General features: G+C 40.7%; 2 protein-coding genes across 2 annotated transcripts; one reads left to right on the top strand and one right to left on the bottom strand.

Annotated features, from left to right (window-relative positions):
- The first annotated feature begins 79,054 nt into the window (after nucleotides 1–79,054).
- On the top strand, nucleotides 79,055–116,165 carry Phyhipl (phytanoyl-CoA 2-hydroxylase interacting protein like). The gene is made up of 5 exons (XM_051186882.1): nucleotides 79,055–79,271; nucleotides 103,649–103,845; nucleotides 105,498–105,672; nucleotides 108,666–108,783; nucleotides 114,924–116,165. Exons 1-5 carry the CDS (start codon nucleotides 79,169–79,171, stop codon nucleotides 115,456–115,458), a joined length of 1,128 nt encoding a protein of 375 aa, XP_051042839.1. The 5' UTR covers nucleotides 79,055–79,168; the 3' UTR covers nucleotides 115,459–116,165.
- On the bottom strand, nucleotides 115,965–214,299 carry Fam13c (family with sequence similarity 13 member C). The gene is made up of 14 exons (XM_051186883.1): nucleotides 214,075–214,299; nucleotides 206,224–206,280; nucleotides 203,712–203,913; nucleotides 177,960–178,075; nucleotides 161,174–161,237; nucleotides 148,618–148,774; nucleotides 135,673–135,883; nucleotides 134,265–134,403; nucleotides 131,023–131,104; nucleotides 129,203–129,405; nucleotides 122,656–122,751; nucleotides 121,299–121,492; nucleotides 119,915–120,016; nucleotides 115,965–117,438 (listed from the first exon to the last, which is right to left on the bottom strand). The coding sequence occupies exons 1-14, from the start codon at nucleotides 214,134–214,136 to the stop codon at nucleotides 117,315–117,317; spliced, it is 1,809 nt and encodes a 602-aa protein (XP_051042840.1). The 5' UTR covers nucleotides 214,137–214,299; the 3' UTR covers nucleotides 115,965–117,314.
- Nucleotides 214,300–288,358: the final 74,059 nt, after the last annotated feature.

Here is a 288,358-nt window from a genome sequence, read left to right as displayed (position 1 = left end):
TGTTGGGCAAAGAATTGCCCCCACCTTGACCACTGATTTGGACATGCAGTCCTATATGCTTGCAGGAGACAAATATAAAAGACTGCTTGACCTTGCCAAGTCAGGGTAAGACAGCCATCCTACCTCCCTGCTGTTGTTGTGGTCTGTCAAGTTGTCTTGGCCTTAGCCAAATCTGGGTGTACCAACGTGGCTGTGAGACCTAGGGTGACTGTTCAGGTGGCTTGCTGTTTCTGTCCTTGCTGCACCTTTTGGAAGTTGTCCATCCACATTTCCTGTCTACTCTAGTATTGTTAATTTCCTTCTCAGGTCTGGATGAGGTTGAAGATTAAACTATCACAACTATTATTCTCTCTTCCTAGTTAGATATATTAGGTGCTAGACTTACGTTTTCCAGCTTAGGACAACTCTATTGTAATCTCCATATTGCCCTCACCCTAGGACTAGATATGTAGGTCATTTTGTTCTCGATTTTCCTTTTCTTAGAGCACACTTGTTATTCACTGTTTTGTATATAGTTTTGTATTAAGCCTAAAACTTTTCTTTAGACTAAAAGGGGAATTGTAGTGAGATAGTTCTGTGGCACTCACCACGCCCATTGGGGGGGTGGAGCCATGGGCGGAGTGACCTGTGGAAGGAGGTCGGAGGGGGCCAGGAAAGGCGCTCTCTTTCTTGGCGTGACTCGGACAGGAGAGGATCGGGTTGAATTTCCTGGTGTTCATCTGTCTAGGTTGTAAGTTATTTCTCCCTGAATAAACATCTATTCGGCCTATTTGTTTATCCTGATCCTTATTTACCACGATACAAACACTTTAAAATTCAGTCTTTAAAAATCCAAAATATCTTTTAAAACCTAAAATCTCTTTAAAAATTCAGTCTCTTCATAGAGCAAAGAATAACCAGCCTATAATCCACAACCCCGGAGAAGCTAGATTACAAGGAGGACCCTGGAGATGGAGAAAGGGACAAGATCTTCTGAGTGAATTGAGAGCATAGGAGGGTATGGAGGAGGTAGATAGACATGAGAGATCGGGAATGTCGAGTTGGGGGAAGAACAGAGAAAAGCAAGGAAAGAGATACCTTGATAGAGGGAGACTTTATGGGGTTTATAAGAAATATAGCACTAGGGAAATATTCAGGGATCCACAAAAATGACCCCAACTAAGAATCTCAGCAATAGTAGAGAGGCTACCTTAAATGCCCTTCCCTGATAATGGGATTGATGACTACCTTAATTGCTAACATAAAGCCTTTATCCACTAGCTGATGGAAGCAGAAGCAGAGGTTCACAGCTAAGCACTGGGCTGAATTCCTGGAATCCACTTGTAGAGAGGGAGGAGTGATGAGCAAATGGGTCAAGACCATGCTGGGGAAACCCACAGAAACAGCTGACATGAACAAGGGGGAGCTCATGGATCCCAGTCTTACAGCTGGGCAACCAGCGTAAGACTGAACCAGGCACCCTGAACATGGGTGTGAGTTGGGGGGCTTGGGCAATCTATGGGGTCACTGGAGTGGAACCAGTATTTATCCCTAGTGCATGAATGGGCTTTTTGGAGTCCATTCCCTATGGAAGGATACTCCTCTCTCAGCCTAGATACACAGGGAAGGACTTCAGTCCTACTCCAAATGATGTGACAAACTTTGATGATTCTCCATGGGAAGCCTCACCCTCTCTGAGGAGTGGATGGGGAGTGTGAAGGGTAGACTGTGGGGGTAACTGAAAGGACAGGAGGGAGAGGTTACTGTGATTGGTATGTAACAACACACACACATACACACACAATTTAGTCTCTTAACTGTGGGCGCCTATAAATCAAAACATAAGTTAAATACTTTCTTATTTCAAAAGAGAACCGGGGCACAATAACAATCTGAACAAAGCAAAACCAAACTCCAAAATGTAAATAACTCAAGGGGATTCACTCAGGGTCTTTTGGGCTCCTCCAAAGGTCTTGGATGGAGTCTTTGGCTCTGCCCACACACAGATTGTCTCAGGCTGGCTCCACTCCACCACAGTTTTTCTTAGTGGTCATCTTCTGGTACCAGCATCTCTAAAACACTGTGGCCTCATGCTGCAACTGGGCCGTACTTTCACCAAGAGCCTCTCCTGGGCTCTCTTCAGGGACCCCAGTCCTGACACACAGTGTCAAGTGTCAGCTGCTCTTTATGACCCCTTCACACCTTCAAAACCAGCACTACCTGGATGATACTTACACTACCAAGTTTGGCTGCCAGCACAAGGTACAACCTTGGCCAACTTTGGGACACAGCTTGAATGTGCTGACTCAAAGAAAACACTTCCCAGAAGGTTTTGCCTCAATAACACTGGTCTCTTCTTTGTCTTTAATTAAAAAATTATTTTTCATTTTACTTACCAACCTCCCTCCCCTTATCTCAGTCCTACCACCCTTCCCACACCCCCCCCCATCTGTCTCTTTTTAATCACAGCTGATACTTCAGCACCAGCTGACCAGCATCCATTATCCAATCAAACAAAGGTTTTACTTTAGTGGTTCTGGTCTCTTGTTAATCACAGCTGATTCTTCAGCCCAGGCTAACCAGACACCACAGATTCTTCACACAAAAGGCCCAGTAGAGTCTTTACTTCCCTCTGAAACTTCACAAGCCAGGCTTCCATCATCTGCACTGCTCTTAACATTCTTATTTCTCAACATTCTTATTTCCCAAGCTCCTATACAACATCCCACTGAGTTCTCAACACTCAATGACATTCTAGCCCAAAGTTCCAAAGTCCTTTCACAGCCCTCCTCACACTCCCAAACATGGTCAGGTCTGTCCCAGCAGTTCCCCACTACCCTTTTAGCAACTGCTGTCCTCCGTAAGGTTACTGGATTTTGAAAATGTTATGCTGTGGGAATCAGCTCTCAAAATTGCAAAGAAATTCTACAAAATGCCATCTCCCAGCTTCAGAATAAGAAAAGCTGATCGTACAATGGGGTCCAGCTCTGGGGCCTGAGAACCACAGAAGTCAAGAATTCAGTAGACTATTAAAGGCCTGAGAACTGGTAGGAGTTGAGGATGTCAGCTGAGCTGTGTTAAGACCTAGAAGCCAACAGCTAGGAGCTCCAGGGTCTGAATTTAGGAACAGATGGAAGTTTCAGGCAGAGGACAGACAAAAACTATTGTATTTGGAATTACACAGGATTAGACAGCGCCTCCCCCACATTCATGCTCAGGACAGGTCTTCTCTGCACACTATTACAATCTAGTCCCTTCTGAGATCATCCTCATAGACATACTCAAAAATGTTTGGCCTGCTGACACATGGTCTAGCAGTTACACGCTACTTAGAATGTCATCAGTCATGTTGAACCATGATCATGCACACTGGACACTTGCTTGCTGGTAACTGTCTAGAATGCCTATTTCTGAGTTTTTCCTTCACTTGTTCACTGCTGGTGTAGGAAGACTTAGCTAAGACACTATCTCCCTAGATTTATCTAGACTGAATATTGTCCCTGTGAATTTTCCTAACATCCTGAAATCATTTCTTTTATGGGTGCATTTATACTCTGCTAACAGATTTTGACATCGGAATCCATGATACCAGCCAGTGTGACCTTCTTTGGAAAGAAGTTCTCTGTATATATAATCAGGCTAGGATGATATCACAATAGTAGGCCTCAATCCAGTAAGACTTATAAGAGAAGATGCCACATGAGACACAGGGTTGATGATAAGGAGGTGTGGGAGTTGATATCCTCCAGCCCAGGGTTGATGGCTACACTAGAATGGAGGACTAGGCAAGGAAAGAGTCTTCCCAGAGGGAATATGATCTTGCCAACAATGTCTTCAGACTTCCAGCCTCCAGAACTACGATGGAATAGCTTTGATGATTGAAGCCACACAGGCTAGGGAACTTTGTCATAGCAAATCTAGGAAGCTAATATTTCTATTGTCCTCTTCACTGTGTCCAAGTGGCTATGCACCTCTGCTTGTCTTTGCTCTTTCTTGAAAAGTGCTTTTGAGAATTATATGAGCTCGACACACAATGCATGGGTCAGACCTCAAGAAACAGTGGCTGTTCAGTAATTGCTGGGTGAATCACAAAATCTCCCCTTATAAAAATGAATTGGAGAGGTATTTGCTGATTGCCAGTTGTCTTCCTTTCTACTAGTCTACTAGGTTCAAATCTACACAAGGCCAAGAGTTACTCTCAATCTTTGTGTCCCTTCTCATTGGTAGACAGTGTTTAGAGGGATATGGCTCTGTAACCACATCCTCCTGCTTCCTAAACATTCAGGCATGAAAGTTTTGTACTGCATTCTGGCTGGCAAGCTATGGGTAAAAGTAGTATTAGCTAAATATATCCTTGGAATTCCTCTTGAGAACTCTTTCCATATGGGGCAATCATAGAGACCGCAAAATGGACTGGATGGTGTAAACTCTGTATAGGCAGGAAACAATAGGTTGCTATATTAATGCTGTTTTAGGGGGTAGGATAATTTATGACCAAGGAAGAACCTGGCCTATGTTGACCAACATATAGAGCAATGAAGACATGCAGGAGGTGCTGAGAAGCAACTGTTGGCCAACGAATAAAATCATCACAATGATTATAGATATCAGAGTCTCCTGGCTAGATAAAGGCTATTTGAGAAATACAGACATCCTTGTGTGTCTTCTTGGCAGTTTTAAAATGTGTCTAGGGCCTGAATGTTTTGATTGAGAAGAAGCTGCCTGGCCAAGACAGCTGCCTTGATAAGGTTGTCTCACCATGGCATGGAGCACTGGTTCATGTGCCTGGACTTTAGAAGGAGTTAGTTCTGTGCGATCAAGCCTAGCTCAGTGAACTTACCATACTGTTCTCTCCCATCTGCAGGTGAAAGGGGCATAATATTTCTATTGTCATGCATGTTATTATAACAAGTATTTGTTATTTTGCAGCTTTCACCAGAAAGTTAACAATGATAGCAATTATCTGGAAGAAAATGACTGGCAAGCTAAAAAATCAGAGTGTCATCAATGAAAGCAAAACACTGAACAGCCATCATCTAGTAATATGGTGGAAAATTCACCATGCAAACAGAAGAGATAGTTTTTACTAAAATGTGAATTTAAGGCCTTCCCCCACTCTCCCCCCCCCAAAGATTAGCCTCTACAAAATCTAAGAAAAGGTGCCAGAGCCTAACAATCGAATTGAAGCCACCTGCTTTGCTTGGGTAGCAGTTATCCCAGGATGATCATGGGGAATTGCTGACCCCAGAGAGGTCATCAGCATTCACTTCTGAGGAACTAGGAAGGGGTAAGTGTGAGTACAACACACTGTGTGCTACACAGTGCACTCTAGTGAGAGTACATCCAAGCAACCCTTGTCTCCAGGTCATTTTCTCTCTCATGTGTATCCTTGCATTCTCTACTTTTCCTGTCTTTCACACCTATAACACCTCCTCACCAAATGTGCATCCATCAATAAAAAGCATGTCTTTTAGAACTATGTGTGAAGTCTGTGAATGTTTCAGATGCCAGGAAAGGGAACCGCTCACAAAAGCTGAGTAGTCTCTTCCCTTGGGCACTCACATCCCATTCTGTTGCTGAGTTGGGAAACCTCTATTTTCCTCCAACTCTTGACCTCCTTCCCTACACTGTAAGACTTGGCTGTGGTCTATTTTCTTCTTCTCCACCTTTGGTCATTCGCCACCTCAGTATACCTCAGTCCTCTTGTATGCACCCAGATCAATCCAACTGTCTGCCTTATGGTCAACTTCCTAGCTACAGAACTCAGATATTTAATAATGTAGCCAAAGAGGTGGTTCAATGATAGAACATGTATTGTCCAGCAGAAATAAAATGATGTAACTATGGATTGTAATGATTATATAGACTCCAGCCTCAGTGCTGCTAGATGAGTTCTTAGAATCATTTTGTGGATTCATAGTCTCTCCAGATCAGGTTTGAATATGGTCATAGAAGTAGGCACATTGTCCACCTTTGTGGTTGGTTTCTCATTTGTCTAAATATGAGTTTTAAAAAGTCACTGTGCAAGGAAACCCCTTGGGCACTGTGCTAGAAGAAGCTGAGATACTGAGGTCTTGGATATCAGAGGTAGTAAGTCTAAGCCTATGGTCCAGGAATTGGGTTTGTAAACAAACTTCACAGGAGACCAGGATACAGATGGTCCCCAGAACATATTTCAGAATTTTTAAGTTGTGAAGACATAAGTCCTCCCATTTTTCAGTCAGCTGGGACCATTTCATTGTTTGAGGTTGTAATCCCAAACCTGTCCTAGCAAAATTTTCACTCCTGATCTAGGTGTTAGTAACACTAGGCTACTAGTAACACTAGGATCAGTGCTCCCAGCCACACCCTAGATGCCCACTGATCAAGGATGTAGTAAGTAGCTGAGATCTAGACTTTTCCACACAGTTTCATTTAGAATCGTGGTCATGGAGGCCAACACCCAAAGAAGCCATGCTTATTTAATGCCACAGACTGGGATAAATTCCCTCATGGACCTGGCACCAGAAGTAAATTAGAAGTTACATATTACAACGAAAGCATTTGGCAGAAAAATTCTCCCATCTTATTAACTTTTGACTCACATTGAAAGAAGTAAGCAAGTAACAATTTAACCTGTTTAATTTAACAATAAAGCCTGTTAATGTTTTCCCTCCAGTAGCCAGGAAGAAAACAAACCAGGGACTGTGTTTTAGAAAGGAGAACAGCTATGTACAAGCCAAAGTGAGAGGGCCCGTTGTGTGCTAGCATAGCTTTAAGCCATGACTTGATTAAAATGAGAATGACTCAGTTAAAGAGCTGAGCAAAATACTGAGAAGGAACCATGGAGCCAGGAACACCAATAGTTTCAGAACAGTTGTTCTCTAAACAACAAATAGGATCACTTCAAATTCATCCTTAATGCTTAAAATCACCTCCAGCCATGGACACAAGTCTTCCGTAAGCTGAACCTCATATTCCCCAAACTACAAAGAGAAGCACTAGTCAACATTCAATAATAACAAATATAGCCATGATGTACACTTATATAAAGGTCTGGCTAGAACTCTTGGAATCCAGTTGTAGACAGGGAGGAGTGATGATCAGGCTGGAGAAACCCACAGAGTCAGCTGACCTGAACAAGGGAGAGCTCATGCACCCCAGTCTGATAGATAGGAAATCAGCATAGAACTGACCCTTACCCTCTGAATATGGCTGTTAGTTAGAAGGACTGGGCAGTCTATGGGGCCTCTGGTAATGGACCAGTATTTATTCCTAGTATATGAATGGACTTTTGGAGCCCTTTCCACATAGATGGATACTCCCTCAGCCTAGATACATGGGGGAGGGCCTGGGCCCTGCTCCAAATGATATGACAGAGTTTGAAGACTCCCCATGGAAGGCCTCACCCTCCCTGGGGAGCAGTAAGGGGATGGGATGGGGGTTGGTGGGGAAAACAGGGGAGGATGGGAGGGTGAAAAAACTAAGATTGATATGTAAAACAAGCTTGTTTCAAATTTAAATTTAAAAAATTATATAAAATTTAAAAAGCAAATCCCAACTTGTCAGTAAATATATGTATATGTTCAAAAAATTGTCTGGCTATAACTAATGACATGAGGAAGATTTTAGTATTATGTCATATCATATCAGTTCAACTGAGCAGGCTCAGTGCTTTTGATCTGAGGCACTATGACTCATAGAATAACACTGTGAGTAGGAACCTGATCACCTACTCACAGTGTTACCTTCAGTAAGCCATCTTCAGAATGCATTAGGATTCTGGAATTTTACACTAATTTTACACATGCCAAATTTGTACTGAACTTTTTAACTCATGCCTGGGCCTTTACTTACTACCACTATAATTTCAATACAGAAATGAAGACTTTCTTTCAATAAAGTGTGGGAAAGTCAAAGCAGAGAGTGCCCCTTTCAGAGCACAATCCAGTACTGTGGAAAACATAGTTAGACTCTTAGTTCCTGGAACCCAGGATGCTTGGTGTGAAAAACAGCTGGGCAGATGAAGAATGGAAATCATAAGAATAAGTAAAACACTCCAGTGCCCTGGATTTGTCTGAGTGTTGCTCTTGAACAGAAACTGCTATGGAGATCTCTCTATGGTTACAGGTCACATGCTCTGTTTCCCACTGAAGCCCATCACTGACTTTTTCTACCCCTAGGGTTTAATGCTTTAGTGTTTCCTACTTCCTCATCGCTGGAAATCTTGCCATGACCTTGTTCTGGACAACTGAGTAAGAACCATATTTTACCAAGGGTGCCAGGTCATCCGTGTGTGTATTAAACTTTAAAAAGCACTGTTTCAAACCCAAATTTAGTTCTTCACTTCATTGTGCCCGCAGGGAGCCTTACATAGCACAGTAAGTGGGATGTTATTAATTCGGCAAACAATTGGTCACTATGGAAGTCTTTAGGCAGAAAAATGGAATGCACATACTTAAAATTTGTACATTTTGATAACCAATGATATCATCAAAGTAAAAAAAATCCACATTACTTTGGCTTATCAGAAATTTGAGTAAAAACTGATATTAGATAGTGACATTTGAAGGACAGGCATGGTGGTTTATACCTGTAATTTCAGCACTCAGGGGTATTATAACAAGTTTTAGGTAGCCTAGGTTATAAAATAAGACCTTGTCTCAAAACAAAACAAAACAAAAACTAGAAAAGGAGCTGTTGCTATTTGAGTAGAAGATATTAGGTACTGATATTATGTGATGCTTCATATTTTAAATAAATTTTGTAAGAAATATTTACTTTCTATGTATGTGTGTGCCTAAGTGTATGCACTGTGTGTGTGTGTGTGTGTGTGTGTGTGTGTGTGTGTGTGTGTGTGTGCAAGATCCTCCAAATATCAGAAGAGGGCATGGGATCCCCTGGAACTGGAATTACAGATGGTTATAAGTCTCCACGTGAGTACTGGGAATTGAACTGGGGTCCTTTACAAGAGCATCAAGTGTTCTTAACTGCTGTGCCACCTCTCCATCCTTGGCTTAGATTCTTATAACCAAGAACAGAATCCACCTACACCAAGTGTTGTGTTTCAGTTAGGCTGACACAGACATCTACCTTCTTGCCAAAAAGGACACATGCTGATAGTGTGTTAATCATGTTTAACTGTAGCCTGAAGATGTCACAACAGTTGCCTTTTTCTGAGAGTCTTTTGATTTAGCCTTATGTGTTACCCTGTTGAGCAAAACAGAAACTTCATCTGGAGCCATAGCATTGAACAAAAAAGCTTGTGGCTCAGACCCCCAGGTTCTAGGTATGGTTTGAGCTTCTGTGAAAGCAAGCTCTCTAACTGCAATTACACCTGACTCTGGAAACCAATAGGTCTAGACCCACAACACAGACCATTTGGCCTTCTTCCAGCAAGCAGGCTATTGTGTAGAGAAAGTCAAAGGCAGAGCCAAGTGTCAGAACAGGGAGGCAACACTGATGTATGTAAAAACATGGAGCTTCCCAGTGATAAAGTAATCCCTGACACACAAACACAATACCCCTTCCCGTGATTCCTTTACACGTCTTTCAAGTAAGCATCATTGTCTGGAATTCACAGATGAACACACTAAACCCAGTGCTGACCTATTTTCCACAAATCATGGGCAGGTTTAAGAAACTCATGACTGTCCACTCTTCCAGGTAAGAAAAAGGCTTCCTTACTTTTTCATATCATGCTGTTAACCTACTATCAAAGAGGATGCCCCTAAATTAGCATTTCCAGGGTGTGCTCAATGGAACACAAATTCTAAGACTGTAAAAAAGTGATTCCATAGCTAGGAAGCTGGGAGGCAGGAAAGGCTTAGAGGGCCACAGTGCATATTTAGAAGAACCTACAAATTTCTGTGAACTTGAGACATTTGTTATTCTGTCTATACCATTATGAAGAACACTAGGAAGAGCCTCACCTTAGACTCCCTGAGGTGTCAATATGTAGAATGATGCTAAACAAAAAGACAAGCAAACTTTAAGCATTATGGGAAGACCAGAGAGCATTACCCTGACAGCCAGACAAGGGACTTCCACGTTCAAGAGAAGGACTCTCAGGTAAATTAACTCCTCTGTCCCATGTACTGTATCTATATTCACTTGGAATGCTGGTTTCTGATTTGGGTTTTTTTCTCAGTATTTAACATAGGGCCTTCTGTTAGACAAATGCTTCACCACTAAGCTACAGTCTCAGCCCTTTATTTTAGTTCTGAGACCAAGTTGCACAGGTTATCCTCGAACTTGCAGCTCTCCAGCTTTCAGCATATAGACTATCTGGCATCACTGCCGTTCCCGGCTCTGTTCCAATTTTTGAGGCTTAGACTGCCCTAGTCAGCAGGAAGAGTCTCCTGGTTTTGTTTTTGTTCTCTTCCCAAACCCTTAATGCTTTATTTCCTCAAAACTAAGTTTTACTAGACCTCAAATCTTCAAAAATAAATCCACTTGTGCCAATGTTTGTTCTAACTCTCCCCATCTCTCTGTTGTTTACAGGACAAAGGTCAACCCTTCATCTGACACAAGAAAACCTTACACACTACTTCAGTCTATGCCTAGAGCAAGTGAATGGGTGGTCCCTTCCAAGGAGATGCAATGCCCTCCAAATTTTCCAGTCCCTTTGTGATTTCTTACATGGAGCTCCCTCTGCCTAGAATGTTCCTTCTCTTCTTTGCTTGGCAGACCCCTCTATCCTTCCTGTCTGTTTAATTACACCTCTTTATGGAATCTTCATCAGTTTTCTAAGGGAAAGCTTTGCTTCCTTTCCTACATTATTAGTTTTCTCTAAAAGTTTACCAGATGGTTTCACATTTAATTGGTTTCTTCTTTCTCATCCTCATTACACTGTAATCTCTCTGGAAGCAGGACAGTACTTTTTTTTTTTATCTCGTCTTTATCAAGTATTCATCAAACATAGGAAAAACCCAACAAGCAAAAACAAAATAAAACAAAAAACAAACAAAACAATGAGAGCTCATCCAGGGCACTCTTGACACAAAGATTTAGCTGTAGCAGTTCTTGTGACTTCACCCTCATGCTGTCTTTCTCTGAAGTTAAGATTCATCATGCTCCAAATCTCTCAGATTTTTTTCGAATCTTCCAGTTTCACAACTGTGTGCAGAGAAGCATGACTGCCCATCACATTTTTTCCCCATGCAGAGCCTCTTAAACCAGGCTCATTGTCTCTTACACAGTTGTTTCATAGTGATGACTCTTTCCTTTGTGAATTGAAATCCTTGGCAGGGGAAACAGTCCTCAAGAAGTCCCTGGCCAGCATTGTCATCACCACTTAGAGAGGCTGGGAGAGCTGCTCTGACAGGCCTCCTTGGGGCCACAAGACTGGGTGGGCTGCTCCCACAGTCCTCTCTGGGGCAAGCAGACTGTCTGACCTTTCCCAACAGCCCTCTCTGGAACAGTCAGACCACTCAGTTCAACCCTATGCCTGCAGCTGCTGCTGGTACCACCTTGTGCACTTTGCGTCATCTCAAGCTTGTGTTCTCCCTCCAGCCATGAGTGTGGTAACTCTCCTGACCTTTTCCCTCACTGCATGTGTGTCTTGTATTTTGTCATTATTGCCACACGAAATACATAGGAATCTGTTTGACGTGTAAAACTGCAGCTGAAGAGTTAGCCAGGTGTCAGAAACCTTTGACACCTGGGGACCACGGCCACTTATTAAACAGAACTGTACTCTGTCCTTTTCCTCCTCAGAGGCCTGGGAGGACTGTAGGCCTTTGTCCACTCAGTGATCAGGTCATTTACACAGTTTGTACTGGCTTTCTCTGCCTCTCTCTCCCTGACCTTTCCTAGCTCCCAATCACTGTTCCCTGGAATCACTTCTTGACCTTATCCTTGATAATGGGGATACAGGGGAAAGGTGGGAGTAGGATTGGGATGGGGTTACAAGTGGGTGGTTTGACAGAAGGACTGTGTGAGCATCTGGATTCGCCATGTTGATGCCTCACTGTGTGCATAGCCCTCCTGCCACAGTGCAGTGTGCACAGTCTCCCACTAAGGGCCTAGTTCAGGGAGTGTCTATTTTCCCAATAAGCCTCTGCTGAAAAAGGATGGCAGTCAATCACATTTACCAGATAAGATGCTCAAAGCGATAATGAAAGCCAAGTGCTTATAAAAAGCTTCTAGGGAAAGAAAGGTCTCAACATAAGTTAAGTTTTCAGTATTTCCTTCCACAAAATTTTCATGTCTCTTTTTTTTTTTTTTTTTTTATCTTCATCTGATATCATCTCAGTTCTTAAGTTGAGAGTAAAAAGCCTAAAGTCTCCAGGAGTTGTCTTTTCCTTTGTAAAACGGCATCAGCTTGAAAAACAACACCCATTTTCCCTCACTTGATCTTCAGAAGAGCTAAGTTCAGATGGAAAGATCATGGTTAGGAGCTGGAAGGTGCTGAATTAAGATCCTGGTTGGCTGTCATAGCTGGCGCCATTTTTTAAAGTAACATCTCTCCATGTATCTATGAACCTGTAATAACCCTGCCTAATTTCAGGCTGGTCATGACCGGTAAACAGGTAAAGGTCGAGTACAAAGTAGGTGTTAATAAATCCCAGTCCTTTCTTCCATTCGAACTTGAGCCACCATCATGACCCTAGTGACTTTACACTTTACCTTGTCTCTTGCTTGACCTTTTAAACAGCTTCTTGGCTTTATGATTTCATATCACTTTTCCAGACTTTAATTCACACTAGATAGTCCCAAATACCTTTCCAAAAACAATGCTGAACTTCTGACCTGTGGTAATTCTTCCCAGCCTACACATGCACAGTTTTTTTTTTTTTTTTTTTTTTTTTTTTGTGTGTGTGTGTGTGTGTGTGTGTGTGTGTGTTTTTTAAAGTGGCCCAAGCTTCTGTTTCCTATGATTCTCCACTTAGGCTAACATGAAACACAGGCCCTCTGTGCTTCTCTCAGATACTATTCAGTGAGAACTCTTTTCTTTCCTGGCTCCTCCTCTGCAGTGCCTGTCTCTCCCTCTCAAGCAGCAGCTTTCTCATCTCTGTGCTGCTATAGTCTCGAACTACTCTGGCTCAGCATCAAAGAATTCGAGATCAACCAGAGAAAGACATTGTCTAAATGTGGGGGAATGCTGGAACCATTCTGTCCAGGAGGTGACATAGTGCTAGAAGTATCCAGCACTGCCTGGGCTGAGGTGCAATTCAGAAGAACTTGGACCCCACATTCTTCTTCTATGTGCCTCTGAAGATGTCTGTATTTGCTCAATTTGAAGAAAACTAAACCCAGTTTCTGCTTCCTTTACAGAGGAGAAAGTAAAAGTAATTATAATGTCTTTGCTCTCTCTCTGTGCTTGTTCAGGTCACTGAATCTAATGCCATCCATCTGAAGTACAAATGATTTGTCTATGATGTTGACAGTATGTCACCACAGGCTGGAACTCCTCCATAGCCACTTCAGCTTGGTAATGGCGCTAATGTATGTCCTAGGGAGATAACATGGTTGCTAAAATCTTGAGGCCAAATATTTATAATTCATGACCATTTATAATTTATATTTTTTCTTCTTCCAAAGAAAATTTTAGTATGTTGGAATAAAAATTAATTTATTCCTATATGGAGATTAAAATCATGAGGAAAAATACTTCAAACATCACATAGAGAAAAGAGACAGGCCTCAGGTATCCAAGGACTTCACTGAGAGGATCATGCTTCTCCCCTTGGGTTCAGATGACCTTCTGAAACACAACTACCACCTCGGAGACCTTGATTGTCCCCCCCAGGATCAATGAGGCAAACCTCACCACTGAGGAGCTCTTCTTTGTTTGGGATGTTAGTAGAAACAAGATAAAGAAGTATGGAGATAAAGCAAGGTGAGTCAGTGACAGTGATTAAGTGTGCAGTTAAACCCAAGTCCCTGATAGCAACCCAAAGAAAGGAGAAGGAAATAAATAAAATTAGATAGAACTCTTATCCCAATAATAGGGAAACCCTCATCATTCAAAAAGATTAAGTTTCCTCCTGGGGTTTATGTTAATCATAAATCTGAAACAAACAAACAAAAAAAAAATGGCCACATCTTCAATAACAGTCTGCAAAGAGTGCTTTTCTATGGACATTTATCAAATAGACAATTAAAATAAAGGATTAAGTTGTGGTTTAATGCAGACATTTAGTAGGGGAAGCTACCACTTGCAGGTACATTTTTGTGGTACAGTAACAGTTATGAGGGAGTCAGAATGGGTGAACAAACTGATAAAACTCAAGGGCTGTCCTTATTCAAACTGTGAATGGGGCATAATAAAGCATTGGTGTGCCCACTCCCCAATTTGCCCATCCTCTATTTGCTACACTATTCCTGGTATGCAGATGCTTGTCATGTTTTGCCATTCAGCATCTGGACCTTATTCAACTGTTAGCAGAAAGTAGACCCTGTCTCTCATTAAGAAAGCATTTTCCTGGGGCTGTTTATTAACTGCCACTGTAGATAAGATGTGGAGCTGCTCCCCAGTCTTCTGTTTCTGAATAGTGAAAACTAAACAGTATCACACCCCCTGACCTTGAATTTACTTCAGAGGCACTCACACCTCCAAGCCTCCTACAAACTCCAGATTGCCTTTCTCTGTGTCCCCAGTGGAGAGCATCATATGGGAACTTGGAAATCAGCTTACCCTTTCTCCTGTGTTCTCAGGCACATGTCACTCTTCACAGAACATCCATACATAGCAAGATGGCACCTTGTCTCCTAGCTGCTTGGACACCCATCATTTCTCACATACATCAGTGTGGACTGAGGGCAGGATATAGTGGGTTACTCCATAAAGGAGCCAAATAACATGCCCAGGCTTTTCTCTGTAGAGCAGTAGTTCTCAATCTGTGGGATCATATATCAGATATTTACATTACAATTCCTAACAGTGGCAAAATTATTGTTAAGAAGCAATCTCCCCTCTCTAAGTACTCTGCAAATGCTGGGGACAAAGACAGCAATGGGCCTGGGAATAGGCCTGTTAAACAGAGACGGGGGAATTACTAGTACAGGAAAACATACCTATGGATTGTGTTGCCTACGGTTTGGTAAAGGGGCCATTTCTTGAAGTTGATTTAATAAAACAATGTTGGGCTCTCACACACTTACTGAGGAATGGGCTTCTTTTGAGTGTGGTTTCTGTGTCTTACAGCTGTGTACTCAGCATGGCCTGAATGCTACAGGCCACTGACAAGTTTCTGTCCAAAATGGGAGCATGTATGGAAATAAAAAGGGGGGGGGAAGGTTTCTCTAAAACACAACTTAGGGCTGAGCTCTTGATTGTCAGTGGCTGAGACAACCACATGCATCACTGTCTGTTTCCTCTGTGGGTGGGTGTGGCCACAGAACTGAGTTCAGATGAAAGTAATATGAGAGGTTGGAGAGGAGTGTTAGCATGGCTCAAACATTGACCTAGTCTTGGCTTATGAAGACACATGCAGATCTAATACTCTCTGCCCCCACTTATCTAAGTGAAACAGATTCCAGGGACCCATAGGAAAGAGCACCATTGAGACTTTTGAGCCTTTGGTCTCTGAATGACTAAATGGGGAGAAAAGACCTGCTGGCTTTCACAGGACTAAGATTAGGGCAAAAATATGTTTCTGTTGTTTCTGGGCATGCACAAATTTTCATTATTCAGGGCAGAATCGGACATCCAACTCCCCATGTTATGAAATAGTACTGATTATTCTCAGTTTTGCCAGTTGCTGTCATGCTCTATTAGCTAGAAACCACTTGAAGTGTGTGTGTGTGTGTGTGTGTGTGTGTGTGTGTGTGTGTGTAATCTGAAGTTTCTTCATTCTAGGAAATTTGTGCTTACAGGATCTATATTCATCAGCACACAACATCTTCATGCTTGCTGTGTCCTCTTATGAGTGAATAACACGAGAAATGGCCTGGAGCACACAGAAGGTGAATGTTAGTGCTGATTTTGCCATTACCCACCGCTAGGCTGATGTTGTTATGTCCTACTGCAGCCAGGAGTTATAGACTTGCTGAATACTTGCTAAACAAGAGGTCTGCTATGTTTTGACCATCCCTTTCAAAGCCTATATTGAAATTTTATTTCCCTGTCGTGTTATTGGAAGGTGTGATTTTAGAGGTAATGAGGTCACAGGGACTCACTGTGGGAATGAATGGCTTTGTCATAAAAACTCTCTGTGTGTCTGCCTTAGCCTTGACATTGCACACGTATGACCCAGCATATTGTACAGGTATGACCTACCAAACTGGGCAGTTGTAACCCAGAACACTACACAGGTAGGAGAGGGCACACTGTGCAGGTATGACTCAGCACATTGCACAAGTATAATCCAGCATGCTGCATAGATATTACCCAGCATATGTGAAAGTATAACCCAGAACACTGCAAAGGTATGACTCAGCACACTGCACAAGTATGACCTTGCATATTGCACAGATATGATTCAGCATACTGTGCAGGTATGACCTAGTATGCTGTACAAGTATAATAACCAATCATGCTACACAGGCATGACTCAGCACATTGAACAGATATGACCCAACATGAAGACCCTGACCCAGTGCTGGTAATACCCCAGGGCCTCAATACCTCTAGAACTGAGAGCAGAATAGCCTCCTATTGCTTGTGATTTTGTTGGTTTTGTTTCTGTATCTCTTTATCACTCCATCTCTGTGTTCCTCTCTTGCTCTTATTTCTGTCTCTGTCACCCCTCTATCTCTACCTCTGTCTGTCGGTCTGTCTCTCTTGCAGCTGTCATGAATTCAGGAGCTATGCTCTATTATGTGTCATGTGTTCTCTGCCATGACATAGGTCCAAACGCAATGGAGTGAGCCAATCATAGACTGAAACTGCTTAAGCCACAAGCCTCCCCTCAAATATTTCCTCCTTTTCAAGTTGTTTCCCTTGCGTGTTTTAGCACAGCAATATGAAGCTGACTAACACAGAGAACTGTACCAAGAAGCCAGTAGTGGAGTCACTACTTTTGCTCTACTGTGCCCGATAGTGAGGCTTAGAGGACACCGGAATTCCTCTTCAGGAAGAATCTTTAAAAATCTGGAAATGAGGAGAAGACTAGACTGCCATATGCAGAGCTAAGTTAGTAGGTATTTTGTCATAACATCAGAAAGCTGACTGGCACAGGGTGGCTAGAGAAGGGTTCTGATCTAGTTCTGTGTGGATCTGAAGGCTGAGCTCTTTCCAGCTGGCCATGTGTCATTACTGTTAAGACTCCAATAATCCAGTAGATGTATCTACCCGAGTGTGTTCCAGCCATCTTTCCATCACCAGTGTCTTACAAATGGCTTGGTCATAGGTGAAAGAGATACGAAATATTTGTGGAATTATTATAATTAGTTAAATGATTTGGGATCTTGATCTGTTGAGTGAGGACTGGGTCATGGGAGCAGAGCAGGGGATGTGAGTAGATCACATCTGACACCAAGCAACCTCTTTCAAATGGTCCTGTTTGGCATCAAAGGGGGAAGTGAGGTTTGTCTGTCTCTGCTATAATATAGGCAACCTGACAAGTGGGTTCTCAGTATCTGTGTCTCCCCCTCCATTGACTATGAGCTAAGGGGAACAAACACAGGTGCTCATTCTCCCCAATCCTTCTGTGACTTTGCTTCAGAGTTGCCCTACCTCCTCCTAATGGTTCATTTCTCTTTTATTTTCACTTAACTTGGCTTTTATGTACCTGCCCATCAGTGCCTCCTTTAACTACCAGCTAAGATGGCCTGGCTCTTTTTTAGCTTTCAAAGGATGCTGCCTGCCCTGAATGTGTGGTGCTTGAGAGTGGGTTTTTGGTAAGTCTTTAAGAACAGTTGTTTATATTCTTTCAGAGGTTGCCAGGCAATAAATGGTGATTTGAAAGTGAAGGGTAAAGTGGAATTTCATCACCTAGCTCTCTGCTATTCCTGTGATGGCTTAAATCATAAAACATTGTGTTCTAACCTTCAGAGGGGGATCACACTAGCTTGGGGTCACTGAGTGGGTAGAGACACTGTTTTTCCTACTCAGTACCCTGGGCACTGCTCCATCCTAGCCTGCTTGGAAATTCACTGTTTGAACCTTTGAAACTCTGAAGCCCATTGAAGTCTCTGAGCCAACAAAAGAGGCAAAGGCCTTTGTGCTTCAGCAAGGGGCTGTCCCAGTTCTTTTCACTTTCCTAATGAGGGCCAGCCTGGGAGTCCTGGTGTCTCTGCTACACAGAGGGGGATCTAGGGAATAAAAGCATCCTGCTTGTCTAGGTCACTTCCCTCTTCCCAGGGACTTTTAGGGATGGTATTCTAGCCCTTGGGAGTTTTGATACTGCTTCATGCTCTGCAGTTTTGTGCCAGCTTGTGTGTGTGTGAATCAGTTGGTCTAGTATGGACTTTCTGGCATGCTTGTCTCATTTACCAAGATCCCATCCAACTTGTTTGCTTAATTGACCTACTAGGAATTACAGTATGTCATCCTGATTTCAATTTGTGAGTTACATCAAGTTATAGTGTTTCATAGTGTAAGTTCTTATACCAATTTTAGCAACAAATAACACTGTTGTTTGCTGAAGGAAAAGAATTGTCTCTCTTGACTCACTATTAGAAAATGTGAGATTTTTAAAACATATTTAAGAAAGGTTACTATTTATTAGTTTGTTTATCACAGCAAAAATGAAGAGTACTCCATTGGCTGTCAGCATTTGTAATAGCATGTACATAACCTGTGCAAGCCCAAGCCAGACAAAAATCCAGAATGAAGACAGAAGTTGAGCACATGGTCTCACCCCCTAGCTATAAAGCTATTGGCAATTGTTAAATGCTAGGAGAGGGACAGACAATTTCCTCTAAGAGTACAGCCCCTGGAAAGAAATGGCCACTCTCCAGTGGAATACCACACATCCAAGAATGTTTGGACAGCACAATTTTATCTTAAATGATTTCTTTTTTAAAGAACACAAAGGTGCATAGGTATAGAAGAGGGTTGAATTTGGGAAGAGTTGGGGGAGGGGAGATAAATATTATCAAACTATATTCTATAAAACACTCAAATAATTAATAAAGAAAATGAGACTTTCAAAAGCAATGGACTCAAACTCCAAGGTCCACTGTCACTAGACCACTGTAAATGTGAATATGATGAGTAAGGTACAAGAACCGCAGGCCTGAGGAAAGCTTGCAGATTTGATTCCCATCCCCTGTTCTGTAAACAAGCCATTTGAGGTCCAGGGTGACTGCTGGACATGAGTTAGTGTGTAAGAAGGTTTGTGTCTCACTGGTCATCAGCTAAAATTCCTCAAACTTGCAGAACCAGTGGCCCACTGTCCACAGTGGTAGAATGATGCAGAAGATGGCTCTTGCATCCCTTAGAAGCAACTGGCTCAAGCCAGACTCTGCTTTTAGACCTAATCCTACCTCAACTTTTCTATAATTTATTACATCAGAAAGCTCAAAGAGTTATTTTTATGCCAAGAAAATTGGACTCAAGTAGAAGTTATTTTCATCACTTCGTCTAATTACAAAGCTGGGCACAGAACTATGACTATTCAAGCAGACTTCCAGATATAATAGAGAACGAACAGCAAGGATGGATGGGCTTGACTAGCTGCCAGCAGCTGCAGATAGGGGAATGAGTCTCGTGACTAGAGAGGAAAGTACAAAAGCAATACTTTCTCTCTGTGTGTCTCTGTTTGCTCCCTCCCTCCCTCCCTCCCTCTGCTAGGGACTGAACCCAGGCAATTTCTTTGTGAAATGTTGATACACTTAGCTTAGTTTAATGCTGTACTCTGTGTAACTATGGCACTGCATGTTCTTTAGCAACCATGCAGTTTACTGTATATTCCAGTTGTTTATTCCAGTAGTTGTATTGTTGTCACAGCTCACTTCAAAAGCTATGGTCTTCTGGTAAAGAAAAACTAAAGCCAGAGAGAGGTAGGGATACAAACACACACACACACACACACACACACACACACACCAGACTCCATGATATTTAAATAAACATCCATAGAGTTTATAATTAAGCTATAGTCTGTATCTTTTGAATGATTCTCATCTTTCTTTGGATTAAGGCAAAATTACATTAGCATTAGGAAGGAATCACAAGCAGTGGGGAGATAAAATTTAGGCAAAACTCAATACTCCAAGTTTAAAAGTGATGCAAATGAAATTCTGTCATAATTAAAGAGGGTTCATTAAATCCTCCAATCTTTTTGAATTCTTAAGGAAAACCAAGACTTCTTTGGTCCCAGTTGAAAAGACACAAACAAACACCACTTGGCTACTCATGGGGAAAGCTTGAGTAGATAAACCATTAGACAGAGCTACTTTCCATGCACATTGTTGCTAAGAAGCAGTTTGCCCACAAGTCAGAGAAACCTGGGAATGAATCCATGTCACATAATGACAGATGTGTGACCAGAACAAACCACAGTTTCTCTAAATTCTCCTCATCTGTAACCAGGGTCAAATGAAGGTTGTTTTTAGAGTTGGAGAAAGATCAAAACAATAAACCCAACAGATAACAGGATGTTATAGCAAGTTATTGTCTCAGATAATACTGCCATACTTTCATTGTTTCTGGAAGTGATTGCAAAGGAATTGTTTTTAAATGAAAGGTTTATTTATCATCGGTACATTTTTACTTATAGAACTATTTCATATACTAATCTACTTGGGTCATGCAAAAGTTTTTCACAGGAAAAGAAGTTGAAAGTGGAAAATGTCTTAGAAACTCTGAGCTTTGGAGCAAACTAAAATCTTCTGGACTTAATAGCAACACTACACAAGGATGTAGGTAGCTGTGCCTACAAGGTCAAGGCAGCCAGCATTCTAGCATAGACTTCATGGAGTAGCATAGTTTATGAGTTTTCACTAGTAACTGAGGAGCCATGGATAGCTGATGGTTTCAGGGGGAGAAAGAGTGAGTTTTCTCTAAGAGTGTGGCTTCTGATAGGGTGGCCCTACTCCAGTAAATGATCCCACATCTTGGATTATATGGGCAGCACAAAACATGGTGGTGATTACCAAAAAAATAAAAGATGGCATGTAGTTGAAGGGAGTAGAGAGAGTGGGTTTGGGAGGAGTTGGGGAAGGAGTGGGGAGTGAATATGATAAAAACATATCATATTATATTTTCAAGTGGTAAATAAAATTATTTTTTGAAATAATAAAAATAATTGATCCAAAAGAAGAAGCCCTGAATTTGAACTTTGATTCTAGGGTTTCAGCTAAGATAAATAAGTACTGTGCAAGCTTAAACTTTTGAGTGTGTATATGTGATTGCGAAAAGCATCCCTCTATAAGCATGAGCATTTGCTGTTTAATTTTTTTAACATCTATGTATTTAATGCTGCCAATGCTTTATAGATGCCACTTCACTTTACTCTATGACCCTCAGTTGACGGAGCTGATACTGGGAGATTAGTTTGGGTTCATGGGCAACGTTTTCATTACAAAGTAGAGACAGACAGGACAGTCAGGCTACTTTTGTTGAAGACTATAAGGGGTGGTGGGAAGAGAATGTGAATCTCTAGGAAACATTTTATAACCTTGTTGCTACTCAAAATGGCATATTTACAAAATCAGGTCTATTCAGTTAAACAATGATATATGTAAACATGTTTTTGCCCCCTTAGTAATGATTTCTCAATAAATTAATAAAGATAAGGCCTGAACTCTACCTAGATTTTTAGTCAGGCAGATTGAGAAATAGCCCGTATGAAATGTGGAGTAACCCTGATTATCTTATCTGTCTTGGAACACGGAGCTTTGGTTGATGATCACCAAGTAGGCTCTGGTGGGGTCACACCCATCTCAATGGTTTACTTGCATCTAGATCATCTCATGGAAGTAGCCAATCTTATATTGTTCTTATCTAGCTGTTTCTTTTATTAAATCTCCTTTCTCTGTGATCAGCATACACACACTTCCCTACATTTTTAACACAAAGGGGTATGTTCAAGGTATGGTTAACTGTCGATTTTTGTTTGTTTGAGGAAGGTCTTTATACTATGGTCCAGAATGGTCTAGGCACTCACTAGGTATATCAGGCTGATCTCAGAATCAAAGCAACCTCCTGTCTTAGCCTCCTGTGTACTGGGATTAAAGGGTAGACCACCCTAACTAGTTTCCACGACTTGTCTGTAACCAGAGTGAATAATGACATGCTTACTTACTAAAGACATTGCCTTCACTATCCTGAACCTGAAATCCTACATCTCCCCATCCAGGAGTCTTCCACTCCGTGTTTCTCAGCTTCAGTACTAACAGTGAACTAACTTTGTTGTTGGGGATTTTCACTGTGCAGTATAGCACATTTCTCAGTGTTACTGGCCTTTACCAAAAACATGTCTGTGGTAACTTCCCCAACCCAAGTTACAGCAAACTAAACAGTCACCAGATATTACCAAGTGTTCCCTAAAATAAAAAACTGCCTGCCAAAAGAACCACAGCTCCAGAGGTAAGGGTTATGTGCTCCCTTTTTAGTGACAGACAGGGACTTTGACTTACTGAAAGAGTGAGGATTAAATTTATAATCATCATTGTTACTAAAATTAACTTCTCACTGTAAAAGCCATTTGTGGCCTTTGCAGAGAAATATCAGAACATATAAATACAACTGCTAGAAAAGAATACTCAGTCACATTCATTCCATGTTCTTTGTATAGCCAGAATTATTTATACACTATTTTTTGTTTGTTTTTGGGTTTTTTTTTTTTTTTGAGACTAATCTTGATCAGACTTTTCAAAATATATCACAAATACTGCTTAGTGAACTGATTATGTTTAAGTTAACAAGAAAAGTCAACTGTCAGCGGGGTGATGGTGACACATGCCTTTAATCCTAGCACTCAGGAGGCAGAGGCAGTTGGATCTCTGTGAGTTCGAGGCCAGCTAGTTCCAGGCCACGCTCCAAAGTTACACAGAGAAATCCGGTTTCAAAAAACAAAAACAAAAAAACCAAAAACCAAAAAACAAAAACAAACAAACAAAAAGAAAACAAAAAAAAATAAATAAAAAAGAAAGAAAGAAAAGTCAACTGTCTACAGTATAGTACAATATAGTTAGCCTCTATATGCCAAGCACTGTGCTAGGAATTAAACAGTGAAAACAGAATATCCATCTTCATGATGTTGGAGACATACCATATAAACAAATAAACAAAATAAAAACAGGAGAAAGCTTAATACTTCTTAGGAAGAGAGTTCTTAAAGGCTAAGAATGGAGGGGGTTCAAAGCAGAGGATGGTCTTATTCATGCATGGATTTGATCAAGACACATTCGATGAAATTCTCAATTAAAGAAACAGAAAAGGACAAAAGGTAAAGTAGCAATCCAATCAATAAATGGATGACCTGGAGCTAGAGAGATGGCTCAGCAGTTAGGAGTGCTTGCTGTTCTTTCAGAAGACCTGAGTTCAGTTCTCAGAGCACACAGGGTAGATCACAACTGCTTATTACTTCAGTTCTAGGGGGATCTAATATGTCTAGTTTCCACCAGGCTATATACTTATGTACCCACACCCACATGTAGGCAGACACATACATACATACAACTTAACAATATTTTTTAAATGGTCTAACAGTTATAAAAAATGAAGTACAAATGGCAAAGCAATAAATGAAAAGAAAATGACGATCTCTAGTCATTAGAGAAATGAAAATTAAAACTACATTATGATTCCTTATTACCAGAGTCAAAATGGCAGTCCTGGAGAAAACAAGTACCTACAAGTACTAAAGAGGATGTGGACAGAAAGGAAATCTTATACACTGTGGATAGAATGTAAAATAGTCCATCCATTATGGAAATCAATTGGGCAGTTCTTCTCAAAACTAAAACTCGACTTACTATATAATACAGCTATTTCTCTCCTGAGTATTTACCAAAGGACTCTAAATCAACAATCTCAGAAACACTTGTATACTCATGCTTGTTGGAACAATTTTTACAGTAGCTAAGGCATAAACAAACTAGGCATCTGCCAAAATAGCAATGGATAAACAGGATGTGGTATATACACAATGGAATTCTCAGTAGCAGAGAAAGAAGTTATGATGTTTACCCAAAGATGGGTGCTACTGAAGAGAATCATATGAAGTGATTTAGTCAGTCTCAAAAAGACAAACATGATGTTTCCTCTCATTTGTGGCTCCTGGGTTATATATAGATATCTAAAACCATGTCTAACTATATGACATGAAGAGTTTAGGGGACTATGGGAAAGGCCAGGGGTGAGGATGGGGAGATGTGAGAGGAATGTATTCAAAGTATGTAATGTAATTGTATGAAAACATTATTATAAACTGCAGTACCACATTCAATAAATGCATGCCAATTAAAGTATTATTATAAATAAAGGTGTGCAGGTATATTTTTAAAAACTAAAAAGATAGTTTGCATAAGTGACCCAAAAACTCTACCAGGGAACTCCTACAGCTGACAAACACCTTCAGCAAAGTGGGAGGACACAAGATTAACTTAAAAAAATCAGTAGCCTAATATATACAGATGATAAAGGGGGCTAAGAAAGAAATCAGAGAAATATTACCCTTTACAATAGCCACAAACAAATATAATATCTTGGGGTGGTGCTTACCAAACAAGTAAAAGACCTATATAATAAGGACTTGGAGTCTTTAAAGAAAGAAATTAAAGAAGATTCCAGAAAATGGAAAGATCTCCCATGCTCTTGGATAGGTAGGATCAACATAGTAAAAATGGCAATCTTACCAAAAGCAGTCTACAGATTCAGTACAATCCCCATCAAAATCCTGGCACAATTGTTCACAGATCTTGAAAGAACAGTCCTCAACTTTATAGGGAAAAACAAAAAACCCAGGATAGCCAAACAACCCTGTAAAATAAAGGAACTTCTGGGGGCATCACCATCCCTGACTTCAAACTATATTATAGAGATATAGTCCTGAAAACAGCTTGGTATTGGCACAAAAACAGACAGGTAGACCAATGGAATTTAATTGAATACACTGATATTAACTCACACACCTACAAACACCTGATTTTTTAACAAAGCTAAATTTATACAATGGAAAAAAGAAAGCACCTTCAACAAATGGTACTGGCATAACTGGATCCTGGTATGTAGAAGACCACAGATAGATCAATATCTATCATCATGCACAAAACTTAAGTCCAAACGGACTTACCCCAGCCATACTGAGCATCTTAGAAGAGAAACTGGGAGGAACCCTTGAAGGAATTGGTACAGTATCACAGATACTGAGATCAACAATTAATAAATGGGACCCCCCTAAAACTGAGAAGCTTCTGTAAGGCAAAGGACACAGTCAACAAGACAAAACATCAGTCCTCAGAATGGGAAAAGATCTTCACCAACCCCACATCTGACAGAGGGCTCATCTCAAAAATATATATAAAAAAAACTCAAGAAGCTAGTTACCAAAACACCAAATAATTCAATTAAAAAGTGGGGTACAGAACTGAATAGAGAATTCTCAGCAGAGGAATCTAAAATGGCTGAAAGTCACTTAAGAAAATGCTCAACATCCTTAGCTATCAGGGAAATGCAAATCAAAACAACTCTGAGATACCATCTTATTCCTGACAGAATGGCTAAAATCCAAAACACCAAAAGAAAGCTTATGCTGGAGAGGATGTGGGGAAAGGGGCACACTCCTCCACTGCTGGTAGGAGTGAAAACTGGTACAGCCATTTTGGAGATCAGTATGGCAGTTCCTCAGGAAAATGGGAAACAGTCTAGCACAGGACTGGGCAATCTCACTCCTAGGCATATACCCAAATGATCCACATCCATGCAACAAAGACATGTATTTAACTATGTTTGTAGCAGCATTATTTGTAATAGCAAGAACCTGGAAGCAACCTAGATGCCCCTCAACTGAAAAATGGATGGAGAAAATGTGGTACATTTACATAATGGAGTACTACTCATAGGGGAAAAAAAAAAAAACAATTCATAGGGAAATGGATGGAACTAGAAGAAACCATCCTGAGTGAGGTAACCCAGTCACAAAAATACAAACATGGTATGTACTCACTCATATAATGATTTTAGACATAGAGCAAAGGAGTACCAGCCTACAATTCACACCTCCAGAAAAGCTAGGAAACAAGGAAGACCCTAAGAGAGACATACATGGTCGCCTGGGGAAGGGGAAAGGGACAAGATCTCCTGAGCAAATAGCATGGAGGGAGGAGAGAGGGAGTTAGGAGAAAAAGAGGGGAAAAGTAGGAGGGGAGAGGTGGGCATGAAAGAACAGGAAGATTGAGACATGGAAAGAATAGAGGAGAACAAGAAAAGAGATACCACAATAGAGGGAGCAATTATAGATTTGACACTAGGGAAATGCCTACAGATCTATAAGGATGAACCCAGCTAACAATCTAAGCAATAGTGGAAGGGCTACCTTTAATGCCCTTCCACAATAATGAGATGGGTGACCACCATATATGCCATCCTAGAGCCTTCATCTAGTAGCTGATGGAAGCAGAAGCAGGCACCACAGCTAAACACTAGGCAAACTCCTGGAATCCAGTTGCAGACAGGGAGGAGTGATGAGCAAAGGTGTCAAGACCAGGTTGGAGAAACCCACAGAATCGGCTGACCTGAACAAGGGGGAGCTCATGCACCCCTGTCTGATAGCTGGGAAACCAGCATAGGACTGGACTGACCCAGATCCCATGAATGTGGTGTTAGTTAGGAGGCCTGAACAATTTATGGGGCCTCTAGTAATGGATCGGTATTTATCCCTAGTATACTTACAAATGGACTTTGAAGCCTATCCCACATGGAGGGATACTTTCTCAGCCTAGACACATGGGGGAGGGCCAAGGCTTTGCCCCAAATGATATGGCAAACTTTGAAGACTCCCCATGAAAGGCCTCACCCTCCTTGGGGAATAGAAAGGGGATGGGTTGGGGTTTTGTGGGAGTGATAAGGGAGGATGGGAAGGTGAGCGAACTAGGATTGACATGTAAAGCAACCTTGTTTCAAATTTACATTAAAAAAGGAAAAACAAACAAAAAAAGAGTAGCTAGAATTCAAGACAAATTACCCTATTGACTTCTGCTGCCCCCATATATTTTGTCACTCTTTCTTTTGATAAATTACTGAAGAATTTAACTTTTTTTTTTTTTAATGAGCTTAGTACTTCAGATCATCCCTGGTACAGTCAGATAACCTTTGTGCTATTCTTCCTTCCTTCCTTCTACAATACATGTAGATAAACATTCCATGTCTCCTAGAACCATTCACCCTGCTCAGAGCATCCTGTAATGAAAACTGTGACTTACTGTAGTATTTTATCGTATTAGGAGCTGGAGGATTACTCGGCAATTAAGAGCACTTGCTACTCTTGCAAAGGACTTGTGTTCAGTTCCTAGAGCCAATATGGAGGCTCACAACCACCTGTTAATCCAGGTCCAGGGGATCTTATGCCCTCTTCTGGCATCTGTGGGCACCGGGGCAAACCCATGTGGTGGTATACACACATAAATGCAGACAAAACAGCCAAACACATAAAAATAAAAATATTTTCCAAGTATCAATACCCCAAATTGAGAGGCAATATTCCAGAAAATCCTTTTATAGTGCTTCTCCTCATTGTAGTAATAGCGAAATTTCCATAATAGATTTCCTCTCTGGCTAGCTGGACCATTCACAAAATTAGCTTTGGAAGAAGGAGATCAATGGGACTCTTGCCATTCCACTCACAGAATCCAGAATTGTGGGGACAGCAAGCAAAACTTCTCAGAGAGGATCAATAAGGGCAATGTCAATCTGATAAACAAGGTCACTCCTATTTGTAGTCCTTGAATCTTGGGCCCATGTTTTTACATAGTTTGGACACAGCATTACACAGTAGTGCTTAATAGTCATTAAGTTTGTACACTAGATTCTCAGAGATGGTATAGCATCTTTATTGAGTATCATTTCTAAGGGAGCACCTTATTAGGTTCTTCTATTTCTCCTTCAGGCCTGCAACACTTTCCTGGACGGTGCACTGTAAGAGAAGTAAGTAGACCCCATTGTCACATGTTCATTGCTGTATCCTTTTTTTTTTTTTTTAAATAAGGTCTATTGACCTGGACAATATTATATGATCAAAGGATTGAATGCTTTGTGATCTGGATGACTTAAGGCATCCAAGAAAGGAAAGTCACACTTAAAGAGTTATGTCTCCTCAAAATGAAGTATACCACTCTCATTCAACATTGTATTGTATGTCCTGGCTAATGCAATATGGTAAGAAAAAGTAATAAAGGCATTTAGAATAGAATGGAAAAATAAAACTATTTTCAGGAGTCATTTATCTAAGCAGAAAGTCATAAAGATTTTTAATCACTATGATATTCAAGGGTTTAAGTTTACAAAAGCCATGAAATGTGTATCTAAACTTTTAGCTTATATATAGTGTATATATATATATATATATATATATATATATATATATATATGAGACCAAACTACATTTGCAAATTGAATACAAATATAAATTCCAAAATTAACAGAAAAAAATTCCATCTTTTTTCCTTTAATATGACTGTGAGATCCATTATGACAGTTCTGAGGTGAGCATAACAACTATTATTCTTCTCTACATGAGAAGGATAGACAGTGAGAAAACTCACTTTTTCCTCTTTTTTTTTTTTCCATTTCAACTTATAGACAGTCTTCTGGCTTCAGTTTGCATAGGCTAATTCACAGCAGCACAATCAGACCTCCAAATGTAAAATTTGGCAATGAAATACTATAGTAGTACTCAGATTTATATCACTGCCCAAATAATCTAGCAGATGTTTCTATCAAATTAATGTATTTAGTCATTTCCATGTCACAGAATAATGATGGACAATTTAGTAGAGGAAACGCATATCCTAGATCATGGTTCCTATGGCTTTAGTTTGTCATTCTAGAGGAAACACAGCAGCTCAGAGACTGGTACTAAGGGCCAGTACAGTGGGTGTTCACACAGTGACAGGCCAGGAAGCAGAGAAAGCAGCCCACACCCAGCAGCAGCCTAATCTGGAAAGTCCCACACCAGTAACCTCCCTGCAATCAGAGATTGACAAACTGTCTGGATTTGCTGGTGGCATCAACTACTCTGAGGGAATCAGATTTTACGGAAAGAACCTGAGATTTGGTGCCAGGGTTTCTAGTTTCTTTCTTGCCTCTATCACTGTGCTCTACATCAAGGGAAAAGAGCTCAGTCTTGGCTAACTCTTTGGCCTCTCCTTCAGGGATCACATAGGAAATAGTCTGAAAGATGTCAAAAGTACAGGCCATGGCAGAGCAGATGTTGTCTCATAAATGACAGTAATGCTTGGTACCATAGAATTTAAACCATCATATGTTTTCTCAGTGGCATTTTTCAACTCTATAATAATTATCCTTATTGCTCATTTGTGAGGACTTGATAGGACCAAAGATGAAGAGCAAGATATTGGAAGCCTCTCTCTCTCTCTCTCTCTCTCTCTCTCTCTCTCTCTCTCTGTGTGTGTGTGTGTGTGTGTGTGTGTGTATGAGAGAGAGAGAGAAAGAGAGAGACTTTGCTCAGCCTATGTCATGAAGCTTGTGTTTGCCTTTATTTCCAAACCTCTACCCTCCTCTTGTTTTCTCAAGTTTAAAAGTTCAAATGTTTAGGCATGATTCTTTAGTGTTTTCAAGAAGACAAATACCTATTGATTTCATTCAGGACTGGGAATTCTATAAAAGTTCAAACAAGAGGAAGGTGATGTACAGAGAGTATATAATTAGTTAAGTGTCTGTGGGGAGAATCGGCTTCAGGAAAGGACACTTGAGAGAGTTAAGTAGCAGTATGTGGTCCCTATTTTGGAAGTATAGTGACTGCAGAAGTTCATACTTTTAAATATATCTGGGACCCACTGTAATGATTAGTTTTTGTTTTTGTTTTGTTTTTTGTTTTTTGTCAACGTGACACAACTCAGATATGTGTGGGATGAGAGAATCTCAGTTTAAAAAAAAAAAGCCACCATCAGACCAGCCTGTGGGGTGCCTTCTTAATTGCTGATTGATATGAGAGGGTCCAGCCCACTGTAGATAATACGTCTGGGCGGGCGGGTGGTTGTGGGAAATCAGCTAAGCGTGTAAGTCCACCAGCAAGTCAGTAAACACCATTCCACTGTGGACTTTGCTTCACTTCCTGCCTCCAGTTTCTGCTTTGGCTTCCCTCAGTGATGCACCTTGATGCAGAAGTGCAAGATGGTAGTGTTTTATCACAGTAGCAAAGAAAGTTCCCTCCCTCCCTCCCTCCTACCCTCCTTCACTCCACCTTTCCCTCCCTCCCTCTCTCTCTCTTCTCCTGCTATGTAGCTCAAACTAGTCTGAAGCTCACAGTTCTTCTGGCTCAGCCTTCTGCATACTGAGATTAAAGGCATACTTCGCACTGCCTATCTGGTCATTCATGTCTCATAGCAAATGTTTGGAAAAGCTGAGGCAAGTTATTTCTTTTTGAAATTTAGAACTCAGTAAGGTCTTTATGTTTATTGTTTGTGTGGTTGGATTAAAAAAAATCAATAAAGCCAATGCATGGTGAGGGAGAGTAGAACCATTCAGGAATGGCCCAGGACTTCTATATGTATAGCTAAAATTTTTGTCTTTAATGCATCTCCCTAAATAGGTCAAAGATGTTTTCCAAAGCTATATAACTAAAATAGACTCATGACTTTCAAATTCCAGTTAGGCATACTTAATATGCAAAGGTTAATCAGTGAATAATCTTTGCAATCATGTTTGTTCAGAAAATACCCATAATAGTCAATTTCAGTTATTTCCCACAAAAACCAGGTCTTATGAAGTTCTCCCAGATGTAACTCTCATTTAGGGGACATGGTCAGTCCTTCTGCAGCAGATTAAGAACACAGGCTGTCTCGGAAGATTAGTAATTCTAAGCCTTAATTCTAGCTGAACTCACAAATATAATTAATACCTTTAGCATTTATACTTTCCCCATTTTGTGGGAAATAGAATAAATAAATGCTTTTCAAAAAGTAAGAGTCAATTGGCAAAATTGAACAAATTTGTGTATGGTATTTCATACTATTTTATAAACAGCCATTTATTCAACTTTAAATTCCTTTTAATATCCTTCAAGATTAAGAAGATTTCTTTGGGGAGATTTATTATCAGTCTTCTTAAGTTCTGGAACCAAATTATCCCACCTGCCCCTTCTCTGTATTCCCCTCCCATTCTGTGCTTAAATGTGTGTGAGCAGGGTGTCCTTAAACAAGATACTAGAGTCTCCAAATGCTCCCTGTGCTGTAACTGTGGGCTAGTATATAAAGTTGTTCTCAGAGAGTCATTAGATCACTGAAGATAATGAAAAATATTTGCAGCAAAGAAACATATTTACTTCTTAAGTCCAGTGTTTACCCAATCCCAGGACTCCTCTCCAATGATGCTTTCTTTCACAGCCCTTCTTCTAACTTTGTCTTCCTGAATTTGCTTGTGTCTGCTACCACAGAGCTTAGGTAAATGCTATTTTCCTAGCAAACCCATAGTTGATGTCAATTTTGTCTATTAGACTCCCTTTCCCCAGTCCTAAATGCATCTGAATATTGACATATTTAGTTAAAGGGCATTAGGTGATTCACGTTCCACGGTTGTGCTGGGCAAGGGCTGGTTTTGCTCCTCATTACTACGTATGACAAAAACTCTCAACAACAACAACAACAAAATATGCTGGCAAATAAAGGGAAGAATGAGTGAGTACATAGCCAATAGCATTTCATGGACACTGTCTTAGGAACACACTCCCAAGGAATCATTTCCATGATGAACTTAATTCCTCAGTGCTTCCTGATACATTCATTCTGAATTATACTACTCAGATGTTAGCACAAAGCCTAAGGCAAAAAATATGGTCCTTGCATACTCTGGGACTGCAGGTTGCTGTCAGAGCTGACCTTGGGTATTTTTTTGTAGCCATCTTTGATTGAATCTATTCAAGGCCTTCTGAAGTGTTGAGATTCATGTGGTGAACATCCCAAATTCATCTGCCCAGGACCCATGGAAACCACACCATCTATCTGAATGCATTCCATGTTCATTTCTCTCACACTGGTAACAAGCTCTGCAGAGCCGCCACTACCACTGGATATTCATCAGTACAAAAATGAAACCTGTTGCGTGGCATTGGTGGTGCATGCTCTTAAGCCCAGAACTCGGGAGGCAGTGGTAGGCAGATCTCTGTGAGTTCAAAGCCAGCCTGGTCTACAGAGCTAGCTCCAGGACAGGCTCCAAAACAATACAGAGAAACCCTGTCTTGAAACCCCCCCCAAAGGAACTTTTTCATATCTTGTTTTCCTAATCCAATGCCCTGTCTTATGCTAAATAATTGAAGTAAAGCATGTTGCACCATGCTTAGCATATAGCAAAACTACCATAGTAGTAACCATTAGTATTTATGTCTTTGATATTTGCAATATTTTTATCTTCTTTGCTAAGTTTTGTACCTTAATTCTTAAAGTATAAAATCACTGACAGCAGAGTATTGATGTACGGTACATCATTTACCATACATGAAATATTGCACATATTTGCTTTTAAAACCCAGTCTATTTTTACTAATGGCTCCTGAGCACAGAACACATTTAGTCTAGGACTGCCTTCTAACTCTATATGCCTCAATGGCTAGAACTGGCATGTGTAGAGTTACCAGTTTTTAAAACTGGTCTGGACTCAAGATAGAGATTCTTTGCTAGTGTCTGAATCCCCATGCCAAGAAAAATGTGCCCACCAAAGAGAACTGAACTATCTCAGTCAACTCAAGATGTTTGCCAAATCCTTAGCATCTGACAAGAGACTATTCAGCATCTGCATATCCCAGTTTCCCCTCACACCTGCCATGTTTCTCTCTTTACCCAGTTTTATAAAAGTGCCCATCTTAAAGAAGAGCAAGGGACAATGGTAAGTTACAGGGATGTTCAGACTCCAGAGATCCCATATTTTATTCAAGACCAACTTAGAGTCTCTGGACATGGAGTAAGGCATCTGTATATTAAGCCCTGTCCTCTCAGATTGAATGTAATTTTCAGGTAGTTTCTCTCTCTCTCTCTCTCTCTCTCTCTCTCTCTCTCTCTCTCTCTCTCTCTCTTTCTCTCTCTATCTCTCTCTCCTTCTGTGTGTGTGTGTGTGTGTGTGTGTGTGTGTGTGTGTGTATGTGTGTGCATTTGAGTATCCATAGATCCTAGAAGTGTGCATCAGATCCCTTGGGATAGTTATAGGTAAGATTATAGGTACCTACGTGGGTAAAGGGAACCAAACTCCAGTCTTCTGCAAGAGCTGAGGGCTCCTTTAACTGCTGAATAATGTCTCTAGTCTGTTACTTAAGTCAGCTGATTGTTAGAGAAGATTTCCACTCAGAAAATAAGTAGCTGAATGGCTCAGAGGTGTGGTTGTCTGAATGGATCAGAACCCAGGAGCTGCTGACATTTGGAAAAGAGAAGTCACTGCTGGCTAAAACACCCAGGAGTTGCCTGTCAGAATAAGATCTGTAGATGGCAAGATAAGAAATCTTGTCCTGGATTTCCCACATTGATTTGGGGACTTTTCAGGAAGGTAAGTGGCTTCTGAGATGCTCAAATGCTTGCAGCCTGAATTTTCCAGGCCCCACAGAAGCTCTGTGAATACAATTTGCTTCTGTGGAGTTTCCATTCTCAGAACAGCTCTTGAAGGTAATACTATTATTTGTAGTTAAAGACACATACTCAGGATGCCCAAGTGGCAGCTTGAAAGACATTTCTGCAGGTACACACTGGACTCAGGGGCACACACAGGCGACCTCTGAGGACTGACATTCAGGACACTTGTCACTATCTCTCAGAAAAGTTAGCATTCCCTTCTGTCTCCTCCCAGGTCACACAAGTACAAGTTCCTCCATAGCAAGCTGGGTACAACTCCAGAAGCCTCAGTCTCCTGTGAGTGTGACATTGAATTTTGTCCCTGATTATTTATGTATCTCCCTGTGTAAGAATCTAGAACTTAATCTCTTGGGTATTTATGGCAAACTTTTACTTTTTTAAAAAAAAAGACATTGGAACTAACATATACTTTGTCCCCTTCTAAGAGTATCATTTTTAGACACAGAATTTGAGATATCTAGACTTTCATTTCTGAGACTCACATCTTTATAGCACATCTGTAAAAACAAACTCATTAACTTTACTTAATGGGAGAGTCACATGCTTGTTGAAGCTAAAGTTTTATTTTAACAGGAGAATTCTGCCCAGCATATGCTGGTTGGCTTGAGATCATTGTAGGGGGTTGGGTATCTGACTGAACACTGACCCCAATTACAGGCATTTAAAAATGTTTCAGTGCTGCTGATGTGGACAGAAAGCAGTAACTCAACCCAGCAGAGAAGGCTTTATGAATGCTCCCCATGAGTGTATAGCTCATTTCTGTTTTTCATGGTCACTGAATTGATCTTCCTTGCTAATTACACATAGTATTCAATTATAGTGAATTTCCAGAATCAGATGATTCTGGAATCAGAATCAGAGAAACTATGGAGCTCAAGGGAGAAGTTGAAAGTTTTAAGTATCTCTCTGCCTCTTGGTTTCTCATCTAGAAAGTATGCCACTTTTTTTAGATTGCTTTATCAGGCTGTTTATATTTTGCCATTTGTGAGAATGGATCAGGTACTATGTCACCATTAATGTCAAAATTGTGCATTTCCCACTTTGGATGTTTCTAAATCATAAATGGAATAATTGGTTTCCTCCTCCCCCAGTGCCCTTTGTAATTAATCTTATTCTGCCATTAAAAATGAGCTAGCCATGGGCAGTGCTGATACACACCTTAATCCTGACACTCAGGAAGCAGAGGCAGGAGCATCTCTCTGATTTCAAGTCTTGTCTACAGAGTGAATTCCAGGAGAGATAGGACCATACAGTGAAGCCCTGTCTCAAAATAGATAAATAACAGATTAAAATGAGCTATCCATCACTCAAATAATGATACAAGATTCAAATTACTCCATTTGGGTCAGATCCAAATTAGTAATATATTCAACTTAAACTGGTTCAAGTTGAAGGTCCAAAAAGTACCTAAGAGAAGGTCTCCAGGGACAAGACAAAGTGCAAAGTCATATGATAGGTACTGGGTGGAGGTGACTATGGACATGTTGGTTGTTAGAGCTGTTAGGGGATATATTCCAAGCTTAGGGGTAAATGTAGAATATAACTAAAGTGCATTCTTCAAAAAGATATAATTTAGGAGCAACAAAGGTATGTTCAGAAAAGGAAATAAAATTATAAGTGATTTATATCATTAATGACTCATATTTACACAGGTAAAATTAAGCCTAACATTCTTCAGAAGAATGACAATAGAAACAGTAGAAGCAGATGAGAAGATATCTGAGAGAGGGGGTCTTTGATGAAAGAGGCTATTGTCTCTGGGAATGAGTGTAAGTGCCTTAGTCTTAATATAAAGTAGAAATACACACACACACACACACACACACACACACACACACACACACACACACGCACAGATATGGTTTACCTAAACACTTGTCTAGAAATAGAGATGGTCTGTGTCTTCTAGTTCATGTTTAAAGAGATATTTCTTACATCATCAAATAGTGTTTGAGGTTTGTGGTCTTTAGGTTTCAAATTCTTCCATGTGCAAGTCTTGTGTCATGACTAACTGTGCATCAGTGCTCACCCATGCCTCAGCTATCAGATGGCAGGCAAAAGTGCTTCTGTGACTGGCAGCTGGTTCCAAGGTTGAGGTATGTGCCTTATTTGTTTACGGTCTTAAATATGTGGAATTGTTGATATTCAGGTTAGGAATCAAGGGAGCAACACATTCCAGTTCAGGCTCAGATTAAGAAAAAAATGTGTGTTTTGAAAAGTAAACTAGTGTTGGTTTAGCATCTACTCTGCACCTAGCACTTTAGATATGTTATTTCATTAGTTCATATTAATCCCTGCATTGCTATTCTTACTTTAGGTATGAGATCTAGGAGACCATTCAGCTGTACCCAGGACTCTTGACTAATAAACAGAAGAACTAGGATTTAGGGATTTGGTTAGTAACAAGAGAAGCATTTATTCTTCCAAATTTTACCAACAAAATCCATAGATGGGAATATTACTCCTGGAACAAAAATCTACAGATGGGATCATCACCCATGGAATTTGAGGAAAATGGAAACGGTGGGTCTCACTCTGTTCCAACAAGACCTGGAGTTCTCATGACTTGAAGTAGAGACCCACTGCTAAAGTGTAACTCTGACTCTGCCCCAGGTACTTCACAGATTCTGGGATGTCTCACCTGACTGATCTTGGCCTCCAGTACTATTACAGATTCATGAAAAATTTTTGAAAATCCTACATTAAGAGTATGTAAGACCTGTGTGTAGTGGCATACACCTATAATGTTAGCCATTGGGAAGCTGGGGCAGGAGGATTTCCTTGAGTTGAAGCTAACCTGAGCTACAGAATGAGACCCTTTTTAAAAGAGTACATCAGGCGATTACATTTTAGACATGAATTGAAAGAATGGTGGAGTTGGAAGTGTTGAGAAATACCCAGTTACTCCACGTGTGCAATCATTTATTTACTGTGGGGTTTTAATAACTAGTTAGCACATATGATTTTCCCACCCATTCTGACAATCTGTTATGTGTTCTTCCCCACTTCCCTCACACACACACTCTTTTTTTCTTTTTAGCCTTTATGCATAATTTATGCTTTGAATCTCTTTGAGAAGACTACATGAATGTTCTAAGAAACCCTAAAAAGGCTGTTGCCATTTATGTAATGAAGAGACAAATAGTAACAGATAAGGATCCAGTGAAATACAAAATCAAGAAAAGAGGGAGAACAGGTAAGAACCGCAGAGTTTGTCCTGGCTCATTTTTTTCAATCAATGTAAATGGGCCATGCCCTAACTATAAGAGCATAAATTACAGAGCTAAAGGAGACAGGGGCAGTTTATGTTCTTCCTACAATGACCCTTTCCTAAAACAAGCTTGTTAATATAGGAAAGGGGAGGTAATCAGGTGCTACCAGAGTGATTGTTTCTGTGATCATAAGTCAATGGATACTAAAATAAAGTACCATGTCAGGTATCAATCTGCACCATCAGTCTGAACTTAACAAATCACACATTAAAGCCCCATAGACTTTGAAATGCTGAACTATTTACTCATGGTGTCATCAGACATGAGTTAGGGTCCCACTTTGTTGCACCACCTCAAACAGGTCACTCATGTCCACTAACCTTGTATCTCCATAAAAGAGATCAGCAAGCCAGATAACATCTGAGGTTCTTACAAACTATGAATATTTGCAAACATGTCATTAAAAAGACTGATTTTGGGAGTACGTGGTTTAGGAGATTTGAGTGAGACTGTAAATCTGAATTTTATAAAGACTAAAACTGTATAGACAGATACTTACAGCTAACACAACATTTTGGGCTAGTATAGCCAGTTAATAGAGCCTCAGTTAGCAACTGATTTATGTCTGAGACAGTTATCAAGTTTGCTGTTCTGCTGATAAAATGAAGGGTTGACACTCAGGTGCAACACAGAGGAGAGAAACTGCCTTATCTGCATCCTAATTACCTGAGGAAATGCCTTATCTGCACACTATTGTATTTCATGTATTGACAGTTTTACTGAGTTTTAATTGATGGACAATGAACTTCATGCTTTGAAATAATTTTATGTCCTGACATATGACATGTGTGCATATGTTCTAAATGACCGTGAATCTATTACACAGTTAAGATAATGAACCTGCACAGCACTCCCCTAATTTAAACAGTGTTTCTCGGTCACCACTTCCTCCCCACCTTCCCTCTTGTTTCTGGTTACCAGGCAACCACTGATTTGCTTTTTGTCACTATTCATTCATTTACATTTCCTAGACTTTTACTCAAATAGGCTTATAAGAATGTATCTCTTTTTTCATTTGTTTAAACTGATCAAGTATTTGCAGATTCATTCATGGAATTGCATGCACCACATTTATTTATTTCTAACTAATATTTCTATTGCATGGATCTGGCAGAATTTGGCTATTTACTTATTCATGAACATGAGGGTTGATTCTGGCTTGAGGGTGTTTCAGATTCACCTTTCATGAAACTTTGTGTGTAAGCCTTTCTATGGATATGCGAATGCATTTCTTATGAGTAAATGTCAAGAAGTGTAATAACCGGATCACATGACAAATATGTTAAGGACTTCCAAACTGCTTTCCATATAGGCTGCCCCTTCTGGAAAATACCAGCAATAAGTTTTCTCTTTGTTATCATAACTTATTTGTCTTTGAATAAGATCATTAACTCTGAAATCTACTTAGTGTGATTGTAACAAACAATCCAGCTATCTATAATTTCACTGTCTGATTTATTTGTAACTTGAAATTTAATAGGTCTCTTATGCATTTCTTTTCGTTCAAAACACTACCCCGACTTTAAAGGGATTGTTCAGATCATTTGTACATCATGTGATTATTATTATAGCCAATTTTAATTTCATTGGTTTTTCCTTTATTCTGTATCCTTTTTCTGTTTCTGAATTTTGGATTAACTTTTTCTCTTATTTAGTGAATTTTTTAGGGTTTATAATGTACATCCTTAATTCAGAAGAAATTAAGCAGTGTTTTACCAATTCTCATGTAGCATAAAAACCTCATAGTCCTTGATTTCCATCTCTCCTCTCTTAGTTTTTGTATTTTGCTTGCACATTTTGCTTCCACACATCTTACAACTCTGCACCCTTCTACTGTGTTTGTTTATATAGTAAGATTTCTTTTAAAGATGTCTGAATTTAAGAGCAGAACTTTATTGCCCTTATGTATAAGCAGATTTCCAGGTGGTGGCATTTTTGTTTGTCTGAAGGATTTCTGAAACTTCTGTAGTGCAGGAAGACCTGTACTGAATTCTTCCCACCTGTCAATGTAGGAAAGGGGCTTCATGGTACAATTTTTTGAAAGATGCTTTTACTGAGTACAGAATTGTAGGTAGGTGAGGTTTGCTCCCAGTCAGTCCTTTAAAAGACTGCTCTGCTTTCTTTCCACTGGTATTGTTTTTAACAAGAGATCTGATATTGTCTTCATCTCTGCATATATATTCTATAAGCACATTCCTCTGTTTATAGATAATTGTTCTCATTATCACTGAAGTTTCATTGTTTCTGTAATGAGATGGTGTGGTATTCTGCACATTTTTTTAAACTTTAGTCTGTTTATTTTAATTTCATTTTACATTCCAACCATAGTTCTCCCTCCTACTCCCCCTTGCCCCCACCCACATCCACTCCTCCCAAAAGGTAAGGGCATCCATGGAGAGTCAACAAAATCTGGCACATTAAGTTGGGGCAGGACCAAGCTCTTCTTGCTTGCATTAAGGCTGAGCATGGCATCCCCTGGTGAGGAATGGATTCCAGCAAGCTAGCTCTGTACCGGATTAGATCCTGGTCCTACTGCCAGGGGCCCTTCATATAGGCCAAGCTTCACAACTGTCTCCCACATACTGAGGGCCTACTTCGGTCCCATGGAGGTTCCATAGCTGTCAGTCTAGAGTTAATGAGTTTCCATGAGCTTGGTTCAACTTTCTCTGCAGATTTCTCCATCATGATCTTGACCTGCCTTGTTCATAAGTCCCTTCTCCCTCTCTTCAACTGAATTCCTGGAGCTCGGCCTGGTGCTTGGTTGTGGGTCTCTGCCTCTGGTTCAGGCTTTCTCTAGCTGTTGTTTGTTCTTTTTGCAGAGAGTGTCTTGTTATGAATGAAGCCCAGGTTAGTCCTACAATCACGTTCCTCCATATCAATGGGTTACAGTCTTTGACCCAGTCCCATATCCCTGACTTTTTTTTGATGATTTAAAGTTTTCAGGAATTAGAAAGCCTTGTCTATTATTTCCCCAACTACTTTTTTTTTTTTTTGTCCCCCATTTTCCTTCATGAACTCTAACACAGACTTGGTCATTTCAAGTTACTATCCTGGTTGCCTGAATGAGTTTGCCTTCTCACCCCTTGTCTCACTTTAGACACCTGTTGTTATGCCTCCAAGTTCATTGAACTTCTCAAACGCTTAATGCGCCATTAACTCCACTAGTGCCCTTTTTATATCTAGGTTTTATCTCTACAATCACTCTTCTCATTTTTGCTAGCTATTGGCTATTCTGCATCTCAGCTCTGAGACACAGTTAAGTGATTTGGTATCAGTTTTATGCTATTTACTGTTGTTTTTAGGACTTATTAGGGAAAGAGTTTTTTTCTAGGCCTCCCTTTTCTCCACTGCTGAGGCAAGCCTCTCCTGTGTGCTTTAAGGTTTCATAAAAATTTTCTTCTCTGATAGAAAACTAAGCCTTACCACCTGTGGGATCTGAGTCTTCCTGCTTCTGATTTTGGAGATTTCTTCCCAGTCCAAGATAGTTTCTTTCTGCCTGCACATTTCCATGAGCACTGCTCTCTCAAGAAGAAGGCTCCCTGCTGATCTCCAAGCCACCCTTTGAACCTCTCCTTTCTAATACTCTCCCAGCTCCACAACTGAAGGATTAAGCAGGCCCTGCTCTTAAGGTTTCCCTTTGCTGCAGACTGGCCTGGAAACTGTCTTGAGGCAATCACAGAGCTCAATAATTTGTTTACTGTCTTGGAGCTCATTGTTTCCATATCTAATATGAAAAGGTGTCTTTACTTTGATAGTTTAGCTATTCAGGCAAGAGCATAAATTCAATTCCTGTTCATTTATCTTTGTTGAGACTTTAAGTCTCCAAACATGTTAAGGAATAATCTAATTAAGAAAAGAGTCCAGGAAAACAGAAGTCACTGGTGTGAAGGCTTGAAAGCATTTGGAGGGTGAGGATAGCTCTAATGAGTTTGAATGAATGAATGATTGAATATACAAATGAAGAATGTTATTACAGTCATATCTTTAAATCCATTTCGCAGAAAAAGCTCAAAAACAGCTTCAAGAAATATATTATTTATAAGCATGCCTTACAAATTTCCACACAGTGTCATTACTTTAGCATATTCTCAATGTAAAATATAAAACCACAGATATCATTCCAGTCCTGAAACTCTGCTTAGTTTTAGAACATGTGACCATTCCCCTTGCCCTAATTTGGCTGTGTTGATCTGTTTACCAGGCTTCCAGTAACTTGCATCTGAGAAGACTGTGGGTGGCAGCTAGACTCTGAATGCCTTTCTGTGAGAGAGTCATGTCTTTTGTGGCTCATTCAAGTGATCGTTTCTGCTGTGAATTTTAAATAGAACAATCATTTTGATTGCTCTGCTAAAGTCTGACTCAGTGAGCCTGCAAAAGCATTTCTCTCATCATAGAATCCTAAACAAATCTCAGGATTCTACCAGATGTTTCCAGAAGAAATTTTTAAAGTGCTCAGGTTTCACATAGTGTTCCCAGGTCACTGTGACTCTTTTACCTTTTGCTATGACCTATGGACATTAAATGGAATGTTACAATGCACTGCTACATTAAAATCAAATCTTGAGTTTTTAGTTTGATTTCATTTCAAATTATTTTCCCTTCCCCTTTGTGAAATGCCTTTTTTTTTTTTTAATGGTCATTTGCTACATGTAAACACAATCTTTTTGTTTGTTTTTTGATTTTTATTGTAGATGGCTGACCTACTTTGAAGGCAGATATGTCACAATTTTACAGCAAGAGGAAAGTAGATCACTGTCTGGTGGGTTGCTACAACTACAGGACCCTAGAGACTGCCTAGTCCAGAGGGGACACGCATCAGGCATGAGGGACCTTGTTCTTGTATTTTGTGCTTATGGGTAATTTATCAGAAAACATTTTTCTAACACAAAAAGATTAATTTGGGCTGTCAATGATCGTCACTCAAAGCAGGACCATAAAATTCTAGCAGGCCTCAGTCCTAAACAGGACATTTTCCTCAAGCTCCACCCCTCTAGGCTCATGAATGTATGTGGACCAGGAGGCAGAAAGATTGTAAGAGTCAGGTCAGAGGTGATGCATGAGTCCGAGGGAACAGTGCTCTCCTAGTATGACAGGGCTGATGCATGCATGCACTCTCAGAGACTGTAGTGGCCAGCCTGCGTAGGTTCAAGTTAGACAGGGTCCCAACATTGGGAAGCGGAAGTGGACGCGCGGTCGTACCCCTAATCAGGAAGCTATCTGCAAATTGGTACCCTCTTGTAAAAGGAAAAAAAATCCGTTTATCCAACGGAGTCTCACTAGGTATATCAACCATACTCCAGGGCAGGCCCCATACCCAGGAAAAGTTGGCTAACACCGAACAAACTCAATGGTATTTCTATGGAGTTCCTGTTTTGTTTTGCCATTTTTTTTTGGGGGGGGGGTGTCTCATTTGTCCTTATTTGATTGTTTAATTTTCACTTTTGTGAGGTTGTGTGTCGGTAGGGGGGATGGGAGTGTATGTGTGTGTGGGGGGGGGGTAGAGGTGGGTGTTCCTGGAGAGAGAACTTAAAAGTGGGTAAGGAGGCAGTTGGAAGGAATTTTCACTCAACATATATTATATGAAAAAAAAAGTAACTAAATAAAAAATATCCCAGTATAGCATGGTAACACATACCTATAATCTCATATATTCAGGAGACTATTCAGGAGATGGAGCCAAGAGGATTTTGACTTTGAGAACTGCCTGGGCAATTTAGAAAGCTCTCTTCTTTTTTAAAAAAGTAAATTTGGGAAATGTTGGTCAGACTGCTTGGTGGTACAGTGCTTGTCTAACATGCACTCGGCCTGGGTTTGTCCCCAGTCCTAAGTTAGAAAATCATATTTGCCACTAAAATCATAGACACTCTTAATTTTGTAGATGTGGGGCCTGAGGGTTCCAGCCAGCCACAGCAGTAGGAATGGGACCAGGTCCCTAACTGTGAGCACAGTCATTCCAAAATATTGCCACAGACCTTAGGGCAAACATACTTGTGTGAGATAGGATAATAGAGCTGGTAGAAAAAGAAAGCAAGTGTCTTTTAAACACTTTCTCTTTCCTCTAAATTGTTTTGCATGCAAGTTCACAGTATGCATTGAGCCTTGTCTTCCCATTTGAGCCCTATAGTTCCCTTTCTTCCCTCAATATTTCCTTTATTTCATGCCTTATGCACACAGATGATCTACATATAATCCAGGATCCCGAGATGAGAGGGAACTTGAGCTTAGTTTACTCCTTAGGGTTATTAATACTATTCACAAGAACGATTCCAAACTGGTTCCTGGATAAAGCAACCCAGTGGGGGTACAGTGACTTTCTTTTGCTATTTTCTGATTTTTGCTTACCCAGTTTTATACAGGACCAGAGAGGATGGTATCTATTTCAGAATCATCATAAGTTTCCAACATGTGAGACCTTCCTATTCCAGCTCCTGACACCTGCAGTTGCTTCACCATACATAGCCTGTCATTACTTATGGAATATATGGCAAAACAAATCCCTGTGGGGGTGGGGAGGAGGTAACACTGCCAAGAGTGTGTGCAAGGCTCGACAGATTGCTCTCTAGAAAAGTCTGTGATGAAGGAAATTCAAAAGCAAGTGCATAGAAGAAAGAGGACATTAAAGATGAGGCCAGGACGGCACATTTAAGATACAACACTAAAAGTGAGAATTCAGTGAGCTGTACCAGGTCGTTCAGGTGAAATGGAACTTTAAAACCCAAATAATCCCTTGACTAGGTTCAAGCTTCATTCTATTTTTTCCCCCCAGCTCAATCCATTTCTTGGAAACCCTCTCCATTACCCAAAATGACTGACCAACAATGACAATAGAAATCTATGTGGTGAACACTAGTCATGTATGGGACTATCAGCCAGTGTGCACACAGAATTCAGTGTGTACTCTCACACTATCTTTGCTTTATAAGTAATGAGTATATTAGGTATTCCTTTGTGCTTTTGTCATCATATCCTTGCCTTGGCTATGACCTCTATATATTCATTCCCAAAATCACTGACTTGATCTTTGTCAGTACAGTTCTTTCTTTTAAAAACTGTCATGTAAATTATGATGCCATGGTGACATTTTTAGACTGGCTTATTTTACTTACCAAAATAAATTGGGAATTCCTCCTTGGTTTTTTTTGTTTGTTTTCATATATCAAGAGTCTATCCCTGTTTACTGCTGAGTAATGTTCTATCATTTGAATTTATGATAGTTTGCTTAACCATTCATCTGTTAAAGAAAATTTAACTGAGTTGCCTTCAGTTTTAGGCAATTGTTAATATGTTCCCTAAATATTTCATAGTTTTAAAATGTAAACACAGGTTTTCCTTGTCTCTTAGGAAGTAATGTTGGGTTATGTACTCTATACAAATATACCATCCTAAGGAACTGTCAAACCCTGTCTTGCCTGGGCATGACATTAAGCATCTCAACAAGTAATGTATGAGAACCCCAGGGCTTCTACACTGTAAAAACGTGATGTTACTACTTTGTGGGTGAAGTACTATTTTTAAAATTATTCATTCTGTATTTGATGTATAGTAGTATGAACAGCATATAAACATGCAAAAACACAGTCATTTGGAAAACACAAACCTCTTTTTTGAAATTTAGGAAAGTGGTCCTTCTGTTGTTTAAATTAAATAAAATTACATCATTCTTACTCTTCATTTTCCTCTCTCCAAGCCTTCCAGTGTCCTCTCCTTTCTGCTCTTCCCATGCCCCCCTTTATGCCCTCTCAAATTCATGGCCTCTTTTTCTTTGATAATTATTGTTTATATATATCTCATATAATATATAAATACAACCATTAGGCTCCATTTAGTGTTGCTTATATATTCATGATTTCATTGCTGATCACTTAGTATTGGATAACAAAAGGGCCATTTTTTATGCTAAAGAGAGAAGAAGGATTTCTTTCTTTTTTTCTGGGAAGAGAAGAATGTGGTGATGTGATATGTGTGTGGTGAAGACAAGAGGAAATACAATAAATATCCTGGAAGAAGACTCAGCTTAAAAATAAGAAAATACTTTCCACTGCCCTCGCCCCCAAGCTATTTGCTGAGTCTACCTAATCTGTTGCAAAAAGTCAGGTGTAGAATTGATTTCCCAATAACAGATTTTTGACAGTTGGTTTAAAATATATATTTTCAGTTTAAAGTGTAATTTTTTTTCTGTGCTATTTGGAAATTCAGTGGTTCCTTCTCTACAGAAAACAATGTGTTAGGAGCAGATAACTGGAGGGAAGGTGATTTACGGGGCATCAGTCTCACAATAGGTTTCCATAAAATTAAGACAGACACTTCAGTGGTTTGTATAGATGCCAGGAATGTGAGGTGTAATTATGTCCACAGGACAATTACCCTGCCAAATGCAAGTACCCCCAACAAGTTATTCTTCCAGCGAGTTTGTGAAGTCTCTGCTCCCTTCCCTGGTTCCCCTCAGCTGTTGGGAACTGTGGGCTTCTCCCTCCCCTTTATTTCAGAAGGACTTAAAAATACCAGGCTATGTCTCTGATGTTTATGGCTCATGGAACCTCCAACCTTCCACAGACCTTTGGCTTCCTGCATCAGCTTGAGAACAAGGTTTTCTGCTTTAAGGTTGGGAAGCACTGTTGGCTGAACTCTGTAGCGCACATCTGAGTTTTGTTTGAGTTACTTTCCCCACACAACTGTAATAAGTTTCCATTATTTCTTCCTGTTACTGCATCCCTTCCCAGCTTACACCAACCAACTCTGCACTGATACTCATGGTGGATTATTTATATGAAGCCAAGTGTCCCACTGTTCAATGAATGATTAGCACCTAAAAATGGACACCTCTAATCCCAGCACTTGGGAGGTAGAGGCAGGTGGATCTGTGTGAGTTCGAGGCCAGCCTGGTCTACAAGAGCTAGTTCCAGGACAGCTTCCAAAGCCACAGAAAAACCCTGCTTCCAAAACCAAAACCAAAGCAAAATAAAACAAATGCTGTTTTCCACAGACTTCACTACAGGGTTGTTCTATGGTACATTACATCAGAGATGTACTTTTGAGTCAGTTATTTTAATCTAGTCATTCTGGAAATAGGAGATAACATTCTGTGAGAGTAAAAATGACCTGAGAGAAGGTATGACAAAAGCTGTGTGTGTAGCACATGGGGATTTTGAGTTCCTATTCTGTTGTTAACCCATGGCAGGACCTCAGAAAAGCCATTCCCAAGAGTGCTTCTTGGCTAAGTGAAGACTGTAATCTTCCCTCACACCTGAGCTATATAACTCTCCCACTGTGCAAAACTTTAGCAGAGATGTAGGGAAATGGCTGCCTGGGTGTCATTATTCAGCCTTCATAGTTAATTTTTTGTAAGCAATAAAACTTGCAGACAGAAATGGAGAAAAAAATACTGACTAGGTGACAGAATTTTTTTTCCCTTTTTAAATTTGAAACTAAATTGTTTTGCATGTCAATCCCAGTTCTCTCACCCTCCCATCCTCCCCTGTTTCCCCCACCAAACCCCAGCCCATCCCCTTTCTGCTCCCCAGGGAGGGTGAGGCCTTCCATGGGGAGTCTTCAAAGTCTGTCAGCATTTGGGACAGGACCCAGGCACTCCCACATGTGTCTAGGCAGAGAGAGTATCCCTGAATGTGGGATGGGCTCCTAATGTCTATTCGTATACTAGGAATAAATACTGATCCATTACTAGAGGCCCCATAGACTGCCCACGCCTCCTAACTAACACCACATTCATAGGATCTGGGTCAGTCCTATGCTGGTTTCCAGGCTGTCAGACTGGGGTGTATGAGCTCCCCCTTGTTCAGGTCAGCTGTTTCTGTGGGTTTTTCCAGCCTGGTCTTGACACCTTTGCTCATTACCTCTCCCTGTCTGCAACTGGATTCCAGGAGTTCGGCTAGTGTTTAGCTGTGGGTGTCTGCTTCTGCTTCCATCAGCTTCTAGATCAAGACTCTAGGATGGCATTATATAAGGTAGTCGTCAATCTCATTATTGTGGAAGGGCATTAAAGGTAGCCTCTCCAGTATTGCTTAGATTGTTAGTTGGGTTCATCCTTGCAGATCTCTGAGCATTTCCCTAGTGCCAGATTTCTTCTTAAATCTATAATGGCTCCCTCTATTATGGTCTCTCTCTCTCTCTCTCTCTCTCTCTCTCTCTCTCTCTCTCTCTCTCTTTTTCTCCTCTATTCTTTCCCAGAATTTTTTTAAAGTGGTAGGACTATACATGAAAATGTTTCATAGAAGGAAGAAGCTTTAACCTCTTTAACAATTCTGTCACGTTGCAAGCTTAGGCTAATCTAGCCCGGAGCCCACGGAGTCACAAGAACTAAAAGATCTTTCTCCTCAGACTACTCTGTGGCAGTGTGATTAATGAACCAATGATGTAACACCTGCCTTGCTTAGAGCTACGCCCCATCAGAGCTGATGTGGTGGCATCCTGTGCTTATTGCACTGTTAAGAGAATAGGAGATTAAGTGACTTCTAAACAAATATGCAAAATATGATTTGAGAATGAAACTAATGTCAAAATCCATTTCTGCTGGTATACCAATTACTCTTTGGTGTGTGCAAGCAACTACAGCTCTTCTCCGTGTTTGCGTCTGTGTGCTAGTGGCTGTGTCTGTTTGTCTAAGAGCTTGTAGAGGCCAGAGGTCAACATCAGGCTGTACACCACGTTCATCTTTTCAATCACTCTCAACATTATTTTTAGAGTCATCATCTCTCACTGGACCTAGAACTCACCAATTCAGCTGGACTGGTCAGTAGTTTAGGAATCTGCTTGTCTCTGCCTCCCCACTACTTGGATTGCAGGAGCATACTATTGCATCTGGCCTGTGCATGGCTGTTGGAGTCCTTGTGTTTGTGTGGCACTTTACCAAATAAGCCATCTTCTCTGGCCCTGATTATAGATCTTTAAAGAAGGTTTATTTTTCTCATTGTTAATGATACTGAAAATTTAGATTTTTTTTTTTTATTTTGGCTGGCAGATGCTCCTGAAGCATAGCAGCATAAAAGATTTTATTTACACAGGCAAACTTAGCTAGTAAATTGGGATAAACTCACTGAATTTAATCAATAAAACCAGCCAATTCTCATTTAGTTGGTCTCTACTAAATATTAAGCCAATCCCCACCAACTTTATCAATACTAAATATTGGTCCTCTAATCTTTCCTCTTGGTAGAAAGATCCAGTTTTCTCTTAGAGAATTTTTAACATTTAATTAATTAGTGTGTGCATGTGTGTAATGGGGGCATACAAATGTCACGGTGTGCATGTGTGGATTAGAAGGCAACTACCATGACTCGGTTCTCTGCCCACCATGTGTTCTCTGAGACTGAACTCATGCCATCAGGTTTGGCAACACAAGATTTTATCTTCGGATCCACTTTGCTAGCCTCCTTTTCTATTTATTTATTTATTTATTTATTTATTTTTACATTTCTTTGGAATCCTAATGTGTACTTCAGAGCACACCACAGCAATGCTCTTCAAACCTCCAAAACTGCATTTCCTGTCACTGAACTACACAGCTGTTTGAGGTGGAACATGAGGCCCATGGATCAGTTATCTACATGGCAGTTTAGGGAATGACTCCTTCCATGGAAATCTGTAATGTAAATCCCTCACTTCCTCAGCTTGTTCAGACACCTTTAGCAGATACCTGTCCCCCTCTACAGTGACAATCCCTTTCTTCTATGGAAGTTTAACAACTCTAGTCTGAATCTTCTAAATCATAACCCTACAAGTAAGAAATCAATAGTATTTAAAATGGCTTCAGATCCTGAACCCCAACTGCTAGTGCATGAAGAAGTGTATGCCTGTTAAAATTGAAAGAATGAAAAAATTTTTAAGGCAAAATGGGAACTCCCCCAGAAAATAATCATTTTGATCAATGAGAGGAACCAGCACATGTAAGGACCAGTGATATCCAGAAGACCAGAAGACACTCAACATGGTGGAGTGAAAGGCGGATGGAAGTATTAAGATTCAAGAGGGTAGGCAGTGCAGGTCACTCAGAATCTTCAAAGGTATACTAAGGAGTTCTGACTTTTATCTTACAATTATTGAAGGATTTATGGCAGAGTTTTAACATTGCCCAACTCTGTGCTAACCAGCAAGGAAACATTTTGCCCGAAAAGGAATGGGTGAGGGATAATTTTCTTTCTTATCCTCCTGGCCTCTGCCCTTCTCTCAGTGACATTGTGTAGTGTGCCTTCACAAATGAAAAAGAAGAGTGTTTTCTTTATGTTCCAGCTAAGCTCCATGCACCAATTGCTAACTCCATCCAGGGACACAGACTGCTTTCTTTAAGAAAAGCTACAAAAGGATCCGGCTAATGTGTTTTCCAGACTCATGGTTTTCGTATGCAGGTGGCATTGGTGGTCCCTATGGTTACGCCCTCTGTTAACAAGAACACTTCCTTCAAACAAGTAGAGGTACTGGAAACCGAATAGATGGGGCAGCAGGAAAATGCCTAGCAAGCAGTTTCCTTGGGAAAAGTCATAGTGTTCAGAATGATGGGTCAAAGAATGGCTTGAGAAGCAGAGGCAAAAGCAGAATACTGAGGGTAAATGGAGGAAAAGAAGGTTTTATCCAAAAAAAAAAAAAAAAAAAAAAAAAGAACAGAGAGGTAGAAACAAAACAATTCATACACAAACAGATCCCAATGAGCTTTTTGTGTATAAGGCATTTGAGGCTTATTTTAATGCTCTAGATATTTTTCAGCTACAATCTGGATGTTAAATCTTTTTGATAACATAGACTTCCTCACATTTCTAGCTCTAGGATCATGGCTTTTCAGCTTTTAATATTGTGTTATTTCTTATATCTTAAACTACCACGTAAAGAGTTATGGAGACCAACTTTTGTGGAGTATTTTATGCATTTTAGCCCTTATTTGTGGATTCCAATATTCTCACATAAGAAGACTGAAATAACATTTAAACGATGAATCAGCTACAAACCATCATTTTTCAGAATGATACCTCTGGTCAGTGGATTGTAATGACCTCAGGAAGTAAGCATTTGAAAGAAACAGGAATTTTCTTCTTAAGCCCAAATGCTGATAAATTATTAACATTTCCACTCTGTGTTCTAATACAAATTAAACACAATATTAACAGGGCTGTCAGGCTGGCTTGACAACCTCTGCTTATGTTTTCTCCAAGGGCCTGGACTGTGTGAAGGAAAGTAAAAAAGTGCACATTTCCATTGATTGTGTTCATATAAATTGTTCATTTGGTCACAGGCAAGGTGTCTTCAGAGAACATGGCACAGGGGACAGAACCAGGGAGAAACAGAGCCCAGAGGGAAGCTGTCAGAGACACAGCTGCCAACTGGAGACTTAAACCTTGAAAATTTAAACTGGCTCCATGCACGGGGATAATGACTCTGTAGTACAGACAGGTCAGATCAGGAAACAGACAGACACACCCTGGTTTGCAGTAAGGACTCTGCATAGCACTATTCTTAAGTCTAGACCAAAAGTGAAATGTAAAGATCTACACATTACTAGACTAGATTTTTGAATAAAAACCATTTTATTGGGGAAAAAACTAGAGAAGTTTGAAATAATTCTGTGGCTCAAATAATGGATCAGCATGAGTTTCTATTTTCACACATGTACCATAGTTGTATAAGATGTTGTTGGGGACTGTTTGGGGAAGAAAGTACAGGAAATTTTATATTAGATTGGTATCACTTCTACAAATATAAAGTTATTTAAAAATAGAAGATTATGTTTTAAAAAGAATCATGGACAGAGGTACTAAAATAGAGCTTGAAAAAACAAAAACAAAACAACCAAGTAATTAAGTATGATCTCAGAATGCTAAGTGCTCCTTCCCATCCTACTTGGGAAGATTCCCCTGGGCCCCTGCTACCTGGCTACTTGTGATCCATGATCACAAGTTGTCTTCCATCTAACGCAATTCCTTTTTCCTAGGCCTTGATTCACTCACCAAGAAAGGTAAACACCTGCTTGCACATGCTTTGGTCTTTTCTGGCCTTGACTTAGCACTTCTGTTTCCTGAAGTGAAAAGATGTGTCTTTAATCTTTTCATCAATGAAATCAATCCAGAAATCAGTCTTTTCTTTTCTTAGCAGCCTTGTTTCTAGTGTGTCAATTCCTCAAAAACATCTTTCCTTTGCACATCCAGCTTAACTGAAAGGAACATATACAACGAGTATTATTAAGTGGAACATCTTTGTATGTAAGCAGTGTGGGGGGTGATAAAAATACTGCTGCTTTTTCCCCAATGTTTTGGGAAATATATTTGCTATATTAATAAAAATTGTTTAATAAAAGATTCAATAACTTTTTTATGTAATTGGCTACAGCAAGTGTGCATTGAAAGTTATGAACTGCTGGGTGGTGGTGGCAAATCCCTTTCATTTGGGAGACAGAGGCAGGTGCATCTATGTGAGTTTGAGGCCAGCCTGGTCTACATAGCAGTGCCAGGACAGGCTCCAAAAACTAAACAAAGAAACCCTGTCTTGAACCTCCCCTACCTCAATAAATAAATAAATAAATAAATAAATAAATAAATAAATGAAGTTATGAATCAATCACGTGATGGGTGAACAAAGCTAAAAGCAGTCCCTAACTTCAAAGAGGATGCCCCAGGCAAAGGGAAGCTTTCAGCGTACCCAGTGCCATCTGGGAAGTACATACAAGGCATTATAGGATTGTGTAAGAAGAGTACAGGGCTCTGGCCAAGTGTACATTGAATCTTTTTTTTCCCCTCCTCACTGTTAACATTTCTAAATCAGGCAGAAACGGTGCTTTCCCATGGCTCTCTCCTGCAAACAGATGCTTTTTCCACAGCACAAAGGATCCTTAAATTGTTCTCCTCTAAACACAATGGCTTCATGACATCCATTTCTGTGAACACATTGTTGCACTTTTTTCTAACATGTTATTTTCCCAGTGGCTATTTATCATCTGCTCTGTGTTTGCCTAATGAACTAAAAGTGCAAGGCGAGGGAATAAACCTGAGCAAAACAGCAGAGAGGCAACCGTGAACCATTGATTTAGTGGGAGAGAAGAGGCAGAGATTGAAAGACTGGAGTCAGTTACCTCAGAAGAGCAGGGACTTGTGTTTCCCAACAAGTTCAGAGCACCAACTGTGCCAAGTAGAGGGCACTGAAAGGGGGATGGGCCATCCACATTTTAATAGAAAGAAAAGAAGGAAAGAGGGGGGCTATTCATATTCCATGTGACTACACACTGTAGCTTCTCTTATTGAGACCATGAAATAATCAGAATACTCCAATGCCAAGAACTACTTGTGTTAATCTACTCAGACTTCCATAACAAATGCCACAGAGTGGGAGCTTTTACAACAAGAATGTATCTGTCACAGTCTGGTGGTGATGCAAAACATCGTGTAGAAAACAATATAAAACCCAGGACTAAAAAGTTAATTCCTGGGAATGCATCTTGTAGAACCAGAGTAACTACAGCAGTGTCTAGAGCTGTGATTGCCTTAGACACACCTTTATGGCTGTTAGAATAAATAGAATATCCTAGGAAAGCATCACATGGCACACAAAAGGGAGCAATGTGGTGGATGGGAGGGGCTAGGAAGTAAGTGGATGCAGAGGTGATGGTGTGTGTGTGTGTGTGTGTGTGTGTGTGTGTGTGTGTGTGAGAGAGAGAGAGAGAGAGAGAGAGAGAGAGAGAGAGAGAGAGAAACTATCCAAGACAGGTGTTAGCACTTGGAGACAGAGTAACTTTCTGTACTCATTAAATTATAACACACTGATGACTTTCTGAATGATGCTTCATAGTTTCACAATCTGTGGGTGGTGACCCCTTTGAGGAGGGGTCAAATGGCCCTTTCACAGGGGTCACACATTGCAGATACTTACATTATGATTCATAATAGTAGCATCATTTGTTATGAAGTAGAATGAAAACAGCTTTATGGTTGGGGGGGGTCACCACAACATGAGGGACTGTATTAAAGTGTCTCTGTTAGGAAGACTGAGAACCACTGCTCTACAGGAATTTTAAATCTTATTAAGAAGAAATATGAGAATGTGGGTGTATGTGTGTTTCCTTGTCTCAGTTTGAATGTGTGGAATGATTTAATGTAGAATATTTTGCCCTCTTATGCCTCCATGTTCTATATGTAGAATGTTAATGACAAGTTATTGTACTTTAGTATACTTACCAAAATACAATACCTCAGTACAAATTTTTTATTTGGAAAGCCACTGTAGCATAAACACATACACAGCTCATATATGTAGACAGTTGAGCTACTCTCATTGGCCATCAGATTCCTTGGCTGTAAAATGAATATGTTGATGTGAACTCTGATCTCTAAGGTGTCTTTATGTGTTAAGAGTCCACAAATGTTAAGTGATTGGACTTCTATGTCAAAAATGCAGATATGTTAATCTTAGATACAACTTTAAACATTGTTTTCTTACTCTAATTTGACTGTTTTACTTTTGTGTATATTTTAGATTTTATAAAATAATCTCTTCTCTACTTTGAAGCATTTTTTTCTTATCATACCTTCCATAACTAATTTCAGTACCCATACTTCAAAAAGAAAACTAAAGAGAGGTCAGAGTGATTAACTTCAAGTTATTCCACTGGTAGTGGCAGAGACTCACACCATGTCTAGTATTGCTCTATACTCCCTATCTGATGGTATATTTTACTCACCTGTGGAGACCATTTTCAATGGAAAATGAGAAGCTGTTTCTCAGACAATCATTTCCATTCATAGTCATCTACTGAATACCTGTCATATAACCATGTTAAACTTTGGGATGATGTAACCAAGGCAGAGGTCCTGCAGGATCCCTTCTTACAAAGGAAATATGAACGGGAGTTTTTCTATTTACTCATTTACTCTTTCTATTATCTACTGCTCTCATGTACTGTGAAACAAATGATATTTTTTTTGACATCACTTAGATTTTACCTCCAAAATCCACTTCAACTTGAAGATGTACTAAGAGGTAAAAATAAAGAAGGAAGGAGAATATGAAATATTTTATTTCCTCTGTGTGGTTTGGTGGTCCTAATATATGGGAAATGGCTACTTTACACAGCCAGTTATGGGATAATATGGTTGATTTAAGGATAATTTTTTATTTCATTTAAGTCAATGGAGCATCAAGTCTTGCTGGTATTTGCAGTTATCCAAATAGAAGCTCTAGTGATGGCAGACATAATAGAAGTTCTGATGAAGCAAAGCAATTTCACAAACCAGAATAAATACCATTACTAAAATTAATATCTGATAGTCAACTTAGAGAAAGAAAAGGCAACTCTGGTTCAGGGTTATCGAGGTGTCAGGGCATTATTGATTGCCTAAAAGGAAATTGGTAATGATCTGAAACCTCCATAACCCTTAACCAGAATAAACCTGGTTATCTCTATAGTCTTCCCAATGTAAGTTACTTCCTGAGGATTTATTGTAATGATGGGAGGGGATAAGAACAAGGGAAAACCACAAGTTGAGTTAGTGTCTTCAATGAGTCCATACTTTCTCATTAACCATTTGTGAAATGTATTGAGAACAGGCACATTCTGTTCAGTATCCCTACATACCAGACTTCCAAATTGCCTTTATTTCCAAACCCTTCAGGGAAGACAATTACATTCCTGCTTATATCAATTTGGCAGCCGAAGGCAGAGAAGTAGCTCCTTTAGAGTCTTAGGGTCAGATAATATGCTAAATTCGACCTCTTTTTTTTTTTTTTTTTTTACCCAAGGGATTCCTTGTATGAAAATAAATTACTTGTAGAAAATGAATTATTTGTATAAAAAGAAACTACATGTGTTTTCATTGCAAAAACAAAGCCAAGAGACATTTGTGTTAAATTCTTAGACATGAGAGAAAACTGCATGAAAGTGATTTGATTAAGAGGTAAGGGTTATTCTATTATTATTAATCCCTGTGATCTCTAGCTCATGGAAATGATGAGAACAAAAGTGAGTGGAGAATAAAGAAAATTCCAGTGACTGTTTTGCTTGTTTGGTGTTTTGGCAACACTATGCAATGCTATACAGCCTTAGTTGTCCTTATGTAATATCAGATTTCAGAAGACAGATCTTACATGGTTATTGTCCAGATCATTATATAGCCCTGTGCTTCCCTTGGACAGAGCTGTGTGCTGCTCCTATGAGTATGAAATACTACTCTACAGCTTGAAAGATAAACTTAATGAGCAGGCTAGACTGAAAGTTCAGTATTTTTATTCCATAACTGATACTGACAATTGGTTATGTGTCCACAATTCCTTTGAGAACAAAAACAATCTGTACACGAGATGTATGTTTACTCTCAATAGCATAAACATCTAAACCTTATTCTAATGATTGAAATACAGATATGACTATGTATTACTTTCAGTGAATCTATGTTTTAAATTATTACTCTGTTTACAGTAACTATCAGAACACTGACTTTTTGTATAATTGTAACATTTACATTGCACTTTAGTATATTAAATCAATATACATTCTGATTTTTGCCTTTGATTTGTATATTTTATTTCATAATATAAATATTGTTTCATAATATAAATACTCAGAAAGCTTTATAAGAGTGATAACTGTGTTTAAATAAGCTATTCACTGAATTCTGGAATAGCATCCTCTGGAGATAATGAACTAGACTACTGATGTCAAAACCTAAAAAGTCTAGCCATACCTAATAATCCTAAATTAGGTATGAGCTGAGATTATAGTTTGCTCAGACTCCATGTCTTTAGAGAGATGAATAGGGTGATTTTCATTTTAGAATACTATAGATTATGAATCAAACATGAAGAACAATCCAGGGGTGAAAGCTGAAAACCCTGCCCACCTCTTCCACTGTTTTTCTTCAGCTACTGTAATGTAGGACTCTCAGGGTTAAAAATGACCAATTCTTTGGCAAACTAGGATGCATTAGTCATTCTCCAAATTGCCATTGTTTCTTCTCCCTACCAGGAGAATAAAGGAAATATACCAAGATACAGGAACCACCCAGAGACACAAGAATAAATTCTTCATGGTTTGACTAAAACTTGAAGAGAAAATTCATGGTTTCTCACATGAAAAAAATTGGTGGTCAAAATACAAGGGAAACTTAGCAATTTGTGTGAGGGGTAGAGTATTATTTCAGAAAGGAGGAACCTAGAAAATATTTGCAGTAGTCAGAGGAAATGGACCTAGAAGCACAGAAAACCAAGATTCAAATGATAGCTCTTCAGAAACAGCAAGAAATACCAAAGGGAAGCCGTGAGCTTGAAGATGAAGAGACCCTAGTCAAAATCAGTACAGATATATGGAAGTAAACTACACCCCTAACTAAAAATGTACATTATTTTCAAGTGCACGTGGTAAAGTCACCAAAATCCTGCAAAGTATATTTTCTAGCCATAATGAAATTAAACAAGAAATCAATAACAGTAATACATCTCACAGTTTATTGGATATCAGAACATACAGATAATCTTACGGAAGGATGAATTAAAAAAACTGCTACAAATTATCTCTAAATATTATTGTACAGAAAATATCCATTAAATAATATAAAACAAAAGAATTATTATGAAATGTCTGAACACCAAGTTCTAAATAACAATAAAAGCTCACAAAGGAAAACCTAAGCGAGGACTTTCAAATAAAAAAGAGAAGGTGGAGAAAGAAACTATTAAATAAGTTAATTAACACCTACAGTGAAAATGGCCCACACTTCTAAGGAAGGTAAACAATTCTCATTTCACTCACAAGCTTGTCTTCACAGCTCTTTCCTGTTCTTCCAGCAAACCCAAAACATGCCAATTCAATTCTTTGTATCTTAACCTTGGAGGTTGGCTCTTGGAATCATTCATGAGTTAGCTGCTATCTGAAGCTGTTTGTAACTTGAGAAGATGATTGTTTAGGTTTTATGTCCCAGGATAAGACCACTGCTAGATGGTTAGTGTGTGTGTGTGTGTGTGTGTGTGTGTGTGTGTGTGTGTGTGTGTGTGCGCGCGCGCGCGTGCGTGCGTGCGCATGTGTGGTGTGTACAGGAGACCCTTGTATGATCAGGGTCTCTTTTATGTGCTGTGCATAAAGCTACCGTTTACTCTAAGAAGTTTTGGGGAAGTGAGACCTGGAGACCAGAAGCATAGACTTTAATCATTGATGACTGACAGGCTAAGCAACACTTTCCAAGATGGTGGAGAGTCTTGTGGAACTCATTAAAATTGTGTAGAACATTCCTCCCTGCTCCCAACCCAAGAGACCTTGTTAGCCAGTTCTCCACGAAAAGCTACAGACAGAACATTTGTCAAGTGTCTGTTATAATAATGGGAGAACTGATGAGAAAGGCACTTATGCCTTATTTTTACCTTGGAAAACTTATTGTATTAAAGCTGCAAAACTGGCTTAAAATGCTTCTTAATTTCTTAATGTAAAACCATGTTTGGATAAAACCTGTTCATAAAACAGATTCAAGCAAAGTAACTTACCAATGTGTTTGCCAAATGGCCCATGGATTGAATAATCTGACATTGTCTGTTTTTATTGTACATATTAAATTTGAATTTTTGTGTTTTGGAATAACTAATGGTCCTACTGGACTCCTACTACAGTCTAGTAAGAGATGCAGTGTTTGCTTTGTGACAGTATTTTCAGCTCTGAGATGTGCAGAACAGTGCCTACACAGTGAGCCTTCAGGAAATAATAGAAAAACAAATTAATGATCAAGTTGTATTCTTTCAGCCCCATCCAAATGCTGTAAAGACTAGAATACATAATACAAATAATGTTCTTTGTGAAAATTGTTTTCCAAATCACATACCATTATATTTTTGTTCTGATCCTTATTCTCCCTTACCTCTCATGGTTTTTACCAGCAGCTCATATCCATCCCTTTCTCCCCTTCCTTATATCTTCCTTTACTGTTTTCCCCTTCAGATCATCACTTCCCACTTAGCCCTTCCTCCTGAAAGGGTGGTGGAGGTACTGATAGTGTTGTGTTTTACACATTTATGCCTTAGTCTTACTCAGTCAAAGCCAACCCTAAGCCCTTGTAGACTGACTCTGACAAGGGTTTATTATTTTTTTCTTCAATTTGAACATACTATATGTGTCAGTATTCAGGTATCTGTACTGGCCTGTCCTTGGGGTTCTGACGTTTCTTTACAACTGAGTAAAACTCCATTTTGTATATGTATCATATTATCACCATCCAGCCATCAGTTCTAGATGTTGTGAATGGAATGGCTTGTCAATGAACATGGATGAGTGATGGGAGATGTCATTCTGTAAATATGTTTCTCTTATTGGTTAATGAATAAAGCCCTGTTGGCCAATAGGAAAGCAAGATAAGTAGGACTAAGAGACAAGGGGAATTCTGGGAGATGTAGTGAGGAGGAGTCAAAATATAGGACGTGAGAGAAGTAAGGTGTCTGGACCCTTTCTCCAGTAAGATAATACCACGTGGAAACACTTAGATTGATAGAAATGGGTTAATATTTAAGACAGAGCTATCCAATAATAAGCTCTAGCCATTGGCCAACAGCTATATAACTAACTAATAGAATCTCTGTATGTCATTTTGGGACTGACCTGGCTCTGGGACCCAGATAGCGGGAAAGTGCTTGTAACAGATGAGCAAATATCTATAGTGAGATATGGAATCTTTAAGGAATATGTTCCATCTGGTAGTTCTATTTCTAGCTTCTGGAAAAATGTTCACACTGATATTCATAGTTGCTTCATCAGTCTACACTCCCAAAAATAGTGAAAAGGGTTTCCCTTTCCCCATTCTTAACAGCATTTGTTATTTGATTATTACATGATAGCTATACTGATGGACCGTCAGTAATTTGAATCTCCTTAGAAACTAAAGATGTTGAAGATTTGTAAGTGGTTAACTAGCCATTTGCATCTTATTTTGAGAATTCTCTGTTCATATCTACAGCCCAGTTTTACGGGGTTGTTTGTTTTGCTTTTTGCAACCTTAATGTATGCTAGCCACTAATCTTTGTCAGCTGTACAGATAGCAAAGGTTTTCTCTCATTTCCTAGCCTTTCTCTCATACCCTACCCTGCCTCTTTAGTGGGCTGTTTTCTCTGTTCTGTGGAAGCTTTTTGGTTCCATGAAGTCCCATTTATTTACTGTTGACCTTCTGTCCAGTGACCAGAGTCCTATTAGGAAATCATTACCTATACTTTACGCTGTAACAACTTTCTACCTTCTCTTCTAGAAGTTTCATGTTTTTGTTGAGGTTTTGATACATTTGTAGTTATTTGTTGTTGTTGTTTTGCAGAGTAACTTTGAATGCTTAAAATATATTCCCAACTAGGTGTCAGTCCATGGCTATCTCTGATTGTCAAAGTTGTTTATCAGCTCAAGACAAACAGGATTCTCAGTTGAGGAAATGCTTCTGTAAGGCTGGCCTTATAGGTAAGTCTGAAGGGTATTTTATTGGTTAATAATTGGTGTGGAAAGGCCCAGGTTACTGTATGTAGTATGTCAACCTTGTGCAGGTGAGCTTGAGTTGAATAAGAAAGCAGGCTGAGCAAACCATGAGCAACAACCCAGTAAGAAGTATTTCCCCAGGACTTTGTTCCTGCCTCCATGTTCCTGCCTCAAGTTCCTATCCTGACTTTCCTCAATGATGCAACATGACATGAGAGTGATAGGAATAAATAAATTCTTTCCTCCACACATTGATCTTGATTGTAGTGTTTTACCACAGCCACAGAAATCCTAACTAAGACACTGGTATTGAGCTTTTACTCAACCTTTTACAAGCCATTGAAAAGATACTGGTGTGTGATAATCTAACACCTCCTCAGAATGCACACACAAACATGCATATAAAGGACTGAATTTCAACAAACATTCAGTTTTGGCTTTCAAGAAATCTATTTAACTATACCTAAGAGAAACAAATTCTAGCAACACTAAACTGACAGGTAACTGGCTTTTTAGGTTTTTCCCCTCACATTCTTATAACTTGTTCATCTATAAAAGATATTTTCCTCCTTTTACTAAAATAAGAGAATCTAATAGGTAAAACAAAGTAAATTTCTGTACACTAAATGCCTGGAAAGAAAAGAGATTCACCACCAGTAATACAACTGACTCGTCCCCACATTGCCCACACATGTCATTTTGGTTGTATTTACAGAGCAAGCTCCAAACTGGCTAAATGTGTCTGTTCTTATCTATGGTTTTCATTAATATTTCACTTTAACACAAAAGTTGAGTTTATGTCACAATGGAAAACTCTTAACACCAGACTGTGGAAATGGCTCAGAGAGTAAATAGTCCACTGTGTTAAGATGAGGACCTGCATTTGAATCCCAGCATCCACGTAAAAGCCTGGTATAGCATAACTCCAGAACTAGAAGTTGAAAACACATAGATCTCAGGGACTTGCTGGCCAGCCAGTCTAGACAAAATAGTAAGCTCCAAGTTCAGCAAGAGACCTTGTCTCAAAAATGAGATGTAGAAGCAACTAAGGAAGACATCCTGATGTCAATGTCTGCCCTACACACACACACACACACACACACACACACACACACACACACACACACGAGAGAGAGGGAGAGAGAGAGAGAGAGAGAGAGAGAGAGAGAGAGAGAAAGAAAGAGTCTTGTATTGTCATCACAAACCAGTAATGGTAATGAATTGGCCTGGTATTTTCATATCTAAATTTTTTAGGTAGCAGTAACAACCTATAAGATACACAAATAAGAGAATTCAATGAGCAGTCATAATTTTGACTATAGGAGAACACATCAGCTAGAAAACTATATAATCCACTGCACACTAATTATAATCTCTAAAGAAGAGGGGAATATAAACAGATTAAAGTAGTAGCCAATGAGCTGGAACAAAAGTAAATATAGTGCACTGATATTTCAGTTAGATATTGTAAAATGACATCAAAATTCTCTTTGCTTTACATGGCTCTTATTATTCCAAGGCTCACATCAAAGCAATCTCACCCATAATTACTTCTGAGTCATTAAATAATTGGGAAATGTTTAAAAATTAGGGCCATCTCCATTGGGATCCTAACTATTAAGTAAGTATTCCCAATTCTTTATTCACTTTAAAGGTGTTATTACTATACTTTTTAATAAGTCAAATATGCCCCAATGGCTTTTTATCTTAAAAAAAAAAGACATCCTAAAGACTTTGCCTACATATGGCCAATGGGTGCCTGCTCTCACAGGACATCATTAGCTATCTTTCCTACCAATTCAAGTAGGTCACTGAAAATTCATTTGTAGCTGGCACAGTTAGATGAATTTTTTGTTACAAAACATGTTGGTTTACTTTTCAATTATAATAGTTCATACAATATGTAAATAGTTAGAATTTGAGGAATAGTATTTTGGAACACTTGTGTACCCATGTTTGAGATTTTCCAGTATATTAGGTATGTGAATTACTTTAGGTGTTTTTTTCCCCATTTGTGTGTGTGTACATATACACATATATATGTAATTGCACTTGTGTGCAAGTGTGCAGAGGACAGACCACACTGGGTGTTCTTTTATGCCATGATCCATGTTATTCCCTTGATGCATGGCCTCTCACTGAATCTGGAACCTGCTCAGGTTTTTTTGGATAGGTTCAAACTCCAACAATCCTCTTGTCTCAGATAGCCTTCTCCAGCTCTACTTACTGGTATACATTTGGCTATGCTCATCTTTCTTTTTGTGGGTACTGGTGATCCAAACTCGGGTCCTCTTATTATCAAAGCAAGCATTTTATTAACCAAGCCATCTTCTCAGCCCTAAAAATGACTGACTTTAATGAAGAGCTAGTAAAGAAATTGGAATTTCTAAGAGGGGGGATGGTGAAAGTTTAAGAAGTCAAGAATAGTCCAGTGATTAATTTGTCTAAGCCGAGGGAAACAGTATCTCTCTGAATATGACATAAATAAAATGGTCCATTTAATCATCTGCCTGAAACTCTTTAACCACCTGAGAGAGCATGTGGTTCTTCACAGTGACACCAATTATTGGGAAGTCATGTTTTAAATGCATTTCTACTGTCCTTTAAATAGCATAGTGCTAGGGCCCAGGATTTGCGGTAGGTGAAAGCTATGGTCTGTCAGCTTTTCAGTGGTGTGCTAGTAAGGGCCTAAGAACTGGCCCTGGGACAGGAAATCTCTGACTTATAGCCTTAACCAGCCAATTTTCCACCATGGCTATTTTAAGCTTCCAACCAAACATCACTGTACAGAGCTTAGAAGATGAGTAGCTGTTCTCTCTTATACAGACAAATACAGACATCACCTCAAGAATATAAAAAACAATTAATTGGAAGGTGGAGCATCATAATGTACCCATCATTTAGCTATGTGCTATGTCACTTTTAGTAATGGCTGTATTTAGCAACCAGCTTGCAAAATACCTGACAATTTGACATTCGTATTGTCAAGAGTCAATTTGAGCTAGCTGGATTGCTCCTCTAAGATCACTGATGGTGAGGTGGATGCAGATGATAAGGTCAAGGAACAAATGCCATATGTAAAGTAAGCAATCATTGGCTGTACCAGGCTTTTCCTTTTGGGCCACCAACCAGCTCCCAAATCGTGACACAGAGACTTAATTAGTTTTGAATGCTCAGCCTAGCTTAGGCATGTTTCTGGCTAGCTCTTTTAACTTAAATCAATCTGTTTCTCTTTATCTACCTTTTGCCTTGGGTCTTTTTGCCTTTCCTTACTTCTGTAGATCTTATTTTACTGCTTCTCTGTGACTGTCTGTCTGGCATCTGCCTAGCTTCTTGGCCCAGGCATGTCTCTCATTCTCCCCTCTTACACTCGTTCTTCTTTTCTCTTGAGCCCAGATTTATCCTCCTGTTTATTATCTCTGCCTGGCAGCCCTGCCTATCCTTTCTTCTGCCTAGCTATTGTCTATTCAGCTTTGTAATATACCAATCAGGTGCCTTAGGCAGGCAAGGTAATACAGCTTTTCATAATTAAACACAAGTACCACACCTTTACACAGTTAAAGTAATATTCTGCAGCAAAAACAAATGTAACACATCTGTGCCTAGTTAAAATAATATTCTACAACAGTAGGCACTACACATTTTCCCTAAGGTGTGTAATTTGATTGCAGACACCTGTGTTTGAGATGATGCCCTCCCACACCTGCTTGGTCTATGAAAGAACTGAGTCACATTCAGAATATACATGATCACAATTAACTGTACTTAATTTCAACTTTTTGTTCATCTTTAGAGTGGGTTATGTTCCATGCCAGCCTTTTGGCATTGGTTTTGGTTGCTGCTTTTTTTTTTTTTTTTTTTCCTTTTTGTGACAGGATTTCTCTGTGGCTTTGGAAGCTGTCCTGGAACTAGCTCTTGCAGACCAGGCTGGCCTCAGAATCACAGAGATCAACCTGCTTCTGCCTCCCGAGTGCTGGGATTAAAGTCATGCGCCACCACTGCCTGGCCATAAGCAACCTTTTATCCAGACATGTAAGTCAGGATATTGAAAAATATTCCCCCAATTTCTTCAGCTAATCCTTCAGTGTAACATCTTCTTTCAAGAGAAAAAGTAAAAATATGAATTGTTTTAACTGTTCGTTTGTAGCATAAATACTATCATTGGGCAAAGCAACTTTCTTGTTTGGACCCAAGAAATCAATGAGAAGTGATTGCAAGGCAATACGGCATAGGCTGTGTATACATAAGGTATGAAGAATTGGAGCCATTAGTGTAATTTACTTCATTTTTTATCAGGAAAAAGTCACTAATTTGGAGATTCAGGTATTTAATGTGCTAAAAGCTCTGATTACCAATGTCCAAAATTTTTCAGAAGAGGGCTAGTTAAATCAGTCTGTATGACTGTCTGTAATACAAAAGCTTGTATAACTGCAAAGCAGTATGTGAGGTGCCAGCTCACCAGCATGCCACTAAACTCATCGCAAAAGTCCCCATCTGATGCTTCTCCCATATACAAGTCATTATATGATCAAGTTACGTTCCCTTTCCACATTAGAGAAAATAACACAGGCATAATTATCAGTTTGCAGGTTTTCTTTTTCTTAGCTACCCATTACACATGCAAATAGCCTAAATGAATTGTTCTAAAGATAGATGGCTCATCACTTCTTCAACAGGTACTATAAAATTGTAATTAAGTAAATATCATCAAGGAAATTACTTGAGTTTAAAGTTTCCAATTTGCTATCTTAAGAGGATTTTAATTCTCATTAATTCTGTATATATATATATATATATATATATATATATATATACACACACACACACACACACACACACACACACACACACACACACACACACTTCAGATAACTCCAGGGTCAGCATCAGTTTATAGTAGCTACACATTTTTTAACTTAGGTCACATGAGCTTTCTTTTTGCTACTCAAAGGATTTGAACACAGATATATCCTTGCATTATAAATGAAAATGGAAACTCATTCTATTTCAAATAGAAATAGACATGTTTCATAAACCTCAATACTTATGCTGCTGGGGATGATGGGAGCACGGGCCTTTTCGATATTGGAGCCAATCCTCAATTCACTTTCACATTACAGTTACTAAGAAAAAAGTGACCAAGTCACAATTCAAAAAAGCACATAGGATTTGAAGAGTTGAACATAAATAGTGTTGGTGTTTTTCTTTCCTTGGAAGCAAGGCAAATGTGAAGTGATTCTCCTGTGTGGGTTTTTTAACTTTTAATTCTTAAATCGACACATAGAGTACTGTTTTCATATGGGATTTGCAAGCATATTCCATTTTGGTTGATTTCCATCCACCTTCTTTACTTCCTTGTCCCCCTTTCCATACTACAGAGATGCTGGCACACCCTTGTTTATTGACATTCCTTTGACAATAGAAAGAAATGGTACTAGCCTAGATGTTAATCAATAGCTTCATGGATGATGAAAATGTGATGTTGTTAACAATTAGTTGTGAAACTGTACCTAGATTTCTTTCATATCGAAGGAAAGCACTTGACATATGCACATATACACACCTTTGCCTTCTTTCTTATATACATATGCATATATATATATATATACACACATAAATATATGAAGTGTGTGTATGTGTGTGTGTGCGTGGCAAAGGCAGGTTAAGACAGAAAAAATCACAAGTTCATAGTGAACTTAAGGCCAGCATGGATATAATATTGAAAAAACACAAAACAAGTTTAGAACAGAGCTGGAGCTACACCTCAGAGGCAGAGTACATGCCTTGCACTATGAAGCCCTAGATCCAATTCCTAGCTCTAGAAAAAATAATCCATGTTCAGGTATTTTTAACAATTAAAAAATCACCATATTAGAATTGTCTACTTATATTTTTAATCTTTAAAGAACTGTAACATCACTCTAGAGTGAAAGATAAAGTGTAAGGGATGAGTTGTTAGCATATGCATAGCAAAGTCCAGAAGAATGAATAGTCCTGGTAAGGGAACATGAGCTACCTAGAATATATTGTCATAATTTCATAATGTACTAAAAAGATATATAGACTGTCCTATATTTTGTAAGCGCAGAGCTTATACAAAAGAAGTAATTGTGGAGGGAGGGAGGAAGGGAGGGAGGGAGGGAGGGAGGGAAGGAGGGAGAGGGAACTGGGATCAACATGTAAAAAAAAAAAAAGAATTGGAAATCTCACAGACAAATACATGCATTTCTCAATGAAAAAAACCCATTAAAGTAAAAATTGAAACTAGAAAAGTTAATATAAAATATTTTATTACAGGTTCATGTAGGTAAAGAAAAAAAAAACCAAAACACAGTAATTATATGATATATATGCATTCAAAATCAACCAGAAGTGAAGCAATATTCAGAATCCTATATTTTCAAATAACAGCATGGTTAGACCAACTTGAGTAATTTTTATAGTTAGATAAAATAGCAGAAAAGAGAAGAATTAATCTGAGAAATAATATGAAGGTATTTTGTTGCACTCACAAGGTCTTTCCAGAAATAAGATAATATATTGTCTATTATCTCATCTCATATTCTTTGTTTAGAAAGCCATTGCACACACAGCACTCATATGTTCTATTCAAAGAATGCAATTTCCCCCTGATTCTTCTGCAGGAGAAAAGACAGTTTGGGGCACATAGGGAATGACTTTCATATCCCTTTATAGCAGTGGTTCTCATCCTTCCTAATGCTGTGATTCTCTAATACAGTTTCTCATGCCATGTTGACCAACCCCCATAAAATTACTCCATTGCTACTTGCTAACTGTAGTTTTGGTACTGTTAAGAATCCTAATGTATATATCTGATATGTGGGTTATCTGATATGTGACCCCTGTAATGTCACAACCCACAGGTAAAGAACTGCAGTTTCACAGAGCTCAGTAGTTGACTCAGCAGCCATCCATGTACAGTGTGCAGCCAGGAGAGCAGCCTCAGGGCACTTTAGTTTACTGTCCTTTTAATGCTTGGGATGAGTTCATATAGATTTCCCCATCTGAAATTAATCTGGTCATTTTTGTTCCTGTGCAGAAATGGTTACTTCCTCTCCCACAGCTCCTGCTATGTTTTGTCTTATTCTAAGTTGTACTGTCTGTGTAAAAATATGAAACATATTTACAAACAACTTGGGGATATTTTTAGTGTTCTATTTCTCTCATTCTCCTTATTTACAATTCCCCAAGTCAATACCCCTAAAGTATATGATTACTACAGAGAATGCCAAAGTCAACAGTACCATCATAAAACAAATCAGTAGCATGAACATTTTTTTATAAAAAAGAAAGAACTAAAGGCATGATGCTATATTTTATACATTTTCATTTGGATGATGGTCTCCCAGATAGCTACTAATGTCTTTCTTTCTAAAACAAAACAATATTCTTAGCATGAACCAAATTAGGAGATGTAGGTTATTTGCATGATGGTATATTCCCTTTCACAGGTATTCTTTATCAGAATAAAGTTTTCTAATTGCCAGTATCTTAGCACTTATTACTTTGCAATAAGAACTAAAGACATCTGTTAAAGTTTGTTAATCAAACAAGTGGACAGTGCATTTGTTGATTCTAATGTTTAAGCCAAAGCCATGATGTGGCAGACTTTTCCCCATACCCACCAACCATAAGAGAGGAGAAAAGAGAAGGAGGCAAGGGTTTCTGTGGTTTGTGAGTTGAGGAGTAGCAAAAAGGGATGTTCAAGTTTCAAGATTAAAACTGTAAGCTTTAAATTATCTTAAAAATTGGACATATAAAACTTTCTATAAATTTATCTTCTTCCTCCATTGAGAAGCCATTGTCTTTTTATAAAGATACACAGGCCTTAAGAGTGAGGGGGGAAAAACACAAAATGGGAACTTTGAAACAAATTTAACATATCCCAATTACCAACTTGTGAGGTATCAGAGGGGGAAAACAACACTCCTAGGTTCTGGCTTGTACAGATATGCCTGCTCATCCATAGGTGACACTAGTGTCTTTTATATTGTCTACTACTGCACACTAAGGCATGAAGCAAAGCCATCCAGTGCCATGCTTCACAAGGCCTTAGAGTGGTTCCAAGACACCAAAAAACTATCACATAAGCATAAAGATGTTAAATGCTTACTTTGTTCTGTTCACATGATATCAAACAGGTCTGACACCGATGTAGATCTTTAATAACGCTTGTTTGGCTTCACACGTGTAATGATGCCCTTAAGGGAGAGACAGGATAAAGTGACTCCTGAGAGTTTGCAACAGACCAACATCTATCTATCTATCTATCTATCTATCTATCTATCTATCTATCTATCTATCTATCTGTTTGGTTTTGTTCTCTTTTCCTGTCTCCATACAGGAAAAGACAATTATCTGTAGGCAATTATTAATCCATAAAAAGAAGAAACAATATGGATCAGGAACCAGGAAAACAGAATTAACAACTAGAGCTTGGCAAGAATGAACTAGCTGTGTGCAGTCTGCTCTGGTGCTAACTTTGCAAATGGCTAGCCTAAGCTGACCTTAGTCATCAGTCCACCTCAGAACTGCAGGCTCAGGAACAAGGGCTACTACTGAGAACTCAGCTTTGTCAGGCAGACAATCACTATTTAAGCTGCACAACTTTGTTTGTGAAGGAAAATTAAACTCAGTGTGGGACTGTATTATAAGAGAATCATCCTATGAGAGGTCAGTGAGGTAGTCCTCTTTATCGCAACCATAGCAACTGTAGCATTAGCTAAATCCACAGGGGTCTGTGGGGCCTGCTCTATGAATATCTGAAATGAGACTTCTTCTGTGAATTTTGTGAACTGCCAACACCTCCCGTAGCATGGGAGATTAGCTCAGAATCTGTTCCACAAAATGTGTGAAGCCAGTAATACTTTATGGGTATATGACATTTATCCTAAAAGGAAGCTCTTAATATCAAGCTTCTTGACATATCCTGATTTAAAAGTCTTAGATACAGAATAACCAAGATACTGTATGAAATATGACTGTACTATAACAGTTATATAATTTTTATATGTTAGGCATAATTAGTTTTAATTAATTGGCATTTTTTCACCTTAGAATACAAAACTTCCAGAAGGCTGTTATGTGGAATGATAAAGCTATTTTGATCAACTATGAATATGAACAGTCACACGCTGACAAATACTGAGGATAATTTTTGAATATGAAGAAACTGTAAGTAACTGACAAGCATTTGTAATCAAACAGTTCAGATGTCTGCAAGCTGCTCTGCAGGCAGCAGGCTGCCTTCACTTATGGTGTTTAGATCTAGACATTGTGCCTGTAACCGGAAAACATGACACTGTCAAGCACACTCATGGAGCAACGAGGACACAGTCTTGAGGCTGGCTGCAGTATTTGCAAAGATTTCATCTAGAAAAAACAAAGTCAGAAGAGATGTTTTGAAACAGAGAGCAGGGGATGAAGAGAGAAAGAGACAAGAAGGGAAGGAAGGGGAGAGGAAAAAAAGAAGGGAGGGAAGGAAAGGGAGAGAGAGACAGACAGAAAGGCAGAGACAGACATATGGAGAATATTTAAGTGTTACCTGTGCCTCCAAGGTAAGTCAGAACATGCTGACTCAATATAACAAGATAATTTAGCTTGTTCCCTAAGCAGAACACACTACTTCAAAAGGCAACAGTTTTCCCATTGTTAGGCATACCCATATACAACTTGTCTTAGCTATTATGAATAAGGTTTATATAGAAGAAATGTGGTAGTGAAAGAAAAAGTTTACAATCTTGAGAAAATTGGACACGTCTATGAATGTTATACAATACATGAACACAGACTGGTATGATAACGTCTCATTTATGTATTCCCAAAACAGAGTTAGCAAAAGGTAAGGATCATCTACCTGTAAGCCCTTCACTATTTCTACTTTCTTGAAGTCCCTCCTATGAATAGCCATGGACATCTCACCTTGGTAAGTATATTTAATACAAGTATATCCTGAGTATTGATCCACTTACCTGTATTATGAAAGTGATAATTTGCAGTAGGAAAAAAATCCTAATAGGAAAGCATCATTGTTTCATCACAAAAAAAACCCTAACAGTCAATAATTTCTTCCTCCCTCCCTCTCACCTCCCCCCACCCCCGTGTGTGTGTGTGTGTGTGTGTGTGTGTGTGTGTGTGTGTGTGTGTATGCATGTGCATGTGTGTTAAGTTTACTTACCTAAAAAAATTCTCATTATGGCTTTTTGAGGAGGCCTAGTTCAAATAGGGTCTGGAAAATGAACTTTACCTGAATACAGTATGATAGTTTTGTATACTTAAATATTACAGATGAAGTCTCCAGACCAGATGTGATTGTAAAGTTAGCCATTCTTATACTAATAAACCTTTAACAGAGAAGATGTATATTATACTGCTGCAGCAGTACAATCAAAGTGAGGTCTGCAGAATGTTTATAGATATGGGAAGGCTTTTGGGTATTCTATAGGCATTTGTTTTCACTTAGGAAACAATGCTGAGAAACTAAGACGTGCTTATCATTATGAGAGCTGCTGCTCTAATTCTGCTGAGAAAATATGTTCCTAGCCCATCTCTGTACTATATTTAAAGAGACACAAAACCAGTGTTTCTGGGGAGCAGTTTTGAACTATATTAGAATATACCAAAGATCCTATTTGTCAGTAAAGAACTAAAGAATGTTGGGTATAATGGTATACACCTATAATTCCAGCACTTGGTAGGCAGCCTGTGCTACATAGTGAGTTCAAATCAAGACACTATCCTGCCATCCCTTTACCCCTGGAAACAAAGTGACTTCACTTTTAGTATAAGGAAAAGCACAACCTATAAAAATATACGAGTGAAGGCAAGAGAAGTAATTTGAGACAGATTATGATTATATTATGGCTTATTATGACTACATACTTCTCATCCCTCTGCTTATCATGGAGACTTCATTTCCAAGATTTAACAAAAGGTACTTAGTCAAGTCTATGCCCTTGAATAAGATGCTGTTCTGCAGTAGATGATGAATAGAAAAAAGCAGGACCATGAAAAGACAAAAACACAGAGTAGTTTCAGCCATACAGACTATTCATTTCCCCACTCAATTTGTCCCAACATTCCTTCCATCAACACAAACTCCTTTAAATTCTGACTAGTGACAGCAGAGGATGGTCCAAGATGGCCTGATCTATGGCCCATTTTTGTTTAGCTTTATTTGTTTATAGCCTTAGAATAGCAACATCTAACAATTTTTCTTTAGCTCTTAATAAATCTACTGTTATATCATTGTAAAATGGCTACTGGGTTTTAAACATTGGGAAAACAAACACCCGTTGCTTCTTATGGCATAAATATATATGTATAGTACTACATATAAGTATTATAAAATAGGTAAACTATTGTAGAAAATACTGACAATTTTAAAATTTTGACAATTTAGGAGAGAGAATACTCCAATGACACTATCATTATCTATTGTTCCTTGTATCTACCATAATTATAATTCCTAATCTATAATACCTTAGTTTTTTTGACTAAACTGCAATAATCTCCCAATCTCTCCAATCTCCCTCCATTCAGTTCATCCAATGAAACAGATTACATTACAGCACTTCTTTGCAATTTTGTCTGCCTAATGATATCTCAGCATTCATGATAGAAAATGACAGCACTGTGATTTATTGAGTAAGTACGATGAACTGTTCTCATGCACTCATCTTCGTAGTGCTTCAGATGAAACAGGGGACATAAAAAAGGATGATGCCTTTGACTGTCAGGGAGAAAATAAGAAAGTTAACGAATTAGAGGAGACATTGATTCACTACAAACGAAGATAAGAATGTCCATAAACATGTTCCTTAGACAACTGCAAACAGGGCAATACCTTATTTAGATTTGGGGACCAGAAATGGATATTTGAAAATAAAGGTGAACGCACGGGGAAGCGATTAAAATTCACAGGCATACATGAATTCCTCAAGGAAACAGCTTTAAACAGGAAGGAACATAGTGTCAAAGGTTGAACTTTAAAGAATATCTACCCTCAAGAGGACAGAATAGAAGCTAGAGTTGAGAAGCGTTAAGCTCACAGGCAGGAAGAGATCTAGGAGAGGTCAGCACTACAGAGGTTCAGCAGAAATAGAATGCTGAAATATCAAAGAGGATGCAGATGAAAGGAGGCCTTGGTATTTTAGTGATTTGAAAACCTTACCAAATTGAAATGACTTTTGAAGAATAAGAATCAGAAAACTATAAATTGATGATAAATTCCACGAGGACTAGTAATAAATAGAGGTGATAAATAACTTTTGCAGCACTTCCCAGTTCATGATGAGTTTCTTATATATAATGGAACAAATGCTAACAAACTGGATAGTAACTTGTTCAAGTGAAGCTAATTTTTAAAATCAAGGGTATCTGATGGTGGGCAGAGACATAAGTAGAGTTCAGGAACAGGAAAAGGCTGAAGAAGCTAGGGATGGAGAACATAAGACGATGACAGACATCGGGTGGGAGCACAAACAAGGGAAGAAGAAGCATGTTTTACCAAGACCTATTGAGTCACTGAGAGCAAATGAGCTAAAAGTTCGACCTTTATTCCCTGCCCCCAGGATATTAGTTTTATTTTTTAAATTAAAAACTTCCTAGACCTATTGAGGTATGGCAGACAAATAAAAACTCACATTTACCATGTTTAGCTGTGTATGTGTATATGCATTTACGTAAATGATTAGCACAATCAAATTTATTATCATGTCATTCACTTCAGCTCTCTTTGTGTGTGTGTGTGTGTGCACGTGTGCGTGCATGTGTGCATGCGTGTGTGCGTGTGCATGTGTGTGTGTGCACGTGTGCGTGCATGTGTGCGTGCGTGTGTGCATGTGCATGTGCGTGTGCGTGTGTGTGTGTGTGTGTGTGTGTGTGTGTGTGTTGTAGGAGAATATGTGATCTACTGTAGGAGAAAATTCCAACTACATTTCTGTTATTTATAAACACCATTCTATACATAGGTCTTCAATACTCACATCACACCTAAGAATTGAAATCTTTGGCCAGTCCATCCCTCTTTCCCTCTACCATGCACAAATAACCACTACCACTCTACTGCTAACTTTAGCTTTTTGTTGTTGCTTTTTTAAAAATTTCATATATTAGTGAGATCTTGCAGTGTTCGTTGTGTCTGGCTTTCTTTATTTAATATAGTGTCCTCAACACCCATTCATGTTCATACAAATGGTGGATCTCCTTTCTAAAGGTCAAACAATTACCTATTCATGAATCAACAGATGTTCAAGCTCTCCCCATATCTCAGCCTTGAATGATATTGTAACAAACACGGGACTGCAAATATATCTACAAGATACACTTATTTTTAGACAATGTCTTGGCAATTCTTCTATTATCTTGAGACACCTCCATACTGTTTTTCCCATAGTGCTTCTACCAATTTACATTCCCACAATGGGATACAAGTTTCCCTTTATTCCACATTCTTGGCAACACATAATCTCTTTTGACTTTTTGGTGATTATGTTAGTTGATATTGTGGGCTTTTACTTCTATGATTAGTGATATCAAGTACCTCATTTTTTAATATCTGTATTTCGGATGTCTACTTTGGAAAAATGTCTGTTTAGGTCCTTTGTCCATTTTAAATTGGGTTATTTGTATTTTGCTATTGAGATTCTTATATGTCTAGTATAATGTTTACAAATATGTGTTCTACAATTTTTCCTTGCATTATTAAGAATGCTTCCCTGTGTTATTTATTTTGCTATGCAGATACCTCCAACTCTATTGTAGTCTCCATCTGTTTTTGATGCCTGTATTAAATCCAGAAATCCTCTTTTAAGGTCTGTGTTAAATTTTTTATTCCATGTTTTCTTCTTTCTATGGTTTTAGGTCTTATTTTTAAGTCTGTAAATGATTTTGAGTTAATTCTTGTGTATGGTATAAGAAAAGACCCACTTTTTCTTTTATATAAGGGAAATCCAGATTTTTTTAAAATTTCATCTATTGAAGCCTTTCTTTTTCTAGTGTGTATTTTTTGTACTTCTATAAAAAACTGATTTCATACACAGGAGTTTAATTCTTAGTTTTCTATTTGGTTCCATTGGTCAATGGAACTATGGCTACTATGCTAATAGCCTCATGTTTTGAGCAGAATAGCTTTTTAACATAGCTTAAAATCATAAAGTGTTGTATTTCTGGTTTTGTAGTTTTTGTTCAAGATCACTTTAGTTCCTTGAAACATTTTATAGCTTCGTGACATTAAAGAGAATTTGTTGTGTTTCTGTGGAAAATGTCTCTGCAGTTTTGTTAGAAATTTCATTGAATCTGTACACTATATTGCTTACTGTAGACATTTTGATATTATTCTTCAGATATATAAGTAAATTGATAACTTTCATTTATTTGCCATTTAAAAGTTATTTATTCAGTTTTTGGCAGTTTTTATTTTATAGATCTTTCACCTCATTGGTTAAGTTTATCCTTTAAGCATTTTATTTCTTTTAATTACTTTATTTTTAATTATGTGTATGAGTCTATGTGAGGGTATGTGCACAAGTTCGGGTAGCTCTATGGCCAGGAAAAGGCATTGGATTCTTGCAGTTGGTTCTGAGCTGCCAGGCACATATACAGAGGATCAATCTCCAGTCCTCTGCAAGAGCAGTATGAGTTCTTAATGGACAAGTCACCTTTCCAGACCCCTTTTAATCCTTTTGGATGCTACTTCTTGGATTGAGACTGCTTACTCTTTTCTATTTTAGGTAATTCTTCATTAGTATGTACAAACACAGCTAACTGATGTATGTTAATGTCTTATCTTGCAAGTTTAATGGAGTTATTCTGATTTTTGTGGCATATATAAGACTTAGTCATCTATAAATAAACAACTAAGCTGCTTCTTTTCCCATTTGGATGTTTTTGGCCCACCTAATTGCTTTGGCAAAGACTTTCAGTACTTTATTAAAAATAAGTGGCATTAATGAGCATTTTTGTCTCAGTTTGATTTACAGCTAAAAAGCTTTTCACTGATTTGATATTACACATGCATTTGTAATATCTGACCTTTATTTTGTCAAGGTATATTCCTTGTATAACTAAAATTTTGAAGGCCTTTGTTTTTTAACATAAAAGGATGTTGAATATTACTGAATGTTTTCCTGTATCTATTGGTGTCACACATCTTTTATTTTTCATTATGCTAATAAAGTGCATTAACCAATTTGCATATGTTCAACCATCATCTTGTCTTAAAAGCCTCAGCACTATCATCATAAATTTAATCCAAATACAGATGTTCTTGGTGTTTTTAAATGATTATTGAGCCAGTTCAAGAATTTTATACTACAAAAATAATTACATTTTTAAAATTGATATTTTAAGTCTCCCCAAATAGCAATATTCTAACTTTGTGTTTATGGCTCATACAGTGATATTATTTGCATTATCTCACTTGATCTTCCTAAGTCCAGGAACTATTTGATTCAGGGCAAATTAATATAGAATATTTCAGTTGCTTTCAACTTTCTATCAGTCATGAACCTTCTTTTGTCCTACTGTTCATAATGAAGACTTGGGAAAGGTTATAGAAATATTATCAGATGAAACTTAAAAACTGCTGCCTTCATTTATCATGTATTTTGTGATTATCTCTATGGTTTTGGTTCTCTTTATTTTTACCTACGACTAGAGAACTAGGATATGCCTGATGTAGACCATAAAAGGCAGATTTAGTCTACCCAGAGGTTCTGTTGCTTCCTTCCCTTCAGCTCTGGTAAAAATCCCAGGCAATTTGAGGTAATATAAATAGGTACATTCAAAGTACTGCAATTGAATTTAATGATTCATCACATTCTACAGTATATAGTACTTAGAGGACTCTGACAATACATGCCTAAAACTATGCCATACGAGAAATAGAAATGTTTGGGAAGAAGCATAAGTTCTTCTGTACTTACAAGGTCAGGTTTTATCAACAGCTAACTATAACTGGCAGAAAAGTTTACATTGTGTTGCACTACAAGATGTCTGACATAGAGCAAAGATAGATCTTGACAGACCACTATGTTTTCCTTTATATTTTTATTAAAATTCTAAACAGTATGTCTATATATGGATTCATCAAAATTTCAGCTTTCAAGGGTGAGTGTCTATAGTGGTAGAGGAACTCAAAATGGTCTGATATCAGAAATGTTTGAAAGAAGAATTGGTTCTCTGTCTTTCAGCTAAGCTCAAATGTAGACAGGTTCAAAGGAAGTGGGACTGTTCAGCAGTAGGTCTGAATGTACATGACAAGAGGGAGACTTACTACTGTTAACACAATCTCCAAGATTGAAATGGCCCCACGTTGGGCGCCATTTGTAAGGAGTTTGGTTTTTTTGTCCACCGCCTGGTATTGTCCCGCTGCCGCGCCAGCCCCAAATAACACATAGAGACTCTGTATTTGATACAATACTGTTGGCCCGGTTATTTGTTTTTTATCGGCTAGCTCTGCCTTAATTATTAACCCATTTCTGCTGATCTATGTATTTTTCTTACCGGGGAGCCGGCGGCATACTGCTTTCTTCAGACTCTCCATCTTGGCTCCTCCTTACTCCTTCCTATTTCTTCCTTGTCTCCTAGTCCCTCCTATCTTCCTTTCCTATTGGCCAACAGTGCTTTATTATTAACCAGTATGAGAAACATATACAGAATGACATCTCCCATCATCATTCCATCCTACAGACAGTTCCTTAAACCAGAAGGTAAACAAAGAAAAGTAGCTTCAGGAAGTTCCTGAAACTTACCAGATCCACTAAGCCTTCTTTCCCACAGTAAGCAATAAAAGTTGAGAGTCCCCTTTAGACCAAAGGCAGCTGAGCCACAATGACCCTCAGAAGAGAAAATCTGCAAAGATAACTCTGAGATCAGAGCAGTTAGCTGCATATAATAAGCAGAAACCTGCCAAGCTGCCTGGAAGATTCTAACTTGAACTGCCTACAGGCTCTAGGTTATCCACCTTTTGAGACTTGTCACTTATGCTGGGGGTGGGGCTTGGTGATGCAGCTGTTTGAGTCATTTCTGTTCCTATAAGTAACCCCTCACCACACCCCATTAAAACTCATTGGTTCACCAATCTGTAGTGATATCCATACTTTGGTCTGTTGAGGACTCCCTGCCTGGGTTAAGTAGACCTGGATGGAGAAGTAGATCACTGGAGGCAGGGCCTTAGCGGTATATCATTCTCGACTGCTTCTTGCCACTCTTTATGCTTCCTCATCTGCCATTATTGAAACATGTCCTCCCCACCATGATAGCCTGGCTTGTGGTGATCATTATTTATGATTTACTAAAGCTTGACAGAGGATTCAGAAAAGTCACACAAGCTATAGAGATCACAAGGTGGTGGAAATACACCTTTAATCTCAGCATTCAGAAGCTAGGAGGTAGTGGTGCACACCTTTAATCCTAGGACTCAGGATTAGGAGGTAGACGGATCTCTGTGAGCCCAAGGTCACACAGATCTACACAAGAGTGAATCAGTCTTAAAGAGAATTATAGCTCACACCTTTGATCACAACATTAGGGATCATAAGACAGAAGCAAGGTCTCAGAGAGGCATTCATTCTCCAGCAACACTGAGGAGAGGTTATAGTCTGAGGCTTGGTGAGAGGTAGTAGAGACAGGATCAGACCTATCAGTCTGAGGCAGAAAGTAAGAAGCTAGTGGTTGGCTGCTTTGCTTTTCTGATATCCAGCTTGAAGTTTGAACCCCAATATTAGTCTCTGGGTCATTTATTTATTTGCATTACATTGACTATGCTGAAAGTGAACCAAATGAAATCTTTTCTCTTTTAAGCTATCCCACCAATTTGGTGATAGTAATGAAAAGTAACAAATACACTCTCTTTGCCCATGACGCTCTGTTCACAGCCGACTGAATCTGGTCCCCAATTGGGATATATATTCTCACCACCTTGTATATTGTCCTGAATATACCAGGTGATAATATTTGTATGAATTAGTCTTAATGTATGCATGCCATATTTTTCAATTGTAAGTAAACTATTTCTATAGCTTACAGTTCCTTTTGTGATTTGTAAATTTGAGAATTCTCTGGAAGAGGAAAGCATTGTGCTTTGTCAATAACCAGTTCTACTGAGCTAGGCTTTTGAACATAAGAAATTCACCTGCCTTGCCATTTCTCTGGGCAGGTAGTAATTTACTCTCTCCTTAGGGATTCTCCTACCTTAATACTGGAATGTTTTTGTAGACTTCAAAACAGAAATCCATCTTCATTAATCCTTAAGTTCATCATGAGGTCATTCTACTTAATGATACCAAATTACCTTACACAGATTTTTATCAACTTACAATTGTGCCAAGCTTTCTTGTGGGCTTATTTTTATCTAAAGTGGATCCTTCCATTTTATGAGACTTCAATTAATTAGATTTCATCGCTTATGGCTAAATGGATGTGACTAGAAAAGGTAGCATATAGTGATCTATATGCAAATTGTTTTTATTGGTGAATATCAATGTTTGAAATTGGAAACTCAGTAAACAAGGAACTAAATGATTACCAACAATCATAAACAATACAAAGGGGAGATATTTTGATTCCCGTGATATCAAGAAAAACAAAACCAGTATTCTGAGTCAGCAAACGGAAGCAGGCCAACAGGCTGTCATCTATGTAGACTTTATTTTTAAAACCTTTGTACCGACATGAGCGCGCTGCAATATTTTAGACGCTGTTGAAAGCAATGTGGCATGCAAGTATGCCTGCCACAAGTCTCTCTTCCTTTGCTAGTGTAACAAAGAACAGGTGCTGTCCTGCTGCCTGCAATTTGCAGCCAAGAACAATGCCTGGCCCAGGGAGAGCGCTGCTGACTTTTTTAGATGAGTGACTGAGAAAGGTAGGCTCACAAGTGGCTGTAACCTGGAAGCGGTTTCCTCAGCTACTAGCTGGCTGTGGCTTCCAGTTCCCTCACCTGTCCTACAACACAGACCTGAGTTCCTGTTCCCTGCCCCATGCAGTCCCCAGGTGGGGCCCATTTTTCACAGCTGGGCCTCCTGAGGAACGTCAGTCGAGCGCGCAGAAAGAGGTTAGGCGGGGAAGGGGGATCCCGGGCAGCCCGGGCCTCAGTTTCCCAATCTGTGGTCAACCACCAACCTGCTCGCGCGCTCGCCTCGCCACAGCATGGGTGGGCAGTCCCTCTCTGCCTGGCATTGTGGAAAACACAGCCAAGCCGCCATCGCCAGGCGAGCGCGCGACCAGCCGAGCAGCTTCCCACGGCCCGCGCTCGCCGTCGCGCGCTCGCTCGGCTCGGGAGTCCTTCGCTTCAAGCGTGTGTTTGGCGCGGGCTGCGGCGCCTGGGAAGCCGAGGGCGCGTGCGCGCGGCAGGCGAGGTCCGGGGCTCGCAGGGAGGCAACCTGGCGCGCGCGCTTGCGCGTGCTAGGACCCGGGGTACGGTCTTCGCGCCCGCAGGTGGGTGCGGGTGCGCGCCACAGGGAGAGGGCGACGGCGGAGACATCGCGGCCGCGGGTTAGACGAGCGCGCGTGCGCCGCTGGCGTGCGCTGGAAGGGCGCAGGGCGCGTGCGCGCGGCAGTCGGAGGGGCGGGGACCCGTGTGCGGGCAGGTAGGCGCGCCCGCCGCCAGCCGCCCCTCGTGCGTGCGCATGCGCGTGCGCGACCCTCCCTCCAGCCGAGAGCGCGCTCCTCCCGCGCTCGCGCCGCCGGCCGGCGTTCAGTCTGCGAGCCGCGCACTCGGAGGAGCTCCCGCCGCCGCCGCCGCCGCCGCCGCCGCCGTCGCCTCGGCCGCGACTCCCGACCGGAGGCTGCCCTCGCCCTCAGCGGTCTCAGGCCTTTCCCGCCCTTCGCCCCGCCGGCCGCCGGCGCCTGGCTTCGACGCGGGGTCGCGAAGATGGAGGTGCCGCGCCTGGACCATGCCCTCAGCAGCCCCAGCAGCCCGTGTGAGGAGATCAAGAACCTCAGCCTGGAAGCCATCCAGCTGTGCGACCGCGATGGTGAGGCTCGGCGACATCGGTGGGAGACAAAAGGACGCGGGCGGAGGGGTCCGGGCCGGGCCGTGGGAGAGGGCGCCTCTCGGGTCCGCGGGAGAGGGCTGCCAGGGAGAGGGCGCCTCTCGGGTCCGCGGGAGTGGGCTACACTGGGAAGAGGGAGCCGTTCAGGTCCGTGTGAGAGGACACCTCTCCGGTCCGCGGCCAGGTGCCTCCTATTTTGCAGAAGGCAGTCCCGGGTCTCCCGGCTGGGGACTTACCTTGGATGCTTCTGGCGCACCTGCCGCCGCAAAGGCTAGATAAGATAGGCTTCTCGGACCAGAAATTATCCACCCCCTCACAAACCTCCTAACCCCAGAAGTGAATTCACTGGGGTGAGCATTCTAGTATTTTAGTCTGCCGGTGGAAAAGCTGCGTTTCAGCACCAAGGACAGACACAAGGCTCCTGGCTCTGGGCAGCTATTCTGAGAATGTCAAAAATCTGTGCGGGAATTGGTCCTCTACATCTGCTGGGATTTAGTGTGTGTGAAACACGTACCATTGTGTGTTGATGTGTGTCGGTACTCTATTGTTAAAGTTGGCAGTCTCCGGGAAGAAAGGGGAAATGATTGATCACAGGTTCGAGTGTTAAAAGTGCAGTATGGGCACAGAGCGGTGTGCTGGTCTAGTTGGAGGATCAGCCTTGTTCACAGGGGAGCCCTGTGCTGGGCTAGTTAAGGATCAGTGTTTCAGCGATTTGGAATAAAACTTCATTTGTAAAGAAGTCATCTGATTGCGGATTGGCCAGATAATTGTAAAATTCTGCATATGACACAGTTGAGAAATCAGTTGATAAAGGAAACACTTCACTAGCACTGAAATTATGTTTAACTGTATGTGAGTAATGTCTATAAATCATTTAGAGGAAAAGTTACGAGAAATATTAATTGGTGCACAGTAAGGTCATAAAATTTAGCATCATAACTCAGGAAACAGGTCTTGTTTTTAAAAGTATTTAAATGCTAATGACTGGTTTAATCTTTGCTATCTTAAACATTTAGGTATTGTCAATATGTATTTATCTTTAATAATTTTGAAAGCATAATTCAAACGCTTTGAACCCAGCAAATATTAGCTTCTAAAAGACATATAGTCTGAGTAAATAAATGTTCTTGTAAAAGCTGCTTACATTTCCTTTATCAATAGATATCATTAGTAATGTTCCTAAATTGCAGCTACTTTATTTTCTCAGATTGGTTTCAAAGAAAAAAGCAAGATTCTAAAATGAAAGTAGATTTGATTTTTACTTAGTTCATTGATTTATAAAATGCTAATTCAAATAGTAAGTAGAACTAGATAGCTAGCTCAATGATATTCCTCAAACCTCAATAATTTCAGAATTTTAAATTGCAGTCACTATGTTTATCATAGGTACTTGGGAAATATTTGTTTAGTGAACTTCAGAGTTGCTAATGTGTGGTGTACAAGTTAATGTTGCTTTTACTATAGTCTGTTCTTCCAGAATAGCAGCTCTTCCGATCCATTTTTAGTTGTTTCAGTTGACATTCTGAATCCTGTGAAATGAACAAATTATGTAACATTTAATTGAGGGGGATGCTGGGATCAAGCAATAGCTGTGACAACTATTATTTTTAGTCCTCTGGTGGATTTATACTAGACTAATCAGGTTTCATTTCGTAAAACAGTTTAAACCAAGGCTTACAAAGAATCATGTCTTAGAATATGTGTAAAGAAAATAGAAAAATTCCATAGAGAGGTTGTCAAATGCTTACTTCTCCATCCCCTTGGTGACCCTGTTTCCAATATATGGTAATTTCTAATCAGTCGGTTTTATGAGAATAATTTAGAGGGAATAGCACCATTTTTATAGAATAGTTGTATTGTGTTGTACTAAATCTGTTTACTAGACTTTCCTTAGCACAATTTCATACTGAGACATTTGCAGCTGTGTGGTGTTTGCTCCCTGCACTTTGCTCACATTCCTCCCTCTCAGATCTCGCTGTCTCACTCCTATCAGTATGTGGAGCAAAAAGGCAAGGTTATGGCAGCATATGTAGCTGAAGATATAATTTTATGCTTTAGGTCTATAAAGAAAGCTATAGTTTTATTTTATAACCATGGGGGTGTATTGCTTTGTTTATCATTTACTATTTAATCATTTTACTCTTGTTAATTTGGGAAGAAAAAAAATGAGACATTAATTCCTTGGGAATGAAATAAAGTAGACTAGGGGAAAGTATGGTATGATTGCTAATGTGCTTTTCTTTCTACCTGCAGATTTTTTTTTTTAAATTGTATCATGATGCATGAACTACAAGCTAAGGCTCCTGGTGAATATAACTGTCTGTCTCTCATTTCTTTGGCTCTCCTCTTATATGTGTTTTCTATTGCTGATCTTCCTATAAATTGTAGTTTAAGCTGATTTCCTTTTATTCATTTACTTTTTAAAATAATTAGTAGTCTTGGAAGAATAGCAGCATTCAAATAGTCATGCATTGGATTTTTAATAAAGCAAAAGAGTTCCTATAAATACACATGCATATTACCTTATGAGGATTCTTTTCTAGGTATATTTGCTTTGTTGCTAGTATGTGGTCCCTACCTGTGTGTTAATCGCCGTAATTCAAAATGAGGATTTTTAGATAGGATTCTATTAGGAAACTGTTGGGATGAGTAGCTCTGGGGGCTTCTGTTAATCCTATTCCAAGTAGGCAAGTGCTTCTTTTCCTAGCTTTAGAGTGCTCTGGTGTACTCACTGTTGAATACACCATGTTGCTTTGCAATGATTATTTTTAATGGAAAGAAAAACATCCAGTTTTTCATCTGAAAATACCACTTTTGGGTTATTTTTTTCTATAGCTGCATAAGGTGCTTACCCTCCTATGACAAGAAAAATAAAAGCTCACTGGCCATACAAAAATTTTGGTATCAGCTCTTTTTCTTGTCATTTTTTGATCACACACATATATGCTTCGTTTCCTTCTTGAAAATATTTATATACATGCCATTGGAGATAGATAGATGAGTGGATAGATATCTGTCTGTGTTTTGCCAAGCTTTCTATAGAGTTGGTATAGAGAAGTAGGAAAGACTCATTTGTCTTATAATATTAACACCCCCCCAAGCTTTCTGTCTTTAACAGTCATTATCTCTTTGAGTAGGTAATTTTGTTACTGCCTAGATAGGATGTATGAGCTTGTTGATGCTACTTATCAAGTGAAGACAACTTAAGAAAACTATAGTTTTGTAATCATAATTCTGTGGAGAAAGGGAAGGGGAAGTTTTTCTCCTTTACACATTCAAAATATACATTCTTTTAAGAAATCTTGTTTACTTAAAATATATAGGGAGCTGAAGCATTCTTTTATGCTTTTGACATATGACTTGAACACATTTTAACACTGGGAGCATAAAGTAACCCAAACGTGTAATGGCTCAGTCTATTATGTTAGGTAACCTGTAATAACATCCCTGAAGCAAGCAAACCCCTAGGAAGAACGCCTGTAATGTGTGCCTTTAATGTCTTAATCACAAGAATGTGAGGTAATCATGACTCAGTCCCACTGATATGCCGTATGGAATAGCAATAATACCATTTCAGATCAGGTGGCTAGGTTAGAATGTTGGCTCTTGTTAGCCCTGTAACCTTGGGCAAGTTACTTAACCTGCTTTAGCTTGAGGCACTCTTGTAAAAAAAATGAGCACACTGATAGATATCATCATACATGATTCTTGAAATGTAAAATGAAGTGTTATATAGCATTGACCACGATTCTTGTTGCAAAATGGAGAAAAAATATTGGAAGTGTAATGTAACCTTTCGCATATTCTCCTGCGTTGAACATACTAATTTTTAAATCTCTTTTTGTGGTCAACATTTGCATCCCTGTTAATAATTCAGTTGTGTGCTGTTTAGGAGAGCATTTCATGAGAAATTATTGGCAACTATAAATTCTGAATTTTAAGAATAAATTGAAGAGACTCACAAGGCAGTATTCTGGCCCCTTAGTAATACCTCTGTCACACATAGTCCTAGAAGCTGTTTTGAGCTTCTGGTGCTGCTCTCCCTGTGTCTTATAACCTGGACACACACTTTGAACAAGTGTCCGCCTCAGCTTCCCCCCTCCCTTGCTTGACAATATTTTTCTTCATGTTCTTTTCTAATAGCTGTTCTGCTCTGCTGTCATATGTCTCTGTATTCATTTCTTTGCCTTGGACACCATTGTGAGGGTGCTGTAGATTTTCATCAGTGAGCAAAGAACCCAGAAAAGCTAAAGGAAATAAAGAGGAGCAAGAAAACCATCAGCTAAGTTAAATAAATGCTTACTCTTGGTGGCCGCACTATTTAATTTCCATAGGATACCAGAAAGTTTTAGAGGGAAAGTTGCATCAAAGGCTATGTGAACAGACTCCCTCCAGTGGCAGAATGACTGTGTGACCTAAGCATTATCTGGCACTTCCAGCTTCTCAGAAACTCCCTCCAGGCAGAGCACTGGGTAAACAACAATCAGGTCACTTGGTTCTGTCTTCACTAATATTTCCTATTCACTTGTCCCCTCTTGCTTTTCCTCTAACTTGAGGGAGTCTGCTCCCAGTTGCTTTTATTTTTATATCAGTTTCGGTAATAACAGCAGTTGATTTCCTTGCTGGAACAAATGTAATACTTTAGTTTCTATATTCACTTCTCTGCCCTTCATGAAAGTTACATTTTGCCTTGTTGAATGCATCTCTTTCTTGGGTTTATTTTCTATTTCTGTTCAACTTCCTTCTAAGAGTTTCTTAATTCATTATTAATTTTTGAATTAATATCTTCTTACTCTACTAAACTATATACCCCATTTTGTAAATATTTAAAATTTATTATTACTGCCAGACTATAATGTCTCACTGAGTAGAATATGGTTGTACATATACATTTGAGGAGAAATTCAGCATTTGTAAAGACACATAGCAGAAATATGTAGCATAGCAGGAATATCGGGTATCAAATGTGGAGAGAGCTTCAGCATGCTCTGGTCCCAGGGTGTTGGCAGGGTGGAAGGGTGCACAAGTACAGATCCCAGGGCTGAATTCCAGGCAGAATGGAACGTGATCAGGAATAGCTAGACTTGTAAATCTGGAAAGTTGAAGATCAGAATTATTTACAAGGAGGGGCAAATGAGGAAAAGAAAATATTTGGAGGCACCTTGATAACATCAGTTTTTTTACACTGAAGATTTTAAGTCTCAGTGTACTTTCAGGTATGTTCCACATCCTTTACAAGAGAACTTCTCTACTCCATAGGCATCATATCACTAGATTGGTGCTATCTACTGTTTTGTCGTTGTTTGAATGCATATTCTTTATAGAGCTATCTTTTCGTTTATTCATACTACTCAAAGTAGTTCAAGCTTTCTAATTAAATTGTCTTACTGAGAAAGATGTGTTTTGTACATATATCATTAAGAAGAAAAAAAACGATTATTGGAAAGTTTCTAGCAGAAATGCAGAAAACTTAGTCTAATGATAGAAGTTTTAAAACTGTCACTATAAAAATGAACTGTTTGCTACTTATTGGGCATAGTAAAGTAGGGGTACTTTTGCCCATCTACATAAAGACAGTGCTGGCATCTAAATGCAACTTTAGAAAACTACTTGGAAACTTATTGCACATGTCCTTCATTAGTGTTCTCTGAAAAGGAGTTCTAGAATGGGGAAAACAATTACTCATGGAAACTACCTGTGTCACCAGGAGACTAGAACTCATATGGAAGAAAGGGGTCTGGATTTGACCTCAGTTTTAGAGTGGTCTGTAAGGAGCTTAGTTGTATTTCACTCTTTGACAGAAAGAGTGAACACCATTCAGGGAAGGCCAAAGTTGAATCCCAAAGATGAACTAAATCTTCAGTCCAGGTTTGTTGAAAATGGTAGTTCAAAGCTACTTTGTTAGCTCTAGCTAAGGTGGAACAAAGAGCATATCAACTGGATTTGTAGCTAGTATGTCATTTTATGAACATTTCAACTATGGTTGTGGCTCATTACTAAGCTGCTATGGAGATTTGATGTATGTACTATTGGCTATAGTAGTTATGGCAACTTCTATGAATATATCTGTTCACATGGGGTTTGTGCCTTGCTAGTCATATGCCATTAAAGACAAGGCATACACAATTTTACTCTATACTTTAATTTTAATGAAAACTTATCTTCCAGGAGTCAGAATGCAGATGAATTTGTCAGTCTTTAAAACTTTAAAAGCTAGTGACTAAGATCAACAAGAACCAAGATAATCTTGTACATTTATGATGTGACCATTTTCTAATGGCTGTATTTTATAATTATGTCCATGATGCACACTAGGAGTTAGTTACCATGGTCCTTGAGCCAGATCCCCAAGCCTACTACCTGTCAATATATGTAAAAACATGCTGGATGGAACACACATGCTCAATTTATGTAAATATAATAATTTACAGAAAGTCAGTGTACGAAGTTAGCCTTGTATGGGGTTACTCCAAGAAGGATGACCCTGTATGTCCTTGTGTTTGAGTTTACAAGGAAATGTTTCTCCGTGCAGGCATTTTCAGGTATGCTTACTATTCTACTAATGTATTTTTAAGTGTCAGAGGTGGTATAAACTCTGAAGACATGTGGATTTATACTAATAAATATTAAGGTTACACACACACACACACACACACACACACACACACACACGTCATTTTCTTTATTCTACCAAACTATTAAAAGAATAGTTGAGCCAGGCATGGTGAAACATGTGTATCACTGTAGAGCTTGGGAGGTAGAGGCTAGAGTCAGGAATTCAGGGCCAGCCTAAGCTACATGAGATATATTTGTTTTGAACATGTTCTGATTCATAATAATTTCAGCCACTATTTGCTGCAAAATTCTGGAATTTGTCAGAGACCATATAATTGTTTTTGAAAAGTATTTTCATATAAAATCCAGGGAAAACATCAACTTTCATCACTACAGTCTAAATCCTGACCCCCAAAAGACTATATTTAGTTATAGTAACAAGATAGTTTTTAGTGTGGTCAATAGTAGCTGAAAATTTAGCTCTACTAATTAACAGACAGTTAATGGTTCTTGCTCTTTTTTAACTAGTAATTCATTTTAATTTTATAATTGCCCATACTTCATTTAGGTAATTAAAGGGATAGCTATACTCCAGACTTAAAGTAACTTAATTCCTAGTACAATTGTGCAGGACTCAAAATTCATCCTAATCCCTTATCCTGTTGAATTTGTTTGCTGAGAGTAAGGAACAAATACAGACAAATGAGCCAGGCATTGGTGGTGCATGCCTTTAATCCCAGGATGGGAGGCAGAGGCAGGCAGATCTCTGTAAGTTTGAGGCCAGCCTGGTCTATGAAGCTACTCAGAGAAACCCTGTATTGAAAACACAACAACAAAGCAGTTCCTCAGGAAAGTGGGAATCAGTCTACCACAAGACCCAGCAATCCCCCTCTTAGGTATATACCCAAATGATCCACATCCATGCAACAAAGACATGTGCTCAACTATGTTCATAGCAGCATTATTTGTAATAGCAAGAACTTGGAAGCAACCTAGATGCCCCTCAACTGAAGAATGGATAAAGATGTGGCATATCTACACAATGGAATACTACTCTGCAGGAAAAAAAAATGGAATCTTGAAATTCGAAGGCCAGTGGATTGAACTTGAAGAAACCATCCTGAATGAGGTAACCCAGTCACAAAAAGAGGAACATGGTATGTACTCGCTCATATATGGATTTTTAGACCTAGAGCAAAGAACCACCAGCCTATAATTCACACCGCCAGAGGAACTAGGATACAAGGTGAATGCCAAGAGATTCATATAAGGTCCCTCACAGAAGGGGGAAAAGACAAGTCCTCCAGAGCATATGGAGAGTGGGGGGGGTCAGTGAGTGGAGAGGGAACTAGGAGAAAGAGAAGGGGAGGAGAGGAAAGCACACGGGACTAGGAAGATTGAGTCAGGGGAGGAATAGAAGACAGAAAAGAGTGTGAGAGAAAGAGAGAACATAAAAGAGGGAGTCATTATTGGTTGAAGAGAAAACTGAACCTAAAGAAATGTCTAGAGACCTACAAGACTGACTCTAACAATTTGAGCAACAGTGGAAAGGCTACCATAAATGCCCTTCCCTGATAATGAGATCAACAACTAACTTATCCACCATCATGGAGCCCTCATCTAGTACTGTTGGAAACAGAAGCAAACACCCACAACTAAACACTGAGTCGAACTAGAATCCAGATGCAGAGAAAGATGACAAGATCAGGTTGCAGAAACACATAGAAACAGCTGACCTGAACAAGGAGGACTGATAACTGGGAATCCAACATGGGACTGACTAAGACTCCCTGAACATGGGTCTCAGCTAGACAGCCTGAGCAGTCTAAGGGACCTCTGACAGTGGAACTAGGAAGTATTCCTGGTGCACAAAAGGACTTTGCGGGCACATCCCCCATGGAGGGATACTGCCTTAACCTAGAGACAGGAGAGAAGTCCTAGTCCCTACTTCAAATGATTTGACAGATTTAGATGACCCCTCCTGGAGGGCATCACTCTACATGTGGAGTGGGAGTGGGGGGGTGGGAAGGGGTGCATGTGAGGGGGGAGAGAGGGAAAGATAAGGGAGGGAGGGAGAGAGGAAACTGGGATAGATATGTAAAATAATAAATAAATAAATAAATAAATAAAAAGAAAAAACAACAGCAAAATAGAAACACATGAACCAAGACTAAAAAGAACTGAATGCTGCATGCAAATACCCAAAGTAGATTTGAAATTTCACTTGAGCCATGTATTTGCTCATTCTTGAATATAAACAATAGGAGATATAACACCATCTTTTTAGATGCTGTGCAATAGGCAAAGTTTCCTTTTTGATGTTTACTAAAAATCAGGTACTGCAGCCCAATTTGGTATGTGCTATTTTTGTCCCAATAGTTCAAACAAAGATAAATGATAATGTTTCCTGATCCTTTAATCATTTCTGTCTAAAAAACAAAAAAAAAAAAAAAAAAAAAAAAAAAAACCAAAAAACATTTAAATCCCTTGTCAGTGGGTCTGGTTCTCAAAATGTATGGGGGGGGCTGTCAGAAAACACCTCATTCGATGAGTTTGTGATTGGTTAGATCTAGTGTGGAGCCCAAAAATTTGTTTTTCTAAAAGTTTCCAGGTGAGCTCCTCTTAGTAATCTAGGATCTACACCTGGAGAAACAGTGCCCCGGAGAAGCATGACCAAATGGTTTCTAGGCAGGGAATGTTGCTTTGCTCTGAGAAAGTACCAGAGCCAGAGGGGCTTATAAAGAAAACTAGTTTATTTTTGTCACAGTTTTGGTGATGGAAACCTTAAACAGCATGACGCTGGGTCTGGTAAGTGGTCCCCTGGCTTTATCACATCATGGCACATGGCTGTCTGACAGGAGACCCAGTGTGTGTGTCTGTGTATGTGGGGGGGGGGGAAGGAGAGAGAAAAATCACATAGCAAGCCATAAGACAGGAAGCCCTGCAGAAAGCAGGGAAGTCTTTATAGCAATCCTCTTATATGGACTAACTAAGGCTCAGAACTACTTTAATCTTTCAATGGACCTCAGTGGCCTAATGACCTCTCACTAGGTCCCATCTCTTAACCAGTCCCACCATCTTTTTACATTTTATTTGTTTATTAAGTTGTGTGGGTATATGTAATGGTGCTTGTGTGACCATCTGAGGACAACTTGTGAGAATTGGTTCCCTCCTTGTCATATGGATGAAAAGGATTGGACTCAAGTCATTGGCCTTGGTAGCAAGTGAATTTAGCTGCCTAGCAATTTAATTGGTTCCACCATCACTTACTATTGCTGCACTGGGATTACACACCCAACACAGTAACTCTTAGGTGACAAACTACACCCAAACCTTTAGAGGAAGAGTCAGTACCCCCCACCCCACCTGCAAGAGTGGTATAATTAATCAACATTCAAGGCAAACATCTGTGGGCTTTGTGATTATACTGAAAGGGTGATCTATGAAACAGGAGTTGATGATGGCTAAATGTACTAGATTGGGAGTTGGATATCTTGACCCAAGTAAATAAGATCGGAATGGTTTAGTGAAAGCAATCTGAAAGAATAAGCTTGGTAATAAATGATCGAAGTCATTTCTGAGCAAGTAGGATTTGAAATGCCTGTGGTTATTTATATACGTGTGTACACACACACACACACACACACACACACACACACACACACACACACACACACACACACCCACCCACCCACCCACCCCCTGGAAGGAAGGCTATTAGAAATACCTGATTCTCATAGGAAGAGAGTTTGAGGACAATTGGAAAATTTGGCTGCTTAGTTTCCCTTCTATCTCCTTTCATAGCGTTCCTTTCTGCCTTTTAGTCAGTATTGATGACTCAAGGGAGTGATGGGATCAGGAGCTTATTGGTTGATTGGTTTGTCATCTTCAAGCTTTTGATATAGTTTTCTAAAAGTATTATTGTAGAGCAGTTATTATAGAAACAATGAGCTAAGCTCTATAATGCAGATATTACTTTTAAATGGTAAGGGTTTCATGTTTACTGTGGAAGACACTAAATATTTTTTCTCTCTTAGCAATATAGTCTGCTCTGAAGAAAATATTAATTCATATAAACAAATGAAATGTTGGGCCTCAGACTCACAGAAAGATAATAGCACTAGAGGCTAAAGAGAAACTAAATATTTGCCTAACCTATTTTTGAAGTATCTGAACATATATTTCTAACATAGCCTTTTGACCTTGAGCTCTCAATTTTAATGTTCAATGCAGTATTTGTTTACTGCCAGTGTCAACAAGATACATAGTCTTTCTACATGTAGATCTTGTTCTTACAGATTATTTTAAAATAAATCTTTGAGTTTATTTAAGAAATATCTTTTTTGTGTAGCATTTTGTATATTATGTGGTTGGGCATTTGGACCTATTGCATATTGTCTTCTGGGTGTGACTTACCTTTCCTGGACTTAATACTTTAATAGGTTTTTCAAAGTTATTTTTAAGTGAGTAACCAAGAAAGGAAGTTCAATTGACCAGAAACCATTGATTTGAAAATTAATATTTAAACCACTTGCTTTCTAAAAGCTTTACTCATGAAATTCTAATGATACAATTTACAGCAATTTGAACTTGAAATAATGATAAATCATCATGTACAGGGCAGCCACTTCTAGTAGACTATGCTTTGTACTGTGTTGTAGATGTGTGTTTCACCTCTACACACACTCTTCACAGCCACTGCTAAGGGTTTCATCTGGATCCACCAGTTAACTTTTCCTGTGACAGCTCCTTCATAGTCTGAAGACTTTTTGCCAAACTTCTTTGTCTGTGATTTAATGCTTTCCAGTCTTAATTTTCTGACATGTGAAGACCACTTAAGACTCGTTTTCATATAATATTTTAATGGTGATCTTAAACATGTTTCTTGGTATATGTTTATGATAATTCTGTTTACACAATTTGTGTCTTTCATTGTACTTTGAAATTAGAACTTTGAAACAAACTTATAAAATACATAATCATGGAACAGTTATTTTGAAATTAGAACTCTGAAACATAAACTTAGAAAACACATTAATCATAGAACAGTAATTTTCCCTAAAATTGTGTTCTCTCTCAGTGTGTCAGAAGAATTTCACAGAAATTCAAAATGGCAATGAAATGTAATGCCAGCAGGTTACTAATGCCTATTACTAGTTACTCATTCTCTGCTATTATAAAAAGAAACTCAGTGTTATTTGGCTCCTGCCTTCTACTCCAGTTTTATTTCTTACCATTCTTCTTAACTGTTTCTAACTGTTTTTTTCTTTTTGCATGCATTTCCAACATGATCTTTGGAAATATTTATTTTTTAAAAAAGAAACTATTACTTAAAAGATAGTTTTGAAACCAGCGAAGTTATACACTCTTATAATCTCAAGACTCATGAGGTATAGGTGAGAGGATCCTGAAGTTAAGGCCTTTTTGAGCTAATCAGCAAGGTCCAGGCCAGCCCAAACTACATAGTGAGTTCCTGTATACCTATGACTAAATGAATAGATGAGTGACTTTTTATGATATAAAACCAATTGGGATATGAGAAGGAATAGATTTTTTAAAAAGGGGCACTGGAAGTAAAGCATTATGAGACACAGAACACAGCATTCATGTGGGAAGAAATTGAGGTTCTAGAAAGGTAACAAAAGATTAATAACTTGAATTAGTTGTTGAAGTATAAATTGTATGGATGGTGCAGCTTAGAAGATATTAGAGCCATTTGCTAAAAACAGGATACTGGGTTTGGGAGTAATCTGAAGGAAAACAATTATAAGCTATGTTTCAGATTATTTTAGATTTGAGGTGTCTTTGAAGCACAGCATGACACATAGCAGGTGGCAGTCATATTGCATTTTTATCATTGCTGAAGGTTTATTGTTGGTTCTGAAATATAGTGTTCATCAGGAAACAGTCTTCAGCAGACCCCTGAGAACCACTAACTTTTGCTGTGTGTAGTGATACATTGTTTGCAATCTAACAAAGTTTGCTTGAAATCAGAATGCAGAGCTAAGCTACTAGTCAACCACACACCTAGTTAAGAGCTAAGCCATTAGTTAGTCATAGAGGACAGGCAGTTATGGTCACACCTTTAATCAGAGGCAGATGGAGCTCTGTAGTTCAAGACCACCCTGGGCTACAACAGAGTGAATCAGCCTAAAAGAGAAACAGAGCTTACACCTTTAATCCCAGCATTAGATAGAAATCAAGGCAGGAGCTCAGTGCAGTCTCAGGGCATTCTGAGTTTGGTGGAGAGCATTACAGTCTGCAGTCACTCTGAGGATAGGACCCCTCTTTGGTCTTAGCCTTGGTAGAGGTAAGAACTCTTTAGTGGCTTGGCTGCTTTGATTTTCTGACCTTCGTTTGGGACCCCAATATCTATCTCTGGGTTTCTATTATTCATCCTACAGGTGTGGCAAAGTTCTCAAGCATGGGAAGGAGTAGGTGCCAGAGGAAAAGATTTCATGTATCATTTAGCTAATTCTAAAACAATCTATGCCTGAGATCCATGTAACCAAAGAGATTACAAATAGAAAAGCATACAAGTTTATTGAGTAAATACTTTGTATGACATAGGGTTCTTAGAAATGAAGGCATAAGAGAACAGGAAAAGTTGTGTGAATTTTATGCCTAGTGTGAGGAAGAAATAGAGCACTGCAGAGGGGATTGCACAAGGGGAGTAGAGGGTGAGCACTATGAGGTTTGGTTATTCAGATTCTTCCCTGGGTCTTCAGAGGTAATGACCTTCTTTCCTTCTAGATATAGGGAAGATAATTCAGGAATGAGTCTTATGACCCATTTTGGAAGAATGCAAAAATTTTTCATGGGGGTAAATTCTTCATGGGTTACTTCAGATGTTCCCCCAGTGCAAGTGTACACGAAGTAATATGTTCTGAACCCCCATCAGAGGAGAACCGAGAATGAGCTGTTGCTGCCATTGGACAAGAGGATATTTGCTGCAGTTCTAGAGACTGAAACTAAGTTTGACTGAGCTTAAGAGTTAGTAGGGATTAAAGAAAAAGAAATAGTGTGTGGCAAGTGTCCTGAGAAATCTAGTTATAAAGGGAGGCAAATTAAGTTATCTGGAAAAATATGGGACAATGAGGGTTTAAAATGTGTGTGTGTGTTTATGTGTGTTACCAGACTGATACACAGTTGTAAAAGCATGAACCACAGTAGACACTGGTTCTAGACTAATCTCTAATTTTTTTGTACTGATGAGCAGCCAACAATTATGCATGTCTATTGAATATATAAGTTCCAGCCTTCTGTCAGGTGAAAGGTTTAATTAAAAAAAAATAGTCCCGGGACAAGACTCTAACTTAAATTTTATATATTTTATATATTAGTTTGGATATTATGTTGATAGGAAGTGGACTTTGATAGCTAATTGTAACTGTCAACTTGCCTACATTTAGAATCACTTTGGAGACAGATTTCTAGACCTGTGTGTGAGGACGTTTCAGAGAGGGCTAACTGAGGAGGGAAGACTAGTGCTAAATGCAGGTGCTCACCCCAGGTCTCAGAACTGGGACTGAATAGGAGGGAGGAATGAAGTGAGCCCCAGCACTCAGCACTGTCTGCTTCGTGACCAGGGCTGGGCACAGTGTGACTGACACCTAATGCTTCTGCTGCTCTGCCTTTCCCTGCATGATGAATGACATCTCCTCAGAGAGTGAGCCAAAAATAAACACAACACTCATCCTTCCCCTCTTAGTTGCTTGTGAGGTGTTTGGTCACAGTGAATAGAAAAGTAATAGGCAAATTTTCTCAGGAAGAACTCCTTTTACCTTTTCACAACAACTAGTTGGCAGGACAGTACTACCTTTCACAAAAACACATTATCACCTGTGTTTGTTTTGTAACTGAGATATCTTTAAATATCAAGTATGAAGGGAATTTGAAATGATGGGGGTATAGAATATCTGTTATTTTTGGGAAGGTAGATGTCATTGAGCTTATCAACTCCATGACAGTTCTCTGAGCAAGCCTCATTTTTAAAAGAAAGCACATCAGAATGTAGTATTGTCTTGTTTGTACTCAAAGGAGGCACTCTGTAAGTTCAAAGCCAGCCTGGTCTACAGAGTGAGTTCCATGATAGCCAGAGATACACAGAGAAACCCTGTCTCGAAAAACTGCTACAAGCCGCAGGACCATACAGTAATTATACATCTATCATATTACAAGATAATTCAGATGAATTAAGGATTCTTTTGATGGATGAACCAATACAAAAGCTGTACTTGGCATTATAATCTTCTGAATGAGTTATCTGTTTCTTGCTCTATATTCTTCCTGTAGCTTATTCCTTTCTGTAATAAAATGGGGATTCACTTCCCACAGTTTAGCACTATCTGGGAACAAATTTCTCCCATGCATTCTGAGTTTACTGATTATACTCCCTAGCTATGTGTAAAACCTGTTCTCCATTAATAGGTCCTAGTTTACTGATAATATTCCTCAGCTATATGTGAAGCCTGATTCCCACTATCAAGTCCTGTTCCCCTCTCCATTGCAATTGCAGAGATTTGCCTTCCTACAATTACCTTTATTGACAGGTATTTGGTCAGTATTTAGGGCCCAGGCAAAAGCATCCCATGTAAGACATTCCCAGATATCCAAAGACATAGAATTACTACACTTCCGAGGTTGTTGATTCATAGCTGCCTAGATGGATAGAAAAAATAAGTATGCCCCTTGGTTCTACTTCACTGGCAGATAGAGAACCAAAACTAACCTGGCACTAAAAGATTATCAGACTTCTTGTTTTATTAACTCAAGATTTTAGCTCAGAGATTTACTGCTCCCTCCTGTTTCCCCTGAGAAGATAAAGACAAAGATAATCAGCCCATTTGCTCATCCTCAGGGAAAAGTAAACTTTGCTGAAGGCCTGTGCTGCCACTGAGGCCAAAGCACTGGAAGGTGCCAGGTTTTCTTTCTTGTGAAAATTAAACTTAGACCCTCCTTGGCCTACAGCAACAATTGTTGCTAAAAGTTTCTCCTAGCAGTTTTAGTTTATTGCTCTGTGTGTAAATCTTATCTGCCTTGCTGACCCTGAGAAACTCAAGCCTTACATTGTATTGTAAAAAGAGTTATTGATGTAAATGTATATATATACCTGTACCCCCAAGAACTTGGGGGAAGCAGACAGAAAACAGAAACAGAGAAAGAATAATAGTAAAGAGACATGGATAGAAAGATCATGTTGTAAGTAGATTCCCTTTTCCCTCAGATTTTAGCTCCTTCCCTTATTTGTAGTTCCTTATTTTGAACCCTGAGTAAAAATTCTAAAATCTGGACTCTAAAATCTGGACTTTTAAAGTTTTTGGAAAAAAAGAAAAAGAAAGGAGGAGGAGGAGAAAAGAAAAAGAAAAAAAAATCAAATGCCAGAAAGAAGTTTAAGTGAGTGTCTCTTAAAGTGTAAGCTTCATTGGCTTCTAGGAAAACCAACCTCTCCTGATACAGTGAAAACCCTTCTCTTCATGTTTAAAATAAATCATTGAACACAAATAATCCAAGTAATCTCAAATCATAGAACTAGAAGTAACAGAGATACCAGATCTCAAATCCCTGATTCCAAAACCCACACAACAGAAGAGTTGGGTAGAGCAGAAGGCTCTGTCCTGTCTACACATGAGTACTGACAATGTGTCTACACACCTACACACCAGTACTGACAATGTCACTAGACTAGAGTCCCAAGGCAAGCTTTCTGATGTCCTGGTAGTTCACAAGGCAAGGTTTTCAAGAAGCAGGCCTTAAGGTCAGTTGTAAAGAACAGACATGAACAACAGAAAAGGGTTGAGGGGGTAGTGAGTTGGAGAAAGTACTTATAGCACAAGGGTAATGAAAGACCCACGGAGGGCGTGGACCCTCACGCCCCGACTCAGGAAAGGCGCTCCCCACCAAATCACTCACGAGAAGCAGTCTTGATGCAAAAGCATGAGATCTTTTATATTCCAGTGCACTGGGGTCCACAGCCATACTCCACGTGGGGTAGAGGACTGGGAACCCTGGGTACAGGGTTTAAACAGCTTTTATAGGGTTACAACAAAGCCCGTGCATCATAAACCAATAATCTCATAGCATCCAGTACAGACCAATCAATTTGAACTATCCAAGCCCCCGCTTAGCCCAGGAAGTCTGCTTTTGCTAGGGCTTATGGTTATATTTTTCTGGGTGGTGTGACAAGGCTCATTTCCTGTGTTCATTCATTCACAGGTGCTGTCATAAACAGTCAAGAATGTGACTTTTTGCCTACTCACTGCTTGGGGGCAGAGTCTAGGGAGAGTTAGGTTAAATTTTTCCATCCTTACAGTAAGAACCAGAGTTTGTATCCTCAGTACCCAATGTCATTATATATCTTAGAGGAAGATACATAAATGCCAGGGAGATGCAGAGGCCTGCCTGGAATGTCAGCCTTAGGAGGACATTCCTAAGGATCCCTGGAAACAAGCTGACTAGCTAGACTAGCTCAGTCAGCAGGCTCTGGGTTCTGAGAGAGCCTGCTCAGAGTGTAAGGTGGGAAGTGATGAAGATGCCTGACATATCTTCTGGCCTCCACAAGCCTCCACAAACATACACATGTGAACACACACACACACATACCATATGAAAAAATTAAAAAAAAAATACAGAAATTCAAGAAGAATGGAAGGAATTGACAACCTACATTTTAAAAGATGTAAAATGATTTAGCTAAAGCTATTCAGCATTCTAGTGAGAGAATGTGTGGTAGATAGTTAATGAATTGAACTATTGCAAGGAAATAATAACAAAGGAATCCTGAATGGAAGCATATATTTAATCATAAGTTAGTGGGGAATATTTTCAACAAATAAACATTAAAAGTTCAAGGAAATGTGAGGGCTGGAGAGATACCTCAGCAGTATGAGCACTGAATGCTCTTCCAGAGGACCAAGGATAAGTTGTCAGCATCCACTAGCTTAGATCACAGTCACTGAAACTCCAGTTCCAGAGGATCTGCACTCTGTTCCGGCCTCCTTGGGTATTCTGTGCCTGTGGTGCACAGACATACATGCAGACAATTGTTTTTAAGAAAACTAAGCTTTACAAAATATGGTAACTCTAGTGGCTCGTATTTTAGGTCAAGAAGTGACTTTAGATTCTCATGTATACCATTTCTGGTTTATAGATTAAGAACATTGAATGTTCTGTGATTTTCCAAGACTGGAAGTTGTTCTAAATCAGGTAAGGCAAGTCATTAGGGGTGGTTTGATTGGTATGAGCCCACACCGAATGCCCAGGTACATGGTTTGAAAATTTTACTTTTATACCAGTTGTTTGGCATTGAACAAGTAGTTAAATTATCTTTGTATGTACCTTATTTCTTCTTTTACTAGACTATAGATGATACTAATACTTCTCATAAACTTCCCAAAAAATTAGACATGGTTGGAGAGATGGCCTAGTGGTTAAGAGCACTTGCTGCTCTTGCGGAGAACCTGAGTTCAATTTCCAACACCCATAATAGATACCTCACAATTACATATAACTCAACTATAGGGGACCCATCTTTCTCTTGTGGCCTTAGTGGGCACCCCTGATCATGTGTGGTATACACTCACACAGACACACACATACACATTTTTTTAAAGTATATGTTAAGGATTTAGAATATTGCCTCGCTAGTGTAAGTGCTCCTAAGTTTTTCTGTCACTAAAAGTCTCTGGTCTGATGCTATATTTAAATATTTATTGTGGTTAACTGAAAGAGAACCTATTTAGACCTTAATTTGCCTAGATAGAGGAAGAGCCTTAGCTAGAATTACCAGCTGTTTTTTTATAATCACATCTACTTATCCCTTTTATTACAAGTATCTGCTGAACTTTAGAAATACTGCTCCTATTTCATGTTGACATGTGTCAAAGGCTGTCCAACTTTACACACTGAATTGTTTTCAATATGTTTGAGTTATGACACAGATTGAATAAAATTTACTTCATCTTGAAACACATTTAATATTACGATCTTTTTATTTCCATTTTCACTTTTATAAGGAAAGGTAAGAAGAAACCAGTACATTTTATTGTTTCTTGCCCTTATTCTTATATACATATATTTTTCAGTTATCTAACTTCAAGGTTAGGTAGTAAAGAAGTCTCCTTTTCTTTCTTTTTTGTTTTGTTTTTTGTTTGTTTGTTTGTTTTGTTTTGTTTCAATTTGGTATGTGTCTGTCTGTGTGTATGTGTGTGTACATGTTTTCATTTGTTGTATGTTTACTATTCCTCAGTTGAACTTTAGGGACATTGATCCATATCTGCTTTAAAACTTACTAGATAATTTACCTTAGAATTGAACAGCAGCTACTGCTATTAGAAATGAGCTATTGAGTAGAAATATGAAGTATTAATCTTGTGCCACTTTGTATGCTAGTGAAGCCAGAAATTTGTGTTTCTTCTGTAAACTGGCAAATCCAGTGTGCCATGTGAAGGGTCAGCCCTGCAGGAATAAACATGGCTTTTTTTTGTTTGTTTGTTTTTTTATGAAATCTTAATACCCTCAAACTAAGAAGCACAATATATGAACTTCATTCAACCTCTTTTCACTTCTGATTACTGGTCCTCTAAGTTTGATTATATTCTATATTCAAGTTTCCCTGCTTTGACCTCGTTGGTTGCCATCCAGAAAGGAGGGAAAGGTTTTTACTGAGTATTCCCTGTTGAACTGTTTACTAAGACTGTAACAGCTGTCTTTCCATGCCCTCCATTGTTAGTCCTAACCCTACAGGAATAATGGCTATGACCCATTGCTATGATTTTTAAGAATAAAAATTGAGATGAAATATTATTTGGATCATAATACTGTGAAACCTTGAGGAGAGCACTCAGAGATAGGATTGCTGCAATAGGATTCCGTTGACAGAAAATAAAAAGGGGGGAAAAGTCTATTTCAGAGAGAAGTGTGAAATTAAATTTAGAGATTATTCACATGTAAATATTACATCAAAACTAAGAAATTGAAGTCTCTTTTAACACATGGATTTTATTTAAAAAGTACTTGGATATATACGGACACAAATTTCAACAAAGTGGAATTTCAAAAGAAATAAATCATTAAAGATTACTAGAGGTATTGACAGTCTGCAGTGTGTTAGCAAAGTTATATATTAATTAGACTGAGGTGGGGGTAAATTTTTGATCATTTTCTTTTACATGAGTGTAAGTTGAATCAGCTAACATTGACTGTCTAATATAAGTCAGAAGTTATGCTTTTCGTATGTAGGTTATTACCTCATTTTATGCTGGCTGGCATAAACAGAGGAAACAGAACTTAGAGGATTAGAAAATATTTGCTCAAGGTCACACATCTTTGTCTTACTAGTAAGCATGTACTTAACTATTCTGTAATAAATAGCTGGACACTCCTGCAAGTACAATACAGCTGTTGGCATAGAAAAAGAGTTTAGGCATTAGCATAATGGAAATATGTAATCTGTGATGACTGGTAAGAAGTAACAAAACAAATACCCAATTGAGAAATGAATTTTAAAGTTCATATTGTCCTTTGCCTTGAGTGTGGGGTATGCCCAGGCATCCTTAGCACCTGCCCCTGAACTTTGTCCTATTTCATAGCTGCTTTACTCATATACCCTAGAATGCATGCTTGTCTCTTATGAAATGACATGTCCTCTTTGATGCTGCATACTTTTTTAAGGTAAAAGAAGAAGAAAAATATATAATATATTCTGGCAAGGTATAAATTAAATAACTAAAACAGGGAAGGGAAAGTGTAAATCAAGCTCATTGATTGTTATAGAGACAGTGCATGATAGCAACAACTGCCATACATAATGGAAATGCCTCATGATAAAAGGTAAGGAAAAATGGAGATAAAGGACATTTGAAAACAGTGGTAACCATGAGTAAAAACTATAGCATCCCCTAAATGTTAAAAGAAAATTAAAGAAAGCAAGCAAAGGAGTATACAGGAGGAAACAGAAGCAGAGGAGAAAATTAAAACAATAGACAGATTTGTGCATACTTTCAAATACTTTTAAAGAGTTTTGGCTAGATGAATACTGTGCAGGGAAAATAAAATATATGCACAGTTGCTTAGAGTTGCTAAAAAATAAGTAAGTGCAGACCCCAGAAACTAAAGTGATTGGTTACCGGTTAATGGGGTGGACCTGACATGTGAAATCCTCACTAAGGATTTCAGAAAAACAAAACAGATGGCTTGACTAAATCCAGTTGCAAACATGTTGTTTAATTAAATACACCAATATTCACCTTCAAAATGTTAATGAAAAGTGCTTATTTATTAACAACTTTTATGAAAATAAACCTAATCTTTTTGTAAGTAAACCTTCATTTCTGTTACTAGAGGGGAGGATAATTAGGAATAGGGAGTATCAAGAACTTAGCACATTGACATGACATCTGGGTCCTTTCTGTGTATCACTTGTGTTTGCATTTCCTTTTTCCTGTAAGTTATTAGTATAACATCCTGTGCATTATTTCTGATCTCCATGAGCCTGTTTTGACCATCTAATTTTAAATGTGATGTCAGTAATCCCCAGGGGGCTAGGTTTAAACAGGAACATAAAGGCAAGAGTTCTCCAAAGTATTGATTTTTGTTTGTCACTTAGAACTACATTGTGTATTTAGCATAAAACAATGAAAGACTATGTTTTAATCACTTTTGAAGGAAATGTAAATTTTTATACTATACCTTATTTTTAATGTATTATTAAATTTTCAAGCATACAGAAAAGTTGAAGTACATGGCCAGCACTTCTCAGTCTGCCAATGTACACAAACCTACCCAGTCTTCTATCTTATTTGGAACATCAGAAAACGTAAGCAACCCATAAATATGTATGTGAGTTACTAATGATATTTTTCATCTAGAAACTATTTTGAGTTAGCTTAGTTAAAATTCCAAGTAATTTTTGCAAAGTAATACTTTGACTATTTAGCTTTGATGAAAGATAAAACCACATATAAGTATTGAAGTAGTAGTGTATCTGTTTCCATCAGTGAAGTGAAATGCAGTTCAGAAACTCCTTATATATATTCTGTGTTGAACAAATAAATATATGATGAATAACTAAAATTAAAACTAATTTTCTTCCTGTTGAAATCAGGATAGAGGTTATAATGAAGAGTATTGCTGTATACTGTTGGATTAGAATTGGAGTGTGAGTATAAGCATTGATGCTTTCATTAATAAATACATGAATATATATTTACTAGTGGACACATATGCATGGGTTTCTGGCTCTTCCACCTATTCAGAGGCCTTAGAAATAGTAGCATTTTAACAGAGCTGATCACAACTACAATTTAGGTTTTGCTCTCTGCCCATCATTCTCTACTAAACTAAACCATAACTCTTAGAGAAGTGATAGATTTCCATACTTCAACAGAAAAATAGAACATAAGCTAGAATACCTTGTTACTAGAAGAAAGTGATCTGCTGCTCTGAGTTCCTGAAGCTGGGTAATTTGTATAATGGAAATGTATTGCTCACGATGTTAGAGAATAAAGTGTACAGTCAAGGTACAAGCAGGTCCAATGTCTGTTAGGGCTTCTTTATGGTTTAAGATGGTTTTTGGTTGCTACACCCTTCCAAAGGAATTAATGCTATAACCCACTTGGCAAAAAGTAACTATAGTAAAAATGGAAGGTTCTAAAAAGTTTTGGTAGAGTCCACACCCACTCCTGGAGAAACTGTCAAGTGGTGTGGATTCTTTGCAAAAAGTCTTCTAGTTCCTCAACAAGTTAGAGTTACCACCTGATTTTCTAGTACTTCCCATTCCTAGACATGTACACAGAGAATTCGATGTGTGTGCACACCAAACCTTGTACAGGCATGTTCAGAGCATCAGCATTTGTGATAGGTACAAAGTGGAAGCATTTTACATTTCCTGTAAAAGGTACACACAGTCCTTCATGATCTCCTCCTCTCAAGCAATGCTTTCCAGATTCATCAATGTTATATTATTCACTATTTTTACTGCTGACCAGGGTTCCATTGTATGGATAGACCACTTTTTATTTATGTCTTGTGTACCTTTTACAGGATATGTGCAGAACAGATCATTTGTAAGGGCACATAGCAGAGTAGTAGCTGCTTAGTGCTGAGGGAATGGGATATACTTAAGGATGGGATGATAAGTTAAAAAATGATCTGTGCTTGATTGGAGGGATTCATGTACAAATATATAAGACACTTTAAGCTCACTGAGAAAGCTATATGTAAATATTCTAGCATAATCTGCCAATGTTTCTACCCAGCATGTCAATAAATGCTGTCGTTAGGTACTGCTTATGAAATACTTTTAAAAGTAGTATTCATGTTTGGATAGCCACAGAACTCAGCATTACTGATCAACACGGTAGCAAAAAAAAATTGTTGTAATCATCTAACATTTAAAATATTATGGCTGGAATTATTCTTCTTTATTTTGTGTATATCATTGTTCTGCTTGCATGCATGCCTGGTACCCATGGAGGCTGGAAGCAGATCCCCTGGTACCGGAGTTCAGGTGATTGTGGAATACAGATTTGTGCGCTGGGCTCTCTGCAAGAGCAGTGTGCATTCTCAACCACTGTGTCATTACTCTAGCCTCCAGAATTACTCTTAAAGTCACCTCTTAACTGAGGAAGGGCAGGATTACAGATGCACACGTGACAGAGCTGAGAGTGACGGGGTGATTGGTGGATGGTGGTAGTATTCTGTCAGTTTTTATAAGAAAAAAAAAAACAACAACAAAAAGAAACCAACTTTTTTTCTGTCACTTATTTCAAAATCTCATTTTAAAAGGTAGTTAATGTAGTGATTTTGTCTAGGATTGGGCCTGTGATGATGAATAGCCTTAAAATTTAGATTCTTGACATAATAAAAGCTTTATCATACCCAAAGGAAAAATATAACTAGATTAGAGACCTCCACATTTTAATTCAGGTAACATTTTTCTTATTTTAATAACAACAAAGTTTTTTATGAGATATGTTTTCATTATTCATCACATTTAGGTGAGTAAGATAAATAACAAAAGCTTTAGTGGCAAATACATCTATATTTTCTTTTTATCCTTCAGCCATGTGTTGTATTGCTAGAAAAGTGCTAGTATTTCTCCAGGTGAATATGTAGAGATGATTTCACAGTTTTAATGATATCAGTCAGCTTTAATCTTTAGCCTTGTTTATTATTTCAGCACTCAAAGTTAAACTCATCAAAGTATCATAGAAAAACAATTACAACAAAACCTTTGGCCGAGAAAATAGTAGTCTTTATTATTATTTGAAAATACAGTAGCATTGCCTTTGTACACTGTTTTCTATATGGTATTTCCAAAGTAAAGAGGAGGGGAAAATTCTGTCACGTTCCATTGGTACCCCCAAGCCTTTCTATCATTAGATGGGACCACTGATGGAACCACTTCATTTTCAGAATTTCTTTGTGACCATATGAGCTAAAACACCTGTTACTTAGGATAAGCATTGACCAGTCATGGGGGGAAAACGGCTCTGTGAGGCTTTTCTGAGAGAACCTAACCAGGCAAAACTGATGTTTCACAGGCAAGATGGATCTTCAGTGTGTTTCTGTAAATCAGAAATTGGGAAATGGAAATGTAGTGATCATAGGGTTGAGCTGTCCTTTTAACTGGTAATATGACCTTATAAATACCTCTTATTACCATGTGAATTACTTCACGAACAAAATGGAATCTCAGATTTAGTACTTAGATAGTTGAATTCAGAAAAACATATACCACTAACGACTTTGAAAACTGGGAAAATCTATCAGAAACTAATCCTCTGTGCATTGTTCTCTGGCAGGTAACAAATCCCAAGACAGTGGCATAGCAGAGATGGAAGAACTCCCTGTCCCACACAACATCAAAATAAGTAACATCACATGTGACTCATTCAAGATTTCATGGGAGATGGACTCGAAGTCAAAGGACCGTATTACACACTATTTCATTGACCTAAACAAGAAAGAGAACAAGAACTCTAATAAATTTAAACACAAGGTAAACCCCAGTGAACACTTACACTCATTGCACCTTGAAAATATTTTAAGGATGAAGACATTTTAAAAGAACGAATAATTTCAATTATTTAGATATTTGATATTGAGAAAAACCAAAATTATATGTGATTTAAAACATTATCTCCATAATAAAATTTGAAGAAAATGAAATGCCATGCGAAAGGGTAAATCATGACTATAGGCAAAGATAACAATCAGTAGTAAACTTTAACTCATTAAAAGAAATTGATCCTGTGCTTTAAGGATAGTTCAAGATACAATCCATTTATAAGTCAGTTATATTAAAATCTATGCAAATGAAGTCAAAACTGGCTTGGAGAGGGCAGTGGAATTTGGAAGAGACAGGAAGGCTACCATCCACTCACAATTCAACTACTCTGTGTTGACAAGAATGGCTAAAATGTTTACCAGGCTGGAAAATTCCTTCCATTGAAGCAGAAGAAGAATGTGCCATAGGCTTTGAATAGTTTTCTGTTGAAGCACACATCCTTCCCTGAATCAAACTAACTGGGTTTATAAAATTGTGGGAATTTAGGCATTAAAAAAAAAAATGCCTCGAGTCAAATTTGGGGGAGGGGAAGAAGTCTTGAAAATTACTGACCTTTACATGTTGTAAGATGTAACATTTACCTGCTGTTTTTGCTGTCATTCACCCTTTGTGATACAGCTCTTCTGCCAGATGTGGCTGTTAGGACTAACCATTACCTGGCTCAAGTGTTTCTCATATGCTTCATTGCTTTTATTCATGATGAAAACAGACATAAACCTGGTCTTTAAAAAAGATAGTGCTACTCAGTTTTAACTTGAGAAAATCAAATGCATCATATTTTCCTGGAAATGTCTCTTACATATACATGAACTAAGTATAAGTAAGGGCTTTACATACTGCAGAAAGAACATACTATTCATCAGTCATTATCAAATTCTAATTCTGATTATGGGTGTTCTCATTGCTGGCATTTGCCTTTTAGATGAATCTTCACTATGATTAACATTAAACGATGAATACTTCACCCTTGGAATACCACAACTTTGGAAATGTAATGAATGTTCAACCAGCACGTTAGCTTATTAATTGCTGCTTGAAAAGACATAACTTTCACAGACACAAGACATAATACTTCTATGAAGCTAACCTGATCTGTATGTGAAACAAAGTCATCTGTTTTAATATTTACTTTAAAAACATTCTCTCCTTTACAGATAAAATGTTCAGTAATGAACCTCTCTAGTAAAATTTCAAGTCGTAAAAATCAAGCAAATATATTTTTAACTTAGTATTTTTTAAAACAATCTTGGTTCTTTTATGTCATTTTTTAAAGTCTGTTTTGAAGACGATAGCATGGGGGAAACAGTATAAATAATGACAACTAGAATACAAGTCCTTTTCTGTTTTTGCACTGTAGTATTTAAGCCGGTCTCTTGTTCTTCCTGGGCCTTTATTTCTGCATATAGAGAATAAATATTTAAATATGTTCATTGTTGGGTGTTGTTAGAGGGAAGCCCTGCTCTTAGCCAGGAGTTTAGTTTCCTCTCTACTTCAATAGTCTTCCTATCTTCCTCTGACATCCTTCCCTACTTTTCCCTTCCCTTTATTCTTTATTGCCTCATCTTCCTTTTTTTCCTTCCTAGGATGTTCCAACAAAATTAGTGGCAAAAGCTGTTCCCTTGCCAATGACTGTCCGTGGACACTGGTTTTTGAGCCCAAGGACTGAGTATACAGTGGCAGTACAGACTGCTTCAAAACAAGTTGATGGTGATTATGTTGTATCTGAATGGAGTGAAATTATAGAATTCTGTACAGCAGGTAAGGGAGCTGTGGTTTATATTGATTAATGTTCTTGAAAAGCTAATCATCATCATACTTTTTGTGCCTATAAGGCGAAAGTTGTTGCATTGGAAGTGTGGTGCTGTTGGTAGCATTTCCTAATAGGCGCACATATTGATTGGAGGGAGCTGAGTTCTGAGACAAACAATTTGAGTGATGGAATCAGCTTGACTTTTTGCTGCATGTATAGTTTTTTCAAAGTGAAAGCTCTGCCAATAAAAACTGATGCAATTTCTGAATAAACAACATTCTTGGAGCCTCATCTTGTAAAATTTTCATAGCTATTGAAGGGAAGAAACCAGAAATAGCACTTATGTTAGATGTAGACATTGGTAACTGCCCAGCAGAAATGTTTATTTTTACCTCAGGAAGGGAAGAACTTAAAATATATATATATATATATATATATATATATATATATATATATATATATATCCATAAACTACTTACTATCCTGTCTGTGCATTTTTGCTTCACTTAAAAACCTTCCTAAGCAATCATTTGTCTGGAGAAACCTGATGTGGAGAGCCTGTCCTCTGATAGTACCCTCATATTCTATTTGAATGTTCCAGCATTTTCATGTTAGTGCTGACCTTCTGTCCATGGGTTCACTCTGTCACAAATCGTGCATTTACTGTCTTTGAGCACTTTTGTCATCCTCTCCTTAGGATCCTAGATTAGGATGGGATTTACTGCTTCCTCTTTACCTGGATGACTTTTCCCTATTAAAAAACAAATTCAGAGAAGGCTAAGGTGATAGCTCAGATGGCAAACTGCTTGCCTTGCATGCATGTGGACCTGACTTGAATCCCAGACCCATTTTAAAAAGCCAGGAGTGGTAGATTGTAATCCCAGCTCTGGAAGGTAAAGGCAGACAGATCTCTGGAACTTTGTAGACAAGCAGACTACCTTCTTGGAAAATATCAGGTCAGTGAAAGACCCGGTCTCAAAAAAATGAGGTGGATGGCACTTGACACCTGAAGTGATCTCTGACTCCCACACTGTGTATATACATGAACTCAGATACAGAAAAAAAAAATTAGACGGTTTAACATAAAAGAGCTTGTAGAAAAATTTTAGAAAACAATCTGCCCATCTGTTTCCAGGTTGCTTGGCAATATTCAGATAAGACCCAACCCCTTCTTACATGGCACGCACTTGCATTCTTTTAGATGCAGTTCATGATTAGCTACTACTTAGCCTGGTATCTGTAAAACTCCAAGGGCATGTAAAGTGGCTCAAATTCATTCTGATTGTGGTTTGATCTTCACGCCTCTTCATTTATTCTATGATGAAGCTGCTAAGAATGTTAACAATCTTGACTGCTAAAGATTTCAGTATTTGAGAACAAGATAAAAAGTTTCTTTCAAGTACCATATTTTCTTATATTTTGCTATATCATGGATTATAAGATCCACCATTTTGATGTAACATAAAAATGCCAGTGTTTTCTTATTACATTTATTGTTAGACAGTATCAGAGATGTTAAAATGTAAGGATAAATTAACAATTATTATAGTTCAGTAATCAACAGTGAAACAGCAAAATGTGCCTATATTGTATTAACAGCAAGCAAAGGACTTTCCTCTGGAAATAACTTTCCTGTTATGCTGTGTTGGAATATTACTAGCCCTCTCTGGAACCCACTTCACATTGAGCCCTTTTCCTGAATCCTTTATTTTTGTAGCACCAGGGAGGTTTAATTTAAATCAGACATACAGACACATTGTCTTTTGATACTGTGCTGTTGGTTGAGAATCGAATCCATAACCTGAAAAATCTAAACTAAAATGCTCTGAAATCTGAACCTTTTAAAATATGTATATATGAATGCCTGCACAAATACCTGTGCTTCGGTTTGTGTATGGGGGGGGGGGTAGGCAGAAAGGGGCATCAGGTCCCCTATAACCGGTTGAGAGCACCATGCTGCTCACATGTGGGTGCTGGGAATTGAACCAGGTTCTCTGAAAGAGCCATATCATCTCTCCAGCCCTTGAAACCGGAAACTTTGAACACTGATAAAAGTGCCCAGAATATTTTAAACTTTGAATCAGTTTTGAGTTTTGAAATCATAAAACCATTAAAATATATGCAACTATTCTATCTTCCCCAAACTGAAAATCTGAAGCAATTCTGGTCTCAAACATTGCCAGTAAGTAGAATCCACCTGGAATACATTTTCTGGGTAACTACACCAAACATTATCCTGGTAACTTCCCACTCAAGGGAGCTATACAATTTATCTTTTCTTAGAAAAGAAAGGTCTGAAATACTATGACTTCTTCAGCTTAAAAAAATATCTTTGGTGGTTCCAATACACAGATACATGCACGCCCACACGCACACATACACGTTCTGATGCATAAACTGTCATGTAAATGATTTTTTTTTTAACTTCTGGTAATAAAAGGAAGTAAAAGCATGTTTTCATAGAGCAATCTCTATTGCTTTCTCATTTTCCCTACATCTCATAACATTTGTGGGGAGTTGTGAGGTAAATGACAAATGCCAGCTTTTAACTGTTCTACAGTATTTCTCTATAAATTACTTTACCCCCCCCCCCTTTTTTTTTTGTCATAGTTAAAAGATAAAGAGAACTTGTTCAGGTTTATTGTGTGACCCAGGACCATTTCATCTAAATTTTATCTATACCCTTGAGTCTGAATTTTGCGAAAGTTGTTTTGAATAAATTTTCTTTGTGTAGACCTAGCACTGTGCAAGGTATTGGTTGCTTCAGGCTCTTTAATTTGAAAGATTAAGAAGAACAAGAACATTCTAAGAAATAACCATGAACCATAATAAAAATATTTATGTAGAAATAAAAATAAACCAAAGACAACAAATCTTTTCTTTATATCTTCCTATTACAAGTTGAATTCCCTAAATATGTATTTTAATAATCCTTGATTTATAAAGCATGTAGCTGACACTTTTGGTATTGTAGTCCTTAACAGACTTTAAAATTTTTCAGATTACTCAAAAGTTCATCTAACACAGCTGCTGGAGAAGGCTGATGTGATCGCAGGACGTATGCTCAAGTTTTCAGTTTTCTATCGGAACCAACACAAAGAGTATTTTGACTTTGTTAGGTAAGAATCACTATCATTGGTGTGTTTGGATATCTTGGCTGCATGTATGTCTGTATACCACATTCTTTGCAGAGACCAGAGAGGGTGTTAGGTCACCTGGAACTGGAGTTATGGGTGACTGTGAGTTACCATGTGAACCAGGAATGAAACTGAGTTCTCTGGAATTGCAGCCAGTGTTCTAATCTGCTGAGCCATCTCTCTAGTCCAGAGAGACAAAGGAAATGACATGTCACCATGGTTCTGAACTTGTACACACAAACCAGATTATCTGCTTTGTTTTGTTCTCTTGTAAAACCTTAGGCTGGGTGTGGTGGCTAAGCCATGTAGTACTAACATTTGAGAAGATGAGACAGGAAGATCACCCTGAGTTCTGCGTGATCTGTATCAAAACAAAATAAATAAGAACGTTAACCACTTTAGACTTATAAAGGATTTTTGACTTGAAAGGACTATATATAAAAGTCAGTTTTGGCGTTTTTCTTTAATTTTTGCATAGTTCCCTAATTACTCTTACTGAAATCAAAGTCATGTTTCCAAATGAGCTTCAAGCTGTGGCAAATCAAAAGGAGTCATAGAGAAAGAAATGTGTTTGGCATATATGTTCTAGAAGAAGTTTATATTACACTTTTTTCACCCCTGAGGTCATGTACCTGAGGAGAAGCACCTGTGAGGAATGTTTGTGCCCTGCTATGTCCAGCAAGACACAGTGGCAGGCAGCTCAGTGCTGCTCAGAACACCAGACAGAACACGAGACTGTGGCCCGAAGTGCTAGGCTTTACCCTCAGGGCCTACCCAGTGACTCTCTACCAGCAAGGTGCCACTTAGCAAAGGTCCTACCACTTCTCAAACAGCGCCACTAGCTGGACACCAGACGTTCAACCCTATGAGTCTGGGGGGGGGGGGGATGTTTTATAGCTGAACAAAAGCCACGTGCTTTGCTGTGCCATGTATTTGTATGTATTTTGATGATAGGCAAGCACATCTGCTTTTTGTTTGAATGTCTTATAAATTCAAATTTTTATCTGTTGTATTTTAACTGGCCTAAAGTCTATATAATTTCTGGTGGATGCCATTCATCTACTTTAAACTGGATGACAAATTATTGTTCTTATCAGCTGTTAATTCAGAATGACTAGTATATTCAACAAGAAAAGTTTTTGTATTTTTAAGCATAAAATTTGAAAACCGAAAAATATCCACTATTGCCGCTGCCTCCAATAAGAAACACATCAACAGAAAGAATACAGTGTTAGATCTTTGGTGTAGTAGGTTCAGGCTCCTGGGACCCTGCCAATGACTGCCAAGTGTGGCCACTGGAGGTCAGTATTTCTCTAGGATGTTTTGAGTCTTACATGGGAAGTGCTTTTCCATAACTGTAACATTTGCTTAATTTATTCTCAGAAACGTTTCCAATAGTACAAAAAGCTAAAGGCAGAGCACCTGGAAATGGGTAAACTCATTGTAGACAGTGATTGAATTCCAGCCCACCAGCATGGAAGATGTCTGTACCAACAACAAGATTTACTTTTTCAAATTCCAAAAATTAAAGCAGTAAAATTACATCTTGAACCATTACATACAAGTACCGTTACTAAGGCATGGGTAGACATCAACGTTTTTTTAAAGCTTTATTTAAAAAAACAAATAAAAGAAGCCCCTTTCTCAGCTGGAGATAGAGCTCTCCAGAGTGCTTGCCTGGCATGCAGTGGTCGAGGTTCAAACCCCAAGACCACAAATGACAATAAAAACACTTCAGTCTCCTATGCAGTGCATTTTAAGGAAGGCCATTTACTTCCATGGATATTGATTGCATTTTAATTAGTAAACTGTCATCAAGATACATTTCCTTGATTAGAATCCCTTTAAAAATGTTATCTTTAGAATGCTTGATTGGCTGTGAAGGATCTTATAATTACCTAATAATCTTTACAAATCATTATAACTGAAAAAGTTTTGGAAAAGTTCTGACCCAATCCATGAGGGCTGAACTAATTTTTGGTCTCTTCTTCTAAAAATTAAAATGAACATGCCCTTACCTTGAATGAAAATCTCTTGCATCCTTGCCCTTGTTCACCAGTTAACCTGGGTGTTTCCCTATCTGATTGCATTTTCAAGACTCCCTTGCAACTGGTAGACCAGTGTAGGAATTCCTTTACTTTTGCTGCCAAACCATTTGTCCTCATAGTTGGTGTTCTGTCACTGAGAGTAGGACACATTTCAAAGCTTCAAGTTCTGCTTATGCTTCCTACTTGTATTATTCCATAGAACTGTACTCATAGGTTTATGTGGGACACATAAGTACCTGGGGTTTATGTACGAGGATGAAACAAGGGTTAGAAATTTCAAAGAGGCAAAATGAAATTATATATAAAGGCCTTCCTATTCCTCCTCCCAAGTATAATTTAAAACCCTGGAATTCTTATATAAAATACAAGACTATAAAATGAAAGGTATAAAGTGGAAATTAACAAAAACCCTGACGGAAATACAAGGTAAGTTCCCTGTTGTGCTGGACTGTGTGCTGGAGAAGCAGGCAACCTAGAAATGACAGTGGCACAGATCACAAGTACAGAAGGTCACTTCACCTAAAGAACCAGGAATAAATTGCTGCACATTTAAGAAACCCTGGACAGTAAATATCTGGTTTCAGCCAAAACCAAGGTGGATATGTGAGAATCACAGTCACATGCTACCAGCAAAGGCCAGTGCTACCTTCTCACCTTAGCAACTAGGCTCTACCTGATCTCCTACTAGAGTAGTACCAAGAATGCTGAATTACTGAGTCAGGAGTCTGGACTTCCTACCGCTGACTATACGGAGTAGGGCTTACAGTTCTATGTTACTGAAGACAACTAGAGAGCAATAATAATCTGTCCCAGCTAGATTGTGTTGGCTGAGTCCAGTGGGAACTAGAATTCCCATCTTAATGTTACTGGATCCCTAAAGAAGAATTCAGATATCCATCCTTATCTAATAATAACTAAAACAAACAAACAAACAAACAAAAAAACCAAAAAAACCCTCACTGGTCTATAGGCAGAGGGGCCTACTGAAATACTAGATTAAAATCAGACCCAGACAGAGTCTCACAGTAGCCCAGATTTGCAGACAATTAAATTCACTCATCATGTCAGGAATCAGTACATATGGAGTCTGAATAACACTAAGATAACAAATCTAATTAGGAACTTATTAGACACCATAAGAAAACACACATAGAAAAACTGTTTTGATAAGCAATTGAAAACATCCTGGAAACAAAAAAATAAAATGCACAAAACATAAGACATAAAGAACAAAGGCTTTTAGAGTTGATTAAACACAATCACAATGTGAGGCAAAATAACAGTAGAAATATAAAATAGCAATGAATGGACTAGAGCAGGACAAGAAGGAAAATACTAATAAACTTGAAGAGCAAATAAAAACTCTCCAAATTGAGGAACACATGAAAATAAAAATTGTCAGAATACCATGAATATGTAAGACCACAGAATCTAAAGTGCAGGTTGTCAGAGATCCAGAAAAGACAGAAGGGTGGAGCTGAGACTTACAGAGCTGGAATAGTTCCAGATTTAGCAACTAGCATATGCCTCTGACTTTTAGCTGACAAATTCCAAAATGGTATAAGTTCTGAAGAAATGTATGCCAAGGCACTTCAGAAACTCCTGAAAACTGAATGAAAAAATAACTTTAGGTGATAGGAAAGCAAGTTGGAGAAAATATAGTCTTTGCTCCTGGACAGCCACTGTTCTCACGTGGCCTCCCTGTGACTTGGTATCTCCTTGAAGCTACATTTTTAATAAGCTCCACTGGATAGTTTGTCAGGTGGTGAATTCTGGGCCCCTATTGCTGTTCTAAGGATGGTGGCAAGTACTCGGCATGCCTCCCTGTCTCACAACCTCTGAGAAGCATAGTGATGGTAAAAACTTTCCTTACCAGAGTACTTCCATGGACTTTCATATTCTTAAATATGCGGGTAGGCACCCAGAAAGAAAAAGAAGAACTGGGGAATTCTGAAGAGAACTCAATAAGACTTCCATTCACAAAAGTGTAAGCAGAGTTGAGCTAAAGCAACCAACGAATATCAATATGCATGCAGTATTTCTCTTCTGAGAACAGAAGGGACTCCAGAGTTACCCAGCAGCAGCTGCAGCAGCAGCAGCAGCCAGAAACCAACCTTGCTGCAGCCACAGAGTCCCTGACACATGAGAACACCAGGAAGACACTCAAGGCTCACCTCCTCTCTGCCCTAGATCTGCTGGTGCCGCACACTGCTAGGACTTCAAACAGAAGTGTCAAGGAAATGGATGATAGTCTCACACCACAATAGAAGGCAAGAAAGGTGGAAAGTGGCTGTGGGGCCAAATGAGATAGCTGGTACTGTCAAACAAGCTGCAAGAGGTAATCTGAGAAGCAGTCTGTGTCTGGATTAAAATGGCCAAAAACGTAATGCTCAAAACATGTCCCCTGGTCCAGGTGGGGAGCACAAGTTCTTACTTTCAATTATTTTTTAAATAACAAGAAATTCAACTATATAGGCTCCCAAGGCAGAAATAGAGATAAAGCATGTAAGTCTGTCTTTTGTGTCTTCTCTCCACTATTAGTTTGAAAACATGTTGGGATTCCTTCCAGGGCTTTTGCTATACAATTCTATCTAAAAGGGTTAGATTCTCTTTTCCCCTTAATAAAAAAGAGTTTTAAATTTTTACATTTAAAATAATACCCTAACAGGTTTTTTTTTTTTAATTGCCTATCTTCTGTAGTATGAATGTACCATCACTTGACCTGTGGGTCTTCTGTGACCAGCAAGTCTATAGTGAACACTGTTTTGACAGTTGATATATACTGTGTAATAACTAATGCAGTAGAAATTCTATCTTCAGCCAGGTGTGGTGTCGTGCCAGCACTTGGGATGCAGCAAAATTGGGAAATTCTAAGATTGAGGCCACCTGGGGCTTCAAAGTGAAACCTTGTCCCCAAAATCAATCTACCTCTTCAAAACAAATTAATCCCATTTTTTCACTTCTGAAACTGCTATGTCATGAATATTTGCTTAGGCTTTCTTTGTTCTATTGTTTTGTTGGCTGAAAGACCTGCTACGTTCAGAAACTTTATTCTCATGTGTCTTGACGTGCCATTTTATTTATTTCATTAAGTATTTTGCACCAGTGTTTCTGATGTGTTCTAGTTTGATTCTTTATAGCCTTGGAAAATCTTTCTGTTATGCCCTGAAGTTGTTTTCTTTGTTGCCTTATATTTTTATCTGGATTCTCATTTTGAATTGTTTATCAAGCATTTCATATATTATGGATTGTTTTTCCTTTGGAGTTGTTCTGTTTCATTTTTCTTGGTCTGTGCATCTGGAGGAATGTTACCAGTCTATGAAGTACCTACTGTAAGGACATTTTTCATTCAATGGCATACCATTCAGATGGCATATTGAATTTGGGTCACAGCAGTGAAATGTAGTCTTACAATGATGTGTTCCTGGTATCAGTGGCATACACTGCTGTGGTTCATGAGGCAGTTGTGTGACTGACTCCATAGCCAGTGTCCCTGGATTCCACAGGCTAGCACTGATGGCACTGGAACTTGTTGAGAGGACAGTCCCAAGGTGCCTCAGAAGGACAGGAGACTCCAAGAGTTGTCACACCAGCTGCTATCTTCTAACCACACAATGCCAAAGAGATCTTCCTGAGATCTCTGAGTAGGAATGTGAGTGAGTGATGCCTAGGTCCGTGCAGCAGCAGCTCAGTCCTGGAGTCACCAGAGAGGATGGACTTTCCTTGGTAGTCAGCACACTTTTAAACCAAGTTCTACTTAGCAGTGTTTCAGAAATCCACTACCTCAGTTTTCTTTTTAGGAAAGTCACTTAGGAAACCCATTAAGTACAAATGGAGCTAGTTTCACCTGTACAATTTCTAATGCAATTTAGTTTTTCAGTCCAGGAAATTTATTGTTAAAGACTTCCAAGGCCATGATACGTAGTGTTAAAAGATGTATTACCCTTGGTCTGGTGATAGCCTGGCCATCCAAGCCTTTAACTGTGGGTAGTGATTTGTATGTTATTCTAATCTGTAAATGAGTAAATTTACCCACTCTTGTACTGAGCAGTAGTCATTTCCTTTCTCTTGTAGAGAACACCATGGGAATGCTATGCAGCCTTCTGTCAAGGATAACAGTGGCAGCCATGGCTCACCCATCAGTGGAAAATTAGAAGGCATCTTCTTCAGCTGCAGCACTGAGTTCAATACAGGGAAGCCACCCCAGGATTCACCATATGGAAGATACAGGTTTGAGATTGCAGCAGAAAAACTTTTCAACCCCAATACTAACTTATACTTTGGGGACTTCTACTGTATGTACACTGCTTATCATTATGTGATTCTTGTCATTGCCCCTGTGGGATCACCAGGAGATGAATTTTGTAAGCAGCGCCTTCCTCAACTAAATTCCAAGGATAATAAGTTTTTGACCTGTACAGAAGAAGATGGGGTGCTGGTGTACCACCACGCCCAGGATGTCATTTTAGAAGTCATTTACACTGACCCTGTGGCTCTTTCTCTGGGCACCGTGGCAGAAATCACTGGTCATCAGCTTATGAGTTTGTCTACTGCAAACGCAAAGAAAGACCCCAGCTGCAAAACCTGTAACATCAGTGTCGGACGTTAACGCCACTCTCGTCCACTCCCCTACCCTGTCTTTCCCATAGGAGATTGGCCTCTGTTGTTCATTTTCATCATCAGATGTTCCCACTGAAGCATGCATATGCCACTGTCACCAAAAGCAGACTATATATCATTCAGAGCTTTTCCGTGTCTCCTCTTGCCTACCCTGTCTACCACCAATGATGTCCCCAAGTTGTCCTGACACTTTGTTTGCCTAGATGCTGCAATGCTTTAATGTTTCCTTTATGCCAAACATAACAAGACAGTTATATAGACCGCTTTAGCAAAGTACAAAATAATGGCTTATAAATGGTGTTTAAATGTGCATCCATTTTAATCTACTGAATAAATATTGGGATAACTCCAAACCGCATGAAAGGGTATAATTGCAGCATGAGTTAAATCCTAAAGCCTAGAATTGTCAGCACTTCCACCTTGTTGTTTGACAGTGTTATTTATGTTATTTATATTAGCTAACAGGAAACAGTTACTGTGCTTCAACATAATAAATATAATAGAAAAATATTTTATTTGTATGTTGTATAAAATATTTACAATCATATAGAATATAGTTACATTTTAATAGCAATTGTGTACATCTCACGAAACCATTTCCCTTATCAAAGATGTAATTTGTAAACCTTAAATAGTTGTGTATCTGTCCTGTTACCAGTAGATGACTTCAATTAAACAAATGTATGAAGGCCATTACTCTGATTCATAAAAGATTTAAAAAATCAGGTGAATACAGAGAAAACAGTATGCCTCTGATTTAGTCTGCTTCTGGAATCAGTTTTTTTCTGTCCAAGCAATATGAAAATCTGAGTTTCTTCAACACCATGCTTAAAAATTACAGAAAACAGAAATATGAACAAAGATGAAGAGAAAATGTCTGTTACTTCATCTTACAAAAACTGAAATGTGCTTTAAAGGAATGGCAAAAAAGCAAGATACACTAAATAAAGCAAATAAAAGGTAACTTGGTGATTTCCAAGATCTTCACCCTGCGCAGAATTCAACTCACAAGAAATTTGTTTCACTTTATAAAGTACAGACCTTGGAACATTAAGAAAGATGCATATTCCCAATGGAAAAATAGTTATATAATCAAGAAAATTAGCAATAATACTATGGTCACGTTAGGTTATTAGACTGCAGACACACCTATCCAAAATACCTATTTTAAATTTTTAATATTTTATTTTAATATAAACATTTGTCAGTTAGAGACAAAGATAATTCACAAAGTACATGCCATCCAAATGAACTTTGGTAACCAGAAATGTAAATTTTCAAATAACAGATAAAATAATGCACTATTTTCATGTAGAAATAAGAAATTAGTGACACAGTCGAGTGTATTTTAGAGTGTTTAGAACACCTACAGACTTACAAGACAAGGTAGTGGATATTGTCTCACTTAAATTACCTTCTTACCGGCTGTTTTCTCCCTGGATTAAGAACAGAAGTCTTCCTTGTCTCACCAATTAATTTAAACCTGCTCTTTTTCCATACATCAATGAAGTTGATCTTTGGGCACTAGTAAACCTTCCTTAGCAGGTAGTCTGCCTATATGTTATTTTAAGTTTGATAAGAGTAGATTTTTTTTTTAAACAATTACATCTGACTGTGGATTTCAGTTTGGTGTGCAGAAAGATGAATGTTTGCCAGACCCAATATCACCTATTTCCCCATTTAAATCCCTTCTCGTGTATAATTACAATAACTCTTCCTTTGTAAAAAAACAGCTAATACTATCTCTAAAGTGCTTAGTTTTCAGTACATCAAAACTACTTATCAAGAACAGTAGAGGAAAATAAACTTGACTTTATCTTGGGTGGAAATGATCAGAGCCAAACCTCAAATAGTTTTGGCCACATCCTGCTTGCTGATGAGGACCTCCAGTAGTCTCAGTTTGGCTTTTATGTGCTTGTATTCATAGTACTCATCTGCCATTGGCATCCTGTCTTCCTTCTGCGGACTTCTGCAGAAAAGAAGACATAGTCTATTAGTAAATACACGAGCCAGATCATTATAGGTCCTTTTATAACAGACAGGGGAGTGTGGCTGCCATATGGTGTGTGAGTGTTGCCTTCTTTATATCCCCTCATCCTCAACCTATTTTCCATGTCTCTAAGTAACAGTATCCTTTTGCCACTGTGTTTTTGCAAATGTGAGGTCCCATGCTCAAGCACAGAATAATGGTGCAGGTGAAGGAAATGTCAAGAAAAAGCACAGGTTAGAGCCTCCCTCCAAGGAATCCCTTCTCTGCTTATCCTCCTACTTGCTAGAGCTCCATGCCAGTGCAGAATGCTCAGCATAACTGTGAAAACTGTTAAAAAAAAATAGCACCCTGAAAATACTGCAGATAGTTGATTACACAAGTATTCCATAAAATTATGTTGATAAAAACTTTACCGGGGCCATCTTATAAGTTTGAAATGTTTTCAAGTTTTCTTGCAGTTAAACCTATTTCTGCTGATGTGGTAGAACTTCTGAGCTTCTCCTTGACAGAGCTAATCTGTGAGTCTAAATAGTCTAAATCAGGGCCAGTGAGACTGCTCAGTGGGTAAAGGTGCCTGCTACCAAACCTGATGACCTGAGTTCAGTCCTTAGGACCCACATGGTAGAAGGAGAGAGCCAACCCCAAGTTATCCACTGACCTTCATATGTATGAACACATACACAGTTTAAATTGCAATAGTTCTCTCTGTGTACAGAGATTCAAAGACTGGGCATGTACCAATACATAGACTTTGGTACAGTCTACTGTGCTCTTGCTCTATTACTATGAATATTTACAGTGTTTCTAAGTGTATAGAAAGTTCATTCACATGGTCACTTTAGCTTTATAGATGGTTAAATCTTAGTAGTAACAGTCTTAAGGAAACAAGATTAAAGTCAATTTCCTTGCCCTTCAATGGTTTGAGTTTAGCTTTAACAAAGGAGCATTTTCTTATTAGATAATGTGTTACCAGTAGAGGGCACATTACTTCACATAGAGCAAGCAAGGCTAGACTTATCAAAAGTAGTTTAGGGACTGTAAGTGCAGTAAAACAAGCTGTTCCTTGAGTGCAGTTATGAGTTGCAACCGTGTTCCTCTGCATACTCATACATCGATTTTTATGTATACACAATCAGTGACTATTACCAAGAACAGGCAGAACAATTAAGCCACCATGGTGCCCAGTTTTACTACTGACAGATCCTATAGGCAGGACTGCCAATACATTGGAACCCCTCATACTCTTAACACAGACTCCTGTGTTCAAATGGGTAAAATGTAATTTCCTCAGGGAACTCAAAGTAATGAAAATATTATGTGTGTCTAAAACCTAAGTAACTCATTTTTAATGCACTGACTGTTGGGATTTAAAATTCTGAAACCAACTCAAATATTTCACTGAATGAAAGATTCTAACTGAATAATTTAAAAAGGAATTTTAATGTAAGTCAGAGATGTACTCAAGCACCTAGTTAGCCTATTACAAGTGTCTCACCTAGGAAGCCCACTGCTAATGAATAGCCCTGGAAAACAGAAAAACTATCCTGAATGATGCGAGCAGGCTAAGCTTGGATGTCTCAAAGTGCTTTAGCACAGTACCTTACAGCAGCCTGTAGACTGAGAGGAAGTCACAGCAAGGCATGAAAGAAAGGCATTTGGGAAAACAAGCCCAAGCCAGTGTGTCAGTAGGAAGAACCACCCAGTTCATCTCTGCACTTAAAAGCTAGGTGATTTGGGGAAAGTTATATGCTTGCTTATCCAAGGAGACAAAGTATTTCTGCTTTGTAAACAGAGATTGAGGACAGCTAAAGTAATTTGTCTCTTCTCCAAAAGATACTAACATTCATTACCTGGTGACTAACATTCATTACCTGGTGACTTACATACAGTTTTGTTGGTAACACACACACACACAAAAAAAAAAAAAAATTACAGGAATAAATGAGTGTATAGTAACAGCTGGGTTGAAATAAAAAAACCTAGGATGACAGATGGCCTAACTAAATATTTTGGGGAGAGAAAAATAGCTATGAACTTTTGACTAAACCCTGGAATAAAACAAATAGAGATGGGTGGTAAAATTTAGAGGAGATATTTAAAGGAAGTATTCATGTAATAGGTAGAGAATAACTTATGGAACTAAGAATCTAAGAACAAGGGCTGAAAAATCAAGTCAGTTTTTAAGCTTAGATAATTTCAGCAGATATAAAGCATTTTCAGAGTTCAATTTTCATTTTTGTAAAGATTGATGTTAATACTTGGCAACTATTAACATAAACATTCCATAAAACATCCTTCCCAAAGTTACCACGGGTTATTGCATTGGAGAAAATATAGTCTTTAGCTAGGATTAACATCTTATCACTGTTAATACAAAAGCAGAGTTCATTCTGAACTACAGTTCTTTAGGAAACAATAGCATAAAGAAAAAAAAAAAAACCCTCTCTACTCTTACCTTCCTGTCTGTTTAAAAAATTGTTCTTCAAATTCTCGCAGGGCTTTTCGTAGCCTCTTCTTGTCAGCCCTAGTTTCCCGGAGATGGTCGAGAAGGACTGGCCTGTGTCAAGTGAAACACATTTGCCATTACTGAGCACCAGCCTGACTGAATGATCGTGACTGAATTATATCAGATCAGCAAAATGGACCCATTATGACTGAAAAGTGATTATGGAAGGATGTTCTAAATGTGACACACATTGTAAATGTGGCCTCAGTGTAGGAGCAACACACAAGCCTAGTATTCTCTGACATTAACAGTGTCATGGGCACATAGAAACAGTGTATTACATCTGCTGTAAGAAAGGGTAACAGTTATGGTGATGTAATGCAGGCATGTAAGGAATATACCAATATTTGTTGACCAAGTAAAGAGAAGAGACAAGAAAAAAAAATGTCCTTAGAGTGTGGGGAGAACAACAAAACCCTTGGGAATGAAACTGAACCGGGGAGGGCTGACATTCCACTGCAGTCTACTTGGTGCTAGAATTTGTCCATCCTTTCAGGACTGAACACTGAAGTTATATGTGGGCATTTCCTCTAAGTCAAGTCTATTAATTTCAAAAATACTCCCACCCACTGAAAATTAGGTGGTTTTTTTTTTGTTTTTTTGTTTTTTTGTTTTTGTTTTTTTTTTAATAACTACCCCAAAGGTTGGAGAGAGTGAGAGAAGGAAGAAAGATATGTCTGCTTTCCCAGCAAGCTAAAAACTGCTTACTGTACTGGGTTTTTCCTAATTTCCATTTGGGGCACAACACTTAGAGTATATAATACATGATAAAGAAGATCTCAGTGTGGGATGTTACATACAAACCACTAATGCAACATGATCAAAAGATTTACCAAGTACTACATAATGATAATTGTAATGAAAGTCCAGGAAGCTCTTAACTGAGAATCATTAGGAGACAAAAGACCCACTTGTTGACTGGTGGCCACAGCTATCTATTCTCCATCTTATATATCATGTGAATTGAATAAAGCAAGAAAAAAAAAGGCTCTGGCCACTGTTGACTCACTAAGGATCTTGCTCCTTTGGGTCCAATATTTAAAGACCAGCTCTCCTCTGACACCTTTAAGGGGGTTACATGGGTTAATAGTGCCAAGATACAACAGGAAAGTAGGATCAATGTAATTGCACGTCAATACTTATGGCATACGTAGGGCTTTACTATGGCCCTTCACATCTCTGTCTTCTGTATTTTCTAGTTAAGCCATTTTCAGGTCTGTTCTTTGCTGGAAAGAGTACATTTTAGGCTCTGAACAGATGTTGAATTTTGAATGTGCAGGCAAGGTACCCAAGCCAGAGGTTTTGAGAGCCCACACTCTGGCTGCTCACTCACATGGTGGCCTCATGTAAGTTGGACATGGAGAGAGCTGGTTGCTTCCCTTCTTTCTTTTCTTCTGGTATCAGGGTCCTCATAGGCTCTGTCTCTGAGTAGGTGAGGTGATCACCAACAGGAAGGCGGGCCACTGGATCTGGTAAAGAAGGTGGTTGGCTTCTCTGTGGACAATCTTCATCAGAGTCCTCTTCCTCCTGCTTGTCACAAGCACAGTCAAATAGTCACAGAGTGCTACATGTCTCTTGAGCATTTGAGAAGACTACAAGACCCTACAAACCAGTAGACAGCTAGCCCATATGGCTGCTGAGAACTGGAATGGACAATACCAAGAGATGTTGCTCAGTTTCATTAATAGCCTGTGGGAGTAAAGAGGTACCCATGCTGAGCTACAGTGCTTCCCAAGTTTATCTATATGCACTGGCTAAGGAAGACAGGCATTTGGGGTCTGGCCCAGGTTGCACTGTGTGGTTATGTGGGTCCTCTCTTCCCTGAGACTTTCTGTACTCCAGCTTCATGGCAGAAATATAGGTTAGGGCAAGACGTACTTACAGACACCTTATCCAGAAAATGTCCTACTCAGACCCAAAGCAGGCCACAGTTAATACAGAGGATGTTAAGGATGTTCAAGTTCAGAAGGGCCCTGAGAAGGCAAAAGAGGCCTTACTCCTTAACCTTTAGTAATTATGACAGCCAAAAGGTTTTCTTGAAACCTGAAGGTCAAATTCTCCTGTAAACTATTATTCGTCCTCAATTTTAGACAGAGTTTATCATTCTCCTAACATCCTTTAATATATATAATTTTATATGTGTGTGTGTGCGCGCGCGCGTGTGTGTATGTGTGTACACTCAAGTAGATTTAAATACATAATGATTTATTTAAATTCATATTTGCTGCTTTTGAGTAGCTGTTTTGAAATTAATGGAGTAGGGGATGTGTTGTATTTCTCTATGCCTATACATTTATTTAAAATATAGCCTTACTCAGTTTCAATACTTCTTTTTATTGAGAAAAAATTGCAGCACCAGTTTTATTAACCACCACACAGATCAGAGATGTCTGTATCTTGTCTAACTATGTTAATATTATTATTTTCCTCACTCAAAAGGAGAGACAAGAAATGAAATTAAATGTTGAGTGGCCCCAAGCATGCCGTTTGGTATGCTTTTTCACAGAAGCTCCTGTTAGATCACTGTTATTGACAGCACTAGGCTAGGGAAGATGACAACAGCTGGTGGGATCATAGTATACGCAGCTAGGAAGGCCCCTTGGTGTGGTGCTGACTATGACATAATACTAAATAGCATAGATGCAAGGTGCCAATCAAGGTTCCCAGTTAGGGCAGCCATCTTTACTTACAATTGTTGGGATCAGGGAGGGTGTTGACAAAATTTGCTTGATAATTCTGCATCGGTCATAAAGAGGCTTTATGAGGTTCTTGTCTTGTTTAGTTACCTGAAAAACATAAAAGTAATCTGCATTCTTTTCTCAGACAATATTCTCCCTGCACCCACCATGTGTTGGGGATCCATCCCAGAACCTGTACAAGTTAGACAAGTACTCTACCACTGAGCTATAGTCCAATCCCTAAGACAGTATTCCAGCAGAACCCCCCCCCAATCACTTTAATAGCAGTGAGTAAAAAGGAAGTCACCAACAAGATGGTTTATCTGTTGTACATCGTGTGTGTGTGTGTGTGTGTGTGTGTGTGTGTGTGTACGCATACATACATACATACATACATACAAACAAACATACTTGGCTAGGAAAAAAATTCCCATAAATGATGGGAGTGAGTATAGAAAATTGGGCCATAAGGCTTTGTGGACAAGTCTGCAAAACATGAGTAATAAGTGTTAAAGTGACTAAGACCTATCACTTTTTCTTCTGAACATCTGTTATTTGGACTTTTGTGATTACATTCACAAATATCAGCTATGTCCATGCCTCCATTATTACACACATAGAATGCATATTGCCTTACTAATTAGTTCTCATATAAACTATAGTGAATTGAGGAAAAAAACAAAAAACAAAAAAAAAATTGACTTTTGAATCCTCCATTTCCTATGCACATAGCAAAGAGGTTAGAGTTCTTTCCAGGCTGTTCCAAAGACAAACAGGAATTTCAATTGGCTGGCCAAAGTTCCATCTACAATGCCCAACCTCTTAGTGTACTAATAATGCATTCCGTGCCCATCTGCTACAGGACTCATCCATACATGCCACTGTAGCAGGTCACAGTTCACATAAAAATGCATTGTCTCTCTCATGTGCTTATCCACATATCTACCCAAAGTAGCCAAACCCCTCTTCTTCTTAGCCCCCCCCACACACACACACACATACTGTCCCATGCTATATACCCATTACATTCTCATCAGGTTTCTACTCATCAGGACAGGGGATGGGAGGAGAAAATTCACCACAGTCACCCATGCATGTGTCTTTTATGAAGCACACGCCACAGGATGTGCTGCCTTCTAAATCTTCCAGATACTTGAGACAAAAGAAAATAGCTTTTGATGTTCCACACCCACCACAGCTGCAAGCCACACTGGTCCACACTAATCTCCTTTTCTACACACCTTTCTGTTTCACTGGACCTTAACTTTTCTGTTTCAGTCTTACCTGCCCAACTAAAACTTACTGAAGCTGGAGATGCCATCACATATTTCTCTAACTTCTCACCAGTATCTACCATATCCCTATCCTTATTGTTAAGTTCATAGGTAAAAGGAACTCTAATTTTTAGTAATCTCTATGAGTGGTGGTGGTGGTGGTGGTGGTAGTAGTGTTTTGTTTGGTTTGGTTTTTCGAGACAGGGTTTCTCTGTGTAACAGCTTTGGCTGTCCTGGAAATCACTCTGTAGACCAGGCAGGCCTTGACCTCACAGATCCACCTTCCTCTACCTCCTGAGTGCTGAGATGAAAGGCATGCATCATTACAGCCTAGCTATATATGATCTTGTTATATAAATATATACACAAATCGTAGGCTATAATATCTTTAGATGCAAACACATACATACACACACACACACACACACACACTGCCAATATGTAGTCCATGGGATTTTAATACATTTTAGGAGGGAAAAATATAAAAATATGTTCAGAAAACATTAAAATAGTATTTCCCATCAGTATCTCACTGGGACTTCCATTCTATAGAAAGCACTGACAAACAATGTATTTAAGCATGGGTCTCTTTTGAGATTTGATTGTGGTTTTTCTACCCAATATAGTCCCCAGATTCTAGGAGTATCCTAAAAGGGAAAAAAATATCAGGACACCTGCTGCTATATTATATCTTCTAGATATAACATGGATGTTACACCCATTAACTCTCAACACTTTGGCTGCTTAAACAAGACCTGAACAATGACAACACTAGTTGATAGGCCAACATGGATGGAGGAAATTTCACATGTCTCCACCCCAAGATAGAGCTTCAAGCAACAAATATTGAGAGAGGGAAAATTACCCCAGAGATGAGCCCCCAAATTGGCCAAGTGGCCATCCCTAAAAATATACATAAACAACCCTAAATAGACTTGGCATATTGTGTGTGTGTGTGTGTGTGTGTGTGTGTGTGTGTGTGTGTGTGTGTGTGTAAGAAAAAGAGGTTGTGAGTTGCAGAGGGAGCAAGCTCGAGGTAAGGACATCATAGGAGATGTTGAGGATAGGGGAGATGATGTGAAAATAAAATTATTGAGAACAAAATAACTTTTAATATACAAATGCAAAGATACTTTAAAAAAATAATGCAAGGATGAGAATGCTGCTTTAAAATGCTTCCCTGGATAGTTAGATGAACACTGGAGTGCACATACAATGATCCCAAGTCCTCTTAATGATAATGATATTTCTCCTGGGATCATTACCAATTAACCCCTAAGGAGGCATTAGCATGTGACACCAGCCCATGTGTGGGCCTAAGATACGCAGAAATATTCACGGGCCTTGATTCCTAAAACTGAAAAACAATGGTTTCCTGTTCTTTCCTATCCAGAGGAAAATGACAGTTTTGCTTAAAGAGAGGGAATAATTATGTTTAAAAGTTCCTGTGCTTTTCGGAGAAAGAGGTCATGACAACAGTTCCACGGGAAAAAGAAAACAAACACATGGATAAATCTGCTAGCGTTATAGCAGTTTTTTTTTTTTTTTTTTTTTTTCCGTAAATAACCTTCTGACCAGAGCCAGAAAGAAAGCATCTGGGCTGGCTACTTTGTGGCAGCTTGGAATGGCAGCTTCTCTTCAGAATGCAATGCCACACCTAAGAACTGGAGCTGCACAGGAGGTAAGGAATTTTTAGCATGGCAGAGTAACTAAGCTGCCAATACATCCTACCAAATTATGTTTGAGTTCTCTTCCTTAACCTCCTCCTCTTCCATTTACTTCAGGTACTACAACAGGAGAGTGAGGTAGAGCAATTGCCTATGCATACTGACCTAGAACCAAACACTAATTGCCCTGTCCTCGATAGCTCTCTCTAGCTACTTTATGTGGACAATAGTAGCTATCAGTAAGCCATATTTTATCAATATGATTTCTTTCACACATAACAAAAATCAAACAATAACTTTTTTGTACTGCAGGTAGTACAGAAACAAAATAGGTTTGTTTCCCGTGATTAGCTCTTTAAACAAACAAAACAGAACAGAACAAAACAAAATCCCTAAATATAGAAGTAAGAAAATGGCTGAGTCACAAAATCTGAACTATCCAGGCCATGTTGTAGGGTTTCCCAGCTTCAGAATGAACTCTGACTAAGCACAAATGCAAGAAATCCCCTAAAAGTCTGGAGAGATCATTCACCATGGAAATTTTATTAGTTCATGTAGTTTAGGTGTATGGCAAGAAAGCCAGATGAAAGTCATCTATCCACTCAAACTTTAGGAAACTGCACTTACCAAGATGAAATGACATGCCACAGGTTGTTGAGGAGGCGGGGAACAGGCTAGATGCTAGAATTACGTGGCTTTTAGTTTTGCCATAGCCTCTGAACCCATTGTTGGTACCCACCACATGACTCCCTATGGTTACACTTCTCTGGAGCAGTACTGGAATGAGGTATTAGAGCCTGCACATCCCACTACAGATAGCCCCTAGCTAAAATGCCCTGGCTCCATTGTATAACTCCCAGGTCTGTTTGAAGTGACTTCTGATACTCACTAAATCACTCAGTAGATATGCTTGAAATCAAAAGAAATCTTTGCCATTTGTGCAAGGATGACTTCTGAGCACTCAGGTTCTTGTCTCTGAACTCATTTCTCTGAGTTGTCTCAGAAGGCCAACTGAACATCCCAGCTTGCCCAGGACTGAAGCATTCCCAGAGCATGGGTTTTCAGTGCTCAACCAATGAAAGAAGCCCTATGGAAACTAGGAGGGTTGGTTACACAGTTCCTCAAACATCTCAAATTGAAAGTTCCCCCACATATGTTATTCCTCTTAACATTTTCATCTCCACTCCAAAATCTGCCTCCTCCCATCATAATTAGGATATGTCAGTAAGTTGACCAATCTCCATGGATTCTTCTAGCTTTTCTTCTTCCCTCTAGGCAGTAGTTTTCAACCTGTGGATCCCTGACCCATTCGGCAAACCTCCATCTCCAAAAATATTAATTATGATTCATAACAGTAGCAGAATTAGTTCTGAAGTAGCAATGAAGATAATTTTATGGTTGGGGGTCACTACAACATGAAGACCTGTATGAAAGGGTTGAAGCATTAGGAAGGTTGAGAACCACTGGTCTGAGGCTTCAACATGTTCTCTTGTTTGAACTAAGATATGCTTTGAGTATGTTGTCTGTCTACTAACTATATTGATCAAGCCACCCATTCCACCTTCTCATTTGCCCTTAATTTATTCACACAGTCATCAGATCATTTAAACATTTATCATTTCACGATGTTTTCTGTTACCACTTGGCCACCCCTTACTCCATTTCACAGCCTACAAGGTCCCGTGTCATCCCAGTGGTCACAGATTTTTCTGATTGTATCTCATGCCTCCCTACTTCTCAGCCCTCAGCCCTGAGATTCTAGTGTATCCAAAACAAACAACAACAAGAAACTGTTTCCTTCTTTCATAGCCTTTAGTGCTTGGGAGTTCTGTCTAGAATGATCTTTGCTGCTCACTTTGGCTTGTTCACTTTCCTGATTAAGTGTCAACTATCTTTGTCCTTCTAATAACCTGATTCAAAAGACAAACTATTCCTATTGCTTTCTGTCATTCATCTTCATTCCTTCCACAGTATTTACCACAATTCTTGTCTATTTAAATTGCTTTTTATTTCCCAACTCTCAGTAGAGAGGCAGTCCAGGACAGTAGTCCCCACATAACTTTTCTGTTTTGATTTACCCAAACTCATGGAACAAGCATTTGAATCTTTTTGGTAACATGTAACTGTCCATCAATCATCTACTCTTAAGAATGGATACAAAGTGTCCCTCCAAAAGCTCATGTATTGTGTCTTGGTTCCCAGCTGGTGGCTCTATTTAGAGGTGACTGGACCATGAGGTTGATGACCTCATCAATGGACTAATCCACTGACTGATTAATAGCCAAATAGACTATTTGGAGGTAGAGCCTATTCAGAGGTTGTTGATCAATCATTGGGATATTGATATTGACCAAGATGTTTATATAGATATAGACAAGATAACTATGAAATACAATGAAGGCTCTTAGAAATACTAACGACTAGGAAACCCCAAATGTGCCCGAGTGTGCCATGTACGCAGAAATTATCTACTGGCTATCATCGAAGTCTACAATGTTGGGGCAGGGATAGGCTACCCATATGTGAAAAACAACATACCAGCCTGTGACCCTACCATTACTGATGTCCCTTCATGACTCAGAACACTTTGGATCTTTTGCAAATTTGAAGGTGAAAGGGTGATAGAGGTGACTCTTGTCCCAGAGTAAAAAACTAAGATGGGACATATAGGCCTTCTGAGATCTGGCATATGGTCCTGCCTTATTAAGAGCTGGTCACGTCTGGCAGAATAGGCAAAGTGATCATACTTCTCAACAAGACTTCATTCAGAGTCAGATGTCATTCAGAGTCAGATGTCATTCATTTCTTCATCCAGATATTCACTCAGCAAACATACATTCTGTACCAGTTATATATAGACACTAAGATTCTTTGAACAGTAGATAGTCTTTCAGTACAAGAAATATGGGTTGGGCTGAAAATGATATAAGGTACTTAGAGAGATGACAAGGTGTCTGCCGCTCTTACGCAGAATGTAAAGGTCAACCACATGAGCCTCAGCTTTGATAAGGGAGGGACTCAAAGCTCCCCTGGCCTAAGTGAAATGGAAACACAGATAAGCAACGTCAGGAGAGATTATCAAGGTAAGTGCTGCTTTTCTTTGTAAAATGTAATAAATCTTTCTGGCTAAGCCCCAGGCTTATGTATCCTAATGCCTACCTGACAACTCTATCCAGCTGTCTCCGATTTCAAAACTAAGATGTCTAAATCTGAAATCTTTAATTCTATTGCACCCTAGAAATCCCAGCTCTGTTCTTAGGACATGAAACCCTTACTTTAACCCTCTCCCTTCTTTATCACACTTTAACATATGGGAAAGGACCTAGACTGGAGTTTTTCTTTACTAGTAATAGAATTCTACCCTAGACTTAAGTTTATTTACTTATTTGGTGGAGCATAGAATGCATCCTCCCATCTTTTCCAACTTCCACCAGCACACACCTGCTCTGGAAGCGGCACATCCTAGCAACATTTCTAGGTCACAGCCCTTAACCCACCAGGGACTCAACAGGCTGAAGGGCTGGAGGCAGTCTCCTAAAGATGTCACAGTGTGGTCAAGTGTTCTGACAGTTGGTCCAAAGCATGCCCTTGCCACCCCATGCTGACTTGGTGAGGTACCTTTACATCATCCTGGGAAGGAATCTGGTCTCTCCTCTCCATCATCACAGCATCTGAAGTCTCCTCTCCAAAGGAACTAGGCTCTGGACCCACAGCTTCCAACTTGCCATTTTCTCTGGGCACTGAAGGCTGTTCACAGGAGGGGTTTCTCCGAGGGCCTTTTGGGGTACTCCCTTGTTCTTCCGACAGCTTCAGCTTTAGTTCTAAGAGAAATGCCTTGAGTTACCATGAGCAGGAAGGACTCACTGGCCCAAATGAAAACAGAGCTTCTCAGGAATTCCCTTCCCAGCAATCAGCAACGCCATCACTGGCTTCCAGCTGGCAAAGTCAGCCTTAACCATGACCAGTATCACAAGCACTCGATGCAGACAGAGACCTAGAAGCTGGGCTTTCCTGGGGTGAAAGACCATGAGAGATGGGGACTCAGGTTTGGATTTTAGCAGAGTTCTGGAGGAAGGCCTGGCCTCCTGGTTTCCACTCTTGCCCAGTGGAGCCCTTGAAATTCTATGTGCAGTTTGTTGGTAAAAGCTGTGTATCTAGTAAGGCTTCTGGAAATACAGGTGCTAATAATGTATTACAAATGCAGAACTGAGGAAACAGAAGAGATGAGAGGGGCATTGGGAATTCCAGCCCCAACTTGACACATTTCACAGTCTTGTCTGATGCTTTTTACCCAAAGAGAGAGAGAGAGAGAGAGAGAGAGAGAGAGAGAGAGTGTGTGTGTGTGTGTGTGTGTGTGTGTGTGTTCTGCTATATGAGTGTGAATGACCACAGAGGGCAGAAGATGAGTTGAGAACTCCCAGGAGCTAGAGCTGGGTAGCACAGTGTGGGTACTGAGAACTAAACTTGGGTCCCCCGGAAGAGAAATAAGTATTCCCAAACCCTGAGACATCTTTCCAGCCCATAAATGTTAACTTTCAAAATCCAGAGTCCATCATTTTAACAGTGTGGCTTTATGCAACTCTAGACAATTAAAAATAATAATAAAAATCCCACCTGGGACCTCACAGAATTGCATTTCAGAATATGCCATGGGAAGGGAAAGCTGAATTTGAATAAAATCATTTATACTGATTCTTCAATTATATAATATAGCTCATTTTTTCTCACATAGTTGTATGATCTGGCTTCATGTTTTGTTTGTTGATGACTGACTTGGTGTCTATCTGTAGCCCATGCTTGCCTGCAACTTACTATGTAGGCCAGTAATAACAACCCTGCCTCAGCTTTCCAAATACTGAAATTATAGGCATAAGTCACCATGTCCAGTTGCATGATTTTATAAACATGCTACATCATTCCAGTTTAATACCATCAAGTTATTCCTTGCAATTTGGACCAACTCCTATATGTCTAAATACTGACTTACAGAACAAAGAGAAAGAAAATTACTTTTGTGAGTGCACAGTGGTAACAGCGCCATCCCAGAAAGGGGCAAAGGATGAAGAGGAGTGGGCAGGGAGGCAAGTCATCTGCCTGTCTCAATACCTCCAAGTCACAAAGCCTTTTCTTTGGGCTTAGCATGCTCACCCATGCAGTGGACATGTGGAATGGATGACTCCTTAGGCAATCTTTGTTTCTCATAATCTAGTCGTAACCAGGGAGGTTAGGACCCCACAGGTTGGCTGGAGGTCCCAGGTTCTCTTTTGTAGGTTTATTAAGAGAGCCTGAATGATGTGGGGAGCCAGGGGTGTCATCTCAAATGGAGCACCAGTCTAAGCAGGAAACCAAAGCTCAAGAAGGCCCAGGTGGAAGTGGCTTGCAATTGCCCTGCACATTATGCTGTTATGAGCAGTGGCTCTCGGAGAAGAGGCGCTCACCTTTGAGCTGTTTGCGTCCTTTAGCCAAATCATTCATCCATTTCAGAACCTCAGGATTCGAAGTCTTGTCCCCATGTGAAGGCTACAGGAGGGGAAAGTAGAAGTGGATGAGTGACAAGTGGGGAGTGGGGTGGAGGAGGCGGGGGAAGGGAGGGAGAGGGTGGGTGAGTGAGGGGGGAGGGAGGGAGAGAGAAAAGGAGGAACAGAAGAGAAAAAAAGAAAGAAAAAAATAAAACCCAACAATGTTAAGCAGCTGAACCACAGATAATTCAGAGACACACTGAGCTGGGAAAGGTGGCAGGGCATGGGGTTCCAGTGAACAAAAATTGTTCTCCACCTTCTCTCCTCCATGAACATTATTTTGAAGCATGCCAAGGCACCCAACATTTTCCCACATCCCAACCGTGCCAGTTCATCCCGCTGTCCACTCTCTATCACCTCCTAGCCATCCTCTCTACCAATGTCAATGAACACGGTGATAGTACAAAAATGAATGCTTCCCACTTTGCAGTGGACTGGAGTGGGCCCTGCTGGGAAACACTAACCAATTGGAAGGCTGGGAACCCACCAGTCATGTCCTCAAAGCTCAAGAAAGCAGACCCCATGATCTCTGAAACTTGATAATTGTCCCAAAGGCCAGCCTATCAAGGATAGCACTACTTTTGAGCACTATTAGAATTCAGGGTCCCACTGATCTAGCATTACAGTGAAACTTAATCATGCATATGACCTTGGGAAGATTCTTTAGCTCCTCTATACCCTATTGTCTCACATACTAAATACGTGAGGATTACAGTATCTCCCTCACAGATATCCTGCAATGGATCAATATCTATAAAGCACTGTAAACAGCTCCAGGTGCGTGCTGAGCAATACAGAAGTACTAGCTCAAATTACGAAAATTACTGTCACTAGCTTTGTCTTGCTAGCACCAGATGGTGATAGTGGTAATATTTTCACCGGGCCTTCAAAGGAATTCTGAATGTATCTAACACATGGGGGGGGGGCATGATTCTGCCAGTGAGATCACTCAACTTCTGAATTCCTTCTCAGAACATAAAAGTAGATTTTCCCAAGAAAAATCAGTAGATAAAGTTGGCCAAACACCCTTAACCTCATAATGAGTGTTCTTCAGCCAAAACTACCATGCTAACTTAAAAGCACACTAAAGATAGTTACCCCTACCTGAGACTACATGAGGAAATTGGCTGTGAAGCTCAGGGTGCCTCCTGCACAGTAACAGGCACAAGTGTCAGCAGCCAGCCCTTGAAGACCCATTTCAGCCACATGAGATGAGCAAGTCCAGTGACAAGCACAGGATGATGGAAAGTACATTCAATGTAAAAGGAGATAACAGTGCTTATGTGACACCATTAGATATGCATGAATGCTGTGTTCACTGTGAGAACACAGAGTGATTCAGTCAGTTATAGGGTGACACAGAAGCCCACATCTAAAAATCAAGATGGAAAGGAAGACTGAAGGAATACCACAAAGATTTTTCCTCTAAGAAGAGGACTAATGAGGGACTATGCCTTCCATAACAGAGCCCTGGACTGTCAGAACCATGGACAATGACATGGATTGTCCAAGCCTTTACTCTTGGGGGGAGGGGGGGTTCAGCTTAGTGTAGCCCTACCTAGAGTCTCCAGAAGGAAGCCCTGTACTAGAACCCTGGTATGTAGCCTAGTACTTTGGTCTTAGCTGTCTAGCTATATTGACAGCTTAAGTTTTATATTTGGTCTCTTGGAACACTCAAAGAATTTTCTATTCTACAAACTGAACAGGAAGTAGCATGTCCAGAGACACAGAGCTGCCTAGGGTCTGTGTAGGGTTGATATGCACAACACTATGACTCAGGAACTGACAGCTCACAAATGTGAACAGTCTCCAAAACAGAATCCCCATTCATCACTCTTCAGTGTCCACAGCAATGGCGAGACAGGCCTGACAAAAGTCCAGCACATCGATGGTGAAACAAGCTCCTCCCACAATACTGGCCATCAAAGTTAGACGCTAAGAATCCTATGACACCACCACCTGAGCCTGTTCTTAACTCACTGCTCCAAACCTCAAGGGACAGCACACAGCTAGTTGGAAGTCTTCAGTGGGCTTGGGTTTACTTATCTACAGGATAAAGGCTGAGCAAATACAGATATCCTTCTGCATGGACTAAGAGTAGCCCATGACTGCCGCATGAAGGGAAGAATCTGCAACATCCTCACTTAGACAGTCTTGAAAGTCAGTCTGATTGCACTTTCTATAAAACTAAACACCATTCCTTAAAAACCTCCTCTCAGTGAAGCCAAGGCCACACAGGACAGGAAAGGAATGGAGAATGTCACCCACTCGGTCACTTTCCCCCAGAATTTATCACATTCTCACAGAAACCTTCTGATTGCTTCTGTACTGAGAGCTTATTGGGCCTTTAAATATTTCAAGATGTCTGAGAGAATTTCCCCCCTGCTCTATTTTATCCTAATAACAAGCTGCTCTGGGCTGTCTGCCAGAGACCCACTATCTTTGGACAGTTCTCTGTGAATTTGAATTTTCTCTACTGCATGGTCACCAAGAAAATAAATATAAGCAGCATTGGTCAAGCTGACCCCTATCTGGGCTCTGTGGTTTCATATGAGAGAAAAGACAAAGCTTCGCTGGCAACTCTGCCAACCCAGAAGGACTGGTGTCTGCTGGGAAAAGTGGGTTCCATTTGTTCTCGTGAGTGGCCTGAACAGGTACCACCTGAGATGTGACCACTCATCCACCAGGATGTTCTTTCATGGCAGAAAAAAAAAAAAACAACAAAACAAACAAAAATAACTGTGTCTCCCATCATTACCCTCTACAGTTAAGAGTTTCTGCATGTTGGGCCCTTAAGTCCTTATCAAGACACAGGTCAAGTTCAACACTCAGAAGGTTTCTGAGTTTTTGATCTAGATAAGGATGATAAGGATGCTCAGAAAGACTGGGGAAATGAATAATCAAATAGTTTAAAGTTAAGGGTTGTAGTGACAAGGATGTATCTAACAGAGATCAGCTAGTTTTCAGCTTACAAGTGAAAACTAGACAGACTCACCATTAAACTTAGCTCATGATGAGGGGGCAGTATATATGGGTGACCAGTGGGGACAGAGCTGTCCTCCAGCAAAGAGGTGAAGTCAAAACCAAGGGATGGAGACCCAAGAAAATGTACACAATTGTCGGACACAATCTGTGCTTCCATTTAACCCTGGGATACTTACCCGGTATTTCTTTTCTTGTTCAAATTTTTCTTCAAACTTCCGAATCTTCCTCTTGAGGCTCTGGATGTGTTTAGTGAGCTGTGTGATGGTCTGGGACTCCTTGCCATCCCCACCACTGCACCGAGAAGAGCTCCGGGGCCTGTCATGGTTACAAAGAACATTTCCAGCAGGGGGCTTCAGTGACCACTGCCACCTAACCTTTGAACCCAGGAGATGAGAGAATTCCAAAGGGCAGCTCCTTATGTGACTACTCTACCAGGAGCCCCACTCATCCCTCAGACCTCTGACCACAGCATTGCATCATGGGCCAATATCCTTGGAGACTTTTCACGTACAAATTTCAAAGTATTAGTACAAGAAATACATTTCTCAAAGTGTTGTAAGGTCACCTTGGGTCTCAGACAGCCCTGCTGAGGCTCCTGCATCAACAGGTTATATAAGTCACACATAATGGTGTTTTCAAGCAAGATTTAAATGTGTGGTTAACTATCGTGACATAAGAAAAATATTTTTCAAATATGTCAAAAGTAATGGCTCTCCAGAAAACAGAAATTTCCAAGCAATCATAATGACTCATTAAGTCCCTCAGATCCCTCATAAATGATCCACCCTATAGTAACTCAGGCTGGGACCAACTCAAGAATAGTAGACATTTTGAAGAAAAACTAGGTACATCAAAAGAAAATTCTTTGGATAAGGGAACCTCCCTTTTAATTATACATCAAAAGTATTCCTGCAAGCTAAAGAAAAAAAAAAAAAAAAAACAACACATAGTTCCTAGAACTTGCTGCAATTTCAAATGCAAAGAACCATTACAGAGTGTGTAGATCCCACATCTGGCACACATGGAGATGCTGCTAAAATGACCCGTGTAGGGATCACATCTGACACACAGGAAGAAACTGATAAATGACCAATACAAGTTGGATACAGGTACCACATTTTAAATAACTGCTAAATGACCAATGTGTGTTGGGGGGACATCTGACATAGATAGCACTATATCTAGCTGCCCATTTAATTTGGAGAGGATAATGGTTATTTTGGATATCACTTTTCTAGACCCCAACAAAGAGCTGAAGGGAGAACTCTCTAATCTATACTCCCCCATTGTTGGACATGGAAAGCACACTGAGTTATAAGGACACTCTAGATGTTTGCAAGGGACACACTTCTCATTCTACCCAAGACAGCCAAACATGTTTTGACTCTCATGACCTGAGACCTCAGGTCACTACAGAGGTGGTATTCCCAACTGGAGAGGGAGAATCTTGCTTTATCACACAAATTCACATTTGTATTCCATGGGCACATCTGCCCTATTTCAGAGCCAAATTTCACTGTGTGTTAGGAATGCCTTTGGAAAAACTCCAGGAAATGAAAAAGGTCATCAAAGTGGCTTTCTTACATCACAAACTGCTGGCTGCTGGGTGGAGAGGGAGCTGACTCGGGGTCCAAGTTGAACCTCTGACTTTGGCTAAAGATGGAGCATCGTGGTGACAGCAATGGGTTATCGCCATCAGTGATGTGACTGAGTAGCCTGCTGGTGCCTGCAGACTGGAGATCTTCTGGTATACCATCGCCATCACTCTGCACATCTTTAGGAGTTGGCACAGGGTCTGGGAAAACAAGATGAGAGATCCAGACTTAGAAGTGACAGAGAGCCTTAGGCTGTCATGTTCCTAAATAATGATCATAATATCGATGATAGCTGCATGTTTCTGTCATGTATCCCTTCTGTAGCTGTAAAAAGCTTTCAAACTACTATCATGTTTGTTCTCCCAAAAGGTGGGTAGAAAATTTTACAAAGCCAGAAACAAAGGGGTTGGAAGGCTATTTCTGAATGGGTTATCCAAAGATCTCATTTCTTCTCATTTGCATGAGTCAGAAGGAGTTGAGTGAGTAAGATAGAATTTGGGTAAAAGGTATAGATTGTGAGGAAGAGGGGGATTAACAAAATGATTTGTCAGCAAAGGGATGGAGGGGAGGAGGTGTAGGAAGAAAGGAAGGAAACAGATGAAGATGGATGAGGGGTTAGTCTCTAAAATGAGGACTTACCAACAGACCTGATGCACAGAATGTGCCCAGTAGAAACCAGAGTTCCACACACAGCAGCACCATGCCTGGGCCAATGAGATGGATCAGTGGGGGAATATCAAGACTGAACTGGCTGGCTTCAATCACTGGGACCAACATGACTGAAGAAAACCAACTCCAAGTTGTTCTCTGACCCTCACACATGTGCCATGGCATCACACACACACACACACACACACACACACACACACACACACACACACACACACACACGAAATAAAATTTTAAAACAAGAAGAAGGGTAAAAGAAAAACCAGAGGTTACAAAGTAACTCCAAAAAGTAGAGAGAATTAGGAATGACTCTGATCTGCTTCCAAAATATTATGTAACACTCAATTTTATAAAACAAAAATGAAAACAAAGCCTGCTACAATATCTCACCATGAGGGATGCAGGCTGATGCTCTATGTGAACTTCTCCCCAAAGCCTAAATTAGCTCTGTAGTTCCCACCAGGGCTAGTCCAGATGTCAGCTTCCCTGGGTTAAGGGGGAGATGAGAGGTTGGCATGCCAACAAGATCACTAAGACACTGAGGCTGACCTCATGCTCAGAGATCCACCTCTCTCTGCTTCCAAAATGCTGGGATTAAAGGTGTATGACACTACACACAGAGCTTTTTTTTTTTTTTTTTTTTAATTAAACCATTTGAAGTGGGAATACACACACCTTTAATCCAGATATTTTGAAGTGGGAAAACATACTTCTAATCTGGGCCACACCTTCTGCTGGCAATTTATGTAAAGGACATGGGAGAAGGAAGCTCCTCTACTTGCTTGCTCTCATTCTCACTGGCAAATCCATTCCTTCAGTGGCCATAGAGCCTACTTCTTCAGGATTCTGGAGTTTATTAAAGACAAGCTGAGACATCCAGCCATGTAGACTGAAGAACTAACAGATTCTTGAACATCCCATTGGTAGATAGCCATTGTTGGATTAGATGGACCATAGTGTATAAACAATCCTAATAAGTCCCATTTGTTTGTTTGTGTGTGTGTGTGTGTGTGTGTATAGTATATATTATGTTTATCTGCACACATATATATATACGTGTGTGTAATTATACATATATGTATTTATATTATATAATTACATATATAAGTAGTGTTCCTCTAGAGAGCTAATGCTGCTGGTAATTTGGTACAGCCTTAGTTCTTGTCCAAACATAACCATTTGAATTGAAAACATGTTTAATTAAGTCAGTTGGCAAGTGTATTTGTGTGTACATTTGTGTAGACAGATTCATTGAGCTCCCTGCTCAAAAGAGGCTAAGGCAGACTCAAAGCCAGAGCTGCCATCTGGGAACAGAGCTGGCAGCCTCTTCCAACCCCACAGGGAGAAGTGTGTGGCCACCTTGAACTTGGTGGCTTCAAGGATCCTGAGGACATACTCTTTGTTTCTTCCAAAGTAATGGGGAGCTTGCCAGGGCCCATGGCATGATATGTTATGGTTTAGAGGAAGGGGCTGGGAACCAAGAATCTGATGAGTGTATGTATATACTGTGTGTGGAGTTTTGGCCAGCTTCATGACTCCCGTTTCCTTGTACCAAACATACAGAGCTGTGAAAAGACACACAGAGGAGATCTGCTCAACAAGCTGGCAATAGAGGACCCCACTTACAGACGGTGAAGGGGTGAACCCCATGCTAAATGCTCATGCAACAATAAAAGACTCTTGTTTGTCATTTCTAAAATCTCTGTAAAGATATAAAACTTTAGAAAAAGAACTCCTGAGTTAATGTAAAATTTGAGGCAGGGGTCCCTAAAAGGTGAAGCAGAAGTCATCTTAACCCACCAGAACAGTCCAGAAATGAAGTCCTGTGGGAATTCTAAGTGCTTATGAGAACACGCCACAAAACAGACAAGACTCTTGTGACTTCAGTTTCTTCAAAACATGAAATTGTTCTTGGAATGTGTTTCCATGCTCCTCCCAGGTGTAGCGGATATGAATTTACTTCAGATTACTCATTATTGCCTGCTGTTGCTATTCAATTTAACTATCCTTTATATGCTTCTATGGGAAAATGTGGTTTTGCCATGTGTGGCTTGTCTTTATGATTTTATACAGCTTCAACTCCTGAGAACTTATGTGACCTTTCTTAACCCTCAGAGTATAAATTGTCTGTGGCTCTGAATAAAGATGGTTATTGTAAAAGACTTGAGCCCACCTCATTTATGGGCTCCATCCTCCCTGGTCCCACTGCTTCTAGAGTCATGACATTAGTCTAAGTGCGACTAAACAAATTAGTGTGAATCCTAGGTCTTTCACTGGCTAACAGAAACAGACTACGGTGTGGTGTGTGTGTGTGTGCCGCATGTGCGTGTGTTCATCCACCTGTATATGTCCACATATGTACCATGTGAGAGTATAATTTTACAAAGTTGGTTCTCTTTCCATAATGTGAGTATGGGAAGCCAATCTCATGTAGCCAATCTTGGCCCCAAGTACCTTTATGCACTGACCCAAAATATGAAATTTTAAAACTCCTTTATCTATGGAATGAAAAGACTAATGATGTCTTCTACACAAAGCTAAGAAAGATTGACATTAAATAAAGCCCATCCTTATGAGCTATCCATGCAACCTATCTTTTATATGTGTCTAGATATGATTACAACTTAGTTTTTGATTTCCAGATTTAATTGGGAGAATTATGTTAAAGAAGTGGTTAATCTGCCGGGCATTGTGGAGCACGCCTTTAATCCCAGAACTAGGGAGGCAGAGGCAGGCACATCTCTGTGAGTTCAAGGCCAGCCTGGTCTACAGAACTAATTCCAGGACAGGCTCCAAAACAATACAGAGAAACCCTGTCTCAAAAAACAAAACAAACAAAGCATGGGGCAGGAGGGATGGCTCAGAGGTTAAGAACACTGTCTGCTCATCCAGAAGTTCTGAGTTTAATTCCCAGCAACCACATGGTGGCTCGCAACCACCTATAATGAGATCTGATGCCTTCTTCTGGCATGCAGGCATGTATGCAGATAAATCACTATATACATACTGAATAAATAAATCTTTTAAAAAAACAAACAAAAAAGTGGTTAATCTGATTGGCTACTGACACCTTTAAACCAATCAACATAAAAATAATTTCATCTTAAACTTTCCAGTGTAGAGCTAGGGGTGAGCTTGGGGGCCAGATACTTGCACAAGCATGCACAAGGCCCTGAGTTCAATGTTAAAACAAAACCAAAGTTTGTTCACACATCCTTGGTGAAACATTAGGATAAGGGCTATGAAACTGGTGTGTGGTCTCCTTGAGAACTTCTATTTTAATAACTTATAAAAATAAGGACAATAAATATTCTGAGAACCTCCTAGGAGCATCTATGGGGTACACTATGAGAGCTATCAATTTATGCCTCAATACCTTGGACCTCCTGTCAGGGCTTATTTTCAAAGAAGATGATGACTAAGTGTTTGTGTGACTCACTATGTTCTAACACTTGTTCTGAGTTCTTCACAACACTCAGCAAAGCTGGTTTTCAATTCAGTAGGGCAGGTGTAGCGCTAGGCTGACCCATCTGAGGGGGTGGGGTGGGGGCTCTGACCAGTTCCTCAAGTAGACCATGACACATTTCTGTTGGTGCAAGCTGAATTGCCTCTGCCAGCCCACTCATAGTAGCACAGTAGGGAACACAGAGCAGAGAAATAATTACCTCCAGTATATGGAGGCCAGGAGACTACTTCTGATCTGGCTGCAACCCCAGGCAGAAGCAGATGTTACATTGCAATGAGTCAGTCAGATTTAAAAATGTATCTTCCTAATGTGGATTTTTTTTAAGCAACTCAAACTTTAAATAAATCTCTGCAAGAGCCTGAGAAGCCAGATCAGACAGATCTGGCAGAACAGTCCATAAGCCAGTCAGGGTTTGACATTGTGGTGGGCTCATGGGTAACATTCGGATTTAGTCCAAGGGCCAAACACCACTGGTTTTGGAAGTGAAATGAGCCTAAAGCATGTCGATGAGGTTGGCGATTTTCAGGCCTAAGAGGTCTGGCCCTGGTGGTCTCAGAACAGGCAGCATGGGAGTACAGGAGTACAGTACTGTTACACACACAGAAGGCAGATTCTGGAATAAAGCCCAACTGTCACAGTTAGCTTCATCTGTCAACTCAACACCAACCTAGGGTCAACTGGAAACAGGGAACTTTAACTGATGTAATGTCCAGGTGAAAATGGCCTATGGCTACATCTGTGGGCATTTTCTTCATTGCTAATTGATGAGGGAGGACCCAGCCTACCATCCCAAGGCAGATTAAGACTGGGCTAAGGGAAACAGCTGTACATGATGCAAGGAAATCAAGACAGAGAACAGCATCCTCTTTCATGCTTCTGCTTCAACTTCTAGGCTCCTGCACAGGCTTCTCCTGATAATGGACTGTAAAAGCCTAAGGTGAAAGGAACATCCCCCCCACCAAGGTCAGCATTTTTATCACAGCACTAACAAACAAGGACACCAACCAAAAATACCTGGTGGATTTCGTTGGGTTGCATTGTAAACATGCAGTATTTGAGCTTCTGATGGAGCTAATAGGTCAGTAAGGAGGCAGGAAAGAGAACGGGGTAAGACTAGAGTCACCCCAATGTAATAATGGCTGCTGACGAAGCAGGTGGGCTTGCTTGATTAAGAGATCAATGAGGATAAAGGAAGGTGTCACCATGCCAAGGTGGCCATGAGCCCCAGAGCAGAGAAAGGGATTCTGTGTTGAGCTAGCAGTTTAAATAACTACCTGGCAATTTGAGACACAGGACTCCCATTCTTTTCCTTTCTAAAAAGTAGTTATAGAGATGATCAGAAACAAGGACATTGCCATCTAGACAGTTTGAAATGCTTTCTTTGGTAAACAGTGTCAAGGTAACACTACCACCTTTAAACACCATGAGGATAGTTATGAAAGCATGGGAGAGAAAATGAGAAGAACTCAGAGAGCCAGGCCATGCCATAGGCAGAGGGCAGCTGGATTTTACCGCAACAAATGTAGTGTCAACTTCAACAGTGGGGATTATTCAGCCATTTGCTCTATAGATTATTGCTGCTGTAGATGGGCTCTGCTTCAGGGAAGTAGTATAATGTCAATCATATTCAAGACTCTGGACCTGCAAAATGAACTGTGAATGTTGCTCCCACACCCTAAATTTGTTAGAAATCATGAGACAGTATCTGAAGACAAATGTAATCATCTCAAGGTAGAACAAATGCAAGTAAGTTCTGAATTGGGTAAGAATGCCCACCTGCTAAATATTGATAGTTAGTTGCCAAGTCAAAAAACCTGAATCCAGTCTCCAGGAACCACATAGAAAGACCTGAAAGGTTGACCTCCACAAGTTCATGAGGACATGCATATGTACACGTACACACACACACACACACACACACACACACACACACACACACTTTTAAAAGTTAAAAATAACAATAGCTAACATTTCTTGAATATTTGTTATGAATGATAGGTGGAATATTTCATGAATATTATTCTTTGTAATTTTACAACAAAACTAAGATTATTTTAAAGAAAAAGAAACAGTCATGATGGAAGACTAAACAGCCTGTGCAAGGTCAGCAACCTACCTCATGGAGATGTGCAAGGGGCTATTATTTCAGAACAAAGCTGAACAAGTATTATAACACATTTGGCGTTTCCAGAAGGCTAAGTCTAATTTTCATACCAAGGTAATTTAAAAATAAAACCAAATAACTCGGTAGTGTTCTGCAATGAACACAAGCTCTCTTGACATATGTATCAAAGGGCAAAGTTGAATAAATATCATTTTGACAGACATGTCAGTACCAATGCTTGCAAATAGCAGATCCTAGATTAATCTTATTTTACATTTCTAAAATGGCATCTAAGAGGAAGCGCATAATGTTAAGTGTGAGTTTGTAGGTGCTATATTTTTCTTTCTTTTTTTCTTTTTTTAAAGATATGTATGGCTGTCTTACCTGCTGGGTGCCACATATATGTCTGGTAGTATGGGATCCCTTAGAACTGGAGTTACGAGCAGTTGTGAGCCACCATGTGGGTGTGGGAATTGAACCAGGGTCCTGTAGAAGAGCAGTCAATGCTCTTAACTGCGGAGATCTCTCTCCAGCCAGAGCTGTAGATCATTTTTAATGAGTGAAACACCAGACAGCATCAAACACTGGGAGGCATCTCAATGGCAAGTCACTTGCAGTGTGGACCAGTAGGGGATGGAGTTAGAGGGAACTGACCCATTTGCTCTCAACATGTAATAAGAACTGCATTATTAGCTTGATGAACAGCAGACTTTGAGTACTTACAGAATACACATACACAACAGAGAAGCTGGGAAAGTGACTTACATCAGCAGGGATGGCTTGGGAAACAATCCTAAAGGCATCATCCTTTTGTTAAAATAAACAGTTTATGCCCATAGTTTAAAAGACACTAATTCATTTTTAAGTTACCATTGTAGATTTCCATGGTGTTATGATAATTGAGGATAGGGGTTCATGTTCATTTTGCCCTATCCCACACCCATAAATGATAACATTTGGTAAAATTAAACTACCTCTGCCCATATTTGTGAATAAAATTCTAATTTAATCCAGCAGGAATCAAGCAGCACACTTAAGAAAGCCACAAGTGCCTGCGGGCAGTTCTGATCAGAGAGGCTTAAATGGCTGTGGGGGCAGTGAGATGAAACAGACAAACTAACCAGCATAACTGAGTCTTGACGCTTCAGCCTAAGAATAGATTTAAATAGTTTCTAAACAAAGCAGGTACAGGAAGTACGCACGGGCTACCAACTTAAGTTCAAATGTGGAACATTGGAGATACGAGGACTTACTTGACCTGGGTGACAAAAGCCAGTGGAAAAGGACTGGAGATATCCTCATCCAGAGCTGTCTCTTTTGTTCCCAACCCCTGTCCACCACCACCTGTGGCTCCTTCAGTTAAGTCATCCTGACTCTCCAGTTATTTTCTCCTCTTTAATCTGGGACTCATGATGAAACCAGTCTTGCTTGGTTATTGGGAGGCTAAAGTAGAAAAATTCATTCAACCATTGGAAGCAAGCAAAGAGGCCATGAGTAGTTTTTGTTGGTGTCATTCATCCAGATGCTATATGGCACACTTCCAACCTAAGTGTTATGGACACTATGAGGCTGGCAGTTTTCTGTCAGGGAAGACAGAGAATGCATAGCAGGAATGCTGGCCTGCAGCCAGGAGTACACCCACCCACACACCCCAGTTATGACTAGCAAATCCATCTCCAGCACTGTCAAATGTGCCCAACAGAGGCAACACGAGATAGAGACCAGCTGAAAAATCAACTGAAGAAAAAAAATTAGTGATACTTTTCACAGCAATAGCCTTTTCTTGGTTTTTTATTTACTTTTTACTTTTTTTTTTTACACTCTGAGAGATCAAAGGCTTTAGAAAGGGCCCCAGGAGATAGGTCAGGGGTTAAGAGTACTCACTGTTCTTACAAAGGACCCAAGCTCAGTTCCCAACACCAACATGGCAGCTTATAAGCTATGTAACTCTAGTTCCAAAGGACCCAACACTCTCTTCTGGCCTCCATAGGCACTGCACACATGATGTACATACATACATACATACATGCAAGAAAAATAATCATATACATAAAACATAAGTGTGCATGTATATATATATATACACAATAATATATACATATATATAAAATATTAAAATGCCAGCCTTTAATCCCAGCACTTTGAATGCAGAGGCAGGTGGATCTCTGAATTCAAGATTAGCCTGACTTACTGAGCGAGGACCAGGACAGCCAGGGCTATTATTACACAGAAAAACCTTGTCTCAAACAAAATTACATACACACACACACACACACACAGAGAGAGAGAGAGAGAGAGAGAGAGAGAGAGAGAGAGAGAGTTCAAGAAAGCTTTTTCAAGCATATATACATGACCATATAACTAATAAAGCATCTAAGAGGTATTTGGGGATCACGTGAGCTCCTGAGGTTGGAATGATATAGTTCCTCTCTAACTCAAACTTCAGAGCCTATCTGAAGCTGGCCCTCAGAGAGATAAAGGAACAAGTCATATGAATGATGATGGCCACCTGTTGGGACACCTGAGATACTTTTATGTTCTATAAATCCAAGAACATGTTTTGTGACACCCTGATGTGGCACTGAGTTCGGGGAAGCTTGTTCAACATCTATCTCCATCCCTACAATTTAATTTTGTATTCTGAGGTATAACCCTGTCATCTAGAGATTCACTGGGGGGATTTCCAAATCATTTGCAAATCTGGTCAAGGACAGTGTCTTGAAGTGGGAATGGGAAGACAGTGCTCACTTTGACTCAGACTAAGACAAGGCCTATAGATCACACAGACTCCTTTAAGAGAAAACAGATGGTATACATCATTGTCTTAATGGAGAACTTATAAATCAAGATCTTAGAAAAAGGAATCATATACTGCTGAAAGAGTATTTGTAACTAACAATGGATATGCAGCTATTTTTGGGGACAATGTCTACTGTGTCAGAATGTTCACTGTGTCAGTCATCCTAGGAGAAACAGAATAAGGGTTATGTTCAGTCACATGGAATGCCAAATTGTCACTGAGTTTTTACAGAATACACAGATATAACAGAAAAGCTGAAAAAAATGACTCATTGGTAAGAATGACTTGGAAAATAATCCCAAAGAAATTATCATTTTGTGGCCATAGTTTTAAAGTTATTTTAAAAACTGGTACCATTGTAGATTCCCTTGTCCATACTTGAAGAAGGAAAAGCCATTGTAAAGACAACCCTTAAGCCGTTTTCCACCCAGTGACACCAGACTAGAGACTCACTAATACCAGACTGGAAATATTTACTTAAACAATGAGTGTTGATCCAGCTACATCTGGTAGATCTGCATCTACCAGACCGATTTCTGTTGGTCTAAGCTGCTATGACAAACTCCCAGAGACAAAGAGGTTAGTAAATGAGGAAAGTTCCTTTCTCACAGTGCTGCAGGTGGTAGTCTGAGGTCAAGGCCCCAGCAATGTCAAGCCATTGAGAGAGCCCTCTTCCAAGCTGGCTTCTCACTGTGCCCTAATATAGTAGAAAGCCAGTCAGCTAACTTTCTGGATGGATTCTTCTGCTAGGAAGTGGCCCGTTTATGAGCACTGCATCCAAAAGGCCCCATCTCCAAGGACTTTTACACTGGAGATAAGGTTTCAACTTGAAGGAAATGCAAAGATTCAATCCATATCAGTTTCTACCTTAGACTTTGTGTTTTTGCAAGTTACAGGTAGAATGCCCAATGCAAGATTATCTGGGACTGGGACTCCAGCATGAGACATTTTAACCCCAAACCAGACAGCCTTCCATAAGCAAGAATAGTTCATGGTCCTTCCAATGTTCTCAAATTTACTTTACTCCAGGGACCCCTGTATTCTTGAGATTTGTCTATGCCTCCTTCCTTGGCCAAGCCATCACACCTGCCCGTGACCTTGGTGCATGAATAGCTTTCTCATCTTCCTGTTAATGAATGAAGCCGACTGGCCCTCTATCCTAAGTCATAAGTTCCCTGTGGTCCACTGATAACACAAAGTATAGTCAGAGAGGCCTTGAAATTGTCTCTCTAAGCCATTATCCACTTCACTAGAAGATCCTGTTACTCAGACTGTAAAATATGCAGAGTCTAGGACTTCTAAGACTGACTGAGCAGTGGTCCTCAACCTTCCCAGTACCACCCTTTAATATAGTTTGTCATGTGGAGGTGACTCCCAACCATAACATTATTTTGCTAACTCATAACCATAATTTTGCTTCTTTTATGAATCAATGTAAATATCTGCTATTCAGGATGGTCTTAGGTGACCTCCGATGAAAGGTCATTTGACCCCCCAAAGGGGTCAAAGTTCACAGGTTGAGAAGCACTGGTCTAAGGTAAAGCCTAAAAACCTCCATGTGGGAAACCTTGGTGCTTATGGTGTACAGGAAGCCTCTATAAAGCTATTGAGAACACACCTTGCCTACAGGATACCAGGAAATCCATGTATGCAGTTTAAAACTAGCTTCACAGAACAGAGAGCCATTTGAAGCATTTTTGCTGGGCAAGTAGGAACTTTACAACACACCAGTCAAGCTAAAGACCACTTTGGGAACCACCAGACAAGGAACTACTACTACTCTTCCCTCAGACCTTCAAACCATGTGCTGTGAAATTTAAATAATGTAAGTCATGGACTAGTCAAGTCCAAAGTGAAGTCACTTTTCACAGTGACATCAATATATACTTGTGAATTTTACTATTAGTAGTCACTGGTTACTAATTATATCCAGGAAATCCTATAAAAATCACTGGGTGGGTCAGGGGCGCACGCCTTTAATCCTAGCACTCAGGAGGCAGAAGCAGGCAGAAGCAGGCAGATTTCTGTGAGTTTGAGGCCAGCCTGGCCTACTGAGCAAGTTCCAGGACAAGCTCCAAAGCAATACTGAGAAACCCTGTCTCAACAAAACCAAAAAAAAAAAAAAAAAAAAAAAAAATCACTGGGTGGATTTCGTTCTTATATTAACAGTGAGCATGGGTTAGAGGGTAAGACTTTAAGAGCATTCACCTTTGATGGACTTGTGGTCATTTATGATAATCTTATGTAGTTCTCCTTTCAGCAGAGACTTAAACATGTATGCATGCATACATATATACTCATGCACACGCAGATACACACACACCTACAGTTCCAAAATATTCAAAAATAACCCCATAAATCCAAATAGACACCTCCTACCAATTAAGAACTGCTAATCAATTTATAGAAATGGAAATCTCACACAGCCCCACCCCTAGACCAAGAACTACAGGCAACTGTAGGATGTTGAGGGCAAGCAAAGTAGCCCTTCGCCCAGGGAGGAGCCCCCTAATTGGTTATCCCATTCGAAGGAGTCAGCCCTGAAATAATGCACATGCAAGCAATACTAAATCCACTCAGCAAGTTGGGGGTGGGGGAGGAGGTGGGGAGTTATAACAAAAAAGAGGAGGCCAGGAATTTAAGAGGGAAGTGGGAGGAGTTGGGAGAAGGAAATAATGGAAACAAATTATATAATTACATTTTAATTAGCAAAAAACAAACTGCTGTTCTGAACCGGAACCTGGGAGTCATAAAATAAATGTACGGGCTTCCTGAGTAAGTGTGACTTAGAAATTGATGAGACCAAACCATACCCACATACATGAACACGTTTTACAGACTCTCAGTGAGAACCCCTAGGCCTCAGGTCTTCACACTGAGTATTAATTTCACGTTCACTTCAGTAGGTTTTTAATCACAACATGTATAGACAGTACCCATGTCATAAGAATACAAATAATGGATAGCTATCCTTAGCAGCTCCTACAGCCACTGTTACTAAAACAAATGCCAACATGGCAGATGACTGTTCAGCCTGCTTTGACCACAGGACATGCTCTCAAACAGAAGGTGCTAAGGACTGCTTGCTGTTTGGTGCTTCTGAATCAAATTGCCATTTTCAATCTCCAACTCCTGGAGATTAGGGGCCTCTCCAGCAGCTAGCTCACCTAAACCCTTTCCGAATCCCCTCCCCCCATTCAGGGAGCTGCCTGCAAGGCTCTAGCCTATTTGTAAAGAGAAAGATAAGCCCCCTCTTCATTTCTACTCAGGTAAATTGGTATTTCCGTCCTCCCTAATTCCTCTTGAGAGCATTCATTTGCCTTCTGTTGGCTAGCCAATCAGCCATCCCTGGGATTAAAACTAGAAACAACACACACACACACACACACACACACACACAGAGAGAGAGAGAGAGAGAGAGAGAGAGAGAGAGACATGTTTTGAGACTTTTTGAAATGAAAATACAGAAGAAGCAAGAACAAGTATACATGACAGATGGGAAGAGCCAAACATCATTCACCCCTGCTCCATTTAATGATCATCCTATGGTCAATTAAACAGAGAGAGGATAGTGGGGTTGAAAGAACTCAGGCCTCAGTGCCTCAAAAGTATGCATGCTAAGTTTTAAGACAGAACAGACCATCTACAGCCAGTAATGCAAGAGAACATCACTCCTCCACACACAACAACCAGAAAAATGATAAGAAGTTGTGACCTGTGCTTTCGGCTGCCTCTAAGTAAAGTCTGCCTTGCAGCTAGTCCTAAATCCTCAGGTTCCCTCTCACCATCCCCTCTGCTGGGGCTTTGATGTTACATCATTTCCCTCAGAGTCCTAGGGGAGGCTGAGCTGTCTCCAGAGTACCAGTTTGGGACATCCCCAGACTCTGCCTCTTACCTGCAGAATCCACGATGCTGTCACTGTTGGCAGGAACACTCTGGGTGGAAGCTGGAGTGGGGTCCTTAACTCCGTGCACCTGGCCATCTTCTTCCTGGTTCGCCAGAAACGCAGAGCACAGATCAGATTCGAGGGCTTGGAGCTTCAGCAAGGAATTCTGCCAACAAAAGCAGAACATGAAGCCAGCTAAGCAGATGGCTGACACACAGCTCTGGGTCTACAGCTCCCCAGCACCTTTGCCCAGTGCCTGGCAGGAAAAGGGTCTCCTGGCTGGCTGCTGCAGCTGCTTCAGGAAAAGGAGCTGGTGCCTGAGTCAGAGATGCGCATTGGTCCACGTGCAGCCTCAATTTCTGGCTCACTGAAATCCTAACATATACGGTTTATCTGTGACACATGGGACCTGTGATGTCGTCAGCAATAGACAACTGCATCTGGAGAGCCAATCTCAGAAGGTGTCTGCTTCCCAAGTGGAGAGGCTTTACGCTCCGCAACTGTTTCATTCACTGTGCTGACATCAGGAGCCAGATATTAGGCCACTCCCAGGCTACCATTCATAAAAGCCACTGTCCTTCCAAGACAGATTGCGGCAGACCACAGCACACAAAGAGTTACTGCTGCAGAGGCTGTCTGGCATCTAGGAGGGGCTTCTGGGCTCCCTCACCCAGCTGTGCACAGCTTGGAAAGTTACTTCTTTTGCAGGGGATGCTGCGGCTGCAGCTGCCTCTGTCTGCTCTGTGGAGCAGTGTCTAGGGAGACAGCCGGGGTCCCTTTAGCCTAACGCAGGTACTTGAGGGAGAGCAACTGATCCTTTCCAGCCTACGGCACAATCTCCTGCCTACCCCTACACATCGCATTTGAAATTTCCCCCAGGTTCTTAGTAAGAACAAGTCATGCAGACTGACGCACCTATGATGCAGCAGCCCAGCAAATTGATTCTCCTAGTAGGTTAAAATGAGTCATGCTGGAGTCTGGGTTGGGCACTGCGACCCCACAGTGGGACAGCTCAGCAGGTCACAGGAGTGACTGCACCCACCTGCCTCCAGCTGTGACAGGGCAGCCACGGGGAGCAGGGCAGTTGCACCTTCTTCTACCCAAACCTCCCAACATATGCATGCTCGCACTACTCACCCCCTCACATATGCCACACAGGCACACACTGGAGCACCCCACTCTACAGCTCCACCCCCGCCTGTCCCACATGCCTACACACACACACACACACACACACACACACACACACACACACACAACCTCGCACACCCTTGCTTCCAATACCACACACCCACACATCGACCCTAACCCCCAAGTGCCCTACTCACACTATATATGCCTTTTCATCCCAACCTCTCAGCCCCCACTTACATACCTAATTCTACACACACATCCCAAACTCTACCTACCACTCTCTCATGCTAACATAACTCCAGTGGCCATCACTCCAGGACTGGTCAGGTTGGAATGCCCCAGACACCAGCTGCTGGGAAGAGGTCTGGCCATGTGGACAGGCCACATGATGTAGCAGTCATGAGTCACCATTTTGCCTTGCAGAGTTTTCACTTCTACACCTGGCTACTAGGAACCTCAGTCTAGATGACATTGAAGTCCGTTTCTAACTTGAATGGAGAGAGAAGCAAGCATGCACATAGACATGAAGATGGACATGCAGAACCAGGCACAAGTGGGTGCCTAGACTTGGGTCTGGAGCTGGACCAAAGACCCAAGTAACACAAACAGCAAGGGAAACCAATACACAGGGATACATCAGACTCAGAAGTTTCTAGAACCTCTCTAAAAGAGAGACTGGATGCCATAACCTGGAAATAGCAGGGAGTCAAGCAGTTATGGGGTCCAATGTGGAGGCTCAAATATCAACATAGATAGGGCCCAACAAAGCGGTCTCTCTGGCAGGCTCTAGTTAAAGAGGCTCTGCTCTTTTAAGAGGCCCTGCTACCGAACACTTAAACGGGGTTTATGAGTGGCAAGCAGCATGCTACTCTGGCAGGAGACCAGGTAAAAGCACCTACTGGAGTTGGGGCAGATAGACTGGCTCCAGGCTGGGCCTGTGACATAAGGATCTGCTCTCACTGACCCAAAGGGAATGGAGCCAGCCATCAGGCCATGTACCAGCCAGGGAGGGGCTAGCCACTGCTAACAGTTTAGAGAACACTGAAAATGTATGGCTATAGGCACTTTGTAAAGTGGTACAGGACAAGGAAAACTTTAAAGAAATAACAGTAGAAAAATGGGTATAGACAGTCATCATCATCATCTTCATCTTCATAATAACAATTATACATAACTTAAAATAATAAAGTCTTTAAAAAGAGTAAAAGAATATAAAAAGAATAAGCCAAGTAAGGATGGGAAATATATAAGTTTGGACCTTGTATGATATTTTGTTATCTTTAAATGTTAATGAACAGAGAACGTCAGCTTCTGAGAGACACTGGATTATGGAAGGGACTACTAAATTAAACCACCCAGTATACTTAAGGATGTCTTGGCTTCAAAACAGAAGTTCAGAATAGGAAATGTGTTGCATTGGGGGAGAGGTTATGCCTTTGTTTCCATAGGAAAAAAGTTGTGGTTCTCTTCACCCAGGAACTCTACTTGCATGGCTGAGTTGTTCATCTCTGAGACAATGGATAGAACCAAGCATAAAGGAATGAGGATGAGGACTAAAAATGGAGCGAGACAGAAGAGATGGACATTGGCAATACAGGGAGGCTACCTCTAAGCAAAGGGAAGACAACAGTTGGGGACCAAAGACAAGAAAGCAGAATGGAAGAATCTCAGCAGCCCATCTGTCCCCACATGTTCCATCCCATTCCCTGTCACTCAGCACCACAGCCATCCTCAGTAGAGTGGACAACCTGTGTGGGATGGGTCTATATGCAATGCATCATACAGTGACCTAGGACCCCAGGGTAAGAGTACAGAGATTTAACTATGAAAAGCAGATGCCACCATCACATACATATCTACCCAGGGAATGATGGGATATATCTAGTCTGTCCAGTCAGGATGAAACTCTGTAGAGCTATCCCAAGAAAGCCTGGAGATACTTCACTGCACTGCCAGGATCTGTGGAGATGTGCTGGCCACATGCTGCTTGACTGCCCAAGGACGAGCTAGGCTCGCATGGAGGCTGAGTATGGCATCATCATCTTTCTCCTGGAGTTTCTGGTCCAGTGAGGAAACAGCTAGCAAGCCAACAGATAACAACAGACAACAACAGACATTATTTTCCTAAGTTCATGCCAGAAAAAGGAAAGCCCAAGGAGAGGGTGACAATCCTATTATTTCACTCATCAGTCATACCTGACTTAGTGACCTTTCACACAAAGGCATACTTTCCCTTCCAGAGAAAAATGAAGGAGTGGTCTGGAAGCTACCTTGATCCAGTCCTTCTCATACATGACTTTAATATCCTACTGGACCATGGTGCCCCTAGACAATGGCTCTGGACGGTCTGCTGATGCTTTCCCAGTTTTCATGTTTACTTCCAAAGTCCCCACAGTAGGGCATCTAAAACCAGGAGGGAGATTGAGTTATGGGCAATAAGCCTCTTGGGAATGACAATTGCCCTTACCTCTCCACTTCACCATGTGATAAGCGAGCTAGAGAGAAGTCTGTACAACCTAGGTGTGGTTTCCTCAAGTTAACTTTTTCCCCCTACACAATAAAGAACATGCATCTTGTTTTAGAAAAATACTCATTTCCCCTTCTCTGCAATTACTCAGGTCCCACTTGAGTTGGGCTAAGACAGCGAACACCCACATGGGTGGGATGGATAATAAGAACTATTTTAAGGTTCTTCATCTGTGAGCATGCCATTATGGAGTGGGAAACATTGGCATTTGGTTTCTAGGAAGGGGTTTTATGGCACTTCCCATCCCTTTGCGTTCCCAGGGTGTATGTGCAGACCTCATGCTGCTATGAAATAGACTGAGCAGGAACTTGTTGAAAATCTGGGATACAGGTCAGTTCTTAGACACCTACTTACCAATCTAATTCCCTCAGTTTGCATGATCATGAGCTTAAACTCCCAACCCCCCCACACACAATCACTAGGCACAGGTACCTTTCCTTTGTGTTTGTTCTTTTACCTGCTCCCTGCTCAACATTTCCAGGCCCCACGATTTTATCTGACATCATTCTATGAGAGCACACTGCAAAGGGGGAAAGAAGCAAACCACATGAGCACCAGGGTACCTACGCTCCCTTTCCTTCCTACCTGCCATGCTGTTTCCACCATGACAGACGGAACCCGCCTGAAACCATGGGCCAAAAGGAATCTTTCCCTTTTCAAGTTGCCCATATCTGGTAATTTGGCAAATTGTGGAGGTGGTCTTCTTTCTGGCTCCCTAAGTGCTGGAACCATATCTCCATTTGTCATTCTACTAGTGCATTGTTGTAACACGTGTTCTGAATGGTCTTAATAATAAAAGCCCAGAGTCAGATATAGGGGAAATTGCTGAGAGATCAGAGAGAAGGAGGAGCAAGCCAAAGCCACCTTTACCTTACTAGCTTCCCAGCAGAAGAGAGAGAGAGTTCCTGTTTCCTCTCGCCCATATTCCTTTCTCCTCCCAGGCATCTCACTTCCTGTCTGTCTGTACAGACCTCCAGACCTCTATGGTTAGCTATGGCTAGCTCCACTCTCTTCTTCAGACACTCTTATTTGTACAAACAAGATATCACCACACATTGTATGGCAGTCAATCAGAAAGAGAGACTTCCATTGCCTATTATTATTTTATTATTTTATTCTTAGCTGGCATTTGGAAAGGAGGGACTTGGAGTATCTAATTTGAAGACCTTCTATTGCTCTGCTTAATAAACTACAAGGTTACTTAAAACCCCAAAGGAGTTTACAAAATAGATACATTCCCCATATCACATCCATCTTTATTCTGATTCAGGAGATCTGGAACAAGATCACCTCAAGACAAGTACGCAAGGTCTATGCCTTGAGAAATAGTGCCCTGTCTTCTGGGACCCTGACCCACCCTAAATGGCATCATGGTGCTTAACACCACCGAGCTGCGAGAGAAGTACTTTTGCCTGAGTCCTAGCACTCTTGCCACTCACTCCCACCGCCGTCTAGCCTTGGACCCCACACTAGGAAGTATAAAATATGAGACGCACAGAACCATGAGGTCATCTCCCAGTGTGCTGCTGATAGATGCTCAGTGCTCTCACCAAACAAAATGGGGCTTCTTCCAACATTGATGGCTCTAAAGCAGTGGTTTTCAAACAGTGGTTCTCAACCCTCCTACTGCTGTGATCCTTTAACACATTGTTAAAGGATTAACATATTGTGGTGACCCCAACTATAAAATTATTTTTGTTGGTACTTCAAAACTGTAAGTTTGCTACTGTTATGGATCGTCATGTAAATGTCTGTGTTTTCTGATAGTCTTAAGTGGCCCCCATGAAAAGGACAGCACCCACAAGTTGGGAACCACCACCCTAAAGAGAAGCCTAAATTCTCTCTGTAGAGACACTGGGCTATAGCTAGTCTCCCTGGGGACAGTATACTTTGCCTTAGGCCACACCCCAGCTCACTCAGTCCAGCTTCCCCCTTCTGTGCAGGATGTTCCAGCCCTAGCTTTCTTAACAGAATTTCAGTGTCTACACAGCAGCTACTCACACCAAGAAGCCAGAGCGCTGGCCAAAGTGTCCAAGTCTTGATTGCATCCAACCGCACTTTTTGAAAACCAGAACAGCACAGCAACAGCACACTGTAACACAACCCTACTCCCTTTCAGCCAAAGGACTTCAGCCTGGGAATGGGAAGGCCAAAACATTCCAACTCCTGAAGCAAAGTGGATGAGAGAAAATGTTGTTCGTAATCTCATATTCCGAGTCCCCGGTGTTCTAGGGAAGGCTTTTTCTCCCCTAAGGAGAATAGACCACAGGTGTTGCTTACAGAGCACTTCCCTGGTGACTTGCTGAAAAGCAGGGGGTTAACCATGGACCCACTCCTTGTCCTACAACATTAGCTCTTTCTCACCAGATGACGTCCACAGTTACTCTATGTTGTCGTGTGTGTGTGTGTGTGTGTGTGTGTGTGTGTGTGTGTGTGTGTGTGTGGCCATTTCTGTAACATTTTATATCAGTCTGAAAAATCCTCTTGAAAGCTAACCTCAATAAGCTGGAGAGATGGCTCACTCTGCACTAGAGGAGGACCAAGGTGTAGTCCCCCCTAGTACCAGACCAGATAACTTAGAACCTCCTAAAACTCCAGCTCCAGGGGAGCTCCAGGGTGACCCCTTCTGGCCTCTAGAGATACTGCACTCACATGGCAGACATTTACATAACTAAAAATAAACTAAATCATTAAAAATGACTAAATTCAGTAGGAAGTGAAAACTATAGAAGCCTAATGACTCTTGACTTGTTTCATTCTGTGTCACTCAGAAAAATATCTATGCTAGTCCCCAGTCCTTTCTTATCCCTGATGACGCTACCTTAACCCACATTCTGGTGAATATTGGAACCCAGTAACTCTCCTAAATGAAGTCATATGAAATAAGTGGTGCCTCTTGTGTCATTAAGGGTGAAAGGTCACACTGGGAACATTTAAATATTTACTCAAATACTAATGTTTTGTTAGAAAATAAGAAAACTCTGGGGGCTGGAGTTTAATTCCTAGCAACCACATGGTGGCTCACAACCATCTATAATGAGATCTGGTGCCCTTTTTTTTTTTTTTCTTTTTGCATGTAGGCATACATGCTGGTAGAATACTGTGTATACAATAAGTCAATCATTAAGAAGAAGAATAAAAAAAAAAAAACTCATTCTTGACCTGAAGCTTGAGCATTACGGCCCTAAGAAAGGCAATGTGCTAATATGCAAAGAATACCAATGCAAGAACAACAAAGCTCTAGGGCAGTGGTTCTCAAGCTGTGGATCGAGACCCCTCTAGAGGTCAAATGACCCTATCACAGGGGTTGACTAAAACCATCAGAAAACACAGATATTTACATTATTATTTATAACAGTAGCAAAATTACAGTTTGAGTACCAACAAAAAGCAATTTTATGGCTGGGGGTCAGCACAACATGAGGAACCATATTGGAGGGTCACAGCATTAGGGAGGTTGAGAACCACAGCTCTAAATTATCCCTGTGAACCTCTTACGTGTTGGGGTGACAGACTTTGTTAGTCCATCCAGTCCCCTGCAATAGTGCTGGGACTGGTTATATACTTGCCTCTCAACAAATGCTGCTGGAATAATGACTCATTATGGGGGGGGGGACCCAATGGCCAAAGCTCTCAGACAAAATTGGTCTTGGCACCCATGGACATGTATACATATTTACATTAAATGAAAGAGCTAGTCATGGACTTTATCTTTGTGGAAAACCCATGGCCCACATTGTTCCCACCTTTATCCTCTTGTCACAAAGCAGCAAGATGGCAGCACTGGCTGACTCCGCACAGCTGCGGAATTGAACGGCCCCTCCTCATCCCTCACAAAAAGGGTGGGGAGGGAATTATTGGCCCCAAGAGGAATAAATACAAAAGGGAACAAGGGGAGGAGTAGAGATGTCACACTGGAGTGAAGGAGGCCACACCACAGCTGAGTGGAGAAAGTTGGAACAGCTGCTAGCAAACATGGGTGATTCAGCTACTTCTCCAAGTGATTAACAGCCAAAAGAAAAGAGAAAAAGATGGGGACCGAGGCATGGCTTCTTACTTTTCTTACAGTGCCGTTTGGGGCTCCCTTGAAGGTGCCCCTGGTCCCCTGGTACCCCTGAAATAAGCAGCAAGGATGGAGCATGACTTCTGAAGGTCAGGGCAGAATACCAGGCCTAGAAGCATCAGTTTCTTTGCTGCATGGCTGAGTCACCTGGGAATGAGAACTGGGGCTCACACCATGACAGCGCTGGCCACAAGGGGTCCCCGCTGACACTGACAACAAGAGGTGGCTAAAATTAAATGACTCACAGGACACTGCTCCAGCTGAGGAAACACCCTTGGTAGGCGAACAAGGTCACTTTACCTTAACTCAAAACCAAACCAGAAAGAAAAAAATAAATGTCCAGTGGCATCCTGCAGTGGTCCAGCCAAGAGGAAAATTACTTGGGAGCTCATGCTTCCAGAGACCAGCATCTAGTTATCTACCTTCTGCAAACAGCTTTCCTAGAGTCAAATATGGGCCTCTCCCAACCAATCAACTTCTTCCAAGCCCCCCAAGGCCATAGCAAACAGTTCAGGAAGGACAAATGCTCCCATCATGAATGACACTCAAGGATAAGGCTTTGTAGAACTTTCTAGTTTTAGAAGACTGTAATTCCACTATGTGGCAGGCAGAACCCTAAAGATAACCCTAGAGTTTCTATACCGTAGTTATTCAAACACTAATCTATGCACGGCTATGAAGAGATTCGCCCCCCCCCCCCCCCGCAAAACGTAATTGAGCTCTAAACCAGCTGGCCAAAGATATAGCCATCATTTGTGTGTGCTTAGTCCAATCAAGGAAGATCTTTAAAAGTAGTGTCTCTTCCAGCTGGTGGCAGAAAATATCAGCTCAGAGCAATTAGAACCATAGGCAGATTTCAAATGCTACAGCTGACTTGAAGATGGAGAGTCACATGAGCCAAGTGTGGCAGACTTTGGAAGCTGAACGCTATGCCTAGCTGCCAAGCAGCAAAGGGGCAGAGAAGACAGTCTTGTGACAAGAAACAGATAAAGCAACTACCTGGAGGAGCTCACAAGTGTCCCCTACTCCAGATGAGAAGCCAGCCTGGCCAATGCCTTAATTTCTCTTTCATGAGACCCTGAGCAGTGCAGCTCCCACTGCTTTATACAATGGGGGCTAATATAAGGGTGTTTGAAGTCATTAAGCTCTTGGTAAGTCATTATACCATAATAAAAATAATTTAAAAAAAAAAACTCATCTGGGCATGGTGGTGTATACCTTTAATCCCAGCACTTGGGAGGCAGACAGGGCAAATCTCTGAGTTTGAAGTCAGCTTTCTCTACAAAGCAAGTTCCAGGACAGCCAGAGCTACACAGAGAAACCCTATCTAGAAAAAAAAATACTAATAAAAAACTCATTATGTACTAAGATTATTGGATGTAAGAATAATAAGTCACTAGGGAGGTGCTGGCCAAAAGATAAAGCCAGGATAGGAAAAGAAGCCCACAGATGGATTTCCATAATGAGTTTCTAATCCCAGGATCTAGCTAGGCATGAAGCCTGTCCCAGTCCCAAGTGCTCAGATATGTTATCAATGAAATACTGTTGCAATGAGAGCCTGAAATAATTGACCTTTTGTTCACATGAAAATAATCTCAGATACTTCAAAAATATTCTTCAATAGAACCTGAACTAAGACTCAATTTGGTAGGCTGGGTTTTCACTTAAATTGAAAAATGCAGCTGCCATTTCTTGCAGAAGGAATCCTCTGCCAGCCCAGGAGACTCCAGAAGGTTTTCACAGGCTATTTTCTCAGAATTAAAGCAATTTTGAAGAAGAAAGACATATCAACCCAACAGTAAAGATAGTCTAAAGAAGATAGTCTTTCAAATTTGAGGATTTTTGTTTTTTTGTTTTTTTGCATCCATGAATTCAACCCACCACAGGTCAATAATTAAGTTTTAAACTATCTGACTTGATGCATACAGAATCTGCATTACTTTAGCAATGCAGTAGAACAATTCTTTACTTAGACTGTATCTTTTAATGGGTAATAAGCAATCTAGAGATTATATAAAATTCATAGGAAGATGTGCAGAGGTTGCTCATCAACACCATACCATTTTACATAGGGGTTAGTAATCCATGCACTTTTTAACTGTGGGGAGGAGGGTCCTAGAGTCAATCCCCAAAGGATATCAAAAAATAAGAAATAACTATTTTCTCCAGGCCTACTTGGCCTGGTGCCAAAAGATCTCTATCATACATTTTAGATGCTAATATGGACAAATGCCCTCTTCACAGTGACACACACAGACACATGCAAAGACCAAATTCAATACTCAAATGTTCCACTGTTCTGCTTTTAACAAAGTTCAAGTATTAACATATCTTTATATTGGAGAAGCAAGGCATAGAACTCTGAGGCTGATGGTGAGTTACTACAACCACCACAACTCAACAGATACTCTGCAACAGTGCTACGTGAAGGGAGGAGAAACATTTCAGTGTTGACTCTTTTGTGATTATTTAAAAACATCACCTTCGAACAATTACTAAGGCTCAGAGTTAAGCTTTTTATTGAGATCAGGAGATCATTGAATATTGGTTTCATGCTTATAATTACCTACATCTTACCATGTAGACCATTGAATACAAAATGCCCTGTCACTGTTCTGGCCAGTCTGACAGATCCAAAATTCAAGCTAGTTGATATTCTGTGATAAGCAACCTAGGGTTTGGATAGAGTTGTAACATCTGCCACCCAATGAGTCACCAGGGTTGATGTGGCTGTTCTCTTCCCTATCACTGGGTGTATCCCTCTCCTGAAATTGCATGCTAAGCAATGAAGCTAACCTTCTGGTATGGAGAAGTACCATTCTTCTTGAAATGGAACATGAGTAGCTGCAATCCACTACTAGCATCAGCTAAACATCTCCCAAAGTCCAACATGGCATGGTTGCTCATACTTTTCTGTATGTATATTCTACATTCATTAAAACAGTATATTTTGTATCTATGTCCCATAGGCCCATCACTTAGAGTAATGTAACAGGGTTCTTTTGTAAAAGAATTTAGTGTTCCATCAAGTTTAACACGCATTCTAGAGTTTCACTCTTTTGGTTGTTTCCAGAAGTGAGTATGACCTCACTATCCCTCACACCAAGGTAATAACCTCACTTCTCCTGTTCCCCCCTCCCCCGCTTCTAGCTTCTCTTCATTTTCTTTCCATGTCCCAAATCCTCATCACAAAACCTGCCCAGAAGAATGTGAGCTTGCACATACAGCCTACCCCATGGTCCAGAACAAAACCACCCTGAGCATATGTTCTGTGTTCCCATACCAGATGCAATGGAGCCACATTAGCCTGGAGCTGGCACAGTCTCTGCTCAGATGGCAAAAGCCCATGTACACACAGTTCATGTCATTTGCAGACATGATACAGTGAAGGAGAACAGAAAATCTGATTTTTTCAAGCAGAGCTTTGAATAACTGTGCAAGCCATCACAATAGTCCTGTCATTTCCAATCTCTAGAATCAGCATCACCCAGAACCTGGAAAGCTGTTCTAGCCACATCACTTTCCTAGTCATGAGCATCAAAACAATCTGTTGCAGCGTCAGATGTAGCACTCTGCTTGCTCACAGAAGGGAGGAGAGATGTGTGTGCTGATTCAGGCTCATAGATCTTTTCCTTAAAATTCTCTACTTTTTCTGCTTATTCATATGTGGTTTGAAGGCTGTGTCTTTGCGCGGGCACACACACACATACACACACACACACACACACACACCCAATAACATTCTTCTGCATTCTTGTTTGTGTTATATATATGACATTTCTCAAGGATTTAGCCATTTAACTTGGACTTACCAGACATCTTGTCTACCTTTAGTTGTAAATTTCTACCAAATTCTACAATAATAATGATAATAATAATAATAATAATAATAATAATAATTTATTATAATATAATAATGTTGTTATAACATATTATTATTAATCCAGAAAGGAAAAAGAAAAGCACCTAAATATTTAAATGCCTCTTATGGGGTCAAGGAACTTAAGGGTGGAAGAGGGACATATCTTCAAAATGTTGAAACAACAATCTGCCTGAAACTATTAATTTCTCTTCTGGGCATCTCAACATCACATCTATTTATTTTCTTTGATATGAACATAATTGGAGACACCACATACCACCCACTGCTCCAACTTAATGAAGACAAGAGAAACCAGATGAGTATTCCAAGTCGGTGTCTTAAGCCAAGGCATTTATAACAGCAGGTGATCTAATTATATTATACTGATTTCTAACATTACAATCCAATTACATATTTCAAGGAAACTCTAGAATGAGCTAACTAATGCACTGCCCAGTGTAATGGGATGCTATTTGGATTGGAAAATATGGCTCCCATATCTCAAAGCGTATGAAGAAAAACTAGGGTACAGACATCAAATTTTATTATGCTCAGTGACTGAAACAGTAAGCCCATTACATTTGAGGTTACAGACACCAGCTAGTGAGAAACAGGGAAAGGGACTTCCAGCTAAAATTCAATTAAGAAAAAACAAAAAGTTCTACAAATTCTAATTATCACAGCCCTGGTTATATAACCCCAAAGCAAAGTTGGAAAGTATGCAAAGAAATGACAACTGGACTTGGGCAAGGTCCAAGGTGTGGTGAGCATTGTGGAAAATACTATTTTAAGCTTGTTCACACCAACACCAGAAAGAACATTTAGTGAAGTAATGTATCTTTACCACAATGAAAAAGTTCATGTAAGAGCCAAAGGATTTAAGGTTTTAATTGGAAAGACTTTCTGGTGCTGTGAAAGAAACAAGCAATACTGAGACCAGCTAGCTCGCGTTTACATCGGCTATGATGATTCCACCTACCTCATGGAAGTCCTGCTGAGCTCCAAAAGCATCCTTTGGCCAAATGGAAGCCCTCTGGTCTACTCTACAAAATATAAAGGAAAATTATGTCCATTTGAAAGCACCATGTCAACAACTCATGTTTGAAGCTGGTGGCTACAGATCTGGCCATGTTCCTGATGGGAATACCAAGCAGTATCTACCTATAGAAAGCTAACATCCATCCTCTTCAGTGGTCTGAAACAGTGTGTGAGCCCTGCCAGCCTCTTTGACATTAATGTTCTCTGCTGTTTCTCTGGCCCCACTCCTCAGTCACCCTGGCCACCCCTGTTTCCTGAGCACATGGTCCCTATTTTATTTCAAACCCTGAAGCAAGGTACAGGACTTTGAGTCCCTTGCTTTTAGTTTAAAAACAAAACAAGAAACCCTACTCCTGATAGATTCTCAGCTCCAAATCCAGACTTGTCAAATTCTATGCCCAATGGCATACATTATATTGCATACAAATTTTTCTACAAGTGTTCCTACACTGTTATAATAAACAAATTATAGTTTGTATTAAAATGCCAGCTGTCTTAATGAAGATGGTATAAGACATTTAGTCTATAAGTTACTTGTTTTAAAAAGACTTATTTGCAGAAGGTCATTTATAGCAAATACACAGAATATCTGAATATCAATACACAGAATATTCTGAATATCAAAGACAAAGCATCCTCTGAATGGCTACCAAGGTTAATGAGTTCAGCATGTCATAATCCACCCAGAAAGGTTCAGTGAGCAACTCAACACTATATGCCTAACTTCTTCAGGACAGTGAAATTTTCTTTCAAGCCACAAGTTGAACTAACTGTGCAAACAATTGGCTTTTGTGGCTTATAAAGCAGTGGCATGACAAAGACTGTCATCCACACAGCTCCTATAGTCATCAGGAGAAGACTTGGGCTCTCATTCACCAGGTCAAACAAGGGCAGCCACAGTGAGCAAAGAGAAAGGAGGTTTTTCAGGTTCACCTACCCCACATCCTTCAGTCCCATGAGCCACCAATATGGCAAGGAAACAGATGCCTGGGGACAGGGATTAAACCATCCCATCTTTTCAAAATCTTGAATGGGTCCCAAATTCTGCGCTGTCTACAGTGGTTCTCAAACTACACTTCCAAAGTTTCTGTAAACCAAGGAAAGCAGAAGTGTAGAGTTTTTAAGATTGACTTTAAATCAGCGGTACATGTACACATGAGTGCAGGGTGCACAGAGGCCAGAAGACATTGTTGGCACCTCTGGGGCTGGAGCTACAGGCAACTGTGAGTCATCTGACAAGGATGCTGGTGATCTTTCAGCTTAACAAAACTATTAAAATATGCCATTAGTACTATAATTATATAATGATTCTAGTGTGGTGGTTTATGTGACTCTAGACTCCCTGTGTTGTTCTTATATAGCTGGCAGTTAACAGTAAGCACCATTTATGAACAGCCCTTCATATCCTATGAGGTGGCTGTTACTATCACCCTTAGAACTATACAGGTAGGAGACAAAAGACAGATGAACTATTAGGTTTGGGCTTTAGCTCATTGGCAGAGACCATGTATGGCAAGCAAAAGGCCTTGGGGTTTGGATCCTGGACCTGATGAAGAAAGAAAAACAGAAAGTCATGAGGAAAATGGAGAAACACCACAAGGAGACAAGAAGCTAACCAGGACTCATTCTGTAGCTACCAAAGACAAAGAAAAGTATTAAGAGGAGTCCAAGACTTCACCAGCCCTCATCTGTCTGGCTGGACATGCCAGGGGTTTAATTAAATGACTTCATTTAGTCCCCACCAAGAGCACCACATGAGATTAGCATGACCCAATAGGAGGAAGGGTAGTTATATAACTTCATTATTTATTCAATAAGTATTTATTAAGCATCCATTATATACCACAATCTAGATTCACTGCAAAAAAAAATCCACTTTTGGACAATCTGTACATTTCTTTTTAAGATTAATTTCTATTTTTATGTATACAGATGTTTTGCCTGTGTGTGTGTCTGTCTGTGTACCACACCTGTGCCTGGTGCCCACAGAGACCATAAAAGGGCTGGAGTTACTGGTTGCTAGCCATCATATGGGTGCTATGAATCAAACTGGGTCCCTCTGGAAGAACAGCCAGCATTCTCAACGGCCAAGTCATCTTTCCAGCCCTAAGACCTGTATTTTCATGAAAGATAGGACATGAAAAGTAAATAAGCCAACAATGACCTGTGATTCACTAGATGCCAGGGTCTAAGTAGAAAAGGAAACCAACACACAGGAACCAGGACTTGCAAGTGAACTAACTGATCAAGCCCCCACAGCCAGAAAGTACTAATCACCCAGAGACAAGAATGACAGCCTGAATTAAGGGCATTAAAGGTCACAGTGAGGAGAAAAGAAGCAGGAATCTTGCTGGAAAAGCTCAGTAGTAAATGAGGAAATAATGCAGCTAGGTCCAATCCCCTCTCCCCCACACCCTTAAGACACTGCCCCAACCAGGTACAATCCTGCCATGAAATAACCTCATCCATGATACCTGCTCCACACCAAAACTCTTCATTCAATTCTACTGTCTCCCTCTATTCATAATAACAGGAAAATGGCCACATGCCTCCATCAAACCCATGCTTCTGGAAGACAAAGATGAGCAAGGCAGAATACTCTGCCAACTCCACCACAACTTAACCTCTAGCCAAGGCATAGGCAATGGATCACGCAACAAGCATGTACTTCTCGGAGCCCAACAGTGGTTCTCAATACTGATCCCTCATTCATCACAGAGACCATCACTGTGGTTGCAACTATGGCTGCCACAATCACCACTACCACTGCCAACATCTCTACCACCATTAGCAGAGTTAGCGTTATAGATACTATCATCACTAAGAGCACCACAAGCAATACCTCCAACATCATCACCATGAGCAAAGCCTCTACTACTACGCAAGCAATATATCCACTAACACTACCTGAGACACCAATGCCACCACAAACAATACTACCAACATCACTGTGAGCAACAGCACCACAGTTAGCACTAAGTTGTCACTATTGTCATGCTTCTACAATCAGCACCCTCTATCACCATGATACAGTAAATAAAAATACTAATAATACTCAAAATAAAAACACTCTTCAATAGAGAAATATAAAAGTAATTATGTGCTGATATTAAAAGGGTTTCTGCCCAGAATCCACACTTGTGAGTGTGTGGATGGCCCATTGAAGGGCAGCTTTGAAAACTGCCCTTCCCATTTCATTGCATCCTAAAGCATATGTTGAGTCAGGCTGCAGGGCCATCCTGCAGGGGGCTCTCTCTGGGGAGGTATACAGGAATTCAGAACAGCAGAACCAACTAAGCATTAAAATATTTTTCTTGGCCCCAAGACAATGTCAAACCACAGGATGGGATCATTAGTGAAAGAAAGGCTGTATTTTAGCTCTGAATTTTATTTTATCAACATTTTAACTATAATTTAATTAGTAAATGGAAGAGTCCTGTCTCAATCAATGAAAGGCTTCCACCTAGCCAGTAGCTGACAGAAACTAAAGTCCCCTGAACTTTCTCTCAAGTCCAACAGTCAGTATGTCATCGGTACTTCAATTTTATACTGCAAATGGCTTGTTTATCTGTCCCCTCCTCTCCGCACACTCCCCATCCCCACTGCCATCTTACGTAAAGCTACCATTATCCCTCACTGGAATAACAAGTTTCCTTCAGATCTCCCTACCCACTCCACACACAAGATCTGGCCACTCACAGCCCTCTGTCCACTGCAAAGTGTACAGTTCTGAGAATATTATTCAGCAATGGTTGTCAGATGGGTTAGACAACATGGGCAGGCAGAGTGAAGGACAGACATCTACCAATGTGCAGAAGATCTCCCTAAGACCACTCCCAATTTCTCACAGTGTCTTATGACATGGGGAGGACTGAGCCTTGGCCCACCCTCCACTCATGCCATGCCCATCTGTGCTGTGGTTAAAAGAGCCATCCCTCTAGTTCCTCACTCTCACTGTACCCCTACCAAGCTCATGGCTTCAGGTGGATGTCCTTGTGCCTACCATGTTCCTCCTTCCCAATCCTCGTTGTCTCGGAATTGACTCATTTATTGACGCATGAACCTCCCAACTATATCTTCCTTTTATGTGACCTGTTGTGTAGACATAGGAAACTCCTCCATTAACAATTCCATATCTTTACAAATATTTACTAGTCACTTACTTTTGATGGTAAGCTTTGTAGGGCAGGAATCATGAGTTTTGCTCAAAATCTATCTCTACAGCCAATCCCAGCACAGGATGTAGTATAGGTATGCATATATTTGATAAGAAAGTCTTCATCTTAGAGCCCTACACAGATCCAGTTCTGATAAATCATCAAGTGTGCACAACCCATGCTCCTTCCTCTCCCTGAGGCACCTCCTTTCACAAGCAGGTACATTTCTTCCTTGAGAAGACTAAGACCTAGTGAGCATCTGACATCCACAATTTAAAAAACCTGAACAGAAAGAGAGGAATATAAACACCTATGTTCAGAATGCTTCGCAGCAAATTGGGCCTTAGGGTTGAACAGGGCTGACCTCAGATCTCAAGTATGCCACTTGAGCATACTCAAGTATGCTCAGATTCACAGTATGCCACAAATTTAAGCAAGCCTCTGTATTAGGAAGCAACACTTGGGATGCAGGCATGTATAGTGGTGGTATGACTGTCATATCCTGAAACTCTTTTGAAAACAAAAGATATATCCCAAGAGGGCAACCCCAAGCAAAACATTCATGTCATTACAATAGCTCTATATACAGACACAGACAAGATGCCAGGAAACGCCAGCACTATTGTAATAGCAACAGTCACCACCCTCGGCACCAGCTTTATAAAGGGCCTTTCTGTAAGGTATCTGCAATGCACCAAAGACATTCTCTTACTTGTCTATTTTTAACCATATGTATTCTGTTTGGAGGGCATGTGTACATAAATACAGGTACCGCAGAGGCCAGAAGAAGGCAGTAATTCCCTTGGAGCTGAAGTTACAGGCAGTTGTGAGCTGCCCATTTTGAGAACTGGAACCTGAATTGGGGTCTTCTACAAGAGCAGCAAGCACTCTTAACTTCTGAGCCATTTCTCCAGGCCCTCTTATTGGTTCTTTATAAACTTCTGAGCCAAATAATGAAGATCAAATAGCACAGATTTCAATGAGCTGGACATTACCATAGACTGACACTCACACATAACAAAATTAGAAGTCAAAAGATGTTCATTAACTGACTGGCAACTCATACATCCACTTGTCTAGGTCAACAAATTCCTCTTGCAGGGACAAAGATGTCATGGCTAGATCCAGGATGCTGGTCCCCAGTAACACACACTCCAGTAATTAAGGGCTCAGGCTCTACCTCCTATCTTATAGCTTCATGGAGATTAGAGTCACCCACTACTCACTATTATTAAAAACAGAGATGGATGTGACTTAGTCCAGACCTCCCAAATCAAAATGTCCAGAGTAGCCTGGCAGTGGTGGTACAAACCTTTAATCCCAGGACTAGGGAGGTAGAGGCAAGTGGATCTTTGAGTTCAAGGACAGCTAGGCTATTCCAGAGAAACCTGTCTAGAAAAACAAAACAAAACAAAACTGTCCAGAATTATAGAATGGCAACCAAACAATTCAGGCGATTCCTAATTGGAAGACATTATCCTAAAAGCCCAATGGCAATACCCAGGAGGCAACCAGTGCAAGATGGCCTCTCTGTTTCTGACACAGCCTCCCAGGGAACACATTACTAGGGAAGGAAAGGTATTTCCTGAAGGGATTTTACAAATCCTCAAACATAAGACACCTCAGGTTCCTTCAAATAGATTTACCCCCTCACTTTGGTGGACTAGAACAGACAACACAAGGAGCCAGGACCACACCACTACCCAGAGTATAGGAGAACAGTGATCTGGGACCTCCTGGCAAGCCTCAGGACCAACAGAGGGAAAAGATGTGACTGAAAAGAACCTCTGAATGTAGGGTTCACTTGGCCTTTCTTGTCCTGCTGATACAGACCTATCACATAATAAACAGTGTTTGGTTTAGGGTCAATGTGAGAGACCAAGGTGAGGGATCAGAGAATCAAGGCAGAGTAGCTAACTGTAACAAGTACGGTTTTTCTGCCTGCCGCCGCCTGGTCTTGTCCTGCCACTGCGCCAGCCCCAAATAATGCACAGAGACTCTGTATTTGGTACAATACTGTTGGCCCGGTTACTTGTTTCTTATCGGCTAGCTCTGCCTTAATTATTAACCCATTTCTGTTGATCTATGTATTTTCACATGGCCTTCTCTTACCGGGGAGGCGGCTGGCGTCCAGCTCTCTCCTGACTCTCCATCTTGACTCCTCCTTACTACTTCCTATTTCCTCCTTGTCTCCTAGTCCCTCCTATCTTCCTTTCCTATTGGCCAACAGTGCTTTATTATTAACCAGTATGAGAAACATATACAGAATGACATCTCCCATCAGCTAACTCAAATGAACATTTTCTAAATGTAGAAATTTGTGTTGGAAAAAGAGGAAAATGCATGGAAAGTTGGGACTGAAGATCTAGGCTCTGGGGTAGGGGTGTAATTAAATGGAGGGGAGAAGAGGGTTGTTAGTGATAATGGGGTGTTGGTAAAACATAGGTCAGTCCCAGGGATATGGAAGGACACCTCAATGAGGGTAAGGGTGTGGTCAGCAGGAGACTGACCACCAGCATTAGTGAGTTAAGCACCTGCTGCAAGCTAGAGTATGAGCAAAACTGTGCATCCAAACTCTTACTTAAACCTTAACAACATAACCCTGGGGCATGGATCTCTTCATTCCCTTATTGATGAATTCATCCAAGACAGAAGCAGAGCTAGAATTAGCATTCAGGTCTCTATACTGCCAAGGTCCCTCCTTTCACAGCTCAAGGCCTTAGATACATTTCCCTAGGCCTTCCCTGGGGCTTCTTTATATGCATTGGGGTTTATTCAATAGGTTTGGTAGGACCAAAGTTCTTCCCATGTGTCAAGGCATTGTCTAAAAAGCCTCTAACATTTAGCTTCCTCCTGCTTCTGCTTCTCAGCCTTTCTCCTCCAGACCCCACACACTTTGAAGGGACCTTGGAATTTCCTTTGTTCCTGGTAGCTGCAAGGTATACTGTGTGCTTGGTCATAACTCTGGGTTACTGAACTTCTCCAGAGACTCAAAGCTGCTCAAGGGTATCAGAACAAAGTTTCCTGCTTTTACCCATGAAGTAAAGCACTCGGGGAAACTAGGGACTGAGTCACAGACTCTGATTTTGAACATCATCTGACCCCATATTTACTTTCTATTTCCAACTAAGCTAAATCATAAGAGCCACAGTTACCACCAAAATTTCTACCCTAGAGGCAGAAGAGATAGCTCTCTTTATTAAAGTATCTGCTGCTCTTGCAGAAGACCTGAGTTTGGATCCTAGGACCTATGTCAGGCTGCCAATCACCTCCTGTAACTCCAGCTCTAAGGGATCCACCATCCTCTTCTGGTCTCTGCAGGTGACATTCTCTTACTCTCTATACAACACACACACACACACACACACACACACACACACACACACACACATGCACGCACACACACAGGTTTTTTAAAAAATAAAAATAAATCTTTAAAAGTAAATATGATCCAGAGTATATCATAAAGCCAGCAACTACAAAATTGAGTAGAACAAAACACACAGCAATGTATGTGCAACATATTTTAAAGATATACACATATATAATCCTTCAGAACTCTAATCCAGCATAGCTTGCCCAAGTCACTAGGTAGCCAAATGTGGCAAGGAACCAATCAGAAGTTAGCTGGCAGACTCTGCATGTGCTTTACTGATAACAGTGGAATGCTAGAGGTCCTGCCTGCTTCATCTGCTATATTGGACGGAGGGGGGAAGCAGATAGGACACCTGAGTTAACTCATAAAATTAAAGACTCTGCTTTCAAATTGGATCACGTCTCTTGGTGATTTTGAGGTTCAGAGTTTGGGCACAGCAATTGTATAAAATGTAGTATTTAATGTGCCCATTGAGAAGAGACAACTGTGTTGACAAGAGTAACCATTGCATCACTGAGAAGATGAGTAGTAACCTTCCCTATCTCCAAATGGCAGTGACCACAGCTCTGTATGTTTCATCCCACACATATTTCTTTCTCCCTTGCTCCTGAATCTATTCCACATTAAGTAGACATGGCTGCTAAAACTTTCAGACGTCAACGACAACATGTTCTTCTGGAAATAGTTCTAATGATGATACCTATGCTTATAAAACATCTTCCTTATGGGAATTGGATGTTCACATGCTTACTTCTGGACATGAAAGCTGTTTGTTTTAAATAAGAGTGAACTCCTCTTGTGGTAATTATCTGGTACTGTGATCATCGGCCTGCTTGATGCTTTTTCACCTTGAACAAGCACATGGATGTGTGTAAGTATCCTGTGGTCAAGGTATATTCTTTGTGATCCTGTCTACTCTAGGAATGGTTAGAGAGTCAAATCTGAATACAAAAGGAACTCATTTTCACGCACAATTCCTTTTTGTTTCAGCAGTGAATTGGTAGCAGCAAAGCCTAAGTGTACACTCCAACAGTGGTTCTATATAAATGGTAAACTTATAAGACTTTTGATGTCTGGGTGATTTTCTGCATTTTCCAATGTTTTGGTTATTATTGTTATTATTGCTGTCAATGTCATTGTTAACAAATGCCTCTGAGGTTCCCTTTTCTCTTGCCACTAACCATTGTCAGATGAAAATGCTAAGGAAGTATCCAATGGCCAAGGGTGGATTTTATACAGGAGGAGGGTGGAGAGGAAGGGGGTGGGGGGCAGAAGATGCCAATAGGGTTTCCTCCCCCTAATGATCACGTATGGTCTTCCATCAGTCCAAGGATTTGGTGTGGGACTCTGTTCTACATGACAGGGAAGTGCAATTAATATCTGTGTCAGCAAGAATGGATTCTTAGACTACTGCCCATCTATGTCTAAGCTTTCACATAGCTAAAGCACTGAGCATTTTCAATATGAAAACCAAATGACCTTAAAAATCACCAGAACCAACTCTTTATATTAGAAGAGGGGTATACACCTGTAATCTCAGAACTTGAGAAGTGGAGGCAGGAAGATCACACGTTCAAGAACATCCTCAGCTACACAGTAAATTTGGGACTAACCATGGCTAATGAGATGGTATCAACCAACCAATAAACAAACAGAATAAAAAGGACCAAGAATTTCAGTGCATGAGAAAGGTCACCTGTAAGACCATGAATTTCTTTTTTGGTATATCTTAGTTTTATTTTATGTGCATTGGTGTTTTACCATGTGAGTGCTGGGAATTGAACCCAGGTCCTTTGAAAGAACAATTAGTGCTCTTAACCACTGAGCCATCTCTCCAGCCCCAACCATGAATTTCTGAATTCAAATGTTCTTTTCATCTCACTAATTGCCCCATGTTCATAGGAGAGGAAAGAAGTGGGAAAGGTGGTGAATGGGGCCTTGCTGAATGCAACACAAACTCAGAGGACCAACTCATGACCTGAGTGTGCAGCAGGGAGGCTCCACAAATCCACACCTCATTGGCAAGATCAGCCATTTGCTGTTTCTCCTTCATCCCTGCCCTTCTCACACAACACCAGACAAACTCCCCAGTAGCTCACTAATGAGAAAGAGGATGATGGAATGTGCAGACTCCTGTCATGGGATAGTCTATACAGGGGGATGGCATCCTTTGTATTGCTAGAAAGCTTTGTTCTTAACTGTCCTTACTCCTTCAAGCAGAACTCATTAGGACTTTGCTCACTTCTATTTAAAAATTTTTAAATAAAAAACAATTATCTATTCATACACACACACACACACACACACACACACACACACACACACACAGTCTCAAAACAAAAGATAAAAGGATTATTCCCCAAGGAAAAGTAGCTGCCAAGAGAACTTCCTCTCTCCATAAGACAACAAAGCATTCAGCTTTTCCTTTCATCTGAAGGATCACAAACACAGAAACAGTGAAAGCTATCAAAAGCCATTATTCTTGCTCGGGATCCTCTAAAAACTGGGGACGGACAGATAAAGGAGCCAGCGAGCTGCCAGTGTAACCAGGGGCCTAATTAGCAGCAAAGCTGCTGAGAAACAGCTCTTGTTTATACAGAGGAGGTCTTTAATGACACTAAAGGTTTAATTCTGTCATAAATTTTAATACAATATTTTAAATGCTGGCAAGTTAATTACTCTCTAAAGTAAATTTACTTAGTTAAAGAAGAACTTCCCAACCTCATTAGTAGTCTCTGACATTCATAAAATCCCCCTTTTCTCATAGCTGAGGGCATATGAGACGGGCATGGGTTTTAGCATCATTCAAGCTGATGCATATTCATGAAGTTGCTCCAAACTGATTTATGGTTCTTATCTTGGCCCTGGTACTCAGGGGAGTGAAAAACTGAGGAAGACACAGACTCCCTAGACTCCAAACTAGAAAACCAAAAATGTATTCAGTAACTGGTAGGCTTTCGAGTTCTGGGGGAAAGCAGCTCTCCAGCTGTACACATCTCATTAAGTACCAGGCACCAAGGGGCATCCAGAGTAGCCAAACGCATGGAAAACACTCAAAAGTGTCAAGGGTCCATGTTAACATGTCAACAGTCAATGTGGCAAGGAGGCATTAACACACTATATGTACTATATTAGGAGTTAGTTGCAGACAGCAGAGCTCTCAAGATGAGCAGTTGCAAGGAAGAGATGGGTTGAAGTAGGCATTATGAAATCAAATGCTTATGCAGGTAGCCAGCATAAGTAAATGGGGAGGGATAAGTAAAAAGAACTCTATTCCTCTGTGTCTGCTCACTATCTCCTGGTGGGAAGGTAAGCCCCAGGCAGTCCCACTCTTGGCTGTTTGCAAACAAAGCTGAGAACTCTAGATTTTTCAATATGAAACTCATACTCTTTTACAACACTATAGGAGCCAAATGTGTCTCCACACAACACATCCAAATAGGATCTCACACTGAGTTTGGCTCTCTGTACAGTTGAGGGATGTAGGATGGGGTTGAGGAAGGCAGACCGGCCAAGTGCAGTGAGAAGACCTGAAGTAGCTAGAAGAATATTCCAGACAGCAATGGGAATCCTACAAAAAGAGGAGGTCAAGACAATGGCTTCAAAACCTTTAATAAGTTCCACCTGACAAACATTTTCGGAATTGTTCCAAAAGAAAAAGGCCATAAAAGTGCTAGGTAGAACATCCCCAAGATGTTCTTGACTTCAGTCTTTGCCTGTACCCTCCATTATCCTGCCCCTCCCTTCAGTGGACTGAGGACACAGTGCCCATCACACCTTGACCTATGAAACCAATCTTGAATCTGTGATCATTTGTTACACTGACATGAGAAAACAATGCTTAGCAAAATTATTCCTAGGTTTCCCTGAAGCTCATCCACAGCCCACAGAGATAAAGGCTCGAGTACAAGCACAATGCTGAAGGTACAAAACATCGGAGGTGCAGATATCACGTGTACTGTATGGTCTCCATCAGTTCCAGGACTCCAATTCATCCCCTGAAGACTACCCTTCACATTCACCCCAAACATTAATGACCTCTAAGAAGCCCTTGTTACAGAAAGGATCTTTGGTCCCTTGATACACTTATTAGTTTACTTTCTCCCACCTCCAAGAAAGTAGCCTTTTACACCTATTGAAATTTCATCCTGACTCCTTCTAGAGTCTGGCATACCCAGTTACTATATCATATATCCAATGACTATTGGTAGCTGGGAGTGGCAGTGCACGGCTTTAATCCCAGCATTCAAGAGGCAGAGGCAGATGATCTCTGAGTTTGAAGCCAGCCTGTCTACAGAGCGAGTTCCAGGACAACGAAAGAAAAAAACAAAAGAAAAAGATTCTATTGGTACCAGTAACAACACACAACTCCAGAGATCAAATCACATGACTTTGTAACAATAACAAACAGGACTAGTAAAAACAAAACAAACAAAAGACATGTAGATTATAAGAATAAAGGATGCAGAAATAAACGCACTCAGCTACGTCCACCTACTTTGCAAGAACTCTGTCAAGATGTACATTGGGAAAAATACTGCGTCTTCAATGCATGATCCTGGAGAAACTGAATATCCACATGGAAGAGAATGAAACTAGAACCCTCGGCTTCCTGCTTATACAAAAAAAAAAAAAAAAAAAAAAAAAATCCAAATCAAAGGTCTTATGTACTACTTGCAGCTCACTTCAAGCTTTAAGGGCTAATACCTTGGGAAATAATTACAAAAGGGATTTCATGAAATTAACAGCAAAGGAAGCAATCAGCAAAGCAAAAAGAGAATTGACAGGATAAGAGAAAGATGTATGACAGAGTATGAATGTCTAAAACATATGAAGAGATTTAAAAAAAAAAAAAAACAAAATCATTTCATTAACAAATGGGGAAATAAGTTGACTAGGCAGTTCTCAAGAGAACACTAGTGACCAGTAAATGTATGAAAACAATGTTCAACACCCTTAGCCAGCAGGAAAATGCAAATGAACACTATATTGAGATTCATCTCACTCTAGTCACAATGGTTACAATCAAGAAAACAAATGATTCAGGCTGGAGAGTTGGCTCAGCAGTTAACAGTGTTTGCTTGCTCTGCAGAGAACCCAAGTTTGGCTAGCAGCACCTATGTGAGGCCACTCTCAACAGTCTTTAACTCCAGCTCCAGAGGGTCCACTGCTGTCTTCCATCTTCTGGCCTCTTCAGGACCTATACACACATACACATGCATTCAAACACATGTACACTCACACACAACACACAAAACAAATGGCAGCAAATGCTGATGAGGATATAGGGAGAGAAACTCACACACACTAGTAGTAGATATTAATGTAAACTAGTGCAGCAACTATGGAAATCAGAGTGAGGTTTCTCACAAACCTAAAAGTAAAACTAACATCTATACCACTCTTATAAATAGACCCAATGGACTAAAAAGAACAAAACAAAACAAAACAAGTCAACACACCATAGAGATAGATACTTGTATATCCATGATTATTATTGCATATCCATCATTACTGCATATCCATGATTATTGCTGCACTATTTTCAATAGCTTACAAAGAGAAACCAGCCTGGATGCCCATCTGCAGATGAATGACAAAGAAAAATGCAGTATGTATTCAATTTTATCTAGCCATAAAGAAAAGGAAATTATGTCACCTTCAGGAAAACAAATGAAACTGGAGATCATGTCAAGCGAAATAAGCCAAACTCAGACAATACACTGTTTTCTCTCATACTTAGAGTTTAGATTCAAATACATATACACATATGTATATGCACATATACACACATAGCATCTATATACACGTACATATATATATATGGATATATGGATATATATATTTATATATATGGCACCAAAATAGAGGAAACTATTGGGGAAAGAAGAGACTTAAGGGAGAACAAGAGAGGATATTGGATGCCTTGTTGCTTTTTGTTACTATGTTAAACAACATGACCTAAAGCAACATGGGAGGAAAGAGTTTATTTGGCTTACACATTCCTATCATAGTCTATCATCGAGAGAAGCTAAGGCAGGTTCTCCAAGTGGGAGCCTGGAGGCAGGAACAGATGCAGACACCTTGGTGAAACACTGCTTGCTTGGTTACCTTTCTTCAACAGCCTAGGTCCACCTGCCTAAAGATGCTATGTCCCATAGTGCTAATTGATGTGGGAGGGCCTGGGCCAATCAAGAATAATGCCCCACAAACATGTTCATAGACAATTCCAGTGGAAGCCATTTCTCACTTGAGGTTCCCTATCCCCAAGTGCTAATATGACATGGAAGGAAGAAAGACAAACTATTACATTTTCTTTCCAGGTGGAATCAAGATTTAAACACACACACATGACTATGACAATAAGGAGGGCACAAGGGGGGTTGGCAGGAGTGATATTGGAGAGGAGTAAATATGACCAAAGTATTATGATGATACACAGGAATAATCATACTGAAGCCCATTTAGTTATTTATGTATAATAACTAAAAGTTGGATATATATATATATATATATATATATATATATATATATATATATCTTCAAGACAGGGTTCCTCTGTGTAGCTTTGTAGATCAGGCTGGTCTCGAACTCACAGAGACTGGCCTGCCTCTGTCTCTTGAGTGCTGGAATTAAAGGCGTGCACTACCACTACCCAACTAAAAATTAGTAAGCTTTTAAAAAGAAAACAAAAATCATGATGACAACGACAACTCTACTCTCATATGTCAGAAACTAGCCATGTACTGGGATAACACAGACAAGGAATGTTATGAGGAATACAGGCTACCTGACTCAAAGACATGTTTAGCCACAGATCTCATTTCACCCATTCATCACATTTCATGATCCCTGTAATATTTTGAGGTTTTTAAAAGTTCCACTTAGAATGTCCCTGGGTGACACCACCATGGTTGTGATAAATGACTCCATAGTTGAAGGTTACCAGCTTCATCCAGCTAAGAAACCAAACAAGTCTAGTCTTAACTGGCATAATGTTGCTCCTGACTTGAGACTTAGCACAAGATCCTATGACTGCTGACAGCAAGCAGTACAGTGCATAGAACATTCTGGACTGCCACCAGCTCAGAAAGCTATCCTGTGAAAAGGTTAAAGTGGGGACCAAAAGGAAGAATGCATGACAAGGTGTTTGGGATCTATGGAGGGTTGCTACATGGAGAGGAGACAGAACCTGCTGAGAGCTGCAACACTATTTCACTTAATGAGAAAAGCTTACAGGGCATTCAGTACCTTTTTTTCTCAGAATCAAGAAATAATATGGGAGCATTCCAGAGACTTACACATATGTATGTATGTGTATATCATTCTTTTCAACCAATCATTTAAAAACCACTGCTCCACATGGACCCTCATGGAGCCATCTAGGCCTCTACTTTCGCTCCTTAGCTAGTCACGTGCAAACGATCACCACAGAATCTCATTCATTTTCTGATCCCAGTAAAAATGTCCCTGTAAGTATCCCAACCCACACAGGACATTAAATGGTTTTACAGTTAGAGAACTGAAGAAGCTTAACTACTAATACTCTTTCCCTGTCAGCCTCTGCTAAATGTCCACACCCAAAGGACCACACATGTTCCATACGCAAGCATGAAAGATTTAACTTTGGGCTTGGCTGGTTTTGTTTGCTTCATTCTATTTTGAAATATGCATGGGAATGGGTTGACCTCATTCTGGCTGAGAACAGCCTCTGTCAGGCTACTGGGGTAGGAGGATGGGGGAGCTGGTCACTGAATGGCAGTCAAGCCAGATGAAAAGAGGTCTGTGACAATAATGCTGCAAACAGGAGAGGCAGAGGCCTTGTCAGTGAGAAAATAACACTGAGTCCAACTGTGATTTGCTGAGGTCAAGCAACAATAAAGTCGGCAATGACTGGAGGAAGAGTGCAGCCATAGAAGAAGCAATGTGGGGCAGGAAGACTCACTTTGGGTCACTGTTCAAGGGGTAAAGGTCATCGTGATGGGAATGATATAGTGACAGGAACTTAACTGATAGTCATGTTTCATCCACAGTCAGAAGTCACACAGAAGACAGAAGTAGGGTGGAGGCTCTAAGACTGGCCCTTAGTGTAAGGGCACACTTTCTTCAGCAAAGCCCCACATCCTAAAGGTACCAAGTGTTCAAACATATGGACCTCTGGGGGATATCCCACATTCCCATCACGACAGAGTTGAATGGCTGCCCATGAATCCAATTGGAGAGTGGACCACCACCTTTCAAGTTCTCTCCCATACTATGGGGTTCCATACTCCTAAATTTAGTATGTTGGACATTCTAAAACACCGTCACATAGTACAGGCTATGATTGCTTAACTTGTTCACGTGGACTGCACTGCCTTCAAAAACAAAATTCTAAAGGTCACGCTCAGAAGCACAGCATTCCCTGTTCCCTAAGTGAGGACTACAGTGATCCTAGCACAGGGTCCTAGGAGACAGCTGATACAGCGAGCTGTTGGATTCTTTCTTCTGTTTATTTCTAGAAGAGACTTTCCATAGACAGCTGCTGTGCCAAGCTCCTGTCAGAGCACTATGCCAACCTTCTGCAGGCATTTTTCCACCCATATCCTAGCTCTGGATCCACAGCTGTCTCCAGGAGGTCTAGCGGGTCTGAAGCCAACCCTAGGCTGCTTCTGGACTGAGGTCACTCAACCCTCAGCACAGAGACCACACTTGTCCTGCCATGATCACACACTGTAAGGTCACATTCCAGCTCATCTCTTCTGATTTGTGCATGATCAGGCTCTCAGCCTTGGGTCTTCATGTGATGGGTTTTATGAATGACAGCTTTCTGAACTCATAAAGACCAAATGAGATCTCAGGTGAAAGCAGCTGTCACAATGTGAATTCAAGTACAACCATCACGTCAGCATCATCAGAGAAAACAAGTGAGCTCTAAATTTTTCCTGCCATAAAACAAAGGGATAAACAAATTCCCCTCCACAAACAGAACTGCCCTCCCTGAGTCTCAGAACTTAGAACCTTCAAACAGAAGATGTTCATTTCTCTTTAATACAACAATTCTCCTTCAAGGCTTCTTTAAGTAGTTTCTCTGACTGTGAGGAATACCAACAAAATCAGGAATCCTTGACTCTCATGCAGGTGGCCAAGCGTACAGGTTAGCACACCTAAGAAGCAAACCAGGGGTGTGGGGTAACTTCTGAACAAAGGCTTACCTTGCTTGAAGTTGCACAGTTTCCTGGCACTTGATGCTGTTTTGTGGGCTCTCGTGAGCAGGTGTCCCCGCTCTACTCTGGCACTCTGACTGACTGGTCACCACTTGCTCTGTATCCTATAAGACAAAAGGGCAGATGAGCTTTCTGTAGCAGCCATTTATTTCCACAGTACTCAGCTCAGGACAAGAGATGACACACCACACTCCTTCTGACTTCTGTGTCAGAAGGGAGGTGATTCAATAGACAAATTTAACAGATGTCTTTCTAGCAGCCAGTCGATTGCCCAAGATTGTAGGAAAAATGGATGAGAAATGTCACTTCTAAAAGTATAAGTTAGCAAAAAAATTAACAAATTAGGCATTAGAAATGACATTGGAGGGCCTAGAGAGATGGCTCATCATCTCTCTATCTCTATCTCTGCAAGTACTATTCTTGCAGAGGACTCAAACTTGGTTCCCAGCACCCACACTGGCAGCTCATAACTGTCTATAACTCCAGATCAGGAGAGACTCAACCTTTCTAGGTTCCATGGGCACCTGCACTCGTGTGTGCATGTTTAAACAGATACATAGACTTTTTAAAAAGTTAGTAAAATGTGATTTTTAAAGATTCCTGTATTTTATGAGTGTTTTGCCTACATGTATGTATGGTACCATGTGCATGCTGGGTGCCCATAGAGAGGCCAAAAGAGGAGTTGAATGATCCAGAACTGGACATGGTTGTGAGCCACCACGTGAGTGTAGGAACCAAGTCCAGGTCCTTGGAAAAAGCAACAAGTGCTCTTAACTGCTAAGCCATCTCTAAACTCAATAGAATAGCTTTTTAAATGATATTATAGAACATATAAAGATGGCTATAAATTTAATATAACAATACTTACAATATACTATTTTTTATAAGGAAAATGTATGAATGCTCATGAACACAAACAGATTGGGATGAGTTGAACTAAAAACCTTAATAGTAATTATCTATGAGATGTCATTTTGGCTACATTTGGAGTTCCGAGTTTTCTATAGCAGAAAGTTGTTCTTTCTGTATGAAGAAATAACTTTGAGCTAGTTTGAACATAAGACCCAGTTATTTTGTAAACTCCGGTCCCAACTGTACCTGGTCTCTATCCACTGACACCCATGTAAATATCCGGCATTTGAACAGATCCAACTCTGAGTGTCCATGATACCATCAGCCATTGGTATAAAAACCCTTAATAGTGCTGAGCTGCAGCGGATAACACAAATATGCCCAAACTACAACACAGACATGTACACAAATGGAAGACCTAAGACCCACAACTCAAAATTCCTATTATCTCTAAGCTGAACTGAGACTATGAAAAAATACCTCTCAGAATGAAATAGTCCCTCAGAATAGAATAGCACCCAGTAAATGAGATACTAAGATGAGCATCTATACATGATTCGGTGAACTCCAGATGACCAAAATACAGCCAAATTATGTGGGATACAGGGTAATGTTGCATTTTTCTCTACAATATATTTCAATAGCAAGAGAGTTCTACCTTCTTCAAGAGTGACAGGTTTAGAACTATATAGGTCAAGTATCCTAAAAGTAATTTTTTCAAAATATTAGAGGGGCTACAAACAGAAGCTTCTAACAGTAAAACTGTATGAATATCATCTTATAAGAGGTAGGCTAGAGAGGGAGATGGCTAAGGAAAAGGTATGAATGAGGAGAATCAAGATACTTTCTCTTCTCTTCCAAGCCTCCTGAGGTAAAAAGCCCCTCCCAGGGAGAAGCTCCATTAGTTTTCACTGGCTCTCCAGTCCTAGTAACTGCTCACAGAAAGGCCTATGGCTACTCAAATATTGGCAAAAGAATCTCAAACACGAAGGTTTTCCTAGAAAGCATTGCTAACTAAGCATGTGACCTTAGGCAAAGTTACATAACTACCTAGGCTTCAGTGCACTTGTCTGTAAAACGGGGATCACCTCTACAACCTCACAGGGGTGTTAAGATGTGACAAGAATCTTTCAGTGCCTTTCAAATAACTAGAGGCAATAGTAGGAGGAAACTCTCAGTACAGACACAATTCATCTGACAAAAAGGCCCTCTGTGACCTCGAACCAATGCTAACAAAAGCAAGCATACCCTGTACAACATTTGTTCCATATTTCTATGCAAGTATCAGAATATCAAAGATACTTTAAGTATCTTTTTGCTTTGCTGTTCTTGATGTGAGACAGAATCATGCTGTAGACCCAGCTGGGCTCACACAAAACTGCTGTGTCAGCATTCTAAGAGTGACCATAGCATGCTGTACCATGATGATCCGCTTAACCGTCGTATTTTGAAGTACTTCTACCTTTGATGCCTTTAACATGGTCCCTCTAATATCTACAAAAGGTCATCATTTTATTAAAATTTCACTTTAGACAAAGAACAGGCTGCTTCTTTCTCCTCCATCACAAACAGAAGTTCATCTACTTCCTTTAGCCTCCACGTGGTTGGAAAGGGTTCCCTTGGGTCAAGTGATGACTGATTACTAAGTTGATGAGGGGGATTCTAGACAAAGTGCTCCCTTCACTCCTCAGATCAAAAGAAGTGTTTTGCCTGGAAGGGGTAAATATGGAGTATTTGGAGGCAGCTACAGACAGATAAAGCCCCTAATTAAAACAGGGAAAATGGTGACATCACTACATGCTCTGTTACCCTTCTGAGATTTCAAACCTCAAGATGTTATGTAATCGAGGAGTGAAAATATGGTAGGATGAAGCATCTTGGGGATGGGCGAGCACAGCAGACTCTGATGAGATAGCAGCATGTTGGATAGAAATGACAGGCAGCTCTTTCCCGGGCCCAAAATTTAAACAATGCCCACAAAGCCTGATTTCCCAAAACCCCTCATATCAGAAACCCAAATGGGGCCTCTCCTAGAAAAGATGGCATTTGCTGCCTTCTCCAAAGCATATGATAAGCTGCAATCATCTCTTGCACACTAAAAATAAAATAAGAAGAGTCCTTTCTTCCCCTTTATTATCTTTGCAAGGAATGACTTGCAATGGGCTACCAGCCCCAGCAGAGCTGAGGTGGCAGTCCATTCTGAAGCAGAGAACCCTACTGTGTTCTGGATGCATTCTTGACCCATGGAAATCATAAGAGGTGATGCTTGATGTTCCTTTTAACTCCAGGGCTTGCTACAAAATAATAGAAAAGTACAACACCCCTCCTTTCCTGTACCATAGGTACACTCAGTAATAAAAAACTACCTCCTTTTTAAAAAAAAAAAAAAACAAAAAGCTGTTTGTTAAAATAGCAGCTATTCAGGATGGGGGGTAATGTAACATAAAATGTGCCCATAGATTTTTTTTTTGGCATCCATTCAAATGATAAATGGGTAAATCCATAAGAGTTGTGCGCACGCGCAAGTTCAAGTACACTCAGCTGTACATGCATGTGTAGGGTCAAAGAGTGACACTTGGAGTTTCCCTCTCTTCAATTTATTTTTGAGACAGGGATTTCATTGACTCCAGAGTTCATCATTTCAACTAGGATGGCTAGCCACAAAGCCCTCAGCTCCACCCCTTAGCGCCTCACAGGCTCACACTTCACTCCTGGCTTTTAGTAGGGTGCTGGAGATAGGAACTCAGGTCTCCCCACTTGCATAGCAAGCACTTTACCCACTGAGCCATCTCCCCAGCCCTAGCTGCTCCATTTATAAAAAGTTGTCCCAACACTTCTTCTTGAGTTAACAGATGCGATACCATTTGTCATTTATTTATAAAGATATAAAGGAAAAAAACTACAGAACAGGAGCAATAGTACTCAGTAAAATGTAGCTTCTTCCATAGCAGAGCATGAGACCAGGGTTTACACCTTTGGTAAGTTCACCATTAGATTGGACCACCGAACTGGGGTAAAGGTTAACTGGGGCCAAAAAGTAAAAGTCTTCAGGACAAGCCACATCTACTTTCAGATGACTGAACACTAGCATTGTCTCCCTCTCCCCCAGCCCTAACATCCTCTAAGGGACAACAGACATCTAAGCACTAGGGACCAGCTCATCACCTTGCCCATTTTAGCTTCATCACATATTTGGAATTCTCTAACACTTCCCCAGAAGTTCTAGAACACTAAAGAATAGCATTTAACCTAAAATAATGAAAAATATATTTTCACTTTAAGTCCCCACATTCTGATAGAATGAGATGTCCCTGCCCCATGTCCACACCCCAAAATTGTTTGATGGAAAGTTAAAGAAGACAGAGTCTGGTGGGGTTTTGGTTTGTTTTCCCACTGTTTTGTGTGTTGGTTAAACTGTCAGGTTCAAGCAGATGAGGGAGGATGACGTAAGGAGAAGCAAGGACTATCTCCTTTCAGTCTGTCATCTGGCCAGATGGAGATCTTAGATCCTTCATTCCCCCCCCCCACCACCACCACTACCACATCTAGTAATTCCCTCAACCCACTACCTCACCAGTCATGAGTCTCAAGTCTACCATCAGTGGTGTGATGTACCAAAACATGAAAACCTGGCTTTGAATCCCTAGCACCCTCAGAAAGTCAGACATGGTAGCAGCATGTACCTATAAACCAGTGCACCTATGGCAGGCAGGACAGGAGGCAGAGATGGGAACATCCCAGGAAGCATGTGACTGCTAGCCTGGTGTACACAAAACAAGAAGCCCTGTGCCAGACAAGGACTGAGACTCAAGGTTGTCCTCTGACGTCACACACATGATGTCTCAAACACTTGTGAACACAAGCACATATGAACACACCCACACACACACACACACACACACACACAATGAAAATATGGCTTTGTTATAGAAGATGACCTGATTTTTTTTAAGACAGCTCAGAGAACAAATTCTTTAGTTGTGTCTCATTGTTACTTCAACAATAAACCAAAACACAACAAAACACATGAGATGGGATCTCATCTGGCCTTTTCTGTAGTAATGGCCCCAGCTCTTGCCTATCTGCTGAATGAATGTCTAGGGGGAGACAGACATGAAGATGACGTGTACATGCCTGCTCTCTAAATCTAGTGACACCCACTGACTTCCTTAAGTAAGCAAGCCACTTTTTAGAACCTCCATTACCTCATTTAAAGCATGGACATGGGCTTCAATCTCTTAGATCTCTAAGATCTAAGAGAAAAATGAAAAACATAAAACATAAAACACAAAGACTGCAGCTATGAAGATGACCTTTTATGCAAAAGGTGAATTCTCCAGAAGACTTTGAAAAATATGACTGACATACTTTTTATGCATTTTAAAGACTATTCCACCTCCCCCTTTGCCTTCGAGCCTCACAAGCTTGGGTGCTTCCTCCTGCATACATTCAAATGCCTTTCACACAACATTCACTGGTCTCCCTTCAGAATAAAGCCCAGTCTCTTTAAGTTGAGCAGATTTTTGTGCTTACAATTTTAACATCCCAAGCTAGAGATGTTACAGAGGTGGGTCATAGAGGTGGTAGTCAGTGTGTGTGTGTGTGTGTGTGTGTGTGTGTGTGTGTGTGTGTGTGTTAGAGAGAGAGAGAGAGAGAGAGAGAGAGAGAGAGTTGGGGTGAGGATGTGGGGTGAGTTAACTGGTTTTAGAGATAGCAAAGTTGTAGAAAGTGAACTGGAAAAGGACAGGGAGTGATTGAATGAAGGGGGGAAGGGCTGAAAGTGAGCTTAAATTCAGCTGGGAAGTGAGATGTTTTTACCACTGAGAGGAGAGAGGCAGGAAGAGCCAGCCCAGGCTGCCCGTGGAACACAAGAAGGGCAATGGTGACCACATAAGCTGGCATCTTAGATATAGATGGGGACTGTGATTATATACACAAGTAAGGAAGTGATAGAGACACCAGTCAGAGTGTGGGGACAGAATGTGTGAGAATGTCCCCAAGTCCCCAGTCACAATGTACAGAGAAGCTGTGAGTACAGAGTCTCTGAGGGATGCCAGCACTTATAGGACTAATGAGGTATTGCTCTGTTCAAAGTAAACCCGGGGCCAGTAAGATGGCTCAGCAGGAGAGAACTCTTGCTGCCAAGCCTGATGGCAAGAATTTGAGCCTTGGGACCCACATAGTGGAGGAAGAGAACTAATTCCTCCAAGTTGTCTTGACCCCATAGACACTGTGACATAGGTACCTACACATACTCTCTCTCTCTCTCTCTCTCTCTCTCTCTCTCTCTGTCTGTCTCTGTCTCTCTCTCTGTCTCTCTCTGTCTCTCTCTCTCTCTCTCTTTCTCTCTCTCTCTCTCTCTCAAAATTAAAAGCAAACTTGCAGGATCCAGGCCTGGGGCTCACACCTACAATCCAATGCCTGGGCTACAGCAGAAAATCATCTTGAGTTCAAGATCAGCCTGGACTACAGAGTAAGCTCTGGAACAGCATAATCTATAGAGTGAGATCCTATCTCAAGCAAGCAAAGGGATTTTGTCTGAAGAATGTGTACTAATATCTGAAGAAAAGATCAGATGTTGGGATGCACATAGATACCATCACATACATACTCATGCTGTTTGTATGGATCCTTCTGATTTATAAGCCACTCAGTCATGTAAGTTGCTTAACAAGTATATGTTTACTTTCAAATTTTAAAGTAAGAATATCAAGTCTTTTAAAAATTTGACAGGCAGATGCAGGGAGAGTGGGGAACAGATGGGAAGAAGATGTAGAGAATGGCTGATCGTGGCAGGGACAGGAAGGCAGTATGTTGCTTGACCAGACCTGCTTCAGATCCCAGTGGAATGTTGAAGGGTTTTAAGTCAGTAGGGAATGTCAGGCTACAGCCACAGAAGAAAACTTGAACATTGGTAAAAGCACACTCAACCACAGGACTTTTGTCACAAAAACAGATTTTCAAAAGGAAGGAATCATGCTGACGAGAGCTGGGTCAGTGGTTAAAAGCACTTCCTACTCTTGCCATGTTCAGTTCCCAGCACCCACAATGTATGCCTCACAATGTCTATGACTCCAGTAAAACCATTTGTGAGGGTCATGGCCACGATGGTTATTCTTGGTTGTCACCTTGACTACATTGTGAATTTACTAAAATCCAAGTGGTTGGGTACACCTGTGAGGGATTCTTATTTAAATCATTTGAAGTTGGAAGACACACTTTTAAGCCAGATCTTTGGAGGTGGGATGATCCACCTTTAATCTGGGCCACACCTTCACGTGGCAGCCTATATAAAGGACATGGAAGAAGGAAAGGCTTGCTCTTTGCCTGTTTGCTCTCACATTTACTGGCAAATCCATTCCTTCAATGGCATCAGAGCCTGCTTCTTCAGGATTCTGGTGTATACTAAAGACCAGCTGAGACATCCAGCCTCATGGATTGAACAACTACCAGACTCTTAGACCTTTCCTTGGTAGAATGCCATTGTTGAACAAGCTGAACCACAGCCTGTAAGCCATTCTAATAAATCCCCTTCATAAGCATGTATCTTATTCTCTGAGTCCTTCCCCTAGAGAACCCTGACTGATACAATGGCTACACGGGACACATGGCACATTGAATTTGCCTGTGAACTCCAGTCTTTCTGAGATACTGTCCAGGATCCCAGTGCAGATCTGTGCCTATAGAAAAGGCCACCTGTTACAAGTACCTTCTCAGCTAAATAGCCTCTCAGGCTCTTCACAAAAGCTGGTAAATTATTTTGACTCTGGCTATTAATCACAGTTGTTAATAGTTCAGGAGGGCAAAGCCTGTACCATACATGCCAAGAAGACAGCATTCTACAGTAGGCTCCCATGCTTACATGTAGGCATCTCAAAGCAGAGTGTCTGACTAGACTTTCCCTCACTTTCCCATAGTGCTCTAGAGCTTTGCAAAGCATGCCTACATGTAACAGACATCTTTACTGGAACAAACACATCATTTTCCATGCACACCTTCTCACACACTACAACTAGACTGAAGCTAAGAAAGTCTGACCCCAGGCAAAGCCTTGAGCAGCTTGTTCTACTGAACAAATAAGAAACTACCAAACATCACCATTTGCACTGGCAGCAAGCAAACTTTCCAAGCACCTTTTCTTGCTTTAGCTTATCATAGATGGTTTTAGATGAGGGCACTTGGGTGCTTAGCAAGTATCTGTTTTCAGTGTTTTGTGTATCTGTCTTATCATTATTCCTTAAAAAAAAAAAAAAAAGTCTTATAAAATTTCAAGCTTCCAAGCAGGCATTTTCTTAGACATTCTGGGCACATTTACATCTTCTGGCCTCCAATTTGCTTATGTAACATTAAACTCCCTCCAAGTGCTGAACAAAACAAGGCATTAAGCAAGGGTTCACAGCCTTGAACACTGGATAGTATGTTAGCTATTGTATTAAGGACATTTCTGTCTCATTTTCCATGGAAAAATCATTGAGAGTTTTAAAGTAAGCATAACTGCCCTGCAAGCCATTTCAAACTTTCCCTTGAAAGATATGCTGTTCTTTCTATTCTCTCCTGGCTTTACAACAGGTCTTCCTCCTTTCCCTCCTCTCCCTCCTCTCCCTCCTCTCCCTCCTCTCCCTCCTCTCCCTCCTCTCCCTCCTCTCCCTCCTCTCCCTCCTCTCCCTCCTCTCCCTCCTCTCCCTCCTCTCCCTCCTCTCCTTGTATGGAACTCTCAGCAGATGGGGAAATAACACTACCTCAGGGACCACAGGTGTGATGAGAAGATATGAAGTAAAAACAAAGGAAACTATTCTATGATGCCTTAAGAGAATCAACATCGAAAACAGCAGTAATCCTGAGAACTACAGACTTTACTTGCAGCTATGACTCCACAACCTTTTTAACAGTAGCTCAAACATTCCCAATCCTTAATGCTAAGGGAACGATACTTCCCCATTAGCAATCCCCAAGATCTGAGGCTTTAGGGACAAGTTTCTTAAAAGACAACCGTCCTCAACATTAGCACAAAGCAGGACCCCAGAAAACAACCCTCGCCAGAGGCTGCACACTGCCTTCGGCATCTGCTCTCCAGTTAAGTCTTCTAGCAAGCTCTGCTATGGTTTGTTGGGTGTCTGCCAGGGAGACATATGCAAAAGCTTGGTCACCATGGTGACAGTCTTAGGAGGAGCTTTGGACCTGTAAGAGGTGGGGCCTTTGTAGGACATTCCTAAGTCCCTGGAGGTGTTTCCTTGAAAAAGACTGTCTTTTAATTTTTTTTTCCTATTGTTTCAAGTTAAGAAGCCAGACTAGTTCCTTCACAACATCTTTTAGAGGCTGTGATTGTATTAATTATGTTTCATGTTACTGTGACAAATACATCTGACAAAAGGAATTTGAGGAGGTTCTAGGAAGTCTCAGTGTCGTGCTCACGAGGTAGCTGCCCACATTGCATCTGCAGCCAGGGAGCAGAAAACACTGTTCTTTCTCTCTGCTCCACTTCAACATGGGACCATATGCTCCCACATAAATTCCAGCTGCCATGTACCAATACTCACTGTAATCACCAGAGTCAAATACAAGGCCACCACTATGACCCAGTCTTGGGCTGTGAATGTCAAAATATGACAGCTCCAGTAACCCCTCTTTACTTTTGAAGATGCTTGTGTTTGGTATTTTGTTAGTGTGATACAAAGCTGCCTGATGCATGCCTCAGCCACAAGTGGAATGTACAGCACTTTTGCTTCCAAGTACGGGAAGGCACAGTGGACTGAACTATTCCAGGATGAACTATTCCAGCTCATCTACAAAAGATGGCTCAGTGGGTAAAGGTGATTGCTTCCAAGCCTGCTGACCTAAATTCAACCCTAGAACCTACATGGTTAAAAGAGTCAATTCCTGCTAATTGTCCTCTGACCTGCCTATGTGCATCATGCATCCTGTATGTATATACATGCACCCACACATATGATGAAAAAGAAACAAAAACAAAAGACATTTTTAAGATAAAGCTTTGCATACATGTATTGTGAATGTACGTGTGTGTGTGTGTGTGCAGAGGTTGATGTCAGGTGTCTTCAATTGATCGCCACTATTTTTTGAGATAGAGTTTTCCATTGAGCACAGACTTACCCAAAGGCTAGAATACCTGGCCAGCACTCCTCCAGGATCTGCCTGTCTCTGCCTCTGCAGGGCTGGGATGGCAGGCACACTGCCATCCACAGCTTTCTACACAAATGCTGGGGATCCAAAGTCGTGTCTACATGCTTGCACAGGACACAATTTACTGACTGGGCCACCTCCCTGGCCCAGGAAGAGCTTTTTGTGTGGATCTGAGCAAACCCTAAGAAAGGCTATGAGATCTAAATGTTAATTGTACTGCTTCTTATTCCAGAAAGGTTTTAACTCAGAAATAGCAGCTAAAAATGAAACAAACAAAAATACCTTGCAGAGCATTCAACCTCATGGCACCTGAGCTGGGCTGAAGGTGGCCAGTGCTTCAAACTAATTCCCACAGGACTAAGAGGGATGGTTAAAGGGGACAGGACCACACCAGGCAAGTGATACCAAAAGTAACTGAAGGAAGTCTATGAGAAGAGAGCCGGCAACCCTGCCCATCCTTCCTGCTATATTGTCATTGTCTACACTGGGGGTTTGCCACTGCCAACTGACAGACACATGTGGAAAGGAAAGATTCACGAGGGTTTCTCTCTCACGTGACTCGTTCTCCATAATATCTACAACAGACACCCAGTAACTATCTGCTGGTGAATTATTAATGTGAATAATTGTGTAGGACGCATTTTTCAGAGTAATTTTTGTTGTTGTTAAAACTCATCAATAAGGTCTGGAGAGATGACGGCTTGGTGGTTAAGGACACTGACTGCCCTTCCAGAGGACTTGGGCTCCATTCCCAGAACTCCTATGGTAGTTAATAGCCCTCTCAACTCTCTGTAACTCTAGCAGTAGGGGCTCCAACATCCTTTTCTTAGCCCCCATAGGTACTGCATACTCTTGATGCACAGAATGTACACAGGTTAAAAACCTGTACACACAAAATACAAATTAAAAAATCAGATCTCTAAAAACCTAAAACATTAATAAAAAGACCCTGTCTTTAAAAGAAAAAAATCTATCATGGTTAATTCTGACTACCAACTTGACAGGCTCTAGAACTGCCAAGGAGACCATTCTAAGCCTGTCTGTGAGGGATTTCCTAGACTCAGGTAGCTGAGGTGGGAAGACTGCTCCAAATATGAGTAGCAGCATCAACAGGCTGGGGTCCTAGAGCGAATAAATGGGAAAAGGCAAAGTGAGTGCTAACATTCATTCTGTCTGCTTCTGGCTGCACATGTGATGTGGCCAGCTGCCTCATGCACCCAACTCTGTGACACCCTAGAAGTCCTTAAGATGCTTTTGTCACAGCAACAAGAAACATAATAGTTGCAGTCTCAAAAAGACGTCATGAAAGAACCAGTTTAGTTTTTTTTTTTTTTTTTAACTTGAAACAATGGGAAAACACCAAATGACTTAATAAAGAGCAAGTTGTGTCCAAAACAAACAAACAAACAAAACTATTTGGTTTGGAGAACTGGATCCTGGGGCTATGAACTCAGGAGGACCCCCAAAATAGCTCAGCGCTGATCCAACTTGGTCACTTCTACTAGGGCCCTGAGTCCAAACTGCCGATCTGAGAGCCCTGTTTGGTTTTTTCTTTTCTTAAACATTTAATTAATTAAATGCTTGTTCTCAAGCTATATTGCATTTGTTACAAGCAGCACCTTGATTTCAATACTAAACTATAAGAGCATTGGGCTGGAACAATGGCTCAGCAGTTAAGAGCGCCAACCGTTCTTCTGGATGATCTGGGTTCAATTCTCAGCACCCCCTGGCAGCTCACACGCCTCTGTAACTAGTTCCTGGGGATGTGATGCCCTGCTCTGACACATGAGTGGATACAAATATACATGTGGGCAAAATACTCATATGTAGCTTTTAATGAAAATCTTTAAAATATGAGATCATGTGATTGATAAGTAGCTAACTCAACACTATACAATGCTCACACCACATAGTACAACCACTACATACACCCAGCTCTCACTCCCTGCTGGATGGGCTCTGCCCCAGAGCTCCTTTCTTTGAGCTGTACTGTGGTGAGATCTTTCCCCAGACAGGCTTTATTTCTGCAAGAAAGATATCTCCACACTATATATTCTATAGTCAAGAATGGGCCAGGTGACCAAATCCAGGGTGCCCTATGTCCTGATAGGGAAGGTGAAAAAGCAAATATCAACCTTTACTTCTTCTATGCATGGTGTGTGAGGGAAGGAGGTCTCTTTTTTCCCCCTCTGAGAAATTCGCTCAACCATAAATCCAGAGTTCCAAGACAGAAAAGAAACACTCTCTATGGAGAGATTCCAAAGGCATTCCCTCTTATGGTAAGATTCAGGCTCTTCTGGTTAGAACTTAACCGGGAAATGTTTGAAAAGGTCCTGAACAAGAAATTCCTCTAGGATGCTTCCCTGTTGCCGGAATAAATACTACAACCGAAATCAACTGTGAGGAGAGGGGTTTAATTTGGCTTATGCTTCCAGGTCACAATCCATCTCCAATGTGAAGGAAGGCAGGAACTGTGAAGACTGCTGCCTACCGCCTTGCTCCCTGTAGCCCATGCTTAGCCTGCTATGTAACTCCAGACCACCATAGTGAGAGCTGAGCCCTCCCACGTCAATCAACAACCAAGAAAACTGCCCCCATGGAAATGCCCAGAAGCCATTCTGACAGAGTTAATTTCTTGAGACTCCCTCAGATGATGATTGGCTTTGTCAAACTGATAATCCGAAGCTAAGCAGGAGAAATGGAATCTGCAGCCCTTACAGTGCAGCCTCTACAGAGTGTTCCAGTCCAGCTTCATGCACACCTCTCCTCCATGTATCACAGTCCAGGTATGACAATTGAGGTGGCTGCTTTGCATGCCATCTGCCCTCTCTTAACGCACTGCATATGTCCTCAGCTTTAGAAGTTTCCCTTCCTATCATTTCTCCACTTAGAAACTCCTACTACCAGCCAGGACCCACTGTGTAAATTTGCCCACATGGCCCCATGCCCACATCCTCTATCACTGGAGGAAGAGGTCCCAGCTCAATAACTGAACAAAACAAAAAGCACAATTTACTGCTCACTAAACCAAGGGAAAGCCACAATTTGAGGGACAAAGTCTTCCTGAGCAAGGCAGACAGCTTTGGGATCTTACACCAGGGATGAGAGCCCTTATAGTCCCAAGTGAAACCTTTCGATAATGGGTTGCCTTTACAACCTGGTCCACAGGCATGTGTACTGACTAAGAGAAGCATGAACCCTGCCCAAAACAAAGATTCTGATGGCTCCTTGTCATCATGGCCACAGAATATCCAATCATTTCCTGAGAGGAAAGGATGCCTTCATTTTCATTCCCACTGTAACAATGTACTAGGATGTTACAGCCATGGTACCTAGCTAATATTATAATACCTATTGATCTCTTACCAGGTTCCATGCACCGCAGGAAGTGCTTAAAAAGATTATCTTCTTTAATCCCCACAAGGACTTACAAGTGGGCACTGTCATCTCCTATTTTACAGATAGGTCACAAGAGGTGCCACACAGGGATCCAAAGGCAAACAATATGACAGGCTTTGCTTCCCCCAGCCATGACAGGAAGGCCATGGTTATGGATATCATTGTCTCCTCCCAGGTGAATTATAAGACCACTTTAGGGACAAACACAGGTCTTATCTCTTTGCATCATGGTGACAAAAACGCTTCAGGACATCTTGTGAAGCCATATCCTGTGCCATAGGACAGAAAAAGAGATTATGCCCAGATGTTCTAAGAGTTCAAAACCTAGTTTTACTGTCAATGAGCTTTGCAGTTTTCCTTCCTACCATAGCCCAAGTTGGTGGTAAGTCAATACCCAGAGCAATATGTCCTCTCAATCTGTATTTCAAGGAAATTAGACCTTAAAAGTCACATATTTTATCTGGTCCCCAAATACTTCCTAGCTTATTCTTCATCCTCAACACAATTGCTTAAACTTCAGCTACTAGTTATCAACCTGTGTCAGCTTCCCCAGACAGCAGCATAAAAACAAGCAGGGTTACCACAGCATGAAAGAGGCAGGAACTCATCTTGCTACTTCCTGTTCTTGTGCCACACTTAAACCCAAAAGTCCTGCTCACTACCCGAGAAAGGAGCACTCCCATAATGCCTATAAACTCTCCTATAAAACATACCAAACCAGAGCATTTGCATCCTACCAAGGGTCTTTGATGGCACTAAAGTATCTCTTTATTCCTGCCCCATCTCTACTCAGCAAATATGAGGAGGTCCACCTGCAGTGGATCTCCCTATTAGAAACTAGATCATGGGACTGGAGAGCTGGCTCATTAGTTAAGAGCACTGGTTGCAATTCCAAAAGACTTGGGTTCAATTCCTAGCACCTACATGTTAGCTTACAACTGTCTCTAAGTCCACTTTCAGGGGATCAGACACCTTCTTCTGACCCCTGTCGGCACCAGGCATGCATGTGACACACCAACATAAATGCTGGTGAAACATCCATACACATTAACAATAAAATGACTTAAATGCTTTTAAATTAGATCTAACCTTCCAGAAAAGGAAGGTGATCCCCCGTCTCCTGAGTTCATCCAGCATGTATCCCCCCACCACCCCCCAAGGTTTTAGATTTATAGAAATTCTGTGGAGGCCATTTGCTGCAGGTATGGATAGGTCCTTGTAATGTTTGATGCAGCCTCCAGATCAATAATCAACCTGAGTCAGTTTTTTAATACAACCACCAGGATGAAAAGACAGCACGGTCTAGTGATACCTCTTAGCCTCTCATTCACCTGCTACAGCCTGGAGCAAATGACCATTCTGTGTGCTTCTGTTCCCTCTGCTGCAAACAGAGATCATGAGAGCCAATGTACCTCCAGGGGTAGTTAGAGAATTGAATGAGTTATTGCTTCTGACGTCCAGGACAAGGCTGCACACAGACACACACAGTAGAAGCTGATGTCAAGATGGAGCAGGTGCACAGATGCCTACAGCATCAAAAGACTCTGTAATGAGTCATGGAAACCTCTGGACCATGAGTAAGAGGAAGTCAATGTAAACCAACTATGAAAGCAATTAGTCAGGGAGGTGTATTGAGAAGCCCACATCCCATAAACAGATACCATCGTGAACTCTGGTTGTGTCATCTTGAAAATTGGAACCAGATCCTGAGCACTCAGTTATAGGAAAGTAAAATAATGCTTAAAAACTATAGTGGCTACCAGTTTTGAAAAATATTTTTTAAATGGAGTCTGCAAAGATTTTCATATAGTTCAGAAACAGAATTTTGTGCCTACTGCCCAGAGATTAGAGCCTTGGACAAATATGTCATGAGCCTATTGCAATCTCTTCATGATGACTGTCAACCCTGAATCTACCTTGAGTCCACCAGTACTAGTCACTGTTCATTGACATGATGCCATTCCCTTTCTGGCAAACTGGCTCATGGCAGGGATGACACAGTAGACAAGACAGGTCAAATCATGGTGGTCAGAGAGAAGATTGAATTCCTATGCCAATGGCTTTCTTCTTCCTTCACTGTTACACGCCAACTTCCAGTCTATGGGATGGTGCAGCCTGCAAAATCCCATGTGTGCACAAACAGTGATGTGCTTTCCTCATCTCCTAGCACTTCAAATTGTCAGCACTAACCATCATACCACCCAGACTGCACATGCTTAGTACTTGTTAATGGTTTGACAGAACATCACCCTCTGGAATTCTCATGATTCCTACCCAGCACAAGGCTCACCAACTCCTCTAACCACCAACCCTTTTTCCTGCAGACATTTCTCCCACCAGAAAAGATTCATAATTTCCCATGCTGCTGGGGTTATGGCTTTGGGGATTTTGTTTCATATAATGAGTGAGATCTTTAGCAATCCCAAAGAGGGATTTTGTTGTTGTTGTTGTTTGTCTTTGCTTGCTTTCTTTTTATTTTCTCCACAGGTAGAAAAGCTCATCAGAGCTGTCAATGTTCCTGTATGTAATAGATATAACTAAATTATTAAATTAATGCTTACTATGGTGCTAGTCAATATGGTCACAGTATGGAATGAGCCTGTGTGCCCATCAACACATCAATGGGTAAAGAAAAAAAGAACTGTAAATATGCAACAAACAAAATTGAGTCCTTTGAAGGAAAATGAAGCCCAGAGATGCTGTGTTAAGTGAAATAAGCCACACAGAAAGAGCACTGTCACATTTTCTCACAAATGTGCAAACAGAACAAAACAAGGACTACAGGACCTGGAAGAGAGTGAAGGGAGAGGGGTAGGAGAAAGGAAAGTAGACATGTTAATGCACCAGGTGGGTATGTATACGGATGCCACAGTGTATCTCATTAACTAACATTAATGAATAATTGTAATAATACAAAAATAAGAAAGAATCTCAGCTCTTTAGTGCTTGTCTGTTTTGTTCAGCTAATTCTGGCTTCAGTTTGATCCTCATAGTCTTTGCAGAGACCAACTTGGTCTTTAGGTGGCCACTGGCATTTCTGAATTAGCTGTCAGTTTCACTAGAGAGGAGAAGACACGGCTTACAGGAAAAAGAGGAGGCCGGGAACCATGTCCTCCATGAAGCCACAAGCTAGAATAGCCGAGGATGTCCCTGGGTGATTAACTCTGCTGGGTCATACTTAAGGATGGCCAGGGTTTTCTGAATTAAAACATGCTCAACAGCCAACCACAACCCTTACTCCATGCTGGCAAACTGACTTTACTATAAACTTCTCTGATGTTATTTAATGTTAGTTGCAGCTAAAAATCCCACAAATCTTTGTGACCTTTTGCTACAGGATTTCCCCCTGGCCCATGACATTACCAGTCAGCAACTCTAGCACTGGAATTCAGCATGAGGGACACATGAGTCACTTCCCAGCCTCCATTTCTACACAAAATCCTTAAGTGGTAACTACATCTTATCAAGCTATGAAGTTGAGAGGGTCTCACATAACAACAAAGTTGGGCTTTGGTGGATGAGAAGGTCAAGAACCACCATGAACAGAGGAATCAATCAGATAGATTTACCAGAGGCATCTATGGAACAACAATGCTTCAAAAAGCTCAACTGTCCTCACATGCAAGTGTGCACACAACCCAAGCCTCAGTAGAAAGCAGAAATCTTCTAAGCCAGCAACCACTGGCTGACTGGTTATCTTCAATAGGATTAGTGCACAAAACATGGTACTATTGTTCTATGGCAGAAACTGTGTCACTTTTTTATCATTTTAACACAGAAGCCCTCATGAAAGTCAGCCTTCTTATCAAGTTATCATAGCCACTACCCAGCCAAGGCAGATCCTATAAGAAGGGTGATTTAAACTCTGGATAAAGAATTTCAACCTCTTTTTCCTAGCAAGTGTCAGCAGCTTTACCCTGGGTACTTATGTCATTTAAATTCTAATGAGAAAACAAAGACTGGAACAAGTTTTGACTTCAACAAACTGTTGAGTCCTTTTTCTAGACCACCTTTAACCTTAAAGAATACGTAAAAAGGGTTTCAAGACTTCATTTGATATATATGCACCTGTGAGTACAGTGCCCCCAGTGACCAAAAGAGGGAGTCAGACACTGACACTGTTTTGAGTTCTAGTCAGTCGTGAGCTACACAATGAAGGTACTAGCATCTGAATTTGGGTGCTCTGAAAGACCAGCCAGCATTCTTAAGCACTGAGCCACCTCTTCAGCCCCTGATAAGGAAATTTTATTTTCTGGTAGGTCTGGAGTTACAGAGGTATAATTATGCATGTGTGTCCTGGGAGGAGGTAGCTGGGTCAAATACCATGCTGTTCACTCCTGATGGACTCACAAAGTTAGCAGAGAAAATATAGGATACTCAGCAGAATTTAAATTTCAGATAAACCTTGAGTTTATGTTAAGTAGTTTAAGTCCATAACATACAATATTTAGAATTCTAAAAATACAATTTGTCAGAAATTCAAATTTGGTAGGCCATTCTATATTTCATCTGGCAACTGTACCTTTCCAGAAAGCACAGAGCCCCAAACTTCAGGCTTACAGTAGACATAGCTTCACAGTCATATCTAACCATGTTTGACAATGTTTAGACTGGCAAGTCTTAGTTGCCCAAAATGTCAGCTCATTATTGTTCTGCTATCTAGGTTTTCTAAACAGCTTTTCTTCCAAGCCCTAGAACAGGCTTTGTCAGCCCTTACTAAACTATCATCTATCTTGTTGAAAGAAGAATCTGCTCTTGACAATGTTGCTAAGTGCAGAGGAGTGTGGATTCTCACGGGTATATAAGCAGGAGCTCAGCTCTCATGATAGACAAATATACAAATGGTCAAATTATCTTCCTATAGGCAGCCTCTTTGAATCAAATTTAAAAATGCTTCCAAACCAGGCAGTGATGGCACATGCCTTTAATCCCAGGACTTGGGAGGTAAAGGTAGGCAGATCTCTGTGAGTTCAAAACCAACCTGGTTTACAGAGCTAGTTCCAGGACAGCCAGGGCTACACAGAGAAACCTTGTCTTAAAATAATAATAAATAAATGCATAAAAATAAAATATGCTTCCAAGTTATGACATACCCCCATAGCTGTCACTAATTCCAAAGTTAGTTGGTATGATTCAAAGTGACTCTCTTTTGCAAGAGTAAGACCACTTTTGCCCTCTAAATAAAACAGCAAAATTAAGGGGCATGGGCTCTAATGTTTCACATTGCAATAGAGAGGAACTGAAACAATACTTACTTTTCTTGTCCTTCAAAACCTATGCTCAAATAATGTAACAAGACAACAAAGCTACTTAGTGCTCTTTTCTTCTAATCTTTGGCATTAGCATCATTAATACTTCTGTATTTTAAGTACCAGAAGAGGGGTAACAAAGACCAATTAACATAGTCTTCTTTGGGCTAGACACTCTTTTCAATAACCAATGTGGAAGTCCTTTGTGCTCTTGGCCATCATTAATTCCCTTTCCCTGACAGCAGAGCGTAGGGCATTACTTCCTGGTCCGGTGCATTACAGGGTTGTAATTAACAGGGTAGCACAAGACCAGCTCTGGATAATTCATCATGAGAGACTACAAATTCTATGTAGCCCTGTAGCCATGAACCTTTGAGTAATTGGCATAGAAAACTTCAGATTCCTTTTCTTTTTCTTAAGACTCCCAAACCAGAAGTGCTCAGCTCAAGACACTTATTGACTGTCTTCCATGAGCAGATCCCTCCCACCGATCAACAAGGGCCTCACACAGAGTGGTAAAGTGTGACTTTGTGGGTTTAAATCACTAAGGCTCCAGGTTGTTGACTGAGTTACTAGCCTAGTTCAAAGAAGGAGGTTCGTTTAGTGGGATTTAATATACACTCAGCCAAATGGAAAAAAAGCATTCTATAGACTACTTGTAATTCACCCCTAAAAGTTGCTGGAAAATGTAAGTTTATGCCATTACCTGTGCTATTTTTAACTTGTAGGGCTGGACCCAGGGGAGCCATTTCCCTCATTATACCTTCTAATCCTCAAAAACCTCTTAAGAGAAATCCGATCATCTTCATCTTACAAAAATAGAAAAGGCACATAAAAAATGACTTTGATAACCTAAGTCACATACAAAGTCCATAATTAAGGAGGCATGTGAACACACAACTATCTGTATCAGTTGCTTTATTGTGGTGACAAAATACCTGACAGAACCCACAAGAAGGATGAGCTGGATTGACTCTGAGTTTGAGGGGTTTGTCCATCATGATGGAAAAAGTTACGGAAGCATGAGTGTGAGGTATCCAGTCTCATGGTGCCACCAGCAAGGTGACAGACAGATGAGCAGAAAGAGAGATGAGTGCTGGTTTCCAGCTGACTTTCTCCTTTTTTATACAGTTAACCAATAGGGGCATTTAGGGCGGGACTCTCTACCTCAATCTAGGTAATGCATCACAGACATGCCCAAAGGCATCCTGTCAAGCTGACAGCCAGTATCACCTATCAGTACCTGTGGACCATTCACTTCACTCCATCAATACACTGTTACACAAATGTGTGTCTTTGGGACTTATTGACGGAAACTTGGGTGGAAGCATCAAATTTTGGAAACCCATGTGGGGAGCAGCTGCAAAGGACCCCCACCTTTCAAGTGTCATCCTTCTTGACAATAGGTTGGAATTATATGGTTATTGCATATAGAAATTGTAACTACATAGAGAAGATCAAAAATTGGACAAAAGACGTCTAATGGGTCAAAGGGGGAAACTTTAACAGTCGTTTGTATATGGGAGCAATCTGCTTCTGTTAAATATGCCAGGCAGTGTATTCATGGAGATAAGTCCTCACTCTAGGGCTAAACTAGGCTATCAAAACTTCCTGTTTTGTGAGGTTGCATTCATGTGTGCTTGCACATGGTGTGTGTGTGTGTGTGTGTGTGTGTGTGTGTGTGTGTGTGTAAGAGGGAAGTGGGGGCTTTGGATGGAGCCAGGACCTCTCGCACTCTGAGCTGCCAGCTTTCTACCACTGAGCTGTGGCTTCACTCACTGCTTTTCCTCTTTTCAAGGAAATTCTGAAACTTACATTGCAAGAATCAGTTGATGTGGCTCCTAGCACCGTAAAGCCATTTCCTAGATTCCCATTGCTTGCAAACTTAACAACCTTAATAGCTTGGCTATCTCATTTTGATTTTGAATGAAATTCCATTTGAGTATCTTATTTCTTTTCCTTTCTTTTTCTTTTTTTTTTCTTTCTTTTTTTCTCCTTGTATTTCTCAGAGTTAATCTCTTAAGATTTCCTGTACGTCATTCAATATAATATATTTGTCTACTCTGAAAACATGATAAAGGTACATAACAGACATCCCAGTTTCCTTTCTAAAAATACCTCTCGTCAGCTTCATGACTTAAGAGACTGTTAATTCAAAGGTAAACTTATGAAGCTGATCAACCATAGTAGGATGTCAATCAGCTAAACAGCAACCTGCTTGTCAGAGGTTCATGCCACTGAACCGTCACTGCTTCCCTCTAATCAAAGAGAAAGAAAACTAGGAAAATAAGTCTAAGGTCCCACTTCTCTTTCGGCAACTAAGATCTTACAGAAAATCAATGCTGCAGCAGGAATTGAAGTAAACAACTATACTGGTGCTGAAGTAAAAATCATACATGAGAAATAATGTAACAGAAATCACAAGTGAAGAAAACACCCGAGACAAGTGAGGGAAGCGCAGTGTGTCCATGCTCCAACACACTCAGGAAGAGGAAAAACCTGCAGACAAAGTAGACCCATAACTGGAAGGAGCATTTTTGGATTTTTGTGATGGCATGGGACAGTGGCACAGAATGAAAACTATCTTTTAATTTAGAGTCAATTGCAATAAGAACTGTATCTTCCAAAATGAGAAATACAGTAAATATTTAAAAGGTTATTTTGCCTGAAAGTATTTAAAGATTTTTTTTTCTGCAGAAGGATGAAAATGAAAAATTCACAAACAGATCTGGATCATGTGCCAGCCTGTTAACATTCCTACTGCAGCCAAATGGAAGTAACTCATTGCTTATATATGCCAGACCAAACAGCTGGTCTCCCCTAGGAAGTGGGTTAGCAAGAGGCTTGCAATCCATAGCTCACTGAAGAAAAGCTCTCCTTCTCCTTCGAGCCTCCTACTTTTTGTATCCTGTTAAAATAGCCATCAGAGGGGAGGACATACAGATGGGGTGCAGCCCAGCGCCAGATGGTGGGGAGTGAGGAAGACAAGATTCTATCTACCAGCACTAAAAATGAATGGCCTCTGGACAGCTTGGGGCACCAAAACAGGAAGTTGCTTCTGCCATCCAAGATTCATCTTCCCACATCAGGTTGTGGAGGATGGATGTTCTGACTCCTACAGCATTCAAGACAGAAGCACTTTTAATTTTTCACAAAACAACTGGGATGGATAGTCCATGCCTTGAGTCAGCTCCCGTTCTTGAGAAGAGTGTTTTGCTATCTAATTAGAAACTCTAAACAGGAACTTTCTGGTCCTGGGTTCCAGCCAAACAGGGTTTATCATGAGCCAGGAGGAGCACATCTTGCTTTGACTTCAACCATATCAAGGAATTTTACTGTTACCCTAAACCCTGGCTTTTCAGGTGACCACTCATTCAGTGATCCTCATTCAAGGCATGCTTCCCCCATGTAGCTAATTGTCTAAAGGAGAAATGGATAAGTAAGCTCAAATAGACATTCTCATCTCAAACACTTCAATTCTTAGAGGATAGTCTACCAGTCTATTGTTCTTGGTCTTCTATCAGTAAATATGCCCAAACCCCTCCCCTCTGAAATCATTTAAATAGGATGCAAACCAGAAATCTTCATACACAAAGACAATCTCCAGATTCTCTTACTCTACTTCCTTCTCATGGATGTGATCAAGAGGGAAGAAAATGTGTTCAAGGTAATACATGAATATGACCCATCAAAAGGGACATGATAAATGTGAATATGGGATTTATTAAGGGAAAGGCAAGGAAAGTGGGGGAATTAAGTCATACTGCCCACAACTGCCAGGGAACTCATTTCCAACACTCTGATTAGGCTCAAACTGAAAGGTAACTCTAGAGCCATGCGTCCCAACTTTATGAACAGAAAACTCAGAACTGACAGCAACCACACGCTTAGTGAGAGGTACTTCCACTTCCAGGACAATGCTTTCAAAACTCAAGAAGCTGATTCCTGTGCATTTTCACTGCTCACTTCCAGCCTCGTTCCATACACAGAATTCTCTACTACATTGAAAGGTAAACTTGTCACATTTACCTTGCAACCCATACCCTTGTAAGATAGCTCAGTCTACATTTATCCAAGTCATGATGGGGTATTACATGGATAGCCAATGCTAAGAGTGATCAGTGATACTCATAGTTACTGTGTAAACTTGTCTGTAGCCCTTTTCACTTGAATCTTAGTCAACTAAGCCACTGGTTTTCAGATGGGGGAGGGTGTGCTATAGCTCATATTACATCAGAGGTCACATTCCCAGTGGGAGTAAGTGGTCTGTTCTATCTGATTGGACGAACTTCATTCTCAAATACAACAATGCAGAAAAAATGCTAGTTGTATAATAGGTTTTTCCCCCAATTATATCCTAGATAAAAGCAAGGCAGATGGCCTATGGAGCTTAATAAAAATACAGGGCTATTCCCCACATAGGGCATTGTTTTACTGATACCCTTAGTATTGTCTTTCTAGATCAGATTGTAGATTAAGGTTTTTTTCACCCTGAGTAAAAACTATGACCATCCATTTTTATAAAAACCAGAAGCTATGCTACCAAGCTCCTTGAGAATAATCTTAATTATCAACCTTCAAATTTCGGGGAATTTTTATTTTATTAACTTGTTTGCATTGCTGGTGTGATGGATGCTCAGACCTTTCAGATTTCAAATTTATTGGTAATCAGTTTGTCATAGCTCCTTTAGTTTTTTTGTCATCTGCAGACAGTTGCTGGTCTCACAGAGTTGGCTTGAGGTTGTTTATAGTGTTATGTCAGTTTGCATATTTGACCAAGAACAATCACAAGCACACCCATCAATAACCAGATAGTTTAAACACTTGACACTTCGAAGAAAACAGGCCTAGGGTACACCCCTGATGATATCAGTGGACTGGAGCAGGGTTTTTAAAACTTCAAGGAAAAGGCTAATGGCTTCATGACATAGCTAACCCAATACTAGGAGGAAGAATTAAAGACCCAATGGACCAATCAGGGAGATTTCATCATAGTTATTCATTTAGCATTTTGTTTTTCTATTTTCTGAAAAGATTTCACCAAAACCCCTAACAGTGTAGTACATAGTGCTTATGTGAACCAAGGAGAAACACTTAAAAATGATGCCTCAGACTCACTCACTACCGCCCTACCTATGTCCATCCTTACCCACATTCATAAGTTCACACCACATACTTTTTTTTTTTACCTGTCTATATTCAATAATAAACTGTCTTCCCTTTAACCAGGATATATGATTGGGGAAAATCTATTATGCAATCAGCATCTTGCCTACAATGTTGTTTCTGAAAATGGAGCTCAGGGGAATCAGGACAGGCCATTAACATCTACTGGGAGACTACCTTCCAACCAGGACTGCATTGCAGCCTCATGAGAAAAAGCTCTGCCAGCTCATCCACCTCCTCTAACCTTCCTGAGAATCAGCAACAGTCTGGGAATTACATGTGCCATTGGAACCTTATCACAAGTGATGTCTGCATTGTTTCTTTGAGGCCACACTAGAGAACAGCAAGAAGGAAGGCACTCTGAGGGGGAGTGGCTTGGCCACCTGGAGGTATCACAGGTGACTCTGGAAAAAAATCTCAGATTAGATGCTCCACCCCCCCATCCCCTCTCATCTCCCCAACCCCCAACCCAGGATCAGTCAGTTCAGAAGCTATATCCCCAGTGCAACCTCCTTCATAGAGTGATGCTGCTGTGGATTTAGACTCTCTAGCCCATCAGAAATGATGGTTATTTCACATGACTGCATCTCTCCACAAGGAAAGTCTAAGCTTAATTATCTCTCAGCTTCATAATGCAATAGGTATTTACACCTGGATGAAAAATGAAAGAACTAACCAAGAGTTCAGAATGCCAACAGTCTAAAACTGCAAAGTCTGTTCCAACCAGAAGATCACCTGGTGTTAGTTTGCAAATTAGACCCAACCCTGGTAAAATCTGATTTACCTAGCACACTATGAGCCTCCTGAATTATTTTCAGGTAACTAAGTGTTAGCAAACAATCAAATCTATCTAACAGGAACAGCCAGGTTCCAAAGGTTATGATTGGTGTATCACAAATGTAACTTTGGAGTCAGAAAGTGACTTCCTAGTATGATTATGATAGAAGATGTTAAATAAATGTGACCTAAGAACAAAAATTATTAAGGACCTTTTGATTAAACAATTATTTTCTTTATTTCCAGAGAACTAGATAAAAATTAAGCTTTTAAAATATCAGTCTGGCACACATCTGTCACTCAGCACTCAGGGGGCTGAGACAAAAAGCTAGCGAGTTTGAGGCCAGCCTGGGCTACATAGAAAAGCCCTGTCTCATATATATATATATGCATTTACATGCATATGGACTTATTAGCAAAGTACTAGGAAAGATGCTTTATTCACTCATCATCTGTTTTAATATTTATTGACCTCAGAAAACCAAATGCTACATACCAATACAACACAACAAACATAGATGCAATAGCTGTGCATCCAAAGCCACTCCACTTTAGCCTAAGGTTTGACATCAAATTAAGCCTCCTAGTCGTGATGAGGGGACTTCCCAAGTCTGCACAAAGGCTATATCTATATCATTCTGTGTGAATGCCAAACCCTTTAAGAAAACAGGGCAACTGTCAATCAAAATCTCGTGTTCAAAAATACCATTTTGGAGGTGGAAGGGGACATCAGGGGAGGGGAGCTCAGTTAGTAGGATGCTTGTGCATACATCAAGTCCTGGGTTTTACCCCCAGCATCACACAAACCACATATCTGTAATCCCTGCACTCATGGCAGAGGCAGGCTATCAGCAGATTAGTGTCAGCTACACATGACATTCAAGTCCGGCCTATGGGAGACCCTACCTTAGAAAGAAAAGAAGAGGGGGAGGGGCAAGGGAAAAGATGAGAGGGGGAAGAATGGAGAGAGGAAAATATGCCAGTTTGAAAGAGCACCAAAATATTAGCCTTCTCAGAGCACCCAGGGCCTAAAGAAAGTGTCTCCATATCTCAGGCTACATATTCGCTGATATTTCAGCAATAAGCTCACGCTGCTGGCTGTGCCCTTGAACCAGGGAGACCTCTCCATGGCCGAGGTCTGATAGTGGGGTTTTACCTGGCTTTCTCCATGGTTCCGGCCACTCTCGGCTCTGAGGATGGACTTGGGTTTCCGGGACTTGAAGTTACCCATACTGGGTCTCAGCACTCCATCCACCAGCAGGGTCTGTTCTGCATGCTGCTGGGCCTCGTGGGAGGGCGGAGCAAGCTCGTCTATTAGAGCCCCCAGCTGTGGGTAGTTCTCTTTATTGTTTTCATCTCTGCAAGAAGAAAGACCCAATTAACAACATATCCAAAACAGATAAAAACCTGTAATAAAAAGAACTGACGAGATTCGCCACACTGTATTCAAAGGGAACCCAGTCATAGGCAATTTTTAAGGCCTAAGAACTCAAGAAGCCTTACAGACTACAGCCAGGATTTCTGCTTCTTAGAATCCCCCATGACAGTGCCCTTTACCAGCAGGAAGTAGTTTGGAAAGAACGATGCCCAAATTCCCAAATATTGTCTATAAATGTTTGTTTTCATTTAAATGGACGTGGTTATATAAAATAAATAAAAATAAATAAATAAATAAAAAGAACTCAAGAAATGTGAATGTCATTCTTGTTTTTCTTTCTTTTTAATTTTTTTAGTCAGAGTCTCACGTATCCCAGACTGGCCTTGAACTTTGTATTATCCAAAGATGACCATGAGCTTTGAATCCTGCCTTCCCTCCTGCACCCACCATGTGCTAGAATTACATACATGTACTACCATGCCTGATTTATACACTACCAGGTATTGAACGCAGGGCTTCAGGCCAAATGACTTCAGCTCCATGAATTTCACTATTCCTATCACTCTCCCTTCCCGTGCATCCAAGTCTTCACTTGGAGACACTTTGCTGCTTTCTTTGTGAACCCTACTTACTTCCCTCCCATGATAATAATGTGAGACCTTTAGGTTAGGTACGTGAGGTCCCAAGTACAGATTAAGATTCGAAAATGCTGTGGTTAAACAGCATACCTAGCAGACAGGCCAACTTAAACTCCCAGAATGGTCCAACAGATCTCAGTCTCTCAGGCTGAAATCTTGTCACTTCCTTCCTATCCATCGGCTAAGATAGTTTGCAACATGGATCTGTTTGGAAGTGAAGCCAATCATCCAGATAAGTTTTAAGACAAGTGATACATTTCCCCCTAACCAGGCCTTTGAGCAATGCTTCAAATGCATAGAACAAGATCCCAATGTGTGTTCCCTTGGAGCTGAGTGACTTTGTGACTCAGGCCTGCCATCCCAGCTACTTTAGAAGCTGAAGCAGGAAGATCAAACCTGAAGTCTATCCTGGGGCAACTTGGTGAGTTCTGTTGCAAGACAAAAATTAAAAGAAAGGAAGAGGAGGCTAGGGATGTGGCTTAGTGGCAGGGTAAAAGCCTTGCATATTCAAGGTCTTAGATTCAATTCCCAGTCTCACATTCACACACCCTGCTCAATTCTGGAACTAAGCAATTGTAGCCATAACGAAATGAGGGTATGAATTAGGCTCTTTGCCTTAGACTCTAAGGCTTAGATGATCAATAATGCCAACCTTACTCTCTGGCAATTCACTCTAAGCAGCTACTTCCTGGGTGTGTTTGTCACATGCACCTAAGAAAGGCGAATGGAATAGGAAGCAGCAATCCCCTGCTGCTCAGACACAGAAAGCCAGAGAGGGGAAGTTCAGGGAGGGAAGCAGCCCCTCTCCCCCAACCCACCTCTCAACACCCCCTTCCACAGGTGACTACCTAGGGTGTGGGGTTGGAAGCCACACCAGGATTGGTGGTCTGCAGCATGGGCCAGATTCAGAGAGCACAGGGCATGAATAAATGTACTTAAAGCAGTTGAGTCTCAGGTGAAACACCCAACAAGTGGATTAGCAGCTGGGGGAAAAGAAAAGACTGTGCTGGTGATCCAATTGTTAACAGTTAAACTTTTTCCTTGTCACTAGGCTTTAGGCAAGAGGGTCAAGCTAGGGCTGGGAACTCAACCCATTCTAGTGAACTGTACTGCTTGTAGTGAGAAGTTGAGTGTTATGCATCTACTCAAGCTCCTGCCACCGAAAGGCGACAGCAGCATCCTTTACAGGAACGTTTGTTTCTCATTCAGGTATGAATCCAGAATGTCCATAATGACATCCAAGACATTCAATAACATGTTTGGTGAATAATGATGGGTACACTGTCAAGTTTAATGGAGAAGTTCCCTATACAAGGCTGCGTTTGGGGATCTAAAAGCTCACACCCCAAATCTTGGCTCAGAAGATGCAAACCTCAGAGAAAAGACTTCTGGCTGGAGAGATGGCTCAGCGGTTAAGAGCACTGACTACTCTTCCAGAGGACCCAAGTTCAATTCCCAGCACCCACATGGCAGCTCACAACTGTTTGTAACTCCAAAGATCTGACACCGTCATAGACATACGTGCAGGCAAAACATGGAAGCTACAAAATAAAAATAAGTAAATTATTTCAAAAATGTTTGGATTCAGAAAACAGACATCAGACCCAGAGGATCTCTTTTTCTCACAAATCAGAACCAAGGGTGGGTCCTACCTGAGCCCAGAGCAGTTGTCCTCGTCTTCATGTAAAGAGACTGGGTCTTCCTCACACCTGAGGTGAGAAGGACAACAGCATGTCATATATAAATGTCTACTGCAGTAGCCACAGCAATTATCTAGAATTGTGTCAAGATTAGCATGGAAAATCATACAACACAGTGATCCCTCACCATTGACTCCCCAGAAAAAAACAGAACCACAAACACCCTGCTCCAATGTCTGCCAGGTCTTGATACAATACCAACATGCTCAACAAACCCTGTAAAGCTGAAAACGTTGACCCATCTGTCAGTTTTCACCTCCACAGCATTGCATACGTCACCTAAGTCAGTGGTTCTCAGCCTTCCTGATGCTACAACCCTTTGTTCCTCATGTTGTGATGACCCCCAACCAGAAGATTATTTTTATCGTCACTTTATAACTGTCATTTTGCTACTGTTATGAATCATGGTGTAAATATCTGATATGCAGCCCCTGTGACAGGATCCTTGAGAACCACTGGTTTAAGCTAATAAGATCTCACTTACACCAAGGTGTTCCCAGCAGGACGTCAGGCACCAAGAGGAGTGCTCTGAAATAAGGTCCCACAATTCTTTACATCGGGCACTCTCTCCTCTACTCCACACCACAACAGCAACCAACTGTCCTCGAACTTTTTCTTTTTCTCCAGACTTCCTAATTAACCTGATGAAAACGTCTCGGCTCTTTCATATTAAAAGTCACTGGTATTTCTGAGGGAACCTAGAGTAAGAGTGTTCCTGTCCATAAGTAAGAGGGTGTCTTTGTTCCTCTTTGAAGCCATTCATCCTGCCTTGCCCAGCCCCACCCTGGAACATTTTTCCATCTTCCCTGTCCATCCTCCCTGCACTGCACAAAGCCAGGAGGTACCAGCTCTGAACAGGAGCCTTCCAGCCAGATTCACACACACACCACTGTAACTATGCTCATCTTATTCTATAAATGTTCACTCTTCATCCTTAGGTCTTGGTATCTTGTATGTCAGAGATCTAGTGAACTGGTCTCTTATTGCACTAAACAGCTGTAGACACACCTATACCTATAAAAACATATACAGTTCTTTTTCTAGGGATACCATCACTGCTCCCAAGGGCAGCATTGCCTCCAATGGATGCCCAAAGAATCCTTGATTTAAGAATGCTCCCTCGGAGGGGTAACTGAGCAGTTTAAACAACTGAACTGATGGCTATTAATAAGCATCTACTGCCTCCCGGGTGCTCAGTTCACCTTCTGTGATGATTAACAGTGATTGTCAACTTGATGGAAGTTTCTAGAGTATGTTAATTGATGTGGAAAGATCCAGCCTCTTTGTGGGCAGTGACATTCCAGGGGCTAGAGGCCTAGAGGGAGAGAAAGTGAGCTGAGTAATCAGCATCCATTTCTTCCTGCTTCCAGACAAGATGCAATGTGCCAGCCTCCTCAAGCTCCTGTCTGGTGCCTTGCCCACCACAATAGACCATCCCCTCAGACTGTGAGCCAAAATAAACCCTTTGTTAAGTTGGTTTTGGGTCAAGTTGTCACATCAAAGCAGTGAGAAGTTGAACTAATATGTCTTAAATTTTCTAGAGATAAGGACTGACCGTTTTGTTTTATTTAATGTTTAATCCACTGAGGTAAATATGTGATAGCAATGTCAAATTCCTATTGAAGTTATTAAGTGCTGACTCCCTTCTTCCCTCAATTCAGACATGTTAGATATATTTGTATTCAAAGTAGCATTATTTTTAAAAAATACAAGATTTTCAAAAGATTTGGATTCTGTTCTGAGAGATTCAGTGTTGTGAGTGGGTGAAAAGAAAACAAATAAATACTTATGCGCAAATATAATACAGTGCTCATGCTACATTAAATAACATATTTAAATATTCATCACTGGAAATGCTGTATAATTAGCCCACAAATTAACTGAAGAAAGCTCCCGTTCTCTTCTCTCATAGCCTTTTTGTAAATTATGACTTTTGTAGTGAATTATAAAAGGGCCACCTACAGACTTGAACCCTCTTTATCTAACATAATCTGTTCCCTGTTGCAATAAAATAAAGTTGGTCAAATTAACAAAATGCTGATTTTAGTTGAATAATCAAAACTTCTTTGCTCTCTTACATTTTTGGCTACCAATAACACCACTTTGTGTATCTCATGAAAAAATAGCAATTAAGTTCCCAAGTTTTACATTCTGCCTCATTGTCAGTACTCAAACCTAGTTCTTGTAGGCTTTACAATGTGAATGACAATGTTTTCCAAGAGTAAAATAGAAAAAGTCACACATTATAGAAATCTAGAATTCTCACTTCTAAGACGAAGGGTTTAACCCACAGTCTCAGCCCCAAGTTTAGCTACTCTACCTGAGGACTTGGCAGTAATGTGTTTCCCCTCTGGAAATCATTGCTTTCTCTCTAAGCATCATGGTCTGAGAATGGAAATGCAGCACCAGAACCTTCAAAGGGACAAGTGCCTTCTGGGCCATAAGGCTGGAACAATTAGTAGATCAGAAATATCCCCTAAACAACTGCCAATTGCTATGTAGGTCCAGCCCTGGAAATCAACGTCCTCAGAGTTCATCCCTGCTCTTTGAATGAGATAGATCTCTGTTACGTTACTCCACTCAACCAACATCTCATATTTAACCTTGCCCAGGAGAGCCTACAAAGGGAAATTACTGGCCTAGTTATGAAACTGGATTCTGCCACAGGAAGCCACAGTCATAGCTCCCCACTTCCGGAAGACCATCAACTCAGACTAATGGGCCAACTCACCCAGGCAAGGTGTCCTCTTAAAATACTGTTGTACCACACAGGAGTCTAAAGGCCAATCCTTTTCATGGTCTCTCTCTTAGGTCCTCAAAACTTAAAAATATTACATTAATCAAGGCAACCTAGGCTCAGAAAAACAAATACTATGTAGATCCTGACTTCTGATGTTTATATGTGTATATTAGAGTAGAACTAGAAAAGGTCCACAAGAGGAAAAAGAACAAAACACATGATATAAGCATGCAAAGAGGGGTAGAGAGAGATGAGGGGAGGAATGGAGGAGGATCATTGGCTAAAACTAAGGATGTATGAAAACACTACAAGCAAACCTGTTACTTTAGACACTAACTTAAAAAAATCAACTCAAAAAAAGAGAAACAGTCCATCATGATGGTATATTCAGAAACATGTATAGCATGTAAATATTTGTAACAAGTATGAATTCAATGACAGGAAATGTCAAGTCTTACAATAATATAGAATGTCCTGAAGCTCTTTGGATGGTACACTGTCATAGTGGATGACCTCCACAAAGTGGCTAGCCACCAACATTTTATGGCCAGTATGATTAGGCAGAAAAGAGAAAATGTCTGCCCAGACAGTGTTAACAACTGCTTCCTGAAAGTCACTGAAATCACATGTCTGTGTGTGACTGAAATGTGAGGGAGAATGTTTTCCTTATGGTTGGCCATGGTGAGAAGGAAAAACTGTTAAAGATGCTTCTAGCAAGTGATTTCTTGGTAGTGCTCCTCGGCCAGCTATCAGAGAGCTTCACTTGAGATTGCTCAGATACCTCAGCAACAACTCCAACTTGTGTCCCTCCTCCTTCCTTCACTTTTGCTCGGTCCGCCAAGCACAAACAAAAGAAAGGAGTGCACAGTTCCCAGCCCACATGACCATCTGCACCTTCTCAGGCCAGCCTGGCAGCTAGGAAAAAATACAGTCCCAGGAGGCCATGCAATTGCCAGGATTCCAAGGCTTTACTCTAGGGAACCTTGCTTGTTCCCGCCTACACTGCCAAGTCCACAGACAGAAGTCACATGACATTGTCAGTCTCTATTCCTAGAGGCTCAAGAGACAGGAGAGCTAGACCTCTTGGAATAATGGAGGCGCAAGACATGTCCTTGAGACATTATCTCCTCTGGTTAAATAGGAAGAGAGGCCCCCAACTTGGCTGGGTGGCAGAGAGAAATGGTTTCTCCTCCCCCCTGCAGCACCACACCCCTGAAGGCAACATTGCAAAGATGCAACCTCTTGGGGAATTTCCCAAAGTGTGGCCCCAGAATCTCCTGCAACAGTGCTCTCTGGAATACCTGTTTGAGAGAGCAGACTCCAGCCTGGCCCTGCCTCAGCCCCATACAGCTCTGACTGTAGTATGTAAACCTCTGGGAAGAGTTGCTTACTGAATTTTGTTTTTTGAGCTGTCTCTTGTAATCCAGCCTGGCATCAAACTTTCTATGTAGCCAAAGATGACCTTGAACTTCGGATCCTCCTGCCTCTAACCACCAAGCGCTGGAGGTTACAGCTATTCACCACAACCACCACCACCCAGTTTTATTTGATGCATGTGGCTTCATGCATGCCAAGCCACACCCCCAGCACTATAATGTAAACTTTTATTTTTTTTTATGTTTTATTTTATGTGCTGTAGTCATTTGAATAAGCTAATAGGGAGTGGCAATACCAGGAGGTGTGGCTTTGGAGTAGATGTGGCCTTGTTGTAGGAAGTATGTTACTGTGGAGGCGGCTTTGAGGCCTCATATATGTTCAAGGCATGCCCAGTGTCTCAGTTCATTTCCTGTTACCTGTGGATCAAAATGTAGGACTCTCAGTTCTTTCTCTAGCACCATGTCTGCCTGCACATCATTGTGTCCCACCATGATGATAATGGACTGAAACTCTGAAACTATAAGCCACTCCATTAAATGTTTTCCTTTATAAGAGTTACTGTGGTCATGGTATCTCTTCATAATAATAGAAACCCTAACTAAGACATGTGCATTGGGGTTTTGCCTGAATATATGTTTGTGTGGGTGTCAGAGTCCTTGGAACTGGAGTTACAGACAGTTGTGAGCTGTCGTATGGGTACTGGGAATTGAACCTGAGTCTTCTGGAAGAGCACACAGTGCTCTTAACTACTGAACCATCTCCCTGGTCCCTTGTGATGTAAACTTTTAAACAGCACTGACCAGCCACTTATCTAATCTACTGTGCTTCTAAACTGTTTTCATCTAACAGTTTCTAAAACCCAAGCTAGCTCTGACCTGACTCCAACCCAAATACCCATCTTAGGTCCTGTCTAAGCCTGGAATCTATTTTTCACAAGAGCCAACCCCCTTCCCAGGTAGACACAATCAGTTCATTTTGTAAACCAATGCCTAGAGGCTACTAGGCAGAACTCTTGCAAGTGAAGCATCAATCTAAATACTGTGACCCAGTAAGAGACTTTGAAAACAAAACATCTTGAAAAGACACTGCAGATGTGGCCACAAGGCTAAGGCTACTCAGATGTGTGTGTGCCCCGGAGGGTGTGAGGGGTATATATAAAAAATGAGTTAAATTCACCTAGATTGATCTACAGGCATTTCAAGACCTGAGAAATATCAAGAAAAGATAGTTCCAATTCCACTTTCCTTTCACTCTCCCAAGACCTCCAGCTGGTGAGACATGAGTGTGGTCAACTGGATCTTGTCTTAGGCTCACGTGTGAAGACCTGAGTTTGAATCCCCAACAACCACTTTAAAGTCCATTAGAGTGGTGGTGTATATAAAGCCCTAGAATTGGGATGAATGGAGACAGAAGGCTCCCCATCCAAGTTCTCCAAGTTCAGTGAGAGATGAGGCTGAATGAGATAAAAGGAAATACAGGATGTTAACCTCTGGCCTCCACAGGCACACACACACACACACACACACACACACACACACACACACACACAACTGGCCAACTAGCATCCTTTCAGATTAGACTATCTGATAAAATAATTCATAGCAAACACTAATGACTACTTGGACCCACCTTCTAGGATAGAGAGTTTTTAATTTCCATTTTAATAAGAATCAAAACCAGAGGCCTTAGCCCTAAGGAAAGCCTCTCCAGGTGGAATTTCAGTGGTGAGGAGCAGGAGGTAAAGGAGATGGTGGGGACTGGAGGTAGAGGACATTAGTTCATCTCAGAAGCATCAAAGAGGGAAGGGCATCCTCAGAACAGACCAATATCTCAACCAAAGACTTGCAGGGCACCTGCTATGTCTGTGTATTGGGAGAGCACCCTCTGATCCTGCTGGATAAAAGATTGTGCCCACATGTGCAAGAACAGGTTCATATTATTGAGGGTAAAATAAAAAAAATAACAATGTTCAGTTTGACAACCACTGGTTTAAGATGGCCATGGTCCGTGCTGTGTCACACCTGTGACACACACAGTATGTTGTCAGTTCCTTCGATTCTTATATTAGCCAGATGGCTTCCTCACCACTCACCACTCACAGCCTTTTAAAAGGGAACCACTGCCACATCTCTAAAAGTAACAACATGATCTTATGCAATCAGAACTTCTTTGGGGAGTATCCAAGGATGAGACATGACAGTCTCCCCAGCATTTAACCACAACACATACCCCACACACAATCCATATGAAATCTGAAACTAAATGTCTCCATCTTGAAGTGCCTGGGCCTGTGACTGTGGCTGACTCTAGGGATCCAGCCACATATGACACCCAAGAACCAAGCCCAGAAAACACATGCTGCCAGGAAGCCCAGCAGAGGCAAGGAGAAGTAGGTACCTAACTGCCTGAACCAAGGAACTCAGGCCCCATCCTTGGTCCACAGATCTCTCCTCTCCTCTCAGCCGGCAGAACAATGCCACTGCCATGACCAGGGTCCCAGTGAGCAGGCCATAGTACATCTTACAAAGTCATCCTGGTCTCCTTGTAAAGAGCCCCAGTTCGGTGAGCTCAAAGTGGGACACTATGGCAATAGCAAGCCAAACTGAGCAGCAAAGGCATGTGGGAAAGAGGACCCTAGGAAGCGCATTGGAACCCAGCCTTCCCTCTCTAAGTTCCTGCAATGATGGTGGAATTTAAAACCTAAGGGATGCTCTATTCACTGTCCACGTACCTTTGTGAAATAGCTCCCAAGTCAACTTGTGGCTTCTGTATGGAAGTTGGGACTTTTTAAAAGTAGAGGAATACACAACTTTGCCCACACCCCCCTGCAAAGCTTTTCCAGTGTGACTTTTACCAAAATTCAAATTTCCCTATCATAAGACATATAGATGGAAAACATATAGTTCATACACCCTGCTATATGTATCACATATAATGACAACAAAATGTATATACAAGAAAATATTAAGGAAGGGATGACCAGAATAAAAATGAAGTTCTGTAAATATCAAAAAAAAAAAAAAAAAAAAAAAAAAAAACTCTATGTGGGCTGGCCTTGAGTAAAACACTACTCCCCTCTCTCCACTTTGAAGTATTGTTAGTTGCCCTGTGCATCAGGTAAGGCATTTCCCTATAGTCACATTATTGAGGTCAGATGAGAAAAAAAAAAAAAAAAGACAAAAGGCGTCTACAAAAGTTTACCGCACAGTGTCTTAAAAATCTGTCCACACAGAGAGGGACGATAAGTTTACCCCGTTTAAACGTTCTGGAATTAAACTCCAGTCGTCTCACATCCATCTATTTGGGACCAATGTACACAGCATACACTCCATGAAAACTGACACTCATGTTGGCAAAATACAACCAAGCGTCCTTTCTGACATGTCACATTTTTTTTTTTTTTTTTTTTTTTTTTTTTTAAGCTAAGCTCCAGGATTGCACATCTTGGAGCACAGAGCCTCCCTCAGTAATCTGCTGGGTCTAATCCCCCACCCCCTCCCCACCCTGCAGCTGCTAAAATACTGACAGCAACCTGTGAGAGGTGTGTGGGCCCCACCAGCCTCGCAGCCCCAGGTTCCAGGAGACAATGCATCATCTGGGAAGAGGGGCTGGGGATGATGGGCACCTTCACCACAGTTGCTTCAGAGACAGACGTGCAAGTCGATTGTATGGCAAGAATCACTTACTCAGCTACAGCAGCGTTGCCGAAGGAATTATCCTGAAGGCTGAAACAGAAACAAGAAAACATGAGCCAAGTCCGGCCGGGGAGTCGTCTCCCTAATTGCTCTCCCCGAGTTAGAGCAAGCACACAAACATGGCATTGCCAGGCAAGTCTCAGGGCTTGACCGGCAAGCTCGCTCTACCTTGGGCTGCTGTCTGCACATGCTCCTGACGACACCCCAGCAGGGGCCCAGAGGCACTGGCGAACCACAAAGCCCAGCAGCCAGCGAGGCTGCGGGGACGATGGGGCGGGGCACAGCAGCAGCGTGCTACCCGGGATTGCAGCTGTAGGCTCCTGGAAACCCCAGTAGACAGCTAGGAGCTGCCTGGAGTCCAAGCTGTTTGAGCCTGCCACCTCAACCCGGGCTGGCAATATGGATATCCCCCCAATAGATGCAATGCCCGCCTCCCATGGCTAGTTACCTTCCCAGCCCCCACCCCACCCAGAGGATGCAAACACGCAAAAATGCCTTGCAGAAAAAGCAAGGAGAGATCGAGAAAAGGAGAGGGAAATGGCTGCTGGGTTTTGTCTTATTTTCATTGTGTGTTGGTTTTTATGGCCTAGAACAAAAGAGGCTCCAAAGGGCTGGCTGCATCCCGACAGGTCCATCTGCGGGTCTTGTTATTTCATTCCTCTGGAGGAAGTGCCCTGCTCAGGACCACACAGCTGTGAATGAGTCTACACTGGGCGAGTGTAAGTTCATTCCAGGCCTTAGCTGGTGCCTAGGACACCGTGCAAGGGGGAGAGGGGGCGGGCGGGGGCAGACTCAAACCCACAACATCTCCACACCTTCACAAAGGATGGAGCGATGAATACAAATGCAGTTCCCTTGGATGGAGGCTGCTCTGTTGGCGGAAGGGAAACCGGGCAACCCCACCCCCATCCCACTTTATTCTTGCTTGGAGGAATGTTTGTCCTGCCCTCTTCACAATGTTCATGACTCCTGCCATGTTGACCTTGACTTGAAATAAACAGACATCTGTGAAAGACAGGTCTCTGAATTTTGAAATAAGCTTTCACTGCCAGGAGCAGCTGACTCTGTAACCGAACCGATGACTTAGTTCGCAACAACTGACTTCACTAAAAAGAAAATTACAATAAATTTTAAGATGCCTCAAAAATTTTGAAACAAGAAAAAAGAGCCTTTCAGTGTCACACTGAGTCAAAGTTTAAAGACCCTGGGAGACCGACTAGTGTGAACTCTGCTGTGCATAGAGCCTAGCCACAGTCGCAATGCCTGTTAACATGCAACTATCCAGTTGCAAATATAACCTACTTGACTGTCATTTTACTGCACTGAAAGACATGAACAAATTGTCCATCTAACCAAAAGAAACGTCTTTTTAAATGCCTATAAATAATCTTCAGTGCCTGAAAATGGTCCTAGAAGCAGCTTCACCCTCACACAGTTTTCCTCATTAATCTCCAATGTGTATGCACTTTTTAAAAAGTCTGGTCTTTTAACTGTTTGTACTTAGGTGATAAAAAAAATTAAGTTTTCAGCTGAGCAGTGTTTGCACACACCTTTAATCCCAGCACTTGGAGGATAGGGGCAGGCAGATCTCTGTGAGTTCAAGGCCAACCTGGACTACAGAGCCAGTTCCAGGACAACCAAGGCTATTACCCAGAGACTCTGTCTTCAAAAACAAAACAAAATTAAGTTTTTTCCTTGCAATTTTACTCTCTGTTCTGCAAATATTTTTAGATCAGCCAAATAAAAGCTTAAAGTGGCCTTAGATTTTACTCCTGCAGGTTAAACAGATTCTCAAGTGTTGATTCCTTGCATGTTGAACTATATTACACACATGTTCTTAATCATACAGCCCCATGGAACTAGATTCTAGATGGTAGGCACTTCAACCTGTTAGTGGGAATGTGGAGTCTAACCACAGCATATCTTTCTGTTCACACATCTGAAAACAGTCAATTTCCCAAAGGCTCTTTAACTTGGAGGCTAAGGTGCCAATTCTGAGTGGTCCAGCATAGAGAAAGACCAGACATTTTGTGCATAAGCAACTCCAGTGATCCATCTGGGGTAGAAAGGAACTATGCTTTAACTGAGAGATGGGACTTAATTTCAAAATGCTGTGGACTCACTGAAAATAAAATGAGATAACAAATGTACTCCATAAATCCAGATATTCAGCAATGCCCAATGGGAGGGACAAATGAGTTCTCTGCAACTCGTGAGCAGAAAGGACTCAGAATAGCTTTTAAGAACTGTTCATAGAGAATGGCAACTGGTTGGCACGGTATATTATGGCTACAGCCCCAGAATAAAAGCCTGCCATTTAGCAGTATGCAAGAAGGTACTTCAGTTTTCAATACTCATCCTAGTCTGAAGTTGTTCTCATCTTAGATCTGATATTTGGTTTTGTAAGTGGTTTTTCAAGTGCCATTTTAAATGAGATGTCCTATTCACCTTGCAAAGCACAATACTGATGGATAGCACAAAAGGTTGCTTTGGAGGCCTTTGGCTTATCTGAACAACAGTTCAGGGAAAGTTCAAAGGGAGAAGAGAAAAATCATCACTGGGATCTCTCAGGAAGCCCGAGTATTTCCCACAACAGAGACAGGGTCAAGACTTCCCTGTGGTTTTATGTAACATTGGTCAAAACATGTTCTTGAAAGGAGAGAGAGATGACAAATTCAAGGACAGTGCATAAAACTATGTTTTTGGCTTTGAAACGGGACATAGGTAGGCAAAGTGACATGGAACCCCTGAAAATAAGAGGAAACAGCAAATGTACACAGTTGATGTGTTTTTCAAATTCATTAAAGACCAATGAAATAGGTGAAACATACCAATTAACATTATACCTACTAAGGGGTTCTGAGATAACACTTCCTGACTTTGTTTAGTGAACTAGTGAATGATGAACAAATGGTATACATACTTAACACTGTGTCGCCTGCAGTCCCTGTTAATCTGAAGCCTTTGGTATAAATAATGCCTATGTGTATATAATGGATAGGACTCACAATGTACAATAGGGTAAGTGGGGGGGGGGACACAAAAAGGCTGGATTTGAATACAGTTAACTCATCTTCATGCTAAAAGTTCAGTTCTCTATGTTTTCTAAAGGTGGACACATGGATTTCAGACTTAGTACCAATAGTTTTGTAATTATGGTGTTTTCATTCCAATATACTGACTTAGCAATATACTGACAGAGCAACCATGCAGTGCAAAGAAAGCAACCTACAAGTTCAAGACGAACCACTTACCTGTAGTTTAATATTTAAAAAAAAATTCTACCTTATGACTCACTTTCTTCGTTCTTGGATAGAGATATAATCTGTCTCAAGGGTTCTTTCAAAAACTAAATAAAAACATTAAGCAGTTAATAAACGCTAGTTTTATACTTGTTCTCACTATTGTTATAAGCAATGTGTAAACAAAGTTTGGAAGAGAAACAAAATGGCTGTTGAGTGGGCAACAGGGTTACAGATGATGCTGTCTTTCTGCTGAGGCTTCCGCACTGGTGGCACGGCTTCTTAACTTTGAAAATCATAGAATCTTATGTTCCACTAGATGTGGAGTGGGTTTGCTCTGGGTGGAATGGGCTTCATGGAGAACAGTTGTGTATTCACTTTGTAACTCAAGTTAAAATGCTTGCACATCCCTGGAGGACCAGACAATTCTGAGAAATCACTTTCTGAGGGATGCTGGGGCATGGGGCCAGAATCTGTACAATGCCAGGAAGTCAACAGAGGCCTGTTCTATTGGCCTGGACACAGTGACTTGGTGCTTCCTGCCAGGCCTCCGGGGAATAGTCAGGCTTCCCGGTGTGTGAAAAGAGGACTCTTGCCTGCCCACAAAAGATAATTTTCCATTAAAAAGACGTGAGATACCTCTCCTTCAATCTCTATCCTCTAATATTTGCTTTTCCATCCTGATCCTTGACACCATAGCAAAAGCAGGCCTCATTGTCTGAGCTACTGAGGATCAACAGACAGAAGTGAAGGTCTCTTTATGGTTTGGGTCACCTCCATTCAAGCACCTCTCTCTAAATTAATGATTGTGTATGCCCAGTCCACTTCCACTTTTGACTCACAAACCCCCCACCCCCGATACACCTAACTTAAAGTGTATATTCCGTGTAGATGGGTGGGGAACTAAAACACTAAATCTTGCACAAAATTCTGAATTCCTTGAAGCCAAAGCAAATGGCAAGTGAAACATCTTAAATAACATTTAAAAACCAGTGTCTGGTGTGGAACCAAAGAGTAAGGATGGCATCAGAAACAAGACAGATACCTGGAAATATTTTTGAAGCCCTTAATTAATTGTGTAAATGTTGTATTGTTATAATTACAATGCAGTGGGTGTCAAATGCAAGGTGAAGATCAATGTGAGCTAGTAGAATGTTTTCAGGGGTTCAACAAGATGCCCTGATCAAGGACCTCGGGCTTGATCCCAGAGGCCTTCAAAGTGGAAGGAGAGAATCAGCTCCTACAGGCTGAATTCTCACCTCCATGCACATGCCATAGCATGCATGTACCAGGCCTGCATACATTTAGATAATACACACACACACACACATACACACACACAAATAAATAATCTAGAGAAAAATAATATATAGTCTCTCTAATGGATAGGATGTCATCTCTCTTGTTTCCAAGAATTAGGTTGCTCTTCCAATTGCATCCAGAATGAAAGCTAAGAATCTCTTTTATACTTTCGTCAGACTATACTTATTCTGCTTGGAGTGACTGAACTTCTGCCTAGCCATGTGGGCCTCCCTGCTGTGAACCTTACTCTACACTAGGACCTATGGGAGTGTCATTCTTTAGCTGGGATGTTCATCTGTGATTTCTGGAGGTAGGAACTTCTTCCCAAACATCCTCCCAAGCCTGAAATCACTTATCACTCTTCCCCACTTTATTTGCTGCTTTGACTATGAACTGTTTTGTGTTTGATGTATATTTATCCATTTGGTATGTGACTGGTTGCTTCCGTACAATAGGAACAAAGATTCCTGGGTCTTAACTCACCACTGTAACTCCAGGGCTAAAATTACTATCTACCAAGTTAACGACCTAATAAATATGTGGAATGAAATCGATGAGTGGATATTTAGATCCAGTTTTCAAGACAAGGCTCAATTAACCATTTTTTTTTCTTTCTCCTACTTAATATGATTTTTTCTAGCTCTCACGCTAAATTCATTTTATTAAATACTATTTTATCAAAACAAGTTTTTAGGCAATGAGGCTATATCTTCTACCAAACATTCCCCCCTCTTTTCCTTTGTGGGGACAACAAACAGATTTCATGCTGTTGTGATGAGCCCAGTGGGTGGTACTGGCTATGCTGGTATGGCCCTAGTCCAACCAGGAGAGGTATAAGCTGGTTCCTCAGCAATGTTTGCAATGGAGGTAGAATTGGGGGAAGGAGTGCTAGTGGAGAGGTCAACCTGCGGAAATAAAGACTGTTTTAAAATAAAACATTTTCGGCCAGGCGGTGGTGGTACATGCCTTTAATCTCAACACTCAAGAGACAAAGGCTGGTGGATCTCTGTAAGTTCAAGGCCAGCCTGATCTACAAAGCTGCACAGAGAAACCCTGACTTAAAAATCCACAAATAAATAAACAAATGCTAAATAAAACATCTCCTTTTCAGTCTTGAATTAATTTTCAGAAAAACAACACATCCTCAATACTTATATGTTTCTTAGCAATCTTTGACCTTTGTAGCTACCCAGTCTAATTCTTTCTCTTAAACTCCAAACTTCCAGGGCAATCTGTGGCTGGTGTGGAAAATCTCTGGAGCCCAGGGATTCATGTTCCATAATGCTCCTTCCCGGGATCTACCAGCCCTTGAGAAAAACATGACAAATTGACTCCTCTGCCTCTGTTAATTCCAAATGTATCTGGAGTGACCTTCAAAACTAACCTAGTCCATCTAGTCCAGCCAAACACTGCTGGTCCCTGCTTTAGATTCCCATATGACAAGCTTAGGTTCTCTCCCAAATCTTCTGTAGCATTGAATATACACATCTGTTCACAAGAGTAAATCAAAATTTTCCCTTCCTTCACCTTGAAGTTAAGCTCTTGCCTGTGGCCCACGATCCCTGGGAGTTTTGCAGTTACGCCGTCACCCCTCCTGTTTCTCAACACTGGAGTTAAATGTTACTCCAGACCCTCGCCTGTACCACAAAAAGGAGAGGTAATGGCTTATGAAATATTAGAACCATTTTTTGCATGTATGTCATAAAATTGTTTGACTTGGGATTTCATTCTTCTAAATTCAACCTATCATATCATTGTTGATACATGTGTTAGCAAATATTATATTATCCACCCCTTCCAGTTTCATAGACTCAGTGTCCCGTGGGTATAACCCTTCCAAAGACTTGTAATGTCTAAATATAGATTTACTCAATTCATGTTGGCTGGCTGACCCATCTGTTACCTGCTGGAGCTCGTGTGACTGGAGGGCCACCTTTCAAAATGACTTCCTTACTCTCACAGAAAACAGCTCAGTGCTCCTTGACCTTTTTCTCCATGTGCCACTTCATTATTCAGGTGTCTTCATGGGGCTCAGAACTTCTCTTAACACATTGATTTTAGGGCAATCTGTCTTTTTTCACAGCTTCCAAAACACCAAGGCAGAAGCTGCCGGTCAACTTAAAAACTTGGCTTCAATTGACATATTATCATGCCTGCCACTCTACTGGTCAATGTTTATGCAAATCAGCCCAGATTCAAGGGCAAGAGAAAAAACTTTCTCCTCTTGATGGGAGGGGGAAAAAGCACTGTCATGGTCACCATGTGGTTTGGATCTGAAATATCTTCCACTGTATTTAAACACTGTCTCCAGCTGGTGCTTTTGAGAGATGATAAGATCTTTAGGAGGTAGAGCTTTGGTGGAGGGAGTGGGCCATTGGGGTGGGCCTTTAAAGGTATAGCAAGGCCCCACTTCCTGTATACTCTCTGCAACTTGAGCACAGATGCAACAGGACCAAGCAGCCTCATCCTCCTACCACCATGTGTTCCTTGCCTGCTGCCATGCTTTCTCTGGATATGAACCACATCCCTCTGGAACTGTAAACCAAACTAAACGTGTGAGCTGTTTTTGCCAGCCTATTTTATCATAGCAAGGAGAAAACGACTAATGTACATCTTTATTCTACAATAGTCATTCTCAACAATGTATCTAGGAGTCATTATTTTATGCTGTTGTTTCACCTTTAGGGATATGACTCTATCTTGCTGGGTCACCAGTGTACACACAGGAGAATGTTTGAAAAGACAGAAAAAGAAAGATGAAAAGTGATGTACTTGCCAGTAGTCTGCCCCATTAAAGTAGCTTCTTCAAGCAATAGTCATTGACAGCTTTGTTTCAACAGCCTGTCGTGCCAGGAACTGTAAGGTGTATTACAACTTGTAAGTCATTTGTCAAATATTGACAATTGTGAATAATTCAATTTCTAAATAATAAATTAGAACATGTCCAAGTTCTTCTCTGCAGGAGTCTTACTCTGGTATGCATACACACTGGACTCCATTCATCAGTAGAGACGAGACAAAGGGGTGGATTTGGGATTTGTTGCAGTTTTTCCACTGGAAATTGCTCAACACCAAAGCACCCTGATGGAAAACTTCCACACCTCAACCATCATCCATCATCTACAGCTTAGAGAAGAAAAACAAGAAAAGATTAAAAGCATATTGCTGACCAAGCAGCAGTAACTACCTGGAGAACAGCTGGGCAAAATCTAATTATGAAAAAGAAAAATCCTCAAGTTCTTTACTATTTGTTAGCAGTAGAGAAACATGCTCTGGTCCTTCCTTCTGCCTTCTGCCTTCTGCCTTCTGTTCTTTCGCCTCCCTCCAGCCTTTTCCCCTTAAGAGTCTACAAATTGCCATAACAAGACTTAGAAAAATGGACCAGCTACCAATTGTCCTGGGAAAATAACTCACTGTTATGCTTTGGTAAAGCTGGGAAAGGAACTATGTTCACCAACATTGAATACAGCAAATATACATCTAGCCCTGGAAGCCTAATGCCATACCCCACAACTACTTCTAATTAATCAGTATGTTTTAACATAACATAAAATTGTGCCAATATCATTCCTGAGATGAGGACTTGCTGTGTCTCTGTGGACCTTCTGACACAATCTGCTCATCACCTATGGGTAGTGCACACATATCCACAGACAGTAGCTTTCCCTGGGGCCCTGGAGCACAGAGCTGAGTTCCTGTATTTCCCATGAGTCTCTCAATGCAGGTTTTATTTAACTCACATCACTGCTGGCTGTGCTGTCCCTAGGACTGACTTGGTATAGAAAACAACAGACCTCTTACTCTCAAGAAATCAGTGAAAGAGCATGGAGGCAGATCAGTGGGTGAAGGAGCTTACCACCAAGACTGACAACCTCAGTTCAATTTCTGACTCCAACATGGTAGAAGGAGACCTACCATTCCTTTTATAAATCGCCTTGGCCATGATGGCTTATCCTAGCAATAGTAACCAATATGCACATAGAACCCAGCTTGTCCTTGAACCCATGTGTATCCAAGGATGACCCAAATTCTCTTCTGCTTCTACCTCCAAAGTGGTCAGAGACTAGAATGATAGACTCCCACATACCACCAAAATAACCAACTGAAAAAGGAGAGCTGAGACAATCCCCATATGTAGAGAAGGGACACTGTCTTGGCAGACTTTTGATGCCCTGTTGATATAAAGTGCCATACGTGGGCTATATGTGAGCTTTGAGATCTAATTCAAGGTGAGTCTCTTGATGGGAGGAGGCATGATTAAAATGACATGTCAAGATGATGATACAATAACAAATTGTCTGTCAAGACATAAGATGAGGACTTTGAGGGCCAGGGTTCAAATGTCTTAGAGTCAGCACTGGATTGGAGGTGGGTGTTGGGGAGTTGAGTCACTTGATAGATATTTAATGATTTTAGGAAAGATTCTGGGGGAACATGCTTTTGTTATCAACACTTGTCTTCCCAGACAAGGGTGCCCAGGTTTGACAGAATCAGACTGATGAAGGGAGTTGGAAAAGTGAAGTCTCATGGTCAAAGCAGTTGAAGAGTGAAGTCAAGTCAACACAGAGATCAGTTCTGCAGATGGTATGGTTTGTGTTCTCACTGGCAGCCAGATCCCTTACTTTGCTGTTCTTTGCTACAGCATCTAAGACAGTTGCTTATTTCCTTAAGCTAGATAGCCAGTGGTATCGAGCTCACACATGCTGCAGTCATTATGTAAAATCTGTAATAACCAGAACCTTCATATACTTGCTTCACTTGCTTCCCCAGTTCTATTCTTAGCTTTATCAGGGAAGCCAAAGAAATCACTCTAAGCTAAAAAAAAAAAAAAAATTGGCTGTTATACCCTGGCAGAAAAAATGCTGAAGACTGTTCATAGTCTCAGAAAGTTCCAAACAGAAACCATGTCCTTATTAGGCAAACAGCCAGGCTGAGCCACTCTACCAGGAGCAGAGAGAATGGGCAAACATAAATTCAATGTGAGCCTTGTGGAGAGCAAGCCATAGGCAATCAGCTCCATTTTAGTTAATTATATCATTCTTCTGAAGGGAGAAAAAAAATGACCCTACAGAAAACAAACTTTTGACTACATAGCTTTTGGTATCAGCTCCTCCAAGGTTCTAGTATTTTTTTAAAAAGCCACAAATATTAGCTGCATATGTTTATTTTATTTTTATTATTTTAGTGGGGTGTGGGGGGGGTACGTGCGTACATGTGTGTGTTTGTGTGTGTGTGTGTGTGTGTGTGTGTGTGTGTACCTATGTGTTTGTATACGCATATGAATGATGATGCCTAAGTTGGAGGTGTTGGATCCCCTAGAGCTGGAGTTACAGATAGTTGTGAGCTGCCTGACCTCGTGATGGGAGCCCAATTTAGCACTCTTCAAAACCTATTGTCCACAATCTTGCAAGCTTTTAGGGACAGCAAGAGAGTGTCCACATGGAGAATGCACATACAGACCTGTCCCTGGTAATCTGTCAGTGTTTCAACTGCAGCATCTACGTGGGAGGGAGAGGAGAAGCCGAGGATGACAAGTCACATGGGGCTTTGTCACAGACTTTGAATTCATGTGCAGTTTTTGTTGTTGTTGTTGTTGTTGTTGCTTTTGTTTTTGTAATTTGAAAGGAGGACCTCAGTTTATTTTCTAATACCCATGAAAAAGGACTCAAAATATTCTGTAACCCCAGTTCTAGAAGAATTCACATCTCTAACTTCCTGTGGCAGCTGACATCATTTGAATATAACCCCCACTCAAATACACATACACACACACACACCTGCATAGACATGAACACATGAAAAAGAGAAACAGCTAAAGAAGGTAACACATGTAAAGGACAGCAACAATTCTTTATATTTGTGTACAAATTGAAAACAGGTTCAAAAGATGGTGGGAATAGGACAGGTGCCATAGTATTCTGTGATAAGAGCTAAACTGTGGTGGCGCATGCCTTTGATCCCAGCACTTGGGAGGCAGAGGCAGGTGCATCTCTGTGAGTTCATGAGTTCGAGGGCAGCCTGGCCTACAAAGCAAAGGATTCTGTGATAAATTATTTTGTAATATTTCCTGTGATCATATTTAACCAAGTTCAGTTCTGTCACTTTGTTTGAATGTGATAAAAAACTTGTGACCTTGGTAGGACAAAAATAATTCATGATCATTTTAAAATCAAAATATTACTCTAAGAATTCATTAACAATCCTGGTTCCTATTGTTTTAGGGGAATGAGGCTTCTCCCAAACTACAATAATTCACAAAGGATGGCATTACTGACCCTAGACCACCAAGTATTTCAAATCCCTGATTGTCACAACACAAAATATTCCTTTGGCTAGAATAAAAACAAGCAACTTTCATGTAATAAATAAAAAGTATTTCATAAATTATCTGAGTCTTTGTGTTGCTACATGTACAAATACCACTATCCCATTCAAAATACAACCATGTTTGTGCAAAAAATCTTCCACATTTTTAACAGATTTAATTAGACCTAAGCTATACCTTAAAAGACATTCTTGGACAGGGGAAGGATCTTAGTGGGCAAAGTGTTTGCCGAGAAAGCATGAGGACCTGAGTTCATTCCCAAAACAACATGTATTTGAAAGCCTTAAGAAAACTGAGCAGGTTGGCGTGCACTTTTCCCCTCAGCACTAAGGAGGGAGAGACAAGAGAACATTGATCCACCAGCCTGGCTTAATTGAAAACTTCCAGATTTAGTGAGAGGCACTACTATCTCACAAAAATAAAGGGGGTGGGGGAGCCCTGAGGAATGACATTTGAGGTTGACCTCTGACATCCACATGTACATATATACATGCACATGTAGCAACACATACATGCATGCAGCAGCACATACATACATGTACTAGTACACACACACACACACACACACCTTTTTATTGTGACAATGTATTTGCACCAGTAGTCAGACAGAACAGACTTCACAGCTGGTCAACTCACTTCATAACCTTTAAACACTTGTACTCTTGCCCCAAGCCTCTCAGATGTTACGGACAGGCCTGTGCCAGAGAGATCTTTACTCACTAACTACAATTAGTCACTGATCTCAATGATGTGATTAGGAAATGATGTGGAGAGAATAAATATTTAAAAGTGATAAGCCCACAGAAAAAGCTCCTAGAAGACTCTCTAATTCCAAAAAAAAAAAAAAAAAAAAAAAAAAAACCCACAGAGGCCAAGCCAACAATTCAAGTGACCAAAGTTGATGGGAACAAAGTGGGGAATACTGAGGAGTGGGGGTAACTGCCTCCTCCCTCTGGCAGAACACACGAGGTATCTGAACGGGCACCTGAGATTCAGGGTCAGCCCTCTGCTGCCCCATGGGGATGTGGATGAATGTTGGGAAATTTAAGTACTTGTCTTTTGAATTTCAAAAAAAAATTTTTCAGCTCTGAGGAACTAATTGTATGTGCATGGACAGACTACATTATGCTGATGTTCTAACAAGTGGCCTTCCTTGAGATTCAAGATGCTAAAGTCGTGTGTGTATGTGTGTGTGTAGTTTCATTTTTCTGATATGAGCATTTTATTTATGGATTTAATATTTAAAATGTTAAACATGACTTAAAGAACATTTCAATATAAAATGCAGACCTTGTGACTTTGTGTAATTATTCTTCTGAAATGATGACACTGTCTTGAGTTCACATTCTAAACAGCAGGGTCCAGTTTAAGCAAAAATCCTATGAAATCAGAAGTCATGGGTATACCATCTCCCAGGCCTTACCCAGTCAGCCATTTTTTCCAGTTTTCATCACCCTATGCAATAAGCCAGGAGCCTCTTCCATGTTCCTGATCTCAGTCCTTAAACGAGTTTCTTGAGTTCACCCCTCATCACTTTGTAACACATTTTTAGTAGATGAGTTCTAAGCATTACATAAATAGTGAGTTTTAGCCCTGGAAAGTCTTTGAACATCAAATAGTTCACATTTTATAAACATGGATACCGGGGCTCAAAGATACCAATGAACTTGCCTAAGATTGAAAGCTAACAACCAGCTGGGCTTCCCGGGATTTGGAGGTAGCTCTCCTTAGCCACAGTACCTTCATATCTTATACTGAGATTTCTGGTAAGACTGGTAGGCTTTTGTTATGGTTAGTTTTATGTGCCAACCTAACTGGCCCATGGGTGATTTTTATCAGGGTGTACCTGGATGGTACTATCTTAGGGTTTCTATTTCTATGAAAAGACACCATGACCACAGCAACTCTAATAATAATATTGGGGTGGCTTACATTGTCAAAGGTTTAGTCCGTTATCATCATAGTGGGACATGATGGTATACAGGCAGACATGGTGCTGGCTACAATTTATCAGAAGGCAACAGGATGTACACTGAGACACTGGGCATGGCTTGAGCATATAAGTGACCTCAAAGCCCATCCCCATAGTGGCACACTTCCTCCTACAAGGCAACACCTACTCCAACAAAGCCACACTTCCTAGTAGTGCCACCCTATGAGCTTATGGGGGCCAAAATTACATTCAAATCGCCACAGGTACTGTTATTTAAATTGGTGGGTTGACATTAGATTAGATTAACACTGGACTCGATGACTACATGGGGAAAAAGGTTTTCCCTCCATCATTTGGTAGACCTTTTCTAATCAGACTAAACACAACAGAAGGATGGATCCTACAGCAAGTAAGAGTCTTTCAGTTGATGGAACAGCACCCATTCCTGACTCATAACTCTTGACCTGGTATCCCCAGGTCACCAGTCTATGAATTTCAAAAACTACTGGCCCACTCTGCAAGTTTTATACTTATCAGACTACATGGTTATGGGACTCAATGCCTTGTAATAAGTGTGTGCCTGTGTGTGTCTATGTGTGTGTGCATGCTCACGTGCACAGCTGCGCACATGGGTGTGTAATACATCAGTTCCATTTTCTGGTGAGCTGTGACAATTACAATACTTATTTGAACAATGTCAACCTATTTTTGCTGCTTAATGATCATTTCTTTTCCCTTTTCTCTTTCTAAATTTCTCATATCTTAGTTATAAACTTTAGATCAGACTGAACCTCATCTGCCAAAAAGAATGATGCTACAGGATTGCTGACCACCTTTCTAGACTATCCCATCACGGTCAACCTTCATGGGCGTCTCACTGGAGTGTGAGTTAAACTCTGTCGGTTATCCCTCACCACCACTGCATGACCTGTGCCTCAGACATTAAAAGACAGACTGGCCCTCTTTTATGCCAAGGGCCTGGAAATACAATACAGAAGTGTGTGTGTGCAAGTGTGTGTGTGTATTGGGGAAGGGCAAGTGTAGATTTCTGTGTAGTGAATATTAACCAGTGGGAAGCCAGGCTAGGAAGGAGCCAGGCACAGATATCTGCCTTCCTTTCTGTTTCTGTGGACTCTGTCCAGGGATATGTCCCTCTCATTTGGTGGGGCACCTGAATGACAGGGCATGTCTCTGTCCCTCCTGGGGACACACTTGTCAGCACAGACCCACATCACATTGCTCTTCATCTTTGGCTTGCTTCCTCCTCCTCACCCTACCCACCACAGGCCAATACTTCTAAATAGTTGCCTGTTTGAGTTTCCCCTTAGGCTCTGCATCCTAAGGAGAGTAGAATTGGCACATCGTCTTCTGAGTTAGGGTTGATGATTTGTGGATAACGATGTGACTTGGGAGTTAAAGAAGTGTGAGAAATCAAAATGAGGACTGCAAAGGTAACTCAGCAATTAAGAATGCTTGCTGCTCTTTCAAATGACCCAAGTTTTGTTCCCAACATTAGGCTATTCACAACTGCCAGCTACACTAACTTCAAGGGGTCTGATACCCACTTTTGGCCTCTGTGGGCATCCAACTTACACACACACACACACACACACACACACACACATGCACACACACATTAAAAGAAATCTTTAAAAATAAAAATGTAAGCTATACATTTTGATGGTAGTTAAATAATATCTTGCAAAAATATATTTAGGGAATAGAGAAGAGTAATTAGATTAAATTCTTGGCTATCTGACAATTATAATCTTTTCACTTCAGAACAAATTGAAAACTTGCAGCCTGGGCCTATGAATTTGCACAGAAAATATATTGCATGCTGCCTGGCTGGGGTGTAAAAGCTGTTCAGTATTTTGAACAATATTCCCAGCATTAATCATGATTACATAATGCCAAACACAGAAACATTATTTGTGGATGACCTTGAACTGCCTGAGATCCCTCTAACCAAACAAATCTGTCATGTCTCCTCTTACAGGGACAAGTTTAGGGTTATGAACGGACAAATCCCAGCTAACCAAGACTTTCCTGTTAGGGACTTCAGGGTTGCACTCTTCCTGGAAACTCAACTGTGAAAGCACCAGTACCCAGCATGAAGGGTATTAGAAGCAGAGTCCTGATAGGTGATTAGGTCCCATTGAGATGCTGGAATGAAGCACTGAATGAAATATAGACACCAGAATGCTAACTCACTCTTTCCACCCTGTGACACCAGAAAAAAACTGGCCATCCACAAGCCAGGAAGATGGCCCTCACCAGGAGTGGAGTCAGCAGCACCTTGGCTATCCTGTCCCCACCACCACAGCTGTGTTAAATACATGTTTGACTTGTGACTTTTCCTTATGGCAGCCTTCACCAATGAATACACCGATGAATACATCGGCATTGGTGATTTGCCCAGACTCAAGCTGGACATGTTTTTCCCTATAACTGAATCTGCAAAAGCATAATCAGAGGAGAATACAAAAGGCAGATCACCAATGAAGGGTTCACAGGAAAACCAAAGTGTAGTCATTGCCTTTGAAATCCTCTCTAAACCACTAAACAAATAAACTTCCTGTGATCCTCAGAATCGCTAATGTGCGCTTTCCAAATACCTTAGGACTGGGTCCCATGGAAACAGGCCTTAATCATTTCATCCAAAGCCACAGTTAGGGCATATTGTGGTCAGCCAGAGGAACAAAAATACCATCTGCAGCTCCTTAATTATATTTTCCCCAGAGTTAATTTAAATTTGTTTAGTGTATTATGCAGAGGGGGGAAATTATCTTAAAAAAAAAAACAGCTTTTCACAAAGCCAGAACTCACAGAAGTCAAAGCAGACATTTAGTCACTTACACCCCAATAACGAAGAATTCTATAATTAGAAATTAGCCAGCTGCAATCATTTCTGATGCTTCAGACAGCTAGAACAGTCTGACTTTATCTCAATGTGTCAAGCTAGAATGCCCCCATTTTCAGCAGGATAGGGAGACTTGCAAGCAGAGAGAATTCTTTCACCCAAATCACAAAGTATTTTTGGTACCTCCACAATTTGAGCTTTTTCCACCCCCCTCTACCTTCATATATATCTCGGCTAAAACATCTCATCACCACTCATCTGCTGGGTGAAAGGCCTACATAGTCCTTCATAGTGATTTCACAATGGACATCATTAGGAAAGGTTCTTTTGAACTAAATTCTATATCCAATCCACATATAAAAAGTTCTACACTATTTATTTATTTATGGTTCCTGGGCAGTGGTGGCACATAACAGAACTCAAGAGGCAGAGACAGGTGGATCTCTGTGAGTCCGAGTCTCGTCTACAAGAGCTAGTTCCAGGACAGCCTCCAAAGCCACAGAGAAACCCTGTCTCAAAAACAAAACAAACAAAAAGATTAATGCCCCTGGCAAAACAATGATGTCAGCCCTCACTATTCATTGCAGGCCAGAGGCTGTCTCCTCATACTCACTCAGTGTAACTGCCCATCTCACCTGAGAACTGCACCTAAAATCCATCTTCCATAAGCATCAATAGATGCTATTTTAGCCACAGTCTTACAGTCTTACACACACACACACACACACACACACACACACACACACACACACTGTTCTATATTAGTTACTTTTCTGTTACTGTGATAAAATGCCATGATCAAGGCAGCTTATAGAAGAGTTTATTTGGGCTTATGGGTTCCTAAGAGCCCATGATGGTGGAGACAGTGTAGTATCAGGTGACAGACTTGGTGTCTAGAACTGGAAGCTGGGAGCTGAGGGCTCAGATCTCCAACCACAAGCAGGAAGCAGAGTGTATACATACCAGGAATGGTCCAAGACTTTGAAACCCCAAAGTCTTCGCCCATGACATACTTCCTCTAGCAAAGGCACACCTCTAAAATTTCTTCAAACAGTGCTGTCTATTTGGCAAAATCCAGGACCTATGGGGGACATTCCCATTTAAACCACATGGCACATGACTTTAGATGTCAGTGTTTACATAGAGCTAATGAAATACTCAAAAAAAGTAGTACTCTACTTTGTTAGCTACAAAGGTGGCACCAGAACACTAAAAAGCTCTGAAACTCTGGTAACTTCCATATTTAAAAATTACTAGAACTGGAGTTTGAGAATAGACAAAAATCTGAGTCCAGAATTATTTGCTAGAGGTACACACACTCCTCATTCTGTGGTACATTGTTGTCTGATTATTAACAAGCTATCTACTGCCAAAAACTAAGCAAACCCTAGAAAAACATAACATCACTTCCAGAACACAAATATTTCAGGAATGGAATTATTCTAACTGGAATCATTAAAAAGTTGACACTAAGAGAAAAAGCATGAGTTTTAAGGACTGCATAGCTGCCATAGGCTGGCCTAGGTTTCCAAAGACTTCTTCACACAGGACCAAAGGTGCTATAGTTATCTGGTCCATCTGACTCTGCCTCTCTTCCATAAGCTAGCATTCCACACGTGCTGCCAAACCTGCAGTCATTTGCTGGCTCCTACTGACACAGAACCTCAGAAGCTGATTTGACTTCAAAACGCTGACATTTTTGGGGTCACAAGGTAAGTAATGCAGGATGCAAAGCTGGTACCTCCACCTCCAGTTTGTGTCCACACTTTGACGGATGCCACAGTGGAAAGTTGTTGTCCTTGACCTTCAATCACCTTCAATTCTAGGAACCAGTTTGTGTCTACACTTTGACAGATGCCCTATGGGAAGATGTTGTCTTTGACCTTGAGTCACCTTCAATTCTAGAAAGAGCAGTCTCATGGGACAGGACCCTATCCCCACCCCATAAAAGGACAATTACACACACAAGATCAGAGGCTACATCGTCCCCAGCTAACAGATTAATTTAACTGTACATGTATGTATAGAGGCATGTCAGAGGTACATATAAAGCTCCTTACTCTGTTGATCTCTGTGTTAAATTTCAAGGCAGGTCTTTCGCTGACCCTGAAACTCACCCTTTCAGCTAAACTGACTAACTAGAAGCACCCAGGATCCTCCTATTTCTACCAACCTCCCCTACCTTCCATCCTGTTCTGGGGCTACAGAAATATGCCATACATACCCTGTTGGATTTTATGTGGTGTGGAAGATCTGAATGGGTTCTCATGTCTGAGCAATGAGCCCTTTACACACTGAGACATCTCCTAAGATTAATGTATAAAATCAACTCTATGTCTCTACATTAAGAATCCATGATCCAAAAAAAAAAACCACAGTAAAACAAATACTTTAGCTACAATGTCAAAATGAATAAAATTCATGAAAATCAGTTTAACAGAGAAACTGAAATTGTGTGTGTGTGTGTGTGTGTGTGTGTGTGTGTGTGTGTGTGTGTGCTGAAAATGATAAAATATCAAAAGAGGTAAAGATTTCACATGTGCTTCCTTCCTTAATCACTTACTACCTTAGTTTTTGAGACAAGGTGTCTTTATTGAACCTGGAGCTTACCTGTTAAGCTAGGCTGACTGGCCAGTGAGCTTTAGGAATCTGAATATTTCCACCAAGGCCTCTCTTTCCTGGTGTTGGGGTTATAGATGTATGCTGCCATAGAAAACTTTTACACAGATGCTTGAGATCTGAACTCAGGTCTTCATGCTTGCATGACAAAGCCATCTCTCCAACCTTGGAAATCAAGATCTAATAAGTAGAAAGACTATGTCTTTGTTTGGATAATTTATTATTGTCAATATGTTAATACATCCATACCAGTCCTACAGGTTCATTAAAATTATTTCAAAATTCATGATGGGGTATTATTTTTGGCATGAATTGATTAGCCATCATTCATATAGAAATGCAGAGAGCTTAGAGTAGTCAAAATCATCTTAATGAAAAGAGTTTGGGTTTTTTTTGTTTTGTTTTGTTTTGTTCTTTTGGTTTTTTGAGACAGGGTTTCTGTGTAACTTTGTAGACCAGGCTGGCCTAGAACTCACAGAGATCCCCCTGCCTCCATCTCCCAAAAGCTGGGATTAAAGACATGTGCCAATACCATCCAGCTGGGTATCTCATACTTCTTGATTAAAAAATTGAATACAAAGAGGCATTATTGAGATTACATATAGATCAATATGTAGATCATTGAAATAAAATTGGCAACTTATATGTAAATGATTGTACTTTGGGCTACTTGATAGTCAGCAAAGGCGCCAATGCCATTGACAGAAGGAATAGCTTCAGGGTCATGAGCCTCCTGTAATGGAATCTCTATGTAATCAGATGCGAGAGTCTGATGTTATTGCTTATTTATGTGTGTGGGGGAGGGTGTGCATGCACACATGCTCATGCAAGTGCATGTGTATTCAGTGGAAGACACCATTTAAAAATATGAAGCCTGTTTGTTTTATTATAACAAAATACTCAAGGCTGAACAATTTACAATTCATTAACATTTTTTGGTCACTATTCTGGAGAATGGTAAATCTGAAATCAAGGTATCAGTTAAATATGTTAGGTATTGAAGACTGTATCTGTTTTCAAGATGGCACTATGAATGCCAGATTCTCATTTGGCAAAACAGCAACAATGGCCTAAACCAGTGGTATTCAATCTGTGGGTTGTGACCCCGGTGGGAGGGGGAATCACATATCAGATGTCATGCATATCACGTTTATATTACAGTTATCAACAGCAGCAAATTGACAGGTACGAAGTAACAATGAAATAATTTTATCATTGGGGGGGTCACCACTATAACATGATGACCTGTCTTAAATGGACAAGCATTAGGAAGGTTAAGAACTACTGGCCTAGACCTTTTGTTCTGTGACATCCCCAAAAACCCTACATCTCAATATCACTGTAGTGGGGATAGTGTTTCACACTGAATTTTGGAGAGAACACCACCATGCAAAACATAACATCCATTTCTTTCAACTTGTAATGACTTATTCTAGATGAAGCCAGCTACATCTAGAGGCATGCCAGCTAGATGATATTTTCATTGGGCAAACCAGAGATGAATAACGGGATTGGCTTTGAGTCTTTGGCTAGGGGAGTCTGGGAGAATACAAGCTTAGGATATAGGATGCTTGGGGAAAGCTTTTTGATTAGGCAGGAGGATAGTATTATCTCTAGGCTGCTTTGCAACCCTAGAAAAATGAATTTGCTGATGGTGGTGCTGTACCAGAAGGATGCTGAAGACTGGCCTCTTGTGCTTGGCTCTGGCTGCCTCTGCCTCTTGAGTCTATCATATTTCCACTGTGGAATGAAGAGCATGTTCTCATGAAATCTGTTTTGCTAAGAGCAAACTCTCTTAGAGAATATAAACAATTATCTAAAAGCACTTAGAAGGCCTGGAACAAAGAGAAGTTCAATAAACATCGTATTTATTAGCCTTGCTCTCTTATGGGTTGGCACACACTACCTAGAGGTTTTGTATTATTTGAACCACATCATAATACAGTAATATTATCCATTATTATATTAATTATTATTATTATTAACATGAGTTTTTGACACTGCACATCTCTAGTTCTTTTCATTAAAAGAGAGAGGGGGAGGAATGCAGAGACCCAGTAGTCTGTTTGCTTTTTCAGATGGCAGTAATTGGCTGGGGGCTAAGCAGTGCCTACTCAGAAGGTGAGGACAAGGGCACATCAATTCTCCATTCCTATTTCCTATATGCCAACCTGAGACTTTATTAAAGCCTGTATGATTTTGGATTGCCTCATGAATGACATTTCAACTACGAAGTCTAGTCCTCGATGTCTTCATGCCCATGTCTTCAGCATCCACTATAACACTCACCCTAAAACTAAACACATGTGCAAATACCCATGTGAGGTTTGAACTCATTGACTCAGACCCTGAAGGCCATTGATGTTTCCTGACTAGCTTGGGAGACTTGGAATGGGAGCAGTGTCAGCTCTCCAGGAGGATCCTGGAGATTTGCTGCAGTCTTGCTTGCTGGACCACTACATCTTGAGTGGAGAATTCAGGTTACTCAGCTTCCAATGATTCTCTACTACTACTCCTAAATGACCTAAAGGTTTCTTCTCTGGATGCAAGCAAGGTTTATACAATAGTGCTTTAGTTGAACTTTATTTGGGGGGGGACTTTCAAACAGGCTTAGCAATGTTTTGGGGTTGTGTGTGTGTGTGTGTGTGTGTGTGTGTGTGTGTGTGTGCACTTTGTTCTTAATTTGGTGGTAAGATACACTAGGATTAGAACAAGAGCTGCTGACTCAACCCACGGATGTTAGCACTCCAGTTTTACCACACACTTACTGTCCATATGGTCTCGGGACTGCTATCCAACTTCATGATTCCAATTTCATTTCTGACTGTCTAAAACACAAATATTACTCTCCTTATAGCAGTCCTATGGATAATAAATTAGCTCATATTTATAAAGTGTTTAAAACAGTATCTAACATTCCCTAAGTACTCTAAGATTAGCCATTGGATTTTAAGCGCCTTATAATAGTCATCAATTTATTATAATCATCATCTCATGGAAATCTCCCTTCTTGCTTAAAGATACAGAGTTTTAGTCATAACTCCCTAATTCTGAGCATGAACAGTTTACGCAATTCACACAGAATTCTTTTAACTGAGGCAAAAACAGGCTGGGATTTGGCCTTTTTTCTCAAAACAACATGAAACTAAAACCTAGCTCATATTTGAGGAATCCATGGCCTATTAATTTTAATAACAAAAGGCTCAAAAATCAAGTGTGTAATGCCACACTTTCTTGGAAATGTCAATATCAATTCTAAGAACATCATTTAATGGAACTTAATGAAAAATATCTCTACTACCAATGTTAATTTTTAAACATTTTTAAATCTGTGTGTGTGTGTGTGTGTGTGTGTGTGTCTGTCTGTCTGTCTGTCTGTCTGTCTGTGAGTACCACTTCAAGTACCTCAAGAAGTCAGAAGAAAGTGATGGATTCATGGAAGGTAGATTCACAGATGTGCTACCCAATGTGGGCTACTGAACCTGGGTCTTCTAGAAGAGCAGCAAATACTCTCCAGTCTTCTGCCCAATGCTATTTTGTTTCATTTTTATTTACAATAATTAGCCAATTATAGTTGTGTTGCACTTATGAAATATGATGCAAAGTTCTGAGCTAGGCATGCAATGTGAAATGAGTACCTCAAGTTAATTAGCATATTCATCAGTTTCCTTATAATTTGAGGCTTAGTCTCTCACTTGCTTTGAAATGTGTGTGCATAGAGCATGTGAAAGGCCTCAGGACAACTATGTGAAGTTAGTTCTCCTCTTTTCTACTTCACTTGGCCTCTGAGGATCAAACTCAAGTCACCACCTTTGTATAGCAAGCACATTTACCCATTGAGTCATCTTGCCAGGCCCTCAATCTTGTTTTGGGGACAGGTCTCTCATTGTCCTGGAAGTTGCCATGTCAACAGGGCTTGCTGGCCAGTGAGCCCTGGGGATTGCTTTCCTCAGTCTCCTCAGCACTATGAATATAAGCCTGTGTCACCAAACACCAACCTAACTGAAGGGTGTGATGTTCTCTTAAGCACAAAGCAAACAAACAGGCAGAGTACAAGCAAATCAGATGCATAATGGCTGAAGTGAGCATAGAACGCAGAGGTGCTCACACTCTCCCATACTCTGCATATCTTCCTAGCCCTTATATCAAGGACTTTCTGTGTCATATCCAAGCTGTACCTTGGGTGTTCAATAACCTTTCTGCAATTGTGTCTTCTGAGAAATGGTATTGGGAGATTTGGTTCAGAAGGTAATTTGGATCCATACCCTCTCTGTGGTTTCCTGTTTTATAGAAATGATCATTTCTCCCCCCAGACTTGGTCTTTTGAAACAGGTAAGTCTACCCTCCCATTGGGGTGGTCCTACAAGTGTTGAAAAGCCAATTGGTGAAGGGTTTTTGTGGGAAACTCAAAGGTTCCCTTAGGACCTGACCCAGGAGGACTGAAAGGCCAGCCCCTAACAAGGGCCAGCGTCTCAGCCTAGAGCAGCTGCCTACATTTTCAGCTTGACTTTATCCCCTTCTCCCTGCTCTTAATCCTCTGTGGACATGGCATTGTTTTCTAAAATTTTATCTCATGGATTTTTTTTTTATCCTTTATATCTCTTTGGCTCTTGGGGTTTTAGTCTTTAATCTCATTGACCTCTAGGCTTTTCTTTTTATTTGACATGTCATTTATTTTCATTTGTCTTTACCCGGTAATCTCTTGCCTTCATTGGCATTTATAGTCTCCCAACTTTCTCTGCTCCCGTTCTTTACTGTCTCTCCTATTCTTTTCTTAGTTGTTGTTTTTGTTTGTTGGTGATGATGGTGGTGGTGATGGTGATAGACATGATAGTGATGATGGTGGTTATGCTAGCAAGGGGTAGTAGCCACAGAGGAGACCTTGGCTAGACATTGGGGGATTTAAAAAAGTTATGTTTTGTGGTTTGAAAGTAAGAAATCAAAGTTCAGATAAATTCCAGAAGAGAGATGTTGAGACGTGAGTGTGGCGGGGCTCATAGGCTGGAGCAGCTCACAGACTGAGCTTTTGTATTGAGGCATATGTTTTCTCCTCTGCCCATCACAACCTCACTTGCCATTGCCATCTGCCCATCCTCCTGCTGCACCGTTGATCCTTTCGTACAGTTTCAGAAGACTATTCAGTACATATTTATACATGTTCCAGAGTAAAGTTGTCTGACTTTGGAGACTGAGTTCTGGGCTCAACAATGGTTGTCATTCCATCCAAACTCAAGGGCCATAAGAAAAATCAATGAGCTATGAACTGTCCTTCAGATGGAAAATATCTTGTAAATTACCTATGATCTGAACTGAGATGGGGCTGTGGGTTTTGTGGCTGCTCAGAAAACCTTCCGAGTTCCTCACTCACGGGCCTGGAGTGTAGCACCTTCCAGGGTGAGGCACCACACAGGCCAAGCCTTCTGGGTTTGCAACGCCCCAGCTTTGGCATCAATCAGCACCATCTTTGTATCAAGATTACTTCCCTATTTCTTCAAATCTTCAGTCTGTTCTCCAGTGTCACAAAGACAGATTTTACTCTTTTGTGCAACTGTCCAATAGCCCATTTCATCCTCCAGCTGGAGCTTAGGGAGCGGAGAGTGAGGTGAACCAGGGCTTAAAGCCTGCTTGTGACCTGTCACTATCCAAAACCTGCTTAAAACCTGCCTTTCCTGTCTCAATGAACAGTTTATCCCCTTCTTTTCCATCAGAGATTCAAGCTTAAAATAAGTCCATTTCATTGTGTCACAGCAAATGTGGGGCTTATCCAAAATAAACCTGTTCCAAAATAAACCTTTGCTAATTTAAAAGGGGGAAAAAAATAACAAACTCAAGCCTTTCCTTTGACCCAAATTTGTTTATTGCTTGAAAACAAAACAAAACAAAATCTACAAGTTTAAAAATTGATGTCAGAAGATCCCAGTTGATGTATTTAGGTAAGACACTTGGCCATGAACATAGCATGTGAAGAGCAGGTACAGGCATGAGAAGCAGGTATCCACCACACATGTGAAGCAGGTGCTGGGCTGCAAGGCTGAGATAGTGATGGTACTCGGATGTTTGTGTTGTATGTGGAGGTTCTTTCATCTTATAAACCAAACTGCTGTGGTTATTTACTCTTATCTGTGCAAGTCCTTCCCTAATAAACACCTGTTTATCATTTATCTTGGGCCTGGTGAACTCATTTAAGCCCTGGCTTTAACGGTAAACTCTGATACTCTGATTCTGCCTCTCAGTCAACAAGTTCACTGCTCAGGACTCAATCAACAAGGGAACAAACACAGAATCTCACAGCACACACAAAACGCCATGGGTAAGTGTCTGGCCAATGGACAGAGCTTCACCATGGGGATGGCAGAGCTCCATGTGACTAAATCCAGAACGGGGCCACTCCAGTGTTTTTCAAACTACAACCAGAAATGTGACCTAAACGGGTCATTTGTGTTTTGTGAGAATTTCCATTGCAATCCAAGTCTTTAAATCATAACATTAAGCCGACCTTCAACACAAGCCCTCTGTGTCATCTGGATGACCCCCTGAGAACACAGAGTTTTAGGAGGATTTTATGTCTCTGCCCAGGATCTTGATTTGAGAGTTTGTTCTAAGATACCAGAAGGTGGTAGAATCAGACTTTTTAAAGGAAGGTAGACTAACAAACAATAATGCAAATATTCTAAATATCTGAAAATTGATGTGGGGTCCTTGCCATTTCACCAATATGGAGAGTGAGTAGTAAAGGATAGAAGAGATGGAGAATTGGTGAGAACATTTGAAGACTTTGTAGAATAAGCTGTGGACACACAAACACAAACATAATCTTCATACTCACACACACCCAGTCTCCCACTCACACAATATACCCATGCACCTTCTCCATCTATACAAGCATTGAGGGGGCTGAGGAGGAAAAGCCTTAATGGTTTCCTAGATAAATGTTAAAAGCTAGAAGAAGCATGCTGGGCAGTGGTGGCACACACCCTTAATCCCAGCACTCCAGAGGCAAAGGCTGGTGGATCTCTGTGAGTTCAAAGCCAGCCTGGTCTACAGAGTGAGTTCCAGGCCAGGGCTACACAGAGAAACCCTGTCTCGAAAAACTAAAACAAAACAAAAATCAAGAAACATGAGGGAATGTGGGCTGATGAATGACTCATACCAAATAAATCATTTTTGCTTTATTAAAACATGTATTATGTAATCATTGGAGCCTAGACTGGATGTGAATGTGCGTTTTCCTCTTGGAATGACAGGTGTGTATTGCCACAATTTGAGTATTTGAAAAAAAAAAAAAAAACCTTGATTCTTCAAAACCAAAATACTTATTATTCATTTATTTTCCTTATTATATAAAATACTTGTTTCTTTTGTGATTGCAAGCATGGGTTTTGAGGGCCGGGATTTCAGTCAAAGAACAAACCAAGACTGTTTCATTGTGTGGAGGAACTTTGAGGCCTCACCAATGCAAGTGTGGTGTTTTTACCCATTTTTTCCCAACCTGGGATTTTCTGCAGCTTTCTCTTTGGTGCTGAGGTGAGGATCTTAAAATAAATCCTTTGTTTTGAACACATCTACACATTCAATATGACTTTCAGTATCAGCGCTGGTCGTTGTGTTTCTTTTTTCTTTAAAAAAAATTGTGTGTGGTATGTGCATACGTGTGAACATGGGATAGGGGTGCCATGCTCATGTGTGTGCAGGGCCAGAGGATGAGGTCAGGTATCTAGCTCTGTCACCCTGCCTTATCCTCCTGAGACAGTCTTTTGTTAAACCAGCAGCTTGTCCTTTTTTCAGCTAGGCTGGCTGGCCAGCAAGCCCCAGCATCCCTCCTGTCTCTGCCCATTTACCCACAGTCTCCCTACAGCAGTGGGGAGTATAGAGATGTGTGACCACACTCACTCTTGCACAACTGCTTGAGGCCTAACTTCAGCACCTTGGGCTGACCTAGCAGGAACTCTTACCCACTGAGCCAGTTTATCTCACGAGTATGTCCTGTGACTGTTCCTGATCCAGAACTACTTTTGGATGAGACATGGACACAGTTTCCTGCTATGCGACATAGAAAGATATTTTTGATATGCAAATGTTACCATGATTTGGATATCTCAAACCATGAATTTCTTTGATGGGTACCCAAGCCAGCACTATCACAACTCACAAAAGGAAAGGATTCAGGCCAAACCTTTTAACATCAAAGATGTAGTAGATGAAGAGTTTGTCCTAACAGTTTTCTGTGGTCTAGCCAACACTTTTTTATGGTAAGAGTCAGCCCATCAATTGCATGGGATTGTATTTCATGCATGGTTCATTTAGGAGACGTAGATATGTAGCATGCAGTTTCAGTGTTCTTCAATGCTCCTGCCACTAACAACCTCATTCCACACATGCTCTCTGTTCTGAAGTGCTGTAAGCTGCACTTTGAAATGTAGGCTCAGCAACTTTTTCATGTGTACATGAAACCTGCTGAGGGACAGCAGACAGGGTTTGCAAAGGTCCTCATTCAACTCTAAGGAAGGGTGTACACTCTCAGTCTCCTTGTATCTCATAAAGAGGTATGAGCCCCACTTTGTCTCTGTCGTTAAAATATGCATCTGTAACTTTGGCTAGAAATTGAGGTGTAATCCACATCCTTTATTTTTAAACAGGAATTCATTATGTATGTAGCCAAGGCTACTCTTGAGCTCACTATGTAGTTCAAGCTGGCCTTGAACTCATGACTTTCCTGATGCTAACTCCAGGGAGCTGGGACTACAGAAATGTGCCACCATGCCCATCCTACCAAGTACTGACTCTGTCTCTTGCTGTTTCTCTTGGGCACTGCTCTGCTAGTCAGGGTAGCAACCATCTCCACTAGAAATCTGCTGTCCTGTCTTGGTACAATCAAATCTTGAGTCTCCCTATCCCCCAAGTTCTTATGTTGGAACCTAATTGCTAGGTGAGTCTGTATCTGTAGATGGGACCTCTGAGGGAGAAATTAAGGTTAAGTGATTCCTAAGAAGAGACCAAAGCAAGCTGTCCTGTTTCTTTCCCCAAGCACACACATCAAGGCCATTTGAGGACATAGTAACAGGAGACAAACTGTGTCTAGAGCCCTTGGTGGAGGTGCATCTACCTTCAGAACTTTGAGAAAATGGATTGCTGTGGTTCAAACTTGTGACGTTGCACTATGTTGGTGTGAGCTGACAAGAACTGACCTCTGAAGATAGCCATGGCTTCCAGTAGGCACTGCCTGGTACAAAAGCCCTGCCTGCCTTCTCAAAAGCATGGCTATGGCTCACACTGAGCCAACTAGAGTATCTAAGGGTTTTTAATTGAGACGAGGCTTGAAATCATTCTGCTTCCTGAGAGGGTTCTTTTTGCAGCTTGCAGACAGATATTTTGGAATCTTGTCCTCACAAAGCTAGCCTCAGCAATGCCTAGCCTTAGAAACACATTAATTCCATCTAATGTCATTTAACCCAAGTCCCTCCCACCCACAGCCCCCACCCACAGATACAGGCACATTAGGAATTAGGATTCCAGTGTTTGCACTTAAGATGGGGACTCAACATTTTACCTATAACAAAAGAGAAAGCTGAAGATGCCATTTTTTGAGAGTTACCAGAGATTGAGACATAATGTACACAAAAGATGTGGGTGAATTAAGCAGACACAGGATGGGAGAAAGTGGGAGTCTGGTAGGCAGAGCTGTGGTTCTGATTTTTTTCTGAGGCCTAACTGTGCCTCTTCCTTCTAGCAATTTCATGCTGAATTTACTCACTTTTTTTTCAGGCTATGTAGCTATAGTTGGGTCTCACAGAATCTAGTGCTATTTAGTGTAGGAAGCATGACTTCCAAGCTTGATGTAACTCAGGGCTGGGAATTATTTGGTGAGACTTGCAGATTGCCTGGTGCATATGCAGCCCACTCCTCCTCCTATAAAACTACTTGCATAGAATGCTATAAGAGTCCTAATTTACTGCTTAGGATTTAAAGCAGCCTTTTACTACTGTCACAGTCATCTAAAGAATTTAATAATAATGGGGGGGGGAATCACAAGCATAGTACATTCTATTAAAGATAAATAGGAGTGTATTCCTAGTTGAAGGCACTAAAACTAATTTTTAAGATTTTTATTTATGTGTGTGTATATATGCACACATTCTTGCAATACCCACAAAAACCAGAAGCTTGAGCTGGAATTGTAGACAGCTGTGGCTTGTCTGACCTGGGTACACATAATTGAATTGGGGTCCTCTGCAAGAGCAGTAAGCACTAATAACCACCAAGCCACCTCTCCTTCCCCTGAAACTAATTTGTGAGGGACCACATTGTCCACTGAGGAAGGGTCAGGCTCTGTCATGAGCAAACTTAGCCAGGATTTAGGAAGGGCAAGTACATCTGTGAAGTAAGAGAAAATACTGCACGGCCCGCTTATGTTACACTGCAAGACAACAGGCATGCAAATTAGGAACCCGGAGTCCTGTATCACATGGTAATACATCAATTTTAATTCTACTTTTACCCAAACTTTAAGGTAACCTGTCTCACAATTTCATTTCCTGCAGAGATAGATCTCTGAATACTATTACCTGGAAACTTGTGCCTCTAGAACAGCTGTCGGCTGTGGGAGGAACAGATAGGAGCAGTTCCGTTGGCATGAAAGAATGGAGCGCTTGCTTGCATCTGCTGTGGAGCTCAGGGTTCCTGGCTCTGTGTCTTTTGTGCCCATAAAAGTGAGATCAGCCAGGGTTTTGAGTGTTTGCCGCAGACTCATCTAATTTGGCTCTCCCAAGGGTCTCTTTGGTATATTCGTTTCATTTCTGTTGCTGTGATTTAAAAAACTGATCCCCTGAACAAATGCAACTTACAGAAGAAATAAGTTTATTTTAGTTTACAGTTCCAGGGGTTAGAATCCACCATCATGGCAGGACAGTGTGGCAGCAGAAGCCTGAGAGGCCTGCCCAACAATCAAAGAGAGAGAACAGGTAAGCAGAGGGAGGGAGGAATGGGGGGAGGAGGGAGGGAGAGGCAGAGAGACAGAGAGAACAGCAAGTGGGAACAGGCTATAAAATGCAAAGCTTGCAGGGGTTGGTGGTGTACATCTTTAAACCTAGCACTCGGGAGGCAGAGGCAGGCGGATCTCTGTGAGTTCGAGGCTAGCCTGGTCTACAGAGCTAGTTCCAGGACAGGCTCCAAAGCTACACAGAGAAATCCTGTCTCAAAAACAAACAAACAAACAAAAACAAACAAACAACAACAACAAAAAAAAAAAACTGCAAAGCTTGCCCTCAGTGATATACTTCTCTAGCAAGGCTCCACCTCTTAAACCTTTTATAACCTCCCCAAATAGCGCCACCAAGTGGACACCAAGTGGAAATGAGCCTGTGGAGGACTCAAACCATCCCATTAGGTTACTAACATGTTACTCGCCTCTCCCTCACATCTCTTTTTATTCAAATCTTGAATTTCTCCCTTCAAGATGATATGCATATGTACGGAGGAAGGGAGGAATATTTGTAACTTTTCCTGCTGATAAATGTTCACTGAAGAGATATAGAGACTACCTTACACACATTAAAACTGATCTTTTTTTCTTTAGGGAAATACTCTTAGCTATGAGATTAGTCTATATACATTTTATACATACATATGTGTGTGTGTATATATGTATATATGTATATATGTATGTATATATACATATACATATATATACATACATATATACATATATATATATATATACATTGAACATACACTCACACAATTCTGCATCTTGGCATCTGTGTGTGAAGTTTTTTCTATAACAAAAATGTTTAGAGACTTTTAGGGATAGGGTGAAGATTCGTTCAGTAATGAGCTTTCTGCACAATTGTTAGGACCAGAGTTCTCTCCCCTGAGCCCGGTGAAAAGCTGACTGGTGGTTCATGCCTTTAGTTCCTGTGCTGGGAGTTCAGAGACGGGTGGACCCTGGAGATCACTGGCCAGAAAGCCCAGCCTCAGGTCCTAGTGGGAAACCCAGTTTCGAAAAGCAAGGTGGACAGCACCTGAGAGCAATATCTGAGGTTGACATCTGGCCTCCAAACACGTATGCACACATGTTCATGCACATGTACATAAAATATTCAATTTTTGTAATATAAGTTTTCTGCATAAAAAAATCTCAGTTCTTTGCTAAGCTTATTTCCTCATACTTTACTCACTTTGCTGCTATTACTATAGGGAATTCTATACTTTGGGATCATGTACAGTTAGTGTACAGACATATAGTGGATTTTGCATGTTCATCTTGTGTTTAGCAGTCTTTGCTATTTTTTCAAGATAAATTAAACATAGTATTTTGACTTTTAATTCTTGAGTACACAATAAGAATGGGGGGGACAAAGAAATGCCAGGCTACTTCCAGTATTTTAACTAGAAACATATTATTATTATTTTAAATTATTATGTACATTATAAAATGAACCAAATATATCAATATTTAAACTAATTAGGAATCCACATTCTATATAAGACATGAGGGGATATAAAAATTGGGAAATAGAACGAAAAAGTCGCAATCAAAACTAAAGCTGAAATACCTAAAAAAAAACTTGAGATCATTGCTCTCTTAAAGCGATTTGCTGGGTCTGCCTATTAGAAACAACTGAAAACATGTACATCTGGTCTAAGTCCCCACTATATAGTTTGCCCAGCATGTATGAGGGCTGAAGTTCCAGCATGGGGGGGGGGCAGAATGTGGAAGGAATGGAAAGAAGAGGTAGAAACAGGGGGAAATTACATAGTATTGAAAGATGAAAAAGGAGACCCAAATGTAAATATCGAGGAAAAATGGAGGAGATAAAGGAAGGAAATGCCGCTGGCTCATAGAAGACATGCCGTCTGCTGATTTCGTATTTTCAAGGCAAACTTATAGGGCCAAAAGAGAGAAACCATGTAGCCATTCTTAGGTAGCTTTATCACCTAGTAGAGAGATGATATGTGACATACAGACCTATATTCAATCTAACACAGGTATTAATGGAAACTATGAGAAATTCTGTGGGGTGCTCAGTGAGAGAGGCAGAAGGATTAAGTGTTTAAGGCCTGCCTGAGATACAAAGCAAGTTCAAGACCAGCCTGTACCCTTTAGCAAGCAAACCATGAAAACAGCTGAAGCTTTATGAACAACTCAGAAGTAAAGGGTTTGCCTAGCTTGTTCTTGGCCCTACATCCAACACCCAGTACAACTTGAGGCAGGGATCAGGCAATATAGGAAACCTGTCAAAGGCCTGGGTGTGTTTTCTTAACAAGGTAACTACATTAGAAGGCTCATTATAATTCTGGTGTATTATATGGGTAGTAATGGTTTGAGAAGAGGCATAAATCAGAATCTATGATTATTCTGAGTGGCTTCTTCAGTCATGTCTTGCCAGTATTGAGATGACTTGGGTTGGAAAGGCACATTTGAGGTATCCATGGAGAGATGTGGGCATTGTGCTGGATATATGACCTCTAGGTGTTTTGTAGTCTTTGAGAATCTCTGAGTTTTCCAACTTGGGGGAAAGTAATGAGGTCAGGACAGAGCAGAGAAGAAAAATGGAGGTCTAAGTGGGAGAGAGGAGACAAGAGTGCTAAGCAAGCGCCTTTCCTTGGCAAAGCAATTTGGGCACTTCAGTCTAGAAATGACAGAAAAGGACAGAAACAGTGTCATACTGTGATTACTGCTTTTCTTCTGTTTGCCAAGAAAGGGCATGGCTCTTTTTATTAGGTATCTAAGTGCCTCTTCAACTTTGAGCTGAGCTTAATACAGATGGCCCTGGTCAGCTGCCGGGCCTCAAGCTCCTTTTCTCCACGGGAATCTAAGCTTGCAGGCTGATCTCACCATCTGAAAACTGTTGCTGCAGCCTGATACATCAAATCAGAAGAAGAAGTAGTAGAAGAAGTAGAAGAAGAAGAAGAAGAAGAAGAAGAAGAAGAAGAAGAAGAAGAAGAAGAAGAAGAACAAGAACAAGAACAAGAACAAGAAGAAGAAGAAGAAGAAGAAGAAGAAGAAGAAGAAGAAGAAGAAGAAGAACAAGAAGAAGAACAAGAACAAGAAGAACAAGAACAAGAAGAACAAGAACAAGAACAAGAACTACCAGTACTCAGTGTCAGCAACAAAAGGAAATAGAGGAGCATGTTCTCTCTTTACTTTATGGGGATTAACTGGACTAGGTGACAGAATGCCTCCACCTCAGTAAATCCCAAGCACGGCAGGAAGATCAAGTGAATTGACTTTTGTAATAGAAGCATGTCTCATTCCAACTTCTCGGCACCTGGGCCTCTTGTATTTCATGTAAAGTCATTGTAAAGACAGATTTCAACTAAAGAATGCAGTTCCAAGGAAGGGAGACTTCAGGGTTAGAACTTAAGGCTACTTGTGTACTGTTTCTTTTAAGTGTCTTTTGATTATGTTCATTTAGACCAATTGTGTAATCTACAAGCAATTATTTTTTGTTGGTAGTACTCTATAAGTATGGGGCTTTCAATCACTTTGGATGGCTGTCTACCCAGGATGGCACTAGGAGAAAGAGAACGTGAAGTTAGCAGATGAACAAGGTCAAGGTAGGGTGTTCTGTGTTCTGAGGCGACATGGGAGAAGTGGTGATATATATGATCAAAATATATATGTGTATGAAATATTCAAAGAATAAATGTTATAGTCTAGTCTAATATATTTAAATCACTGTCCTGAGAGCTATCTAAAAGAGGAGCTAATGTGACATAGTCACTTTGTTTATGGTTGACTTCAGATTCACACATTGGAACATTATGTAAAATATTTAGTACACATTGTTGTCCCTGTTGTAGTTCATGAGGAAACTCAGTTCTCATAGCTTCCTGACTAAGAGATGCACTATTCATCCAAAAGTTCATCTGATTTCCCATTGTATACCTTATATATCAGTTTCCAAGCAGAGACAGAACAAGTAAATGCTAACACATAGCTAGGATATCTATCTACTATTATTTATGTGTCTCCATAGCTATCTATGTCTACATCCATTTCTACCCAAGGATATCCATAAGTAAATAAAACAGATACTGAGAGATGCATGGGTTGCTAGACACACAGACAGGGTTAAAGAGCCTCTAGCACTTATCCATTAACAGAAGAGGATGTTCCCAACAATAACAATGAAGATTTGACATCAGCATGTCTGTAAGTAGTATTTTGAGATCCTGCCATATTTTATCTTCCTCTTTAGACAGTCTTTGTTGCTTAGATCATGACCATCAATCCCAGCTCATCACTCCCCCCTCTTTAAGTTCTATTTGATGTACTCTCTAATAGTGAAGCTTCACTTTTCATTTGATATATTAATCAATTCTTTAACCTGTGGGTCTCATCAACTCACTATGGCTTAAAAAGCCCCTTGGGAGAAAACATGATGTAACAATCATATAAAACCTAACGATAAGCCATTTAATATGCAAACCAAATTCATCCTGCCACAGATCCTATTGATTGAAAAGACAGTAACTATAAAGAAGACTCAAACACACCACACACACAACAGGGGAAAAGATAGCTGGAAAAAGACTGATTTAATTGTTTACTAATTGAATCCTTTCTCTCCAGGAGGCAATGGTAGGATCCTTGCAGTCAATTCTTCTTGGGGAACGAGAGCAAATGAACAAGCCTTTTACTTTTGTGCCAATTCATACATTTCAAGTAGTTAAAAAAAAAAAAAAAACAAACAAAAGAATGTTGTAAGAGAATTTTAAGAAATTCAGTTTCACATCCATGAATACAATTTTTGCTAGAACATAGCCATGCATGTTGGTCTAAATATTGTTGAGGAAGGCTTCTTCCTACAGTGATAAAGCTGGGTAGTTGTAACAGACACTCTAGCCCATAAATTCTGAAATATTTACTATCTGGCTATGTGGATTATGTGCATTAGTGACTGACTTGAAGTCACCAACAATGCATCTGTGTCACATTAAGGAAAGAAATAAAATCACTTCCCCTTGAGTTGTTTAACAAAGAGTATATCCAGATTTGAGATATTTGCTCCATGCTCCTTGTGTTTTTCATCCTCTGTGTATGAGTCTGAATCTGTGCCTGCCTGGAGCCTATTCCCTGTATCCACATGGCCTCTCACAACCATCTCCACTCCAGCTTCAGGGGGATCTGATACCCTCTTCTGGCCTCCACAGGTACTGCAAACACACAGTGCACATACATCAGTTCAGGTAAAACACCCATATACATGGAACAAAAATAAATAAATACTTGGAAATCTCTAACAAAAGGTGGTCATATGCAAAGAAAGGAATGTAGTGGTTCTTCCTTCTACAGGGGTAATATTAAAAAAAAAAAGCAAATTTTTAAAAATAGAGACAAAAATGTCATTCCAAGCTAGCACTCTCTACTGCTCTGATGTCTTTTCAAATAATCACACACACATACCAAGGTCCTAGATGCAGAGACCCATCAGCCTCTCATAAATTAATTCACTGGTGCTATGTGTCTCACAGATAACCACCATTCCGGCATTCAAAGCCATTTTTATTCCATCTTTATAGAAATAATATTTGTCCTTTATCAGGGCTCAATGGAGAAAGATTGAGAGAACTCACAGGCTTGGTGACCAGAAGGGATAAAGGAAGGCAAGAACATTTTAAAGCATATGGTGTCAACCAAAGGAAGAGCCACTACATCCTATGAGGATCATAAAACATGATTGGAATGGGGCAGGGCAGGAAGTGCCTGGCCTTTGAGAGATAGGGGTAAATAGTGAATAGCTGCTGGAAATCATTCTCTGCTTGTCTCATTATTTTGCTGCCTTGGGACCCTGGCACACTCCTCTGGCATAGCAGTCTCCATCTAGTCTATAAACTAGGTGCAGAGTCAGTCTGCCAGATATTTCCATTTGCAGTGGGCAAGCACTAAGACAAGTTTAGTGGATTTCTAGGGATAAGGAAAATGCACAGTTCAGCATGATGACTCACCGGGTGAGTCAGTTGTTGAGAGCTGTCATCACTCCAAACACATCCCAGCCTTGTACCAGTGACTGTGCCTTGCTCAGCTCAATTTGAAAAGTGTCTTTGGCTCAATCTGCCAGCTCCTGCCAAATCCACCCTTTATTCTGGGAGACTGGACTTGACATCTGCATGCATGCATAGAACAATCTCGGGAGATGTATTGAAAATAAACTAAAATTGTGGCTTGTGGGGATTTGTGTTTGTTTTCCAAATGAGAGAGATGTCTTACCATCGTCACTGTGAATTTAGCCCTGCTTCCATTTAAACCAGCAGGGATTCAACAGACATGCAGCTGAACCATGAACTCACTTCTGCTTTGTATGGGAAACATGAGCTAGGTGCTAAACAGATACCAATATTCATCAATGTGTTTTCAATTTCCAGATTCCAGAATGTCAGCTCCTTGTAACTTCCTTAGTAACAAAATAATAGTCTTTCTTAATTCATCGCTTCCAAGTGTCTGGTTTGAGTTTTGGTATTCCTTAAAATAGTATAATTCTTTCAAATCTAAGAAATATGTTTCCAAATCTATTAGGCCACTTGTGGAAAAGTCAGACTGTAAACAAAAGTAAACACTACTAGCCTGTTTAGCCACTTTCACTCTCTTACATTTGCTTCAGATGATGGAGGAGTTCGATTTTCTGAGCAAAGGGAATGGAATCTGAAACCCTGTTATATGCTGGCAGCAAGAGTCTTTATTTTCCCCATGCTTTACTCCCTGTTTAGACACTTTTCTCTCAAATTGAGTGTGCTGCAGCCTAGGCAGGTTGGAGAAAACGGATACTTTGTAGAATGAATTGTGATGAAGCAAGCAGGGGATAAGCAGGAAGTCCATGACTTGATCAAAATGGAAGCAGGACAGAGATTGCTGAGGAGGGACAGAGGGGCCTCCAGAAACCCTTTTGTCCCCACAAGCAAAATCATAGAAAGAAGCATCAGCTGTAGGTTTTGGAGAGCACTTTGCATTAAACATTGGCTGCATTTGCCTATCTATCTCTTCTTTCAGTCACCCCAAACATGTATCTCCACCCTTGCTTTTGGTCCACAGGAATTATAAAGGGCTGACTTTACCTCCATGGTCTACTCCCATCAATTATGGTTGACACTCCATGCCCTGCCATTAACAAAATCTAGTCCCTTAGCCACAGTAAGTCATTGGCTTTGGTCATACAACCCAAGCCATTACACAGGAGCCCCAGTACCTCTGCGGAAGTATCTGGAAGGATCTAGAGGAATCTTCCCCATCTGCTCTCAAATGCCATGTTGGAATAGGTATGACCTTGTTGGAGGAAGTGTGTCACTGGGAGTGTGCTTTGAGGTTTCAGATGTTCAAGCTAGCCCCAGTGTGTCCCTCTCTTCCTGCTGTCTGCTGATCTGGATATAGAACTCTCCCAGCACAGTGTCTGCCTGTGAGCCACCATGTTTCCTGCTATTGTGACAATTGAGTAAACCTCTGAACTGTAAGCCAGCCCCAGTTAAATGCTTTCCTTTATAAGAGTTGACATGGTCATGGTGTCTCCTCACAGCAATAAAACCCTAACCAAGATACAAACTGAGTCTGTTTTCTCTTGAAAACTCCAGCTACACAAGTCTTAATTATTTTGTCAACTGGGCTGAGCTGAGTTTTCTTTGACTTTTTGTTTCTGTTTTTTTTTTTTTTTTTTAATTGCTTGTGACTGACCTGACTGACACAATTACCTACTTTTTATTTTTATCCTGGATAGCTAGGAAGCTGAGAAAAATGGTAACTAAATGAAATGGACAAGGAAAGATGTTCCATTTATCAGGAGCCCTGCAAGCATCTCCTACTTGGGAAACCAAGAGCAGATGCAATAACTCAGCAATCTGTTTTTTCTCTTGGTGCTGTTGGGGAATTAGCATCTGAAGAGCATGTTCCCTACACATTTCATTACTCAGCCCATCTTCTCAGGAGCCTCAGTTGGAATTAATTTTGATGCTCTAAGATGCCCACTCCACTTGTGTTATGACAAGCTAATCTTTAAAATACACCTCTGGTTCTGAACGGTACGTGGGTTAAGAGTGAGTCATAGGATGAGCAATGGCAATCTTGTACAATAAGCCCCCAATTCTTCTTTTTAAAGCCTTTCATCTACAGCCATGCTTTACAGAAATAACTTTTATCATGCTTCTTATATTTATGAACACAACAAAGATGTTCCAATCTGTATAATTTAGGTGATAAAGACTTTCATGATGATAATTATCTTTTTAGTGTATATGAATATTTTATATTTCTGTGTACTGCATGCCTTGTCTTACAAGACCAGAAGAAGGCATCAAAACCCCTAGAACCTGAGTTATAGACAGTAACAAGCCACCACATGGCTTGCTAGGCACCAATCCCAGGCATAGCGAGGCCTGGCAAGAGGTAGCCCTTGACTGTATCACCTCTTGGCACAGATGCCATCCAAGGCGTGGATGATAATGGTGGCAGCAAGTGTCAGGAGCAAGCAAGTGACAGAATCTCTGAGAGCAGAGGGAGAGAAAGTGAGGATAATCCAATCCTTTCTGCCTCCTTCAATACACATCATAGCCATCTGAGGAACTTTCCAGAAGGCTGTCTCCACACATCTATATTACCCCCTGTCCTATGCAGATTCAGCTGTCAACTTAACAGGCCAGAGTTAGCTGAGGGAGTCTTGGGTAAGGGTCTGCTTCCATCTGACTGGCCTGTAGGCAAGCCCTACATCATTTTAATTAGTGATTGATAGGTAGGGTCCAGCTCATTGTGGGTGGTGCCACCCCTGGGTTGGTGGTTTAAGAAAGCATGCTGAGCAAGCCATGAGGAGCAGGCAAGCTAGTGTGCAACATTCCTCCAAGGCCTCTGCCCCAGTTCCTGCTTCAAACTCCTGTCCTGACTTCCTCAGTGATGGACTATTACCTGGAAGTATAAGGCGAAATAAACTCTTCCCTCGAGTTGTTTTTAGCCAAACATTGTGACAGAAAAGCAAGCTAGGATACAACCTAATAGTGTCATCCTGTGAGCTAAGTCTCCAGTCATGATCTTTGGGAGACACACAAACCATCGCCTTAATTAATCATGGTAGTTTTCAGAAGAAATTATACTTCATATAAACTACTCTTTATGCCCAAAGACTAGGAAATTAATTCATTGTTCACTTAAATGATAATTATAATGTTCAGGAGACTGGGTACCTACAATGTGGCATGAGGTGGTATTTTATATGTTTGGGTTGCAGTAGATATTCTGTGTATATATTATTGTTACTTCCAGTTTACACATGAGGAAATGAAATACAAAGAAGTTTAGTGAGTATTCATGAGGAATTAAGGAACCCAGTGGATTCCAAAAGTAAATTGCACCAGGGGTTGGAGGTTAGGGTAGGGACTGGGCTAAAGTAAATAAGAAGAAAAAATCTATGAGGTTAGAAATGCTGAGGTATCCAAAAGAACCAGTGAGTCCACCATGAAAACAACAGCAACCAAGAAGAAATGTGAGCCAACCATTGCTAACACAACTATTAACTCCCCACCAAGCTAGAATTTTCCATCTATTAAAAAGAAAACAGAATAACAGAAAATACTTCTGGAACACAGATAATGCTAGGGTAAGGTGATCCTTCTCACACTGCTCATAGCCACAGACACTGCTAAAAAGCTTTTTTGGAAAGGTAGTGGAAAGACATTCCAATAACCATCAGATGCCAACATCCTTTGACCCATGTGATTTTACCCACAGAAAAAAATAACCTTGGATGAGCATCCAAAATAGCATTCAATAATGTTTTCCAGAGTTACCATTATAAGAAGACAGAATGGACACCTCTAAAATATGCACATATCAAAATCTGTTGCAGCAGGAGTCTGAGATGGCTGCCCCAGAATACAGGTTCACAAAGAGAGAGAAGATGAGCATCCATCTGGCTCTGAGTACACTGGGTTTGTGTTAACAGAGAAAAATAGAACATAAAAAGCATGAGCTTCAGGTGTTCACTTAGAGGTATTTGTCTTCAGACAACACAAGATGGCATATCATATCACAAAAATAGTGGATACATCATGATAGAAAGTAGAAAAACATGGACACATTGTGATAGAAAGTCTGATTCAGGCAAAGCCCAGAGTATTAGGTAGGGTTCTCTAGAGAAACTCGTGTGTGTGTGAGTGTGTGTGTGTGTGTGTGTGTGTGTGTGTGTGCATGTGCGCACACACATACACACACACACACACATACACACTCACGCAATAACAGAAGATGCAGGATGGCTTACACAGTGAGGACCTGGTACTCCAACAATGGCATCTCACACTGGCAAGGCTGAGAAGCTCAGTCTTCCAGGCTGTGTGCCTCCACAGACCTAATCTGATGCTGAAGTTCTGGAAGACTCCTGCAGGAAGACCAGGAAAGCTGTATTGTGATATCAGGAAAGCATGCCATCAGCAGTCACAGGGCATAGATGTGTTCCCCCAAGAAGCTGAAGGCATGTCGGCAACACAACCTTTACTTTGGACCTCAATTTCTGAGCCACCAGTTGGAACACACTGTCCACTCTGGGACAGAACCTTCTCTCTTCAGTTGATCTTTCTTGAAAACACCCTATACACCTACCCAGAGGCTTATCTCTTAGTGGGTTCCAGATCACCAGAATTTGAAATGGTGATTAACAACTACACTTCTTGTTTGCTCCTGACCCTCCGGGCAAGCAGAGGGGAAAGGACACAATAGTTCTTAACCTCCTAAATGAATAGAGAACACAAGGGTTTCTGAGAGAAATATGGCTTCTTGGTTTTAGTTCTAAAAGATAGCTTTGTTTTTTAGGACTGTCAAGATGGCTCAATGAGAGAGTCACTCCCCCACCCCCATTCTCTGACCTCCGTGCATGGCATGCACTCAACATGAAGTAAGTAAATGTTTTCAGCTTTTATTTATTTACATTTTATGTATGAGTATTCTGTGTGTATATCTGCATGCCAGAAGAAGGCAAAAGATAATATTATAGATGTTGTGACCCACCATGTAGTTGCTGGGAATTGAACCCAGGTCCTCTGGAAGAGCAGCCAATGCTTTTAACTTCTGAGCCATCTCTCTGGCCTAAGTAAATGTTTTCTAAAGGAATTTTGAATCATTTTTATATAAGTGATCAATATGTGATGGCCAACATCATGTGGTTTTAGATTTTTAGAAATAAAATATTTCAAGCATATGAAAAGATAAATAAAATAACTTAAGGCAGATATGATGTCATCTAAAATTGAAAAAATATCACAACTGAATCTTTTGCTTCTTTCCATGTTCTGATTCTTGGTCTCAGTGGAGGTGATGGTCATTCTCATTTAGCTTTCTCTACTCTCATTCTGCCCAGTTCCTGTGTGCATGTTCAAATATCATGTCACACTCAGGAAGTATATAACATGTCTGTAAGTAAAAGTTATGGTGTCTCCAGCTGGTACACTATTAGCAGAGAGAATTGTCCTATCTAAGGACATTTAGATTGTTTGAATTCATTTGTTGCTCCAAAGCAGCAGTAACACACTTTCCCTGGGACCTTTGAAAAGGCTTCTTTAGCCCTTTAAGGTGACATGATTGCCAACCAGTTCTCCAGCATTCATCTGTATTTCATATTGTCATGTGACTCTTCAAATAGCTCACTCCAATATACACAGTGGAATTGAAGTGTTCCAGAAGCCAGCATCCCAAATGCAGAGGTAGAGAATGCAGACAACTTAGTCAGTTCTAGCCACCAGAGCCTGCATCTAGAATTCTCTTAGACACACGTGCAGAGATTTTACGGAGTGTGACCTAAGCCTCCACATGGAGGTGGGAGGGCTGGGGAATAAACCCTTCCATTCACAGAGGCCACCACCCAAAGAAAAGAGGGAGAGGTGACCTCTAAAAAGATGGCCATGTCACAACCAGGCCCAGCATATGGGAGGCAGAGGCAGGTGGATCTTTATGAGTTCAAGGCCAGTCTTATCTATATAGTGAGTGAAGTGTGGTCACCTGATCATCAGAAGAGGTAGCTGTGTGGGAGCAGCTCAGTGGTTAAGAGCACATGCTGCTCTTGCAGAGGATGCAAATTCAATTCCAAGTACCCACATTAAGCTACTCACAGCAGCCTGTAACTCCAGCTCCAGGGATCTGATACCTCCAGACCACATGGGTATCTGAGCTCAAGTGTCTAAAACCACACACAGGCACATGGACAGCACATATTTAAATGTAAAATAAGTCTTTGGGCATGGAGAGATGGCTCAGTGGTTAAGAATATTGTTCATGCTTATAGAGGACCAGGGTTCAATTCCCAGCACCTACATGCTGGTTCACAATAATCTGTCACTCCAGTTCTAGTAGATCCAATGGCTTCTCCTGACCTCCACAGGTACCAGGCATGCATATGGTGCACAGTCACACATGCAGGCAAAAATTCATATCCATAAAATAACTTTAAAAATTTTTAGGTTTTAGAATAAGTCTTCTTTGGGGGGGGGTTCAAGACAGGGTTTCCCAGTAGCTATGGAGACAGTCTTGGAAATCATTCTGTAGACCAGGATCCCCCTACCTCTGTCTCCCGAGAGGGTTGAAAAGTGTGCATTACCTCCACCCAGCTAAATTAAATCTTAAAAATGGAAAAGAAGCAACTGTTTCTCCCTGGGAAAAGCAGATAATGGAACTAGAAGGAATCCTGGAAAACTAGAGAAGGAGGTGCCGTAACACCGGCTGGACCTTGCTAGAGGAAGCACATCAATGGGGTTGAGGCTTTGAGGGCTTAGAGCCTTCTCCCATGTCCTGGTCCTTGCTTGACTTCACTGCTTCCTATGTGTAGATGAAATGTCATCAACCAGCTCCTGCTCCAGCCGCCATGTCATTCCTTTCCAACCATGATGTACCCCATCCCTCTGGATCTGTGAGCCAAAACACATTCTTTATTCCTTACACTGTCACTTTTAAGGAATAAAGGTGAGTATCATGGTACTGTATCACAGCAACCAATAAATAAATAAATAAGTTTTTTTTTTTCTTTTTGGTTTTTTGAGACAAGCTTTCTCTGTGGTTTTGGAGGCTGTCCTGGAACTGGAACTAGCTCTTGTAGACCAGGCTGGGCTCAAACTCACAGAGATCCACCTGCCTCTGCCTCCCAAGTGCTGAAATTAAAGGCGTGCGCCACCACTGCCCGGCTTGGGAAGCTTTTTTAAACGTTATAATGAAAAGTGGAATTGGTATTTAATGTTAATGTGCTAATAATACTGGAATATCTTGAAGGTTCCTTTGCCTCATTTCACAGATTTTGTAAAGGATTTAGTCAGTTCAGGATGACTGAATGACAGCAATGAGACCATCTCTCCCTACTGATGAACTTGCCTGCCCATCCTCTCTGCAGTGCTGCAGTGTCATTTTGGTTACAGTAGGAGCTAAGAACATTAAAGGTTCTCGGCTGGCTTTGTGCCACCATAAAGAATGGACCTTTTTTCGGGGTTATTTTTTACTTGCTCCCTGCCCCATCTGTGGCCACTAAAGATGACCTCACTGTCTCTTAAGACAGAAGCAAGAAAGCAGATAATAGTCATTGCCAAAACATGTGACATTAACAGGCACTAACTAGACATTACAACAGCCACTTCCTGCCCCTCCCCTCCCCACCCGTACTGCACGACAAGGAGTGCTCTGAGGCCAAGAGTGGGAGCAGACTATCCATTTTGACCTCTGTCAGTACCACTCAAAGAATGGAAGACACATAGAGAAGCTGCATTTACGGCTGAAAAACTCTAGAAAGGTTCTAGGAAAAGCCTTCTGCCAGCCTCTTCCCTTTAGGGAAGGAAAAGCTATGTCTTTATTTGGGGCTTCAGTCTCCTTTATTTCAAAGCAATTGACCTGCACTCGCAACTGGGTTTCGGTTTAGGGTCACAGAAAGAGTTTCTGTGTGTGAAATTGAGCGTCATGGCCCTTCATGATTCCTGTTAAAGGAGAACTTACCAGCTTTTATTCAGTGATACTGGACTTTCTATTCTCTACAGTGTAAATAAAATCAATATTACATGTGTCCCCTCTCAGCTGATAAAGAGTCAGCAATTATTTCTTGCCACTGTTTCAGGCTTCCAAATTGGGTTTGTTTTGTTGTGGGTTTTTTTTTTTTTTTTTTTGGCTTGTTTTGATGTGTGTGTGTGTGTGTGTGTGTGTGTGTGTGTGTGTGTGTGTGTTTAAAAGATGAGAAAGAACACAAAATTCAGCGTGCAGAGGGTAGAAAGGATCTTGGAGGAGTTGGGGGAGGGGAAAGACTACGACCAATATATTACATGGGAAAAGAATTTAAAAGCAATAAAAGGTAGGTGTGGTGTGGCGCACACCTTTAATCCCAGCACTGATGAGGCATAAATAGGCAATCTCTATGAATTTGAGGACAGCCTGGTCTACATAGAAAGTTCCAGAACAGCTGGGGCTATATACAGAGACTCTCACTCTCACTCCAAAAAAAAAAAAAAAAAAAAAAAGTCAATTGAATAAAAAATCATCATCAGAGGTAATGCTTGGATTAGAAGATGGCTCTATGCTTATTTTCCTTTGCTCATCTTGCAGAGGACCCAGCTATCTTAGCTACTTTTCTATTGCTGTGAAGAGACACCATGACCAAGACAACTCTTACAAAAAAAGGTATTTAATTGGGGGCATGCTTACAGTTTTAGATGGTTAGTCTATGATCATCATGGCAGGAAGAAGACAGGCATGGCACTAGAGCAGTAGCTGAGAGCTTTACATCCTGACCCACAGGCAACATGCAGAGAGAGGAGACTGGGTCTGTCATGGACTTTTGGAATCCCAGGGACACACTTCCTCCAACAATGCCACATCTCCTGATCCTTCCCAAACAGTTCCACTAACTTGGATAAAGCATTTGAACATATGAACCCATGTGGCTCATTCCCATTTATGCCACCATACCAACTTCGATTTCACACTGGCCAAAACACAATCTCCTGCAAAACTAGCTCCAGGGGAGCCAAGGTCCTCCTCTTGTGATATTTTGTTTATGATCTAACAAATAAAACTTACCTGAAGATCAGAGTGCGAAGCTAGCCACACTAGTCAGCCATAGAGGCTGGGCAGAGGTGGTACATGCATTTAATACCAGCTAGAGAGGTACATAAGGCAAGAGGAGGCAGAAGTGCAGTGTATTCAGTCTGTAGTTACACTGAGGACAAGATCAGCCCTTTTAGTCTGGGCCTTGGTAGATATAAGAACTCTCCAGTGGCTTGTCTGCTTTGTTTCTCTGATCTTTCTGCTCCCCACCCCCATTCTCCCCATCCCCCCACCCTGCCACCTGCCCTGGGTTGTTGCTTGTGCTACATCTTCTGGTTTCCTTGGGCACCTGTACTTATGTGCATGCATTTACATACACACATGCAGACGGTGTAGACATGCAGGCAGACAGACAGACAGATACACACATATACACATGCACTTAAAATTTTTTGAACAAAGCACAAGGCCATTCATCTGATGAGTTGAGCTGCATCTGTCCACTGATTTGATTGGCATTTTCCAGATTAGCCTCTCATCGCATTCCCCCTGTAGGGGCCACTGAGAAAAGCACTTGCCACCAAGTGTGATGTCCTGAGTTCAACCCCTGGAAGCCACACGGTGGAAGGAGAGAATCAACTCCTTCAAGGTGTTGTTTGATCTCTACATGCATGCCCGATTATGCATGCCCCAGACATACATATGTACACACATATAAAATAAGTACAATTTTAATGAGAAACTAATAAAAAATTAAAGAACACAATAATTTCAGTAGTTCTGTGATAGTTTCAGTCTGAAACCCTGGCAGATGTTCAGGCCCTCAGTGGTGAGGTTGTCCCCCCATCTCTGGCCAATTTCATAACCCTTTGGTGTATAGCTGTTCACCTTAATGACACTTTTCTCAGCCGTGCATATGAGTAAGAGGGTATTTTAGTGAACTGGCCCTTTGTGAAACCATCACTGATAGCATCATTAGGTTGTTCACCCATGTCCTGGGCTTCCTATGACCTCAGCATTAGTGGGCAGAACATATGTCAAGCATATACAGTTGAAAGCTGAGTGTCCTCAGAGAATGAGCACCTGCTCTGCTGTCTAAATCTACACCATGACAACATTGTGTGCTTGCTTTAGCTTTTTCAGGGTTATAACTTCCAGATGTTCTGGAGTTCCTGAGGAGTGGTGATGGCCCTGTCTTCATTTTTGAGTTTTTACTGAATATATTTCCTTTTGGTCCCCAAATTTTTGGTTTCCAGACATTGTCTGAAACATTCCCATCGCTCTTTCTCCCCAGCACATAACCAACACTTAGATGACCATGACCTTGTTACTGTAAACACAGTAAATCTAAAAGTTCAGAGTGTCAAATACATCCCAGTGGCCACTGAAGTCACATGGATATAAGCAACAGCCAGCCATTCTGACAGGAGCCCTGCTGTTTCTATTTTCCAGCTACAGAGAGATCCCTGTTTTTCCATGGTTGAACACAATTTATAATTCCCCCAGATGGCCAGTTGGGAAGCTTGGAAAGACTTTGTTTTAATGGAGAGGGAAAAACATGAGAAATAATTTTGAGGTGTTCAGTTTTAAATACATAAAATGTGAGTGAATTCACACTCTTTGACATCTGTTTGACTTCTATAATATGAGTTCCTGGTTATTCAAATTACCTAGTTGTTTTTAGCTCTTCTAGATGCTTCCTCACCTCCTGTGCTTTTCCTGGTTGTTCTGTATAGTTTCATATCAAGCTTGATGCAAGCTAGAGTCATCTGAGAGGAGGGGACTTCAATTGAGAAAATGTTTGTAGGTCAGTTTAGTAATTAGTGATTGATGGGGGAGGGCCCAGCCCATTATGAGTGGGGCCATCCCTGGGGTGGTAGTTCTGGGTTCTATAAGAAAGCAGGTTGAGCAAGCCATGGGGAGCAAGCCAGTAAGCAGCATCCCTCCATAGCCTCTGCATCAGCTCCTGCCTCCAGGTTCATGGCCTGTTTGAGTTCCTGTCCCGACTTCCTTCAATATGGAACTGTGAACAAAATAAACCCTTTCCTCCTCAAGTTGCTTTAGGTCATGGTGTTTCATCATAGCAATAGTAACACTGACTAAGACACTGATCCCAAACCCACTCATCCCACATACTTCTATCATCTCTGTCTAAGCAGAGAATATGTTCCTCTAAAATTGCTCAAGCTATTGAAGACAGTTGCCTCTCTGAAGCTCTGGAAATAACTGCAAAGTCTGAGAAAATGGTGATTTATGTTATTGTAAAATAGTTTCCTTGTTTCACTCTTGCTTTCCCAAGAGACAAGAGCAGAGAGCAGATTGATGTCACTCATAGATGTATCACTTGTACAGATCTCATACCATAGTGTGGAAGATTTATCAATATTATGCAGTCTCTGCTCCCCAGAGTTCTTACTCTTTTTTTTTCCAAGCAGGAAAAGCAAGTTCATGAAAATCAAAGATCCCATTTCCTGAAATGATCATTAAGCTTATTTTAATTCCTCTAGGACATAACCAGCACAGAATTAATTTTTTGTGAATAGAAATTCAGGCTTTATCTTAAATTAAAATTTTCCTCCAAAAGATTTCCATTTGGACTCACGTATATGGGCATTAGATTTTTAATGACTATAGGTAGAATTTCTAAATAATAGTACAGAAAGGAACTGGAGAGTTGTATCTCTTGAATTCTGCCCCAACTATTAGACAATCTCATATCAACAACTATGACCTGCCTACAGAAATAGACTACTTGTAAACTTTGATATAGGATTTCATTTTCATGGCTTAATGTGTTGTTCAATAAAATAGTCACAGACATGTTATAAAAATATTTTGGTATTAAATCATGGCCTTTGGTGTTCTGCCTAAACTCCAATTCTAAAGGTCAAATTGTCAAATACTGTAATTGATTTTGCCCATTTCTGGGAACCACCTGGCCTGAAAAAGTAACCTGGAAAGGACTCTGTTCACTCTACTCCCTGAATACATTGATCTAAAGCCATACTGCTGGACCAAGTGAATAGAAGGATGGAGATGTAGTACAAGGGACTGTCTTTGGGGTACCACAGTTTTTGGTACAGGTTTTATTGCTCTGTTTTGTGTAAGGAAGGAAGCATAAGTTTCTATTCTGGAGACTTCCTTTTGTCAGTGGTGTTATGGTTTAGATATGAAGTGTTCACCCCAAAGCCTGTAGTCTGGACAACCTAATTATGGTGCTGCTGAGAAATAACAGAATCATGATGGCACTCGCTTGATTAATGGGTTTGTTACTGATGAGTTTGTACCAGATCGTATATTAAGAGGAGGGGAGTCACAGGGAAAGTTCCTTTGAAAGTGGATGCTGTCCCTGACATCTCATCTCCCCTCTTCTCCTTCTTCCCTCTCTTCCTCCCTCTCCTTTCCACATCCAGGCTGCCATGAGACAATGCCTTTCCTCTTTTCTCAACCACATTCTCATTTTCTCTTCTAGAAAGACTTCAACCTTGCTTTGAGCCCAAATGCAATGGAATCCATTGACCATGAGCTGAAACTGTGAATTAATTAAATATTGCCTCTTAACTTGATTTTCTCAGTTATTTTGGTATAGTGGTGAAGACTAACATAGATTTATGAAGTATTAGAAAATGAACATTAATTTCTTCAACCCAGTTGCTAATGTAGCCCTAGAGTAGGTTATGGAATAAAATATAACAAGATTATTGTAATAATTTTTAGACAATAATATCGAACTTTTATTTGGCTTTTTTATGATATTTATATTACTTGTCTTTTATAATATGCAAGGAACCTTTGTAAATATAAGCTTGTGAAACCACAAAAAATAGTGAAACAAAATGTTATTATCTCAATTTTAACTTTAATTGAAAAACTAGGAAGTTTATTTAAACTGAGCACATTTGCACGAATGAGGGTATGCCACTGTCTTTCCGCTCTAGAATCTGGGCATATAATCACATGAGGACCAAGAGGAGACAGACAAAGCTACATGTTCGGGGTACATCTGCCATCCTTCTTATTTTGAGTTAAAGTCATGCTCACATAAAGATGTTATTTGTTCCAAAAGAGTCACATTGCTGTTGTCATTGTGAGCTGTGCCATTCACTATGGGTTCATCCTCTGTCTCCCATTGGTTGCTTCTAGTCCTGAACCAGGGCCTGCCTCCTGTCCATCATGTGATGTTTGCCTTTGTTTCTACAGCTGCCAGCTGTATCTTTGCCTATTCAATCTCTCTGAGTCACTCTGTTTATGAAAACAGTCACATGGCTGCTTGTTCCATTGAGTAGGATGATGAAAGGGCGCATGGATCCCCAGGCTGTACTGATAAAAGATTTGATGAAGCTAAGGGGTTAGCATATAGCAACAGCAAAGACAGCCTAGCAAAGCACCAGAGAGGAACAGGGTTTCTAACATCATGTCCTTGAGTCCCTTTCTGATTTGCACAAAAGGCACTTACTCTTCGGGTCCCCACCACCAAGCTATACATGGCCACTTAGATTTAGAACTGCATCTTAAAAATGTGTGTTCTTTATACTTGTGTTCACATCTGCTGTGCAATAATCCTTCTGTACACTGTGAAGATGTGTTGCTCTTGTTGTTAATAAAAAGATGATTGGTAGATGGCTAGCCAGGATTTCAGGGGAGCAGAGAGAATGTTAGGGAGGAGGAGACTCAGAGTTTCAAGGAGATGGAGAGGAAGCAAGAGATGTGACAGAGGATAGATAAGAAATATGGGTTAACTTAAGTTGTAAGAGTTAGCTAGTAAGGAACCTAAGCTTTTGGTCAAGAAATTATAATTAATAATGTCTCTGTGTGGTTATTTGGGAACTGGCTTGTGGGACAGAAAAGTCTGCTCACACACATCACTCAAACGTGCCCATTGACCAGCCTCAGTGACAGAAATCAAGAAAATCTCAGTGAGGTGCAGACAATCTATCCACACACCTTCTAAACACAGTGCCAACAAGCCAAGACATGCCATTCCAATCCATCTTGCACACCAGCATAAGAACACAGTATACTTCGCTAGGATTAAACTGAGCCCCCCCCCCACCCAGTTTTCCAAGGACGAGCACAACCGAGAATAACAGTTTTTATTTCCTGTTTTAGTCACGCAGTTGATGGTCCACAAATGTTAAATAGAAAGTCCTAGAAATAAACCATAAGTTTTAAACTGCATGCCATCTGGATAGCATAATGAAATCTTGTGCCATCCTGCTGTGTTCTTCATGGGACATAAATCACCCCTCTTCCTGAGTATCCATACTTTATACACCATCCACCCAGTCAACCATTGCAGTATTACAATGTGTGTGTCCAATTAATCCTCATTTTACTTATTATTAGTCCCAGAGCATGAGACAAGTACCATCTGAGCAACCCCTACTCTGCTCTCTGCTTCTACAGATATGTTCTGGATGTGTCAGAAAAGTGGAATGATACCTTGTGTGGATATTGCTAAAATTCCTTCCCAGGGTGGGGCAGGGGACATAAGACATGCTTCCCCCTCCTCCCAAGGTCACAACAACAAACTAAGACTCGATCCTATGAACCAAAGTTCCTTCTGGGGGGGGGGAGAACCAATGAGTTGGCTGGACTTCCGATAGCTCATGGGTGAGGGCTTCCTTACTGGAATGGGGATGTTCCATTCTAAAAGGCCTTACAGGAAAGTCTTCACTCAGCATGGATGGTTGCTATCCCACAGCTCTATAGATGGATCTGCCCTCCCCTGGTCTTCTCCAGCTCACATATGCTAGTCTCCATCTAAGACCATGAAACTGCCATTAGGGCAGTCACACATCATAGAGAAAGGCTGGAACCCATACAAGGGTTCCTGTAAACACACACACACACACACACACACACACACACACACACACACACTAAGGACATGTAAACAGTCATTAAGCCCAATTGGGATGACCTTTTGCATGCAGGCACAGCTGACCTCCCAAAGATGGTGGTGGTTTGGCTCAGGATAAGCATGTAAAATAGTGTTCCTGTATTGACTGGCCTTGTTATTACTTAGCATGATCTTTCCATAGTTCTTCAAAACCCTCTATAAAGGGTATTTTTAAAAACATTTTACATTTACTTAAGGTGTGTATGTGTGTGTGAAAGAGAATGTGTGTGTAAGAGTGTGTGTGTGTGTGAATGTATGTATGAGCATGTATGTGAGTGTGTGTGTGAGAGTGTGTGTGTGTGTCTGTGTCTGTGTGTCTGTGTGTTTTGGTATACACATATCATGTACTGAGATACAAATGTGGAGGTCAGAGGACAATTTTCCCATACCATGTGGTCCCTGAGAATAAGACTGGTTCCCACCAGGCTTGGTGGCAAATGCCTTTACTCACTTCGCCACCTCACTGCTCTTGTAAAGAGTTTTGGTTTTGGTTTTGGTTTTTCAATTCCATTTTATAGCTAAAGAGGCAGTAAGAAATGCAAAGATCCATCTAGGTTCATGGAAGCCCTGGGCTTCTGGTACAGAACTGCTCATTCCAGCCTCGGTGACCTCCTGGAACATGGAGAGTGCTTACAAAATCCATTGACTCAAATTAGGAACAAGACTTTATGTTTAATTTGGTTGCTAAGTCACTGAAGTAGTTACAGACTGACCTTGGGCCAGGCTTCTAGTTCAACTTGTTCCTTTCAAAATGATTACTGTATGATTTTGAACCATTATTTTGAACCGCATTTCTATCATTTGAAATTCTAATGGAAAGTTTGAACATTTTCTCTTCAAGAAAAATAGGGGAACAAACATGGACACACACATGTGTGAAATCACAGACAGAGACATGGACACACAGATGCACACATGCACACACACATATATACTTGTATATGGATACACAGACACACACATACACATAGGCACACACAAACACACACAAGCAGTGCATAGGTTTACCAGTTCCTTAAGCTCACTCACATGCCCAAGGTTAAGGACACACAACTCCATGGTCTCAGCTCCTTGAACTCCAGAATTCTAACATGCCTACAATGCAAAATACAATCCTATACTTTTAATGACATTTAGAGAAATCATTTTTCCCCTTCTTCAGCAGCAAAACCAGAGTGATGCAATTCAAAATTAAACCAGCAAGTGGATTTCCTTCCAAAAGAAGATTACCAAAGAGCGACCCACAGCCAAACCCACATGACAAATCCCCCTCAGAAACAAATCTCTGTTCTTTAATTTGAAGCGATGAAGTGACCCCTTCTACCACACAGGCATAGTGTTATTGCTAGCAGGGAAAAAAAAAAAGATAAGCATCCTGACTTGAGTTTTAAGCAAATATTGATTTGAGATTTATGGGAAGTAGATGCTTCTGTAGGAAAAGCAAGAATTACAAAGATAGCCGGGTGTTGGTGGCACACACCTTTAATCCCAGCACTCAGGAGGCAGAGGCAGGCAGATCTCTGTGAGTCCAAGGCCAGCCTGCTCTACAGAGCTATTTCCAGGACAGGATGCAAAACAATACATAGAACCTTGTCTCAAAACAAACAAACAAACAAGCAAAAAACAGTTACAAAGACAAAGGTGAATAAGGTTTGCAAATCTGTTGGAGACTTAAGCTATGACACACATGGGTGGGAAGTGGGACACACACAGACTAATTTCACTTTCTCAGCCAGAACTGCTCCATGTCCATGCAGCAGCATGCTACTTGGAGAAGGACAGCAGGGGACTTCAGAAAGCCCTCAGCTGGAAGGAGTGGTGTCAGGGACCAGCACCCATGGTAGAGACTCATGATGGGGTTCAGTGGACAGCCTCATTCTAAAGACTCACAACTGATTCTGGGAAACGGACCATGCACATGAGTCCTCAATATTGTCCTGCTAGAAACAGAAAGGTATAGAAACAGCACAAATGCTGATTCTCCCTGTTAATATGGAAAGGCGGTGCCACAGGGAACAAAAAGGGCAGTTTCAAAAAAAAACTATGTTTTAGCCTGGCTCCATAATTGTTGGGAAAGAAATTATGAGTCGGTATTCCTTGGTGGCAGGGAAGGGGGAGGGATCTACTTAACAAAAAGTGAATGATGGTTATCTCTCTGTGGTAAAGGTTTTAAGAATTTATTTTAATTTTTAATTATGTGTGTATGAGAAAGAATGAGACAGACAGAGAGAGACACACACAGAGAGACCAGGTGTCCTTAAAGCCCAGAGGGGTCAGATTTACTGGAGTTCCAGGTGGTTGTGAGCATGCAACAGGAGTGCTGGAAACTGCTCTCAAATCTTCTGTAAGAACAGTTATACACTCTTAATTGCTGAGCCCTCAAGGATACATTTTTCTTTCTTTCTTTTTTTTTTTTTTTTTTTTTCCAGTAAGGGTATTCTTCCCATAGTAAGAATGAGAAGTAATAAAGTTTTTCATTATCTGGCAAAAAAAAAAAAAAAAAAACTCACAAAGCCAATGGGTTTTGCTATTTTAAAAGTCCAACTCATTTCATTTTAGCATGTTTATTTGCATCTACCTTGATATGTTGCAACTTGAATAAGCAAGCTCTTACTGAGGCCCTTCATCTCTGAAAAACTTAAATAAAGGAAAAGGAACAGTCATGTTAGGTCACACACGTAGACTTACAGAGGAAATGGGAGAATAGATATTCCTGCTTGATGAACAGTACTGACACATTCACATTCTCTATTGCAAAGAGATTATTGCTATTTGTGTAAGGTGTACTGAAAGATAATTAGTTACAGAAGACGCAGGCTCTTCATTGGAAGGGTATACCTTCTAGCAATCACACGGGAAAGGTGCAAAATCCACGCCTAATTAAGAGTCTGGCCTTACATAGCATCAGGGGTCTCATAGCTTTAGTGAATTCTTCATTGTCCTTCTACCTCAGACACAGGCACACACACACACACACCTGTTGTTTTGTTTTTAAGGTGAATTTAAAAAGAATAATTAGGGAGCAGGGGAGGCAGTTAGGTTGTCTTGCTTGTGAAGAGTGTTGAAGAATTCAAACTGGGAAAACATGCCAGACACACCATGGTGGTTATTAAAGCAACAGATACTTTAAAGCACAAAGGTTAAGTATCGCAAGTGGTGTCAAACTAAAGCACACCCTTGTCCAAAGTTTGTGTCCTGAAAGAATGCGGGGGACTGTATTGCTGTAGGTGTGCTGGATTACCACAATGGGGTAGGCCTCGAACCTGTGTCTCTACCAGTGCTGTTTTTGATGGGCTGACATTCCCAAAATGAGTAACTGGTGACGTCTTAGGACTTCAAAAAGTGGCTCAGCATTAGTTCCAGTGAGCATCCTTCCTTAACATGAGTCAGGAGAGATCGAAGCATCTTTTCCTTTGCTAACTATAGGTTCTGGATGATCACAAACTCATCAGAGGATCAGAGAGGCTGCTCTGGTGAAGAAGGGCTTGCACAAGGGCCTGGGCTCAGATCCATAGCACCTGATAAAAAGCCAGGAATGGTAGCATACACCTGTGGCCCCAGTAAGGGAGGGTGGATGTTAGGGAATATTATTTTAAGGTGTGTTACTTTTGTTTATGCTGCATTTGTTTAACTCTGTGAAGCTGTGTTACTTTGCCTTCCTAAAACACCTAATAAAGAGCCGAACGGCCATTATCAAGGCAGGAGAGAGAAATCGCCAGGGCTGGCAGGCAGAGAGGATAAATAGGAGAAATCTTGGAGAGGGGGAAGATCTGGGAACGAGAGAGGAAGAAGGAGGACTTCTGGGCCCAGCCACCAAGACAGACATGGAATAAGAAGGAAAGCAAAGGTATACAGGAATAGAGGAAAAAGCCCCGAGGCCAAAGATAGATGGGAAATGTCGTGAAATGAGCCAAACTGAGGCCAGGCATTCACAACTAAGAATAAGCCTCCATGTGTGAGTTATTTGGGAGCTGGGTGGTGGGCCCCTCAAAAAGCCAAGAGTAAAGAATCATACAACGGTAGAGACATTGACCTCTGGCATGCACAGACAAACGCACCTTCATACACAACTTCATTTGAGGCAAGGCCAGTCACTGTTAAGTCTGCAACCTAGAGTTAAGTGAGGCACCTGCCAAGAAATGTTAACTCACACTGCTTTAGTGTATCTAGCTTTCCAAGGTTGCCCTCCCCCTCCCCAAGTCAATCTACTGGACACGACATGCTGTTCTATTTCGGTATGTGCTCAACTGGGAAGGGTGAGCTGTGATGAGGTCTCCAAACTCAAACTTTTCTGAGACAACACACACACACACAAACACACACACCACCACCACCACCACCACCCACAGAAAGAGAAAGAGGATTCAGTTCAAATCCATGCTAGATTTCTAGGAAAACCTGATATTTTGAATTCTCTATCATTATCCTACAAAAAAAAAATATTTGTGGTTTAGAAAAACTGGTCCCAGAATATATAAACAAACATCCCTGGACAATAGCTGCTAACCACAGAATTATGTCATAAGCGTGTTGGTCTTGTTCATCACTATTACAGTGCTGTAGACAAATGGAAATTAACCATAGCCTGAACATTACACCCAAAATACCCTTTAATATAATAGCCTGTACTCCGTACTCCAGGCCAGAGAAAGGGAGATAAAAGGAGGTCATTAACTCAAATATTAAACAATAATGGGATTGTCTTCTTGATCAGATTTTCTGATTACCTAAGGCTTTGGCAAGACCAGCTTCTGCAAAAATCAACTTTCTGAAATGTCTGAGTCACTCTGTGGCACACACTATGGAGAATGAACCAACTCTTCATAGTTTTGTGGTTATCTTTTCATACACTAACATGTGTACGTGTGTGTGTGTGTGTGTGTGTGTGTGTGTGTGTGTGTGTATGCATGTGTATGACACAACCTATTTTTAAACTCTTTCCTGAAAGGGCCCCAGCTCTGTTTAGGATTGGAGATGGCTACTTACTAAATAAATCTGCCCGCCCGGTATATGCCAGCATTTCCTATCTGCTGTGATTAGTGGGTCCAGGTTGATTTTTTTTTTTCTGGACAGCTTTTCTGAATTCTAGATGTTTATTCTTATTCTACATCTCTGTCTGGTGTTTGTGGGAGGTATTTGTGTGCCCTGAATAAGAAACGCCATCTGGGGTTCATTTCTTCAGTTCTGTTCAGAAAGAACATTTTTTGGCATGTAAAAATCTCAAACTGCTGAGTTGCTCTCTGACTGCTTCTGATAAAATCTAATGGGAATCAGGACCATGTTCCCTCTCTGGGTGTTTCCCAGTATGAGATTTCATAAGCCCCACAACCTGCTTGAATATCCTCTATTGGTGTGAGGCTGGCATGCTTCATGTCTCTCTGATAGGCTGGCAGACACGCTTTGAAACAAATGACACTGGCTCTCCTCCTGCCTACCATTACATGTGCTCACTTGTAAATTTCCAGCCAGTACACTAGAGGCCACTTCCTCCAGGTCCAGAAAAGCTGTTATTTTCCATTAGCCTAACGTCTAAGGACTAGGGAAGGGTCAGGCATGGTGCCACTTGGTTTTCTGTATATTTTACACAAATGTGGAAGATGTTTAATGTATTCCTGTCTCCAAACTGCCAGGGGAAGCTACTGCACCTATGAGCTAATTGTGATCAAGGCCCCATTGTCCCAGTTCACCACCCCTGAGCCTCAGGAGGCAACTGCATGAGCTACACTAAGGGCTCATCTTTGTTAGCCTGCCAGAGTGCAGAAGTGATCCTTCACTGTCTAGAATGCAAACTTTCTTTCTCCTATACGAAAGCAATCTATCCAATTCACAGTCACCAGTAAGAGGACTCCGTTTCAAAACCTTGTTAGAAGGTTTTAAACACACACACACACACACAAATGGGACTAGGCAGTGGTGGCACACACCTTTATTCCCAGCACTTGGGAGGCAGAGGAAGGTGGATCTCTGTGAGTTTGAGTCCACCTGGTTTACACAACAAGTTCCAAGACAGCCAAGACTACACAGAGAAACCCTGTCTCAAAACAACAACAACAAAAAAAAAAACCCTAAAACTAAAAAAGTGAATGTTGAGAGCTGAGATGCCATCGTCCCATCCTTACAACCAAAAAAAAAAAAAAAAAAAAAAAAAAAAAAAAATGCAGAACCCATTGAAAATCAATCACATTTCTTGAACCATCAGGGAACTGAGGTCACAGGGCAGCCACCACCCTGAATTCTGAAGAGACTGTAGATAGAAAACAGCATAGGGTGGCTTAGTGGGCAGAAGCCACTTGAACCATCAGTCCAGAGTTTTGGATGAATTTGTCCAGGCTATATGCCACTGCTACAAAAAGTGTGTGTGTGTGTGTGTGTGTGTGTGTGTGTGTGTGTGTGTGTGTGTGTGTGTGTGTGTGTGTAGGAGGTATGGCTTTCAGTTTCAAGATGATTACTGAGATGATATCTTGAGATATAGCCAGTGTGCTTCCCACAACAAAGTGCAACACTTCAAGGACAAAGATTCCAGCAGACCCTAGCTTAGCTTAAGCGGAAGAGCAACTGCCCAGCCCCAGCCCTCTTCAGGTTTGTAGCTCGTGCAAAGGGGCAAAGAGAACAGACAAGCTAAGGGTTCCGTAGCCCATGCGTGGGGGGCTGCCAAAACCCAACATAATCTTAAGACTGCAGATGTTGCCTCCTCATTCCTTACAGCTCAGAACTCCTTTTTAAACCTACTTTAAATATAAGTCACAGACAGGAAACAGGGACCAGTTACCTGTGCACAGGAGAGACCTAACAACCCCTACCTCTGTCAGGTGACCAGAGTTAATGTCAGATGACTCCTGACGACAGCAGGTGCTTTGATAGGATGAACTGATGCCTCATGCACTTCCTTTTATAAATTAGACTACTCAGGAGCAAACATCAGACACAGAACGCTTGACCTCATGAGTCTCTAGGTCCCCAGAACACAAAGGGAAATCTGAAAAACTGTCACAGTCAAACAACAACAACAAAAAAAGGCACAGTGGCTGCAGGTATAGAGGGGTACCAGAATATAAAAAGATAGAAGGTAGCTGGTCACACCTGTAATAGTAGATTAAAAGCTGGCTTAAAACTAAATTTTTTTAATGTAAAACAAAACATTAACACATTGATAGAAGATAGGTCGTGGTGAATGGCTGTAATTCTGGCATTAGGAAAGTAAGAAGGGGGTCTGAGGTTTGAGATAAACCTTTGCCGCATTAAAGGTCCTTGTTTCAAATTTGGGGGTGGTGTGTGGAAAGAACATTACGTAAAATTAAATGCATACAAATAAGCCTTAACTCGTAGTTAAGGAGAACGTCAATACTGGTTCATAAATTCTAAAGCAGAGCTTCTCAGCCACGGGTGACGTATCAAACACTTCATATTCATAACAGTAGCAAAATAATTTCAGTTATGAGGTATCAACAAAATAATTTTATGGTTGGGGGTCACCACAACATGAGGGACTGTGTTCACGGGTCACAGCATCAGGAAGGTTGAGAGCCACTGGTCTAAAGCAAGCTGCCAATCAAGTAAAACAGACGATGCTATCACAACTTTTCCGTGATTTGAAAGCTGGTTTAAATCCCTTTTTTATTGTAAAGAAAATGTTAACACGTTCAGAACTGGAAAATTAACACTCATTGATTATTTGGGGGTTTCCTCGGATATTCCTGAGTTTGCAGTCACAAGGGGAGAAAGTGTGCCCAATGTGAAGAAAAACAATGTTTCCTGAAACCAACACAGTAACAAAACAAGATGAAAAAATGCAGCTTCAATCTCCCAGAATATTTAAATATAGCTTAAAGTACAGAGATGAATGTTACTATGCATTAAACTAACTTGAAAGGTTATAGTTATGGCCTCCAAAGTGTCCATTATTTATCCGGAGTTCACATGGAAACAACACAGGTCACCTGTCAGTTTAGCCTGTCAGATACGGCAACTGGCAAACAGAAAATACAACAGTTGCACCAGATCCCAAACTGTAGGTCAGAGCTGAGCTATGGGGACACAAAAGAGGAAGGGGGGGGGAATTAGAAGGGTCTTCCTAACTGAGGTGGCATGTCACCTGAGATCACAGGATTCCTGGAAACTCCAAGCCCTCACAGGTGATGAAAGGAATCTCTTCGGGTTCATGTTATCTAGCATAGGCAGCAAGGGCCTGACTCCCATTGGAGAGTAATGAAAGTCAGCTGTGGTGTGTAAACAGCCATCATCTGAAGGGACCTGCAGACCCCACCTCCCACTCTGTTCCCAGCTACCACTTGTGCACCCCAGTGGGGCCAGCAAAAGAGTCCTTAGCCCACCTCTCTAGTGGGTACGAACGCTTTAGAGCTATAGCAAGCAGACCTGGAATCTCAGCTACTAGGCTGAGGCAGGGGATCACTGTGTGAGTTGTATAGTGAGTTCAAGACCAGCCTAAGCAACTTAATGAGACCTTGGCTCAAAATAAAAGCAAACACATAAAAGGGTCTGGGAATAAAGCTCTGTGGCAGAGTGAGGTGTGGTGGTCTGTTCCCATCAGAAAAGCAAACCAAACACATGAAAACCAGAAAGCAGCGCTATTCATTCACTCAAAGTTTGGACTAAGCACATACTATTTTGTTTCACAGACAAACTTGGATGCTATTGTCAAGAAGATACTGGTCTGTGCTGGAACAAACTACAAAGGTCTTGGGGGGGAGGGGTCAAGGGAATAGGAGCTTCTTGCAGTCCTGGGCTGAAGTTGGGCAGGCAGTAGGTCAGAAACCAGTCTCCTGTGGCACTGTGGCGCCACCTTGCTTTAGGGCTTTAAAACCATCCACTTCTGGGTCCAGGTTGGAAGACAGGGAAATTGTACCTACCTGCTTCAGAACATCAATTCTACATCAGCTTACATTGTACCAGCAAAACCTACAGGGCTGGACATGCTGGGCAACACACTCCTCAGCTGGGCAGCACCTGCCAGTCACTGGTCCACAGCACAGAAGATACATCTTCAGTGGAGACTAGCCATCTTGGCCACCCTAGGGAGATGCAGAGACCTAACAAAACTCCAATTCCTTCTCAGAGCCTCAAGAACCCAAAGCATGAAGAGAGAATTAACTTCTAATTTCACACCACAGAGTAGAAGTTACAGTAGCTAAAAATAACTTGTATCAAAAGCATAAAAGCTTTGCACTAAAATCTCCCAAAGTGCTGCCTGGGACAGAAGGCTGGGTCACTTGCCCTTCTGCTATGGAACACAAGTAAATACAGAGGCATAACTATTCTGTATAGAAATGTAGATTAAACATCTGGTGAGCAACAATGTGACACCCCCTCACCTCTGGCCCCATCTGGGCAAATGCTGGTTTCCTTCCATCGTCACTATACCAACAAAGCAGATATCAAGTACTTTTTTAAAAATTCAAGATGGTCTGGTCTTTATTTCCTTTATTTTTATTCCCTTGTCATCCCTAGGAAGATGGAGGCTGACACAGTGTCTGGTTGGGAGTCAGAAGGCATTGTTTCTCCTGATGATCACCATCCCCCCCACCACCACCACTACCACGGGTTCTAGTAAAGAGCAAAGATCCTGGAGAAAATTTATAGAGCGGTGGTTGTTTGCTTCTGTTCTGATCATGGTGTTTCTCTGAGACAGCCACACCATTCTCGATGCACAGTGGGGTACATCTGGGTGTTGCAGTGTAAGCCCAGCGTGGAGAGATCCTATTTAGTATGACGCTCTCTTGGGTCTGCTATGGAGGGGGCTGCTCTTTTTTACCTCTCCCACATTCTTCCATGCTCCTTTTGTCTGTTCCTGGCTAAGGGAACGGGAGGCACACTAAGCTCCAGAGAACTTGGTATCCATGCACCCATTTCCTCAACCCTTGCTTTCTTCATGATTGTTGATGTTGCTGTCGTTGTCCACACTAAGGTGGACAGATGAGCCAGCAAGATGCCTCAGTGGGTAATGGTGTTTGCTGCCAAGGCTGATCTGAGTTTGATCCCTAAGTCCCACATCAGGGAAGGAAAGAATGGATTCCCCAAAGTTGTCCTCTGACTCCCACGCATGTGCAGGAGTATTCATGCATGCACACATGCATGTGCACATGCGTGCACACACACAGTCTTAAGAGGAAGAGACAAGATGAACCTTCTCCCAACTCTCTTGCCTTTCTACTTCACCAACCACTGAGGACACTGAATGCTGTCTGATCCTTCTTTCTCCTGAGTGAAAAATCTCCAGAGGTGTAAGGAACCTTCAAGCACAGCCTCCATGTCACCCTGTGTGACTCTATTCAAACTCCACTTTCAGGTGATTGAATTCAAGGTCTACACCGCTCCCCCCCCCCCCGCCAAAGTGACTATTATCTTGCCACAATGACTGATCAAAGACCTGGTATGTACTCAAGGACTCAGCATGTCGCCACAGCTCAGATAATGATGAAGAGCCCACTTGATTCCTAAGTTTGCCCAGGGATTTGGTAGATTTTTATGGAAAAGTTGTTTTCCTGCTTGAAACAGAAGGCAGTACCCATCCCTGTGAGGACTGGTGGCCGTCATGTGTCCATGAAGCAAACTGACTTGAAGATCCCTAGGAATGGGATGAGCACTTGGAGAGAACATGGTGGGGACTCCAAGAAAACTGGTCAGTTGACTCCTCAGAAGGAGGAGACAGAAAAACACCCAGTCCTCAAGGGTAATCCAGTGCCTGCTGGATGCTCCCATACTATAGACATTTCTATAATAAGAACCAATATATGGTAACATGTATTTAAATAGATTCCATGCAAATACACGATCCATTTCAAAGTTACATTTTGTGTGGTTGTTGTTATCAAGAGAACATTAAATTGGTATTTTGATTCCAAAGTTACCAGATCAATGGAGCATTATTGGACATGACCCAAGGACATCAAACCTGTTATTTTTGAAGCTATAAAATTGTTGCTAATTACTAATTATTTCAAGCAGGCTTAGTATATATTTTGCAAGTTAATGAGCCTTCCTTACATCTTTCTGAACAGAGGTCTCTCATTAGCATTGCTAATTTTGCTACCCTCCCCCCCCCCCAACCTCTACATCCTCCACTCTGCTGCTGCCAGAACCCCTCTCTCTGTGACTGGTTCTGTCTATTGTGTCTGAGAGCCCTGGAGGAAACATGGCCAGAGGAGAAAGAAGATCAACATGGCTTACCCAGCCTACCCACACCTAAGTGGACTACCTAATGGAGATTCCTTTCAGCCCCCAATTGCCCATCCATACCCAACTGTGCTACTCCAACTCTTTACATTCAGTTGGCAGCTACCTATATAACCTCCACCTATAGGCACTAGTCAAAATACCTAGCAGATTTTAAGATGCATGAAACTATTTTCAGGTTCGCTTGGAATCTTTTCTTCTAGGCTCTTCCCATAGTGAAGATAACTGATGTTGACCCCTATAACCAATTATCCTGGGCAATTTATAGCTTTGTCGTTGTCTCCCTTCTGTTGAGTTTCCACACACTGACTCCATTTTCTACTACAGATAGACCAGACCTTAGTGCAGTAGTTCTCAACCTGTGGGTCATGATCCCTTTGGAGCTAAATGGCCCTTTCACAGACCATCAGAAAACACAGATATTTACATTAGGATTCGTAACAGTAACAAAATTACTATTATGAAGTAGCAACTAAACTAATTTTATGGTTGGGGGGTCACCATGCCATGAGGAACACATAGTAAAGGGTGGCAGTGTTAGAAAGGGTGAGAACCACTGCCTTAGTGAAAACAGGAATCATCTCCAAGCCTCTTTAGATCATCTAGGCTTCACCTGTCACCAAAGCCATAGGTTACTACTTCCAGCATTTAATGAACTCAGACCAAGTACCCAGGTAGCTGTTTGCTTGTCACACTCCACAAACAGTATATCTTGCCTCCCTTTCTACAACATTCCATGGTCCTGAGAGTTGGAGAGCTTGTACTCCTTCTGGCTCTGCTCCCATCCCGAGATACTCACAAAACAAACCTCTAAGCAATGGAAGAGCATGGCTCACAGTTAAACATCCTTCATGAGTTCATAATTAGCAGTTACCTGGTAAGAAGCAGCATCCGGTAAGGAAGACTCACTTTAGTGTTTGAAGGAACAGCACATCCAGGAGAAGTCATGAGGCATGAGGGGCTTGTGGCTGTGGCGGTGGGAGAGCAAGGCTGCTTGCTCACAATCCACTGGACCAGAAAGCAGACAGAGAAGACAAGAGCTAGTACTGGGCTATCATTGTCCCACACCCACCTCAAATCCTACTTCTTCCAGCTGCATCTCACTTCCCAAAAGTTCTGCTATCTCCGAGAACAGTACCACCAGCTAGGAACCTAGCATTCAAACACATGAGCCTGTGGAGGGCACTTGAGTCTAAATCCTAACACTCTTGATATGGGGCTGGCCTGTGTCTCATTGGCTAACTTAATGTCAGTGATTGAGTCACCTGGGGCTGATAATCACTGGTGAGGCTTGTGGAGCATCATCCTGAAGGACTCTCCTTTTCCAGACTCTATCCACCATCCTGTCACACCTACTGCCTTAATAAAAATGGACTTAACATATGAGTGTGTGCAATAAAACATTCACAGTATGCACATGGCCTTGCCATGCACATTTTTACCAGTTCAGTCACAATATTCTCTCCAACCAAAACTCTGAAATTGGTTTGTTACAAGAACAATAAAGAAACAATAACGATAGCTAGCCCATGCAGTGTCTATTGGAAAGTAGGTTGGTGTGCATACCCTTTAAATATGAACTCATTTCATCTTCCCAGCACATTCAAATGACTTTCTTTCATAATCACTCATTTACAGCTGTGGAAACAAAGGCAAGAGTTCAGTCCAAGGGCACAGAGGGGCAGGTGATTGGTCTATACTCCAGTCCCTCCTTTCCACTGTCTCTCTCTCTCTCTAGATTTGTTACACTGAGCATAAGGCTGCTCGATTATTTCTCTGCAATTTTGTCTTGTCGTGTAAGACAGCCAAGAACTTTAAGATACTCATCTATCTCAGCCTCCCTTCAATATTCTTCTAGTTTCTTCTCTCATTGAAACTTGGCTGGCTTTCCATTCATATAATTTGCTAAGTCATTAATACAGTGATGCATCAAGCAAGCAGGCACAAGGATGCAATTCATGGTAAATCACCAGGGATTTATGTCCAACTTCATCATTCTTGATCCATCCACATCAGCTTTCACATCATAACAGTCTCTGTTTATTCCTCTAATCTATGAGAGCAAAAAGGAAATCATTAGTCGCCTTAGTAACGGCCAGACATGTTTCATCAATCTGAATCTAGTACTCTGGCAAGCTTATCACAAAAGAGATTTGGGTTTATGGTGCACATTTCCCTCTTGGTGAGTTTATATCAACACTAAATGGTCATTATTTCTTAAATCATTTGTTTGACAAATACACCATAATCTTGCTGCAAGCTCACCAAATAGAAATGTCATTTTCCTCCTAAAAAGTTTTAATCTGTTTCTTTGCACCTGTGTGTGTGTGTGTGTGTGTGTGTGTGTGTGTGTGTGTGTGTTCATGTACAGACATGCAGAATTCAGAGGAAAACCTTAGATATTACTCCTCAGACACATTTGCATTTATTTATTTTTGTGACAGTCTTTCACTGGTATGGAACTCATCAATTAGGCAAGGTTGGTTGGCCTAAAGCCAGCTTTTTAAATTTCTTTTTTTTTTTTCTTTTCTTTTTGCATGGATTCTGAGGACTGAATTAAGGTCCTTTGTGATTACAAGGCAAGTATTTTGTTCACTGAGCTATCACCTCAGCCCCTATCTGTTTCTTCCTGCTAATCTTCTCATTTGTCTTCCAATCCACAGGGGTCCTTAGGAGGCACAGAGGATGCTTCTCCGGTTCAGATCTTCCTGTACCCCTCAGGGTCGTCACTGCATTTATTTGGGATACAAGCTGCCCAGCAGACCCATCTGCCTAGAATTCTCACTTACCAATCTGGTTCTGATGTTGGCATATTCTTTGGATGAGAGTCAAGTAACTTTGGGGATACTGCTTCATCTTCAGACCATCCATACCATACTGGCAACGGCCAGGTGTTCACTTTTTTGTGTTCACTCCATGTTTTTATAGGTAGTTAAGACATGTGCCCATCAGTAAAACCCTACTTGAATGCATCCATTCACAGGGCAGAGCCTAAAAATATGCACCTTTACATTTCCTTTCATTTTTGGTTTCATTATTTAAATACTTTATTTTACCAAGTGGTGGTGGTGCACACCTTTAATCCTAGCATTCGAAAGGCAGAGGCAGGCAAATCTATGTGAGATCCAGGCCAGCCTGGTCTACAAAATGAGTTCCAGGACAGCCAGGACTACACAGAGAAATCCTGTCTCAAAAAAAAAAAAAAAAAAAAAAAAAAAAAAAAACAGGAAGACAGACAATTTCTATTTATAATTTACTGATAGCTCAAATTCTATTAAAAACCCATTTCTCAGAGCTGCAGGGATGGCCCAGCAGTTAAGATCACTTGCTGCTCTTCCAGAAGACAGGGACTCCAGTATCCTGTGGCAGCTCATAACCATTTGCAACTCCAGTCCCAGGGGACCCGATGCCCTTTTCCAGCCTCTGTGGGCACTGCATGTATGTGGTGTACATACACCATGCTGCCCAAACACCCATTCATATTAATTAAAAAAAAAGAAAAAATAAAAACTTGATACATTTTTTGTGCTTAATACCCAAGTCCAAATTGTCAAGTACTCTGAGCCTTGAAACCAACATAAGGTCGGTGCATATGAGAGAGAACCCCAAAGATGAAAGGATTCTTTGGTTCTTTTCTAGGGTGCTGCGGGAAGGCATGGGCCAGACTCATTGAAACCTGATCCAGTTGTTCTTCCAGATCCCAGTCTGCTGCCAGACAAGGCATTTTCTACCCAGTGGAATGACTGTATGTGGGTGTGGGTCTCCCTGCCATGATCACTGGTGTGTTCGGTTATCTGAGACTGTGCAAGTGACCTGCAGTTCATTCTCTGAACTGATTCCTCTCTGAAACCTTCACTACCCAAACCGGAAAGCAGAGCAGATGCTGGGAGAAAAACTGAAGACTGGGCTGATTTCAGAAGAGCAAGGCCTTTTCCTTTTCCTTTCCTGGCCATGCAGGCTGCTTCAGGCTGCATCATCATCTGCCCTTGGAGACATCAGTAAAGATGAGGAGAAAGTGCTTCCTCCCTCTTATGAAGGAGAGTTATGGAAGGATGTAAGTAGCTGGAATGACAGCTTCCTGTTCCCAGAAGGCAGTGGGAGAAATGGTGGGGAGGGCACAGGGCAAAGAGTCAATACAGGAAAGTGCTGGAGCCAGGGTCCCTGTAAACCACAGAAGCCAGGGTATTTAGCAGACTCACAGCCTTAGGGCACTCCCACACAGAAGGGCTAAGCTGTTCTCTTTCTCTGTCTTCTATCCTTTACTGGCATTTAGTTTTTTGTTCATGGCAGGGAAGGAGCTCAGGGATCCCCTAGATGACCACTAACACCCAGAGCATAGTAAGTTTTCTATGAACTATTTCCACTGTACCAAAGATACAGGCAAGCATCCTTCCCTAAGTACTAGCCTACACATACACACACACACACATACACACACACACAGAGGCATGCATGCATGCACGTGCACACATACTCGCATGTACATACTCACCCAGCATGTATGCATGCATACTCATGCACAGCACATGATGCTGAGTGTTGATTGCAGGGAGCACGCATCACACAACTGCACACACAGCTAACGGCTCTCCTCTTCCTCATTTTCAGGAGCTAGCATTATTCTGAGAGAGCTTGAAAGCCAAAGAGCCCTGCAGGTCCGGAGTGCTCCCTCCCCATTATTAGGCCCACACCTCTTTAATCATCAGGGGACACTGACAAGCTCGACTCACATTTAATCTGCCCACAGAGGGCAAGGGAGGGGCCGGAAATAACATCTGTGAGTGCCATTCTCTTTTTATCCTCAAGAAAAATGTTCTGTTTTGAAATAAATACTCACAGGAAGTGACAAAAACAGTAAGAGTCCTGTGTACCCTCTAGCCAGCTTCCTCCATGCAGAAGCTGAGGATTAGGGGAGGGAAACAGAAACCAATGTGGAGGGGAAGTCAGTGTTAATGTTCACTTTTCATCATGCACAGATCTCTCAAAGATGACCACTGTGCTACTATCCTACTTCTCTACTGTTGCATGATGTGTTACATTACAATAATTAATTGAGGGCATTAGACTAAGGTGGCCCCAGTGCCCATGATCCTACCTAAGCCAACCAACTTCAACCCAATGTAAACAGTCCTGACCAGCGGGGAACCTATTGACCTCTGACTACACCAAAGCAATTATGCCCTTTAACCATCAAACTCTTCCTTTGTCTTTGAGCTGAACTTCTAAAACTGCAACAAGGTCTGGAACAACTTATTTACAAATTTCTGTTCCATCTTACAGAGTCTTCTTAGAGCATCCCCCCTGTCAGTACCAGGACAGGCTTAGCTGGACAGTTCCTCTGATCCTTTATAAGCCACATCTGGGTCTATAGTAGCCTACATGGCTTTAAGCACCCATCTCTGAGTATTGATGGGGATGGGTGAAGGATGGGTTAAGCTGGGATACTGGGGTGCTTTACCTTTCTGTGGTTTCAGGGATATATGGGGTACCTGTTACTGTATGCATGATAGGCAGTCTTGGGCACTTAATGATGTTGCCTGGGTTCAGTTATGTGAAAAAAAAAAATAAGTCAAGGTGTAAAGCAATGTGTCTCTTGTCCTGTGGTCTGTATTGAAATATATGTTATGTATGTACTGATGTGTAATGCCTAGAAAGTTAGTAAATCCAAAGAAGAAAGGAGTCTGGAGAAAACATTGATAGGAATGAAGTATTTTCCTGTGAGAAAAGCTGGGTGCTTGGGGACTGGAGCAGAGAATGCCATTTGTCATTGTTCTTTTGAATCACTTCAGTTCTGAGTCTTTTGTGCAGTTTGGTAGCTCAAGTTTTGCACTGGAGATTAGAGCATGATTGGATTCCTCTAATGGGCTCTAGAGGTCAAGGAATGTAGCATGAAGGAGTTACAGGGAGTGGGAAGAAAATAAAATGACTGCTGTTGAGACAACTTCCTGTTGGATAATAAATCATGATCACCATGCATCTGGCATTTCTTCTTGGCAGTTTGCTGCAAAGCCGGAAGGCAGAAGACCCAATGCTTCTTTAATAGCTTAGATGAGAAAGACCAGAGTCCTTGGAGTTCATCAGCAAGAGACAAGACAAATACGCCTCACCCTCCTCCCCATGCCTTTCACTCCTTTAAGCAAATGAAAAAACATAGAAATGTACAGTGTCAGCCATGGCCACACTGTGTGAAAACTTACTGTGTGAAAAAAAAAAAAAAGTGCCTCCATTTTGGATAAGCTACAGTAATTTGGTTCCTAGAAGTCAAGTAACCCAGACCTCTCAATCAGTGGTTCTCAACCTGTGGATTGAGACCCCTTTGGGGGTAAAAATATGAGATATCTTGCATATCATTACAATTCATAACAGTAGCAAAATTACAGTTATGAAGTAGCAATGAAATAATTTTATGGTTGGAGGTCACCACAATGTGAGGAACTGCCTGAAAGGGTTTCCACATTAGGAGGTTGAGAACCACTGTCCTAGGTTCTTAACTTCCCCTTACCCCAAGAATGGCTCTGTGACATTCTTCAACTGGCCACTCACAGGTTACCTGCAGCAACGACCAATCTTAGCCAATGAAGAATACTCTTCAATCTCCTTCCTGTGAACACTGTGAGGAAGGTCCCCATTTGGTCATGCAGGTGTCTGCCTATGGTGTTCATAACTCTTCTAATAAATTTCTTCCTCAAATACCAGTCCACCTCAGTGTCCTCCCTTGAACCCAAATGCTTTTAGATGAAGACCTAAGCAGACACAAGCAGCTTTAATGCCTGAATGGGAAATTAGTAGACATATCTATGTTTAGGCTCATAGGACAGAGAGGTCATAATTTTTTAAAAAGTTAAAACAATGCAGGTCTCAATTCTTTAAAAGGACATTGCTAACTGAGAAATAAAATTTAAAATAAATCAGGATGGTAAGCATTCATCAATAAATGAATTTTTTGCTTTTTTGGTTTTTTTTTTTTTGTTTTTGTTTTTTTTTTTTTTTTGAGACAGGGTTTCTCTGTATTGCTTTGGAGCCTGTCCTGGAACTAGCTCTGTAGACCAGGCTGGCCTCACTCAGCCTCCCAAGTGCTGGGATTAAAGGTGCGTGCCACCAACACCCAGCAATAAATGAATACTTAAAAAAAAAATACGTCAGAGCTCAATAGAGAGATTGCTTAGCAGACCCAAGGGCCTGGATACTGGGGTAGGGGAGGGGTAGCACATACACACAATGATGCATAATGAAACAGGATTCAGCTTTGAAAAGAGAAATCCTGTCAGCTATAACAATATTGATGAACCTGGGAGATACTATGTTAAGTAGAATAAGCTGACCAGAAACAGACAGGCAAAAACTTCATTGTCTCATATACAGAACCTAGAAAAGTTGAGTTTTTAAGGAAAAAAGACTGGAATTGTAGTTACCAGAGGCTGATGGGAGGGAATGACAAGGAGGGGAAAAAACAGATCTTAGTCAAATAATGTAAAACTTTGCTCTTATGTATTCTCATCACAAAAGAAGTGTGTGAGCTAATGCTCATGCTAATTATCTTGATCTAGCTAGTCCACCACATATTGTTCTAAAGCATTAGATTTTTGTGCAGTAATATGTAGGATTTTCTGTCAAGTTAAAAAAATAATAATAAAGAAAAAGACATATGCCCGGTCACTCAGGAGGCAGAGGCAGGCAGATCTCTGTGAGTTTGAGGCCAATCTGGTCTACAGAGTGAGTTCCAGGACAGGCTCCAAAGCAATACAGAGAAACCCTGTCTCAAAAAATGAAAGGAAAGAAGAGAGAGAGGGAGGGAGGGAGGGAGGGAGGAAAGAAGGAAGGAAAAAAGAAAGGAAGGAAGGAAGGAAGGAAGGAAGGAAGGAAGGAAAGAAACAATTGACCTAGCCAGTTTACCAAGGAGTGAGTTTGAGTTTCCGGAATGCATGAAATCCTGAGTTCAATGCCTACACTGTATAAACTGGCTGAGGTGTCACATTCCTGTAGTCTCAGTACTGGGGACAGAGAGGAGAGATGAGAAAATCAAGGGACTGAGGTCATCCAAGGCTACAGAGTGAGTCAAGATTAGCCTGGGCATCACTTAATAAAAAATTAAATGCCTGCAAGAAAATTGGATCATGGAAGCTTCTACGTTCTCTCATTTCTAAGATATGAAAAGCCCACATCTGTGACCACAAAAATCACTGTGTAAGCAGTCAAATCTGAAACATTTGCTAACTAGAGTGGAAACAGAAACGCTGTGTTCTTACTTGCATTAGACAAACCCTGTCCCCAAAAGCACCAAAAGTGGTCGTCAATGATTCATAGCTCCTGTGGTCATGGTATTTTGATGTTTGGATTCCCCACTGAATAAAGTGTGTCTCCATTGGAGAATGGCTCTGAGAAAATTAACATTCAATGTCTAAGCTCCATGGGAGTGAGGTTGCTGATGCTGTGTTATTTACACTGAAAGACAATAAGGTGATGTCATTTCTCTGTTACTGTGAGCCTGACATGAAGTAATCAATGGGGAAAGGTTGTTGTGGCTCACTCTTTGAGTCCATCATGGTCGGAAAGACACAGCCAAAGGAGAGTCTGTGAGGGTGGGGAATGAATCTGCTTGCTCACATCTCCGACAGCAAAGAAAAGAGACAATGAGAACTCATCTGGCTTTTTTCCTTTTACCCTCTTTATTCAATAATGGGATAGTGCCACTCATCTTCAGAGTGGATCTTATTCAGTTCATTTTCTCCAGGAAAACCTTTGCAGATCCACCCAAAGGTGTGCTTTGTAAACACCCTAGGTTTTTTAATGTGATCAGATTGACAGTTGGAATTAATCACTACATAAAGACTCCCTATGTATGAATCCACTTAGCACTAAAACAATGGGAGACAAGAACAAAGACTGAATGGCTATCACTTAGAAACACTCATGTGGTCCCAGATCATACTGAGGCCCAAAGCAAGTATAGCAAGAAGACAAATTCTAGGAAGGAATGCCATAGCAAGTAAAGTTGAAATGGGATGGGGTTCCCTGTGCAGGAGAGCCCCATCAGCAATAAAGATGCCCAAAACAGCCAAACCAGTCGCTGGAGGAGGTAGACCAGAACTCCAAAAAATACTGATTCTCTCTCTCTCTCCAGTCAGTGATAGCCTAGAAGAGTCTTTTCAATATCAGGTATAAAAACTGGTCTAAGCATAAACCCTCTACTCTTTCTGTTGTGTAGCAATTTCTTTCAAATCGAAACACACACTCCCAACCCCAGAAAGAGAGATGCTCAAGAGACTTAAAAACAAAATTGAAAGGGGAAAACTGATTCACAAAGCCCCTCCCACCCCAAGGTTATACCAATAAAAACATCTGCTGAGGAGAGGAGACCCAGCGACAAGTTTGGCTGTGTATGATTTTTTTCAGGGACCTTCAGGGATTCAGGTTTTGGGGCTCATCACCCAGGCTTATGTGGGCTTCACAGTGATATGACACCCTTGAGTCATCTCTACTTCTGTAAGCAGCTCTCCCACCATACTCTTGTAGGTGATCCCTAAAACTCATCATCAGTTCATGAAGTTGGATTTTGGTGGATAATTATTAAGCTGTCTTGTGTTGCAGCTAGAGTAAAAAAGCTTTTATTCAGATCTTCCAGGAAACATTCACACAACAATTTCTGTAGTTAAGTAATGCACAGCTCCCAGGAGTGCTGTTGTAAGTGCTTCTAACTGACTCAGCAAGCCCTTGGGTGTAATTGAAGTGCAATTATTACGGTAACATCAAGCTATTTGTAATTAAACAACTAATATTCAAATACTTTGTATTCATTACTGCATAACAAATTACTACCAATTCCAAAGCTTAATATCCATTTATGATCTCACAGTCCTGCAGGTCAGAAGTCTGGGCATGATGTGGTCGGCTTCTATGGTGATGGAGCATTAGTAAGAGGCAAGGGCCAGAAGATGACTAAGTGGATGAAGGTGCTTGCCACTAAGCCTGCTGACCTGAGTTAGATCCCCAAAACCCACATGGTAGGAGGGGAAAGATTCTCACTAGTTGTACTCTGATATCTATACATGCTAAGGCAAGCATACCTCACCCCCACATGAATAGATAAATAAATGCAATGTTAAATTTAAAAACAACATTAAACTATAATTTACATGCCATAAGACTGACCACTTTAGAGTATAGAGTTCAATTGTTTTTAATATACAGTATTCACAGAGTTGGGCATCTAATACATGAAAAAGAAGCTGAAAACCTTCCTTGCTTCCATACTTCCCTTCACCATAGGCAATTGTAGTCTCATCTATCTGAGCTTTCTGAACATTTATACAAATTAGATCATATGGTATATGGCCTCTGCACCTGGATTCTTTCACTTAACATAATATTTCCAAGGTTCCTCTAAATTGTAGCATGAACCCGGTACTTTGCTCCTTTTCATAGGTTAATAATATTCCACTGTATGGGCATACCACATTTTGTTTATCCATTGTATGGGCTTACCACATTTTGTTTATCCATTCATCTGTTAGTATAGATTAATACTATTTCCATCTTTCTTTATTTTAATTTTCAGATTAAAATATAATGGCAAGCCCACATTCCCTCGAGCAACTTTACATCTGTTCTCATCTTTGGAGTTTACTTGGAAGTCACTCTCCTTTCTATAGAAACAGAGGCTCAAGGGAATGTGAACTTGCAAAATTCCCACCACTTCAAGTGTAAGAACTAGACTCTCCAGCTCCTCCAAGAGAAGTGAAAACACTTTTCCTGTGGTGCCACCTTGTGTGAGTAGAAGGGGCATTAGAAAGTTCCCATGTAGGAACTTGACCCCACTGCTGAGAGGCAGGACCTCTCAGAGGTCACCAGGTCACCATGGCCCTCCATTCATAACTGGTTAATATTAGTATCTCAGGGCTGGGTTCATTTTCACAAAAGTGAATTTGTTATAAAAGTACACTGGTCAGGCATGGTGGCTGTAATCCCAGCACTCTGGAGGCAGAGGCAGGAGGATTGTTATGAGTGTCAGGATAGCCTGGGCTAGAGTGAGAGCCTAGCCCAGATAGATAGATAGATAGATAGATAGATAGATAGATAGATAGATAGATAGACAGACAGACAGACAGACAGAAGATAAGCTAGCAAGTTTGGCCATTGTCGTGGTTTGAATAAGTGTCCCCAAAGTGTCATGTGTAAAGGGTTTGATCCCTAGTGTGGTAGGAACTGTACAGCTGGGACCTAGTAGTGATCCTTAGGTCATTGAGGGCATGTCTTAAGTGCACTGTGGGACTCTGACCTCTTCTTTACCACATGGTTTGTGGTGGGAGTGGGTTTCTCCCATCATGCCCTCCCACTGTGGTGTGGGGTCTCATTCCAGGACAAAGTGACAAGCTCATCTGATCTTAAGGAACAAAAGCCATCATCTGCTTGGACTTTAATGTTAGACTTCCCAGCCGCTAGACCAATGAGAAATAAATATTATTTCCACCTAAACCATCTAGTCTCTGATACTCTGCTATAGCAGCACAAGATAGAAGATATCATCCTTGTTAAGCTTTGGACTTGTGGCCACATTTAAGAGTGAAAGTAACTGGGGAAAAAGCCCTATGTGTCCATTCTGTGTCTCTGGCCTGTACCTCCTCCTTCTCAGCAATACTCACCCCCACTTCCTCCCTCTCTGCAATACCTGGGCTGTTAGTTTGATATTTCATTGAAAGGCAACTCACTGCACTTCATCTCTGTAAGAAAGGGGATGACAAGCTATCCAGATGCATAGTTCCACAGGGTTCTGTCTTAGCAAAGGAGCATAGACCTTACAAAGAGTTCCCTAAACTGAGAAAATCGTCTGTATTAGTTACTTTTCTGCTGCTATGGCAAAACACCATACTCAAGGTGACTTACAGAGGGAAGGATTTATGTAGGTTCACAGTTCCAGAGGGGTGACAAACCATCATGGAAACCAGAGCAGAAAGCCGAGAACTTATACCTTGAACTGCAGAGAGAGTAATTGGAAATGATAGAGACATGTTAATCTCTAAGCCCACCCCAGGTGACATATTTCCTCCAGCAAGGCTGTCCCTCCTTGACCTTCCCAAACAGTGCCAGCAACCATGGGCCAATTGTTCAAACGTTTGAGAACATGGGAGACATCCTCATTTAAACCACAGAATATCTTTGCCTTTCTCTCTCTCTCTCTCTTTCTCTCTCTCTCTCTCTCTCTCCTTTCATTCATCAACTGATACTGTACCTCTTAAGTTTGTTTATACTATGATGCCATCTACTATTGACTTTTTTGAATCACTCTCACGCTTCCATTGCCTTTCTCTCTCTCTCTCTCTCTCTCTCTCTCTCTCTCTCTCTCTCTCTCTCTCTCTCTCTCTCTCTCTCTCTCTCCTTTTTAAACTCAAAGCCCGAAAGTTGCAGCCAATTTGAAATGGCTTCCCACATCACACATTCCTTTTCTCAAGCAAGAAGCCAGCTGGCAGGATCTTCACCTTGAGAGGGATCATCAATCAAACCTGACCTTGCAGACAATACATTTATAATGTAGCAACAGATTATTAAAAATGTCCTCATCATCGAGCCAAAGAAGGTGTGAGCAGGGGCAGAGTCGAGGAGCAAATCCCCACAGTCTATCTGCACTGAAGTGGGATTTGTTTGAAAGTTTTAAACTTGCCCTAAAACTAGAGCCATTGAGATGGCTCAGTGGGTAAAGGCATTGCTGCAGAGTTGCAATCTGAGTTCCATCCCCAGAACCCACATGGCAGAAGGAGAACCTGCTCACTGTCCATTTGTTAGCCTCCCCTTAGAGCAGTGGTTCTCAACCTGTGAGAACCTTTGTGGCAAACAACCCTTTCACAAGGTCTCCTCAGACCATCAGAAATGTCAGATAGTTGCATTATGATTCATAATAGTAGCAAAATTACAGTCATGAAGTAGCAA

This window comes from Phodopus roborovskii, unplaced genomic scaffold (genome assembly GCF_943737965.1).
Source record: "Phodopus roborovskii unplaced genomic scaffold, PHOROB, whole genome shotgun sequence".
NCBI lineage: Eukaryota > Metazoa > Chordata > Mammalia > Rodentia > Cricetidae > Phodopus > Phodopus roborovskii.
This window is presented reverse-complemented; position numbering and strand designations above follow the sequence as displayed.

Excerpts from the sequence above, each read along its gene's own strand:
- Phyhipl (XM_051186882.1), top strand. The coding sequence starts at position 79,169 with ATGGAGGTGCCGCGCCTGGACCATGCCCTCAGCAGCCCCAGCAGCCCG. Across the intron at positions 79,272-103,648 it reads CCAGCTGTGCGACCGCGATG|GTAACAAATCCCAAGACAGT; the intron begins GTGAGGCTCGGC and ends GTTCTCTGGCAG. Across the intron at positions 108,784-114,923 it reads GAGTATTTTGACTTTGTTAG|AGAACACCATGGGAATGCTA; the intron begins GTAAGAATCACT and ends TTTCTCTTGTAG.
- Fam13c (XM_051186883.1), bottom strand. The coding sequence starts at position 214,136 with ATGTTTTCTTGTTTCTGTTTCAGCCTTCAGGATAATTCCTTCGGCAAC. Across the intron at positions 134,404-135,672 it reads AGCAGCCAGCAGTTTGTGAT|GCCCCGGAGCTCTTCTCGGT; the intron begins GTAAGAAAGCCA and ends TAACCATGACAG. Across the intron at positions 117,439-119,914 it reads TTTTTTAAACAGACAGGAAG|AAGTCCGCAGAAGGAAGACA; the intron begins GTAAGAGTAGAG and ends TCTTTTCTGCAG.